Source organism: Peromyscus leucopus, chromosome 5, assembly GCF_004664715.2.
Source record: "Peromyscus leucopus breed LL Stock chromosome 5, UCI_PerLeu_2.1, whole genome shotgun sequence".
Classification (NCBI taxonomy): domain Eukaryota; kingdom Metazoa; phylum Chordata; class Mammalia; order Rodentia; family Cricetidae; genus Peromyscus; species Peromyscus leucopus.
This window is the reverse complement of record NC_051067.1, coordinates 38,735,295-39,023,652: the sequence shown is the minus strand read 5'-3', so window position 1 is coordinate 39,023,652 and position 288,358 is coordinate 38,735,295. Positions and strand designations below refer to the sequence as shown.

Sequence of the window (288,358 nt, the reverse complement as noted above, 5' to 3'; positions counted from 1 at the left end):
ATCTAGCGAAAGCTACTCGAGACACCACTAAATGAATCTTCACACAGCACACCTGCTCACAGACAGGGCAGGGGTGGAAGTTTGAGACAAGAGAATCGAGCTGAAGAGGCAGGAAATGGACCTCTGGTTTCCACACTGGGGTGTCCAACATGGCCCACTAAGGTGTAGAATGTTGACTCTTTACACCGTAGATGTTTTAGCACATACAGACTAAAGTCTATTATTTTGGGCAACAGTTACACAGCAGGTAGACAAAAGGTGAGAGAAGTAAAGGAAGGAGAGAGAGAGAGAGAGAGAGAGAGAGAGAGAGAGAGAGAGAGAGAGAAAGCAGCTCAAGGACCAGCAAGGAGGCAGAGTTAGGAAGGGGTCCATGTGGGGAGATTGGGCACTAGAGTTCTCTGTCCGGCTGTTTCATCAGAACTAAAAGCAACACAGACTACCCCTACCCCACCCCACTGAGAGACTTGTGGGAAGTGGGCCACTGAAATTCACTTACTATGTGCACATGAAAGGAGACAGAAGTCACAATCCAAAAGAGCAGTGTCTCTGGGGGGGATGAATGACATGTGACAGGTGTTCTTGTTCTCTGCCTTGTTGTTGTTTTTGAGACAAGGTCTCCCTATGCACTCTTGACTAGCCTAGAACTCACTCTGTAGACCAAGCTGGCCTCAAGTTCACAGAGATCTACCTCCTCAGTGTTAGGATTAATAGCTTGGGCCACTGCAACCCCACACACACACACACACACACACACACACACACACACCATTTGTTTTCTGCATTTAAAACTATTCTACAAAATTCAAGAGGTGGCTCACAGGAGACTGAGGCAGGAGTGAGAACAGTTTAAGGCCAGCCTCAGCTACATAGTAAGTTGGCACCCACCCTGGGCTATAAGGGCCCCGGTCAAAAAAAAAAAATCTTAATCATACACAGCTCACACGCCTCCAAAGAGACATTCAGGAGACAACAGTGAGGCGTTTGCAGTCTGGTGTTTTGAACTAATCAGAAATCCTATGAGTCCCTGGAAGTAGAAGCAATAGCAGGTGCATTTTCCCACCATAGCCAAAAGAGACCATGTAAAGGCCTAGAAAAATGCTATTAGGCATATCACAGAAGGAGGGTGGAGAAATACACTAAATGATTTAGCCAGAGAAGGATCCTGCCAGCTGCTGTCCTTCCAAACATCACCAAGACACAATAGTGAATAAGCACAAAAATTCCTTGTAAAAGAGGGGTCAAATTCAACTTTTAAGCATACTGAAGTACTGAAAGCCACTGATTAAAAACAGCCTTTTTCCCTCACCCTCCACATTTTCCCGAGTCTAAATCACCTGAACTTCAGGTCCCAGGACAACGCTACACAACTTTCTAAAAACCTACACCCTTGGAGGCACCTTGGAGCCTCCAGTGTTAGTCTCCCGTTCAGGCAGGGTGTTGGAAACACCCAGAACCTGATGGGCCACTCGCTGATGTCTCAGAACTGACTCCCGGGACTGGGGAGAGGGCCTGGAACAAAATAGGGGTGTGCAAGAGTATATCACTCGATTTTTTTGTGGTGGTGGTGGTGGTGGTGGTGGTGGTGGTGGTGGTGGTGGTGGTGGTGGTGGCGGCGTGTCTTTAATTCAACAAAAGCAAAGTTCCATACAAAACCAGCAACAGCTTCTTCCCGCCAAGTTTCACCTGCAGAGTAAGCAGCTTCACAAGGGGACACCAAGTCCTCTCAAGTATAAGCTGCGAGGACGACGTGTAGCAGAGGGGCAAAGTCCAGCCTGCAGTGAACCTGCAGGGAAAGCTTTCCCTCCTGGTCTGCACCCAGGAAACATCAAGGCCCAGCATGGTACCTCAAGGAATACAGGTCACGGAGGCTCAAAGCACGCCCATGCTGACAAGTTCACCTTAATGCAAGTCAACATAGTCCACAACCAGAGCGTGAGCGCTGGTTCCCAGCACTCCTAGGCCATTTGTCATTTACCATTTAACCTTTCCTGCTAAAGCAAAGCCCCAAGACTTAAATTCCAAGCAATGCTCTCTCCACCCTCCACTCCAAAAGAGGACAGCCTCCCCCCCCCGCCCCCTCCAGCCCGCCGCCAACCAGGAGGGCCTCAAGCGACCGGTCACCTGGCACAGAGTACCATATACGTGTTCCCAAAGAGACTGGGGGTGGTCGGTAGGTAAATCATTTTTAAAATGAGGCTTTTATCATTAACCCTCCATTTCCTGGCCCTAGTAGACGTCAGTCAAGTAACCCTCTCGCTTCCAGCTCCATCCCCTAAGCCACGCCTTGCCAGACCCGGTCCTGACGCTGGGCCGGCGCCTCCATCCCTGAGGCTGTCGGTGAGAGGGGCAGCCCCAGACGGGAATTTCCTGGAGGGTGCCTGGCACCAGCCGAGGGGACCTAAATGCTGTCGCCAGGCATCCTTCTGCTAGGCTTTCCCGGACTTTCCCGAGTTAGGGGTCACGGGGCTGGCCGCTGGAAGGGACGCCCCTCCAGCTCCACGTTCCGCCAACCTGACCCACCTGGTGGGGCAGGGCAGGGAGACCCGCCCGGAGCTCTCCAGGGCTCCAGATGCCTCCCCACGCCTTCTTCTCTGTGGACCCCGCTCCTGCGGCCATCAGGCCAGCAAACTTCTAGGCGCCCCCCCCCCCCCGGCAACCCTGCCCCACACCTCTCGCGCGCCAGGGCGCGGGGACTCTGCGGGAGGACGGAGGTGGAAAGGGAGGCGGAGAGGAGGTGTGCACAGAGGAAGATAGCCGGTCGGCCACCGCGCCAGGCTTACCCATCAACTCCCGGGGCACATCGGAGCTCTCGTCGGTCATGGTTGCCCACTGGGCGCGGGGAGATCCCGGGTCCCACTCTGACTCTCGGCCCCGCGCCCTTCCCTAAACCCTTTAATGTTTCCGCGAGGGAGCCGCAGCTTGCAAGGGAAGAGTGGGCCGAAGCAGCGGGGCGTTGATCCAAGGTTGCCGCGCGCCCGCAATACGCCCCCCCCCCAAAAAAAAAAAATTCCGAAGAGTTGCAAATCCGAGCTGGCTCTGCGGCCGCCGCTACATGCCGCCCGCTCGGCTCGCAGCTCCCGGGGCCGAACGCAAGGCGGCTGCAGCACCGGCTCCTCCTCGCGCGGGCGCCGCGCAGCCGGGCCTCTGCGCCGCACCTTGGGCGTAGGTGAAGCGGAAGGCGAGGGTTGGGCGGCCCGGCTGGTCTCGGCCTCCAGCGGGGCTGGGCTGGGCAGGGGCGGGTCGGCCCTGCTCTCCTCCTTCCCCTTCTCCCGCTCCTCCTCCTCTCCTTCACCCGCTCCTGCTCCTCCTCCTGGTCCCCCTGCGTCTCCTCCCCGCCTCGCGAGAGCGGCCTCCGCACGGGTCCCCGGCCGGCCTCCGGGCCTGGGCGCACGGTGCCCGGCGCGGGGCACAGCCCGGGGACCGACGCGGCGCTCGGCTGCGGTGGCTGCTTCCCTGACGGCTGCGGCGGCGCCGGGCTCCGCGCCCCTCCTCGCAGCCTCGCTCCGGTGCAGCAGGCGCTTGCGTCTGGAGAGGGGTCGATGGAGCTGTAGAGAGAGCCCGAGAGCCATCTGCTGGCTGCAGGCGAGGAGATCCCGGGCTGTCCCCAAATCCCGGCCGGCCAATGGACCCTGAGGCCCGGAGCTGCAGAACCCGGCGGGTGCTGCAGAGGCCCCTGGGCGGAAACTGGCGTTTTCAGGAATCCTTTCGTGCACTTCTGGATCTCAGGCCCCCCTGAGAGCGGTGTCATCGCACCCGCGTTATTAATTCCCCATCTGTGGTGATTGAGAGCTACGCGCAATCAATAGACAACCGTAAGATGAGAAGACAGGAACCTCTTTGGAAAATGCCTTTTGATGGCGACCCTGTCTCCCTAAGCCTCGGTGCACGTCGGAGGGCCAGATTGTCGTTCACAAAAGCCGAATATTCGGCTACTCGTTCTACCTGATCCAACCCATCCACGTGCCTTCGGATTCTGGAGAGCTCGTGTGCACTTTCATCACCCGCAGCTGGGAATGTCCCTGACTGACCAATCAGGTTCTGACTTTAAAGGGCAGAAACCCGGGAGGGAGGAAAAGAAAGGGAATATCCGGTATTCGGCAGCTTAATTTTTGTTATTGTTGTATTGGTTGGTTGGTTGGTTTTTGAGACCGGGTCTCATGATGTAACTCTGGCTGGCCTGGAACTTGCTGTGTAGACCAAGCTGGCCTCCAACTAAAAGATCCCTCTCCCTCCCAGACTGCTGGGATCAAAGGTGTGTGGCACCACGTCTGACTGCTTAGTTTTTTGTTTTTTTATTAAAGTGTCTCTCTGGTGGCCTGGGCCACAGTTCTCCTGCCTCAGCCTCCCGGGGACTGAGACTCCTAGTGTGAGCTCTCTGTCTGAGTTGGTAGTCTGGTTTTAAAGACCTTGCTTCCCTAGGAATAATCTGCAGTTTCTACTCTGACGTTTCCTCTGGATTGCTGTTGGTGGAACTCTTTCCTTGGGAAGACTGTAAATACTCTCCTTATGGTTCCCCAACTACAGAGTTCAATTCCACCGAACTCCGTCTTGGAGAACCAATGAGGTTACTAGACTTGACAGAACATGGGTGAGGGGTTACTTGAAGGAGTTTGGATGACCCCAAAACAGCCACATACCCTTGCATGGATGAAGATTTCCCCACAGCTGTACAAATGGTGTGCCTCTTTTCTGTTAGGAGATCACCCTTTACATACCCTCGCACCTCCAAGACCATAAGGCCACAGGCAATGAGAGTCAAATCACATACCACTGGCTCAGAAGTGTAGACGAGAGCAGCTGGAATCTCAGATAAGGCTCCATTGACTCCCCCAACCCCCTCCTTCTATGAAGTCAAAAGATTTCTTGCAAGTAATTAACCACTGTTCTGATGAAAATGGTGACCGTTCTTCTGGGAGAGCACCTTCTCAAAGAGAGTCTCTGGCTGGCCCTTCCCACCTGGTTCACCCCCCCCACCCCAGCCCCCACCCTGACTCAGCAAGACACCATTCTTTTGTAATTTACTGTTACTGTGAGTGCACAAAGTTGGGAGGAGGGAGGTCAGAGGACGACTTGTGGGAATCAGTTTGGTCGCTCTATGTGGATTTCAGAGAGATCAAAGGACCTTCGCAGCTGAGCCATCTCCCAGGCCCCCAGACTCCACTCCTTCCAAGCCTCTCCCGGGCTATCTGCTTCTTGCTGTTTGCAAACCCATCATTTGTGTACCTTCTTGATGAAACTTCTACAGGGGTTTTTAGATGGCTGAGATTCCTAAGACTAAAACACACTGAGAAACCCAAACAGACAAGGGCCTTCCTTCATTCTTCTGGCTTTGTCCAGTTTTACTATTTAACCCTTGAGTCCTGGACTGGAGTGGGGGGAGGTGAGAGTTGGTTGTTTCCTAACTAGACGGTAGGTAATTTGAAGGCGGGAAGTGTAGGAAGTATCTCTGTGTGATTGGGAACTGAACCCAGGGCCTCACACACTGTCAGAGGAGCCTCCACCACCCAGCTAAGCACCTCTGCCTCAACAACCTGGACAAGGCAGATTGTTCAGTTGGAACCTCCAGCTCCGTCTACACTGAGAAGCCCCATTCCTATGGCTCCAAACCCCGCCCACTCAGAGACTCTCTGAAGTAAAGGAAGGTACCAAAAAGCCCAGTTTGGCATTCTTGGCAGCCGCTTGCAGCTTCCTCCCCTGAAGTTGCCAGCCACCCAAGTCTCCACCTAAAGCAGGCAGCATTTGACCATATTTAGGCACAAACCCAGCTTGTGGCAGAAACCTCATCACCCCTCACCTACAACCTATATAATGTCCCTGCTTTAGTTCAGGGATGCGGCTTCTCGGGCCTTGATATCTGGGACTGAGAACCCATCAGGAATTGCTTCACTCAAATAAACCAGTTCTTACACTTTTTCAATTCACCTTGATCCGGCTTACTGCGTTAGCAGAGAAACCTATTATGGGTGGGCAGAAAATCTATTACAAATGTCCAGTAAACACTTGTTGATTTGAGCTTTCTACCTCAGACCTTTACCTCTTTGTTAATAAAGTTGGCAATTTGTCTAAACCACATATTTTCTTCATATATTAACTATTTCCCCCTACAGTAAGTGGGAAGCACTACTCAAAACAGTCTTTCAAATGCACGTGGTTTAACATTTTTCTGGATAAAACAATGAAGTTTCAAAAATAGCCCCGAAGGCACCACACTGTAGTGGGTGGCTGTTTGAGCCATGCCCTGAAGCACCCCACCCCGCCCCAGTGAGGTAGCAGGTAGCTGTTATACCTGTCTATGACATTAATGTACATGCCAATGAGGTGTGGCCACTGGGGGACCCTTAAGAGCTGGGATGCACTACAGTCTCTCTTTCTTTGCTATGTCATGGTTTTGGATGCTGAGATCTTGGACCAGGCAGATCAGTGTGGGACATAGCTCAACTTTCTCGGACTCTAAAATAAATCTCCCATGGTTGTGAATTAACCCCCAAATAAATTCCTTTGCTCATAAAATAGACTCCATAGATTAGTCCCATTACTACACTATGGGAAAATTGTGAAAATAAGAACAAAGTTCTTTGGCCTTTGGCCTGGATACGTGCAAGGGTAAAGGAAGGCTGAGTGGCACTCCTGTAATCCAGGACTTCTGCACTTCTTGATTTTAATGATGTTTTTGTGGTTTTAAATTTTTTTAAGATTTTTTTTTAAGATTTATTTTTATGTGTGTGTGCTACCTGTGTGTATATCAGTATACCAGGTGTGTGAAATTCCTGAAGAGACAAAAGAGGGTGTAAGACCCTTGGTAATGGAGTTATGGTGGGTTGTAAGCCATCATGTGGGTGCTGGTATGAACTGCAGTGCTCTTAATTGATAAATCACTCTCCACCCCTTGGGGTGTTTTGAGACAAAATGTCACCAGTAGCCCAGTCTGGTCTCAAACTTACTATGTAGGCATGGGTGACCTTGGACTGTTGATCTTCCTGTCTACCTTATGAGTGCTAAAAGTACAGCATGCACCATCCTGCCTGGCCCTGTGCTGTTGGGGATAGAACTCGAGGAAGGCTTCTACATTTTAGGCAAGCACACTACCATCTAAGCCCCATCTGTGGCCCCTACTTCATTTTCTTTCTTTCTTTCTTTCTTTCTTTCTTTCTTTCTTTCTTTCTTTCTTTTTTCTTTTTTCTTTTTTTTCATTTTCTGAGACAGAGTCTTACTCTGTAGCCAGATTAACCTGGAACTCATTATGTAGCCAAGGCTTGACTTCAAACCTGAAGCCTCCAAAGGGCTAGTATTATAGATGTGCACCATCACACCCAGCTCCGCCCCCCCCCTTTTTCCTTATTGTGATCTACACTGAACCCAGAACTTTGCACACAGGACAAGTGTTCTTATGCTGAGCATCAACCATACCTCACTTTAAGATGTTAACACAGTGCAATAAATGTAACAAATACTGGATGACAAAGTTAATTTGGGAAATCGTTGTAGAATATTATTTTAAGGTGTGTTAATTTTGTTTGTGTAGCATTTGTTTAACTCTGTGAAGCTGTGTTACTGTGCCTGTCTAAAGCACCTGATGGTCTAATAAAGAACTGAACAGCCAATAGCAAGGAAGGAGGAAAGGATAGGCATGGCTAGCAGGCAGAGAGAATATATAGAAGGAGAAATCTGACAGGAGAGAAGGAGCAGGAGAAGGAGGAGGACATCATGGGCCAACCACTCAGCTACACAACCAGCAATGGACTAGGAAAGAAAGATATACAGAAATAGAGAAAGGTAAAAGCCCAGAGGCAAAAGGTAGACAGGATAATTTAGGTTAAGAAAAAACTGGTAAGGAACAAGCCAAGCTAGGCCAGGCATTTGTAATTAAGAATAAGCCTCCATGTATGATTTATTTGGGAACTGGATAGCGGGCTCCCAAAAGATCAAAAACAAACAACATTTTGGCCTTCCAATGGGGGCCCAATTTCTACATAGGCTTAAGAAAGCTGAGGGGAAAAAAAGAGAGGTTATGGCTCCTTTAAGAGTTTCTGCAAGCTGGTGAGCCCTTGAGCAGCCAGTACATTAAGTAGGAACAAAAATTTAAATAAAAATGCTTGCCACAGCACAAGCATTGACATTTTAGAGCTCTAGGAAGGCTGAATGCAGTGCTCAGCATGAGCTTTCAGCTTGGCTTTCCCAAAACTAGAAGTGGGCAGAGGTCCATGCTGCTTAGCAGTTTATCTAGTCTATATTTGGCAAATTTAAAGAAAATATTTTATCTATCCTATATTTGTGAGTCTAAGGTTTCATATCTAATTTATCTTTTATGATAACGAAGGAAAATTATAATTATCTAGTCTTCAACTACATCAAAGACCCCAGAAGGATATAATATTACCTAAGTAAATAGGAAGAACATTGTAAGCAACTTCCAAAAATCTAGAATGACAGAGACAGCTGGCTAGCTGAGATAATACAGCCTCAAAGGAGCAAGGACTTGAGATAAGCCCTGCACTTTCACATTATGCAGATACTGGACAACAAATGATAGAGCTACCTCTCCCAGGACTTGACAATTAACTCAACATTTTTCTTTTCAGGAACCCCTAAAGATGCCTTCACCCCCAGACAGCAGGAAGTAATTTTAAGACCATGATACCCACATTCCCAAGAGGTGGGGTGGGTGGTTTTGGGTTTTTCAATGGATTTTGGATGTCATTGTTTAGGATGGTTGGTTAGAAGTTGTTATTGTTAATGGTCAGGAGAAAGGCTAAACAAAGGAGATTAGATTTAAGGTTCTTGTTTGGAAAAAAAGAGGATATAGATAAGAGGTAGATGATTGAATCTGCTCTGAAAAAAAAGATACAGAAATGATAGAATAAAGGGTAGATTATTGAATCTATTCTGACAAGAAAAAAGAAAGGATATAAATATGATATAGATAAAAGGTAAATTATTGAATCTACTTTTAAAAGGCAACTACTAGTTTTAAATATTATATTTAGTACTAGTCTAAACTACTAGTTTTAAACTACTATTTTAAAAAATTACATTGGATTGGATTTTTGTATGCTGTATAAAATTATGTATATTGCTACTAATTTAAGATTGATTTATATAGATATGAAAAGATAAAAAGGTAGATTATTGAATCTACTTTTAGAAAGCAACTACTAGTTTTAAATATTTTACATTGGACTGGATTTTTGTATATTGTATACAAATTATGTATATTGATACAAATTTGAGATTGATTTTGTTAGAAAATACTGTACATATATTTCTAATCTTGTTTAAGATATTGTACCTATACAGTTCATTTAACAATGTAATGCAATTTGCTAATCATTGAAAGTTATTACCAACTATTTAGGATAAGAAAGAAATGTAAGTTAGTAGTTAGACATTGCAATTGAACTTGTAGTCATAGTAGGTATGTTTTCAATGTCAAGCAGAGATATATTTTAAATAGCCAGGTCATCTTCAAATATTTCAGAGATCTGCAGAATACAGCATTTAAGATGTTTTAATAACATAAATTTTTTTCCCTTTTTTTATGACTATGAGACATGTCTGCTTCTGGCAGCACCAATCTACTTCATAGATGATGGGCACTGAAGAAACTCCACCTGGACTTTACTTTCATTGTGGCAGAAGTTAGCCACTGAGCAAGAAAGTGCCCTCAAATGGACTACTGACAGTATGCTGTCCAAAATGGACAAGCAGGACACAAAACAAAGGGCTGCTGATCTTTGCCAAGACAAAGTAGGAAGGCTCTTTAGATCCCTTTAAATCCTGCTTCACAGATGAATCTGTCAGATGTGCTAAGCCTATAGGATGAAGATGATGCCTCAACATTGCAGAGAAACCTCGGGTGACTGTCCAGGCAGCTGACTGTTTCTGCCATAACTCACATTTTTTTGGAAGTCGCTTGTTTACACTCCTGTTTTACTAGGTAATATTATTTCCATCTTGGGTTTCTGAGGGAGTTGAAGATTAGATAGTTATAGTTTTCCTTGTTAAGAAATCCAGAAAAGAAACTCACTAAGAGGTGTTAAGTGTATAAGTTTGAAAGACATAAAAAGATAGTTTGGGTTATGCAAATTAGGATAGAAGGTAAATTAGATACAAATTTGGATTCACAAAAACAGGATAGATAATGGAATATTTTTTCTGAATTTGTCAAATGCAAATGGACTAGACATTGTTGATGTATTTGTTGCTTATACATATTGTATATAGTTAATGTACTTATTATATATAGTTTTTCTCATATTAGTTATAATTTTTTATTTTTTATTTTAGGCAAACAAGGGGAAATGTGGTGATATATTGTGTCCCCCAATGTACTGTGCACCCTAATAAAGTTTATCTGAGGATCAGAGGAAAAAGCCAGCCACTATAGTAAACATAGAAGTCAGGCAATGATAGTACATGCTATTAATCCTAGCATTCAGGAGGCAGAGATCTATCCAGATCTCTGTGAGTTCAAGGCCACACTGGGAACAGAGCCAGATGTGGTGGCATATGCCTTGAATTCCAACACTAGTTAACCATAAAGGTCTGGAGGTCTGTACAGACAGACAGGAAGTGATAGAGCTGGGCAGGAAAAGGAAGTGATATAGCTGGGTGGAGAGAGGAAGTGAGACTGCAGGGGCAGAAAGGCATATAGGCATGGGTATATAGGAAGTAGGTCTCTTTGGAAACTGAGATGTTGGTGAGGTAAGGTTGGCTGTGGCTTGTCCTATTCTTCTGATCTCTCAGTTTTAACCCCAATATCTGGCTCCAGGTTTTTATTAATAAGACCATTTAGTGATTCATCTTGCAGTGTGTTACTTTTGTTTATGTTGCATTTGTTTAACTCTGTGAAGCTGTGTTACTGTGCCTGTCTAAAACACCTGATGATCTAATAAAGAACTGAACAGCCAATAGCCAGGCAGGAGAGATGGTAGGTGTGGCTAGCAGGCACAGAGAATAAATAGAAGGAGAAATCTGAGAGGAGAGAAGGAGTAAGAGTGATATTTTGTATGTATTCAAACAAAGCTTGCCTGAAGATCAGAGTGTGGAGTGAAGCTGCTAGTTAGCCACAGAGGCCAGGCAGTGGTGGCACACACCTTTAATCCCAGAACTCAGGAAGTAGAGGCAGACTGATCTCTGTGAGTTCAAGGCCACCCTGGGCTATATAAGATTGATCCAGTCTAAAAGAAACAAAGCCAGGCAGTGGTGGCCCACACCTTTGATCCCAGCACTTGGGATCTCATGCCTTTAATCCCAGCACTAGGGAGGTAGAGGCAGGGAGAGAAATATAAGGCAGGAGGAGACAGGAGCTCAGCCCCTTTCAGTCTGAGGATTCTGAGAGGTAAGAATTCTTTCTAGTGGCTGACTGCTCTGCTTCTCTGATCTTTCAACTTTCTCACTGACATCTGACTCCAGGTTTGTATTACTAAGATCAATTAGGATTTGTGCTACAAGGGAGAGAAGGAGGAGAACATCGGGGCCAGCCACCCAGCTATACAACCAGCAACAGAGTAAAAAAGGAAAAGTATACAGAAATGGAGCAAGATGAAAGCCCAGAGGCAAAAGGTAGATGGGATAATTTAGGTTAAGAAAAGCTGGCAAGAAACAAGCCAAGCTAAGGCCAGGCATTCATAATTAAGAATAAGTCTCTGTGTGTGATTTATTTGGGAACTGGGTGGTGAGCCCTCAAAAGAGCAAAAACAACAGGAAATGACATGTGCTTTTTTGTTTGTTTGTTTTTTGTTTTTTGAAACAGGGTTTCTCTGTGTAGCCCTGGCTGTCCTGGAACTCGATTTGTAGACCAGGCTGGCCTTGAACTGATAGAGATCTGTCTGCCTCTGCCTCTCTAGTGCTGGGATTAAAGGTGTGCGCCACCACACCTGGCTTGACACGTGCATTTTTATTTTAAATTCTACATGAGCATCTGTGTCGTATCACATTTTGCATTTCATTATGATGAGAAAATACAATCTGAATAAAGCACTTGCCAAAAATACTTAATGCTTTTATGATGACTTAAAATACTGCCATTCAGACAATATTGTCTAGTGACTAAACCCACAGTGACAGAACACACAGAAGTGGAGCCATCAGCAAGCTAACAGAAAACCCCTGACTCAGTTCCGGTCCTTCCTGTGACAGTGAAAACCAATAGCACTTCTTAAAAATGTATATAGCATTTATTTATTTGTTGGTTTAGTGTGTGTGTGTGTGTGTGTGTGTGTGTGTGTGTGTGTGTGTGTGTGTGTGTGCTGGGAAGCAAGCAGGAGTTTGCCAGTGTCAGGTAAGCATTCTATCACTGAACTATAACTCTACCCCTTACCTTTTAATGATTTTAAGATAATCTCACACCCCAGAAACTACCATGTGTTAAGGGGCCTTCATAAAGGAATGTATAAAATGGGGTTGAGAGCTCACACCTACAATATTCGTATTTGCCACCTGAGACAGGAGTTCAAAGCCAGGTTGGACTATGTAGTGAGTTCTAGACCAACTTTCTTTAGGATGAGACTCTGTTAAAAAATAAAATAAAAATGTCCTTCTCAGTGAATTAATAGAGTGTGTTATGCCAACCAACAGTGTCGCTCAGTGGTCAGCACTTGGCTGTAGCATGTTTGAGGGCCCGATTCAATCCCAAGTACCACAAAAAAGTCTGTGATTCTAACTAATTTGGGAATATCTTTAGGAAGACCAATCCCAAGTACCACAAAAAAGTCTGTGATTCTAACTAATTTGGGAATATCTTTAGGAAGACCCAGTTTGCAGACTAGGGGTATAGTTCAGCTCACAGAGTGCTTTCACAGCATGCCCAGAGCCCCAGGGTTAATCCTCAGCACAGCACTTTCTGGGCGTGGTGGCGCATGCCTGCTCTGTAATCGTAGTGCTCAGGAGGTGGAGGCAGTAATGTTCTAAGTCATTCTTAGACATATGACAAGTTTTAGACTAATATGGGCTACATGAGCCAGGGTGGGGCCAAATAAGAGGAGGGAGAGAGAAAGAGAGGAGAGAAAAAGAAGGGAAGGAAGAAGAAAAGGGGGAGGACTTGGCTCACTGTTCACTTAGCATTGGAGATGATGGGAGGTAAACAGCTTTTAAACAAAACTCCTGCCAAGTATTAACAAGTGAAATTATATAAAATCTGCCATTTGCTTAGAAATAATCGATGAGGGAAACTGGGGGTCATGTTTAACAGGGATGCCGATGAAACCCAGTGGCTAGGGTTGATTTTCACTGTAGCTGGGTCTTGGATTCAGGCATTTTCTTTCCCTTTCCTTGCCTGCACTTTACAATCTACCAAAACCACTAAGTAGCACTTCTCAGGGAGCAGAAGGGAAAAAACCAACTCAGTATTAATTCAGAAACAGTTGCACTTCGATGGTAGTCATGCTGTCATGATACATAGAAGCCCTTCCTTGTAACTAATGAAATGCGATACATTCCATAATTGGTGAAGATGTTAACCTTGTGCTTCTTACCCCACTCCTAATACAAATACTCAACTTACATGCACCTGACATGAAAAGATGAGGTTTGGCATAGCCAAGATACCCAGAAGCAATTCAGTTCAGGAGATGTAATAAATAGATCTTGTTATCAAGACATTTAGATTTGTGGAGAAACTTTAAAGCCAGAGTACTCTCAAGACTCAAGCCAAAAGAGAACTTAAGACTTCCTGGCCAAGGTTCATCTCACTATAGTATTTGTTCCCCTCCACTGGGTTCCTGGGCTAGGCTCCCAGGGAAATACAGAGGTAACTGGGCTTGGCTTAGTAACTGGACTTTTAGGGCAGAAGCCTGGGCTCTGGCATTTGCTCAAATTGTGCTTGGCACCCATCCCAATGTACCAATTAAAGAGACAAGCCATGGTGAAAAGCAGAGAAAGGAGATTTAATAGGACCACACTGGGAAAAAAGATCAATGGCATTGTCTTAGGGTTTCTGTTGGGGCAAAGAGACATCATGACCATGGCAACTCTTCTAAAGGAAAACATTTAATTGGAGACGACTTACATTTTCAGAGATTTAGTCCATTATCACCTTGGTGGAACATGGCGGTATACAGGCAGATGTGGTGCTAGAGGAGGAGCTGAGAGTTCTACATCTTTTTTTTTTTCTTTTTTTTTTTTTTTTTTTTTTTTTTTTTTGGTTTTTCGAGACAGGGTTTCTCTGTAGCTTTGCGCCTTTCCTGGAACTCACTTGGTAGCCCAGGCTGGCCTTGAACTCACAGAGATCCGCCTGGCTCTGCCTCCCGAGTGCTGGGATTAAAGGAGTGCGCCACCACCGCCCGGCTGAGAGTTCTACATCTTGATCGACAGACAGCAGCAGGAATCTAAAACACACTGGCAAGACTTGAGCTTATGAGACCTCAAAGCCCACCTCTACAATGGCACACTTCCTCCAACAAGGCCACACCTACTCCAACATGGCCACATCTCCTAATAGTGCCACTCCCTATGGACTAAGCATTCAAACAGATGAGTGTATGGAGGCTATACCTATTCAAACCACCACAGAAGTCCAGTGACTTGGAGGATTAACATGAACTTCAGTGGGGAATGGGGAGTTTTGTTGTTGTTGTTGTTTTGGGGACAGGGTCTCATTGTACTTCAGACTGGCCTGGAACTCACGATGTAGCTTAGGCTAATTTCAAACTCATAGCAATCCTCCTGACTCAGCCTTCTAAGTGTTGGGATTACTAGCTCTAGCTACCACAATCACACAAGACATGAGCTTTAGGTTAAAACAGGAAAAATTAGAATAAGAAGTCTGGGTCAGAGTGTGGCCCTGCCTCATGACCTTGAATCTGTTCATTCCTGTTACATTATGATCCCATAAGGAATCAATCTTAGGTTCCTTACCCGATCTGCTCCAGGATGTAGCTTCTCATCTCAAGGGCAATTTCCCTGCAGGCTCCACATAGCTGAGGGTGGCCAATGAGGGGGCTTCAGTCCTTTGTCACAGAAGTGTTTATAGATCAGTCCTATTGGTTCTGACACCCAAATGACTCAAGGGAAAAAGTCAGAGGCAGTGACTCATCTCTGTGCCTCTAGGATGGCCAAGGGATAAGATGGTTACATATTACTTGTTTCTGTTGTTGCTGGGACCAGCTACCTGACAAAGAGCAAGTGAATAGAAGAATTTATTTTGGCTCACAGTTTGAGAGGACACACTCCAACATGATGGAAACATGGATGAAGGCGTATGAATGGCTCTTCACATTGTGCCCACAGTCAGGAAGCAGAGCTGTAAATACTGCTGCTCAGCTGGCATTTTTCCATTGGATGGCGCCAGCCACATCACAACTTGGCCCTCCATCACTTAAACCTCTCAAGGAGCACTGTCAAAGACATGCCTAGAGGTGAATCTCCTAGGCGATTCCAAATCCAGTAGACAATGAAGAGAGGCAGAGTCAAGCAGAAACCTGAGCCCAGGTAAAGGAGACAGACTCAGATAGGAGGGCATAACCCAGAAGCCAGGAAAGCGACCACTGTGGAGGGGCCAGGAGTAGGAATCTCAGGATACAGGGGATAGGAAGGGAGAAATGGGGAGGATGGGGAGGATGGCTTTAGTTGGGGAGCAAAGGGATGTCAGTGCAGCACAGGGGACAGGAGGAACAAATAACACTTAAAGATGTTTGAAAATCCATAAGGAAGCCGGGCGGTGGTGGCGCATGCCTTTAATCCCAGCACTCGGGAGGCAGAGCCAGGCGGATCTCTGTGAGTTCGAGGCCAGCCTGGGCTACCGAGTAAGTTCCAGGAAAGGCGCAAAGCTACACAGAGAAACCCTGTCTCAAGTTGTGATGTGGCTGGAGCCATCCAATGGAAACAAAACAAAACAAAAAAGAAAATCCATAAGGAATTATTTTACATGTACCTAAAATTACACATACTACATACATCTACCAAATGAAGCTGTGCCACTTGGGCTGACAGTGCTCCCTACTTAAGCCGTAGACACTAACAAAAACCCCAACACCAAGCATAAGAAACCCCCTTTTCTAGCTGGATCTGACAGAAAGTCCCTGCACCCCACCCCGACACACACACACACACACACACACACACACACACACACACACATATGCACACACGGTCTAGTTTTCATAGCACCAAAGGTGCTATGCTAGCTGCCAAGTAAAGAAAGCAATTAAAACTCCTTTCCAGCTGTGTCAACTATAAACTGTAACAATTGCTAGCATGGCAAGATATCCTAAGGTTTGCAATAGTGGTACTCATATCTTGACGGTAACCAACCGCTGTCTAACTGGACTTAAAGCCTGCTCAGCAGGAGGGAAATCATGCTTGTTGGAAATCCAGACAACTACCCAGGGCTGGTGAGATCACAGAGCTTAGAGAACCTACTACTTCCACTTGACTAGATCAGCATAATTTCTGACTGCATTCTAAACTTCGTCCTTGAACCCACAGATAAGTGTGGCTCTCACCCCTCATCGAAGAAGCTTCCCTTTGTAGTAGATGAACATCATCACAGAAAATCACAACTGGTCAAAATGTAGAGGACAGCTGATCCAGGAGTGCCCTGCCCCAGTGGATGCATCTTTAACACAGCTCCTGCACCTAAGGCTCAGGGACCATTGCAGAAGAGGGGACAGGAAGATCGTGTGAGGTCAAGGATACCCTGTCTCCAAAAGACCAAAACGGGGGCTGGAGGGCTGGCTCTGCACTTAAGAGTAGGTGCTGCTCCTGTAGAAGACCTGAGTTCAGCTCCCATCACCTACATTGGGCTCACAACTGCTTTTAACTCTGTCTCCAGGCTTCTGCGGACACCTGTACATGGACACATGTGTACATATAAATACAAATAAAACAAACTTTTCTAAAAGGCCAAGCTAAAGAAATAACCATCAAGTAGATGCCCATGACCCTGAAGGTATTGATTCTTCTTCCCCATGTAGCAACATGGACTAGCTCTCTCTGCCTCTCTCTCTTTTTCTCTGACAGTTTCAAATGGCCTGGGATGGCCTTGAACTCACTATGTAGCCAAGAATTATATTGGTTTTGTTTTGTTTTTTGAGACAGGGTTTGTCTTTATAGCCCTGGCTGTCCTAGAACTCCCTCTGTAGACCAGGCTGGCCTAGAACTCATAGAGATCTGCCTGCTTCCCAAGTGCTGAGATTAAAGGCAAGCATTCTATTTATTTATTTTTATTTTTATTTTATTATTATTATTATTATTATTAGTAGTAGTAGTAGTAGTAGTAGTATTGAGACAGGGTTTCTCTGTATAGCAGCCCTGGCTGTCCTGGGACTGGCTTTGTAGATCAAACTGGCCTCGAACTCCCAGAGATCCTCTGCCTCTGCCTTCTGAGTGCTTGGATTTAAGGCATGCACCACCACTGCCTGGCTAAGAATTCTATTTTTTAATAGATGAAGCAATTTATTAACAAAGCAGCCTTTGTTCTAATGCTTCTTGTTGGCAGCTGCCACCAGCCCTGAGATCCTGTCAAGATTTCTCTGTTCCTGAGATGTTAGCTTGTAGCCTCCAACCTGATCTTCAACCACTTTGAGCAATTTTAAGATTTTAGAGGATCCCTTGGGCCACACTCTTGGAGCCTCAACTGAAGTCATTGAGCCTGATGCCTGCCTAGATCTCGGTCATGACACCAACACCAGCACCACCCCACAGGTACAGGGACTGTGGTATGGAAGTAGTTGATGTGTAGAAACAGTTCTCATCATCATCGGGAGCAAGCTCTTTGTTTGGTCAACTGGACTATGGCTATCCATTTCAGATTTGTTGTAGAATATTATTTTAAGGTGTATTACTTTTGTTTATGTTGCATTTGTTTAACTCTGTGAAGCTGTGTTACTGTGCCTGTCTAAAACACCTGATGATCTAATAAAGAACTGAACCTCCAATAATAAGGCAGGAGAAAGGATAGGCAGGGCTGGCACACAGAGAGTATATATAAAAGGAAAAAAAACTGGGAGGAGAGATTTAGAAGCCAGAGAAGGAGGACTCCAGGGACCAGCCACCCAGCTACACAGCAAGCTTAGAGTAAGATTTACATAAGTAAGAGAAAAAGAAAAGTCCAGAGGGAAAAGACAGACAGGATAATTTAAGGTAAGGAAAGCTGGCTAGAAACTAAGACAAGCTAAGGCCAGGCATTCATAGTTAAGATTAAGCCTCTGTGTGTGATTTATTTGGAAGCTGGGTGGCGGGACCCCCCAAAAAGTAAAAACCAACAACAACAGGGACTTTCAGTTTTGGATACTTTTTAAGGAAGGCCACTGGAGCTCTGAAGACCTCCTGCTGATTGACATCCTTTTCAGTAACTCCAGGCATCCTGTAGCCTCTGAGCTACCAGTCAGGGGAAAGGGCTCAACAGCAATCTTGAACTGCTCATCTTCCTGACTCTACCTCCCATGTCCCAAGACTGCAGGCATTCACCATTATGCTCAATTTATGCCGTGATGGAGAATAAAGGCCAGGGCACTGGGTGCTAGGCAAGCACACTGCCAACCTAGCTGCAGCCCGGAACCCCGATTTTCTTTATCGTTGCCTTTTCTTGTTGCTGAAATCATGTGCTTGACAAGAAGCACTGTAAGGGGGAAAGGGTTGATTTCGGCTTGCAGTTCAAAAGGTTGTTGTTCTTGATGGGGCAGGCATGGCGGCAGGAGTGTGAAGCTGATAGTCAAGGTGTCTTCCTATGCAGGAGGCACAAAATGGACAGGAAGTGGGGTTGCGCTATAAAACCTCAAGACCAGCCCCTAATGATCGACTTCCTCCCACAAGGAACCACTCCCTAAAGGTTCCACGGCCTTCCAGAACATCGCCACCAACTGGGGACAAGTGTTCAAACACACGAATCTTTTGGAGACATTTCACAGTCAAACCACAACAACTGCAAAATGCAAGAAAACCCTCAGGAGGAGGTGACTGTCATCCCAGCTCTTGGGAGGTGAAGGCAACAGGATCAGTATTCATGAACATTCTCAGCTACATAATGGGTTAGGGACCAGCCTGGGCTAGATAAGAATCTGCCTTTAAAAACTGAAAAGAAAAATCCCAAGAACGAGAGACACAAGTTATCTCTGAGTCAGAAGCTGGTGTAAAGGGGTGAGGGGTAAGACAGACAGTACAGACAGGTCATCGAGTTCTCCTGCACTTCACACGGTCCCTGCTGTTCATAGCTGCCTAACTTTGGAGGTGAACTCTGAAAAGATCGAACCCAAAACAACCTAGTCAGAAGCAGACGAGGAAAGGGCAAGAGGCAACGCCGTAGAAGGGGCACTAAGAGCTACTTTTCTGAGGGTTGGCGCGATGGCTAGATGGTTCAGAGTGCCTGCCGCTTTTCCAGAGGGCGCCAGTTCCGGGTCGGGTCGGGCAGCTCACAGCAACTTGAACCTTGAGTTCCAGCCCTCTTCCAGCCCGGTGCCCTCCCCTGGCTGCCGCTCCCTGCACTCACGTGCACACACTCACACACAGATGTACATAACTAAACATGAACCAGAAGCTGCTTGTGCTCAAGAGCACGAGCGTGAGGTGACTGAAGCAGACAAGAGCCGGAAGCTCCGCCTTCATTCCGTCTGGCTCAGCACCACACTCAGTGAGCGGCTCCATCCTGCACAGGTGTGACAATCGCTCAGGCAGTGTCTGTCTAACTAAATGCCTCACCCCCCTCTCAGGGCACAAAGGTAACCACTGACATAAATCTGCAGCCACTTTGGATTCCAAGAGCTGTAAAACCTGGCAGGACAGGACCCCACCCCAGACGGGGGCAATTATCTCAGGGGTGAGGTTGCCCTGGGGCAGATAGGTTCACCTCCTGAGAACCAGCTTGACTTGAGCATTACAGACTTCTCTGGAATACCTTGCAGAACTAGAGTGGAGACAGTGATGAAGCCATCCCTGCCCTGACCAGGGCTGCAGACTCAGCAACACCTCTTTCTCTCCTGCTCCAGTTCTTCCTTTGCTTAAACACAAAGCTCATGTGCCGTGAAGGTGAACTCCAGTCACGGGACCCCCGCATCTGTTCCTCTTGCAACATGTTGAGTAAATCTCTGTTTTCTACCATGACTGTCTCTTTTACTTATTTGTTGCCAGGATGCATGGCCTATTCAGCTTGCTGGGGCTTTAGCAACCCGGTCTTCTGCCCTAAAACTCCCATGTATAATACAATATGTAAAGGGGAGGGATTCAGAGAAATCTGCTTCCAACTATAGCCCCAAATAACCTCCTTCTCCAATGAGTCGACTGAGGTCAGCAACAAGGTTTATAACCTGCGACAATGACTAAAAGACTCCTCTGCTAAGTTTTTGAGACAGGATTGTGTGGAGCTCAAGCTAGCCTCGAACTCTCCAGGCAGCCACAGATGATCTGGAACTCTGCATGTCTCTGCCAGCTGTGTGCCACCATGCCCAGTGTTTATGGGTGTTTCATGTACGCCAGCCAAGCACTCTACAAACCGAGCTCCGTGCCCAGCCCCACTCCGCAAGGTTATTAATCATCCTTGAATGAAAAGTCTGCAGGGGCACAGTGAACTACTGTCCACAGAAGGAAGCTCATTCCTGCACCGAAGCTCAGAAATTCTTGAGTGCAACAAGCTAGAATGTTGTAGATCTAGAGCAAATGTATCTTGAGGCGCCGTTAATGCCCTTAACAGTCACAAATGACCTACTTGTAATTACAGAGTGAGGAACGTATTACCTGCTTTCTGTACTTGATGTAACGTCCTTTGACTATTCAGTAAAATCTTTGGACTATATTTTTAGCAGATTACTAGCATCCACCAATCTCAGCCATCTTTTGCCTCTGGGCTTTTATCTTTCTCTATTCTATGTCCCTCTCTTTCTTTTTGACTCTGTGGCTTGCTGTGTGGCTGGGTGGCTGACCCCTGATGTCCTCCTCTCCTTCTCCTATTCTCACTCCTCTTTTTCTCCTTTTATTTATTATCTCTGTCTGTCAGCCCCACCTATCCTTTCTTCTGCCTAGCTATTGGCCGTTCAGCTCTTTATTAGACCAATTAGGTGTTTTAGACAGGCAAAGTAACACAGCTTCATGGAGTTAAACAAATGCAACACAAAAGAATGCAACACATCTTTGCATCATTAAACAAATGTTCCACAGCATAAACAAATGTAACACACCTTCAACTAATATTCCACAACACTAGACCTATTTCTTAACCTTACCTCAAAGATGCCCAACATCATTAGATAACATATAAAAGCTATAGCAAAGATGTCTTCTCTTTGCTGTTACCCACCTTACTGCTGTCCCCCTAAAGTATTTGGTAAACAGTAAATTGTGACTTTTTTTTTTTTTGGTTCTGTGACTGTGGAAGTTCATATAACAATTTCCACAACCTGGAACTACCTAAGTCTTTTTTTCCAGGCCCTGACCCATTGTGTTTGGCTCAGAGTAAACTCTCTCTTACTCTGCTTGAGGGGATAACAATGTTTCAAATCAACAGTTTTGACATCTGGGGACTGGCTAACAAAAGGCCACCTGTTCCCCTCTGAGGACTACTTGGCAAGCCCTGATCGTGGGTGGGGAACTTCAGAGCTACACGGCTATGCTTTGTGACGAACATGTACATCCAGGCAGGCGTTCCGGGAGGCCTCTATCACGATTTTCAGGGACACCAGCAAGTCCCAGCAGGGAAGAGGGGGATGCAGCGGGCATGTACGTGTAGGAGGCTCAGAAGTGCAGGGGGCATGGGAGTTGATGGAGCAAAGTGAAGCTTCGAAAGCTGGGGGTATGGAGGAGGGTGGGGCTGGCTGTGGCAGAAGATCAAAGATCAGTTGTCCCCCCCATCAAAAATAGAAAACCAGTCATCAGGACTGGTGGCTCATGCCTGGAGTTCTAGCACTCCAAAGGCCAAGGCAGTAGGGTTGTTCAGTTCAAGGCCTGCCTAGGCTACAGGAGATCTTATCTTAAGAAAAGGGACACACACACACACACACACACTTGAAAATGCTGCCTACAGTTGTTTCTGTTCTGTTTTGCTTTATTTAGTCTTGGGCAAGGAGGATTAAACTTAGTCTTGGGGGAAGGAGGAATAAACAGCCACAGAAAAGAAGTATTTCCAGTCATTTTAATAAGTGAATGAAAATCATTATTTTTCATGATTAAGTTTTAATTAAAATATAATTACATAATCTCCCCCTTCCCTTTCCTCCCTCCACCCCCTCAATGTACACCCCCTCTCAAATTCATGGCCCCCTCTCTCTTTGATTATTACTCTTTTACACACACACACACACACACACACACACACACACACACACACACACCCTGCTGTTTCAGCCTAATGTTGTGTGTGTGTATATGATTTCAGCACTGACAACTTGGTTCTGTGCAACCAATTAGGGAGCTCATCCTTGGGGAAGACTAATTCTCCTCTTTGCAGTCCTTAGCTGCCTATAGGTCTTTGTCCAGGAGTGGGAGCCCGTCAGATTTCTTCCATCCACTTCAGCTCGGCCATTGGTGTTGCCATTGTTTAGGTCTTCTTCAGGCAGCCATATTGTGGAGGTATCACATGTTGTGGGGTACCCCCCAAAGAAGACTGCTCAAACATGAGTGTTAGCCAACAGAAAGTCTTTATTAGTTGGCTGGTGACTACACGGGGTGTTCAGGATCCCAGTGGAGCCCCAAGTATTTTTAGGGTGCATTTTTTAAGCACAAAATCCTTGTGCTGGGTTGACATACTTCATTTTACAAGAACAGTTAGCCAGAAGCAGAACTACAGAAGCCAAAAAGCACGATGAGTACATTTAGAGATTTTCTCAGAACTATGGACTTTGATGGATTCGGTCTTTGTTTTCATCTTGGCAGGTGGTGCTGCCTACATGCTGAGTTTTACAGGCGGAATGGTACTTCCATCATGGAGTCAGTTGTGCTAAGGTCTGGGGGTCCTGCTGCACGTGGATGCAGCTTCCCTGTCATTTCTAGGAGACACAGTCTCACAGCTGGCTTCCTGGTCCTCTGGCTCCTCCAGTCTTCCTGTCGCCTCTTCTGTGACGGTCCCTGAGCCTTAGGTGCAGGGGCTGTGTTGTCACTGCATCCCCTGGGGCGGGGGATCAGGTGTGGTTTTCTGTGATGGTGCTGCAAAGGGAAGCTTCTGGGATGAGGGGACAGAGCCACCCTTCTCAGGCAACTAGAGCTGGAGAGCCACACTCTGTCTTTCATCACTGTGTGCTCAGCTTAACCCACATCCCCACTGTCAGGAAAAGCTGGGCATCTTTGAGGTAAGGTTAAGAAATAGGTCCAAGACAGGCATGGTGGCACACGCCTTTAATCCCAGCACTCGGGAGGCAGAGGCAGGTGGATCTTTGTGAGTTCGAGGCCAGGCCAGCCTGGTCTACAGAGTGAGTTCCAGGACAGCCAGGGCTACATAGAGAAACTCTGTTTCCAAAAACCAAAACCCAAACCAAAGCACTAGAAGAAAACACTCCCTGATACTCGCGATGAGGAGGTGAGTGCCGCATGAGAACTACAAATGAGAAGAAAAGGTTCTGTGAGGCCACCGCCTTCACCAGTTAGAGAGAATATCCACAAGATGAAAGAGAAGGCGCCGAGTGTCTTAATATGTGTAAATAAATAAACAGCCCTCTCCATGAATTCTTAGCCACAGGCCAAAAAAAAAAAAAAAAAAAAAAAAAATCACCAGACAAACAGTAAACGACCTAAGTTATTCACAGAGACGATGCAGCAAGTGACCAAGGATCCTGTTAAGATGGATGACCCTGTTCCTAACTAAGGACAGGCTACTTAAAACAAGGAGGTATTCTTTTCCATCTGTCAAAGACCCAAAACGGCCAGGGACAGGACTACACAGGGCTGGTACTTTTCAAATTTCCTAATCTAAACAAATCTAGTCATGTGACAAATTTATGTATTTATTTTTTTACATTTATTTCTTTATTTGTGTGTATGTGTGTGTACCACAATGTTCATGCAGCAGTCAGAGCACAACTTCTGGGAACTGGTTCTCTCTACCATGGAGGTCCTGGGGATGAAGTCTGATCATCAGGCTTGGCAGCAAGGACCCTTACCTGCTGATCCACATCTTGCTGCTGTGAGAAGTAAAATAATCCTAAGAGCTGATGCCTGGTGATCTTAAGACATCAGCGTTGTCTGTGTGTTTCCTCCTTGTTCCTTTGTGTCATAGGAATGTTATACAAATGAGGTTATTGTTATAGAAATGCTTATCAAACTGAGGTTACTGCTACCACAGCCAATGTTGCCCATCAGTTCAGACTGCAGTGATCTCCCTGCAAAAATAGCCTTTCCCTAGACATCAAAATACTGAACAGTCCAATTAAAAAATGGGCTAAAGAGCTAAACAGAGAATTCACAAAACAAGAACTACAAATGGCTGAAAGACATTTAAAGAAATGCTCAACATCCTTAATCATCAGAGAAATTCAAACCAAAACGACTCTGAGATACCACCTTACACCTGTTAGAATGGCTACGATCAAAAACACCAATGACAACCAATGTTGGAGAGGATGTGGAGCAAAGGGAACACTCCTCCACTGTTGGTGGGAATGTAAACTTGTACAACCACTGTGGAAATCAGTATGGCGGTTTCTCAGAAAATTAGGAATCGAACTACCTCAAGACCCAGCCATCCCAATCTTGGGCATATACCCAAGGAATGCTAATTCATACCATAAAGATACATGCTCATCTATGTTCATAGCAGCACTATTTGTAATAGCCAGGACCTGGAAACAACCCAGATGCCCATCAATGGAAGAATGGATGGAAAAAATGTGGTACATATACACAATGGAGTACTACTCAGCAGAGAAAAACAATGACAGCATGAAATTTGCAGGCAAATGGATGGAACTAGAAATAATCATCCTGAGTGAGGTAACCCAAACCCAGAAAGACAGTCATGGTATGTACTCACTCATAGGTGGATTCTAGATATAAAATAAAGAACAATCAGACCACAACCCTTAGAACCATAGAGGCTATATATATAGCATGGAGGTCCTTAGGACGACTGTGGCTTATAATAAATTTCGGTTTTACTCAATTATTGAAAAAAAAATAGCCTTTCCTGGGTTGGGGATGTAGCTAGTCGGTGGAGTCCTCCCCTACCAAGGAGGAAGACCTGTGTTTGACCCCACCCAGCACCTCCTGGAATCCTCGGACTGGAAAGACAATCTCAAATTCAACATCATCCTTTCCCACAAAGCTTCTCCACTTGCTACCTGGGAGAAGTTTGGAATTACAGTTAGAATTGGTTTGCCTCTTTAACAGACTGCTTGAGGTTCTTCTGACGTTACCCACACCCTAAAGTTCATAATTACTCCCATGATGGAGTCATTCTTCTCCCAGCCCTTACCTCCAATTATGTCCTCTATTCCCCACCCCCAATCTTTACAGGAAGTGAGGTAAGTTTACTCTGAGGCTTCCAAATTCTGGCTCAATTTATCTGAGTCATTTGGTGGTCCAACTGTGTTCCCTTTGTCCAAGGAACAAAGAGCTGGAGTCAAACCTAGCTCTCTGGTAGCTTTGTAATTCCTTGGCTGTGGGGCTACCCTTTGCAAGCCAAATACCCCCCTACCCTCACCCCCACCCCCACCCCCACCCCCGACCAAAACAGCCACAAAGAATCTGTAAAGACCTTGAGTTAATGAGCTAGGGTGTGACAGCCCAGTACTTCCAAACGTCCTGTGGAGAAGGCAACCACTTCGAATCTTTCCAGCTTCTTGCCTTACGCTTGTGCTGGGTTCTGTTGTACTTGTTTTCCTGTGGTGGGAGTTGCTAGCGTCCTGCTGGGCAGTCTTCTTTCGGCCTTCCGATTTGATTTCTCTCTTCGCAGATTGGCATTTTGTAAAATGTCAGATCAGTATCAGGCATGCTAAATAATATGTCCTGTCTGTGAGCCCGTCCCTTGTGACAGGAACTTCAGATGCCTTGAATCTCCCTTCATCCTCAAGCTAGTCCTTTGAGCACTTGCACTTACGTTTCAGATGTGAAGCCTTCACCCTGGTAACCGTCCCTGAGACGTACAGGAGCACGAAAACAGTTGATGGCAGGTTCGGTTAGAGGGTTTAATCCAATTGCCATCGTCTACTACTGCCATCTGCTGGTGGCAGGCAGGGTTGCTGCACTCCAACCGTTGCTACGTGCAGAGATCAAGGTTAGGTTCACACCAGTGCCTGACACATTGTAGGCGCTCAATATTTGGGAAATGAACAAACGGAGATCTTGACAGCATGAGACTCTTTCTGTGTTGCCCAGAAGAGTCTTAAGCTCTTACACTCAGGTGATCATCATGCCTTTCACTTCCCACATACCCCTAGCACAAGAGAATTTGATGTTTTGAAATGGAGTCTTGCTATGTAGCCCAGGCTAGCCTCCAACTGGGGGCAATCCTCTTGCCCCAGCTTTTTAAGTGCTAGGATAATGGTTGTGTGCCAACACACACAGCTCTCACGATGCCTTCAAAGAATACACCAATTACTCCAAACGCAGCAATGATTTTGTTTATGGTCTGCTCACTTCATCAGCAGTTACTGGCTCTGCATTCGCACACCACTTATCACCTCTTATGATTTTAATCTGGTGTGAAGTTGAGAGCCCCATCATTTAAATGACATAGTTTCAAAAGGAGATTGTGTGTGTGCATGTGTGTGTGTATGCATACATACACATGTGTATACAAATGTGTGTGCATGTGGAGGTCAGAGGTAGATGTCAAGTATCTCTTCTATCACTTTCCATTTTGATTTTGAAGCTGGAGCTCACCAGTGGTCAAGACTGGCTGACCAGGGTTCCTTGTCTTCACCTCATGTGCTACTGTGTAACAGTTTCCTCTGAAACATTCCATCCTGCAGGGATGTCCTTAAACCAGAAGGCAAGTGACTCAAAGGAGCTTCAGGAAGTCCCTGAAACTGACCAGATTCACTAGGCTCCTCCCTGCCAGAGGAAGCAATAAAAGCTGAGAGTCCCTTTGAGAATTAGTCAGACAGAGCTGCAAAGATTTTAACAAGCTATCCTGCAAAGGAGACTCAGACAAGAAAAGCTGCAAAGAAAATTGTAAGAACAGACCAGCTGCCTGGAAGAAGCAGAAACCAGCTGAGCTGCCTGGATGACGTTTAGAGGAATTGAGGCACTTGGAAAGGACACTCTGCAACCTGCTGAGTGAGGTGCCTGCAGGGTGAGCAGTGTGCTCCATTTTCCCAGATTTGTAAGCTGTTTGTCACCTAAGTTTGGATGGGCTTGGATGATGTAGCTGTCTTTGGGTTATTTCTATTCGTAACATTACACCCGTATTCTTATAAGCAACTCCAATAAAACTCATTCGCCAAGTTGGAGTTCATGATATCCATATTTTGGTCTGTCATGGTGTCTTCTATTGCTGTGAAGAGACAACATGGCCACAGCAACTTTTACAAAGGAAAAACATTTAATTGGGTAGCTTAGGTTTCAGAAGTTTAGTCCACTATCATGGAGGGACATGAAGGCATGCAGGCAGACATGGTGCTGGAGAAGGAGCTACATCTTGATCCCTCAGGCAACAGGAAATGATCTGAGTGTCACACTGATTGAAGCTCAAGCAAAGGAAACCTCAAAGCCCACCCCCACAGTGACACACTTCCTCCAATAAGGCCACACCTACTTCAACAGAGCCACACCTCCTAATAATGCCACTCCTTATGACTTTATGAGGGCCAATTGCATTCAAACTACCACACGTGGGTTCCCCATCTGGGGTGAGTAGATGGGTGTTGCATCTCCCCAGGAAAAGCTCTGTCACACAGCCTATGCCCAGCTTTTTACGTGCATACTGGAGATTTGAACTCAAGGACTCTTTGGGTTTGATTCCCAGTACCCACATTGTGGTTCATAACCATCCATAACTAACTCCAGGGGATCTGATACCTTCTTCCATCCTCTGCAGGTACCAAGTGAGCATGTGGTGTACAGACATACATGCAGGCACCTTGCACATAAAATAAAATAAATGTTAATGCACAGCAAGCACCCTACCTGCTGAGCTACCTCCCTGACTCCATAGGAAAATCAGTCATTTCAGAGCTGGAAAATCCTGGCTGGCGTCCTCATGCCCTGCTTCAAAAGATGGTGAGGGGAGTGTGTACAAACAATGCAGGAAATAGAGTCCCTTTGTTTCACGCAGGACTTAGAATACCTAACACGTGGTCATGCATTAGAAATTGTGTGAGGAATGATCTGTGCAGCTGGATTAAACTGCTCAGGCTGTCAGCACGAAATACTCTCGTGGATTAAACAGTACAGACCATGTCCTGGTTGCTTTTGCTGTGTCAACTCTACACAACCTAGAGTCGACTGTGAAGAGGGAACCTCAGTTGAGAAAATGGCTCCATAAGATTGGCCTGTGGAAGCCGGGCGGTGGTGGCGCACGCCTTTAATCCCAGCACTGGGGAGGCAGAGCCAGGCGGATCTCTGTGAGTTCGAGGCCAGCCTGGGCTACAGAATGAGATCCAGGAAAAGGCACAAAACTACACAGAGAAACCCTGTCTCGAAAAACCAAAAAAAAAAAAAGATTGGCCTGTGGGCAAGGCTGTGGGTCATTTTCTTGGTGGATGATTGATATGGAAGGGCCCAGCTCACTGTGGGTGGTGCCATACCTGGGCAGGTGGGTGGGGACGGGGGTGGGGTTCTCTAAGAAAACAGGCTGAGCAAGCCATGGGCAGTATGTCAGTAAGGAGCACCGCTCCATGGCCTCTGCTTCAGTTCCTGCTTCCAGGTTCCAGCCTTGAGTTCTGCCCTGGCTTCCCTCAGCGACAGAGTCTGACCTGAGAGTTGTAAGCTAAAATAAACCCTTTCACCTGTAAGTTGGGTCACGGTGTTTTATCACAGCAATAACTCTAAGACAGATCTATTTTCTTACAGTTTTAGAAGCTACAAGCTGAAGAATAAGATATAACCCAGTGTGTTCATGTAGCATTTCTTGGTGAGTTGGTACTGGGTGGGAAAAGGGAGATTCTTCTTGTAATTGTACTGATCCTCCTGGATTAGGTCCTGCATACATAGGTGAAAACATCTGGTGGGTGAGTTTCAGCAAAGTAGGGAAGTCTCCGCTGTAGGTCTCAGATGCTGTCTCGTAACAGTCTTGGGTTTGGGGGCTGTGGAAGGTAGGAGTTTGTTAATGTTTCCCAAGAAGTTTTTCCTGGTAGTGTTGGAACAGACTGAAGTGGGCAATCAGTGGTTATTAAAGGGATTAAAGAGAGCTCAAGCTAATCTTGGCTCTGAATTTGTAACATTCCAGTTCTCTATAGTCACAAAGTTGTTTTAAACTATTTATTATTTATTTGTTTAAATTTTTTTTTTTCAGTTTTATGTGCATGGGTGTTTTGCCTGCATGTGGGGCTGTGTACCACGTGCATGCCTGGTACCCAGGGAGGCCAGAAGAAGCTGTCAGAGACTTACAGCATTTTCATGTGTTTGTGTCGCCATAATCTGTTACCAGCAGTAGTATATTTCTACCCATATCTCCATGGTTGTGGTAATCATAATGTCTTCATTTAACTTTAAAATACTTTTTTTTAATTTATTTATTATGTATACAGCATGTATGACTGCAGGCCAGAAGAGAGCACCAGATCTCATTACAGATGGTTGTGAGCCACCACGTGGTTGCTGGGAATTGAACTCAGGACCTCTGGAAGAGCAGTCAGTGCTCTTAACCTCTGAGCCATCTCTCCAGCCCTAACTTTAAAATACTTTATTTTATTTGTATGAGTATTTGCCTGTGTGTATATCTGTGCATCACTTGTGTGCCTGGCTCCCCGAGAAGGCCAAAAGGCCAAAGGCCAAAAGAAAGTGTTTGATTCCCCTCAAACTGGAGATACAGATAATTGTGAGCTGTCGTGTGGGTGCTGGGACTCAAACCCAGGTCCTCTGGAAGAACAGCCAGTGCTCTTAATCAGTGGAACATCTCTCCAGTCCCTTGATTCAAATTTTCTTTTCTTTCTTTCTTCTTTCTTTCTTTCTTTCTTTCTTTCTTTCTTTCTTTCTTTCTTTCTTTCTTTCTTTCTTTCTTTCTCTCTCTCTCTCTCTCTCTCTCTCTCTCTCTCTCTCTCTCTCTCTTCCTCCCTCCCTCCCTCCCTCCCTCCCTCCCTTCTTTCTTTCTTTCTTTCTTTCTTTCTTTCTTTCTTTCTTTCTTTCTTTCTTTTTTGAGACAGGGTTTCTTTGTGTAGCCTGGCTGTCCTGGAACTTGTTCTGTAGACCAGACTGGCCTAAGTGCTGGGATTAAAGGTGTCCACCACCACGCCTAGCTCTCAATCTAATTTTTAAACCTAATTAATGGATCAATTAACAGGGATTTGAGTTGCACAGTCAAAAATGCTTTCCACTAAGTTACATCCTGAGCCTGATTTATTTCATTTAAATTGTGAAGTAAGCTACAATGCTTCTTTCTCATTCTCTTTGGGGTACTGGGGATCAGACCCAGGGCTTTCTGTATGCTAAAGTAAGCGCCCTGCCATGGAGCTACAGCCCCAGCTCTTGTTCTAGGGCTTTTATTTTGAGGCAGGTCTCACTAGACTGCCGAAACTGCCCGACTCCCTGTAGCCCACAGGATTTTGATTTGAGATCCATCCGCCTTAGCCTCTTGAGTGGCTGGAAGTACAGGCTGATGGCAATGGGTGTGGCCTCTGAATTTTAGTTTTAGTTTTTGGGTTGTTTGTTTTGAGACACTCGTGCTGTGTGGCTCAAGCGGGCCTCAAACTTGTGGCAATCCAGCTGCCACAGGCTCCCAAGTGCTAGGAGGGGGCTCCCGCTTCTGCCTAGGAAGGTATTTCAGCCGCGAATGCAATGTGTGACTGTCACAATGGGAAACCAGCCCACTCCAGCCCTTCTTGTTTCTTTAGGCTTGAAGGCTTCAGGCTCCTCTTTTCTAGTTCTTCGTGAGATGGCTCAGCAAGCTAGAGATGCTTGCCACCAAGTCTGACCACCCTAACTCAATCTCTGAATTGACGTCTGGAAGTTGTCTTTTGGGCTACACACACACACACACACACACACACACACATACACACACACACACACACACACACACACTAAAAGGTACTAAAATGGGTTATTCTAGAGTCTCATCCCTTTTGACTACAAGCATTGGGATGTATTTCTCTTACTAACCAAATGTTGGTACCTGTTACCCATCCTGGCTGTGTCTCCTCTCCCCACATTACAGGGTTCTCTCCATTCTTGTCTTCTCAAAGAATTCAGTCAAGAGGCACAGACAATTTAAGCAGAAGTTTACTATATAAGCGAAGCATTGCAGAGCTTGGAGTAGGTTGTCCCAAAGAGGGTGGGGGACAGCCAGAGCGTTCTGCATATGGGGTTTTAAAGAGGCTCCTAGGAGTGTTTGTCAGGTGGGTGGCAGATTCAAGAGGTAAGGTGGCCTGTTTTCCCTTCCAAATCACTATGATCCAGCTCTCTCCTGGGGAGTATTTCTTCTCAGGGTCTTTTGAAGATAGTCATATGTGTGGGAGAATGCCCTGGTGCGGTTGCTTTTGATACAATGGGAACAACCTATCAGCAGCCCCAAGGGCGTTCCACACAAAACAGCCTTCTGACTGTCATGAGACACAGTCCACCAAGACCAGCTGCAGTGTGTTTCCATCGCGTTTGATTCCTTAGGAGATGTTCAGAGTCCCATGACTGATCTCGTGGCTCTGTCCATTAAGTTCTGTTGTCCTGGGGTTAGGCCGTTCTGTTATCTGTAACTGAGGTTTTCCACTGAAGGCTAGGGTGTTACAGGAGACTGGCAGGCTGCACAAACACGAAAGAGGACCGAGGCCATCTTCAGGACTCTCTTCTCACAGCTCCGCCATGCCTGCTCATCTTCCACCCAATACCCTCCTCCTCTCCTAACCACTAATAACCCTGAGTCCACTCTCCCCTTCAGATCAGTGTGTTTCACTTCCACAGGGGAAGTGTGCACATGGATTTAATGTTTCCAAATGATGGGGCTGAAGGAGGTAACTGTGAGCCTGCTTAAGGACGGCTGCCTGTACTAAGGCTTTTTCAACGCAGGCTGGATGTCTTGAGTATTACATTGGAAGAGGCAAGTGCATGTGGTTAATACATTAAATAAATCAGTGTTCAGGTTCATTTGTTTTGAGACAGAGTCTCACTCTGTAGTCCAGGTTGACCTTGAAGTCAAGACAATCCTTTCTCAGTCTCTAGAATGCTGTGATTGCAGGCATGTACTACGACCTCCATCTAAGGGTCCCTCTTGTGTCCCTAGATTCTTTGTGTCGCATCAACTGTTTACAAATAAACAATGGGTTAACAGCTTAAAAAAAGAGGGCAGTGGTGGTGTTCGCATGCATTGATCCCAGCCCTGGGGAGGCAGAGGCAGGTGGATCTCTGAGTTGGAGGTCAGCCTGGTCTACAGGGAGAGTTCCAGGACAGTCAGGGCTACACAGGGAAACCCTGCCTTGAAAAACCAAGAAAAGAAAAAAGAAAAAGAAAAACATTCAGTCCACTTGTAGGAAGAGCTCCTGAGCTCTGCTCTGGAAACAAGGTATGTCTTGTGTTTTTCTTTCTGAGATGTAAAATGCAGGTTGGCATCATATCTAGCCCAAAAGGGGAAAATGCAATTAAAGTCTCAGTACTAGAAGTTCCTTTGGGAATTCCCCACACAGAGATGCTCTATCACTTATGACATGCCTTTCAACAGGGAGTTTGAAAAGGGCCCAATACTTGCTGTACAATACAAAACAAACCTGTCTTTTGAAATAAGGTTGATGGGCACAGTTTATAAAACCCACTCCCTAAACAGGTCATGCTTGTGGTGATATTTCCAATACAGGTGGTGAGGCCAAGGATTTTTCCTCCTTTATGTGCTCTGCTCCACAGAGCCTTGCAGAATGACACTCGTGATGAGGCCATATGCAAAGAATATAAATAGAGGGAATTTATTTCAAGGGAAATCTCAGATGGAGGCAAATTGATTGGGAATGGCTTCAGTCTTATGACTTGATGGAAATAGTTTCCCCAGGACTGAAGTGAGGGGCTGGGGGCTGCAAGAAGCAGACGGGGGTGCTGACATGAGAAGTGTAAAATAGAGGCCACATATGAAAGACTCCCCCTCTTCTCCTGGGGAAAGAAAGCCAGCACCAAAACTCCATTCTGAGGATGACATGGTGAGAGAGATCACGGACTCAAGGAGGCTGAGCCTTTACAAAAGAGGCCAGGGCCTGAAAAAGGGAGGCAAGGATCAGAGACGGGTCCATGTCTAGGCTGCAAGGTTGGTGTTTGGAACCACCTAGCCTCAGTATATGAGGAGCAGCTCCACACCACTGTGAGGGATGCCCGGGACCAGCAGTGCACAGGGTGCCATTCACCTCGGGCGTGGGCAGATGAAAGTGTGATCCTGGGCCGCAGCAAGGCCACTTAGGTCGCAGGGCATGGTGACACACAGCTGTAATTCCAACGCCTGGGAGATGGAGGCAGGAGGATCAGGGGATCAAGATGGTCTTTGACTGCATAGTGAGCCTGAACTCAGCCAGGGCTACACGACACCATGTCTCTAAAATAAAATAAAATAAAATAAACTAGCCAGGCATGTGGCACATGTCCTCGATCCTAGTGCTTGGGAGGCAGAGGTAGGTAGGCAGATTTCTGTGAGTTCCAGGCCAACCTGGTCTACACAGTGAGACCCTGTTTCAAAACCAACCAAACAAAATAAATTTAAAAACCAAACCAAACAAAAAGACTCATTAATCCCCAAAATTTGGATGAGAAAGAGGAATACTTCTAGGGGTTAGAATGAACATGATAGGGCTGGCGAGATGGCTCAGCGATTAAGAGCACTGGCTGCTCTTCCAGGGGACCTAGGTTTAATTCCCAGCACCCACATGGCGGCTCACAACTGTCTGTAACTCCTGTTCCAGGGGCTCTGACACCCTCACACAGTCATACATGTAGGCAAAACACCAATGCACATAAAATAAAAATAAATTTAAAAAGTAACTCTGCCTCCTTGTTTATCTGTATTCAATATCTCTACCTCCGTGTATAATAAACATGCCAAGCTTTTCGGACGCTACGGCTTTTCCACTAGAAAGCTCAGAACACCCAACCCCAGCTTTTCTGAGTCTTTGTATCTGTCATTTCCTCAGTGTCCGTCTTTTCTTCATTCTCTCATCACCCTAACCATGGTTCAGGAACTCTGGCTGTGCAGGGATGTGGCACCACACGTAACTGATGCCTTTTAGGCATTGATCGTTTGCTAGGGAGCTCTGCAGGAAAAGCAAGCAGGTTCTCTGTTACAGTCATTCCTAGGATCAAGACCATGCTCACTCGTGTGTTTGTTTTTAATAAGCTTTTTAAAATAATTGTAAGGAGAATATAGAGTTCCTGATATAAATGTCTATCTACCTATCTACCTACCTATCTACCTATCTATCTGGCATGAATGTTGTTCATATCCCAAAGTTCCAAGTATTGAAAACTTGTTTTCCCAGTAGGTCAAAGTTCAAATGAAGGAGGCTCTTCAAGAGGTGGGTCGTGGAGCAAGGCCCTTAGGTCAACACTGCCCTCCGAAGAGAGTGAGGTCACTCCCATGGGACACTCGTTAGTCCTTCTGAGTGGGTGGTTTGAAGAGTCAGATGGGGCAAGTGGTACAGCTGAGTGGCAAAGAACTTCCCTAGCATGTGCAAGGTTCTGAGTTCTACTCCCAGAGCTGTAGGGAAGAAAGAAAGAAAGAAAAAGAAGGAAGGAAAGAGGGAAAGAAGGAAGGAAGGGAGGGAGGAAAGAAGGAAGGGAGGAAGGAAGGAAAGAAAGAAGGAAAGAAAGAAAGGAGGAAGGAAGGAAAGAAAGAAGGAAAGAAGGAAGGAAGGAAAGAAAGAAAGAAAGAAAGAAAGAAAGAGAGAAAGAAAGAAAGAAAGTTCTGTTCACTGTGACTTCCTATCATGCTTCGTTGACTCTTATTCTGCCTCCACACTGTTTTCAATGACAATGCAGCTGGGGGCTGGGATCAGAGCCAATATCATGCTCATTGGACCATGCTAATTTCTAAAACTGAGAACTAAAACTTTTTTTTCTTGTGTGTGTGAGCGCATGCATGTGTGTGTGTGTGTGTGTGTGTGTGTGTGTGTGTGTGTGAGAGAGAGAGAGAGAGGGGGGGGGCAGGGTTTCTCTGGGTAGTCTTGGCTATCCTGGAATTTGCTCTGTAGACCAGGCTGGCCTTGAACTCATAGAGATCCATCTGCCTCTTGAGTGCTGGGATCAAAGGCGTGGGCCACCACCATGGGACTTTTCTTTACACATGATGCAGCCTTTGGTATTCGGTTGTTGCAATGGGTGTTAGAATAGTTCCCCACATACTTCTCACCCAGTTTTCATCATTTTTAGCATTTGTATTACTGTGATTAAGAAACTACCTTTGGCCGGGCGGTGGTGGTGGTGCACGCCTTTAATCCCAGCACTCAGGAGGCAGAGGCAGGGGGATCTCTGTGAGATCCAGAATAGGCACCAAAACTACACAGAAAAACCCTGTCTCTGGAGGAAAAAAAAAGAAAGAAAGAAAGAAAGAAAGAAAGAAAGAAAGAAAGAAAGAAAGAAAGAAAGAAAGAAAGAGAAACTCACTTTGGTAAAATATTGTTTCAACTAAGAGTTTTTAACATTTTCTTTTATATAAAAGCATTCCAGGGGCTGGAGAGACAGTAAGAACAACTCTTGCTGCCCTTAAAGAGGACTAGAATTCCATTCCCAGCACCCATATTAGGTAGGTCACAACTGTTAGGTCCCAACCCCCAAATGACTATCTGCGCTCAGCTCAAGCTGGATTCTGACTGGGTAAATACTCAGCATTCTTCAGAAACCTTGCAAAGTGGGTCTCTGTTTGCCAAGAAAATCCATTATTCTCTTATCTAACCCTACAGCCCCCAACCTCTAGAAAGAACATTTAGTGTCCTATTAACTCTAACACGCCTCCAGCAGATTAACGCTCCATGCTGATTCCAAGGTTGTTACTGCCCTCTGCTACAACATAACCCTTTTTAACTGGCAAGACTCTCCGGCAGTTCTTGCTGCTCCCTTTACCTCTCAAGAGGTAGCCACGGCAGGCAGCTTTGGACTCCTCCAAGTGCCTCTGGCTATCTCCCTCTACTGCCTGAGAGAGCCCCACAGTAGTTTCATATTTACAACAAATCTTTCTTTTCACCCTTGGAGCAGTCCAGTTCAGTACAATAGCTGCCTTCAACTGAAGCCTCAAGGGGATCTGATGCCCTCTGCTGGCCTTAAGGGCACCTGCAGGCACACGTGCATACTAACGTGGCAAGAAAGAGAGGTGGCATAAAGAACATTCCAAACTCAAAGCTTGGAGGATTCGGATGTTAAGGGTGCAGGCCACAGCTCTCAAAGGCATCCAGTTGGTGGATACTCACACCCATTCTGAAGATCATATGCCAGCTCCATGAGTTGAAATACTTCCTTTGGCCTTGAACATTCCAGACTACATACTTGGAGAAAGGCTGGCATCTCAGAGGGGGTTTTGACCTTACAGGATGATGGCAATTTTTCCTAAGACTTTGCTCCTGGTGTCCTTGGGGGCTGGGCTGAAATACGAATGGAAGTCTTAGGGTCTCCCTCTGGTCAGCCTGTGGTGGCTGGCTGTAGCACCCCCTCACTCTTCCACTTTTCTTGGGGAAACACTGGCCTACTTCAGGCAGCAGGTATCCTCTGGTGTTTAGAAGCCAAGCTGTCGGAGCAAGGGGGCCCGGAAGAGCAGGGTTCAGGATGCAGGCTCACACTCCATCCCTCCTGAAAGGACAGAAACTTCAGATCCAATGCCTTCTTTTCGTGAGGTGTTCTCATTTGCTGGCTATGACGGATAAATTCTAGTCATAGCTGTATTTCTTCTGGCTCAGAGCCATGTGAAAAGTTGCCGATGGCAGATTCCATGGTGTGAGGCAGGTCCTCAAGACATGTGATTCCAGTAAGCACCTTAGATGATTCCCACTCAAGCTCCTGGTGCGTCAGCCAGGTCTGTTCGTTCTGCCCATCCTGGACTCTAGAATTTTGGGTGTTGGCAGCTGGGGTGGGGTTACAATTTTTATCAGAAGTGGTATTTGTTTTTGTGTTTTGTTTTCAGATAGGATCTCACGTAGTGGTCCAGACTGGCTTCAAACTGTAGCTAACAATAACCTTGAACTCCCGATCCTTCCTCCTCTACCTTCTGAGTGCTAGGATCACAAGGCATGAGCCACAGTGTTGGCTTCAGGTGGATAATTAAGATGTCATAAAAAGCAAGGTGGACCAGCCTCACTTTCATGTTCCTCTGCTGGTCTGTCAGTGAAGACCAGCGTCCTGAATATTTGTGTGTGTGTATATCATTGCTGTCCACTAGACTTTACTGCCCTGATGTGAAAACTCTGTCCGTGAAGCGATCACTCGTCACAGGTGGTAGTTGAGTATTTCAAGTGCTTAGTACAGTGGCAACATGACTTTCTAGTTTAATGTTTGGTGAGTGTGTGTGTGTCAGTGTGTGTGTGTGTGTGTGTGTGTGTGTGTATGTGTGTATATATATGTTTATGTGTGTGTATGTTTGTGTGTGTGTGTATGTATATGTGTGTGTGTATATATATATATGTATATATATATATACATGTTTATGTGTGTGTGTGTGTGTGTGTGTGTGTGTGTGTGTGTGTAGGCCAGGCTGGCCAGTGAGCTCTGGGGATCTGCCTATCTGCATCCCTGCCTGCCAGCCAGCCCTGAGGCTGCAGATGTACTCCAGCATACTCAGCTTTTAATTGAATCGGGGGATGAGAATTCAGGTCCCTATACCTGAATGTCAAACCCTTAACTAACTGAACCATCTTACCAACCCTTAACTTAACTTTAGTGTGTTCATATTTAAACTTGAATAGCCACAGGAGCCCAGCAACCATTTCCCTCCTTTACCCAGCTCCTCCAGGCAGGCTCACCTCCAATAGCACCACGTGCTGGGGAGAAGTGTTCAACTATGGGAGCCTGTGAGGTCATTTCACATTCAAACCACAGCTCAGGAGAACTGCATTTGTTCCTTTCTAAGGACAGAGTCCCTAAGGACCGCATCCTTCCCACAGGGGACACCACGTTTCCAGTGGGCTGACACACTCAAAAGTCTGCCTTTTCTTAGTATGCTTGGTCATAGCAGCCACTTTGAGCATCATGGGTCTAGAGAATAGATGTGAATATTGCAGTCTATGTTTTTGGTTTAGTTTTTTTTGTTGTTTGTTTGTTTTGTTTTTGTTCTTTAATTTTTTTGTTTTTATAGCAGTTTTGATACTTTATTTTCTTGAACATAGAGTAAGGTCTTCTTTACTCTAAAATCTAGGTTGTAATAGATAATATATAAAAACTAAAGTGGATAAAAGTCCCCAATAAGGGGTGGTTTACAATCAAAAGTACCTGATACCCCCAGTCAGGTGAATTGTGGCTTTTGGAAAGCTCGTCTATGTTTTTCTGCAAACATCCATCTAGGGAAGGATTGATTTCCCCTTAGAACATAATTTGGGTATTGTCTGGCACTGATACCCACTGCAGCTAATAAAAAGACAGATTGTGTTTTGCTCAAACTGGCCGATGATGATAAATGGCCACAGGGGCAGATTTCAGGAGCAATCTCAGCAGCTCAGTGTGCCCATTGTTTGTGCCTGTCAAGGAATTACCTTACCTTGTATGAAATGGGATGAATATAAAGTGGGATGGGAAGCTGGAGAGATGGCTCTGAGGTTAAGAGCACTGACTGCTCTTCCAGAGGTCCTGAGTTCAATTCCCAGCACCCACATGGTGGCTCACAATCATCTGTAATGAGATCTTGTGTCCTCTTCTGTGTACATAATAAATAAATAAATCTTAAAAAAAAGAAGAGCTTAAAAATAAAAATAAAAAATAAATAAAATGGTATGGGGTGGTTCACACCTGCAATCCCAGAATTGAGGGGCTGGGCCAGGAGGATCACTATGAGGTTGAGGCCAGTCAGGGCTACAAACCAACCTGGGCTATAGTATAAGATTGTCTCAAAAAGCAAAGACCATAAAAATGTCTATACCAATATGGTTTCGTATTAAAACATGAATACCAGGATCTTCTCTCTCAACTGCCCTCTTTCTTGTGTGTGCTAGATACATACTCTCCCAATGATCTGTATCATCATCACACCCTCTTTGTAGTGCAATTTGCCCGTCCCCCGCCCCTGCTACTGCTTCTCTATGGCTTTTAGCTTCAAAATATTCTCAAGATTGTTCTGCATTCTCTTCTGTCTCCTTATTTCCCTCCTGCTTTCCTGCTGCTTTCTGTTCTTTCTTTTTCTTTCTTTCTTTCTTTCTTTCTTTCTTTCTTTCTTTCTTTCCTTCCTTCCTTCCTTCCTTCCTTCCTTCCTTCTTTCTTTCTTTCTCTCTCTCTTTCTTTCTTTCTTTCATTTTTATTTATTTTAAGACATGGTCTCACCATATAGCCCTGGCTAGCCTGCCACTTACTATGTGTGGTGGTTTGAAAGAAAATGGCCCCCAAAAGAAATGGCACTATTAGGAGGTGTGGCTTTATTCGAGGACTTATGGCCTTGTTGGAGGAAGTGTGTCACTGTGGAGGTGGGCTTTGAGGTCTCATATATGCTCAAGTCACACCCAGTGTCTAAGATCACTTCCTGTTGCCTGCAGGATCAAGATGTAAGAACTCTCAGCTACTTCTCCAGCACCATCGCTGCCTGCAGGCTGCCTTGCTTCTGCCATGATGATAATGAACTGAACCTCTGAACTGTAAATGAGCCACTATAATTAAATGTTTTCCGTTATAAGAGTTGCAATGGTCATAGTGTCTCTTCGCAGCAATGGAAACCCTATCTAAGATAGAAATTGGTACCAAGGTCAGGGGTATTGCTGTGATAGACCTGACCATGCTTTGTTTGAAGGAATATGGACCTTGGGACTGTGGATTAGAAAAGCAGTTGAACACTTTAAATGCTACTTAATGGTCCATACTAGCAGGAACCTAGTAGGAACATGGTGCTGAGTGTGATTTGAACTGTGGGGGCCAAGCAAGAGGGTTCAGAGAAGAAGAATGTTAGTATGTGATCTAGAGACTGGTCTTGTGACATTCTGACGAAGGATATGCTTGCCTTTTGCCCTTGTCCGAAGAGACTGCCTGAGGCTAAAGAGAAGAGTTTTGGATTAATTCCATTGGCAGAGGAAATCTCAAAACAGCCTTGTATAGGCTCTTGTGTGGTTACCAGTGTTAACTCTAATGAAGATTTATATTGAAAAGGAGCAAGCTGAGCAGGTTAAATCACAAAATGTAAAATTTGAGCAGAAAAAGAACACCAGGAAGTGTAATGGAGCTAAGTCCTGTGTTCAAGGAGACAAATAGATTAAGCAATGGAATAAAGGGAGTGGTGACCTCAGGGCAAGATCCCACCCAGCTAAGTTTCCAATCTGTGAAAAGGAATTAAAGAAAAGTTTAGAGCCTGATGTGATGATGCATGCCTTTAATCCCAGCACTCCAGAGGCAGAGGCTGGCCCCATGACTGATGCTTTCCCCCTCACTAAAAAAAGGGGGCCAGAACCCACTTCCATTGCTCCAGCCTCAAAATCCAACTCTGGCTGTGGTCTCAGCTAGCTGATAAGCTTTTGTGCCCTGTGGGGATATTTTTTTTCTGGAATAAAGTTTGCTTCTGGTTTAATAGACTTTGGTGGTCTGTTCCCCATTACTGCGCAACCCTGGACCTAACAGGCTGCTTCTACACCTGAAAGCACTCTGTGCTGCTTGATACAGGGTAGAAGTGCCGGGGAAAAGGAAGCCCTAACTGAGGAACTGCATCCATCATGAAAGCCTGTAGGACATTTTCTTGATTAATGATAGGTACTGACCAGTGAAAAGATGATAAACGGAGCTGGTTACTGCGTGGAAAGGTCACAGTCACGACAGAACCCGGTGTTAGTTTTCAACGCTTTATTAGGAGAGAAAAGGGGGTGGGGAGGGGACCAGGCCTGGTAAGAGAGAAAGATGGTGGGGTGGGGGAAGAGGGGAGCAGATCAGAGCAGAACAGAGAGGGTGGGGTCTGCATTCGGCTTTTAGGGCGCAGATTGTGCAACCACACCGCGCGTATGTAGTTGCCAGCATGTGCAGGAGTGAGGGTAGGATCCTAACATTCCAGATTTTTTGTTATTATAAAAAAGTGAGTGAGTAGGAATAGGGCCGTCGTTTCTCCTGGAAAAACTGCTACCAGCTGACTTGGTGGGCGTCGGTTGGCTCCTAGGGGTGTTAGGGAAGGGGGCCTTCTGAGGTAGACAGGTGTTGTTGGATGATGGGCTGTCCTGCTGCCCTGGAGCTGTCCATCCCTCTTGGCTTGGCACTCTGGCTGCTTTTGTGTCTGACAGGACGCTGGTGAGACAGAAAAAGCCTGAAGTAGATCCGACCTGTCCAGATGGATTTAAGCTGGTTTCTGGAGCTTGGGAACAATTTTGAACATATTAAGAAGCAGCCATGAGAAAATTAGTGACCATTGTAGTGTTTGGTACTCTGCTTAGTTTTTTCCTGAGAAAAGGTTTATTAGAGGTAGATGATTTAAGGCACTTGCTTATTAGTTTAGCATTTAGGAGACACAGGTGATCAATTGTTGAGCACATTTAACAGTAATAGAAGGCTATATTAAAGTCTGTTTTTGTAGAGCCCAGACACTTTTGGGTCTGAGGGTGTAAATACCTTTTAGCTGTTACAGTTTCTTACTTGATCTCTAGACTCCAGTTCTGTGGTGGTCTGGTACCATTAGCTGGGCAGTGAGTTAGAAGAGGAACTGGGAAGAGAAAAGCTTGTGGTACATGAGAACTTATTTCTTTGGAATTAGGGACAAGGCAGAGATCAGGGCCCTGTCTGTCTGTGTGCATGAGGAGGAGAAGCACTCTGACAGGTCTGGAGGGAGGCACATGGAGGGAGCAATGAAATGAAAGCTCCTACCTTAGCTGGAAAACCTTTTCCCATTAGGTAACCCTGAAAGTGCAATTAAATCTGGTGAGGTGGGTAAGGCTGTCTTCCCTAGGGAAATGAGGAGAGGTGAGACTCCCAAACTCCCAGGACTGGTATCCAGAAGGAAAGAAACGGACTGTTTCCATGCTGCATTCTGGGTTCCCTGTGAACGAGGCTGTGGCCAAGCCTAGAGGTCTGCTGGAGGTCTTGTCCCACGTGGGCTAGTGCATGCCCTGCCAGGCCATCAGTTGAGCCTTGTTCGGAGTGCCACCTAGAAGGCTGACTGCACCCAGGCACCAAGGGGCAGGGGGACAGACAAAGACAATGCATGCAGTATAGCCCTAAGGGGACAGCTGCAAACCTAGCCTCCATCTGTTCTGAAGAGGAGCTTCCTTGATGAGAAGCGAGGACTACGTTTATCTGTGGGCACAAAGACAAATGTTTAGATTGTTGTTAGGGCTTATGCTGGTTTAGTAAAGTGGTGGTTGTAGTTCTCTCCTCCAAGACCCATGACTTCACTAGACCTGCTTGGCTAGGTTTGCAGTACCAGGCACAGTTTCCCTCTTGTTGAATGGTCTTAACTGCCAATGCTGTCCCCTTAGGGCTATAGTGCCCTGCTGGTCTCGTTGTGGTGTCTTTAGCCTGAGGGACTTACCTTCTACCACTAGGGGGCAACCAAAGCAATAGCAATTGGCAGTATGTTTTGATAGTCTCTTGTGTAACTCTGACCAACAACTCAAAAGAGGGCTTCTCATGCCTGCTGTTGGGGTTTTGTTAGTCAATGGCCTTGGAGGAAGCATTGTCAGCCCAGATGAGAAAATTTCATTTAAACTATATACACAGACTATTTATACACAGACTAAGGTATGCCATGGTGGGTTTTTTTGTTTTAACAGTTAATAGTATGATTCCTTCTGGCCTTTCAGATAGCCGTATTTTACCCTCTCCCCTCATTCTTCTTTATTTATCTCTCTTCTCTTTCCTAATGACAGCCTCCCTTCTCTCCACTTTCCTATCAGGTTATTCGTACACTGATGTCTTACTCAGGGTTACTATTGCCGCGGTTAAACACCATGACCAGAAGCAACCCAGGGAGGAAAGGGTTTAAGTGGCCTACACTTCTACATTGTGGTCATCACTGAAGGAAGTGAGGACAGGAACTCAAACAGGGCAGGTCCTGGAGACAGGAGCTGATGCAGGGGCCATAGAGGGGTGCTGCTTACTGGCTTGCTCCTTCTGGTGTGCTCAGTCTGCTTTCTTGTAGAACCCAGGACCACCAGGACAGGGATGGCAGCACCCACAAGGGCGGGACCCTCCCCTATCAATCACTAATTAAGAAAATGCCCTACAGGCTTGCCTACTGTTATGGAGTTTGTGGCCCCTGGGAAAAGACCATAGGCTCAATCCAATTATAATGAAAAGATTTGTTAACTGCTAGCAGGATGAACACTCTCTGAGCCTATTTGAAATCGCCATGAAAGAGAATATGGGGAAGGGCTTTTAAAGGGGAAGTCCACCCGAAGACCCTCAACATCTGTGTAAGCAAGCAAAAACTGTTCTGTTCTGCCAAGTCAAGTGGTTAAGGCAACTCAAAACCATCTTTGGGTATCTGTGTAGGCAAATTACAGAAGCAAAAAAGGCAGTTAGTCATATCACAACAAGCAGATAGTCACAGCTGTGCATTTGTGGGTGGGAGTCACTGAGTCTGGGTTACTGGGAACTTATCTTCCAGGGACGGGAGCCAGAGGCAAACGGTTGGTGGGTACCAACATGGATGCCTAGCACTAAAATGGAGCTTCTTTAGCTACAACACCTACAGGCTGATCTTTCGGAGGTATTTTCTCAGTTGAGGCTCCCTCCTCTCAGGTGGCTATAGCTTGTGCCAAACTGACATAAACTAGCCAGCACACCTGCTGTTCCCTGATAATACTTTTCAACCTTCCTGCCCCAGCCAGCAATGGTTTCTCTTTACTTTCCTGCTTTCTGCACTTACTCCAGGATATGTACTCATGTCTGAAGACCTGGAGTTAGGAGCCTATGATAAGAGAGAACAGTTTTTCTTCTGAGTTACCTCATTCAATAAGATCATTTCCAGTCCCATCCATTTACCTGCAAAGTTCATGATTTCATTTTCCTTACAGTTGAATACAATTCCATAATGTATACGTATCACATTTTCACTATCCATTGTTGGTTCAAGGACATTTAGGTTGTTTCCATTACCTTGCTTTTGTGAACAGAGAGGCAGTCAACGTAACTGAGCAAGTATCTGTGATGTAGGATGTCAAGACCTTTGGGCCCATGCTAAGGAGTGGTACAGCTGGGTTCTATGGGAGACTTACTGTTAGCTTTTTGAGAACTCTCCACAGTGATTTCCAGAGTGGCAGGACCAGTTTGCAATTCCCGCCTACAGGGAATGAGGGTTCCTGAGTTTTGTTTTGTTTTATAAGCACTCGTTTTACACTTATGTATTTATTTGCCAGTGTGGCCTGCAAAGTGGCTCAGCAGGTAAAGGCACTTGCCAACTAAGCCTGATGATCTGAGTTCGAATCCCAGGACTCACATGTAGAAAAAGAAAAGTGACTCTCACAAATTGTCCTCTGACCACCACACCTGTGGCATACGCATCCATCCATACAAATAAATAAATGTAATACAGTTATTTTAAAAATGGAAGTTCAAGACCAGATTTTTGTCTTCAAAAAAACAGATAAATTTTAAAAATGACAGTTTGGAAAATCACGTGTCTTCAGGCAACACTTCCGGCAGCATGGCGCTGATGCGGTGATGTGCAGTCCGCTACTGGTCGTGCCAGGTGCCTGCACCTGCAAATTTCAATTCATTGAGAGTTGTATGTGTATGGCTGTTTTTCCCTGCATGTTTGTTTGTGTCCCACGTGTATGCCTGGTACTTGAGAAGGCTGGAAGAGGATGCCATATTTCTGGAACTGGAGTTACTGATGGGTATGAGTTGCTGTGTGGGTTCTGGGACTCAAACCTGGGTCCTCTAGAAGAGCAGCCAGCCAGTGTTCTTAACTGCTGAACCATCTCTCCACCACCCCCATCAGTGAAAAATGTTTGGACTGGGTCTAACTATGTTGCCCAAGCTAGTCTTAAACTGCTCAAATGATTCTCCTGCCTCAGTCTCCTGAGTAGCTGGAATGGCTGACTCCTGCCAACACACCTGGCTCTGTAAACTTTATCAACACATCTGAGATAAAAAACAGTATTTGTTTTGGGTAACAGTCTAAACATAGACATCAGAGCCTCTTTGTGGACTTAAAAACTCACATTAATTTTAATTAATTAATTAAGTTTAATTAATATTTTGTGTTTATGGTGTGTGAATGCATTCTTAACTTGGTACACATGTGAAGGTCAGAAGACAACATGGAGGAGTTCTTCCACATGTGGTTCCAGGAGGTCGAACCCTAGTCTTTGGGCTTGGCAGCAAGTCCCTTAATCTACTGAATGATCTCATTGACACCTTGTGAACTCTTGACGAAGAATTTTCATCCTTTTCCATTCTGCAAGCTTAGCATCCCAAACCCATGGAAGTGTCAGGCTTAGAAGCAGAAGCTCCATTGGGTGTCATGTTGGGAGAGTCTGATGCTTCACAGAGAGGAGAGAGTGGAAATGTATCTGAGTGTCTCTTAAGCTACACAGTTCAGAGGTTTCACTTAAAACTCATTAGACTGGGCCTGGTTGCTCAAGCCTGTAACCCCAGTTATTCAGGAGGCCAAGGCAGGAGGTGTAGGGTAAAAGGGCCAGCCAAAACAAAAGAATAAACAAACAAACAAAAAACAAAAACAATCCTGGTCCTGAAATCAGAGTCAGTGAAAGAAACACTTTAACTCTGAAAGCAGAACCAAAGAAACACCCTGACCCTGAAACTAGAGCCAAAGAAACACACTTTGGCCCTAGAACCAGAGCCAGTGAAAAAAATACACCCTGGTCCTAAAACTAGAGCCAAATGTTAAAAAGGACCAGTGAAAGAAATACAGTTTGGCCCTGAAACCAGAGCCAAATCTGCCCTGACCAACTAAACCAACCAATCCCTGAGCAGAACATCTCCCTGGAAAAAATCTGCCCCTAAGAAACCCTATACAAACCCCTCTGGCTGTTCAGTTATGGGCTGTTCCTGTTCACCCTGGCAGAGGCAGCCACTCTCCTGGACTCCTCCTTCCCAAATAAATCTCTTTCTTAAAAGAGTTTTGGATGAAAATCTTCTTTCCCAGTCATGGAGCAAAATCTTTGCTGGGATGTTCCTTTAGTTGGGGGGCTGAGCGAAGTAACAGCTTGTCACTGGAGCTGGAGGAGATGGCTACATTTCTGCAGGGGTTTCCCCTGTGGCAGAGTGAAGCAGAGGAAGTAACATCTTGGGCAGGAGCTGAGAAGAAACAGACACTGTGCTGGGATGTTCTCTTAGGGGAGCAGAAGAAATGGATACCTCTTCTGGGACGCCCCCTTAAGGGGAAGGTGTGTGGAGTGGAGCCTACCTGTAATGGCTCTCTCTCAGAGAGGAGCAGGACCATCCCCCACCAGAACCCGGCTTCCTGACAAGTTAGGGTACCTTTTTCCTCACAGCTGTAGGTATCCAAGATAACTCCTTTCACAGCTGTAGATATAGCCTGCCCGACTTCCTGACAAGTCAGGATACCTTTCCCTTATCTGTAACACTTGCAGGAGGATTATGAGTTAAAGGCCTGCCTGGGCTACGGAGCAAGTTCAAAGCTAGCCTGGGCAATTTAGGGAAATCCTGCCTCAAAATGAAAAGTCAAAAGAAGAGCTGGGATGTACCTCAATGGTAGAGCACTAGGCTAGTATATGCCCTAGGTTAGATCCCCACTACTCAAACAAACAAAAAACAACAGCAACAACAACAAAAGCAAATGAAAACAAGAAGGAACAAAACCCAAACCAAATTCACTTACCTGGGTGTGGGAGCATACATTCATGATCCCAGCACTGAATAGGCTAAGGAAGGAATTGTTACCAGTCCCAGGCCAGCAGGGATATGTAGGCAAATTTTTCTGTCTTACTAGCCACTCCCCAAATAACCACACAGAGACATAATGTTAATTATAAAAGCTCAGTCAATAGCTTAGGCTTGTTTTTTTAGCTAGCTCTTATTGTTGTCATTCCTAGCCACTTTACAGCTACATGACTGTGCATGAGCTGTCCAGCAGTCAAGCAAAATGCTTAGTCACTCCAGGGCCTTCTGTCCTACATAATCCATGTGCTGCGTGGTCCTCGTAATCTGTGAGCAGCATGATCACGTAGTAAGCCCATATTCACATGCTTGAGGTTACTCATAAAAGCAGGCTCCACCCACTCCCTGACCCTCTCCACATTCCCCCCTCAGGCCAATTTGCACATCCCCCTTACTCTTCCCTAATGTACCTTGTGTTTTCTCTCACCCAGTAAACAGCACCACAAATAAATAACACTTATAATTTAAATGAACCCATTTCTGTTAATCTATGTGCTTCCCCAGGCTCGTTTACCTCATGTATGTACTTCCCATCCTGCTCACTCTGTGTCTCCTGGCGTCTCCTCAGACTCCACCCTTCTTCTTCCCAGCGTTCTCTCTGCCCCCAAAATCCTGCCTAGCCATCAGCCAATCAGATTTTTATTAACAATGGGAGCAACACATCTTCACAGTTTACAAAAGGATTATTTCACAGCAGGGATATGAGGTGAGACACTGTCTCATAAAACAAATAAGCGAACAAAACAGCCTCCTTGATTCTGAGACGAGCTGGAAGATGTCTGTGAACCTGGAGTCGTGTGGAGATGCATCAGCACTGCACAGCTGTTCAGAGGCTTTTGTGTCGGGGTCCAGCCTGATCTGTCAAACAGTCCTTGAAGGGGGAGTGAGGAATTGAGAACTAGTAGTTAGGAAAAAATATAGACATAGAAGAAGAAAAAGGAAGAGACACAGGATAGCTTCAGGTGGGCCCTAAGTCAATACCCAGTTGCATTGAGTTTATTTCTAATGAGCTTTTTATACACTACCAAGGGGAGAGGCAAAAGACCTCCCCCTTTCAAGGTCAGGGTACAATGTACTCACAAGTGTAGACCCTTCCTCAATTTTCAAAACACCTGGTAACCAAGTCTTACGGCAAAGCATCTTGTAATTAGGCCTTGAAGTATAAGGCACCTGGTAACCACACCTTGAGCCGAAACATCTATTGTGCAGCCCTTGTGAGGTAAAGCAAGCTCAGACTCTCTGACCTTGAGTCAAGATGGAATAAGGCCTCACTCTGGAGTCTCTGGTGCCTCCACACTTTTGGTTTTTTTTGAGACAGGGCCTCATGTAGCCCAGATTATAAGACAGAGAACACAACAGTCCATTTTCCAGACAGAAGTACCCTCAGTCAGCTTTGGTCTATCCACAGATGAACAGGAAGTGCTGGGCACCTGCTAGTGCCTGATAGGCTAACTACCCCACTCATACTAGAAGTTTAGAATAGAAAATTATTAACAGTCAAGCTTGCGTAATGACCTTCAGACGTGACAAAGTTAAGGCACCCAAAAAGCTTTAAAATACATGGGATGTAACATGTAGAGACAGCACCCCCGCCCCCCCCCCAGTCATTGCTGAGAAATAGACATAAGTGGAAGAGCCAACCAAGAGCACGTAGAAGGCTTTGGACACAGTGCGACTCTATGGCTAAGACACAGATGTCAGGAAGCTCTGATGCACCCCAGGGACCAGAAGGAAGCCTTCCACGGTGAAAGGTCTCGCTGGAGGCAGTGAGATTGCTGGCTCAGTTAGAGCTGCTTTGCGCAAGTCGTGTCAACTCTGGCCCCTTTCCCGACGCCGTGGCCCGCTGTGCTCTGTGCTCTGGCTGCCACTGTTCCTGCTACTGTGGTTCCGAGAAGCTGGGATTACTGCTGCTGCTGCTGCTGGAGACCCGGACCCACCAGCAAAGGAAGGTAGTAAGGAAAGAGTCTTGGGCTAAGCGTGCATTTCATCTGTTATGCTAATAGATAAATGTGTTCTGCGAAGAACTTCCTATTGCGGCGTGGGCTTCCTATCTTCCAAATCAATGCTGGGGCTTTGCCTCCACTCCTGTCTCATTACTGTTGTTACTATGACTGCTCTTCAGAGGCAGGGTCCCCTGTGGAGCTAGGCTGGCCTCGAACTCACTACCGCCTTCTTATATTTTTGGTTGTGAGCCGAGCCTTTAAATGGCCGAGCCATCTTCCGGCCTCACTACCGTCTTCTTGGGGGAGCCTCCCAAGTGTTGGGATTACAGGCCTGGGTCATGCCCAACTACGCTGTGACTATCACATGGAAAGAATTTCACCCTGCAGAAAGTAACAGATTAATGAAAAAAAGTATCTGGAATCAGATCAGTGGACTCATACTTCTGGAAACTGTCACCTCCCACTAGGCAAGATGGTGTCTTTCCTGTTACTGCCTTCCCGAGTCTCCATGAAATGCTTCCTTCAGTGGGTGCAGTATCTGCAACAGGGTAGAAATATCTGGATTCACAGCTGCATTATAGCACCCAGGCGGGAAACTTATTTAGAGTGAGTTTGGTAGCAGATGTCTCCGGTAGAGCTTCTGTTGGTTCTCAGCAGGGATGCTATTGTTGGGGAAAGACCAGTTTGTCTGGGCTCACAGACATTTGGAAGAGATCTTGAATGAGCTTTATAATCTCCCTAGCATCTTGTTTTCTTTCTTTCCTTCTTTCTCAGCCTTCCTTTCTTTCTTTATTGGTTTTTCGAGACGGGGTTTCTCTGTGTATCCTTGGCTGTCCTGGAACTCACTCTGTAGACCAAGCTGGCCTTGAACTTACAGAGATTCACATGCCTCTGACTCCCAAGTACCCCTAGGATTAAAGGTGTGCACCACCACCATCTGGCTCTTGCTTTTTTTTTTTTTTTTTGAGGAAGGGTTTCTTGTAGATTAGGCTGATCTCCAACTGACTGTGTAGTTGAGAATGACCTTGAACTCCTAAAAAATTTTCTTTTACATATATGTATTTATTTTGTGTTAGGGGGCCTCCACATGTCACAGCACATGTGTGGAGATCACAGGACAACTTTTGGGGAGTCAGTTCTCTCCTTTCACCTTATGGGTGCCAGGGACTGAACTCAGGTCATCAGGCTTGACAGCAAGTTCTTTTAACCATCTCTATGGCTGCAACCTGGACCAGCAAGTGGTCCTTCAGTGACAAGGTCCTGACTGGGAAATGCCAAGGGATAAAAGAAGACAGCACAGGTGGGCTGGGGAGGTCTTCCGTAGTCTGTATCCTAGGTCAGACGCAAGCGTATTAAGAGGTATAGCATCTTATGTACTATTTACAGGGGGGGGGGGGAATGGGCTGAAGTTGGCAGACTCGATCGTACAATGGGCCTGACCTCTGTAAGCAGGGCTTCTAGAAGAAGCAGATGTTCGCCATAGCGGGCTGCTGGCGTGGAGAAGCGTGGCTCCAGCAAGCCTTTGCTGAGATCTAATGCAAATGGCTTGGAGGCTTTGACACATCTGCATTGACACCACTGTGGCTGATGACGCTGGGCTCTGTCCTAGGGCCCCGCCCTCTGACGTAGAAAGCCGCAGGCAGAATCCCCAAGGAATCTTACTCCACAGAGGTACAAAAGCTGTAGCCAATGGAGGGATGGCTGGCTCACACGTGGAAGCCCCGCACTCAGGAGGCTGAGGCATAAGAGGCTGTTAGTTTGAGAGTAGGCTGGGTTTCACAGTGAGTTTGAAGTCTGAGAAATTTGTCTCATCTCACAAACAGGTTTAATAACTGTGCCTGCTTTGGTTAGATTAGTTTTGTTTGTTTAACCACATGTATTCAGTTTCCTGAAATGTTGATTCATCGCTGAAGTTGAGACCACGTACACTCATAAATTCCTGGAATATTTCAGTGTTTAAACCTTGTCATATCTATACCTTCCCTCTGGTCTCCTTCCCCAGGTGCTTTCCAAGGTAACACATTGGGCTATGTGATAGGCTAGTGAGGAAGAGCCAGGTCCCCCATGCCCTAGGGATAAAAGACAGAAGCTACCCTGACCATGTGTGCTTGCTCTGAATTTCAGACCATACAGCCTTCCAAGCAGAAGTCACTCAAGTGTCACCAAGACACTGTAATTGATGAGGTAGTCCTCTCCTTTTTATTGAGCACATTTCTAACATAGGCCAGCCTGGGCTAGAATGACAGCCTGTGTTGTCAAAGTCTGAAATGGAACCTTCCTGTCCTGGCCTGGTGTGTTTTGCTCATGGCTGTGCTGACCTCCATTTGAGCTAGTTGGGGAGGATTTTGATGCAATATTGAAAACAATATTTTCTTGGTTATCTGAGGCAAAACACATAGACTGTAAACCTACCCATTTATTATTATTTGTGTTTGTGTGCACATACCTGTATTTGCAAGTGTGCTCAAGTGTGTAGAGGGCAGAGGATGACATCTGGTGTCATTCCTCAGGCACCTTTGTCTTTTTGTTTGAGACAGTGTCTCTTGTTAGCCTGGGGCTCTGCAGCCTGGGCTAGATCAGCTGGCCAGCATGCTTCTGGGGATCTCCCTGTCTCATCTCCCATTTCTCCATAACTGGGGTTACAAGTATGTATATTGGTCAGGCTTTTTACCTGGATTCTGGTTAACCAAACTCAGGTCTTTACGTGTGTGAGGCAGGGGCTTTATCAACTGAGACATGTCCCCAGCCCTATGTCTAGTTTATTGACAAGTACTGTGGAAAGCTGGCAAGCTCTCTAGACACATGAATTCTTTGTTTTTCCTTTAACTGAAAATAGATTTTTTCCTTCCCATTTATGGTTCTCCCCCGTCTCCTCTTCCCAGCTTTTCCCCACCTCCTCTCCCATTACATCCATCTCTTTTCTGTCTCTCATTTGAATCAGGCTTCTATGGGATAATAATAAAAATAGAATATAATAAGATAAAAGAAAAAATGAACACATTGGGATTGGACAACACAAACACACAAAATGAAGAGAGCCTAAGAAAAGGCACAAGAAACAGAGACCTACTTGTGTTTATACACTCAGGAATCCCATAAAAACACTAAACTGGAAGCCATAATATATATAAAGGATCTGTAGGGTAAAGAAAGAGAAAAAAACAAAGTAAAAGAAAAATAAAAATATGATAAAATTTTAAAAGAGGAGGGGTGGAGGAGCCCTGACATGATATTATGACATAAGGTACCAACAAAGATGCTGTTGAGTTCGTTTTCAGTTGGCCATTTTTTTTTAACTTTTATCAATTCTTTGTGGATTTCACATCATGCATTCCAATCCTGATTTTTTTTTTTTTTTTTTTTTTTGCGGTGCTCTTGCCCCCAAGGAAAAGTCACAACATGACAGAATCCACTAACAAGAGTTTTATCAAGACAAAGAGAAAGGGATAGAGGTGATCAGGCCTGTGGAAGGACGAGAGAGAGAGAGAGAGAGAGAGAGAGAGAGAGAGAGAGAGAAAGAGAAAGAAGTGGAGAGGAGAGGAGAGGAGAGGAGAGGAGAAAGGGAGGGAGGGAGGGAGGGAGGGAGGGAGGGAGGGAGCAGGGGAACATGGGGCTCACCTTATAAAGGCCAGGACGCACCTGCGCGCACACAGGCCCACGTGGCTATTCCATGCATGCGCGTAGAACATGTGGTCAACATGTGGGACATGGGTCATGCAGGACGTATGACCTAGAAATGACTAGGCAGAGATGACTAAGTGTCCAGCTGGGCGTGCACGGCCATGGGGGCGTGGTTGGAATTCCTATCAGATCCCACTTATCTCCCTGTCCCCTGGCATCCACCCTCTTCCCTGACAACTGTTGGTTATGCTGTGGCGCTGCTCCTGGCTAGCGGCCATGGCCATGACAACAGAGGAGAGTGCTGGTCGGAAGAATCACAAGCCATGCTTACCCTTTAGAGCTTTATTGGGAGAGAATGGGGGAGAGGGTGGGAGAGAGGGAGGAAGAGAGGGAGGGAGGGAGAGAGAGAGAAAGAGAGAGAGAGAGAGAGAGAGAGAGAGAGAGAGAGAGAGAGAGAGAGAGAGAGAACAGCTGGAAGGAGAGAGCAGAAAGAGAAGGGGAGAACACACAGAGGGCCTGCCTGCTTTTTAGGCTGGGACGCTGACGCAGGCTGGTGACATAATTAAGGACAGAATCCTTACAACAACCTTCCCCTGCCCGCCCCCAATCAAAACCAGATTTAAAAGAAAAACCACAAACAAAAAACAAAAAACAAAACAAAACAAAACAAAACAAAAGCAGGAGAATCCTGTCCTGGAAGCTGTAGTGTGGCCCTTTGAGTCACAGTTTACCCTTTGTCCATTCATCTTTACTTGCAAGTGTTCATTGCCTGAGTAAACATTGGTCTGGCTGGAGGTCTCTGCTACACCACCAATAACCGGCTCTCACTGGGACTCCTCTTGGATACCCTTTTGTTGTCCTGTGTCGTGGAGATCCTGCTGTTTTGGATTTATAGGTTCCTCCCTTCCCATGCTCCAACAGTTCAGTGGATGTTGGGGTGGGCCAACTCATAGTCCCGGTTCTGGTTCTGGGTGGTAACTGCATTGGTCAGCCCACCAGCTTTCCTTCATGGTCACTACCTGGGTGAGCTCTCCAGCACCGTCTGGGCCAGCTCACCCAGTAGAGCCTGCAGCAAAGAGCAGGGCCAGTTCTCCTGCTCTGGGGTCCTCAGATCCGGGTCGTCCATACTCACATCACCCCGGCCAGCTCTGTTATTTTCCCCAGGCCGGGTGCAGGGCCCTCTCCTGATTGCTGTAGGATACAGATGAAGGGGGTGGGGTCAGCTCCTGCTCTCATGCCCTCAAAGCTGGCTAACCTGTGCCCCCAACAACAGGGCCAGCTCTAGTGTGCTGCCTAGATGGGGTGCAGGGTCCGATCTCCTGTGTGCTGCAGCTGGTGTGTGACCCTGTTATGCCCAAATCGCGGGGACCCCCAAAAGACCACCATGGAAACCGAATCCCACGTGTAAAAGCAAAGAGCCTTTATTACCTTTAAGCTCCCGGGCTTGGTCTGTCTGTCCCACACAGCTGTGAGAGCAGAGAGCCCAGAGCTCAGGCAGGGTAGATTTTTTATCATAGCAGTGGTTGGGGTGAGGGGATTTCCAGGGTTCATGACCCTGACTGACTGACAATTGTCTAGGGGTATCTGTAAAACAAAAACATGTGTGTGCTAGACTCAGGGACATCTGGCCACCTTATCCAATGGTTGGAATGTTTGGGATGTTAGGTACTTCCCCATCCCTGGGAGGATCCCTGGGTGGTGTCAGCTTAAGGCTCTTCCCGGAACTGGTTGTTGCCTGCTAGTAAGCCGGTCACAGAAGCTGTGTCTAAGCCCCTAAGCCTGTCATGGCAGCTGTGTGGTCACACTGTTTTGGGGACCCCTCCACCACCCCAGGCCAACTCTCTCTCTCCTGCCACAGGTAGCAAGGGGTGGAAGGGAAGGGAATCTTTCCCTCATCCTTGCCACCACATGGCAGACAAGGGTGTGTGTATGGGGGGGGGGCTCTGCTCTGTTGTTCTCACATCCTCAGGGCTGGCTCACTTGCATCCCCGACATCAGGGTCAGCTCTAGCGTCCTGCCCAGATTGGGGGGATTGGGGTAGGCGGTGGTGGGCGGAGCCTGCTGTTTTATGCGCTGCAGCTGGAGAGGGTCGGGGTTAGCTTTCCCATTCTTGTGATCCCGGTGCCAGTCTTCTCACCTGCCACAAGAGGGTGAGCTGGAACCTACAGCTCACTCCTGCCCCACCCCTGCCTCTCCAAACCCTGCCCTCAGAGACTCTCTAGCAAAGAAAAACTGCCAAAAAGTCCGGTTCCGAGTTCCTGGAAGTTGTGGAGGTTCCTCCCTGGAAGCTGCTGGCTGCCCAAGACCCTGCTGCCTAAAGCATACCATACTTGGGCACGAACCCATCATCACCCCCACCTACTAAGGGTACATAAAGGCCCTGCTTTAGATCGGCCATGTGATTTTTTTTTCCTGCCCCCTTCTCCCACCTTGATCTCTGGGGGCTGGAGGAGACACCCGGGAGCTGTTTTGCCCAGAATAAACCTGGTCTTTTATGTTCTCAATGTGGCTTGATCTGGCTTACTATGTAGGTGGAAAAACCTATTATTGGGGTAAAGAAAACCTAATGAGTGAGTGGGGAGGGCATCTTTCCCTCACCCATGCCACCACATGGCAGAGGAGGGGGGTGGGATCAGCTCTCCTGCTCTCACACCCTCAGGGTTGGCTCCCCTGTGCCCCCAAATACAAGGTTAGCTCTAGTGTGCTGCCCAGGCGAGTGAGATGTACACCTGTAGTGAGGGGTGAGTCTCCTCCCCCCATCTCTCTCTCTCTCTCTCTCTCTCTCTCTCTCTCTCTGAGGGAGGGGGGAGGCAAGCTCTCCTGCTTCATGTCCAAAGGCCTGGCTCTACAGCGTTGCTCCAATGAGCCCTGTGTTAACAAAATCCATCACAGACCCCAGCTGCAGCAGGACCATGGACCCAGACATGGCCCTCGGCAGCAGCTCGGCCCAGACATTACCACACCTGGTGGCTGCACAGACCACCCAGATCTGTAAGGCAGCCTACCTCTAAGAGCAGTTTGTTTGCCCAGTGAGGCTCCCTAGGAGGAAACTAAGTTTCCACTTGCGAGTGGTTATCAGTTGGTGATTGTTTCTGGGCGATGGACAGGGGCTTGTGCTCATTTCTCTCAGCTCTAGAACCCTAACTGATGCAGACGCATGCAGGTCTGTGCATGCTGCTACAGTCTCTCAGAGTTTATATGTGCTCTGCTCTTGTTGATCTAGAGGGCCTTGCTTTCTTGCCTCCCATCCTCTCTTGCTCTTACACTCTTTCTACCTCCCCTTCTTCAGGGTTTCCTGAGCCCCGAGGGAAGGGATTTGATGGAGACACCCGGTTTAGTGCTGTGCGTTCAAAGGTCTCACTTTCTGAATGATGTCTGGCTGTGGGTCTCTGTATTGTTCCCAGCTGCTGTAGGAGGAAGCTTCCCTGACGATGGCTGAGCAAGGCACTGAACTACGAAGATGGCAGAATGTCATTAGGAGTCATTTTAGTGCTGCTTTTGTTGTTGTTTGTTTGTTTGTTTGTTTGTTTAGAACAGTAGTATTTGGTTTCACCCTATGTCCCTGGGCTATTTGGTTTCAAGTTCTTGGTCACCCAGGCAGTGTTGGGTATGGGTTCAAGCTCTTGCAGTGGGCTGTAAATCAAATCAGATACTGGTCGGTTACTCCCACAAACCACGTGCCACCGTTGCACTACCATATTTTACAGGCAACACCATTGCAGATCAAAATTTTGAAGCTGGGCTCCTGTTTGAGTTTCTCCTTTGGTAGCAGACAGAGCACTTTTCTGTACCAAAGACGCTAGCACATAGCGGGTGAACGCTCTATATGGGTGCCAGCTCGACTTCAGTGAGTTGTGTTGTCTTCAGCAATGGGGCCTTGCCATTTTGTGGAGAGCAAACTGTAGTCTTGGCAACAGCCTCGGTTGTTTGGGGGTTCTCAGGGAACCCACTGGACAACAAATCAGTTAGATGTAACCCAATCCCAGCACTGGAAGTTCATGAGGGGACAAGAGATGTCTAGTTGGGGCACCCTCATTATTATTTGGCAACTTCACTTAGATCATCTTCATATATGTATATATTGGAAACTTCTAGTGTGTTAGGTCTCCATACTACTCCTCAAATGGCCCTTAACTTTAGCTGTCTCTCCCCATATTCCACCCTCATCCCCCTTTTCCTTCCTCCTCTCCATTTCATCCTCCCATCCCAGTCTCCCCCACGTCCATCCATAACTATCTATTCTATTCCACTTTTCTAGGGAGATCTACTCTCCCCCAACCCCTAGTCCTTTATTCCATACTTAACCTCTGTGGTTCTTGGTTATCATTGACTTAACAGCTAATATCCACATGTAAGTAAAAACAAACCATATTTGTCTTTCTGGATCTGGGATACCTCACTCAGGATGATTTTTTTTTCTAGTTCCACCCATTTAAGCAAATTTCATGATTTCATTTTTTTTTTTTTTCCAAAACAGGGTTTCTCTGTGTAGCCTTGGCTGTCATGGAACTTGCTCTGTAGACCAGGCTGGCCTCAAACTCATAGAGATTGGTCTACCTCTGCCTCCCAAGTGCTAGGATTAAAGGCATGCACCACCATTGCCCAGCTCGAGATTTCAATTTATTTAATGACTGGTTAATACTCAATTGTGTAAATATACTACATTTTCTCTATTATTTTGTTGAGGGACATCTATGTTGTTTCCAGTTTCTGGCTATTATAAATAGAACAGAAATGAACATGGTTGAGCAAGTGTTTCTGTGATTGGATGAAGTGACCTTGGGTATTTGCCCAAGAGTGGTATAGCTGGACCTTGAAGTAGATTGATTCCCATCTTCCTGAGGAAATGCTGCACTGATTTCTATGGTGGCTGGAAATGTTTACACCCTTACCAGCAGTAGATGAATGTTCCCCTTGCTCCACACCTTTCCAGAATAAGCTATCACTTTTTTATTGATCCCAGCAATTTGGACAGGTATAAGATGGAATCTTAAAGGAATCTTGATTTGCATTTCACTGTTGACTAAGGATATTAAACATTTCTTTAAGCATTTCTCAGCCATTTGAGTTTCCTCTTTTGAGAATTTTCTGTTTAGATCTGTACTCCATTTTTTAATGGAGTTATTTGTTTTCTTTATATTTAGTTTTTTGAGTTCTTTCTATATTTTGGATATTAGTCTTCTATTGGATGTGTAGTTGGTAGAATTTTTTTTCCAGAGTCTGTATGCTGCTGCTTTGTCTGAATGATGGTGACCTTTGCTGTGCAGAAGCTTTTCAGTTTCATGAGGTCCCATTTATTGACTGTTGATCTTAGTGCCTGTACTAATGGTATTTTGTTCAGAAAGTCTTCTCCTGTGCTAATGAGTTCAAGGCTGTTCTCCACTCTCTATTCTATCAGTTTCAGTGTATCTGGCTTTATGTTAAGGTCTTTAATCCATTTGGAGTTGAGTTTTGTATGGGGTGATAACTACAGATTCTTCTACATGCAGCCATCCAGTTTGACTAGTATCATTTGTTGAAGATGCTGTCTTTTGTTTTCTAGTTATATTTCTTGCTTCTTTATTAAAAATCATGTGTCTATAGGTGAACACATGAATTCTTTTTTTTTTTGGTTTTTCAAGACAGGGTTTCTCTGTGTAGCTTTGCGCCTTTCCTGGAGCTCACTTGGTAGCCCAGGCTGGCCTCGAACTCACAGAGATCCGCCTGGCTCTGCCTCCCGAGTGCTGGGATTAAAGGCGTGCGCCACCAACGCCCGGCTGAATTCTTTAACAGGTACTCTTTGTCACTTTGTAGAGCTATGCATAGAGCACATCTGTTGTTTGTTTGTTTGTTTGTTTTGAGTTTTTCTGCATGGGTTTGCCCAGGCCCAGCCCCTGGAGTAGCAAGATGGATTCTGGGTGGTGAGTCTATGACCTGCAGGTTCTAGGTTCTCACACAGATGCACCATCTCTCCCTCTGTAGTCCTGGGGTGGTGAGGGTGGTCTGAGGGCTGGTCATGTCCTATGTGCCTGAAGGCTGGTGCCTCGGATGGTATAGTAGTTCTGTGAGATGTATGGAAACAGTCTGCATGCCAGCACTGTCTCTTGTAAGTGAGAAGACAGAGGACCTGCTCAAGTTTACAGTGGCACAGCTCTTGTAATCCCCATGGGTACCACAACACAGCACTTAGGATGAGGAAGGCAGTCCAGCCTGAAACTTGCTTCCAGTACATATCAGGTACTAGAAATGGCTTGGGCTACTTCTTCCAGGCTCCTGATTGTCAATTTTCTTTCTTATAGTACTGAACATGGGTGTGCTGACTAGTTTTTTTTTTTTTTTTTTGTTTATTTGTTTTTTTGGCTTTTTTTTTTTAATAAGATTTATTTACTTCTTATGTATACAGCATGTATGACTGCAGGCCAGAAGAGGGCACCAGGCCTCATTACAGATGGTTGTGAACCACCATGTGGTTTCTGAGAACTGAACTCAGGACCTCTGGAAGAGTAGTCAGTGCTCTTAAACTTTGAGCCATCTCTCTAGCCCCTGGCTAGTTTTATATATCTTGACACAAACTATACTCATCTAAGAGGAAGGGAACCTTGATTGAGAAAATGCCTCCAGAAGATCTGGCTGCAGGAAAGCCTGCAGGGCATCTTCTTAACTAGTGATTAAGGGAGGACCTAGCCCGTTGTAGATAGTGCCATCCCTGGGCTGGTAGTCCTAGGTTCTGTAAGAGAACAGGAGGAACAAGCCACGAGGAGCAAGCCAGTAAGCAGCGCCCCTTCATGAACTCTGTATCAGCTCCTGCAGCCAGGTTCCTGCTGTTTGAGTTCCTGTTCTGACTTTCTTCATTGATGAACAGAGAGGTGGAAGTGTAAGCCAAACAACCCCTTTCCTCCCCAAACTGCGTTTGGTCATGATGTTTCATCTCAGCAATAGTAACTCTAACCAAGACAACAGCGATATTAAGTTGTGTCTTAGCTGGGGGGTTTCTACTGCTGTGATAAACCACCACGATCAAAAGTAAGTTGGGGAAGAAAGGCTTTATTTCACTTACCTCTAGGTAACAGTCCATCACGGAGGAGAGTCAGAACAGGAACTCAAGCAGAGCAGGAACCTGGAGCTGATGCAGAGGCCATGGAGGAGTGCTGTTACTGGATTGTTCAGACTGCTTTCTCTTAGAATATAGGACTACTAGCCCAGGGGTCTCCTTACCCACAATGAGCTGGGCCCTCCTACATCAATTACTAATTAAGAAAATGCCCTACAGGCTTGCTTACATCTCATCTTGTAGAGACATTTTCTTTTTTCTTTTTCTTTTCACTTCCTTTCCTTTCCTTTCCTTTCCTTTCCTTTCCTTTCCTTTCCTTTCCTTCCTTCCCTCCCTCCCTCCCTCCCTCTCCCCTCCCTCCCTCCCTCCCTCCCTCCCTCCCTTCTTTCTTTCTTTCTTTCTTTCTTTCTTTCTTTCTTTCTTTCTTTCTTTCTTTCTTTCTTCCTTTTTTGATATAGGGTTTCTCTGTGTCCTGGAACTCTGACTGTCCTCAAACTTGCTTTGTAGACCAGGCTGGCCTCAAACTCACAGAGATCCGCCTGCCTCTGCCTCCTGAGTGCTGGGATTAAAGGCGTGGGTCACCACCTGCCTTGAAGACATTTTCTTAATTGAAGGTCCCTCCTCGATCAATGATTCTCAACTTGTGGGTCAAGACCCCTTTGGAGGTCAAATGACCCTTTCACAGGGGTCATCTAAGACCGTCCTGCATAACAGATATTTACTTTACAATTCATAAAGGTAGTAAAAGTACATTTATGAAGTAGCAATGAAAATAATTTTATGGTTGGGGGTCACCACAACATGAGGAACTGTATTAAAGGGTCACAGTGTCAGGAGGGTTGAGAACCACTGTTCTAGCTTGTGTCCAGTTGATATTAAACCTGGCCAGCACAAGTTGTCTTTGAGAATTCTTTGGGTTTCCCTATAGACTTCCTAGGCCCTGCTGTGTAGCAGCAACCTGATTTCCCTTTTGTATCTGGATCTGTCACCCCAGTGTCTAGACATTGTCTTCCTGTGCCCTTCATTTCAGCGGGAGGGGGAAACCCTGCTGTTGGCATTACCACCCTCCAACCAATAGGACTCAGCATCATGGGAAGGGATGTAGAATCCTACAGCTGTTAGATAAGAAAATAAGCAGAATTATCCTCCCCTAGAAAGCCAGACCTATGGGAGGAAGGACACCAGACATGGGTTGTCATATAAGTTTACAAGTGGCAGTCTGTGAGAACATACTCTTCTAAAGTATTGTCCCCTAACTGGCACTATCTATAACTTAAGTTTTGGCTAACCCATTCCTAGCTTGCTAGTAGGAATCCCCTTGCTTTCTAGGACATGGATAAGGCCACTTGTGGGGGCCCAAATTACTCAAGGTCAGAGAATCTGAGCTTGCTTTACCTAGCAGGGCTGCATAATGGGATGATTGGGCCACAGGCGTGTTTACCAGGTGTTTTGAAGGGCCTACACTTGGCTGTACATTATGCTTTGATTTTGAAAGGGAGAGGTCTTTTGCCTCGCCTCTTAGCATTGTATAAAAAGTTCTTTGGAATAAACCTCTAGGCGACTGGGCATTGACCTAGGGCCCTCCCAAAGCTATTCTGTGTCTGTCTTTCATATCATCTCCTTCTTTCTATCTCATACTTCCTCATTCCTCTCTCCTCCTCACAAGAACCCTTCGGTAGATCGGAGCTGGACTCCAGCCATCTCCCACAGCCAGTGAAATTGAGAAGGTGTGGTGGTATACACCTTCCATCCTAGCAGTTGGGAGAAGCAGGAGAGTTGAGAGTTCAAAGTGGTTCTTGGCTACATTGCAAGTTTGAGGCCAGTCTCAAAACTGCAATGATGAAGACCGGTGCATTCCAAAGCCACGTGCCCACTGCTCTGCTCCTTTTGCTGTGAACTAAGTGTCTTTGCTAGAAGTAAAAATACTACATGGAATACAATGATGATTGTATTAGCATCTCATCGCTGTGACAAATTGTCTGGCAGAAGAAACTTAAGGAAGGGCGTATTGAGCTCACACTTTGAGGGGACAGTCCATCATGACGGCGAAGGCACAGCAGCAGGAGTGCGATACGCTGGTCGCACTGCACCTATCATTGGGATGCAGAGAGAGATGAATGCTGGCGCTCAGATCGCTTTTATTCAGTCCAGAATCTCAACTCATGACAGTCCAGTCCACATTCAGGATGATTCTTTCCTCCTCAGTGAAACCTCTCTGGGAATGCTTACACACACACACACACACACACACACACACACACACACACACACACACGACTGTGTATCTCCTAGATGACTGTAGACTTGTTGAGTTGTCAATGAAAGGAACCACCTCATGATAGCTGTGCAGTGTGATGTGTCCGGACTCTGAAAGCAGATCCAAATTGAGACTAGAACCAATTTCCATGAAGAAGAATCACTTGTCTTTCTATGGTGGATGTGTGTGTCCTGGTATAGCCTGGCTGCCACCAGGTGGCAATGGTGCTGTGCTAAGGACTCAGACCTCGGTTCTTAGTATATGCATCATTGGGTCATGCTTTGACAAGGGGAATGCCTGCTAGCCACCTCAGCTACTATGTCCCCTTGGTATTTAAGGAGAAAGACTGATGGAAAGATTGGTATTATGTCCAGCAGCAGTGGCCGTCCTTTGGGAAGTGTATTAGCTATTTTTTTTTTTTTGTCTCTGTAATCAACAACTGAACTCAGGACCTCTGGAACAGCAACTGAACTCAGGTAATCTGTAATCAACAACTGAACTCAGGACCTCTGGAAGAGCAGTCAGTGCTCTTAACCCCTGAACCATCTCTCCAGCCCCGTCCTGGGTTATTCTAAATGCAGTCAAGTTGACAACATAAATGAGTCATCACAGGATCATTCACTTAGGACCGAGATACCCATTTGCGCCTTTCCTAATATTGCTCTCCACCCAAGATCAGACGTGTCCCTACTGGTGTAAGAAACAAGGCAAGCATGCTAGCTGTCACCACTCCAGGCAACGTTGCAGAGAGAATGTGACTAGTGTGTCCAGACATCAAGTGCCTCCTTGCCACAATGTTGCTTGAACTCCTAAGACTTTCTCAGAAGCCTCGGACCCGCCTGTCGGAACTACCTGAGATAAAGGAAAGGGTGAAGCTCTTTCCGCTTCCTAAGTCCCCCTCTGTCAATGCTCGTGGCGGCGGGTTAATCTCTCCTCCTTCCGTGCTGTCTGTGTGAGTGCTGCTGAGCCGCCACACGGGCACAGAGGTGCTGTTAAGCGGCACCTGAATGAAGTTGGGTAAAGAAGTCAGAAGCGCTGAAGAAGAGCTCTTAGTGTAGGCTGTTGGCTGGGGCAGGGGCTGCACCTTAGAGCAAAGCACTTGTCAACATGAGCAAGGCCCTGCTCTCAATCCCTAGTGCTGGAAAGAAGTTGCTCCTGGACATCTGTAGGAGAGAATACTGTCTAATTTACATAAATATGGTTATCTCTATGGAAAATCAAAGGGATATCACCACCTAAGGCCATCAATAAGACATCAACAACCTTTCCAGCCTGAAAAATATCCGAAGTCCACAGTGTTTCTGTGCATTCTTTAGAAAAGGCAGAAAAAGCATCCCATGTCTGAGACAAAGAGGCCAAAATATGATAAAGCCTAAGGGAGACACAGCTGTTTGCTGCAGCGTTTCTTCATTCTGTCTCTGTGTGTAGAACGCTTTTTAGATTTATATTTTTATTATTTATGTGTATGGGGAGTGTATGCGTACTTGTGTGTTCGGGAACTTTCGGAGGCCAAGAGAGAGCATCAGATCCCTTGGAGCTGGAGTTACAGGTGTTTGTGAGCTGCCAGATGTGGGTGCTGGGATCTATCTAAACTCTAGTCCTCATGACATGGCAGCAAGCACTCTTAACCTCTGAGTCATCCCTCCTTAACTGCCTAGCTACCTCTCCTGTCCCATAAAAAGTAGTTTTTAAAAGATTTATTTCATTTTTATGTAGCTGTGTGGGAGTATGTGCATGGGCCCAAGGAGGCCAGAGGCTTTGGACTCCCTTGGATCTGGAATCACAGGTCATTTTAAGCTCCCAGCTTGAATGCTGGGAACTGAACTTGGGTTGTCTGTAAGAGCAGTATATACACTTAACTACCAAGCTCTTTCTCCGGTCATCTACAACCAGTTTTTAAATGAATTAACATGGAATTTGATATGATTCAATCACTACCCTGACTTTCTTCTCTATGAGAATTTTAACTTTGTTTTTCCTTGGATGTTAGCTGTATTCTCTAGTCAATGTCTATGGTTCCAACATGGCTGCCGATAGCACCTGGGAACTCATCCTTTTTCACATCTGCTGGGGAAGTCTATGCGCTAATTAGCTGGAGTTAGGACTAATTGATGTTTGGATAGGGATGGGGAACACCTTGATTGACTGTGGGGTTAGTCAAATTCATAAAAGCACACAACTGCTACACCAGTTGGAGATGAATATTCAGAGATAACAACTAGACACACTGGTGTAGACCTCTTTAGATGTGAACAGCTGACATACACACCACTCTTTAGAGTGATTATTTCTAATAAAAACAAAACTGGAAACAACCCGAATAACGAAAGGGTAGTAACAAAATGGAAGTCTGGACACCCATTTTAGCAACATGTTGCAGCTTTAACTTTTTCAAAACTTGGAAATTAGTTGTAGGTAAAGTAAATGGAAAGAAGTCAGGTTAATATGATCGTTTTTCTGTTGAATAAATTCAGCTAATAATTAAACAGACGAGCCATGTAGTGGTGGCACAGGCCTCTAATCCTAGCACTCGGGAGGCAGAGGCAGGCAAATCTATGAGTTTGAGGCCAGCCTGGTCTACAGAATGAGTTCCAGGACAGCCAAGGCTACACAGAGAAACCCTGTCTCAAAAAAACAAAAACAAAACAAAACCAAATCAAACCAACCAACTAACCAAACTGCACTGGAGATGGCTTAATGATTAAGAATATTTTCTGCTCCTCCAGAGGACCCAGATTCCATTCCCAGCACCCATAGCAGGCAGCCCACAACTGTCTGTAATTCAACTCCAGTGGATTTAACATCTCTGGCCTCTTTGGGCACCTGCACTCACACGCACATATCCACACGACACATACTTACACATAATTAAAAAATAATAAAAATAAGTCTTAAAAATAATGAAAATCCATACTGGATATGTTTTCCCAATGGAGACAATGATGATAAAGCCAATGCTTCAGGTAATAAAACATGCCTGAACATCATTTTCAGTGGCCCGTGGCTGTGTTATCTGGTGTTATCACAAATATATTCACCTGTTATGTTTTCAAATTGCATGTATACAGTCTATAATAATCCAGTCAGGGCAATGAGTTTTTCCAATTTCTCAAGCATTTTCTACTTCTTTATATAGAGAACATTCAAAGTCCTTACTGCAGTTATTTTGAAATTTAAAAAACTTGCTCCTTTACTGCAGTTAATCTACTATGCTTTCTAGAACTCTAGAAGTCACCCCTCAAGAGGATAAGAGGCCACTTATTCTGGAGCCCAGTTTGAGTGCCCATGGCCTGGGCATACAGAGGCAGTTTACCCTAAATCCCCTGTTTCAGCATAGCAACAGTCCCTTAGCAGAAACTCACGTACAGCAACAGAACAAAGAAAGCCATAGCACAAGGCAGTTTTCAGGTATGTTAGGAGAGTGCCAGGGGGTGGTTCCAGTGAAGCAGGAGGCCTCTGCCATAGATGCTACCTGATGGCATTCTTAGCGATGGGGTGGGTGGCAGCCAGTGGTTCTCATTTGTGTTCTGTTTCTGTAATAAATTCCATGACCAAAAGCAACTTGGGGAGGGAAAGGTTGATTTCATTCTTCAGCTTACAGTCCCAGAACCTCCTGCTTAAGGGTAGGAACAACCCTAGTGGGCGGGGCCTCCCGTGTCAGTCACCAATCAAGGAGACACAAAGACATGTCCACAGGCCCATCGGAGGAGGCATTCGGTCAACAGAGGTTCCTTCCTCCCAGGTGACTCTAGTCTGTGTCAAATTGACAAAACCTTACTAGCATACCAGTGGCCTGTTGAAACATCCTAAAAGGTTTTGTGTGATAGTCACAAAGATGTTAGGTCAGACACAGAGGTGGGCAATGAATGTGGCTCTTAATGAGGTCAGAGATAGCCCAATTTAAATGATCATTAGGCTCTGGACCTTCAACATTCCAACCTCTCCACAATCCATGGCCAGAAGGACGCAGAGAGCCAGAGCCCTCTGCTTTTCAGGAGCAGAGCTCGTCCACAGGGGAGTACCTTTTTGCAGTTCAAGGGAGCATTGGCCGGGGTCTCAAAACCCTACCACACTTACTTCAGCAAGAGTGAGCCACCAGAGCTATGAAGTGGAACCAAAGTACCCAAAGATGATTGGAGAATGTAGAGGTGCAAACGAGGGAACCCCAGCTTTTAGGAGGCATGAGAACTCCCTGTGCCTGAGAAGGAAAGAGTAAGGAGAGCAAACGAAGACTTCTGAAGGATCTAGCAGCAAACAGCATGGGGGCAGCTCAGCTGGCAAAGGTGTGCTTTGCAAGCACAAGGACCGGAGTTCAATTCCTAGAACCTGTATTTTTATAAAGTCCAGTTCTGCAAAGGCGGAGCCTGGCAGATCCCTGAGGCTTGCTGGGCAGTCAGCCTAGCCTACTTACTCGGTGAGCTTCAGGCCAGGGGGAGAGCCTGTCTCAAAAAATAAGGTGAATGGCTCTGAAAAATGGCACCCAGGGCTGTTCTGTGGCCTCAGCACACATGTACGTAAGTACATGTATGCCTTCATGTAAACATGCATGCATGTGTACACTTGTGCACACAAGCTTTCATACACGCATATAACACACACACACAGAGAAACAAAGAGAGAAAAAATGAGAGAGAGAGAGAGAGAGAGAGAGAGAGAGAGAGAGAGAGAGAAAGAAGAGGAGGAGGGGAGGAGACAAAGAAGAGAAGAAGAAAAGCTGCTGGAGGGTGGGGCTAACTGGGGGAAGTCAGGTTTTTGGAGCTGCAGAAGCTTGGAGCCAATGCCAGGAAAGCCAAGGACATTTCATGACCTGACACCCTCACTTGGATTTTCTGTCCTCAAAGCTTCAGCTGGTGGACTCACTGAGGGTACTGGGAAGGCTGTGTGTGTAATGAAGGTGGAAGACCGTATTAGAAGTCAGAAGAAGGCGGCACTCAGCACACTGTTGTTCCCAGAAAGGGGGAAGGGAACCACGAGGCAGGGGTTGACTTCTCCAGGAAAGGCGTTGTACCACTGTGAGACAGGCTGTGTGTCTGTTACTCCAAGATAGGCTGCCTATCTGTCTGACTCACCAGCTCAAGCAGTTAGCTGTTGAGCCAGCAGATGCTCGGGGTTCACTTTTTCCTCTTACAAGCCAAATGGTTTCTCACCCCGAAAGTTAAAGTGCACAGTGTTTGGGATTGCTCTGTAATGCCGTAAGTGGTCATTCGAGTTCCACCAGCATGGCCTCGTGGAGGCTGCCGTGTATTCACAACAGGTTTTCCTTTTGAATTTCTGCCTCTAACATTTTAGAAGAAATTAATGTTGACGTTATCAGCCAAAGAATGAATATCTCTTCCAAACAGGTCATCATGGCCATCACTCAATACCTGGTGTGTACTGTACAGATGTTAGATTGTTGGAAACTCTTTAGTTTACATTTCAGTCTCCTGAGACAGGCGTCATGGTGCATGCCTGTGTACTCCAGCATTTGGGAAGTGAAGCAGGAGAATCAGGAGTTCCAAGTCATCTGCAGCTGCATAGCAAATGTCGAGGTCAGCCTGGGCACCCTTTCCTCCCACCCCAAAGTTCTGTTCACTAGCCAGTCTGCTGAATTTAGTGACTAAATAGAATTCTGAAGCTAAAACTCAAAAGTGGGAGGAAAAATTAGAACATTTCTCTTCAAAATCCATGTCCAAGGGACTCTTTTAGAGAAGGCACACCCACACTCTGAGTGTGTCTTTCTGAGCACCTCTCTTTCTCTCTTAAAAGTCTTCTTAAACTCTTCTATTTAAACATCTGTATTTTAAAAATATCTTTTCATAAAAACCTATCTCTGCTTTTTAAAAAAGCCCATATCCAATCAAATTTCAGAGAATATTTTACAACATATCTTACAGTTTTGTTTTTGTTTTTGTTTTTGTTTTTAAAAGCAGGGTCTCACTTTATAGCTCACGTCAGTCTAGAACTCACTATATATCCCAGTTGGCCTTGAACTCATGGTCATCCTTCCTTGGCCTCTGAGTGCTGGGATTACAGAGGATAAACACCATGTCCAGCTCATAATTTGGGGAATGCACTTTCTATCAGGCATGGGCAGCATGATTTGTCTAGAGGGGATGTGTGAGAGACACAGCACTCCAGAGACACCGTATGGACCAAGCTTGAGTCTACCTTTTACAGATTAAGAGCCGCAGGAGGGAGAGATGTACTTACCTTTCTATTTCAGAGAGAAAGGAACTAAAGCTGGCAAACGAGCAGTTTGTACACAATGTCACCAGCTGCTGGGTGGCTGTCTGTTCACAAGGAGACAGCAGAGCAATTGTGTTTTATTTAAACAAGATTATACTAGAAGATCGTGCCAGGTGCTTCTTGGGCAGGACAACTGGGTTAGAGCTGATCGCTAGAAGGTGAAAGTGTCTGGGTCCTTCGTAAGGAATGAACAGGAGGTCCAAAGTGACGTTTGATCCATCTTCTTCTCAATGGATAAAATTTAAAAATATATGGATATATTTGTGGCTGGAGCGGTGGCTCAGTGGTTAACAGCACTGGCTGTTCTTCCAGAGGAGCCAGGTTTGATTCCCAGCACCATCTGGTGGCTCACAACCATCTATAATTCCAGTTCTAGGGGATCTGAAGCCCTCTTCTGACCTTCAAGGGCACCAGTCATACAAACAGTGCACAGGCACACATAAAGACAAAGCACTCAGACACATTAAATAAATAAGTAATAAAACTGGGGGCTGCAGAGATGGCTCAGGGGTTAAGAGCACGGGCTGTTCTTGCAAAGGAACTGGGTTCAATCCCAGTGCCTGTACAGCAGCTCATTACTGTCTATAACTCCAGTTTCATGGGGTCCAACACCCTCTTCTGACCTCCATGGGTACCAAGCACATACATGGTACATAGACATATATGTAGGCAATATACTCATATATATATATATATATATATATATAATGAGTATATATACTCATATATATAAAATATATAAAAGCTTTGATGACAGACATCTTTACCCACTGAGCCGTATCTCTGGCCCCACATCTACATTTTAAAATAAAAGAGAATTAGATTGAAACTAAAAATTGATATTGTAAACTTTGAAGCAAGTGTTGAGGTCTCTTCAGTTTCTTTTTAAAAAAAATATTGTATTCTATCTGTTTTGTGTGTGTGTGTGTGCGCGCGCACGCACTACAGCATGCTTGTAGGAGTTGGTTCTCTCCTTCTGCCACATGGTTTCGATGGATGGAATTCAGGTTGTCGGCCTTGGCAGTAAGCACATTTACCTGTCCAGCCATCCTGCTGGCCCCCCTCTAAAAAGCTTCTTTTTTGAGATATGGTAGAGCATAGCCTAGGCCGGCATTAAATTGGCTATGTAGCCAAGGTTGACCTTGAACTCCTGATCTTCCTGCCTCCACCTCCAAACTGCTGGAATTACAGCACCCAGCCATTCTTAAAATATTTGCCTGAAATGGATAGAGACCATATTTGGATCCTGAGTGATCTAGAAATATATGAAATAGTTGGGTAACACTGACCACATTGCCTAGATATTTGATAATATGAAGAAAGTTTTAACCAATATGTTCAGTTAGGTAATGAGGTGTGCTTGTGTGTATTTAGGATTCTAACATTTTGGGGGTATATACTGAACTATTAAGGGCAAAATCACATTAGCTTCTATTATCTTTAGAATTATACCTCTCTGGGGGTGTTAAAACAACATGTAGGACGCTTGTATGTGGAGCATGTGTGGATAGAAGAATTGCTGGAGTTGCCTCAAGAGAATTACTATGCCATTCTCTTTAGATTTTGTTTGCTTTAAGACAAGGTCCCATGTAGGCCAGGCTGTGTTCAAGCAGGCTTGGTTGCTGAGGATGGCCTTGGACTCCTCCTGATCCTCCTGACCCAATATACTCAATCCTAGGATTAGAAGTTTGTGCCTCTATACTCAGATAATTTTTCTTTTAATACAGTCAATTTTTCCATGAAAAGTTGAAAAAATAATTTGGCTTCAATGGCTGACTATTTTCCAAAGAGTAGAAAGAATTATGAAATGGGGGGGAGAACATTTTTTCCTGGGGTGGAGCAGGGAAAAAGGGAACTTTATTCCTGGTCTTAATCCAGGGGTGAGGCAGTTCATGTTCATAAGGTCACTGACTCATAGGAAAAGGAACCAAGCCCAGTACATAAGTTTCGAATTTCAACAAAACAGAAGAAAAAACAGTATTCACTTTAAAAACTCAAGAGGAAATCATGGAACTGGAATCATTAATTATGCTGATGTGATAAGTCAAGGACTTTGAGTGCAAACAGTATTTGGCTGTTTAGCATTCACTTCCTCTTCCTAATGGCACTGGCAATTTCCAGATACTTTCTGCAGTTGAGTGCAGCCTCAGTGGGAGAGCGAGCGCAGCCGGCTGCGTTCTCCACACGTCTTCTCCTGAGCAGACAGAACAAGCTCTCCTGCTCAGGGGCCATGGCTTTTGTTTTCTTGTTTTAATTTTTGTAAACAGGGTCTCACTCATAGCCTGGGGCTGGCCTAGAACTCATAATATAGCCCAGGTCAGCATGAAACTCACTGTTGATCCTCCTGCCTCAGCTTCTAGAGTACTGGGCTCACAGGAATGGGCCACCATGCTGGCCAGCTCTGCTTTCTGTCACTGTAAGGAAGAGGACATTGAGCCCCCGATTTCTGCCCCATGGACGCCTATGGATGATAACCAGCTACACAGCTGGCTTTCCCAGCTTGTTTCTTTCTTCTTTTGAGACAGTCTCACATATCTCAGGTGGCCTTGAACTCGCCATGTAACTGAGGCTGACTACTGGTCCTCCTGTCTCCACCTCTGGAATGCAAGGATTGTAGGCATGTGACTCCAAGTCTGCTTTTATGTGGTGCCCTATAGAATCACTGCAAATGGAGTCCCAGCCCCAGCTTGTAGCCTGCTCATTGTGTTCATGGTAAAAAGTTTCCTTATAGCAACCTGATGCTTGCTAAAAATACCCCAAGTTGTATTTTTGCCATCTGTGACCCAAACCTTTCATTCCTCTATTGGGAATTGTGACCAATGAAGGGGAAGAGACTGGCCAGTGATCAGAACAGAAAAGAGAACAGAAGAACAGCTAGAGAAAGCTTTGTAAGAGCTAATCCCAGCAGGCAGCCAGCTAAGAACTGGAGGTAGACTGAGGAAGAAAGGTAGAGTGTCCCTGTGTCTTGAGCTAGTGTGATGTTATATACATGGAATCCAAGCACTAAGAGGTTGAAGCAAAATGATTACCATGAGTTTCTTAGTTAGTGTTTCTATTGCTGTAATGAACACCATGACCAAAAAGCAAGCTGGGAGAATAGGGTTTATTCAGCTTACACTTCAGTATTGCTGTTCATCACCATAGGAAGTCAAGACAGAAACTCAAACAGAGCAGGATCCTGGAGGTAGGAACTGATGCAGAGGCCATGAAGGGGTGCTGCTTACTGGCTTGCTCCTTTTCATTAGAAATCTTTATTAGAGTTAACACTAATAAACAGACAATAGAGTCTGTACTCAGCTGTTTTGAGATTTCCTCTGCCAATGAAATTGCTCAAAAACTCTTCACTTTAGCCTCAGGCAGACTCTTCAGACAAGGGCAAAAAGCAGTCACATTCTTCACCAAAAGATCACAAGAATGGTGTCTAGACCACATACCAATATTCTTCTCCTCTGAAACCTCTTGAGCCAGCCCCCACCATTCATCAGATCACAGTCAGCACCACTGTCGTCCATGCTCCTACTGGTATGGCCCATTAAGCAGCACTTTGCATTCAATTGCTTTTCTAATCCACAGTCCAAAGGTCCATATTTCTTCCAACAAAAGCATACTTAGGCCTATCACAGCAATACCCCAGATCCTGGTACCAATTTCTGTTTTTTAGGATTTCTATTGATGTGAAGAGACACCATGGCCGTGGCGTCTCTTATAATTAAAAGCATTTAATTGATGTGGCTTACAGTTTCAGAGATTTAGTTCATTATCATCGTAGTGGGACATGGTGACATGCAGGCTGATATGGTACTGCTGAGAATTCTACATCTTGATCCAAAGGCAACAGGAAGTGAATTGAGACACTGGGTGTAGCTTGCATTTTATTGAGTATTTTGGCATCTATGTTCTTGAGGGGAATTGGTCTGTAATCCTCTTTCTTTGTTGAATCTTTGTGTGGTTTGAGTATGAGAGTGACTGTGGCCTCATAAAATGAATTTGGCAATGTTCCTTCTGTTTCTGTGTTGTGGAATAATTTGAGAAGTATTGGCATTAACTCTTCTTTGAAAGTCTGATGGAATTCTGTATTAAAACTGTTTGGTCCAGGGTTTTTTTTTTTTTTGTTTTGTTTTGTTTTGTTTTTGTTTTGTTTTGGGGGGGGGGAGACTTTAAATGACTACTTTTATTTCCTTAGGGATTATAGGTTTATTCAAATTGTTTATCTGATCTTGATTTAACTTTGGCAAAGTGGTATCTATGGAGAAAACTATATATTTCTTTTAGATTTTCCAGTATTGTGGAGTACAGGTTTTCAAAGTATGGCCTAATGATTTTTTGGATTTTCACAGTGTCTGTTGCTATGTCCCCTCGTCCCTGACTTTGTTAATTTGCATATTCTCTCTGTGTCTTTAGTCAGTTTAGATAAGGATTTGTCTGTCTTTCTGATTTTCTCAAAGAATCAATTCCTTGTTTCATTGATTTTTGTATCATTTTCTCTGTTTCTATTTTATTGATTTCAGCCCTCAGTTTGATTATTTCCTGCCTTCTATTCCTCTTGGGTATGTTTGCTTCTTTTTGTTCTAGATCTTTCAGGTTAGTTCTAGATCTAGAACTAACAGATCTTGCTGTTAAGTTGTTAGTATGAGATTTTTTCACTTTCTTTATGAAGACACTTAGTGCTATGAACTTTCCTCTTAGCACAACTTTCATTGTGTTCTGTAAGTTTGGATATGTTGTGCAATCATTTTCACTGAATTCTAGGAAGTCTTCATTTTTTTTTTCCTTATTTCTTCTTTGACACAGTAGTCATTCAGTAGAGTTCAGTTTCCATAAGTTTGTAGACTTTCTGTTTCTGAAATCCAGCTTTAATCCATGGTGGTTTGATAGCATTCAAGAGGTTATTTCAATTTCCTTGTGTCTGATGAGACTTCTTTGTTATGGAGTATGTAGCCAATTTTAGAGAAATTTCCATGAGGTGCTAAGAAGAAAGTATATTCTTTTGTGTTTGTGAGATATTAGTTAGGTCCATTTGATTCATAACATCTGTTAGCTCCATTATTTCTCTGCCCACATTCAGGGGGAGTCTTTCCTCCTCAGTAAATTCTGTCTCAAATTCTTTCACAGACAAACAGAATTGGACCTCAATCTTTTAGATGATTCTGCATCCATCCCAGTTGACAATGAAGATGAATTATCACAGAACCCTCACTGCTTTTTTAATCCATGGTTTAACATAGGTTGTTCCGGCCAGAAAGTCATCCCTCCTGGCCAGAAAGTCTTCTCTCTGTTGTGCCCAGGTTACAAGACCCCCAAGCAAGACCACCACAGAGCCAATATCTGATGCAATTACACAGAGGTTTTTTTTAAATAACAAAGCAAGCCTGGGGCTTGGTCCATATTCTAAGCACTTGACATAGCAGGTGGAGGAGAATGCACTGAGCACTCACCTGAAGGGGTTTATATGGGAAAGGTTTACATGCAGAGGGTTTGGATGAGGGGGCTAGGGGTGAGGTAGTTCTTTGAAGTTACTGGCTGGACTATAAGCAAGAGGTTACTGATGGCTAACAGGATTCAGGGTATCTGCAGAGACATAAATGTTTTACTCCCTATGTCTTGCTTTTGCTGAACCCAGGATATATACATTCAGATTTATTGTTCCAGTCCTATTTTCCCATAAGTTCAATTTTTGGTCAGTTGAGTCCATTACTCCCCACATCCTGTTTTACCAAGTCCAGGGTATATAGATTTATTGTCCCAGCCTTATCTTCCTGTAAGTTCAACTTCTGGTCAGTTCTAAAACGGCTGGTCAGCAAATATCTTTGGGGGGAGGGAGCATCTCTCAAGATGGCTACTAATTTTTCCCTTTCACCTCCTGGCCAGAAAATCATCCCTCCTTCACTTCAGCTGATGCAAAAGGCCATGCAATGGTCTAAGTTCCTTTTTGTGATTAACATAGAAAGCATTTAAAAGGTTACTACTATGTGTCCAGCAAGGTGACATGAGGGTAACTGTGGCCGTGACAATTGTTCTTTCCACATATTGATTATATGCAGACTAGGAACCAAGTATTATTATAAACACTGTAGATACAGAGGATCCCACAAAATTCGTCCTCCTGTGCTTTTAATAGAGCATGGCAGAGCTATTATCTAGAGAGAGATAGAAAGATGGATACTGATAACAGAAATCCTGCACTCAAGGCTTAGGGAACATCCCTGAAGAGAGGGGAAAAAAGATGAAGAGATAAAAGCCAGAGAAGCATGCAGTGAGGTTCTGTCACTTAGAAATGACAGAGAAGCTACAGCCATGACACCTCAACAACATGGCTGTCTAAACAAGCCCCAATCGATGATAACACCAAAGATATGCTAATACTGAAGGGGGAAACCTCATAGGGTCCCTGCTCTCAACAAAGAACTACAGGCAAATAACACCTGCCGAGGGTGGAAGAATTAGTCTTCTCCAGAAATGAGCCATCTAACTGGCAATACAAAAGTAAATGGTCAACCCTGAAATCGGGTATGTACAAGCAACACAAAATGGACTCAGCAGGTGGTATTTATATATTTATGCACTTATATGCATAAAGCAATAGCAATTAAAGAGAAAGAGACCACGAATTTGAGAGGGAGTAAGTGGGAGAGGATAGGAGAGGGGTTAGACGGAAGAAAGGGGAGGAGGAAAATGTAACTATATTTTAATCAAAACTAAAAAATTTTTTTTTTCTTCAAATAAAAATGTGAAGAAAACCAAAGCAAATATGCAAGCATTGTGATTAGCTCATACTGAGTGCAGGATAACTATGGTAGTGGAAGCTCCACGACATAACTTCAGCCTCTCCAACCTACATAGGTGGCACTGTATTCCTCTTACAGATGTGGAGACTGAGTTTTAAAGAGGGGAGGCTCCTACAGTGAGTGTAATGGTTGATACTGTCAGGAGACCAGCCTCCAGGTACATCTCATGTGAGGGACTCTTTAGGTTAGCCTCTGGGCATGCCTGTGATTAGGCTAATTGAGGTGACCCACACTAAAGAAACTTCCTTTGCTCTACCTGCTCCTGTCTTTTTTCCCTCCAAACACACAAGATGTTTTACCCCTGTTGAGTATTCTGTCACTATGTCTTGATATTCAATCTAGAAACTTCCTAAAGATGGACCCCGTGTAGTAGAAAAAGAGATTTTCGCTTTGGTGGAGTTTAAGGGTGACATTACTGTTAGCAACTGTGTTGCAACTCTGAGGAGTCAGGTGACAGACACCTGGAGCTGCTAGGACAGCTCTGGCAGCTGGAGCCGCAATGGGACCGCTCAGCTCTGGAGGGAAAGGTAACCTGTCTGCTCAGGAGAGTCAGGCTTAGAGCTGCTAGGACAGCTCAGCAGGAAAAGGTGTCCTGACTGTTCAGGAGTCAGGCTGTACCTGGTGCTATGGGGGAATGGTCTTCCCACAGGCTATAGCAATCCTGCTCCTCTCCAAAAGAACCGCTACAGCTTAGCTTTGCTCAGCCCCCACTTAAGGGGGCTTCCTAGCAGAGCTCAGCTTCTTCTCTAGCCTAAGATGTTGCTTCTTTTTGCTTCACTCTGCACAAGGGGAAACCCCTGCAGAAATGTAGCAATCTCCTCTGGCTCCACTGAAAAGTTGTTACTTTTTCAGCTCCCCCTTGCTCAGGTCCCTGAGGGGTGTTTCAGCATGGTTCTTCTGTTTAGCTTCTTCTTGCTCAGTCCCCTGAGGGGCATTATCAGCAAGGTTTTTTCTGCTCAGTCCACTATGGGACATCTTAGCAATCTTCTCTGCACCAGCGAATGAAGATCTTCACACCCAAAACTCTTTGGAGAAAGATTTATTTGGGAAGAAGTTCAGGAGAGTGGCGGCCTCTACTAGGGTGGAGAGAACAGCCCACAACTGACCAGGCAGGGTGGTTTATATAGGATCTCCTGGGGGCAGAGTTAGGCAGGGGTTGGTTAGTTTTTTATGCTCTGGATTGGTTAGTTTTGTGGGTAAGGGGCAGACATGGCCCTGATTTCAGAGCCAAACTGTTTCTTTCACAGGCCTTTCTTAGCTTTTTTACTCTAATTCTAAGGCCAGGTCATATTTCTTTTACTGGCTCTGGTTCTAGGGACCAGGAATGTTTCTTTGGTACTGGTTTCAGAGTCAGGGCATGTTTCTTTGGTTCTGGGTTTGGGGTTAAAGTGTTTCTTTCTTTGGCTCAGGTCCCAGATCCAGGCTGTGTTTGTTTCCATGGTTCTGGGCTCCAGGGTCAGGGTGGGTTTCTTTAGCCAGCCCCTTTTCCTAAGTCTGCTGCTTCAGACTGCTTCTCACTTCATCTGCCCCAAAGATCTCCCTGTCTCTGCATCTCCAGCTCTGGGGGTTACAAGTGTGCACTAGCACACAGCTGGCTTTTTAACACGAATTCTGGGGATCAAACTCAGCTTCTCCTCCTTGCTTGGTAGGCACTTTCCTGAGTCACCCATCTTCTCAACACTTATTGTTCTTACTGTTTCACTGTGCCTGACTTATAAGTTAAATAGAGAAAAAAAAAACACAGATGGATTTAGTATTATGATGGAGGCTTCCTACCAGTCTAGGAAGGCCAGGGGCTACCCATGCCCTGTGAAGCAAGGAAAGAGGTGTGAGTTTGTTCTCGCTCAAAACCTCAGGAAGGAAGCATTCTGCCCACATGTCAACCTGGCATGGCAGGTCTGCCTTCCAGATCTATGAGAGGTGAGCAGTGCATGAACATTTGTGACGTCAGTTCTAGAAAACTGGCTTCTGAGTTTGGGTATGCTCCTCTTCACTAACTGCTGAAAGCTGTGAAGAGAGATCAAAGACCACTGCATGCCACGGTGGCCAGATGGCAGCTTATGTGGAAGTGTCTCGATTCTAGGATGGTTTGGCTGCAAGGATCAAATATTTCACAAAGAAGCCTTTCATGCCCATGGTGCAACTTTATAATTCATCTTCATCGTGGCTTGCACTCAGGTATGGTGCCCATCATCTGCATGCCTTCCCCATCTGCTTGCCTTCCGTGCTTATCTTCCAGGTCTCTCCTAGTGCTTCTCAGCCCCTCCCATCCTCTCTTCCACCTCTGCCCCTTTGACACACTGGCAGCAGCTCTCTGGAATTTCTTGGAGTGAACTTGGACTCAGTAGAGAAGTCTCTGTCAATAGAGTCTCACTGTATAGGCTAGGCTGACCTTGAACTCAGGACAATACTCTTGCTTCAACCTCCTAAATTCTGGGATTACAAGAGTGAGCTACTATCCCAACGGAGAAATATTTCTTTTGAATGAAAATCAATGGGAGAATTGTTTTTGTAGTTTGTATAGCAAACTCCAATGTTCAGTTTTGCTTATTTGTTTGCACCACAGCATGTCTCTGAAGTAAATATTGTGATCATTTGATAAATAAAGACAGTTTCCCCCCCCCATTAGCATCAAAGAACAAGAGCTGGAAGCTTGATGCTGTTGACCTGTTTTGTTTAAGAACTTTAATAATATTTTGCTTCCATTGATAGTTTCTTGCACAAAGGCTGAGATTTTTTTTTTTTTCAAAATCTATAGAAGCCAAGTGTGATGATTCAGGCCTGTCATTCCAGGCCTCAGACAGTTGAGGCAGAAGGACTACTGTGAGTTCAAAGCCACCCTGTGAGACATTGTCTCAAAACAAAACAAGAAACACATAAACAAAACAAAAGGGGGGATTTATGCCAGAAGTATAATTTCTGAGTTGAAGGTTATTTGCATTTATTTTTTTAAATTTATTTACCTACTTTTAGTTTGTGTGTGAGTATTTGCCTGCATGTATGGATGGATGTGCACCATGTAGGTGCAGTGCCTGTGGAGGCCAGAAGTGGATGTCGGAACCTATGGAACAGGAATAAAGTTATAAGCTGCCATGTGGGTGCTAGGAAATTAATCCTGATTCCTTGTAAAAGTAGCAAGTGCTCTTAATCACTGAGCTATCTTTCTAGCCCCAGAATATTCATATTTAGAAGTTATAAATGTTATAGATAGTATCAAATTGCTAGTGTTTGCTCATAGGCATTTGATGATGGCACTGGTCACCCAATATGCTACCAACACTGGCTGTTATCTGTGCTACCAACACTGGTTGTTATCTGTGCTACCAACACTGGTTGTTATCTGTGCTACCAACACTGGCTGTTATCTAAACCTCACACACTCTGCCTGTATAAAAACGATTCAGTTGATGTTAATTGACTAGAGAGGGGTCAGTTGGGAAGAATAGGATAATTTTCAATTTGTTCCTTTATGTCTAAAAGGAGCTGGCTCTGGACAACCTGGCCTATGGGACTGGGCTAGCCTGTGGTGGTGCCGACATCCCAGCTACGCAGAGGCTTCTGGAGACTCCTCTTCTGGCCCTCTGTATGCACACCTCCATCTTTCTTGTAAACCTAGGCAATTGGTATGCATTTCTCCCTTTTCCTAGGCTCATCGGTCCCTCTTTTCTTAGACAGCCATATAGTCCTTAGTCCCTCCAAATCTAACCTGAGCTCACGACACCGGACACAAGTTGCACAGTGTGATCACAGGTCACTTGTCCCTCAATGGTATGCATCAGGCATCTTCCTACGGCTAGAAGCTGCCTCCCTCTAAGGCATATAGTCTTTTGTGCACACAAACTGTATTGGTTACCTTCACATTTCTGTCACCAAATACCTGAAAAGATGCCATCTAGCACGGGGTTTACTCTGGCTTATTGTTTGAAGGTACAGTTCATCGTGGAGGGGAAGACATGGCAACAGGAACTTGAGGCTGTGTGCTCACACAAGGGCAAGTCAGGAAGCAAAAACAGGACAGGAAGCAGGGCCAGGCTGTACACCTTCAGGTCCATCCCCCAGGACCCACTTCTTCCAGCAATGCCACTTCCTAAAGGTCCTTCGAAATAGCACTGCTATCTTGGAATCAAGTGTTCAAATGCACAAGCCCTTGGGGACATGCAAACTTGCACTGATTGTACCTAGCCAGAGCTGTACAGTAACGAGGGTATGCAGACTCTGTGTGCTTTGCTAGGACCGTGTTTACCTGTTCCACATGATGCTACTGGCACCTGAGACCTATAAGATGACAAGATCTGTAACGTTTTCACTTTATACTAGTGGAAATAAAAGTATTACTAGAATCTGTGTGTGTGTGTGTGTGTGTGTACAAATTTCTAAATGGTCTTATTAAATAAAAAGCATGGAGCCAATTATAAGGGTGAAAGCCTTAGAGATCAGGGAAATAGTGAGAGCCACCAACCAACCTTACCTCACCAGCGCTGCAGCTCCCAAAAGTGAGCTACTTCCTGTCTACCCAAGCCTTTATTGCCTTGCTGTTCTGCCCTCTCATTGGCTATCTTAGCCCAGCTACTTCACTTCCTCTTCCTACACAGCTCTATCACTTTCTGTCTGTCTGTACAGACCTCCAGGTCTCTATGGTTGGTGCTGGGATTGAAGGCATGTGTCACCACACTTGGCTCTGCTCCCTAGCATGGCCTTGAATACACAGAGACCCTGCCTGCCAAGTGGTCGGATTAAGGGCAGGTGCTACCACTGCCTGACTTTTGTGTTTACTTAAAATGGCTTGCTATTTCCTCTGATCTCTAGGCAAACTTTACTTATTAACATACAAATAAAATATCACCACATTTCAGCACAAATAAAATATCACTCTGTGTGTGTGTGTGTGTGTGTGTGTGTGTGTGTGTGTGTGTGTGTGGTGTATACACGCAAGTTGGCTTCTGCTTTGTGCTCTCTGGGTCTCAGAGAAAAGGTGTTAGAGAGTGGGGTGGAATTGTTGAGAAGTTCCCAATCTCATGTGTCTGGGGTCAGGGAAGACTAAGTTTTTAACTGGGGTCCTCACCAGACATCTCTGTGTGGATCCTGCATGGGACCCAGGCCTCCTTGTAACCTGGTGCCTTGCCTCTGAGCAGAATTCCAAAGAGAATGGGCTGGGTGAGTCCCCTGCCGACTTTAGGCCTAGCTTCACAAGGCACTGATGAGATGCAGAGACAGGACAGGAAACAGGCACAACACCCCTGCCCTGAGTGACCCACATCTTCCAGCTCGGTCCCCCATCTCCAAGGCTTCACAGCCTCCCCCAGCAATGCCCCTATCACCTCTCTTCTACTCCATTGGCCTTACAAACTCCCACCCAGACACATGAGAGGGGACAGAGACTCCTCCCCTCAGTGGGAAGCATGGCTTTCATGGTCTAAGAAGCCTGTGGGAGGGGACACACAGCAGCCCTGGGAAAAGAGCCCACCAGGCTCTGTGATCTCAGTGAAGGCAGTCTCCTCATTTCCTAGCAGGAAGACATCTGGTCAAATATTTACCACCAGATAAGCATGGCATGAAATTATGACCCGTGAAATCATGGGGAATGATACACCTGTCTAACCTGGAGTCTCATTCTCATAGCAATAAATCACGTATTTTTTTTTTAATCTTTTCTAGATACTTTGAAAGTGCTACCTAAGAAAAATAAATTCCTTCATATTTACTATAATCTTCAAATTTTCTGACTCTATGCTTCCCATAGAGGGTGGCAGACTCTTCTTTGCTTTCTCAGTACTTAGAAAATGACTGGGATAGTGACTCGGTCAAAATGTGTTTGTCATTTGCCAGTTCTGATCTCCAGGTACAAGCTCAAACGCAAACCCCAGCTGAGCAGGATGTAGCTCTGTAATGTAAGGTTCCACTTGGCAAATGTTTCTCACAATCACAGTCCTCATTGTGTTTCATTCTGTGTTTTTCCCTGTGACTTAACATGTGGTTTCTAAACCTTCGAATTTATAATCATTCCACTTGCCTAGCATATGAAAGTCCCTAGTTTCAATCCCTAACACAACAGGATGAGGAGGAGAGGGAGGAGAAGAGGAAGAAGAGGAAAGAAAATAAGTTGAAGTCATACTTCCACAATATTCATCTCATTTTAACTGAAAAGAGATTCAGTGTTTAGGCAGGGAGAGAGTTCAGTTGGGAACTTGCTTGCTTTCTATCTCCAAGACCTGAACTCAACCCCAAGAAACCATGTGAGAAAAGCTGAGTATAGAGTTATGCCCTCACAGTTCCGGCACTGGCCAGGTGGAGACAAGCAGTTCTTCTGGGTTTGCTGAGCAGCGAGCCTGGTCTATTTTGAAAGTTTCAGGCCAGTGAGAGGCCCCATCTCCCAAGCAAAAAATGTATGACATCTGAGAGATGACACTCAGAGCTGTCCTCTGGTCACTACATACTTAACCCTCCCCAGATGCATGCACAAAGAATCCAGGATAGGGGTGGGGGAGACGGTGTGCTTCTAAAAGGGCAATATGGAGGAAGCTGGGGAGAGAGGCTCTCCTCCAGTTAAGATGCTGATTTTTGTGCAGCACTGTAGTTTTGAAAGATGTTAATATGGGTGCAACCTATATGAAATGTTTCCATACTGTCTCCTACAACTACATCTAAACTTAGAGTTATCTGTAAAAGTTTAATTTAAAAAGGAATCTGTATTGCCGGGCGGTGGTGGCGCACGCCTTTAATCCCAGCACTCGGGAGGCAGAGGCAGGCGGATCTCTGTGAGTTCGAGGCCAGCCTGGTCTCCAAAGTGAGTTCCAGGAAAGGCGCAAAGCTGCACAGAGAAACCCTGTCTCGAAAAACCAAAAAAAAAAAAAAAAAAAAGGAATCTGTATTGACACAGAAATTAAGTTCTAGATGGCTTGCAAACTTTCTAGGCTTCCTAAGGAAAATATGTGCTGGCTAAATCCTCACAGCACTATGAAGAACCAGTGTGAGGAAGTTCCTGGGCCCAATCGGTCCTTTTCCTATTTTTTTTTTTTTTTTTGGTTTTTGGAGACAGGGTTTCTCTGTGTAGCTTTGCGCCTCTCCTGGAACTCACTTGGTAGCCCAGGCTGGCCTTGAACTCACAGAGATCCGCCTGGCTCTGCCTCCCGAGTGCTGGGATTAAAGGCGTGCGCCACCACCGCCCGGCCCCTTTTCCTATTTGAATACCAGATTCTGCTTTAGACCGACCGGCACAGATACCTCAACACAAGAGGAAATCGGAGGACACGCTCAAACTTCTGTTTCTTGAGGCTACAACGGCAGCTCAAACACAACCGTTTGCTTAAGAATTTTGCAGTTCTCTGGCCCCCAGTCCTCGTCAAGCTATAGATCGTGTTGGCGTTTTCCCAGGAAGTGTAATAATGCTTCCCAGTGGGTGCTGACCACAGCCAGCCTGGCAGCTCCCACAAACTGCTCTGCTGCTTTCGAAACAGGATGTGTCCCAGTGGAGGAAGTGGTGATGGCCAGAGTGTCTGAACTCTTAACTAAGGATGGCCCAGTCTTTGCCTCACAGCCAGAGGACAGCTGTTTTATTAAGAAAGAGAATGAATAAGTAATGTGCTTTATTGGTGTGTTGGCCTGCTTGACAAATGACATTACAATAGTCACTTCAATATTTACTTTTTTTAAAGCTACAAATAAAAATTTTAGAGTGAGGCTCATAGTTGATGTTTCCTGGTGACATTGATCCTAATCGAGCCAAGTATTGCTTTGAAATGCTTTGGGCATGTTGTCCACACCTATAGGGTAGAGCTGTTGTGGGAGTCTTTCTGGAACAAGCACTCTGACACCAATGAGAGAGGAAGAGAGGAGATGTCACTGATGGACCCAAGCCAGGATAGCTCCTGCAAGTCCTTGGTCCCAGTTCCAGGCTGCACTCTCATTTTATACTCTAAACCACAAAGTGGGAGTGGACAAGCAAGCAAGCAAGGCTTTACAGAAGGGTCTATGACAGTCAGCAGGTTGGCAAGGACAGTAGCCCATTGTTTCTGCTCTTTTCCTCTGTCGGTCTATTCCAGGAAGCACTCAAAGCTATGTTTGAATATGAGCAATCCAAGCCGTGCTCTAAGTAAATCACTAAATAAATCAATAACCCATTGTCTAATAATTGGTCTTTTCTTCTTATTCTGCCTCCTTCCCGCCTCTTCACCTTCGTAACAGCTGATGGACCTATCTTGAAGTGATGGGTTGATACTCCTGGTGGATCATCTCCATAGCTCCCACTTGAACCTCTAGCTTAATCCTTTTAAATAACTTTGACATTTTCTTGTACTATTCCTGATCGATTAGCACAAAAACAGCATCCCTCATTTAAAACCACACGTATGCCTCCCCCAGTGGTAATCAAGTCTAATCCTCCGTGATTTTGGAGGATTATTGCTGCCATGGAGTCGCTCTGATTCTGAGTGACTGTGCTTTCCTGAATGATTGTTTGTTTGTTTTTCCTTGATCTGCATAGAGAGCTGGCTGTGCTGAATTTGTTGGATACCTACTGCAGTGGCACCCATGGTCATGGACCCAGCCAGGGCCATTCCTAACAGGACTAAAGAAAGTACAGGAGTTTTCTTATTTCTTGAATCTAAAGGATGCAAGTGTTGCTGAACCTCAATTCTAGGAGTGCATCTCAATCCGGTGCCAAGAATACTAGTTCACAACGGTCTCCTGGGAAGCAGGTATAAATACCCCTGGGGCAGGAGAAGTATGAGCCATCAGGAACTACTGTTCTTTTAACTAGTCTGGTATAGCCCTTTTTCTTTTCCACAGACTGGGCTTTTCCTATGAACTGAAGGGGTAGCCTAGTTAAAACATGTCCCTTTTGTGTTAGGCTTTGCTAGTCTTTCCCAGTCCAGTATGAGTAACCTGGCTTGCATGTAAGCACATCCAGCAGGCCTGACCTCGGTTAAGGAGCCCATGGATGGCATTTACTAAAGCCAGCATTTTGAGACATGGCTTTGCCACATGAAAGGCTTCTCTCTGGTCAGTTCCCATGTTATTCTTCCCCCAAGGCCCATCTCAGCCTTAGCTCCTTGTCCCTCTGTGGGTGCTTCCTTCCAGGTTCCAGGTCACACTTGACCAGAATTTAAGATAAGATCAATAGGCTCCCCTGAAAGACCCTAACCCTTCAGACTTGCACCCCCAAGCCGCAGGAAATGAGAAACTAAAAATCTAGTTCGGAGGGCAAGCTGACTCAGCCATTGTTCAACCACCCCTGCCACAATGTAACAATGTAAAGAGATCTCTGTTAAGAGATGTGCTCAACTGTGACTGGGATAGTTGCAAGTGTTCCAGGAAGGACCACTGTGACCTTTGTGTAAACTCCACTCCCGCCCTGATATCCCCCTTGAGGTTTCGGAAAGAATGTGTATGCGGACGTGACTGTACCCCCTCTGTGATCACTCTGTGATCAGACCATGATCTTGTGAAACAAAACTGTATGGGAATTGTAATCTTATGGCTTTTGTGGGTTTTTCCTTTAAAAGCCCCCATGGGGCTGCAGCAAGTTGCGACTCTTGCTCTTAGGAGCAGAGTTTGCCCTTCTGTACAGTCGCTTCTTCAATAAAAACCTCGTGCTGTTGCATCAACTGGACTGGAGTCTGGGTTCTTGGGGCACCCACTCGAGACCCTAAACCTTTGGGATCCAACATCCCCACAATCAGTCTTTTGTCCTTTGGCTACTTGTTTATAAGGTGTCACTAGTTGGTACCATCTCCAAAAGGAAACAACCTGGTGTTTAGCATGGGCAGTGTGATGTGGCCCAAGGGATGATCTGTGGCGGGCCTAGTCCCAAGTAGCACCACCTGGAGGAGATAATACAGAACCCCTCCTGAGGGCGGTTACATATATGGATTGATGTCCAGGAATTGGCGTTGCTCTGGGACAAAGTTCTCTCCAGATGAATTTATTTGACAAGGTCAGAGAGGCTGAGTAGGGGTGATTCTAATGTGCATCAAGATCAGAAAGGATGGGGCTGGAGAGATGGCTCAGAGGTTCAGAGCACTGGCTGCTCCTCCAGTGGACTGGGGTTCAACTCCCAGCACCTACACTACAACTGTCTATAACTTCAGTTCCAGGGCATCTGGCACCCTCACACAGCCATACATGTAGGCAAAACATTAATGCACATAAAATAAAAATAAAATAAACTTTTTAAAACAGATCAGGAAGGATGTCAAGAGACAGAGGAGCTGAGCCATCACCCCTGTTCCCAGGTTGTCTTGGGATGGTCAGTTTCAGAGGCTGGTCTGGGTCAGCTCTTGCCGGATACTGTCTCTAGGCCACAGCAGCCTTGACATGGAGGTGGTATGGCCACTGAAAGAACTTTAAGAGCTAGGGAAAGGTGAGCATTGGACATTTTTTTTGTGTAGTGTCAGCCAAAACCTTTCAAGAACTACTGGAAGCAGGTGTGTGCATACTCTCAGAGGTCCCCTGAGTCCTTTGGGAACAGTGGAGGCAGGAGGCCAAACATGATCTCAAAAGGACAGTAACTGCTTTTACAGGACAGGGAATGCACCCTAAACAGTACAAGTGGCAGAATTTCTGGCCAAAGGAGGTCTGTTAGTAATGTTTGGCCAGTGCTATTTTGAAAGTACTATGTATTCTCTCGACCTAGCTTTACCATTGTGCGTGGTATTGCCTGTGCAAGTCCCAAGCTAAATTGTCCGTCCAAATAGGAAAAGTTTCTACCCAGGCTGAAAAGTGCACACCCTAAGCAGCAAATATTGACCCCTTCTGCTAGGCTGAACGTCAGTAAAGTCCACTTTTATATGTTCAAATGGGTGGGACCCTGTTTGTCAGGATGGGGCCTTAGTTCCCAGCTTGGGATTGTTCCAAGCATACTGCAGACAGGATTTGCTAACTTTGGGGGTCAGCATTGGTAACCTCAGGATCACCAAATATCTTTGTAACAGTTTTGATAGGACAATGTGATGGCTATTCTTGGTTGTCAACTCAACTACATCTGGAATTAACTAAAACTCAGAAATGGAGTGGCTCACTTGTGGGGGATTTTTGCTTAATTTGAAGTAGGAAGAATTACTTCTAATCGGGATCTTTGAGTGGGAAGACACATCCTTAATCTGCATCTTGAGGCAGGAAAGCAAACCTTTAATCTGGGCCCCTCCTTCTGCTGGAAGCCTATATAAGCACATGGAAGAAGGAAGCTTTGGCTCTTTGCCTGCTTGCTCTCGCCTCACTGACAAGCCCATTCCTCCACTGGCACTGGAACCCACTTCTAATGTGCATCAAGATCAGAAAGGATGGGATTCTGGCATATATTGTAAGACCAGCTGAAACGGCCAGCCTCGTGATGAGAAACTACTGGATTCTTTGACTGTTCACAGCCACCCATGTTGGATTAGCTAACCATAGCCTGTAAGTCTATTATTATTCTAATAAATTCCCTTTATATATATTAATCCCCTTTATCTCTAAATATATATGAGTATATATATATAAATAAATATATATGAGTATATATATATGAATATATATATCTCCCCTCTTTATCTAACTATCTCTCTCTGTATGTATCTCTATCTATCTAGAGAGATTCATTCTATAAGTTCTGCTACTCTAGAGAACCCTGACTAACAGGCAGCTTTTTCAGAGGAGCTGTTCCATGAGCTTGCCAGTCTAGGCTGGGCTGTCACCACAGGAATTATTATTTTCCTATCTGTGCTAATCAGCCAGCCTTCCTGATTTCTCCCTTTTATCAGGTTTTTTTTTTCCCCTTTCTTCTGGCTTATATGAGAGGAGCTCTTGGGAGCACGGAGAATATAAACATACTCCGTGGGGGAGGACACGGTAGAGCTTTGTCTTCATGGAGAGTGGTTTGCTGGGCTGCTGTGTTTGCCCGTTTCCCTGCTTCCCCACTCACCGGACCCTGACTCTGTGTGAGCCTGGCAGTTCACCATCGGCACACCCAGAAACCCAGGCAGCCTCCAAGAGCTGTAGGATTTGATCTCCGTTTTATATCTTTGCTCCTGAGGTAAGCAGTTTCCTTTCCCCATATATTGCTGCTTTGAGTCTCTTGATGTGAGAGGCTCTTCCCCCTGTCATAGGCTCCAGCTCCATCAGCAAAAGTTTCTGTATCAGAATTGGGGAGTGGTTAGTCCTTTAAGTCTAGCTTGTAAGGAGAAAAAAAAAATCTCCTTTATAATTTCCCTACAGTGAGGGGCTCTGCCTCTTCAGGCAAGCATGTAGCCAGATAACAAAACTGGGATAAGGAAGGACCTAGCATTTCCTTCAGTGGCAGGCAGATGCCCCTGGAGGGATCTGATCTTCTTGTCTTGCGTCTGCCTTTGTGCCTGTGGCCCTGGCAATTGGAGCTGGTCGGAGGTGGCATCACAGGAAAATGTCATGCTCTGAGGAAGCCAGAGGGGGCTTTCTTGATGTCTTCATGCTTGACAGTCTTCGCAGGACTACGTAGGTCTCACATCGGACTGTGCAGTCCCCATGACAGAAGAGTTCCTAAGCAGCAGCTGGGATGGTATATGTTTAGACCTAAGCTGGTGTGATGTGTAGGGTGGATTGGAGAAGGCCAGCTTCTCCCTCAAGCAGGTGCCTGCTTGGCCACTGCCTCTCTCCAGCGTAAGAGCTCTCTTACCTTAGGGCCACATGTAGAACCCATGCTAGGTCACCTCCTATTAGGAAAGGTGAGTGCTGGTTCAGGTGAAAAGACCTCAGTGCAACCAGGTTGGGACCTAATCAGATCCTGTAACCACAGTGTGTGTGTAGCGGGGGGGGGCGGGGGGGGGGGGGGGGGGCACCAGAAGCATTCACATATTCATCCACCTCCCTTGGAGTTATACATTCTTATTTTAAATCCATAGTCTGTGTATTTCTCTGGACACCAATACCAGTGCCTCAGTATCCCTTCAGGGCTTTTCCCTGGAGACCTGTGCCACCTCAGGATCCCAATGAGGCTTCGGATATAATCTCTTGCAGGGTGGTTAAGCCTGTGCTTAGCTTTTTCCTTCCTGTCTTCACTGCCCAGTCCTATTTCTTCCACTTAGAGACTCTAGTCCTGGGTTCCACCCACCCCTTGCCCACTGGAAGGGGACCTCAGAATCCCCTCGGGCCTGGCTTCCTGGTTCCAGAGACCTCCGTGTGTTTGGGAGGCTCCAGAGCTGCAGCCTCTGGAGACTAGCTGGAGTTGCGGTGGAGAAGGTCTGACTGGGGAGCGGACCTCAAGAAATGCTGTGGGAGTCTTTCTGGACTAAGTACTCTGATGCCAATGAGAGCAGAAGAGAGATGTCCCTGGTGAGCCCACGCCAGGACAACTCCCACAGGGCCTTGGTCTGGGTCTGGTGCAATCTCATTTTATACTCCAAAACCACAAGGTAGGGTTGAGAAGCAAGTGAGATTTCACGGAAACATACACGGTAGTCAGCACTCATGGTCTTGGCTTCTTTTCTTTTCAAGTCATTCTGTTTCAGGAAACAAGTGAAGTTATGCTTGCCAAATAGGCAATACAAGCAGCGCTTTTAGTAAATCGTGGAATAAGTCAACAAACCATCTAATAATTGGCCCTTTCTACCTTATTCTGCTTCAGTGATGCACCTCAGTACATGTGTGCAAAGCGCACTCATCAGCCTGGTATAGATAGACACCCACCTCTCATCACAATAATCAACAAAAATTCATTTAAACTGAATCAAGATTGAACTCTAAGATCTACCAGTGTAGAAGGACCAGACTTGCTTAATGAAAGCAAGATGTAGGCCTGAGCCAAAATTTTGGGAACATGACCCCAAATGTGAGGCAATAGAGTAAAAATTGACAACCAGGTTTACATCAAACTATGAAGCTTCTGTACAGCGAAAGGGACAACAGCGAAGCGACAGTCTGCAGAATGGGAGGAAGCATTTGCAGGGGACATCCAGTGAGGGGCTGCAGGGGACATCCAGTGAGGGGCTGCAGGGGACATCCAGTGAGGGGCTGAAGTTCGGCATAAGCTACTCAATGGAGAAAACCAGGTCATCCAGCTAAGAACAAATGGCCTGGCTAATAAGCTCTCAAAAAAGGATATGCAAATGACCCAAACCCGTGTGAGAGTCCCTAATCACAATCACCACTAATCAAGAGGGAAATGCAAATTAGAAACTCGGGAATGGTTATCTCCAGTTAACAGGGCTCTTATCAGAACACACAAAAGTATCCATGCTGGGGGCTTGTAGAGAAAGGGAGGAGGGGTCTTTCATATTGATGGTGGGAATACCAGTTAGTACAGTCATTATGGAGAGCACACAGAGCTTAAACAACAAACCAAAACAACCATCAGGAGGCCTCAGGGTGAGCCCAGCCGCTCTACTGCTGGTGAGCGGACAAAGGCAAGGAAGGCAGAGCGCTTGGCCTTTGGTTGATGTGTGCCGAGTTTCTGTTTTCCATTCTATTACTTCCAGCCTTCCTGGGTTGTTCTTCTATTTTATTTTTGAGACAGGGTTTTGTTGCTGGAAGTTTTGGGTTCAAGTCGCCGCAGGATCACGGGAGCCGGGCAGGACCAGGAAAACTTCAGCTACAGGGTTTCTCTGTATGGCCCTACCTGTCCTGGAACTCTGTAGACCAGGCTGGCCTCGAACTCAGAGATCTGCCTGCCTCTGCCTCCTGGAGTGCTGGGATTAAAGGCATGGGCCAGCACCACCTGGCTTCAAACCATTTATTTTCAAGGTGTTTGTTTGCTTGAGACAGGATCTCACAATGTAGCACAGGCTAGCTTACAACTCACCATGTAGTTCAGATTGGCTTCACACTTGTGGCAATCCTCTTGCCTCAGACTCCCAGCTCCTGGGACTACAGGTGTGTGCCATCTCAGCCTGCAAGGTTGCCATTACTATGCCATATTTGCCATTCTACTTTACAGGTTGTGTTCTGGTAGTTTCTTGTCTCTCTGCTTCTCTTTCTGCACCTTGCTGTGGGTGACTTGAATACCTTTAGGAATCAATCTTCCTTTGCTTCCTGTGTTTGACTTTGTTGTTGTAACAGGAACTTGGTGTACTAGACAGTTCCACCTTGGCAGAAGCAGAAAATGGTGGAGTATTATTACCTTTTTATTGTGACAAAATATACATGGCATAAAACTTACCACCTAACCATTATACAAGTGTAGACGTGTATTTGCAAGACTGTTTAACCAGTCTCAATATCTTATCCGGAAATTCTCGGTCATTTCAAATAGAAATGAGACATGCAGCAAGCAATAACCCCATATGAATGTTCTCCCAGCCTGTAATCTCTCATCTGCACTCTGTCCCTGTGAGCTTGCCCATTGTAACTGCTCACATGGGCAGAAATATACAGTGTGGTCTTTTGGGTTGGACTTATTTCATTTAGCACATATTTTCTTTCAGTTTCTCCTTTGCTGAATAGTATATCAGAATTTTCTTCTCCCCCTCCCTTTTTTTAAAATGTGCATACCATATGGTATTCATCCATTTGTTTACTGATGGAAAATTGGACCTTTTCCTATAAATGGTGAACAAAGATGCATAAATGTCCATTTGAGTCTTTGCTTTGAATCCTTATGGATATTATCTATCATTTGCTTATCTATTAATCTTCTATCTGTCATTTACCTACTATCTATCTATAGGTCACATATTATTATTATATATCTAGCATCTACCTATTTTTATCTATCATGCATTTGTCTATCATCTATGTATCTATTGCTTATCACCTCTTTCTAAGGTATCTATTATCATTATTATTCCTACAATCTATTATTATAACCTATCATCTATCTATTATCATTCATTATTATCTATCATCTGTCTATTGATCTATCTAGTTTTAGAACTTCTGGTTCATCCTTATCAAATTTTTAAAGCACAGGAACTTTCTCAGGCAGAGATGGATTTTCCCGAAGACTCAGCAGACAGGTAGGGGCAAGATTACAGAATGATTTAGAACAGAATGTCACTAAGGACCTCCTCACCCTCCCCAGGCTATGTCTATCTTCACCTCCTAAGCCTTCCAGAGGTGGGTCCAAGGGAGGTGGTATTGGGATCAGCAGCACATACAGTCTTTTGTTTGCACAGGGTGATCTATGTGGGAGTCAAGGTCAGAGACAAAGGAAGCAAAGGATTTCCAGGAATCCTTTTCCAGGCTGTGGTGCTATGAAGTGTCACTGGAATTTACGGAATAGAAATTGCAAAGAATTCAATTTTGTTTACAAAGAGACCTGGTTTCTGTGATTGGGTTTGCCACTAACTAGACGTAAATTATCTTTCTCTTCTGGAGTGTCTGTGTCTAAGCATAACATCTTCCTAATGTGCTGATTGTTGCTGAACTAAACGCACTTTCCCCATATGTGGGGCACTGGCTTCAGACAAGCAGCTCAGAACCATTGCCTTCATTCTCATCCTTCCTTTGGTGGTAAATGGTAGTACAGGTAGGGAAAAGTGGCACACTGCAGAGAGACCATTGGTAGTTCCATGCACGTGATGTAAAGGGTGCATGTACCATTTGATAATGTTTTCTTTTGCTTTACTGCCTATACAAATCGCAAAGTTATAAATGTGTTCCCCGTATGTGGTACTCTTATTTTTGGTAGTGCTAGTCTAGGTCAGTTTAATGATTGAGGAAACCCACAGAGCAAGTGCCTCCTCGATACCATCCTTAAACATACTTCCTATATAACGAATAACTGTTAAACACAATTACACACTGCTGCTTGTATTTTTATTTGTTTGTTTTCTTTTGCCATCCCCATCCCCCATGTTGTTGACCACTTTATTCTAAACACCTTTTTTAAATGTTAAAACAGTAATATCAAGATAAAAATTGGGACTCCAGACTGGGCTTGGGTTCAAATGTATTTTCATAATTGGCAAGTTTGTAAGGAAGAACTAAGACATGAAGACAGGCAAAGATATAAAATCTTAGAATGCTTAAATGTGTGGTAAAACTACTGTAGATGTTCACTGGGTTTTACCAAGTAATAGCCTTTCTTCCTTTTCCGTCTACTGTGGCTTTGCAGGTAAAATTTTGTTTATAAAAGGTATTTATTACAGTTCTACCCAGGAAATAATGACTCAACTTCTTGGCCTCTGCTTTCTGTATTGTGTAAAGCAGGAAGGGAGAGGGTACAGGATGTATGGCTCAGAGAGCATGATTAATATGATAGTCTAGATTCAAAATACTTTGTGTTCAAAATATTTTGTGGAATGGTTTTCATGAGACAGCATCTCATACTGTGGTTCAGGCTGTTCAAGACTTGCTATGTAGCCTGTGCTGATCCCAAACTCATGGCAGTCTTCTTGTCTCAGCCTCGCAAGCACTGGGATTCCAGGTGTGAGCCATGATGCCCAGTGATCCTGTTTTGTTGTTGTTGTTAGTTTTGTTTTGTTTTAAGTTTTGGGGCTTGGAGAGATCGCTTATCCAGTGAGAGTGCTTGCTGCTCTTTCAGAAGACCCAAGTTGACTTCTCAGCATCCAAATTGAATGGCTCACAACTAACTGTAGTTCCAGCCCCAGGGGATTCAACACCCTCTTATTGCCTTCAAGAATACAGCATATATGTGCACGTACATACACACAGACACATACATAAAAATAAAAAATAAGTCTTTAAATTTACATTTTTATTCATGTAAAACCTTGATTGCTTTGGGTCCATCCTGTGTCCTGTGTTAGCTGTGTAAACAGGTAAACCCTAAATGTCTCATCCTAGAAGCCACCGACCCTACTGAAAACACTCTTACTTAACTAAAATTATGCACAATGCATTTATCTACTATAAAAATATGTGTCCTCTGTAGTTGGAACTTTCTTTGGCCCGACAACTAGCTCTCAAATAAAAACATGGAGACTTATTGTTAACTATAAATGTTTGGCCTTAATTTAGGCTTGTTGCACTAACTCTTTTAACTTAATTTAACCTGTTTCTATTCATCTACATTTTGCCTCAGGGCTTTTTGCCTTTCTTTCATTCTGTGTGTCCTAATTTCCCACTTCTTCCCTGTGTGTCTGACTGCCCCCTTCCCCTGCCTCTCCCTGTTGTCTCTTTTTCTTTTCTCCCCCAGCCTACATTTCTCCTCCTACTTACTCTGCCTGCCCAGAAGTTCCGCCTATACCTCCTCCCTTGCTATTGGCTGTTCATCTTTTTATTAGACCAGTCGGGTGCCTTAGGCAGGCAAGGTAAAGCAGCAATACATCTTAACATAATTGAACAAATGCAACACATCTTCCGCAACAGTCCCCCTGCTGATGGCAGTCATTGAATGTGGGCACGTCCTGGATCCTGTTGCTTCTACAGCACTAAGAATACCATGCTGTTTCAGATGCCTGGCTATTTCTGTAACTGTGTCTGCTTTTAAAAACACTGTTCTGATCCTGTTCCCCTTTCTTCCTCCCCCTGCTCCCCTTCCATTCTCTTCTCCCTCCCCACCATGGCCTCATCTCTGCCCTTTATTTCCTTCCTTTCCTCTTTTCTTTTCCCCATCATTCCCTTCTTTTCCTTTTGTTTTCCTCCTTTTGCTTCTACTTTTTCCTCCCCCTTTCCTTCCCTTTTTCTTTGCTTCTCTTCTCCCCCCCATATCTTCCTTCCCACTCTTTCCTCCTCCGTCGTTCCTTCCTTTCCCCCACTTCCTTCCTCCCCTTCCCTTTCATCTCTTTCCACCTCCTTCCTTCTCATGTCCTTTCTTTTCCCTCCCCTTTCTTAGTGTCTTGCTGTGTACCTCAGGTTGGACTACGGTTCACAATCCTCCTGCCTCCATGCTGGGATTATAGGTCTGAGCTACCACATACATCCTCCTCCAGTTTAGACTACACTTCCAGTTGAGACTGTGTATTTGGAGATTTCTCAGCCTCACTTCCCTTCCACTGACAGGCATAAGCAGGCCTCTTAAATGTCTGTTCTCAACATACATTCCTTCCTTCACTTACTGAAAGCCGTGTGTCACGTTAGACAGAAGGAATGACCTCTACTGTTTGAAAGCACAGGAGGGTACAATAGTTGACAGCAATGCGATACTGAGTAACAGCTACTAGAGCAGAAGGTTCTCTGCACAAAGAAACGATAATGTATCTAAAGTGATGGAATTGCCAATCATCCCGAGGTCACTTTACCCAATATAAGTATGCGTTTGAAATGTCTCACTGTAGTCCATGTTATATGTCAATTAAATGTAAAGAATATATATTTTTACATATGCACTGTGGAAGGTGTGTAAGACCCAGCAGTGAACATGACAGACATAAGCCTTGTCGTTTCCACATGTCTAAAGCTAAAGACCATTGAATGATGTGGGGGGGGGCATCCCACCCCCACTTTTCTCTTGAGTAAGAGCAGCAGGGAATATTAGATAGAAGTAAAGAGGGGAGAGAAACAGATAGAAAACACAGGACAGCCTCAGGAGGGCCTGGATCCCAATCCATTGGGCCCTGACTGTCTCTGCCCTAGGGTTTTGAAAGGAATGCCAAGGGGTGGAGCAAAAGACCTGCCCCCAGCACAGCCAAGTGCAGACCATCTCAGGCCTATGGTCCAGTCCTCCTCTTTCTGCAGACCTGCTGGGTAAAGCCACGAGGAAACCCAAATGGACTCCAACAGAAGGAGCAGTGGTAAGGCTCCTGAGCAAAAGGCAGCTGTGGGGTCCACAGAGACCCCAGCTTGTGGCTTGTTTTCATCTTGACTCAGGGTCAGAGAGTCCGAGCCTGTTTCTCCCTGCAAGACTGCATAATAGGAAGTTTTGACCAAAGGTGTGGTTACCAGGTGTCTTATACCTCAAGGTCTGTTTACAGGATGCTTTGCTGTACGGCTTGGTCACCAGATGTCTTGAGTACTGAGGAGGTGTTTACACTTAGCCGTGCTTTGTAGGCTGTGAGTAACAGTGTGACAGTATCTTCCACGTATGGCTAAGCATACAACACCCCGCTTCTCCCACGTCTCACTCAAGCCCCTGTGGCGGTAGTCAATGCCTCCTCCTTGGGATCTTCTCCCTTTGGGCCTGGTGGAACTCCTCTCCACTCTCTGTTCTCTTTCTCCTTGGAGTAAATGCACCACCCAAGTCTAAGTCTACACAGCTCTTATCTGAACCACAGCAGGATCTGCGGTATTGACCCAGAGCCCTCCCAAAACTATCCTGTGTCTGTCTGTCTTTTTTTTTTTTTCCATCGACATCTCTATTTCATGGCTATCATTTCCCACTTCCACACTCCCCGCTTCAGAACCCATTCAACAGGTCACGTGTTCTGCGGGCTATCTGCTGCTATCTGCTCTCATGCGAGGCTTGAACTAACTCTTTGGAAGTCAGAGTTATCCAGATAAGGTGGCATTACTTTGAAATCTGAGCAGTGAACTGGCATCAGTCAGGCAAAGACTAGGATGAAGTGTATTTCAAGAGGAGGAGCGGGCCAAGAAGAGAAGGCATGGAGTATCAGAAAACCCATGAAGGGGGTGTTCAGCCTGGGTGGGCATGGGTGGATAGCATGTATAACCTGAGCCTGGAGAGGCTGGTGTACACCAGACCAGGATGGGTGTAACAGGCCATTATAAGGATTGTGGGCATCATTTACAGATGTCAAACAACACTGAGAGCTTAAAGAGGGAATAGACATAGCCTAGTTTGAGGGGTTGAATAGCTGGGCTATAGCAAATGTGTTGGATGGAGGCCAGGCCAGGGTCTGGGAAATGGAAAGGTCCAGGAAATGCTCCTGCTGTGGTTCAGATAAGAGCTGTGTAGACTTAGACTTGGGTGGTGCATTTACTCCAAGGAGAAAGAGAACAGAGAGTGGAGAGGACCTCCACCAGGCCCAAAGGGAGAAGATCCCAAGGAGGAGGCATTGACTACCGCCACAGGGGCTTGAGTGAGATGTGGGAGAAGCAGAGTGTTGTATGCTTAGCCATACGTGGAAGATACTGTTATTGGGGTGGACTGGGAGGTGGGGAACCAATGAATTTAATGGGCATAAGTGAGAAGTTGCTTACCGAAGTGTGGGTGACCCCAAACCAGCCATCCATTGGCAAGTCTCACCCTAGCATGGACAGCAGCAACTGCCATCCACTTGGGAGGTAGAGGCAGGCAGATCTCTGTGAGTTTGAGGCCAGCCGGCCAAGACTACACACAGAGACCCTGTTTCAAAAATGTAAAGAAAAAGAAAAAGAGTCATGTCAGTGCCCCCCAACCTCCAGTTTCTTGGCTGCCACAGGGTGGGGAGTGGCAATACCAAAGGAACAACCAACACCCCAGCCTGGCGTGCCGGGGTGGCGGTTTCATTCTTTTCCGTGGAACAACAGTTCAAAATACATAAATTGTTTGTTTTTGGAATTTACCACTCATGCTCCCCTCCAGACTGCAATTGACTAGAACTGTAGAAGCCTGACCATGGGCAGAACTGATATTATCAATCCATACCTCAAAGATCTGGGGAGCAGGGGAGGGGGAGGGGGAGACCACTTCAACTGGGGCTTCTTGAGTTGATTTTTGTTTCTTATTTATTTTGAGACAGGCTTTCATATAGCCCCGGCTATCTTCTAACTCACTATGTGGCTGAGGATGTCCTTGAACTTCTGAACCTCCTGCCTCCATCTTGTGGGAATTGACTAATCTATTGAAACATTTACGTTGTATTAGAATGTTTCATTTACACAGGCAAAAGAATGAATTATTCCTTGGTTATGGAAATAAACTAGTTAATATTTCAAAGAAAAGTATGCCCCAGGTGGCACATGACTTTAATCCCAGTACTTGAGAGGCAGGGACAGGTGGATCTCTGTGAGTTTGAGGCCAACCTGCCTAGTCTACAGAGTGTAGTTGGTTGTTTTTTACTCTTCGCCTCTTTTGGGGGCCCACCACCCAGCTCCCAAATAAATACACAGAGGCTTATCCTTACTTATAAATGCCTACCCTTAGCTTGGCTTGTTTCTAACCAGCTTTTCTTAAATTATCCCATCTACCTTTTGCTTCTGGGCTTTTATCTTTATCCTATATAGCTTTCTTTACTTCTTACTCTATGGCTTGCTGTGTAGCTGGGTAGCTGGCCCCCAGAGCCCTCCTTCTCTCCCTCCTAGATCTTCTCCTTCCAGATTTCTCCTCCTATTTATTCTGTCTGTCAGCCCCGCCTATCCTTTCTCTGCCTTGCTATTGGCCGTTCAGCTTGTTATTAGACCAATCAGGTGTTTTAAACAGGCAAAATGACACAGTTTCACAGAGTTAAACAAATGCAACATAAAAGAATGCAACACATCTTTGCATCATTAAATATTTCACAGCATAAACAAATGTAGCATACCTTCAACTAATATTCTACAACAGAGTGAGTTCTAGGCTAGCCAAAGCTACATAGCAAGACCGTTTAGAGAGAGAGAGAGAGAGAGAGAGAGAGAGAGAGAGAGAGAGAGAGAGAGAGAAGAAAAATGCTATCCATCTGTTTGTTCACTATTTTTTTTTTTTATAACTTTTTGTTGATTTTTTTTGTGAATTTCACATCATGCACTCCAAACCCACTCATCTCCTGGTCCCTCCATAACCTCCCTCCATCTTTGCAACCTCCCACCCAAAAGAAAACAAAAAAATTTTTTTTTAATTAAAAACAAATCTTTCAGTGGAAGCTGTGGTGTGTCACAGTGTGTCACACAGTCTACCCTTTTGCCCAAACAGCTCTACTTGCCAATGTTCATTGCAATGAGTCGTTGGTCTGGTTCGAGGCCTCTGGCTTCTGTTACACTCTCAATACTGGATCCTCCATGGACTCCTGGGATATCCTGTTGTCATGGAGATCCTGCAGCTTTGTTTCTGCAGGACAAGCTCCCTGCCCCCTGCCCCCTTCACGGGCCTACAAATGAAATGGAAGGAAAACAAAGAATAGAGCTATGTGAACACTAAGGGGAAAAGATATCTTGAGCCCTTGGGGAGAAGTAGGTCACCAGAAGGAGCCAAAGTCCTCAGTGTATACAAGAAGTCCAGAGAGGTAACCTGCTCTGGGGTCCCCAGCGGGAGGACATCATTGGCCTCTGGGCCAGAAGTCCAAAGGGACAGTAAGGTGGTTAGATTGTCACAGTGAGGGGCATGAAGTCAGGATGAGGGGAGGAGGGGGAAGGGGTATTGAAGATACTTGTCAGATGGGAGAGAGAGAAGGAGAGGGAGAGGAAGGGGCGGGACAATAGTGGCAGAGGAGGGGAGAGGAGCTTTTAAGAGTCTCCATGGAGACCGATGGAAGGGCATCTTGGAGAGCATCCACAGTCCACCAGGGCTGAGAGGAGGAGGAGGCTGTGGCTCACCTCTTCCTGAGCCCAGCTGAAACCCTGTGTGTTCTGGACAAAAGCGCTTTAGCTTATGTTCATTTTACCACACTTTAGTCACTTTCGGGGTTGGGGGTGGAGAGGTTCTCCCTGGGAATCACCTTAGCAGCACTCCAGCCTTGCAAACTAGGCCATTTAGATGGCTCAAGGCAGTTTCTTTGCCTGTGTTAATTTGTGGGAGGTGAGTGGAGTGGACAGAGGGTCTTCTGAAAACTTGTAGGGCTTCCCCTGTCCTTCCCCTCCTCCTCTGCCCCCTCCTCCACCTCTCTCCTCCTCACTTCTCCTTCTTGACTTTCTGTTTTTTAAGGCACAGTATTTCTATGTACTTGTGGCTACCCCGGAACTCACTGTGCAGCCCAGAGTGGTCTTCAATTCAGTATGTAGACCAGGCTGGCCTCAACCTCCAGCTCCTACCTCAGTCTCCTGGGTGCTGGGATTATAGGCACGTGCTGTCATGCTCAGCTTATAAGATCTCTTGGCACTTTTTTTTTTTTTTGTCAGTCATCAGATTATAATATAGCTTTTCTCACTGTTCTTCCAAAACAATCATTAGGTCCACTAAATAGGAACTCACGATCTTCATCAGGTGAAGAAATGCTCTCCTATGATTTCCCTGAACATTTGTTTTCCTGTTCTCTGGATACCCCTTTGCAAGCCATGGGTCCAGATGGTTCCTCTAGGCTTGGCATCTTCTGCTACTCAAACCTCTGCTGACCGTTGGATTTGCTTTGGCTCTCATGACTTTGTTTAACAAATTTGTCTTGTTCTCTCTCTACTTCCCTTTCTCACTGCACCTGCTTTATTTATGAAACCCTTTTGATATTTTTCTGTTGGCTTAGCAGCTGTCCATGAATCTACTGCTACTTTAATATCATCTGCCGCCCCATGGCCCACAGTCAACACCCTGTCAGCCTTGGAGGCCATTCCGGTCCTGTGGCCCGGGTTCTGCTGCAGTCACAATATGTAGGTTTAAACTAAGTCTCTATCATTCTATTTACCAATGAAGACTGGGAAGTCAGATGTAGGGAAAAACTTGCTAGATCAGAGAAGCTGAGAAGGAGTCAGCTGACCTTGCTTTTTGGCCAGAGACTCAGCAAGAAATGTGTCTCTTCACTCATCTCAAACCAAAAGAAAACCCAAACTCAAGTCCCCACCCTTTCCTTCCAAAGTGCTGGCTTCTCTATGGTCAATTCCTATCAGCTAGTCACTATCTCCACCCCCTGATTCAAGGTCAACTTTATTTAACAGTCTGGAGTGTCACAGTGTAATCAAAATTCCTGCAACACCCTTTGCTTGGAGAGTTCAAGAAAATGCTTAATTCTAAATCTCATCTGCAGTAGTAATTTAATGTTTATTAATGTTTATTGTATTTAATTTATGTATTCACATATTTAGTTATTTATTATAGGGTCTTACATAGCCCAGGCTTACCTCAAAAGTCATTATGTAGCCCAGGCTGGTTTTGAACTCTCAACACCCCTGCCTCCATCTCTGAAGTGTTGTGAGTTCAGATGTACATCATGTTCCATAACGTTTTTTTTTTTTTCAATTTTAAGAGGGTTTTTTGTTTTGTTTTGTTTTGTTTTTTTGTTTGTATTTCTGGTGCTCTGGCTCCAGTTTTCTCTGGCTGGCGATCTCACAATCCCACCCCCTTCTTGTATCCCATCCGAGCCCAGAAACGGAATGCAGCTCTTTCTTCTGCGCTCCCCAGATGACACTGGTCCCATTCACCTTTGGTGGCACGCTTTGGTGAGGCCTGAGGTGGGGAAAGTATGGCATCCTAGCCCTCTAGACAGCATCAGCTTGTTCCCAACAGACCCCCACCCTCACAGCCCAGCCCACCCATCCCGGCTGTCCGAACTCCCTTTCCTGAATTCCCAGGTCTTCTTTGTTATTTGGTGGATAAGCCAAGTCAAAAACAGGTAGCAAAACCTAGTCCTCCTGTTTCAGAGTTCAGACTTTTCTGCTTTTAAAAATCAGCATTCTTAGTGGAAAATGTGCTATGCAAGGTTTTCCGTTTCCTTTATTAAACCCCCAGGGGGCAGCTGTATAATGGAGACTCAGCTTGTTATTTCCGGGGGCTAATTCTCCTTACAAGCCCAGCCTTCTTCTTCCTCTTGGGAGGAGAAAAGAGGGTACTCTTTCTTTTTCCTTTGTCTTTTGCCTCTGGTTGGTTTATTTGAGGCACAGTATTATATAGCCCAGGCTGGCCTGGAACTTGATATGTAGCCAAGGTTGACCTTGTCCAGACCTTCCTGCTTCCAACCTCCCCCATCCTGGGGTTCTAGGCCTATGCCAGCATGCTGGCTGACTGCCATTGATCCTAAGCAGCTGCAAGTTGTTCTTGTTGATGACAGCTCACAGTCACGCACAGCAGGACTCAGTTCCTGTTAATGGCTTTCTGCTTACTTTGTATTTATTTATTTATTTTCTATTTATTTATTTATTTTTAGATTAAAGTCTTGCTTTGTAGCTAGGGCTGGTCTGAATTGCTTGATCCCCTACCTCAGCCTCTCAAGGACAGGAATTACAGACATGTTACTCCATACAGCTCTAAGTTTCTTTGTAAAGGTGAGACTCCCGTTGAGTGTGGTGTTGCACATCTGGATTCCCAGACCTTGATAGCAACCTAGTTTTCTCTTTATATGCGGAGGGAGCAGGATTGCCACAATTTCAAGGCCAGCCTGGTATACATAGAGAGTTCTAGGCCAGCCAGGGACACACATAGACAGACCCTGTCTCAGAGAGTGAAAAATAAAAAAATAAGAGTGAAACTCTTAGACTTTATGAAGCTGGCTATGGATACGTAACTTTCGGTAATAAAATATGGACTCCCACGCATGCTACTCTAACGAGGACTCCCGGCGCTTTTCTCAGATGCTCCAGTTGCCCTAGGCAGGGTTGTGTAACAGTTCCCTCTCTGTGCCTTTGCCCCCCTTATCTGGATCCACTTTTATGAAGTATTTAGTTCTCATTCCCTCACCCCATATCTCTCATTCCTTGTCTCCCGTTTCTCATGCCTCACATTTTATTCTTCATTTTTCCTAATTTATCAGTCCTCCCCAGTCTGATCCCTCAGCCTTCATTCCTTCTTCTCCACCCCTCATTCCTCTAGGTGGTACTTCACTGGGGGTGTCCTCGTTATTGCCTTAGCGCTGATAAACCAGTCCCCAAATTCAGCCAGTGTGTGGTTGATCAGTGTCCAGTGTTATGGTGTCAAAAGCCAGTGGCTAACACTGAAATGTCGCAAAGCAAAACAATTCTAGCCTTTTTCAGTCAGGCCAAACTTACAGTCTCCTTGAGATTGGGACAATGAAGTGGCCTGGACCAAAGGTACGGGGGCCTTTTATAGCAAGATGATTATAAAAGGGGATTTTGCAGTTAGCAGGTTTTTGGGTTTTTTTTGAGACAGAATTTCTCTGTATAGCCTTGGCTGTCCTGGAACTAGCTCTGTAGACCAGGCTGGACTTGAACTCACAGAGATCCACCAGCCTCTGCCTCTCAAGTGCTGGAATCAAAGGCGTGCTCAGTTAGCTATTTTTAAGACTATGGGAAAAGCACATGTTGTGGGTTAATGGTCAGCCATAATGGAAACAATTTATAAGGTTCACATCACAAGATTATAGAGGAAGAACAAGTTTAAAAAACCAGCTGACCTATAGTTTAACTTTCAGCTTGGGGCATGATTAAAGCAAACACCATAGGGAATAACAGAGAAATAAATAAAAACTTGACTAAAGGAAAAATGGAGTGAGCTGTTCCTTAGTGCCCAGATAACTACTAATGCCAGGTGCCCACAGCCAGGGGACTATTATGCCCAGATCATGGGGACCCCTAAAAGACCACCACAGAGACCAAATCCCATATATAAAAGCAAAGAGCCTTTATTTCAAGCTCAGAGATTCGTCTCTGTCTGTCTGATGTAGCGGTGAGAGCAGAGAGCCCCAAGCCTGGGCAGGGTGGAGTTCTTATTATAGCAGAGGTTGGGGTGAGGGGATTTTCAGGGTTCAGGACCATTATTGGTGAAATTATTAAGGCCACTCCACGTAGTTAAAAAGGAGGTTTATTTTGTGGGATAACTTACAAGTGAAGGGATAGGCTACAGGGTCTGGGAAAGGTGCAGTCTGGCGGTGTTCTCTGGAGAACTCTGCTCGGTCTACCTTTGGCATCCAGGGTCCATGAACCAAGAGAACCAGTGAATCTGGATCTCAGGTCTTCAGGGTCCTCTCTTGGCCCCACTTTGTAGCTTTGTAGGCATGACAGTTACCAAAGCCTCAATGGGGGTTGGAACTTCCAGATCAAGGCTGGAATGGCTACCTACTACAGACCATGACTGACTGACATTTGTCTAGGATATAGGTGTGTGCTGGGAATGTTTGCAATGTCAGTTATTTACCTTTAGATGCAGGCCCCCTCTGGGTAGGGTCAGCTTATAGCTTTCCCTGGATCTGGGTGTTGCCTTCCAGTAAGCCTGTCACAGCAGCTGTGTCTGGGCCTCTAAGCCTGTCATGGCATCTTGTGGTCAAGCTGTTTTGGGCCCTCCATATTCCCCCTTTCACAAGTACCAATGACAGGACTCAACCATGAGTCCTATCTGCCTAGAGGTTCACGGGTACTGGGACCTAAGAACCATTAGCTAACAGATTTTTCTAGGGCAGCAACATCTGTAACTATTGCTATTCTTAAAGCCCTATAGTTCTGATTTTTGAGTACAGCCAGATTATAATCTTGAATGATTTATATAGAAATAATAATTTCTTAAGGGCATATAATATCTCTTTGGTTCTGCACAAAAAGGTCAAGTGCTTTATCTTATTGCAGAACAATTTTAGTTAATAAATTCATCAGTTGACAACTCTGGGGGAGACCAACTCCCAACCCCCCCTACTCTTGAGGAGGGAGAAGTGAGAAATATTTAGATAGAAGGATAAATGGGAGAGAAACAGATAGAAACACAGCATAGCCTCAGGAGGCTATCCACTGTCCCCTTCTGTCTCTTCTAAAGGGCTATTTGTAGGAATGCCAAGGGGTGGAGCAAAGACCTCCCCTAGCTCAGCCAAGTGTAGATCCTTCTAATCACCTAGTAACCATGCACATGGTCAAGCAATCTTCTAATGCAGCCCTGCTGGGTAAAGCAAGCTCAGATCTCACTAGGAAACCTTTGTGGGCCTCCATACAACTCTGAACCTATTTTCCTGCTACATAAATGAGCATTATAGTTGGCCATTTTGTCCCTTATGCCAGGGAGTTTCCTTTTTAACCTAGCATTTCAACTTATTTTGGGCAAGGAGCATGGGATGATGTATTCTCTTCTGGAACTGCTTTGATCTGACACTGGGGTGTTGTTGTTAGGGCCCAAGAAGGCTGAAAGGCTAGTCAAAGGCTGAAAGGCTAGTCAAAGGCTGGGCAATGGGGCATTTGTCAGAAGTATGTGGTTATCTGATTCAGCTGTGAAGACAGAGCACAATCACACTGGCTGGGCTGGTCCATGTCAGCTTTTAGCAAGTCCAGAGCTCATAGTTGTTTGAAGCAGTGTAATTGACCAAAGCTTGGAGGTGTCTGCCAGCCAAGTGGAAATCTGTTCAGAGAAATTTAGAGTAGAAACAGAAGTTAAATTTTATGAACTTATTGGGAACTTTTAGGCCCATAGTCTTAGTAATTGGAAGAGCAGGAGTCCCAAGACCAAGAAAGAGGAAAATATCATCCTTAGGAATAGACAAGTGGGGAAAATTGAAGCTATATTAATCTGGAGTCCTTCTAACCTCTGTGAAATGAATCCAAGTTTTATGTTTCTTTTAATCCTCTGAGGTCTATATGAATTATCTTACAAAATGACATAAAAGTTTTAGATACATTAGCATTACCTATCTGTACTGAAATCCATATCATAGACAAAGCAGGTAATAAGTATCTGTAAAATAGCAGAAGTAGATCCATACCTTTAATGAGTTCTAGCAAAACCTATAGGTTTAGGTTAAAAGCATGTGCATTTTCCTTCTGTCCAAAGAGCCAGATATAGATTGGACAGAGATTTCTTTGTCCTGATGAGAAGCACTAAATATAAACTAAGTTTGTATTTAGATGATAACCAAGACAAATCTAAAATTTTGAGCTTGTGACTGAACAGTAAGTAGTCACTGCTCTGCCAACTTATCAGAGCTCTATTAAATGTTAAGCTCTGAACTTTTATATCATAGAAGGGAAAGCAATCTGAAACATTTCTCATAATCTAGATCACTCATTTATATTTTCACAACTTGCATTTATATCTCAAATCATTTTCTGAGATCCTCAAAGCTTATATGCTCTCATATCCTCAGATCTTTAAATATCTTAAAACATTCTTACACTCTCAAAACTTCCATAGACTTTCATATCTTCAGACCTTTTTTGTTCAAACCCATATTTAAACTTTTATGACTTATTCAAATTTTCATATACTAGAATATTTTCTTAAAAATGAGCTAACAAGCTGGCTATAGCCTTGTGGAATGATCTTCTTGTCTGATGCTGCCAAGCTGACAGAGTTATAGCTAGCTTAGCCATCAATGCTATCAGAGACCTGAGAAGGACAAATCTGAGTGCAGACCATGCAGCTTCCAAATCTATAAAAAAAATGACAGGGACCAGTCCATACCCAGGTCTCCATAGCATTAGAGGCAGAAGTATCAGAACAGGATCAATCTTCAGCCACTAGGCCCATAAGGGGAACGTATTTTCCTGTGGAAGAGGGACATGGGGAATACTGATCTTACTTTGTCTAGGTAAAAGGGGTGCAGTCACTTCTTCAGTGCCCTGCTGCTTGTCCACAGTCTGGGCCAAGTCCTGGCAGCAGATGTTGCATTGAGGCATCTCACTCTGTGTTCAGTGTTGCCATAATCCAGGTGGGGACATCATGGTGTCCCATAATCTTTATTGGAGACCTTGGGTCACTGCTAGGATCTGGGAGTCTGTCTGATATAATAAGCTTTTAAATCAACATTTTAAATGCCATATTGTGCAAATCTCTGAAGTAGTTGAGGGCTTTCCAGGTATATCTGAATAGACAAACTTTGTTTCTAGTTACTTGTTTTAAGCTCAACCCTGAAAACATATACAAGGGATTAAGTAAAGCTTATCCCTGCAAGTAATTATATCAGTACTTAGCATGACTACAATTAAAGAACTTGATTTATAAGATGACTATTTACTTGCATTTTCTAATAGTCTACAATAAGTAGTCTTAAAAATGATTTTTGAATTGAAGCTCTTCTAGTATCAAATAAGGGTTCAGTAAACAAACCAAAACAAAATAGCCGTATGTTAATGAAGGACCCTAAGTTCCTTTTACCAGAGATAAGGAGGGTGACTCCCTTTTTAGCAAGCAGGAACTTTCTCCAAGCCCTTGAGGGGATGGGAGCTTTATCTAAATGCCTGACCTTGGGAAAAGGACTTCATAGTTTTATCTCTGTTAAGTATGAGCCTTAAAACAATTTCTCAATTGAAGCTCCTTTTAGTATCAATATAAAACATTTATATGACTTCGTTTATCCAAATAGCTTAAGCTTAACAAATTTAGCAAAGACAAAGAGGCTAGACATACATTCTTAAACCTGAACAGACCTTGAGTAAGGAGAAACATTCCCCAAGCCACTGGTTCTCAACTTTCCCAAGGCTTTGACCTTTTGATATAGTTCCTCATGTTGTGGTAATCCCCCATTACAAAATTTTTCCTGTTGCTATTTTATAACTTCAGTATTGTCATTGTTATGAATCTCAATGCAAATACTTGACATATAGGTGGTCCTAAACTACCAATGTAAAAAGTTTTTTTTATCCCCCAAAGGATCGAGACTCATGGGGTCAGAAACTGTTCCAAGCCCTTTGCCAGATTGCTTAGGTCATTGTCTTGCTGCATCACAAGAAATGAACATCTCAATTTCTGGTTAGTATTTGGTGCTTATGACTGTGACCCTAATTTTTAGCCTTTTATTTTATTTTTGTTTTGTTTTTGTTTGTTTGTTTGTTTTTTTGAGACAGGGTTTCTCTGTGTAGCTTTGCGCCTTTCCTGGAACTCGCCTTGGAGACCAGGCTGGCCTCGAACTCACAGAGATCTGCCTGGCTCTGCCTCCCGAGTGCTGGGATTAAAGGCGTGAGCCGCCGCCGCCGCCGCCGCCGCCGCCGCCGCCGCCGCCGCCGCCACCGCCACCGCCACCGCCACCGCCACCACCACCACCACCACCCGGCCCAGCCTTTTATTTTAAGTCCAAATGTTAACAATATAGAACATTTTATAAACTTAAAATGTCCCATAGCCTCATAAATTTAAATATTTTAAAAACTGTTCCTAAAAAGGTTTAAAAATCTCTCAAATGTCTTCCTGCAATATCGAAAATAAAGTACCCTCTTTTACTTTAGAGACTACAGCAGGTATCCCTTTCATTTATTGGTAGGCGTGGAAAATGGGTTGACAACACCTATAAAAGCTTACTGTGCATCTGCTGTTTGGTCAGGGCTTCCACCCTTGGGTACATTCCCAACATAAATGGGTACTTTGTCCACCAAACATTGTGGACAAAGAGGGTAATATCCAACAACAACAGTCAAAAGCAAGGAAGAGCCCCAATATCTGACAGTAGAGAACAGAGAAACGAAATGATGTAGAGAACAAAGAAACGAAACACTGTCTGTTTATACAATGTAACGCTCTCCAACAGTGACGAGAACAACCCACTGCTCTGTATGTGGTATTGGTGAACACCATAGTCATAATGCTAGGAGAGAAGGCCAGACTGGAGGACAAGCAACTGAGTGAGGATAGTTACCTAAAATTCAAGAGCAGGCATCACTGCCTACAGCGTCAGGATTAGATGATCACTCTCTGGGTGGGAGCTGACTGGGAGGGGTGTGTTGGCTCTTAGAAGGGAAACAAGATTGATTTGTTTTTAAAATTTATGTGTATATATGTATATACGTCCCTGTGTATATAAGCCACATGTGTACAAGTACCAGTGGAGGTCGGAAGAGGGCGTTAAATTCACTGCAGCTGCAGTTATAGATGGTTGTGAGCCACCCGACATGGGGCTGGAAACCAAAGTCAGGTCCTTTGCAGGAGCGGCAAGACCTCTAAGGTGCTGAACCACTTCTCGAGCCCCCTGCCTCATCTTTGGGCGTGGGAGGTAGCTGCATGGCTGTGCATCTCCATAAAAACAAAAACACAAACAGCAGAAAGGCACACACATGAGATTAGAGAACCTTTCTGTAAGGAGTTCAAATGGTTACTTTTAAAATGCCATGTGGTGGCTTCCACTTGATATTTCAGCACCGGGGAGTCTGAAGCCCGAGCAGTGTCGTGAGTTTGAGGCCACCCTGAACTACAGAGTGAGACTTTGACTCAAGAAACTAATAAATGGACGTAAAAATTGTCACGTGACACTGAAGGGACATCGGGGAGCAAGAATTTTGAAAGGCCTCGACTGAGAGAAGACGTGGAAGCTGGGGGCCAGGCACTGGCCAGAAGAATTCTAAGGTTAAATGGTCTCCTGTCTTCCATCCCGATGGACATTTCTGGAGCTGGAGATGTCGTTGAAACCATCCTTTTGTTTTTGCTGGAGACTTGCTGTCAGGCTGTTTCCTATGTCATTTTAAGCACTGTGGTAAAGGCAGGAGCCAAGCTGCGTTTCCAGGGCCAACAATCTAATTACAGGGGCAATCTAATTAGAGAGCAAGACTCATAATCTAACTACAAACTTACAGTCCAATCAGAAATGTAAAATGTCGCTAGAGAGGCAAGAGGCATGTAAATAAAATATATGGAGAACTCATTATTAGCCTTTTTTTTAAAGTGGAAGTTTGGAGGGTCTGTGGGGCGTTTACCCACCAACCCCACAGCTCCCCAGAGTTTTCTTGAGTGCGAGCAGCAGGAAATATTAGATAGAAGGATTTAGATTGTGGAGATAAACAGATAGAAAATACAGGATAGCCTCCAGAGGGCCTGGAACCTATTCCAACGGGCCCGACTGTCTCTGCCCCAGGGTATTTATAGAGACGCCAAGGGGTGGAGCGAAAGACCTCCTCCCCCAACACAGCCAAGTGCAGACCATCTCAGACACCTGCACTCAGGCCCATGACCTTAATCATCCTCTCTATGAGGACCTGCTGGGTAAAGCCACGAGGAACCTGAAAACGGGCTCTCACAAGGTTCCCAGGAGTCAGGAGAAAGACAACTTAGGAATGGAGTATTAGTTATTTCTTTGTTGCATTGTCCTGAGACAGGATCTCGTTTTGTGGTCTAAGCTGCCTGGCTATCCTCCTGTATCAGCCTACTGAGTGCTGGGATGACAGACCTGGTGCATTGGGGGTATGAAGGATGCTGTGCTATGGAACACATGTGAAGGTCAGAGGGCAACTTTGGGGAGTTGGTTCTCACCATCCTCCTTGTCCACACGGGATTCCTCATTGTTTCTGTTGCTTCTCCTCACGCTCCAGGCTAAGGTGGCCCAAGAGATTCAGGGATGCTTTCCTGTCTCCACCTTCCACCTCATAGGAGTGATGGACTATGGAATGAAGCTTTTGATGTGGGTGGTGGGATCTGGACTCAGTTTACCAGGCAGGCTTGCAGAGCAAGTGCTTTTACTCAGTGAGCCATCTCCCTAGCCATAGTTCTGTTTTGGTATTAATTAATTAATCAATTAGTTAGTTTGTTAGTTAATAAATTGGTTTATTGAGACAAGGTTTTACTATGGCCCCTTGTTCTGTTTTGTCATTCTATTTATTTATTTATTTATTTATTTATTTATTTATTTATTTATTTGTTGAGATGGTGTTTTACCCCATAGCCCAGGATGTCTTAGAACTCATTGTAGCCCAGGCTGCCTTCAAGTGCATGGTAATTCTCCCACCTCAGCCTCCGAAGCACTAGGATTACAGATATGGACCACCACGCTTGCCTAGTGGAGTTCAGTAAGAGCACCTGAGCTGAATTTTTTAAATTAGAATGGGAGACAGGATACCAGCTATTTCTTGACACTATTATATTTGTTGACATGACCATAAAAATACCTTTTCAAGAACTGAAATAGGGATTTTTGTCAAATGGAGGAAGTAGACTGGTGAGAAACAGAGGTGTCTCCTGAGATCTAGGCTTGGACTCTAAGCCCTCGGTACTAGCAAGACAGAAGTGTGCTAATCAGAGCATCAAGGGGATCAGAAGTCATTGAGCCTAGAACTAAATTCTATGCCCCAGACTCGCAGCTGTGAATGCTTTTCCCAATACAACTAAACATGTTTGTGGTAGACTGACTCACTTCCAGAAAAGCACAGCAGTTTGGGGCGGGGGGTGTAGATAAAGTTCTCCTCAGGGTTTTCTTCTGTTAGACCACATTCACCTATCTATAGCACACACACACACACACACACACACACACACACACACACACACACACACACACACACACACATCCTCGCTCTGACCTGGCAGCGGATTCAGTTTATCTGAAGTTCCTAACCCCCTGGCTGGTGTCTAATTGGTGGAGCTGGGAAAGAAGCAAGTTGCAGACACGCACAGATGAACAGTAGTCACAGCAGCCTGCTCAGCCTCTGTGTCTGCAGAGGAACTTAAGACTTCCCTCCTACATTCGTAATTGCTTCTGAAAAGACTTTCCGGCCACAAGAAAATCAAATCAAATTTCTAATCAAGCATATTAAGATTTCCAGGCTGCATCCCTGCTGGTTGTAAAAATCATTTAAAAGAAATTCTGGGCTTGGTTCTTTTGACATTCTCTAACCAGCTCCTCTGTTGCTGTGACCATTTTCTACTCAAAAGGGAGCAAAGGTATGCTTTACATTTTATTCTATTCAATTAAGGGTATCTATATCTATACCTATATCTGTCTATCTATCTATCATCTATCTATCTATCTATCTATCTATCTATCTATCTCTCTGTATATTAGGCAGTTGTTTGTTGAGATGGGTTGTCATGTAACCTAAGCTGGCTTTAATCCCTTATGTAGGCGAGGATTATCTTGAACCCCTAATCCTCCTGCCTCCATTTTTCCAGCTTTGAGATTACAGGTACATATTACCACATCAAGTTCAAGGGTTTACATTTTTAGTAGTTTGTCTGTGACTAGGGAGAAGAACTGAGAGTTCTTGGCGGCAGAGTTGATGATACTGGAATTATCTTTGAAGATACAGCAGTGTCTACTTTAGGAACAGCGGGTAGGCAACTAACTAAGGTACTTGCTCGAACAGCCTGCCTCGTGTCCATACCTTGCTTGCTCTGGCTACTCTGTCTTCCAGAGTCTGCTCTCTGCAATCCACATGCTCTCCACTATCCACTCTCCCCAGGCAGTCTCTGGGCACTTCTCTTACTTCCAATCAGCTGCCATCTGCTCTTCATAGCTCCAGACAGTTCCTTCTGGTGCCATATTAATAGTCTGTGCTTTGCTCAGGAGCACAGTCAGTGTCAGCCAAGAGAGATACTGAACAAGGGTTCCAGGGCTTAGAGAACTCACAGTCTGGACCTGAGGGTGTTCTGGACTCAGAGGTAATTGAATTCATGGATTCAAAGAGGATAGGAGGATTGGGGGTTCTTGGCCAGTTTTGACTACTGTTTGAGACCCCTGTTCTCAAAACAAACAACAACAGAATGCAATCAGTCTTAAAACACCTATCAATAAAATGTTGAATCCTGCCGGGCGGTGGTGGCGCATGCCTTTAATCCCAGCACTCGGGAGGCAGAGCCAGGTGGATCTCTGTGAGTTCGAGGCCAGCCTGGGCTACCAAGTGAGTCCCAGGAAAGACGCAAAGCTACACAGAGAAACCCTGTCTGGAAAAATCAAAAAAAAAAAAAAAAAAATGTTGAATCCTTCACTGGATAAGATTTGTCAGAACAATGTGCCACCTGCCTTCTCTTTCTGTTGGGGAGTATCAAACACAACACAAGCAATCTTTTAGAACACTCCCTAGCCAGCATTTGGGGTACCTTCTGTTAAACCCTTGAATTCTAGAAAGTCAAATGTAACATTTTGTTAACTTTTAGTTTTTTCAAATAAGCATGCAACTGTTGTGAAGAGACCCTGAGGAATGGCATTAGATTTAAAATGAAGGTTCCAGAGAAGGTTTCATGGTATTAGGCAAAATGGTCACCAATTCTTTCAAATAACACTTATTAAAATTCTTTTGTGTGTCAGGTTGGGGAGTCATCATGTAGACTCGTGTATACATATGGCTGACAGCTTTCTAGGGAATGGAGAAATTCATCAACATCATAGTTAAAAAACCAAATAATGACATTTACTGTGTCACGCTAAGGAAAAGGCCATGGTGTTGTCATGCCTGGAGTGGATCTCACCTTCTCTGGGGAGTCTTTCTTGATGATGATGGACTGGGAGCTGGGAGGTTAGGGTGCTAAATATGTGCAGAGGGAACAGAGAATGTTCCAGGTACAGGGTTGGACTTTGAGGAGATGGATGAAGACTACATGTCATTAGGAGCTAGACTGTGCAGCAAAAATGAACTGAAGAGACAGGTACCAGAGGCCAGCAGGGAAAGGTGCTTGCTGACTAGTTTGATCCACATGGTACAAGAGAGAGCTGACTGTCGAAAGTTGTCCTTCGACCTCCACATGTGTGTTATGACATGTGTTTGCACACAAGCACACATACATACACATAAATAATACAATGAGAAAGAAAATGAAAGTCAGATGGAGGAAGTGATCAGAATTTTCCTGGTGACTTCATGGTATCAATACAACTCAAGTGTGGACACTACTGTCCAATGTGTTTCAACAAGAACAACAAAAAATATTTGATCTAATTGGATAATAAATGGAGTGGGAAAACCCAGCAAGCCTGCCTTGGTCTGTCTGTGCGCATTTCTTTCTCCTGACTTTAGCACAGTATCTCTTGTGAAATATATGTCTTAGGATCTACTCTCAGACAAGGCAAGTCAACAAATGTCTTTTTTTTTTCTTTTTAAAGACAGGGTTTCTCTGTGTTGCTGTGATCATCTTGGAACTCACTCTGTAGACCAGGTTGTCCTCAAACTCAGATCCACCTGCCTCTGCCTCTTAAGTGCTAGGACTAAAGGTGTGCACCATCACCACCCAGCAAACAAATGTCTTTAAGACAGAAAGGTAGGGGAAGATTTGAGGGCTATTTTGTACTTTTTGGTTTGCTTGGGGAAATGAGGCTCAGGTTTCTATTGCCTCCCTGAGGAAGAGGAGTCAGGAGTCCAATAGCTGGTCTGTGGTCTGTGGAGAAGGAGGTAGACAAACAGGATGGCTGGGGGAGATCAGAAGGAAACACAGAAGCTGTGAAGTTTCTCTATCTATCTATCTATCTATCTATCTATCTATCTATCTATCTATCTGTCTGTCTGTCTGTCTGTCTGTCTATCTATCTATCCATCCATCCATCATCCATCCATCTATCCATATATTTATCTAAGTATGTATGTATATATGTATGTATCTATCCATTTTTATGTATGTATGTATGTATGCATATATCTATCTATTCTGCTCTATTCTATTCTGTTCTGTTCTATTCTATGTGTGTCTGTATGTAAGGTGTGCAGGTATGTACACTCTCAAAGGCCAGAAGAGGGCATCAGGTATCTTTCTCTATGGTCTCAGACTATTCCTTTGAGGCAGAGTCTCTCCTTGAATCTAGGGCTCCTGTCTTCTTGCATGGCTGGAAGTCAGCAAGTCCCAGCAACCCTCCTGTCTTTGCCACACTCAGAGCTGAGGTTAACTGCATATGTGGGATGCTCAGTTGGTTGTATGGGTGCTGGGATCTGAACTCCAGTCCTTATGATTGTACAGTAAGCTCTCTTAACCCCTAAGCCACCTCTCCAGCCCTCACTCCTCATTCTTGAGAGGTTAAGGGAATGGAGATTAATCTTCTTAGACTACTTCTGAGTGGATGGACACCTTGTTGTCCTCCTCAGAGTAATACTCCCCTGTGGTTAAAGTGAGATAAATCTTAATACCACAGCTGATTCCATAGCCTGAGTTCCTTTTATAATTGTTTCAGTACAGTAGTTAAAGCACATCAAATTCCTCATTTAAATAGCCCAGAAAATATATTTAACGTCCTGGGGAAATTCCTTTCAAAACATTAGGCTATCAACTTTCATCAACCTGTGCAGTCCTTGTCTGCTGGACCTGGGATCTGAGGACCTGAAAGAATGGGGCAGACTACAGTCTAATGCTGTAGACAACCTTACTTCAGTTTCAGTTGACTTTTATACAGGAATATAACAAAGAAAGCAATGATCCAAGGAAGGTTGTTTGAGTTCAGAAAAACACATTAACAAACACCGGTTAACACATACTAAATATTGACAGAGCAGCCCTTTCCCAGAACTTTCACAGGACAGAGCAATTGCCTGGCACAGCAGTATAAATTATATCTGGGGAAGCACAAAAGCCAGGCAGAAGCCATATCCAGATTCACGGCACACTCACCAGACTGGGTTCTATAGCTACATTCTGACATCCAAGAAGAATAAACACGTCTTATAAATGGAATGTAAATATTTGTCACAGGAAACACGAAATCGTGTCCAAGAACAACGCCGGGAACAAAATGCCCCTGATGTAAAAGGCCCTCTGCCTTTCTTCTGGAGCGTCTCTCAGGGTTCTCCAAGGCATTGTTCACCACACATCGCTCTTTTGACTGTGTTCCAAAGCAGGCAAGCAGGCTGAGTGAGAGGATAAAGCAAAAGGGAAATTTACTTTTGTGTCTTCTGATACAAATGTGATTTTAGGCTCTAACAACAAGGAATAGAATCAGTCATAAGATGAAAACCATGTAAGCAGACCAATCGGCTGCCTGGCACTGCTTACTACTCTACTCTTGGTTTTATGTGAGTTTTGGTCCCTGTTTATAGAGCTCTATATTATTAGATTCACTTGAGTCTATTTTTAAAAATCCAAGCTTTGGCATGCAAAGCAATGGGTTTCCTTCTGGCCTTTTCATACACATGCTTTGTTCTTGTTTGCTTTCTTTACACACTGTTCCCACCCTGGGCCCACTTCTTCCTCCAGGTGGTGGCCTTCCTTCTCCCCAGAGTCTCTCTTCTGCTTTCAAATCATGTGTTTATTAACACACCCAAATATATGTTGTCCCTTTTACAGAATCTAAGAAGCTAAGAGCAACTTGAACTTACGTTTCCCTCTTTTTCCCCCTCCCTTGAGATCTCTTCCTTTCCTCTCGTGATCCTTTTTCTACTTTAATACACACACAGACACTGCACAGACACTGCACAGACACTGCACACACACAGAGAGACACTACACCACACACACACACACACACAGACACCACACCACACACACACACACACAGACACCACACCACACCACACACACACACACAGACACCACACACACACACACACACACACACACACACACACACACACAGACACTACACCACACACACAAAGACACCGCACCACACCACACACACACACACACACACACACAGACACTACACCACACACACACACAGACACCCACCACACCACACACACACACACACACAGACACCACACACACACACACACAAACACATACACACAGACACCACACCACACACACACACACAGACACCACACACACACAAACAGAGACAGAGAAACAGAGAGACAGACACCACACACAGACACCACACCACACCACACTCCCCCACACACACGGAGGAAGAGAGAGAGACAGAGAGAGAATATTTTTTGGGTTTCGTGCCCTCTTTATATGATTGATGAATTCAGGAAGTCATGCTTGAAGTGGCCTCTTCCTACTGAATTCCCCGAAGGGGACCACAGGGTGACTTTCAGCAAGAATGTTTGCTGTCCACCCTCCCCCCCTCTTTTTTTTTTTTTTTTATCCTCTTCAGCCACCCTTCTGTTGTTGCAAACAGTGAAAAGCATCTCTACTAGCCAAGAAAGGTTGGGGTCTGAATCCACAGTGGCATTTGACAGTGTGCTGCAGATATCAGGGACACTCTGAGACACAGAGCAGCTTCTCAGGGCCACCTCGTTAGCATCCTTATAGTCCCCCTCTAATTTGTTCAGTCTTAGAGATCTGTCCTATCCATTTTAGTAATTGTGCATGAGGATAATTCTATCACATGGAAGTCATGAAAAGCTTTTCTTTCTCTAGCTGGGTATGGTGTTGCAATCTTTTAAACCCGGCTATTCAGGCAGCTGCATAAAAGGAATCGCTAGCTCCAGGAGATCTTGGTCAACTTCCTGAGCTCCTGGGTCATTAAGAGTAAAAAAGAAGGGTGGCAGAATACTTGCCTAGCATGCACAAACATCTAGTTCAACATCTAGTACCACAAAAACTATTTGTATTTCCTCTTTTTAATTTTTCTCAGCAAAAATGCATTCTGTACCATTAACTGCCTTATTTTCTTACTACTACTGCTACTATTATTGTTATTATTATTAGTAGTAGTAAAATTGTATACAGTGTCTCAGACTGGCCTTGAACTCACAAATCTCCTATTTCTGCCTCCTGAATGCTGGGATTATGGATGTGTACTGCCAGGCCTTTTAGAAAACAAATGTGTGTTGATTAATTTTTTTTTTTTTTTTTTTTTTTTGGCAACTTGAAACAGGTCAAGATTATTTGGGGAGAGGGAATATGAATTGAGAAAATGCCTCTATCAGATTGGCATGTGGGCAAGGCTGTGGGGCATTTTCTTGATTAATGATGGATGTGAGTGTGCCCACCCCATTGTGGGTGGTGCCACTCCTGGGCAGGTGGTCCTGGGTTCTATAAGAAAGCAAGCTGGGCAAGCAAGGCATGAGGAGCAAGCCAGTAAGCAGCACTCCTCCATGGCCTCTGCATTAATTCTTATCCCCAGATTGCTACTCTGAGTTCATCTGACTTCCTTGAAGGATAGACTACAACTGTAAGCTGAAATAAACTCCTTTACCCCCAGGTTGCTCTTGGTGATGGTGTTTATCACAGTAACAGAAAGCAAACTAAGACATTTGTGAATTCCATGTGACAGAGCAGGAGTTTGTTCTAAAGCAGAGTGATGAAGAAGGATAGGACAGAGTATAATCGGACTTTTTTTGGACTTCCAGCTCCCAAATAATGACAGAGATTTTTTTTATTAATTATGAAAGCTTGGCCTTAGCTTAGGCTTTCCCCCAATTAGCTCTTAAAACTTAAATTAACCCATTTATATTAATCTATATTCCGTCACATGGCTCATTACCTCCCCTCGGTACAGTACGTCTGACTTCCTCTGCATCTGGCTGGTGAATCTCCTGCCTCAGATTATTTTTCAGAGTTCCTTTCTCTGTCTAGAAGTCTCACCTATCCTCTCCTGCCTAGCTAATGGCCATTCAGCTCTTTATTAAACCAATCAGAAGGTGCCTTAGGCGGGTGAGGTAAAACAGAGACATCTTCACACAGTGTACAAAATGATTATCCCAACATCTACCCCTTTTAGTTCACTGAAAGGCTCTTTCTCTAACATCAATAAACTATATATAATAACAACAATTATCAGGTAAGAATTACACTCACAATGCCCAGTCTATTTGTATTTAACAACTTTGAAGAAAGTACTCTATTATCTTTCCTCTCTTGGTGAGTCCAAAGATTTATACCTAAATCACTTCCTATCATAACTTGTATTACCAATCTAAAAACATCATTTTAGATCTTAAAACATTTTCATAAATAAAAAACTTAAGCTTTATGTCTCTCAACCTTTATGAACTTTACATCTCTTTTGTAAGTTTCTTTTCTGAACTTGGTAACAAGGAAAACTGTAAAACTATAAATATCTAGTCTTCAACTCCATCAAAGACCTGAAAAGGATAAAATATTATGTGATTAAACAGTAAGTGCAGAGCAAGCAACTTCCAAAACTATAAAAATTACAGAGACAGCTTGTAGCTTGAGTTTCTCTGCCTTGCCCACAGTCAGGACAAATCTCTGCCACCCGCCAGTCCCACAGCCGCTCAGACCCAACCAATTAAACACAGAGATTTATTTTGCTTGCAAACTGTATGGCCGTGGCAGGCTTCTTGCTAACTGTTCTTTTATCTTAAATTAACCATTTCCTTTTATCTTAAATTAACCATTTCCTTTTATCTTAAATTAACCATTTCCATAAATCTATTCCTTGCCACGTGGCTGGTGGCTTACCGGCATCTTCACATGCTGCTGGTCATGGCGGCGGCTGCAGTGTTTCTGCCTCAACCTTCTGCTTTCCTGTCCTTTTATTTCTCCTCTCTGTTAGTCCCACCTATCCTTCCTGCCTAGCCACAGCCGATCAGGTTTTATTTATTGATCAATTAGAACAACTTGACATACAGACCATCCCCCAGCACAGCCAAGTACAGACCATCTCAGACACCTGCACTCAGGCCCATGGTCCTAATCATCCTTTATGCGGACCTGCTGGGTAAAGCCACGAGGAACCCAAGAAGGGCTCCCACAGGACATACAGAACATCCCACAGCAACAGCTGGCTGCCTGGACAGTAACCCAAGGTTTCTCTGCAACATTGGGGCATCCATCTTTAGCCTACAGGCCTAGAATATCTGACAGACTTTTCTGTGAAGCAGGACTTTTTTGAAATACTGGTCTACCTTGTCTTGGTAAAGTTCAGCAGTCAACTTCCTTTGTGTCCTGCTTTTCCAACTTGGACAGCATATTGTCAGCAGTGGAAGCAAGGGCAGTTTCTTGCCCAGTGGCTAACTTTGCCACACTGAGAGCAAACTCCTCTTAGAGGTTCTTCAATGCTCATCATCTTTTTTTAAAAACAGATTGGTACTGCCAGGAGCAAACGTGTCTCACTGTCACAAAATGTCTTATATTATTAAAACATCCTAAATGCTATATTCTGTAGATCTCCGGAGTGTTTGAAGACAACCTTGCTGTGGGATAATGCTCTTGTACACTGTAAAGATTTGTCATTCAAATTGGTTTAATAAAATGCTGATTGGCCAGTAGCAAGGCAGGAAGTATAGACAGGGTGACCAGACTAGAAGAATTCTGGGAAGAGGAAGGGCAGTCAGGAGTCACTACCAGATGTAGAGGAAGTAAGATGAGAATATTGTACTGAGGAAAGGTACCATGTGGCTAAATGTAGATAAAAATTATGGGTTAATTTAAGTGTAAGAGATAGTAATAAGCCTGAGCTACTGGCCAATCATTTATAGGTAATATTAAGCCTTTAAGTCAATTAATTGGGAAATGGTTGCTGGGTATTTGGGAGCTGCTGGTGGGCAGAAACTTTCATTTACATGTGGCACCCAACATGGGGCAAGAATTTCCACATAAAACCTGAGAAAGCTTAAAAAAGTATTTTAAACATACAAAAATGGAGTCAAACGCAGCTTCTTGGTAACCACTTTTTCTCTGGTGGGCTCTGTTTGCTGGTGGCTAGCAGAGGCATGGCTCCTTTAAGAGACAGCTTCCTGGCTTGGTGCTAGTGGCAAAAACGGGTGGCTCTTTTAAGAGGCCCTGCTACCAAACATTTATATGGTGTTTATGAGCAGCCAGTGGCTACTTGGTAGTGGAATGTACTTAGAAACTTCCCAGAGTTGGAGTAGTAAACATGGCTTTTAGAGCTGGCAGTAAACATTACCTTTGCCATGAGACTAGACTCTCATGGAACCTAGGAGTAGGGCAGAGTCAGCCACCAAAGCTGCCAATTTAGTCCTAGCCATGCCTACTTAGCAGCTTAAATGCTCATGTGGTCAGAAAAAGATAGAGATATGCAGTAAAGATATACAGATTCAAAAAACAAAACTTCTAAACAGTTTACAGTGTGTTTAAAAATATATGTAGGCTTGGGAGAGTAAAGAGAAGGTATAGACAGTCATAAAAAAGAAATACATAGTTTTAAAATAATAAAATCCTTAAAAGGGAGTAAAGTAATATTTTTAAAAGCCATGTAAAGATGGAAAATACACAAAGAGTCTGGATACTGTATGCTATTGTGTTGTCTTTGAATTATTTGACAGCTGAGGAAGGAGCAACAGCTGCTAAGGGACATTTGATTATAAATGTTACTGGATTTATCCAGTCTATATATTTTGTAAATGCCTTAACTTCAAGATTGAAGTCAACAGATATGTTACTTTGGGGGAAATGTTACTCTTTTATTTCCACAGGAAATGAGAGGCTGTGGATTCATTCTGTGTTAAGGAAAATCAGGTTTGATCAAGCAAGACCCCCTGGAAGGTCTCTGATGAGAACAATGGCCCAGGTGATCCAACATTCACAACAGCTCCAAGGCTACTGGTTGAGATGGACCAACCATCTCACACAAAATACTCCAATTAAGACTTTACCATAATCCTAAATTTTCTCAGGGTTCCCATGAGACTAACACCCCCAATCAGCAGGAAGTAACTTAGAAAACTACACCCACATTACCAACAAATGGATTATGGATGTTTGTCTTTGTTTAGGGGGTTTGATTAAAAATTATTATTGGCCATAGTCAATCTCATTCTAAAAGAAGAAAGGGGAATATGATATAGAAATGATGGGAAAAAGGGTAAATTATTAAATCTACTTTAATAAAAACTATAATCTTACATATTTTATATTAGTATGTATTTTAATATGTTGATACAAATTTAAAGTTAATTTTGTTTTACTGTATGTGTATGTATTTCTACTCTTGTTTATATTATATTTATGCAGCTCATTTAAAAATGTAATACATAATTAAGAAATATGGATTAATAGTCATCTATAATAGCAAACATATAATCATGTTATAACTATGAAAACACAGTCATGTTTTCAAGGTCATACAGAGATATATTTCAGATAGATAGGCAATCTTTAAGCACATCAAAGACCTACAGAATATGGCACATAAAATGTTGTGAGAACTTAGACTTTTCTCGACAATGAGACATGTCTGCTCCTGGTAGCACCAATTACTTCAAAGAGGATGATGGGCATTGAGGACATTCCATATGGAGTTTATTTTCTTCATGGCAAAAGTTAGCCACTGGACAAGAAACTGCTCTTGCCTCAACCGCTGAGAGTATGCTGTCCAAATTGGACAAGCAGGACACAAAAGAAAGGATTGCCAAACTTTGCCAAGACAAGATAGAATAGCCCTTCAGAATATCCTGCTTCACAGAAAAGTCTGTCAGATACACTAGGCCTGTTGGCCCCAAGATGGATGCCCCAACATTGCAGATGAACCTTGAGTGACTGTCCAGGCAGCTTGAGATCCCTGTCATTAGGTAAAATTTCACCCTTCTGGGGTCTTTGATGGAGTTGAAGACTAAATAGTTAAAATTATAGTTTTCCTTAGTTATAATAGAAAGTAAATTAGATACAAAACTTGAGACTCACCAAAATAAGACAATTATTTTCTCTAATTTTGTCAAATGTACATGGATTGGATATTATTACTGTAATTCTTACTTAATAACTGTTTTTGTTTTACTATATTAAGGCTAAAACCTTCCTTTTTAATTAGACAAAAAGGGGGAATGCTATGGAATAATACTCTTGTACACTGTAAAGATTTGTCACTCAAATTGGTTTAATAAAATGCTGATTGACCAGTAGCCAGGCAGGAAGGGCGACCAGACTAGGAGAATTCTGGGAAAAGGAAAGGTAGAGTCAGAAGTCACCAGCCAGAGCTAGAGGAAGCAAGATGAGAATACCATATTGAGAAAAGGCACCAAGCTACACAGCTAAACATGAAAAGAATTATGGGTTAATTTAAGTGTAAGAGCTAGTTAGTAATAAGCCTGAGCTACCGTCTGAGCATTTAAAAAGTAATATTAAGCTTCTGAATCAATTATTTAAGAAGAGGCTCCTGGGTATTTGGGAACAGGCAGGCAGGAGAGAAATGTTTACCTACATAGCAGGCTTCTTTTATACACAGCTAAAGGAATTCTAAGGCAGTTATGTCATTGATTGGCTTAAGCAAGTAGCAACTATGTTAGTATATTACTAATTGGCTAGGAATAACGGAGGCTGACTAAAGCTATAGTTTTACCATCTTTGGGCAAGTTTGGTCAAGTTCCAAGGGTGCGGGGGTAAGAGGATTTGTCCCTATTTTGTCATTGCCTTGTGATACTGTAGGGAATGGCCCAGGCTTGGTAGTTGCCATCTCCCTCGTCCCTGCTGTGAGGGGCGTTGGAGATTGATTGTCCATTTTTCATGGTTCTTTCAGAAACTGCTTGCTCAGTCTCAGGAACCTGAAACTGAGGCCTGATCTCTGATAGAAGACTGAGCAGCCTGTTATGGCGTCTGCTCAGCTCTCTCATCTGCATAACAGTACCCTGGATCCCAATATTATTCAGGACCTTTACAACTACTATGAATGATCTGAGAAATGGAAAGAGATTCCCCATTCCCTACATTCAAGCTTTCTCGCTTCTCTTCTCCAAGCCCTGTCTGTTTTTTGTCTGGTCTCCTCACGCATGCACTGTGTAAATGTCCTGTTTTTTTTTTTGTTTGTTTGTTTGTTTTTTAAGTGAATGTTGCAAAGTGGCATCTGGGGGAGTCAGACCTAGAAGGAGGGGCAGAAAGCAAAGGGATAGGCCAGCTGCAGCACGCAGCACGTACTTGGCACACACTCCCCCCTGGCTGGTGCATCTCTCAGCTCCTCCCTGTAGTGCCCTCTGTCTTTGACTAGGGCTCGAACATTTCCTATCTCTAAGCCTTCCTTGTTCTCAGTATACTAGATCCAGTTTTCCAAGGATTCGGGTATCTTTTAGGTATGAGTAGCATTAGACTGTTTTTGTTTTTTATGTTGTCCCACTTCAACTCAAAGCTGCCTCTGGAGATGAGGAATGGCTTCCCCTCATCTAGACCCAAGTACTCTTGTTTATAAGTTTTCCTTCAAAATCTTTGTCCCATATCAGGTGAGCCATGTGCTGTGTGACAGAGAAAGGAGAGCAAAACAAAATAAAGGGACAGTTTCCAATGGAGACTATGGCTACTTATCTCTTACTCTTTTGATATTGTCCTAACTCTCTAAAACTTTTGCTAAGGTATAAATCTTACCTCAAGATTTGCAAGCACATCGGGTAAGGTTAAAAATCTGAAAAATCTGTAACACTGGGGTTGATAGTTAAAAATCTAAACATAGGTAATCTTAAAGGAATCATGTGGTGTGATGTCATTTTGGGATAAACCAAATAAGGAAGAAACAACTCCTAGCTATGAAGCCCAAGCAAGATGATTCCTCCATTATTTCCGATCACATTAACAAGCCTCCTCCCTGTCGGCCTCAACATGCAGTCCCTTCTCTTCCTCTCCAGCCTCTCTGGTTTCCCTTTCTCCCTCTTCAGCAACTGGCCGACTCTGGACTGACAGCTAGGGAGCCTGCAAGGGACTGACCTAGGCATGTGTGTGACAGTTGTGTAACTTGGTCTGTTTGTGGGACTCCTAGCAATGGGATCAGGACCTGTCCATGACACTTGAGCTGGCTTTTGGGAACCCATTCCCCCTGCTGGGTTGCTCTGCCCAGCCTTGATACAGAGGGAGGAGCGTGGTCCTGACTCATTTTGATGTGCCATGCTTTGTTGACTCCCATGGGAGGCCTCCCCCTTTCTGAAGGGAGACTGGGGAGGAGTGGATGGGGAGAGGGGTAGAAGGGAGGTGGGGAGGGAATGGAAGGAGAGGAGGGAAGGGAAACTGTATGTAAAATAAATGAAAATTTTTTAATAAAAAATGCTTTAAAATTTTTTTTAAATGTGGAATAAAAAAAGGATTTGACTGTCTAAAATGGACAGAGGTAGAGGATGGCATGTGAGGGACTGACCAGGTATTTCTATGGGGCGTTCTTCTGTCCTCTGATAGACCTGGTGTAGTTGGATTTTTCTTTGGCCGCCGGCTCACCCATAATGACACATGACTTATTATTAATTATGAAAGCTCAGCCTTAGTTTAGGCTTGTTCCTGACTAGTTCTTATAACTTAAATTAACCCATATTTTAAAATCAATCTTCTTTTGCATGGCTTGTTACCTCATCTCTACTGCCCATCCTGCTCCCTCTGAGTCTGCCTGGAGACTCCCTGCGCATCTAGATTCCTCTTCCTCTTCCTTTCTCTTCCCGCAAATCCCACACATCCCCTTCTGCCTCCCTATTGGCCATTCAGCTTTATATTACACCAATCACAGAAACACATCCTCACATACTGTACAAGTATTCCACAACAATCTGGGAACAAGGGTCTGGGATAGAAAGCTTATGGGACAAGTAACAGACTTTCCTTCCTCTCTCCACCCTCCTCTTCCTCTTTTCTTTACCTCTCCTTCTGTTCATCATCTCAGTCTTCCTTTCACATCTGACACAGTGGACGTAGGACTGAGTCCTGTTGTCTGTAGGGATGGTTCCAAAACAAGAATCTGTAACTGTAGTTCTAAACCTTCTGCCAGATTTCGATAAGTGGCTGACAGTGCCACCGTCCCATCTGGCAATACTGGAGTGAAGTGTGAATGTACATGTGCCTGGTAGTAAAAATAGCCATGAGTTTCTGCACCTGTGTGCCTCCACCGCAGACATAAATAGGACTGAGGAGGAGGAACTAGTATAAGGGGTCAAACCCAAACCCAATGTCCTCCCAAAGGGACAAAGGCTGAGTGTAAATGAAGAGAACAAAGAACTGTAGTGGAGGATAAGGATGAATTAATGGGTTATGTAGCAGAGGTAATCCAACATTCCATTAATAACTTGAGAGAAGCACAGAGGAAGAGAATAGTATTATCTCTTAGTACAGTTCTACCAGGATCCCGGAAGGGTGGATTTGTGGACCATGACCATTTTTGCTCCAGGAGCCCAACAAATGGAACGAGAGCATGGGAGCCTGAGTGTTATCATCTCCGAGACGTGTTCTTACAGTATAATGATAGAGTGAGCTTATTATTAATGACTGAATGGGATTCTAGTAGCGAGGCAATGTCTTTTGAGCTGCACATCATTTTGCCATAAGAGATCTATGTACAAAAATAATGGAGTGGCTCCTTTCATTGACTATTTTTTATTTATTTATTATTGTGGTTGTATGTGTGATGGGGAAGTGGCATGTGTCACAGCACACTTGTGAAGGTCAGAGGACAACTTTGTGACAAAGACTCTCTCCTTCTACTGTTATGTGGGTTCTGTGGATGGAGCTCAGGTTTTCAGGCTTGTGCAGCGAGCTGTTTACCTGCTGAGCCAGTTCATCCCCTGCTGCCTACTTGCCTGCCTGCCTGATTCCCTGCCTCCCTCCCTCCCTCCCTCCCTCCCTCCCTCCCTCCCTCCCTCCCTCTCTGCCTCCCTCCCTCTCTGCCTCCCTCCCTCCCTCCCTCACTCCCTCCCTCCTCCCTCCCTGCCTCCCTCCCTGCCTCCCTCCCTGCCTGCTTCCCTCCCTCCCTCTCTGCCTGCCTGCCTGCTTCCCTCCCTCCCTCCTGCCCTCCTACCCCCTCTTCCATTTCTCTCTTTCTTTCCTCTTAAAGACTCTTTAGGGCAACACTGACTTCTTATCTTACAGGAGCTCATCAAAAAAGAGTCATTTCCTGATCTTCTTCAGCTCTGGGTTACCCAAATCCCTTGGTATGGGCTGTTTTTCTATCTGCAAGGGTCTTTGATCATCTTCTGGTTGAGTTTCTTTCTGACTCTCCTGAAGTCTAATTCTTTTACTTTTTAGTTATTGTATTTTTAACCATTTAATACACAATAATGGTACATATTTGTGGGGTACAGAGAAATACTTCTACACGTGATCAAATTGGGGTAGTTATTATATCCGCCAATATTTATTATTTCTTTGTGGTGCTGCATTCAAACCTTCTAGCTGCGTTGAAGTGTACAGGTTATTGTTAACAAGTCACCCTGCTGTGCTAGAGAACACTAGGACACATGTATCCCACCTGACTATATACTGTGCCCACTGCCCAACTTCTGGTACCCCCTTTCCTACCACTCTCAGCCTCTGCCAGCCGTTATTCTGCCCTGTATTTCTATGACACCAGCACTTTTAGCTTCTACACAGGTGAGCTCATGCAGAACCTGTACTTCTGTGCTAGCTCACTTCACTTAACGTATCGCCCTCCAAGCTTGTCAGGCTAATGACAGAACTTCTTTTTCAAAATGGAGCTGATATTCTACTGTGCTTGTATATCCACCACATTTTCTTTTTATTATTATTATTATTTTACATCCCAATTGCGGTTTCCCCTCCCTCCTCTCCTCCCAGTTCCTCTTTCACACACACACACACACACACACACACACACACACACACACACACACACACCCGTCCATTCTTACTCCATCTCCAGAAGGAAGGCCTCCCATGGACATCAAGTTTCAGTAAGACTAGGTACACACCCACCCACCCACCCTCTGCCCCTGCTCCTTGTATTAAGGCTGAACAAAGCAACTCAGTAGGAGGAAAAGGGTCCCAAAAGCAAGCAAAAGGGTTAAAGACAGCCCCTGCTCCCACTGTTAGGAGTCCCACAAGAAGATCAAGCTACACAACTGTGGCATGTATGCAGAGGGGCCTAGGTCAGTTCCATGGAGGCTCCCTTATCAGTTTAGTCTCTGTGGGCCCCTAAGAGCCCAGTTAGTTGATCTGTGGGTTTTCTTGTGGTGTGCTTGACCCCCCTGGCTCCTACAATCCTTCCTTCTCATCTTCCGTAGGATTCCACAAGATTCACCTAATGAGTATAACAGAACATCATTAGGAATCATTGACTTTTTTTTTTTTTCAGTTGTGTTTGGTTCTATCCTGGGTCTCTTGGATATCTAGCGTCTGGGTCCTGGCCCTCCAGGAAGTGTCAAGGGTGGGCTCCCTCTTGTGTCATGGGTCTCAGGCTGGACCAGTCAGTCATTGGTTGGTCACTCCCACAAGTTCTGCACCACCTTTACCCCGGCACATCTTGCAGGCAGGACTAATTGTAAGTTGAAGGTTTTGTGTGTCCTTGCTGGCTATAGGAGATGGCTAGTTCAGGCTTCGTATCCCCCATTGCTAGGAGTCCTATGGCTCAGCTGTTAGAGGCTAGGCTCACAACCAACATATACCACATTTTCTTCATCCACTCATCCACCAATGGACGTTTGGATTGATTCTGCATCACCAACCAAAAGGTGGCACCACAAAGCCCCTGGATAGTGTGGCATGGGACACTTGTAGGTTCCTCTGCAGGCCTGTTAGAGCAGGAACCTAATGAACTCAGCCATGTTACGGTCATTGAATGGTCGTGACACTTTCTCAATGCAGAAATCCTCAAAACAAACTCCCCACCATTTGCTTAGAGAGGTTTATAGTTTAAGCTGTTACATTTTTCTTTGTGATTAGTATTGAGTTAATGTTTGCGTCTTGTTTGGGGTGGGAGTGCAGCTCATCTTCTGCTTGTGTCTGTGTAGTTATACCAGCACAGTGGGGGGGAAAGACCATTCATCCTGCATCAAAGGGTCTTAAAATCTTTGTTGGAAATGAAGGGACTGAATACTCACTGTTCGGACTCTGGCTGCTTATGTCTATTCCTTCCATGTGTATGTTCACCTTTGTTGCTGACTTTGTAGTTCTGTAGGCTTTGGAATTTAGACAGGATCCTTGCAGCTCTGTTGTTTTTCTTCCAGATTATTGTTTAGGCTCTTTCGAATCTAATTTGCCAATTTCCAGCATTTAAATAAGAATTGCATTAAATCTGTAGATAAATGTGGAGAGGTCATCTGACTTTGTCTTTCATTCCATGAATATAGGATATCTTTCTCTCTTTACTTAGGTCTTTACTTCCTTTAAACAGTACTTTATAATCGTCTTTTCATAAAATATATGTCTGTTTAATTTTTTAGATTTATTTTTATTTATGTGTCTATATGTATATGCCACATGTGTATAGGTGCCACAGAGGCCACAAGAGAGTGTTGAATCCCCTAGAGCTGGAGTCGCAGGTGGGGTTTAAGCTGCCCGACGTGGGTGCTGGGAATCAAACTCCCATCCTTTGCAAGAGGAACACATGCTTTTACCTGCTACGACTTCTTTCTAGCCCCTTATTCTTTTTAAGATGACATTCTGAATGGAATTAGCTCTGGGAGGTTGTTTTTGGTGGCACTCTCAGGGTTTTCTGTATACAATCATGTTGTCTGCAAAGTTTCACAATTCCTTTCTGATCTGGACACTTTTATTTATTTATTTATGTTTTAGCCCATCTTTTCTGGCTAGAACCTCTACTAAGATGATGAATTGGTGTGGGAAGAATAGATATCACTGATTTTCCTCCTATGTTGGGGGATAAAGCACTCCCTCTTTTGATATTAATGTTACAAAGGATTACTTTTGTAATCTTTTCATAAAAGATTATGAAATGTTTCATAGATTACTATAGTCAGGTTGTAAGAATTTCTTACAACTCTAAGTTTGCAGCAGTTTTTTTAAAGGATGGAGAGGGGTTTTTTCTTCAGTCTTCCTGCAGCTTTTATGCTATCACGTGATTATCTTTTATGCTATGAAGATGTTACACAGATTTCTTTGAAGATGATTTTGTGAGTTGTGAGTGGACACACATGTGGAGGTCAGAGGACAACGTGTGCAAGCTGGTTCTTCCCTTCTACCTTGTGAGTCCCAGTGATCAAACCCAGACCTCCAGGCTTGGTGGCAAACACCTTTACCCACTAACTTTGCTGGTCCACGAACTGGTTTTCAGATGTTCAGTAAAGCTTATTTTGGGGGGAGGGGGATGAATCCCATTTGGTCTGGAAGGGTGTGCGAAAGACTGTTATGAATTCTTCTGTAAATGTTTGCTAGAATTCATCAGCGAAGCTGTTTGGGCTTGGGTGTCACTTCTAGAGTGAAGTTTATTTTGTTTGGTTCTGGGCCTTGCATGTTCTGAACACATGCTCTACAGCTGAGCTATACCTCCAGCTAGAGAACTGTTTAGGTTTCCTTTTGTTTTTATACCTTCGGCTTTTTATTGAACATGTCAACAAAAGAGGTTTAGTCAAAAAGACTAAATCGCATGTCATCATCAGACTCCTCAGATTCTCCCTTTTTTTTTTTTTTTTTTTTGTTTCTAGTGTCTTCTCCTCAGCTGGGGCAGCAGCAGTAGAGGGGGCAGGATCCCCTGCTGGTGTGGCTTCAGCAGGGAGCAGGACAACCAGGCCCTCCCTGCATTGCTGATGAGGCTCCCAATGTTGGTATTAGCCAAGGCCTTTGCGAATAAGGCGGGCCAGAGAAGTTCAGCACCTGACAGCCGCTGCTTTAATGAAGGCGTTGATCTTGTCCTCCGTGACTAGGCACCCTGTTGTAGAGAGTGAGGGCCAAGTGAAGGCAGCTGAACTCACACTTAGGATTGGTGAGTACTTCAGGCACTGTGCTACAGACCCCACGTGATGTGAGGGCCTCACCACAATGCGGCCTTGGAGACCCTAGAGGGGTCAAGAACTCTAGCAGCAGCTGAGGAAAGGGGATGCGTTGCTATTAATTCGATTGTGCTTACCTATAATGAATTTATTTTGATTATTTATTTCCTTATGAGACAGGTTTGGCAATTTGTGTTACTCTAGGAATCAACCCATTTTGCCTACATAGAGACGATGGTTGTTGCTATTGTTTTTATTTTGGTGTGTGTGTGTGTGTGTGTGTGTGTGTGTGGTGTGGAGTGGTGTGTGTTGGAGTCTGTCTCATCTAGTTTGGCAAATCTGCAAGCAGGGCTTTTTGTAGCATCCTTTTATTGTTCCTTTAATGGCTGTGGGGTCTGTAGTGTTGTCCTTTTCATTTCTGATATTGATTCAAATGGTCCTTCGGTCAGTTTATAATTTTTTTTTTGACCTTTTGATAGTGCAGAAGTAGTATACATTCAGAAGAGACTCTACTTTGAATATTCATATTTTCCTAGGTCAGTAGTATGCAGTATGATCCTCTTAGACTGCTGTACAATGGCCACAGCTCCTAATCAGCCAGGTAATCACCATGGTAAATGACAGATACTCTGGCAGGAGTGTCTAATCTTTTGACATTGGCATATGACATTCTTTTATACACTGTTCTGGGCTGTGTTCAAAGCTGTCCTGGCATACACATGACCCACAGGCCAAAGCTTTGACATGCTTGGATAGTGTACTGTGTTGCTAAACTATGACGTTCACTAGACTGGATTTTTTGTTTGTTTGTTTGTTTGTTTGTTTTTTGTTGGCTTTTTTTTTTTTTTTTTTTTTTTTTGGTTTTTCGAGACAGGGTTTCTCTGTGTAGCTTTGCGCCTTTCCTGGAGCTCACTTGGTAGCCCAGGCTGGCCTCGAACTCACAGAGATCCGCCTGGCTCTGCCTCCTGAGTGCTGGGATTAAAGGCGTGCGCCGCCGCCGCCGCCGCCGCCGCCGCCGCCGCCGCCGCCGCCACCACCACCACCACCACCCGGCGACTGGATGTTTTAAATGCACTTCACTTATCTTTTGGCTTATAATTGTTTTATCAGGTTGTAAATCCAACATGAGTTGAAGTCCACCTACATTTGTCTACTTTTTCATAGCTACAGGCTTATTATTTGGCTGTTTTGGTGCTGGAGTTGAACCCAGGGCCTCTTGCATTCTAGGCAAGTGCTCTCCCACCAAGCCACATCCCCAGCCTGGGTTTACAGATTATTATATATTCATTTCCTGATTCCAATTCGACATATTTTTTGCTCAGCTTGTAATTTCTTTTCTTCTGCCTTGAATTTGTTTTTCTTTTTCTAGATTCCTAAGGTGAAAACTTACATCTTCCTTGGGTTTTCTATTGCTGTGATAAAGCACCATGACCAAAATGAACTTGGGGAGGAGAGGGTTTACTTCAGTTTACATTTCCAGGTCCACCACTGAGAGAATTTATGGCAGGAATTGTAGCAGGCAAGCCAGGGAAGCCTTGAATCACTATGTAAAAAGCAAATGAAATCCTGAGTGAATATGCATTGTTGACATGGGCATGAGCAAACTGGCAAAGCCTTCCCCCAGGTCAGGCTCAGAGGGATGGCAAAGCCTTCCTTTGCTCCAAGTGTGAATGTTGACAGTGTGTATAGCTAAAGCCTAACAAAGTCAGCCAAGACAAAGAGGCTAGACACATACCTCAGTCAGTCACTGTTAACCTGAGTAGACCTTAGGAATTTTAAAGCCTTATTTACCAAATACGTTTTATTACTTATCTAAATTTTTTTTAAGAACTGGTGTTGAACACAGCAAAGACATAAGTGGTTAGACCTCTATCTCTAAGTCAGTTTCTGGTTTAACCTGAGTAAATTTTTAGAACCTTAGGAATTTATAAATCTTAATCAAACATACTTTATTAATCAAATATATGGTTTTTTAATTGAAAAATTTTTACTCTCAGCACAAAAGTCATCATACAAAAGTCCAAAATATCTTGCAGAGCTGCTGTTGCCTCCTCAGTCTATAGGGAGATATAATGATAAGCAGAGGACTCAGTGGAACTATAAAGTTTTATGAGTGCTGTCTTAGTTGGTTTATACCACATGGTCATCTTAATCAAGACGGTGGTGGAGTTATATGGCATGTACTCTCTTAGCCTTGGTAAAAATGGCTGCCAGCCACATAGTTGCTTTCATCCTGATGAGGTCATCAGCCAAGATGAAGACAAGCTACATGTTTGCTATTTAAAAACATCTATTTTACATATATATTTTTTACATGAATCACATATATACTATGCTGTAGTAAATTAAGATTATCTATGTATAGATTTTTTAATCATTGGTCTTTTGTTACAAGTTTTAAGCTAGTTTTTTGTTATAGATTTTTTTCAAAGATTTATTTATTTAGTGTGTATGCAGTGTTCTGCCTTCATGTATACCTGCAGGCCAGAAGAGGGCACCAGATCTCATTATAGATGGTTGTGAGCCATGTGGTTGCTGGGAATTGAACTCAGGACCGAACAGCCAGATTTTATATTTTTTAACCATAACCAATGAACTTACAAATCCTGTGATAGCGTTTACAGCATATTCTTAAGAGATTTTTTTTAGAGCAAAGAGCAAAGAAATGATAGAGATAAGAGATTTTCAAGAGTGTAAAGAAGAAAAGGCTTAGAGACAAGACACTTTTGAGGGCATAAACGTTTAGATAGAAGAGTTTTGAGGATCATTTGTGCAGTGGCAGACGTGGCTACAGTCTGCAAGAATTTAAAAATCCAGTGTGTCATGTTTTAGCCATTGACCTGTACTAAGACCAAGGCATATGCAGAAAGACAGCAAAGCTTTGATGAAATCTCTCAGTCAGAGGAGGAAAAGAGATTAGATAAAAAAAAAAAATCAGATGAGGAAGGGAAAGGTCACAAAATGGGAACTCTACCCAAGGGAAGATTCCAATACCACGGAGGCCCAGGAGGGCATAAGGGACTGAGCAGAAGGCTCCAGCGACCAAGGACAAACAGCAAAATCACAGACAAGGGCAGCTCGCTCCTAGGTGGAGGTGAGAAAGCTCCAGGAGGGAGCTGAGAACACGTGGGGACTGAGAAAAGGGTGGGCGGGTGGGTGAGAGAACTACAGTCCAGGGTTGGGGCTGGGTGAGAAGAGCCACAGGTACTCACACTCAGTGAGGCCAGCGTGGGCTTTGGGATGCAAATGGGCACCACAGATAATCATTTGCCCCTTTGGACAGTGATAAGGAAATGGCTGCTTTGGAAGAGGGGTACGGGTGCTAGATTTGCGGAGTTTCTTTGGATCTGACAATAGGCAGCAAATGCTTTCTGGGGGATGGGAAGCCACTGTCCTCAGTGACACAGCCTTTGCTCAAGTAAATAACCCTCTATTCAGGCTCACACTATAATGGGCCACAAGAAAAGAAAAAGACCAAGTGTGGGAGATGGGCTTGAGGAGAAGGAGAGGTTTGGTGGGAGAGGCAAAGGATAAGAGAGGACAAAGGAGGTGGGGACTGTGATCACAGACATTATAAAATTATGAAAGAATAAATTTTAAAAGATGCCATGTTTAGCAACATGGACCTGTAAGTTGGCAATTCTTTCCCCTCCATTCCCTTCCCTGAGTACAGCCCCTGAACGATTACTTGGTTTATGAGCAGCGCCTTGATTATGGCCTCCTGTTCCACTAGACCCAGCTTCACTGATATTCTTATCCCTGTCTCTCCCTTACCCTTCAACCCTGAACTAGAAGCCATGACCATGGTCCTCCAGAGCAGTGGTTCTCAACCTTCCTCATGCTGCGACCCTTTAATACAGTTCCTCATGTTGTATAACCATAAAATTATTTCCATTGCTATTTCCTAACTGTAATTTTGCTGCTGTTATGTAAATACGGTGTGTGTGTTTTTTTTCCTGATGGTCTTAGGCAACCCCAGTGAAACGGTCATTTGACCCCAAACAGGTTGAGAACCACTGCTCTGGAGCGACTCTCATGATTGCGAGAGCATCAGAGCATGAATGAAATCTTACCCCAGAGAACTTTCCCCTTTTTATGTTAGTGAGAGGTCAGCATTATGATTCGTTTTTGAGGCAGTGTCTCACCCTGTAGTCCAGGCTGACCTGGAACTCGGTATGTATGCAGCTGACTTTGAACTCTTAATGACCCTGCTTTGACCTCCTAAGTGCTGGGACTACAGGTATGTGCCACCATACCCAGCATGGCTCTAGATTTTGGGTTTTCAAAATAAATTCTCAAAGTATCACAGTGCTGTGTCTCACCTCCTTCTGTGAGACAGAGTTTCACCATGTAGCTGAGGCAGGCCTTGAACTCATGATCTTCCTACCTCCGCTTTCCCAGCACTGAGATAAATTTAGAAGTGAACCACCACATCTAACTTGCTACAGATCTTGAAAGTAGTAAATCAATAGCATTGCCTATGTTAAGATAGGCACTTTACTATGATAACTAATGTAATTTTTTCAAAACATTTGCATAATTACCTTATTCATTTATACGTTGGTATAAATATTGGTAATGATGAAAAAAGCGGGGTAGGGGAGAAAGTGTATTAACCACTAATTAACACAGCCAGTGCACCCAGCTTTTTTGTTTGTTTCTGAGACAGGCTCTTGTTTTGTAGCCCGGGCTGGTCTTGAAGGTGCTGCAATCCCATTATCCCTGTCTCCTAACCGCATTCACCAGCGCCCTGACACACCTTGCCTCTTGCCCTTTATCAGGAAGGTTTTTACTTTTAATCCTTACTCCACTCAGAGGGAAACAGGGCACTTAGGGCTCCGGGGCCATGTGATTCTTGGTGGAGATGACAAGAATTCAAAGGGGTTCATGTCTCAAGTAACTGTCAACATTCCATGGTGAGTTCCCATCAGGCTCAGAGGCCGGAAAGTCATCCATCCTTATTCTTCTCTCTACAAGCAAAACCCCTTGTAAACTTGAGCCATCTGCGCTCTGGCACTTTCCAATCTCCTCTTGGATATGTAACTTGAGAGCCTCTCGCATGGATGGATCCTGAGGTATGTGTGCCGATACCTCCTTGCTCAGCTTTCTCTTGTCGTCGTCATCCTGATACACAGCAACTGAGGTGACCCCTCTACTGTCCAGGTCCTCTTCTAAGGTGGCCCGAAGGCTTCAGCTGAGACCTACAACCACTGCTGCTCTCACTTGGCTCTTCTCAGTCAGGGTGTGACTGGATGGGTAGAGCTGTGGCTGCAGCCGCACCCGAGGGTCTTACTTATCAGGTGCCAGGGTGTGTGGTGCATCCTAGACATCTCGGACATCTGTTCCACCTTGTCTGGGCTGTCCCTGCAGGGAGCAGAGCCGCAGTTAAGGGGCTTCTGACCTGGCCAGGCATGGTGGCACCCAAATGGAGCAATCTCTGCCCATCAGATGTGGCGTATGCATGGAGCCGTGGCTCCCATCCAGGCTTGCAACAGAGCCTAGGGCCAGGACCCTATGCTCCTCCATTCATGGTCCTAGGTGCACAGCCTCACAACAGCAACTGCTCCTAAAGGCTTCTTAAGTTAATTTGCTGTTCTCGTAAGATGGGCAATTTCTAGCAGACAGTTCAGATGAGATACATGGACTGCTTATGAAGACGAGTTATAGCTAGTTCATAATTAATCATCGAAAAAAAGATAAAGATGAGGCTCACAGGTGGAATGCTTGCCTAGTATTTCTAAGTACAAAGATGTGAGCCACCGCACCATAAAGCAAACAAACAAACAAACAAACAAAGCTGGCCTCTGTGTTGCTGTGGGGCACACCTGGGAGGCTGGACTCTGGAGACTGACTCGGAGGAAAACATAGTGACAGCATATCTTTAAAAGGTAGAGCAGCCTAGCATGGTGGCGCACACCTTTAATCCTAACACGTAGGAGACAGAGGCAGGCAAATCTCTGCGAGTGTGAGGCCAGCCTGGGCTACACGGCAAGTTGAAGTCCAACCGTAGCTACATAGAGACTCTCTCTAAAGCAAACACACACACACACACACACACACACACACACACACACACACACACACACACACCAATTAGTGAGAAGCAAATGAAAAGCATCCCATCAAAAATTCTGTGACAGACAAAATAACAAGAACTCAGGATGTTTTAAGTCATTAGGTGTAGATATAATTCTGAATGGTTTATTAAATAAGAAACACAAAGCCAAATGCAGAGTTAAAAACCCAAGAGGTCAGAGCAGTAGCCAAGAGCCGAGACTAAAACCACCTTCTTATCACCCGTTGCCACTGCTGTCCTTCCCCTGAGAAAGAGACCTACTTCCTGTGTGTCTGTCTTTTTATTGACTTTCTGTTCTGCCTTCTCATTGGTTGTAAACCCAACCACATGACCTCCTCGTCACTGCCTGTCTATACAGACCTCCAGTTCTTCTATGGTTGCTATTAAGATTAAAGGCGTTTGTCTCCATGCTGGTGGTATCCTTGAACACACAGGCTCTGCCTGTCATGTGATTGGAATAAAGGGCGTGTACTACCACTGCCAGACTTCTGCTATGGCTTGCTATTAGCTCTGACCCTCAGGCAACTTTATTTATTAACATACAAATAAAATTACATTTCAGCACAAATAAAATATCACCATAATTAGGACAGATATATTTCTCTATATAATAGTCTTTATGTATATCTGTTATAATTATTTATCATCATCATCATCATCATCATCATCATCATCATCATCATTATTGGAGACAGGGATTCCTGTAACACAGGTTGGCCTTGATCTGCTATGTAGGTGAGGATGCCCTTGCACTTCTGACCCTTTTGTCTTTTGGTATGTGCCGCCATGCTCAGTTTATTGGGTGCTGGGAATCAAACCCAGGGTTTTCTTCATGCGGGATAAACATTGTACCAACTGAGCCACATCCTGTCTCTTTGAAATAGTCATTGAAAAGTTTGTCTATTTATTTTGTGTACCTGTGCATGTGCCTTGAGCATCGAGCACCAAGGCCTAGGACTGGAGTTACAGATAGTTACCAGCCACCATGTGGGTGCTGGGAATTGAACCTGAGTGCTCTGTAAGGGCAACCAGCACTCTTAATCACTGAGCCATCTCCCCCAGCCCCTGATGGCTTTTTTTTTTTTTTTTTTTTTTTTTTTTTGGTTTTTCGAGACAGGGTTTCTCTGTGTAGCTTTGCGCCTTTCCTGGAACTCACTTGGTAGCCCAGGCTGGCCTCAAACTCACAGAGATCCGCCTGGCTCTGCCTCCCGAGTGCTGGGATTAAAGGCGTGCGCCACCACTGCCCGGCTGGCCATTTTTAAAGAATAATAGACTATTTGAAAATATCAAAGCATTAAAGGCATATTTTTAAAACTTGGTATAAGTATTTGAACCCAAATGATAATTTACAATAATTTCATTTTCCTGATTTCAGGGAGTAATGAATGCTTATCAAATACTGCTGAAAACCATACATAAGAACATGTAGGTATAGGTGTTGGTGCACATGTTAGAAACACCTGTAAACCTAGCTCTTGGGAGGTAGAGGCAGGAGATTCAATCACTGCCTACATAATGAGTTTGAGCCCAGGATAGGTTCCAGGAGACCCTGTCTCAAAAACAAGCTTGTACATTGGAGCACCAATATTTTTTTCTCCTTTATGTTATTTCCAATGTGGCTGCATGTGATGCAGAAAGAGGGGCAGCTCATTCCAGCTGCTTCCTTCAGTGGTGACACAGCTCGGACTCTAACATAGAATGTAGGTCTTGTGATCCATCCAATCAAGTCACCTGAAGATCACAGCATCCGAAGATGATTGGTCTGTGCATCTTTACCCACCACAGGTGCGGTGCCTGTGCTTGCTTTGAAGTGGGTGTTAGCTGTTTACACTGTTAAAAGTTAGGAAAACGATTCCTTCCTACCATATTCACTTAGAATGCATCTCTGGAAAGATGCCACATCTGCTGTGAACGGAACTGGAGGGAGCGCAGGACAGAGGGGACAGTGACTCTGCTGTGAGATGTGCATCTGCCCCGGAGCTGTGCCTTCCTCTGCTTAGAATGGAAAATAGCTTGAGTTCCTCGCCCTGCCACTTCCCGCCCCACCAATTATTTTTGCCTTTTGATCTAAGACATTTACAGACTGAAAGTGAAATTGTCCCCACATACACTTGAACACATTTTTAAAGGCAACATGAGGAGAAGATAATTTGGGCCACTTTACGTTTGTAGTAAAAGATACAAGTAAACCATGTACACCCAGATTTTTCCATCACAGATAAGCAAAGAGGTACGTTTTGAAAAACCTCTCCACAGAACTTTGATTTTGTTATGATTCAAAGTTCCCAGAAGAGAGAGCCTGTACAGAAACTGGGTTGAAGTAAAACCTGGTGTTTCCATATCTCATTTGCTGCTGAAGTTTTCTGTAAGGCATTCAGACTTAGTGCCTGAGAGGGTTAATTAGTTAAATAGCTAACTGATGAAGACATCATGGGAAAGGCCGTGAGCTAAATGTCGTAAGAGAAAATTAAAGACGGGGCTCTCTAAGTGGGCACTATAAAGGGAGCAGGCAGCGTACCAGGTGCTGCTTTGGTACTCTGGGGGGTGGGGTTGCACAGAATAGCCAGGCATGGCTCCAGGAGGCTTGGCCAAGGAGGGGCAAGTTCTAGCTGAACCTATAAGTGGATGGCGATCCTGGAGGACCTGAACTCCCTACGCGGCTGAAGGATGTCCAGATGTAAAAGGGAAGTCAGGGAAAGCTGAACCAAAGACCCAGGCTTTAAGAAGAGCTGGGGGTGGGGGAGAAGAAACACTATCAACGGAAATAGTGAATTTGGGTAAACATTCTCTCTCCAGGCAGTTTAACGCCCGCCCGGTCTTCACCTTCCTGGTGTGAGCAAGAGAACCACAGAAGAGGAAAGAACTGCAGCAGTGGCTTTGAAATACCCCAGGAGCTGGCAAACGATGGACAGGCAAGTGGGAGGGGGCTCAGTTCCGGAGGAAAGCGGAATGCACGCTTCCATGGATTTGAAGGGTGGAGAAAGGACACTATGAGGGAGCATGGGTTGTGGGAGACGAAATTCTGAGCTGTCAGCTCAGAATGCTTATTCTTTCAAACCCAGCACCACTAATGCTCCTTACAACGCTCTCTCTTCCTCCCAGCAGCAGACAGAGAGCGGAGACCCTGCTGTCTCTGTCACCAGCTGAAACTGCCAACCTCAAGGAAGGAATCAATTTTTTCCGAAATAAGGCTACTGGCAAAGAGTTCATCCTGTACAAGGAGAAGGACCACCTGAAGGCATGCAAGAACCTCTGCAAGCACCAAGGAGGCCTGTTCCTGAAAGACATCGAGGACTTAGACGGAAGGTACCGTGGGTCCTTTGCTCTCTTGCCGGGGACCCCATGTGCAGTTGGATTTGACAGGAAACGTGCTCATCTAGACATTTGAAATGACCCACTCAGCAAACTACTTCTTGTAAGCTTTCCTCTTGTTTCATTGGGACAGTCTCCTGACTTCCAATTTGTGTTTTGCTGAGATTCCCTTTCTCTTCTCTCTTTCTAAGAACTCTAACTGGACTTGACAGTCCTAGGCTACTGTAACTTAGCTTCTAGGGTATGTGTACGTGTGTGGGGATGTTCAAGATGCAGGGGTGAGCACACACACATGTGGTATTGCAGTCATCAAAGGTTCAAGTCTTTTAGAAGTTTCCATCTCCCAGGATAACACACACACACACACACACACACACACACACACACACACACACACGAGAGTGTGAGAGAGGGACAGATAGACAAAGAGACAGACAGACAGACAGAGAGCCCTTTGCAAACCTTGTTGGAAAGCAGATGGAATTTTTCTGTCAGCCGAGCCCTGCTTACAGGAGCGGTAGAGCCCCAGCTGACCCCGTCATAAACAGGAGTGGTTTTGGTTGCTTCCTTCCAAGAATCCATGCTTTTGCCAGCCTCCTTCCCCACAGAGAATGTCTCTCGTCAGGCAGCAGCAATGTTAGAACAGAGTTGTTTGGCTTCGGAGAACTATCTGGCACAGCTAAAGAGAGTTCCCGGCGGCGTGCTTTGCCAGCACCAGTTAGCTGCTTTATGGATGCGGAACCCTTTAGAGCAGTGGTTCTCAGCCTGTGAGTCATGACCCCTTGGGGGGGGGGGTGTCAAACATCCCTTTCACAGGGGTCACCTGAGACCCTCGGAAAACACAGACATTTACATTACAACTCATAACAGTAGCAAAATTACAGCTATGAAGTAGCAAGGGAATAATTTTCTGGTTGGGGGTCACCACAGCAGGAGGAACCGTGTTAAGGTGTCTCGGCATTAGGAGGGTTGAGAACCACGGCTCCAGAGCCTCGGCAGCCTGTCCTGGTCTGTGTGGGCTGAGTCTCTGGGTGTTGGGCCTTTTTCTCCCTTTCTGTTATTGATCTTGTTCCTCTGGTCATGTGTGGATAGTTTGCTGCTAGAGGATGTAAGACGAATTGCTGAACGGCCTTATAAAAAAAAAAAAAAACAGAGCCAGATATTGGGGTTAAAACTGAGAGATCAGAGAAGCAGAAGAAGCCAGCCGCGTTCTTACCGCTTGAAATCCTCAGGCAAGGAGAAAGCTACTTCCTGTATACCCGTGCCTTTGTGCCTTTCTGTGCTCTGCCTCTTCTTACTTCCTCTCTCCACCCAGCTACATCACTTTTCTCTTTCCGCCCAGCTCTATCACTTACTGTCTGTCTGTACAGACCTCCAGACCTCCATGGTTAACTAATGCTGGGATTAAAGGCTTGTGCCACCACGCCTGGCTCTGTTCCCAGTGTGACCTTGAACTCACAGAGACCAGCCTGCTTCTGCCTCCCGAATGCTAGGATTAAGGGCATGTGCTACAATCGCCTGACTTCTATGTTTAATATAGTGGCTGACTTTTTCCTCTGATGCTCAGATAAGCTTTATTGGAGTGCACAAATGAAACATCACCCCCAGAGGGGCCTGAGGAGTGGTCAAAGAATGTCCTCCTATCATTGTGCAGAGGACAATCCCCAAATCTAGAACATTCGCAAATCTACCCATAGATCTGTGTGATTATACATACAGTTTCACAGTCCATGTTATTACATGTACACATTATTAGACTTTCCAGTGCTGATCTCTGTCACACCTGTAGTCAGAAACGGCAGGTAATATTCCAGGTAGGCTGTTCGGCTTTCTTCTGAGGGAATCTTACTTCCTTCCATGTCTGGTACATTTGTACAGCACTCGGGGCAGATGGAGGTTTTTCCTCTTGTTGATAGTCATTGGGAAACTTTGCATTTTCTGTCTTCCTACACATAGCTAACCACTTAGGGGGTGTTAAAGCCAAGTGCTACAGTGTGATCTCCCCTCCCTGCCTGCCTGCATTAGACGCCTGCCTCACCACTCACCAGCTCAGGAAGAAGCTTGAACAAGCTCATAACCTTCTTCAGCCTCAGTCTGCTTATTTGTGAAATGACAATCACCTACCACGTCAGGTTTCTGAGAGGGTCAAGTGTTTGCTGTCGAAGCACGTTCAAATCCATAGTGTTTGTTCATGTGAAAAGCCAGGCACTGTGGCGTGTGCCCGCCACCCTACCAACCTCTGGGGAGACAGGAGGAGCCCCGGGGCTTTCTAGCCAGCCAGTCTAGCTTAATCAGCAAGCTCCAGGTTCAGTGAGAGGCCCTGTCTCAACAGGGGTAAGTGGAAGTCATGAGGAAGGAGTGACTGCACGAGATGGACACGTGCTATGGAATCGGAGGGTATGAAGCTAATGGTTACTCTCGTTCTAATGCTGCCGTGGATGTTTTGCGTCGGGTAGTGGATAAATGCATACGATACAGTCCATACGGACAGTGTACAACTGAAGCTTCACGTTCTCCTCTGAGCGTCAGTTCTAACTATGTAGAAGTTCATTAAGTTGTGCAGACGTTGGGCCTGGATAATTTGGTGGGTGATGCCTTTTTTTATTTGCAAGATGTTTTTTAAATAGTAAGGCTTATTAAAAATAAACTTCAAAAGGAGAAAAGTATAAATGGAAAAGAAATTGAGTAAGACTTCTGATAGTGACTTTTGGCTTGCACACCTGCATATACACGTTCACACACGTAGAAAGAACCACCCACTCACTCTAACCCTACAAAAAGTGTTTAAAAGAAAATCACCTGGAGACTAAGATGAACAGCCAATGAATGTTCGCCATTGTTACTAATCTGTGGGGCCATGAACTTCCTGTGTGGTCTCTACACACAGATTATTGGGAAGAACTGATTGTTCTACGTTGTCTGCGCACCTAAATATGGTGAGTCCCTCACCACAGACTAACCATGCTTGCCTTATGCAAAGCCTTACAGTGGTTGATCTTAGTTTCACTTTGCCAGCAGCTTAGCCCCGTTTTGTGTGAATATGTATGCGCATGTATGTGTGTGCATGTGTGTATGTGTGTAGGGGAGCAGATATAGACAGGAGCTTTCTTCCTTAGTCACACTACATGTGATTTTTTGAGGGTCTCTCACTGAACCTGGACCTCACCAGTTAGAGTATATCAAGCTAGGAAGCCCTAGGGGATCTTCCTGTCTCCACTTTCCTGGTGCTGGTTAGGTACATGCTGTCATTCCCAGCTTTTTCAGGAATGCAAGGGGTTAGACTCAAGTTCCCCTGCTTGTGTGGCAAGCCCTTCCCACACTGAGTCGTTCCTTAGCCCACAGAGCTGTTCTCTTTGCTGCCTCATGGGGAGGCTGGGCACTCCTCACTTGATTCTTTGTGGTACTCATGGCTCAGTAGTTAAACTACGTGCTTGTGGTGTCTCCCATTTGCCTCTGCCTTCCATCCTTCCGCTCCAGGCCTCTGTGCAGTTAGCAATCCTAGAGAAGCATCTTTTCCAGGGTACAGTCAAGCACAGTCATCCCTCTCTGCTGTTCAGTCAGTTTTCCTCCTGACACATAACCAACCAAGATCTACAGATCTTAGAAGCTGTCCCTCTCATGTCCTTAAGTCTGACATGCTCTCACAGCTTCTGTGGGTGGTGGTGGAGGGAGTCCTCCTCGTGCCCACCTCCACCCCCCCTCTCTCTTGTCCCCTCCTATCCCTTCCCCACCCCCTCCTGTCTCCTGCCCCCCCTCCACCGAGCTGCCACCCAGCTCCATTTGGTTCTGTCAGCTTTCCCTCTTGGGTTCTAGTGTGCCCGACAGTCCCATTTGGAATGTCTCCTCCTAATTTTTAGAGGTTGTTGTCCACTCATTCCTGAGAAAGGAAGGGCCACAAAGCAGTCCTTCCTAAATCAAACCATGGAGTGTGTCTTCTGACTGACCAATAATGGACATTTAAAAATCCTGGATAAAATGGAGCTTGGAAATGTCAGGTTGATGTGCTTACAAGTTAAAATAGATGGCTTAAGTTTCTTCAAAAAATAATGTTTCAGGCAGGAGACATTTCTCGGTTAAAAAATTCTTTGCTTCTTGAATGTCAGCAGGAATTTGTGAAGATAAGGAGAGAAACGGTTTGTTCCCTACTTCTGATTGAGCACCCCCAGGTCTGACAAGCTTGATTTTCTGGGGAGATGAAAGGGAACTGAATATAGTAGCTCATGCTTATGATCACAGTACTTGGGAGACTGAGACAGGGGGATTTCTGTTTGTTTAGTGCCAGTTTGGGCTACAGAATATAATTCTGCCTGAAAAATTAAAAACCAAAATAAAACTGAGCCAGGCATAGTGAGCTATGCATGGTGGACCACATCTGTAACCAAAGCACTTCAGAGGAGGCAGAGAGATTAGGAGTTCATGGTCATCCTCAGCTACATAGTAAGGTCAAGGCTAGCCTGGTCTACATGAGATCCTGTCTCAAAAAATTTAAAGGGAGAAAGAGAGAGAGAGAGAGAGAGAGAGAGAGAGAGAGAGAGAGAGAGAGAGAGAGAAAGGAGAGAGAGAAAGAAAGAAATGAAGAAAAAAGAAAGAAAAGAGAAAGGAAGGAAGGAGGGAAAGAAGGAAGGAAGGAAGGAAGGAAGGAAGGAAGGAAGGAAGGAAGGAAGGAAGGAAGGAAGGAAGGAAGAAGGAAGGAAGTTAGTTCAAGCAAATAGTAAAAATTGCACAGCACGGCCTCTAAAAAGTCTCCTGTTGACTATAGCCTGCCTCTTATTCTGAAATGGAATTAAATTAGTAAATAGAAATGTAGAACATTTACTTAAATAACTACTGATTGAAAATGAATTTTAGTATATGTTATAGATATCATGGAAGACATGCATTTGAAAATATACTCACCTTTAGCCAGATGTGGTGGCACACGCCTTTAATCCCAGCACTTGGGAGGCAGAGGCAGGTGGATCTCTGTGAGTTCAAGGCCAGCCTGGTCCACAAAGAGAGTTCCAGGACAGCCAGAGCTACACAGAGAAACCCTGTCTTGAAAAGTCAAAGAAAGAAAAAGAGAAAAGAAAATATACTCACTTGGTCTGAAATTCATATTTATCTGAGTATATTGTATCTGATCCTGTAACCATACTGTCAGACTTTAAACTCTAGGGAAGTCTTTTTGGGATCTGGAACTAGTTGAACACTAGAGGTGAAGGGTTGCAGAGGATAAGTCACACATAGGTATGACCACGTTCTCGCTGAACCTTGCTTTGCTGTTATGAGAACAGACTCTTGAGCAGTTTGTGGACAGGAGCATGGGCTCCCTTCATCACATTGCTTATCTGGGTACAGCCACTGCTTTATCGCTGGCCAGCCTTCCCTTCTTCCCCTACAGCCTGCGTATGATCATCGTCTGCGCCCAGGCCAGGAGGAGTTACTTACCCTGAAGACTATCCTGTTGCCACTAACACTCACCATTATCTGACACAGACTTGATCTTCACGTTTAAAGCTCTTGCTTGGCGATTAGCCAGCATCTCCTCGGCTTCCCGGTGTCATCCATTTGTAGTACTTTGTGTTCCATCAATTGCTTTGACTTCCCCGTCATGAACTAACTCTCTTCTCACTGTGCCATACAGCTGACTATCATCCCCCCCGCCCCCCCTCCCAGGTCCGTTAAATGCACAAAGCACAACTGGAAGTTAGATGTGAGCACCATGAAGTACATCAACCCTCCAGGGAGCTTCTGTCAGGACGAGCTGGGTAATCCCTCACCCATACTTGCTGCCACAGGGGGGTGGGGGAGGGGAGACTTTGGCGGCTTTGTCCTGATGGCTTCCAATCTCCAAATTCTGGATCTGTTCTGCTTTGAAACTGTTAGACCTACATGACTGATTGATAGTTTGTTTGAGACAAGGCCTTGTTTTCTCATGTATTGACCGTTTACATTTCTTCTTTGGAGAATTGCCTCCTCCTTTCGCTAGCTCATTTGTTGAGTGGGTCCTTGGTTTCTCACTGCTTAGCTTTTTTGGTTCTTTGTATATTCTAGGTATGACCCCTCTGCCAGATGTCTAGTGAACGAATGTAGTCTTCTAGTCTGTGGGCTTTCTTCACCGAATTGCTCCATTTGCTGGGCAGAAGCTTGTTAATGTCATGAAGTCCTACTTGTCCATTGTTGGTGCTAGTTCCTGAGAGACTGGAGTCCTGTTCAGAAACTTCACACCCTGCCCATCTATGTTTTGAACTCTTTCTCCTACTCTTTCCCCCAGCAGAGTCACTGGTTCGGATCCTGTAGTAAGGCATTTGATCCTTTTGGGCTCATTTTCACTAGGGTAAGAGATGGCAACAGGTTTCTTCCTTGCATATGTAGGTATCCAGTTTTACCTGCACGATTTATTAAAGAGATTTTCTTTTCTCTAATGTATATTTTTGGCATCTTTGTCAAAAAATGAAATGCCTCTAGCTAAGTGGATTTATATGAGTTCTTCCTTCTGACCAATCATTGATTTATGTGTTTGTTTTTGTACCATCCTGCTTTTTTTACCATGGCTCTGTGGAAACTTTGTACTACTTTTATTAAATTCATTCATAAGTATTTTATTCTTTTTGATCATCCTATAAACATAATTTTAAGATTGCTTATTGCTATGTATAGAAATAGTGACTTTCATATTAATCATGTACTACAAGCTTCCTGAACTCACTTATTAATCCCATAATTCCTTGTTAGATATATTAGACGTTTTGTATTTAGGATCATGTCCTCTATGGATACAGATAGCTTGACTTCTTTCTAATTTGTGTGTCTTTTATTTTATTTTCTTGTGTAGTTGCTTTATCGAAAGCCTCCAGGCAGAAATGGCAAGAGAAAAGCTTCCCGGCTCTGCTTCTGCTCTCACAGGGACAGCAGCAGCTGTGTGTTTCTCAGTGGTCCTTTTTCAGGTTGAGGACCCGCTTGGCTATTCTTTGTCTCCTAACAGTATCTTCTCACTCATGAAAGGATGTTGTAGTTTGTCAAATATCTCTTCTGTATTCATTGAGATGCTCATATGGTTCCCCCTCTCCTTCCGCCAATGTGATGTAGCCCACTGATTTTTGAATATTGAATCATTATTGTATTTTTCAAATATTGAACCAGTCTAGCATAGAGCTCACTCAGTTATGTGTGATTCTGTTTCAGACCGCCTAGGTCAGTAGTAATACCTTGATACCAAAACCAGACAAGCATACTGCAAGAAAAGAAAACTAGGGCTTGTCCTTGGGAATTATTTAATTACTTTTCTTACTGTTGTGACCGAATTCCTGACAAGGAGCAGTTTAAGAGAGGAGAGGTTTCTTTTGGCTCATAGTTGGAGTGGACATGTAACAGATCTTCGTGAATTCTGAGCTTTCCTACGCTGCCATCCTTCTGCATGACGTCACTCATCATGTTGCCTGCCTGTGGTGTATTTCTCGTGTCTGTCAGTCATCTCTCAAGTCTAACTTGAGTGACTTGAAGCTACTTCCTAGTTCCACTTCTTTTGGCTTTTGTCATCAGGTTAGGAGTTCCTTTCTGTGCCCTCTCTCAGCACCTTGACCCTCTCTTTCACTGGTTCCATCACGCTGCAGTTGTGTGGATGTGTAAAGCATGCCTGAGATCTCTTGAGTGGCTTAAGTATAGCGTGAATAAGGAAGTGGACATCATCCGAAGCTGTTGTCTTGGTAGGTGTTATGCGAACAGTGAGTGTTCTCCTCTGTTGTGAGTGTGATTTTTGACCCTCTGTACTTGGACTATATGTTTCTATTTCAGTGATACTTTCAAAAATGTCATTTTATCACTTGCTCAGACTTATTTCCCTTTGTTTCTAGTTGTCGAAATGGATGAAAACAATGGGCTTTTGCTTATAGAACTGAACCCTCCTAACCCTTGGGACTCTGATCCCAGGTCTCCTGAAGAGTTGGCTTTTGGGGAAGTACAGGTAAGGAAATATTAAAATTATAATATTCCTCACAACAAAATAAAACTAAGATCTCATTCATACATTTATTTGCATATCTTCACAACTATATTCATATATGTAGAGAGAGAAATTGTATATGTATATACACACACATACATACACAGACCTACAAAAATGGTGTTTTAGAGGAGGTTTCAATGAAGAGCCATGTCAAACTGTTGGAAGAAGTTCAGGCACTACGCTTAGTATCTGAACATTTTTGGACAAGATGGAATACTAGTCAGTGCTTTGATGATAAAATGCTTGGAACTAAGAACTTTATGAAGAAAAGAGGTTAATTTAACCCATAGTTTGAGAGCTTCAAAAGCATGGTGTTTGCATGTGCCCAGCTCTGGTGATGAATGGACTCACAATGGCAGAAGTGCCCATGACAGTGGCATGTCACACAAGGACTGGAGGGAGGGGCCAGTCCCCTCATGGAAACTTATTCTTGGGAGACTGGCCAACCCTGAGATCCTGTGGTCCTGCAAGAACTACATTGAGCTCTTCTGAAATCTCTGCCCCCATTGAATTAATAATCTTACAGCAGGCTCCACCTCTTAAAGATCCCATGCATGCTCAACATCCCCACCCTTGGCACCAAGTACATAAACCTTGGGGGAATAAACTGCATTCCCACTGCGGCAGATAACAAGTTGTATATTTTTGCACCTCACCCTGAGATCTTTGCAAGTTTTTTTTATGCATTTTCTATCCTCAGAACATGTTCCTTTAAAAGAAATACTTCAGAAGTTTGGGGTAGACAAACAAGCAAAATTTATATATATAATTTCCTGTATGTTTAGGAAGCTGTGTGCATTTGGGCAGCTTTTTGTCTTTTGTTTGGTTGGTTTGGTTTGGTTTTGCTTTGTTTGGAATGAATGAGACTTCCCTCAGGAGTAATCAAAAGGAATTTGATTCCTGGCTGTTCCTTGTCTCATAGCTGACTCTCCACACTCGAGTTCCTGTTTCCTTATCTCTGTTCCTCTATGTGTTCTTATCAGTGGGTGTGCCAGGCAGGGGGAAGCAAGAGGGTGAGGGATGAGTTCAGAATTCCACAACCTGTGCCTGTCTGGAAGCCATTGTTGATACCCATTCTCAGAGGCCCTTGGCACCCTGCAGGAGAGGGAAGAAGGTAATGTAGAGCAGAAAACCACCCAGCCCACTTAGCCTGATGTCAGGCCAGTCTGTCCAGCTGTGCCAACTCACCAAACCAATCAGGAATCACGTCATCAACACTCCTTGAAGCCACACTAGCATGTTAAGTCCCTCAGTGCTTGTCCTAACATCTCTTAACAGCTCACCTTGGAAACAGCGCTTGGATTGGTCAGACAATAGCTAAACACATAGGATCTGGTTTCAGGAGCATAAAATCAGGTGCATCCATCGATTGGACACCAGGCACTTGAGGCTCTGTTCTGCCGGTCTGTGGAGGGGGTTGTAGTTTGCCAGTGCACGGCTGCAGCTGTAGCTGAGCCAGAGGTGGCCTGACCTTGTCAGAGAAACATCCCCAGCCTTGCACTCGCTTGCCACTGACCAGACCATAACAGGAATCTCACTCTCTTCTAACAGATAACATATCTCACTCACGCCTGCATGGACCTCAAGTTGGGAGACAAGCGGATGGTGTTTGACCCTTGGTTAATCGGCCCTGCTTTTGCCCGAGGATGGTGGTTACTCCACGAGCCCCCGTCTGATTGGCTGGAGAGGCTGTGCAAAGCAGATCTCATTTACATCAGCCACATGCACTCAGACCACCTGAGGTAATGGAACCAAGTACCCAACTCCTGAGATAACACAATGGCTGAACTACAGGCATCAGTGAGATCTTTTGGGTTGTTGCTTTGTTTCTCAGACAGGCTCTTCTGAAGTTCAGGCTGGCCTTGAACTCACTATGTAGCTGAGGGTGCCCTTGAACTCCTGATCCTCGTACTTAGACTTCCAAATGCTAGGATTATAGACATGTTCCACTGTACCCTGCTTACAAAAGGTTTTTAGATTCTTCTGCAATCACTGCCCACTCTGGCTTGCCCCATTAGGACTATGAAAAATAGGAGAAATAAAGTACATTTTTATACATGTACCACCATTCTAATTTTAAAAGTGCTCCACAGTTTATACAGACAGCAATTATGCTGTCATTATGGAAAGCTGGGTGGTTGATAACCCCTTACAGACGTCTACTTTGTCCTAGTTGGAACATGAACAGGCATAAAGTCCATCAGAGTGACCTTCTTTTAGTTCAAACTTTATAGCACAAACCAACATATATATTTTTTTGTAAAGGGCCAGTGTTCTCAGCGTTTGAATAGCTGAGTCAGGAGGATCAGGAACTCAATGCCAGTGTGGGCTACATAGCAATACTGCCTCAAAAATGACAAACAGGTTCTCTTTTTTATGAACGACCAACTGAATACTTTGGGTTTTGTAAGCCATAGAACACATATTGAACCAGGAGAGCCACAGGAAGTCACAAATGAGAGTAGGAACTAATATCCCAATAAAACTTTACTGATGGATATAATTTCCATGTGTCATAAAATATTATTGCTTTTATCTTACATTATCTCGTAAGGCTGTATAAGAAGCAGGGAGAAGTCCAGCTCTTGCGCTGGTTTGCCAAGCCCTTGTTGTTGGTTGGGGCAGCGCCTTGTATGTACTCAGGCTGGTCTGGATCCTTCTGTCTTAGCCTCCATGTGCCAGAGTCGCCATGCTTCACACTGTTGTGACCTGCTTTGTACCATTGCCACAGTGTTCTCAAATGCCTAATCCCAAGTTAGCCCTAGCCAGCACTCCTGTGAATCTGGTATGGTGCTAATGATCCATAGGACAGGTCCTGAATCCGGACAACCAGAAAGGATGATGAAAGCAGAACTTTCATTTCAGGAGTCACACTTTAAAAAAAAAAACAGCAAAAACAACTCTTCTTTTTTAATGAACGAATTATCAGAAGAAGGCAGGTCATATCTTCACTGTGTTTACTTATGAACTGTGTCAGTTTTTAAGCTGTTGGGAAGCTTCTGACCCCTTTTTCTTAGTCACTAATATTAAACATAGTAATGACCGCAATGTTCTCAAGCACTTTCACTTTTTCGTCTTCTGTGACCCTGTATGATAAACTGTATGTCCGATGTACTTTGCTAGAATGTCCCTGATAACGATAAAACGTTGGTTGTTCGTTGGCTGACCCCTAAAGGATGTGGAACTGGAAATTACTGTACTTACATATATTGTATAAAAGGAAATGGTTTAAATTTTGAATGAACTGAATTAGTAATTAACAAACTGCTTATACCTCACTTCTTAACCGTCTAACTCCTTGAGAGACCACAGTACTACAAAAAAAGCTTTGCTCTTTCATTGCAATACTTTTGTCCTTAACCAGTTTCTGGAACTAAACTTGTCTAATTAGAGGCTTGTGGAAGCCCTGGGTACATATTTTTGTAATAACCACCGTGTATGCTGATAATTTTGTATAGCTTGTTATATTAAATAAGAATGACAGTGGCATGTAAATGATGTGATTGCATTATACATCATTTACAATTGCCCAGATCTTAAAGAGAGGCATTTGTGGGGGACCAGCCCCTACTTTTACCTAGGTACTATTGAGGAGTGAGGGATAAGAGATTTAGATAGAAATACAGAGGGGAGAGAGAAAGACAGAAACACAGGATAGCCTCGGGAGGGCCTGGATCCTTATCCACTGGCCCAACACTTTATTCAAAAGGGGTTTTTATAACAATACCAATGGGCAAGGCAAAAGACCTCCCCCTTGCTAGATGCAGCCAAGTGCAACCCTTCCAAACCCCTGGTACCCAGGCCGGTGGTCCAGTCAGTGCATCCTCTTATGCAGTCCTGCTGGGTAAAGCAAGCTCAGATCTCACTAGGAAACCTCTGTGGGCTCCCACAGGCATTCTATCAGACAACAGTGGATTAGGGGTAGGGTAGGAATAAGAACTTTAAATGTCATTTGGTCAAATAACTCTCTAGCCTTTGGCCTGAAGGGCCAACTGAGGGCCAGTGTCAGGGCCTCCTGAGGCAAAGTTGTTACACGCTAAGGACAGGGTCCTAACCACCCACTGTGTAACGATCAGTTGAGTGTTTGCCACTGGAAAACTACTGAGACTGATGAGTTTTCCTCTTTCAGTCCATCTCCTTGGCAAACGCTTCTTGTTTGGATTCTTTCCTGGTCAATTAATAACCACTGAGGTCGTTTACCCCAATCCTACTCTCTGACCTTTACTTTTTCAATAAAATTTTCCTGGATTAGAAAAATGAGGGAGAAAACAGTGTGGTGTAGCAGATAGTGTTAAAAGAAATGTATTTTCATAGCGTCAGTAGAGTACTGTTACATGATATTAGTAGATAAGGGTAAGAATTATCATCAGTTAGAAAACCACTGTATTGCCGGGCAGTGGTGGCGCACGCCTTTAATCCCAGCACTCAGGAGGCAGAAGCAGGCGGATCTTTGTGAGTTCGAGGCCAGCCTGGGCTACCAAGTGAGTTCCAGGAAAGGCGCAAAGCTACACAGAGAAACCCTGTCTCGAAAAACCAAAAAAAAAAAAAAAAAAAAAAAAAAAAAAGGAAAAGAAAACCACTGTATTATTAACCTAACCCTATAACTAACCCCAACCCTAACCCTCTAACCCTAACCCTAACCCTCTAACCCTAACCCTAACAATAACAATAACCATAACCCTCTAACCCCAACCCTAACCCTCTAACCCTAACCCTAGCCCTCTAACCCCAACCCTAACCCTCTAACCCTAACCCTAGTCCTCTAACCCTAACCCTAACCCTCTAACCCCAACCCTAACCCTCTAACCCTAACCCTAGCCCTCTAACCCCAACCCTAACCCTCTAACCCCAACCCTAACCCTCTAACCCTAACCCTAACCCTCTAACAGCCAGCAGTTTCTGTTGTTTTGGTAAAACACCGTGATCAAGAAAACTTACAGAAGAAACAGTTGATTTGAGCTTTCATTTCCAGAGGATGAGAGCTCATCGTGGGAGGGATGAGGGGATGATTGTTTGGTGACTAGTGCAGCAACATGCTAAACCGGGAGCATGAAGCGGGAGAACGCCCTGGAGACATACTTCCTCTGTGGCCACACCTCCTAAGCCCATCCAAACTGCTGCCAACGAGGGACCAAGCATTCAAATGGTCAAGACTGTGGGGGCATGCTCTCTCACACACCCCAGCTATAAAGCAGCAGATAACCCTTTGGGGGTCATTTTTTCCCTAATGTTCTTGATGGTGCAAGATTTGTTTTCTGAACTCTGAGATTAAAGGCAGGTCAAAATGATCCTGGAATTTTTAGATCTTTTGCTTAGAGAAGAAAACCCACTTCCTCCCCCATTTCTCCTCCCCGACTCATAGGTCCTACTTATTTGGATAGTTCTTTATGGTGTGGGAGTATTATATTGGTACAGGTGGTGCATACTGATATATGTATTTTGTTGGTGCTTATGGTAACATATTTCATTTCATATGTTGTCTGATTCTTTTATGTATTTGTCTGTAGGAGATTACAGGCTTGTGGGACCATGTCCAGATGCTAGTTAAAAACTATCTTCTAATGGAAGGAAGCAGTGCTAGGTTTGGTCAGAAAAAAACAAAGTTTCAGCACCAGTTTATTGTTTGTATTACTTATATATTTATGACCATGTTTTCTCATTTATAAAATCAAAATTCTCAGCCAGGCGGTGGTGGCGGTGGCGCATACCTTTGATCCCAGTATTCGGGAGGCAGAGCCAGGCGGATCTCTGTGAGTTCAAGGCCAGCCTGGTCTGTAGAGAAAGATCCAGGACAGGCACCAAAACTACACAGAGAAACCCTGTCTCGAACCCCCCCCCCAAAAAAAAAAGTCAAAATTCTCAGGGCATATAGTAAGACTCAAATGCCCATGGTCCTAGCACTTTAAGAGGTTGAGTCAGGAAGAATTTTAGGAACTCTAGGTCAGCTTTGGCTACACAATGAGATCTTATCTCAACCAAAACAAAATAAAACACTCCCCAAAAAACAAACAACATAACAACAAACCACAACATAAAAATAATCAAAATAGAGCCAGGCGTTGGTGGCGCACGCCTTTAATCCCAGCACTCGGGAGGCAGAGGCAGGCGGATCTCTGTGAGTTCGAGGCCAGCCTGGGCTACCAAGTGAGCTCCAGGAAAGGCGCAAAGCTACACAGAGAAACCCTGTCTCGAAAAACCAAAAAAAAAAAAAATAATAATAATCAAAATATGTGGAAACGCCTGTGATAGAATGGGTATGGAGCCATTTCTTCATCTACCCTACCCTACAGTGCTACATAAAGATCTTCTTATGTCAGGAATGCTCAACAGAAATGAAAATGACCCTCATGTCTATAAGCAGTTCAGAAGACCTAGACGACTGGTTACACAGAGTTGAGATTACTAGAACGTTGAATGTTTATCATCTCCATTAAATTTTACTGTATGGCCACCCTGGTAACTTGAGTCCTCCAAAAGATAAGCAATGTCAGTGTAGCTTCTGCCTTTAGAAAACATGGTGGTGACCCACAGGCTCCTCCTGTCCTGTGCCGGGACCTCTATTTTACTGAGAGTTGCTACTTAGGAAAATCATGAAGATGTTCATCTTGCAGCAGCTTCTGCATGACTCCCTCTCTCTGTGACTCCCACTGTTCCCCACTCCATGCAGCCTCACTGCTCAAAGCAACGCTGCTGTGAAACACTGGACTCACACACTTGACCGATGTCCATTCCATCCATGGTTTGTGCTATGTTCTAGCCATGAAGTGATGTCTCGTGAGATGTTACCGTGACTGTGAGCAGGAACCCGTCTCCCAGCTCTCATGAAAGGCTAATTTCCAACTCCGTCCTTTTCAGTCAACACGCTGTTTGTTCTCTTCCCAGTGAGTCCCATTTTTTTTAAACATTTCACTGTTTCCACCCCTCTGATCTAGTTACCCCACTCTGAAGCAACTTTCCCAGAAACGACCAGACATTCCCATTTATGTTGGTGACACAGAAAGGCCCGTGTTTTGGAATCTGGACCAGAGCGGTGTCCGGTTAACTAACATCAATGTGGTACCATTTGGACTGTGGCAACAGGTTAGCGATCTGTTTTATTATGCTTTCTGAGGTGATATTTAAATGTATAGAAAGTGGCCTATATTATCTGTACATGGGCACATAGTAAACAAAACCTGTATTTAAGCTTCAATTTTGTTTTTGGTTTTTTTTTTTCGTTTTTTTTTCGAGACAGGGTTTCTCTGTGTAGCTTTGCGCCTTTCCTGGGACTCACTTGGTAGCCCAGGCTGGCCTCGAACTCATAGAGATCCGCCTGGCTCTGCCTCCCGAGTGCTGGGATTAAAGGCGTGCGCCACCACCGCCCGGCCTTAAGCTTCAATTTTGGACATAACTGCCTTTGCTAAAAGATTTCCATTCCATTTTAGCAAATGTATATAACCTTATAAAACAGGCTGGTAAATCCAGCTCCAGATAAGGTGTTTTTTTTTTTTCCTTTAAATATTGGTCTGATTTGCCAATCTTTCCAAATGACAACCTTCTCAAACATTGAATTAAGGTCTAACTGACTTACATAATTGTTTTGTTGTCGATTACAGGTAGATAAAAATCTCCGGTTCATGATCCTGATGGATGGCGTTCATCCTGAGATGGACACATGCATTATTGTGGAGTACAAAGGTACTTTTCTATCCTCGTAAGCACTGAAAAGTGAGAGGTGCCAGGTAGGAAAGAGGATGGCTGCTGTTGAAGTCTTACCCTGTGCTCATCTGCTGCTGCCATTTAGGAGAACACAGTAGACTATGCTCCTGTCTTAGGAAAATGAACCCTTTAGATCTCTCTCTCTCTCTCTCTCTCTCTCTCTCTCCCCCAAATGAAAAGTTGTCAGTGTTTATGAGTCTGTCGTAACAGATACATAGCTTTTAGCACAAGAGAACCAATATTTATATTGTTTCAATGCTATCGTTAATCTATTGTTGAATACATGGCATGAGTCCCTTTCATCGTATTGCTGGGAATGGTGGTACACACCTGTGATCCCAGCAGTCAGGAGGTAGACAGAAGCAGGAAGAACAGGAATTCAGGGCCATCCTATGAGAAACAGTTCAGGTCAGCCTGGGCTCTACAAGACCATGTCTCAAAGAGCAAAGCAAAGCAGAACAGAGCAAAACAAACAAAATGAAAGAACACAAAACACCATCACTAGAAAATGTCATCACGAGTGAGGCGTAATCATTTGGAACATAATTGTACACAGAATTTGCCAGAGATAAGGGTATCTGTGTTGACTTGGGTCCATAGCTTCAACATCTGGAGACAGTTAGGGGAGTACTCTATGATCCACAATAAAATTAAGCTGATGATTCATGGAGCACCCAGAACTCATCCAGCCAGAGGGATAAACTACTTTACTTAGAAATCAGAATATTGTAAAACTTTAGACTCTGACAGCTTCCTCTTTGTTTTTTGAGTTTTTGTTGCTGTTGTTTGGGTTGGGAGGGGCATAACAATTCTTCTATAATCAACTGAACCAGATTGCACAGGAAAACCTTGTTGGCTTGGTCATTCCAACCAGAGTGTTTGAGGCTCCATGTTGTTTCCCCACAGGTCATAAAATCCTCAACACAGTGGACTGCACCAGACCCAATGGGGGAAGGCTGCCTGAGAAAGTTGCTCTAATGATGAGCGATTTTGCTGGGGGCGCGTCAGGCTTTCCAATGACTTTCAGTGGTGGAAAATTTACCGGTAATAATTTATATCCTAGTTTTACTGAGCATCAGGCATGCTGCTTGGATGGATGCTGTGAAAATAAGTACAGGGATAATTGGCGTATGGTTCCTGCTCAAAGGAACATGCACTCGATTAGAAAGCCAGACTTACAAACCACAGACACGACACACTGAGGTTGCCAGTTTAGAAAGGATGGTAGAGTGTGCAGGGAACACTGATATGAAGGAGCGCCTGGGGGAGGGAGAACCTAGGAGGAGCCAAGAAAGACAGTCACTGAGTATCACAGGGTGGGGCACAGTGAGGGACCAGGAAGGATGGAATGGATAACTCTGCCCTCAGTGATCTTAGGATGAGGTCAAGAATATCGGGCATGGGGCTTGGTGTGGCTACTTCCTAATGGTCCTGTGGAGGACTCGTGGGTGGCACAGCCAAGGAGGAGATTCTACAGTATAGATTCCCACCCTGGAGCCCTTCCTCTGGATCCAAGGGCAGTGCTGGGCTTTATACGAGGAAAGCGTATGTATGAGATGGCTCATTCGGTTTTATATCCTGTAAGTACTAATAGCTTTACCATGTTTGGTAAATGAGCCTTGTGGTACAATGCAGCCCAAACACCCCACCCAGAGGAGGGAGCTGGCACTCTCAGCTAGTCTATTCTTCCCTCTGTGCACTTGGCTGTGTCCATCACTTCCCATGGTGAGCAGCCACCCGAGAAAGAGGGGACATTTGGTCCGTAAGAGTTGAAGTATACTGAAAGGCAAATACATAATTATGGAAGATCAACTAGCATAATCCCATGCGTGCATGTGTAAGTGTGTGTGTGTGTAATACAAATACATGCATATGCACTTTTAAAGGTCTTGTATATAAGTAGCATAATCCCATGTATGTATGTGTAATGCAAACAGATGCATACGCATTTTTAAAAGTCTGGTATATAAAAGACACTGATAGTGATTATGTCAAGTTGTGTGTAATGTTTATTTTTTCTATGTCCTTATCTCTATCAGATTTCAGTTTCAAGAGTTCTAGAACCACCTCTCTTATTCTGTGTGCCACAACTCCAGGTCCTGTTTAATCCTAGACTTCTCGGACCAGTGGCCTCCCAATGTGCTCAGTGTCCTCAGGCTAGCACTCCTGGCCTAGCCCTGGCCTAGCTGGTTCTGCTGACTATTTTCACTCCCTGGGGGCTTCTTGCTGCTAAACTGCACATGACTAGCAATTTCCCATGTGTCACAATTCAACTACTGTCTGCCCCCTGACTGCCCTGTCCAAGGGTGACCATGCCACCCCACCTCAGTGCAGACACTCCCTGACTGCTCTGTCCAAGGGTGACCATGCTACCCCACCTCAGTGCAGACACTCCCTGACTACCTTGTCTAAGGATGACCATGCTACCCCACCTCAGTGCAGACACTCCCTGACTGCTCTGTCCAAGGGTGACCATGCTACCCCACCTCAGTGCAGACACTCCCTGACTGCTCTGTCCAAGGGTGACCATGCTACCCCACCTCAGTGCAGACACTCCCCACCTTACTGCCTTGCTGTACTATTCACATCATCACTTTATATAATTACTTTATTTCCCTTTTAAAAACTGACTTCTCTCACTAGGAAAAAGATTCCTTGGGAGCACTTTCCATTTCTTGTTCATAACATTTACAATCTTCTTCAGTACTGTATGCTTAGTACCCCAGAGCACCTCCGGAGCACAGAAGGTGTGTCATAAACACTGGGAGGAAGGGAAAGAATGAAAGAGGGTGGGGGACTTTGTGAGGTGTTTATAACGAGTCCATTGACAGAGGAGGGGACAGAAGTTAGGCCACTTACTCAATTCTGTAGTGGGGGACTGGGCTTGGATCCTAAGTATGACTAACAACCATACTGGTGATCTTAGTCACTGTGAATTGTCAGTTACAAAATAGATTTCAGTTTTATAATGGACCAGGGCAATAGTCACGTACACACTAGTAAAAGGTTAACCATTAGAGTGTATATAGAATGGGCTTGTCTACAAAGTAGGGCTGTACACACTCACCCCTGATTAAACTGGAGTCTCCAAAAATAGAACAAAGAAGAAGCAAACTTGGGACCCGTGGCTGATCTCCTGGTAAATAATCAAACTCTGCTAAATCAAGCTGAGGATAATCTCCACCAGTGTCACAGGGGTTAAGTCTACTTCTGTCTTAGTTGTCCCTCCAATTTTTTTCTCCTGAGCAAGTCCCTGTCCAGGAGAGCAAGATTCATTAAATTTTCCGTTTGTGATCGCTTGGCACCAGAGAAATTTTTATGCAGCCCTGAGCATATCGGTCTATAAAATCAGTTAATAAGTCAAGTATTTGCTGATAATAAGCTATAAACAAATTTATTTTAAAACAATTCTTTTCTACACATATAATTTAGTATTTATTAAAGATAAAACAAATTTTTATGCTTCAAAATGGTTGTACTTACTTATTTATATAAAGAATTAATCTTGGCTAAATACTTGATACAGTAAGATGTGAGGTGTCTCCAGCAGTTTTCAAAGCTGATTGATAGTTTGATTTTATGATCAATTCTGAGAATCCCATTCACATAAATATGTATTAACCATACAGCAGAATTACGTTTAGGACTATTTCATAAGCTTTTGGAAATTCCATCCTGATCTCAAGTCAAAATTCATTGAAGTATTAAATTTTGTGAAACCCGAGTCAACAACTCAAACAGCAATTTTAAAAAATCAAGCATCCTAGCACAGTATAATCCAAAGATACACTAATTTGATACATTCTTAGGGAGGATGCTAAGAAAATATGAAAAGTCTTTGTTTTCCACACTTAACCCATTCTGTTTCTAGAAGAACAGGAAGGGTGGTGTGTGCAGTAAAAACACACAGTTCACAGCATACGGTGGTTTTGAATGTGAGCCAAGGCACACATAGTTGATTGTGTTGTGTTGTGTGACGACAAGCCCATCTGTTGTGTGCTCAGCACCAGGGCTTCAGTGACATTACTTGATGAGCGGTGAGGTCACAAAGCACCGCAGTGAGCAGTACCATTTTGTGTTTTATTTTGAATAAAGTTTTCTTGAATTCTCAGAAAACTTACAGCTGTTGATTTTCTTGTGACCTCCGCATTTAGTTAACACACCCCCATGTTGGGTCACAACCTAGTTTGAGAAGCTGGGAACTAGGGCATTCACTTTCAAAGGCTTCTGAACAGAGAACACTAACCCTACACATGTCGTTTCAGAGGAGTGGAAAGCCCAGTTCATTAAGGCGGAGAGAAGAAAGCTTCTGAATTACAAAGCTCAGCTGGTGAAGGACCTACAGCCTCGAATCTACTGTCCCTTTGCTGGGTACTTTGTGGAATCTCACCCATCGGACAAGTAGGCCCTGTGTTTCACTATTTTACACTCAGTGCCTGTCAGAATGACTTTGCTACAAGTGCATTGTGTAAAAAATGATTGGGAGACTCCCAAACATTTCCATATGTTTGTGTGTGTGTGTGTGTGTGTGTGTGTGTGTAGGGGTGTGTGCATGTGTGAGTTGGTTGTCTGTTCCTCTGGTAACATCCACCTTTTTTTGAGACAAGACCTTTCACTAGTCTGGACCTTGAAAAAAGACTAGGCTAGCTGGCCAGTGAGCACCAGGGACCTGCCCATCTCTGTCCACCCAGCCCTGGGATTACAAGTGTGTGCCACTGAGTCTGGCTTTTTTCACAAGTTCTGAAGATCAACTTGTACTTGCAAGGTCCTCACACTTGCAAGGCAAGTGCCTTACTGACTTAGTTCTTCATCCCAATAGTTTACAGCTTTCTAACTAGTTGCCAACAGATGAACCAAAGCCACCGGAGTTGGTGCAGAAAGACACTGAAAGATCCTTCGGGAAGGCAGGAGACAAACAGTTATTAAGCATGTGGCAGGAAGTGAACGGGGGTGGGTGGGAGGGGGCTTTTAACTAACTCATCGAAATAATTCTGCCAGTGACCCTCTGAGGAAGGCTTTGTACATCTGCTGGAGAGGGAGGGTGTGAAATGAAGAAAGACAAGGAGCCTCTCCGTGGGAGGAGAAGTTGAGATGCAAACCCTGGTTTACCTGGCTGTCTTTCTCCACTGCATCTCAGTGTAGAGAAAAGAAAGAGTGAAAGAAAGTGTTTCTTGCCTGTGCTCCCTGGGTAGGTTGCCGAGGACCAGACCAGACTGGACGACTGCTCAGTCCATGTTTTCCAAGACAAACCGCCATAGTGTGCTTCACATTCACCCTCTGCATCACAACACACATGAAAAAGCTCAGTACAAAGCCCCGATGAAACGAATCTGCATTACATCTTACTCCCCTGGGGTGATAAGCAAAACAAAATAAAACAAACGGGGTCGCAAACTAGCCAGCATTCAGAGCAGCAGAAATCTGTGTCTCCCGGGTACGGAAGCCAAGAGTTTAAAGCAAGTTGTTGAGGGAAGGATCTATTCAAGGTCTCCCTTTAATGGCCTCGTTTTAGCCTGATTACCTCTGCAAAGATATTCTCTCCAAGCAGAGGTCACACTCTGTGAACTCGGGTTTAGGACTCTGATACATCTTTTCTGAAAGGGATATGTGTGCTATTCCTTTGATATCAATGTTCATGTCAATGAGTTGATACAGAATGAATCAACTTACTTCTAGGCAGACAAGTTTAGAAACCTGTGGTGATATATTGTGTACCCTAATAAAATTTGTCTGAATATCAGAGAACAGAACAAGTCACTAGATTAAACATAGAGACCGGGCAGCGGTGGCACACACCTTTAATCTAGCACTCGGGAGGCAGAGATCCGTCTCGATCTCTCTGAGTTCAAAGCTACCCTGGACTACATGAGATTGATTCAGTAGGAGAGAAAACAGAGCCAGGCAGAGGTGGCACACACCTTTAATCCCGGCACTTGAGATCTCATGCCTTTGCTACCGGTATTTGGGAAGCGCACAAGCCTTTAATCCCAGCGCTAGGAAGGAAGTGATATGGCTGGGTGGAGAAGGGTGTGAGGAGACAGGACCTTAAGCCCCTTTCAGCTAGAGGCTGTTCAGCTGGACCCCTTTCGGCTGAGGACTCAGAGGCTTTCAGTCAGAGGATGCGTGGAGTTGGCGAGTTGAGAAGTTTGTCTAGTGGCTTGTTCCTCTGTCTCTCTGATCTCTCTGCATTTTACCCCATTATCTGGCTCTGGCGTTTTATTAAAAGACCATTAGGATTCGAGCAATAGAAACTGATATGCTTTTGTTTCAAAATCAAATGAATTCTGAAGAATCAATTTTGTTAATGTATATTTGAATGTTACACAAAGATAACTTTTTTGTACTTGATTTCATTATTAGAAAATCTTTTAAGTATGGCTTGATCAACAAGCATATAAATCTAATTTTGAACCATAAGTTTTATGAAATCTAGAGCTAGAGCAAGTATTTCTGATGAAAATTGCTATCTGAATTGATGTAACCTAAATATTCAAAATATGTGAAATATGCAAAACAGGGTATTACAAATCCACTAATTTTTTTTTAATTGACTGAGTGCCTGGGGAGCTGGCTCAGTCGGTCAAACGCTTGCTATACATTCTTAATTCTTAGAACCTGAGTGTGGCTTTCTGGCACCCATTTGAAAAAGCAGGTGTGGCAGTGCCTGGCTGTAATTCCAGTGCTAGAGAGGAGGGGGCAGGAAGGACCCCTGGGGCTCAGTGGTCAGTCAGTGTAGCAGAATCATCAAAAGACAGTGTCGTAAAAGATAAGATGGAGGGCTGGAGAGATGACTCAGTGGTTAAGAGCACCGACTGCTCTTCCAAAGGTCCTGAGTTCAATTCCCAGCAACCACATGGTAGCTCACAACCACCTATAATGAGGTCTGGTGCCCTCTTCCGGCTTGTAGGGACACAGGCAGGCAGAACATTGTATACATAATAAATAAATCTTTAAAAAAAAAAAAAAAGATAAGATGGAGAACTGTTACGGAAGACATCCAATATTGACTTCTACACAACACACCTCACACATTCGTACCCCCCCCCACATGCACACAGATATAAATACATATTACACACAAAATGACAGAAAATTACATGCATTTATCATATAACAGTGTTAGAGATGTTCATAGCTAGTGGAATAACAAAACCTAGGTAATTATATAATACATCATGATCTTATCATCTTGTGGCAAGGACTCAATATTTTAGTAGAGACTGTGGTAAAGTCAAATCCTAACTATTGTAGTACTTCCAAGTGCTTGGTCATTCTTGATAAGGAAACCATGATAGGTGTTAAGGTGTTTTGGTAATTTCTATAAACATGAACATTTTGACTTTAGCAGAATTGCATTCTCTTCTGTCTTAGTTACTTTTCTGTTGCTGTGATGGAACACCACGACCAAGGCAACTTGTAAAGGGAAGCGTTTAATTGGGCGTATGGTTTCAGAGGGTTAGACTGTGTGGTTTGAAAGAAAATGGCCTCCACAGCGAGCGAGCAGCACTATTGGGAGGTGTGGCTTTGGTGGAGTAGGTGTGGCTTTGGTGGAGTGGGTGTGGCCTTGTTGGAGGAAGTGTGTCACTGTGGGGGTGGGCAGTGTAGCATAGTGGGAAGAGCTGACAGTTCGGATTTTTCACTGCTTACAGTTTGGAAATATGCTCTACTAACAGGGGAACCCAAGGCTGACTGACATCACCCTGAACCCCAAATGTCTGTGGACAGGACACAATAGGAATAATATCCAAGTGTTACTGTTACGGTTATTTTCTTGAGACAAGAACTTCCTATGTAGTTTAAGCTTGCTTCAAACTTGCTATCCCCCTGCCTCAAGCTCCCCAGTATTGAGGTTATAAACTTGTATTACCATACCCAACTTTAAAAGTTATTTTGGGACGCCTAGGGAATTAATAGACACGAAGTCTTCACATAATATCAGGAATATGGAAGGTTCCCAGGAAGTAGGTTTTTCTTTTCTCTCTTCCTTTCCTCTCTTGACTCTACCATAGTTTAGGGAAAGCAAATTTTCTGGGAAAAAAATTCTAAGATCGGGGAAATGACTGTACCACAGCTCAATGGTGGACTGCAGACATTCCCGCTGCTACTTTGTACAGGGACAGGAAGGAGAAGCAGAGGCATTACATCATATTCCCAAGGGAAACACAAGTCCAGTGCTCACGCAGGGAAACAGCTCTGCCTGAAACCCCGGGGAAGAAGCCGCCTTCTTCTTCTTCTTCTTCTTCTTCTTCTTCTTCTTCTTCTTCTTCTTCTTCTTCTTCTTCTTCTTCTTCTTCTTCTTCTTCTCCTTCTCCTTCTCCTTCTCCTTCTCCTTCTCCTTCTCCTTCTCCTTCTCCTTCTCCTTCTCCTTCTCCTTCTCCTTCTCCTTCTCCTTCTCCTTCTCCTTCTCCTTCTCCTCCTCCTCCTCCTCCTCCTCCTCCTCCTCCTCCTCCTCCTCCTCCTTCTCATTTCAAGAGCAGCGAGAGAATCCTGTGGCCCCTTCTTTCCTCAGCTCTCCTGGCTCTACCTCTCTTCTCTGTTTGCTTGTTTGAGACAGGGTCTGTCTGATGCAGTATCCCAGGCTGGTCCTGAGCTTGCAGTGATGCTCACCTGCCTCAGCGTCTCAGGGACTCGTTATAGGAAGGAGCCACTGGACTTTGCCCCATTGCCGTTTTCTTTCCTAACACTTGGCTCCAGGAAGTAGATGGAATTCTCTGGAAAGTTCTCATCTAGTCAGGGAAAACAAAGCCCTGGCTTTTCAGTAGAAGTATCATTTGACATTGGCAGAGAACAGGACACTTGGGAGGCAGAAGTTATTGGGGACGTTGCAGGGAAAATACTTGTGAAAAAGAGCCAGAAGATTGAGTAAACCCTGGATCTCAGCCCCTGGCTGTGCTTTGCGAGCTGGAGACCAAGCCAGTAGAGGAGAGAGCACAGCTCAGGCCCCACACTGGTGACTTGGTGGTACACATGTGGTCTCATGCTGGTGACTTGGTGACCCACACATTGAAGAGAGCTGAAAGGTCCACAAAAGCTTTGAAAGAGGAACTGAATTGAAAGCACAGTGCTTTTGAACTTACAGTGTGAACATGACTTCCACAGATATAAATAGCCCCAGATTTTCATAGAATAATTTTCAAAGGAGCAAGATATGATCCACAGCTACTTAATATGAGGAAAAAGAGGAAAATCTCACCAGGGCATGAGGGGAAGACAACAGGTAACAGATCCCAAATGACACAGATGCTGGAATTATCACACAGAACAATTCAAATATCTATATAAGCCATGTTTCAACACTAATGGCAAAATCTCTTAACTGTAAAGACACACAGAGAGAGAGAGAGAGAGAGAGAGAGAGACAGACAGACAGACAGAAGATAGAAGAACTAAATGGAAAATGTACATGCAAACTATACAGTCCACAGCAGCAAACACATGCGAGGATTTCAAGTGCCTGATGGGGCTGGGAAAGGCAAGAGGAAGCAAATTTGAATGCAGGGCAAGAGAAGCCATTGAAGCTAAGAAACAGAAAGAAAAGATTGTGACAAACAAGAACAGCCCAGGAGAGCCAGGGGACAGCGGCAAATGTCCACAAAGAAGGTAAAGATCACGGCCCACAAACGAGACCCAAAGTGAGTGGTGGCCAGAACCAAATCTGATAAACGGCACAAACTTAGATCCCAGAAGCACAGTAAAGCCCCCAAACCAGTATGAACTTGAATCAAAAGAAGCCTGGACACTTCAAAACAAAACTGCCAAAAATAAAGACACAGCAATATCAAATTACCTTGATTTTTTTTGATAATAGAAAATAATTCAAATAGTTAGACTTCTAATCAGAAAGGTAGTAAGATTTTAAAATTTTGTTTGCAAAACAAACAAAAGACTCGCACCTAGATCTAGCAAACAGATTCTCAGGGCAGAGAGTAGAATTGACATTGGCAGATGAGAGAGCTGGGGCAGGTCACTGCCAGTAGACCTACTTTAGAAAAAGTTAAGGGAACTTCTTCAGATTAAAGAGAAGCCATTCTGAGGGGAGAACGGAAATGTAAATATCTTGACATATTTAATGTGCTGTTTTTCTTTCATTTGGGTTCTCTAATTTGAAAGCCAGAATACAGCACTGATGTAATTTTCGATATATAGAGATGTTATAGGTTAAATGGTATCTCTTCAAAATTCCCATGTTAAAGTGCTGAGCCCCAAAGACCCCAGAATAGGACTTGCTTGAAGATAGGGTCTGTACAAAGGTAATCCAGTTAAAATGAGTTCGTGAGGGCAGACCTTAATCCAACTGATTGGTGTCCTCATAACCAGGCACAACTTGAGCGTAGAGACACATAAAAGGAAGATAATATGGCGAGATGAACATGAGATAGCTAAGGAGAGGCCATGGAGCATAGTCTGCTCCCAGCCTGCAGAAGGAAACTCTCCTGCTGCACTGTGACTTTTGAATGTTCAGTGATAAGAGAAAAACATCCCTGTTTAACTTCTGTTCTTTAAGCATCACCAGTGTGGTACTTCATTGCAGCAGTTCTGGCAAAGTGATTCAAAAGGTGTGATGCATTCTAAGTAGATGTGAGAAGCTGGTTTAGACTATTATAACATTGTAACTCCCAGAGCAGCAAGTCTATAAGGGATGTAGTTTAAAAAAAAAATTAACAGACTACCAAAAGATGTGCAAATAACCTACCAGAAGTCAAAAAGGGAGGGAAAAGACAGAGGAACACAAATAAAATGACAGTCATAATCAAGAAATATGGATAATTATATTAAATATGAATGATACAGATATGTAAACGAAACAACTTGGGATCTGCTAGAGAAGCCTTTCCACAAATTGTATTGCCCAGAGCAATCCTGGTCAGCACCCCAATCAAGCTACTTATGATTTCATGGTCCAAACAAAAGTAGAGATAGAATAAAATCATGGTTTTAAAAATAACAAAACTGAACTATTAGATGACAGAGATTACAGTGGATAAAAGAACAAGACCATCTATGTTTATCTACAGAGCAATCTGTTTTAAACATAATAGCACAGATATGAGATAAAAGGCTACAAGAAGCTGGTGCAGAAGAAGAAAGCTGGACTGGCTGATGCCGGATGAATGTAGGTTTCTGAACAGGAAGTATGAGGGCTCACAATGAGCATAGTAATGTCAGTTCACCAAGGCCAGTCACTCAGGAGACAGAATAGTCTGAGATGTGTGTGCCAGACATCAGATCTTTAAACACACTGATAGTACCGAAGGAGGAAATTGAAACTCACATTTGCACTCAGAAGTTCAATAATTTTTCCTTCAGTGTTTGGAAGAACAAGAATTCAAAGAATCCGGGAGGACATAGAAAAATTCACCACCATCATAAACCCTGTGGGTCTGATTGACATTTATAAAGAACTTAGGTCAGGGTAGCAGAGCATATGATTTTCAAAGTCATGTCAAACATTCATCAAAGTAGACCATACCCTGAGTCCTACAGCAAACCTTAATTGGGTTAATACAAGCCACACTGAGCATGTTCTGTAATCATCTGTCTCCAAATGCCTAGAAATTCAACAGCTTCTCAATGTTCCATGCATGGGCCAAGGATGAAGCCTCAAGGAAGTCAGTAAACACTTTGATGTGAATAACAGAAGAAAGTGCAGCTTCCCAATTTGTGGGAAATAAACAGGACACAGTAGTACATACCCACACATTAACTACCAGGGAGGCTGAGGCGGGAGAAACACTTGAACCCAAGGCCAGCCTAGACACATAGTAAGACTGAAAAAAGAGAAAAGTAGAAAAGAAAAAAGATAACATACACAAGGCCCTGGATTCAATCTCTAACATTGCAAAACTTGTTTAAAAAATCTAAGGTAACAGGTCTTGGGTCAGTAATCTGAGCTCCTACTGTAAAACAAAACTTCTAGGGACTGGGGCTGTAGCTCAGTGGTAGAACATTTAGCACACTCAAGGCCTATATTCAGTCCTCAGGGCTAAAATTGAAAAAGTTCTAAAGGAAAGGCAAAATAAGCTCACAACGCTAACAAAGGAAGGAAGGGATGGAGGTAAAGAGTCTGTGTCAATAAAGTAAAGAACAAGAAGGCATCCACCAGGAATGATGGCTCACACTTAGAACCTTAGTCCCAGGGAAGAGGATGGCCATGAGTTCAAAGCCAGCCTGGGTTACATGAGACACTGTTCCCCCAAAACAAAACAGCAATAACAATATAAACCCCAGGAAAATGACAAAGAGCAGTAAAATAAACCTCCTGGTAAGGGTGAGTAAAATTGATTAACCTCTAGTTAGAGGACCAGGTGAATAAAAAGATGAGTTCTGATACCCCAACACTGTTTAAAAGTCCAAAGTCTCTTCTGAGACTCATGGCAATCTCTTAACCCATTGTAAAATCAAAATCAAAGAGCAAATCACATACTTCCAACACATCATGGCACAGAATACACATTACCATTCCAGAAGGGAGGAAGGGAGCATAGTGAGGAAATGCCAGACCAAAGTAAGTCTTAAAACCAGCTGGGCAAACTCCAGTTCCTGCATCTCCATGTCTGATGCCAAGGCACTTTTCAAACCTCCAACTCTTTTCAGCTTTGTTGACTGCACCATACGTCTCTCTCTTGGGCTGGTTCCACAACTGGTTTGCCACTTCCTTGACAGGTATCCCACAGCTCTGGCATCTCCAGCATCTTGGGGCCTCCAGGGAATTCCAGGCTTCATCTTTACAGCTTCATGCAATGGCTTTTCTTGGCCTCCATGAGAAGACCCTGATACAAGCCTGGCCTCAGCTGCTTTCCTTAGCCACAGAGGGAGATTTCTGTAACCCCTTTCTTGTATCCTTGACTCTAAAGCCAGAACCATGTAGCTGAAGCTGCCAGGTTCTACGGCTTGACCCAATGGAACCTGGCCCCCTCCTTCAATTACATCTGCATCAGTTTTCTGTTGTTGACAGTTTCCTTCACTGCTTAAGCTTTCCTGTAATTCCTTTCCACAAGTCGGAAGCTTGGCTGGGTAGGGTCTTGCTCTGAGGTCACCATTCCCTTTATTCCATTTAGAATCTGGCTTTCCTTTAAGATTATCTTCTTGAGCCTAGGACGTGGCTCCCACATCACCTTTCCTGGTGCTCTTTTTCTCCTCACATCCCCAAAGGACTCTCTTTCCTACTATAGACACACATCTTCATCCATGTTTGTAACTTCTTTATGTATAATAGGTAGGACATGGGAATCTAGATATCCATCAACTGATGAATGGATAATGAAAATGTAGGACAGCTGGATCATGAAATAGACAGAGAAATAGATCTATTTCTAGATTTTCTATAGTGGCTGTACCAGTTTGCACCCCCACCGGCAGTGAATGAGGGGTCCGTGTTCCCCACATCTTTGCCACCATCTGTCATCTTACTCTTAGCTATTGTGACTAGGGGGAGATGAAATCTCAAAGTAGTTCTAATTTGCATTTCCCTGATGGCTAAGAAGTTTTAGAAATATTTCTTAGCCACGGGTCCTTCTTCTGAGAACTCTCTGTTCAGTTCCATAGCTCTCTTTTCAATTGGGTTTGTTTTCGTGGTGTACGAGGAAGGCACTCGGACAGGAAATAAGTCATGATAAGATAGTTAGTTGCAGGAGTTGCAATGGAGGCAAGAGCCATGCCACAGCAGCATGGCCATCAGGGTTAGCAGCATTCTTCCATGCTGCTGATAGCGATGTAGAATGGTTCATCAACCCTGGAGACAGTTTGGAGGCTGCATTAAACCTAGCCTTACTATGTGGACTAGCATTTCCCCTGTCTGGCATTGGTTCTGTTGAAATTCAAACCTTTATTCACCCAAAACTGTTTTTGTTTTTTTTGGGTTTTTTTACTCTTTTTTGGAGGTGGTGGGGGGCACCACCCAGCTCCCAAATAAATCACACATGGAGGCTTAGTCTTAATTATGAATGACCGGCCTTCGCTTGGCTTAGTTTCTAGCCAGCTTTCCTTATCTCAAATTATCCTGTCTACCTTTTGCCTCTGGGCTTTTCCCGTTCTTTCACCTCTGTAAATCTTACTCTTACTTCGTGGCTAGCTGTGTAGCTGGGTGGCTGTCCCCTGGAGTTCTCCTCCTTCTCTGGCTCCTAGATCTTAGATCTCTCCTCCCAGTTTTCTTCTTCTATGTATACTCTCTGCCTGCCAGCCCCGCCTATCCTTTCTCTGGCCTTGCTCTTGGCCATTAAACCATCAGGTGTTTTGCACAGGCACAGTAACACAGCTTCACAGAGTTAAACAAATGCAACATAAACAAAAGTATTTTTTCTACTACATAAAACGATATGCAAATATAAATAATATCCTTGCTTATACTTACCAAGTCAACCCACATAAAGAAAGGATAAACTAACTGTGTGAAACCATAATTTGAGGTTTGTGATCCTTTTCTCTCAGCTTCATGAATGCTGGGGTCATAGGCATCTATCACCATGCCTAACATCTTTTATCACTTTAAATGCTAACTACAAGTTTATAGATGTTTAAATTTTGCTTTTACAATACTCTGTTAGTTAAGTGTACAGTTTAGCTGCTCCAAAGCACACACAGTGCTACCTGAGCCTCCAGACAGCACATCTTCATGAGTAACACCATCTGCTCTGCAGTAAGAACTGCTGCTGCACAGGATATGAATAGATCTCAAAGGCACTGGGGAGTGACAGAAGGCAGCTTCAGAAGGTCACAGATCTTATGATGTTGTTTATATGACAATTGAGTAAAAAAGCAAAGCCATGGGAATGAAGCACAGACCAGTCTTCATCAGAGGTGAGGGGTTGGGAGACAGCAGAGCATAATGCAAGGATGTTTGGGGAGTGAGGAACCTGTGTTCTGACTGGGGCTCACACAAATCTGCACTAAAGCCCATGGGACTGAACCCCACAGGGATGCGAGCAATGGCGTCTAAGTGTGTCGCAAGTTAAGGGCCAAAGGGCGAACTTGGTGATTTTAAATTAGAAACAGATTTCCTTATGCCATTTCATCCGTGTAGATTGTTGGTTGGGGCTCCTGTTCACCCAATGTTACCCTCTCATTGCTGGCCATTCAGAGAGCTGTCCTTCTGCCCTCAGGGAAACATGGTTATTCTTTTATGTAAAGTTACATTTGTTTATTTAGTGTGCGCGGGAGGGTCTAGGACGACCTTCAGCACTCAGTTCTCTTTCACCACGGAAGTCCCAGGATCAAACTCAGGCTGGCAGGTTTGGTGGCAGGTGCTTTGAGCTGCCGAGTTGTCTCGTCGCCTTTCTTCTTCTCCTTTGAAGATGCCTCTATTTGTAAAAGTCCTCGTATAAGTAGATACCACACGTCGCGTGTATTTCCCCGTGCCCTCCCCTCCTCTTCTCCCTCTCCCGTTAGTCGCCCTAGACAATTTCATGCCTACTTCTAGGTCGTATGTACATACACAATTTTACAACAGAATGGTTCTGAAGAAGCCCCCCAAATCAAAACAGAGTATTTAAGCCATATTTGTGACACAAGCAAATTGTGTTATAATGTACATTTTTTATAGAGTTCATACTCTCTTGAGAAAATAAATACCCATTTTATAGTATTTGGAACTACATTTTATTTTATTTTTCATCTAATTTCTTTCTTTCTTCCTTTCTTTCTTACTTTCTTCTTTCTTTTTTTGAGATAGAATCTTGCTATGCATGCCACATTGGCCTCAAACTTGTGATGCCCCAGCCCCAACCTCCTGAGTGCCAAGATTACAGCCGTTCACCACCATGCCGGGCTTCAGTCTGTCATTTTAAATACTGAACAAAATTTTACAGATGTTTAAATTTTCCTCTTATAAAGAACATTTTTTGTTACATGTACAGTGTGGTTGACAGTTGTCCCATACAGTGACTAAAAACCCAGCTAGGACTTCATGAGTGAGTACCCTCTGCTCCATGAAGATCAGTTTTAGGGCATAGTTGCTGCCGAACTTTTTGGGACTTGGGCATGGGGGCACAGACACTGCCTACCTACCCTCAAACAGCAAAGCTGTGTCAGCTTCAGATGGGCATGATGGTGTCTGGGCTTTTCTCATTTCACTGAGTAATAAAGAAGGCAGTTTTTGAGATACATTTTCATGGCAATAATGATTTGCGGATGGCCCTAGACTTCCTGTTGAGTGGTGACGGCTGTACCGGAGAAGAGACAGTGGTGTGGGGTGTAAGTTCTGCTTCTACCACCATATATCGTCTCCCACACTTAGGATTTCATTTGTCTCATAATTAAGATATCAGTCTGCCAAGACCTGTCTTTCACCACGTGGTCCTGCACTGGAACCACCCAGTGTGACCTGTGACTGATGCTTCCTTCTTTTCTATATCCTTGTTGATGCTATCTAGCTTTGTTGACTCTTTCAAATATTTTTAGTAAGAATGACCCAAGGTTAAAAAGATGACTTCCTCGTGGTCAGTGCTGGTTCTGCTTTTTGGTGATGTAGTGTTTATAAAGGAGCACAGTGCTGGGGAGCGGGGGACTAGAGGCAAAATGATTGTCCTTAGAGTTCTCATTTGTAGGAAGAAAAAACAATTGTAATACAGGGTATCGAATGCCATGGAGCAGGGCGGTGATAAAAAGATGACTTCCGGCCTAGTGAAAGCTACATTTAAAGATTAAGTGGGGCCTGGTCAGAAAAGATAGAAAGGTGCTGAGCTTGGGAGACTGTAGTTTATGATGGGACCAGGTAGCACACACCTGTAACCCCAACACTTGGGAGGCAGAGGCAGGAGAATTGCCAAAAGTTCAGGCCAGGTGTACATGGAAAATTCTAGGCCTTCCTGAGTTACACAGGGAGACCCTATGGAAGAAAGATTTTAGGGAGAGAGCCTGCAGATTGGCCCAAGGGCTAGGGCAGGGGACATTATGACAAAAGCAGGCAAGAGGTGGGGACCCAGGCTGGCACCACAGTGTCCGCCATAATCCACAGCTTGGGGTCTTTTATGAAGGTTTGGGGAGCCCAGTGAAAGAGTCTGGTAAGAAAGAGGGACATCACTAGATGATGGGTTATATGTCCATGTGGTGGGAAAGGCAAAAAGAACATTGGTTTGGAGAACAATTTGAAACTATTACAGCTCCCCAGGAAGGGATGGTTAATGGCAGTGGAAAGTGAGAAGAAAATACAGATGAAGGAAGCATTAAGTAGCTTACAGCACAGGATCTTAGAGAAGAGCTGGAGAAGGTGTGTGTTTACTTAGGGAGTGCTCCGCCTCTCAACACAACGCTGTCTGTAAAAGTAATTCAAAGTCACAATTCTATATGTAAGCAGTCAGAAAACGTCCTCATTGCCCATGACACTTGGGAGAATGGTGTGGAGATACTGATTTCATTATTACTGTAGAAAAAGAGGCAAGGATTATCATTAAGTTATGGAAGCTTGTCCACACTGTTTGTGCTTTGGGGGGGGGGGGAGTGATGGACAGATCCCTGGCTCAGGAGGCAGAGCCTTGCTGCAGGGGAAACCACTCTTAGAAGAGAGACAGTGGTGATACTGCTTTAATTTAGGAACCAAAGATCTGGGGAGATGACCCAGGACTCATATGCTTGCCACGAAAGCACCAAAATCTAAGCTAGTGTCTGGCACCTGTGGAAAGCCTGGGCTTGGCCATGTGCGCCTGCAACCCCAGTATTAGGGAGTCAGATGTCGATGGCTCTCTGGGCCTTGCTGGCCAGCCAGTCCAGCCAGTCAGTGAGCTCCGGGTCAGTAAAAGACTCTTTCCCAAAAATAAGGTTATGTGGTTGAGGAAGACACAAATATCAACCTCTGACCTCCACATACACATGCTCACAGGGGCACATATGCCCATGCCCACACAGGAACTGAAGCATCAGGAAGATGTTGGTGTGGGAGCAAGGCCAAGGCCATGGGCACCTTCTGAGGGCAGTGACAGTGTTTTCAGGAAAGAAACACAGATGTTGGTTCAAGTTCTGCTTAACTGTTTGACTAACTATCAGATCTAGAGAACCAACCTGAAGTTCAAGGATGCCAAATTTTCCTTAGTAGTAGTGACTGTGTAAGTAACGGTCAGGTGATTCGCAGTGACAAATTCATTTTCTCTGGCCCTCCCATTTTCTGTCCCAGCACCAATGTCAACATGATGCGGAAACTGACAAGTTACAGTTTTTTTGAGAAAGGTGGTGGTTTGGAATTTGATTTGGGGGACACCCAGCTTTGATTAATAGCATGATTGAATTCTAGATCTTGAGCTAAGGGTGTAGCGCAGTGGTAGAGCCTTTTACCTGCCATGCACATGAAAAGAAAAAAACAGGAACCAGGCCTCGGGAAGGATTATGACTGAGGATAGGCGCTCTTCTGTAATGAGTGGATTTTCAAAGTTTCTTGTCTCTCCCCACGAAAGAGACAGGAACTTTTCTTGTGTCCGTGTGCACTCACATGTGTGTGATGGTGCATGCGCCTGCATACGACTGTGATGTCAAAGGTCAACCGTGAGTGTCATTCTTCAGGTGCCACCCCCCTGTGTTTTTGGGACAGAATTTGTCATTGCTGGACTGGCCAGCAAGCCCTGAGGATAACAGGTACAGTTTTAATGGTTTTTTAATGCAGAGACTTTCCAGATTTTATTCTGAAAGCTAGAGAGATGCCCGGGGGGGGGGGGGGCTGTGTGCAGCCTGAGCCTGTGCAGGCCACGTGATACACAGTCTTCCCTTCCTTCTCTAGGATGAATGCACTGATAGCGGCAGTCTCGTGAGGCACTGTGAGATAAAGTCGACTAGCTCATATCTCACTTAGCACACTGCCTACCAAGTAATAGCCAATGAGTCTTCATTTCCGTTGGCATTCAGTACGAGTGTGCAATTACTGCCTGTCTACAGCAGTCCCTCATGGTTCCTCTTAGTTCCAACCGCCACCCCAGTGCACTTGAAAAACAAAAGATCTGAACAACTTTCTTGACTGATTAGGGAGGTTAGTCCAAATACGATCTTTATTTGTCCTAGTTGTGTGTGGAGGGGGGTTGGAAACTGGGAATAAAGAATAAACCAAAATGTTCACTGTCGCTACCACACTCCCTGGAGAATAAACTCTCTTATCTGGGAACTCTCCTACTTCTTAGGTATATTAAGGAAACAAACGTCAAAAATGACCCGAATCAACTCAACAATCTTATCAAGAAAAACTGTGATGTGGTGACCTGGACCCCACGACCTGGAGCTACCCTTGACCTGGGCAGGATGCTGAAGGACCCAACAGACAGGTTGGGGGGATAAAAAAAAAATCGCTTATATAATGTTTTAAATATTATGATAAAAAGCACCCAATTCTCAGCAGGTCCCTATTCTTCAGTGACATTAAGTTTTGTTGACTACCTTGCTAAACTTACCTGTTACGATCCCCAATCTCACTTTAAAAAGTGAGCCAGGGGATCCTAGAGCCAGCTAGGGTACCACACACCTGCAATCCCAGCACTCAGGAGGCTGCGGCAGGGGCATCAGGCCAGACTGCACTATCTGGGGACCCTGACTCAAGAAAAAGAAATGTAAGTCTTACTATTCAAATAAAACAGACTGGTAGTTATCGTTCAGACCAGACGGCTTTCCCGAGCCTTTCATCCCGGCTCAGTCGCTTTCATCACCTCAGGGCCTCACTAGACAGTAAAGGGTAAAAGACTGGAGAGATGGTTCAACCATTAAGAGCACTGACTGCTACCACAGAGGTCCAGAGTTCAACTGCCAGCATCCATGCTCACTGTCGCTACCACACTCCCCAGAGAATAAACACTCTTATCTGGGAACTCTCCCATTTCTTAGGTATACTAAGGAAACAAACGTCAAAAATGACCCGAACCAACTTAACAATCTTATCGGGACACACTGTGATGTGGTGACCTTGACTGCTAGGTGACTCAGAAAGTTAGGTTTATGCCAGTGCAACTGTGGCCTAAAATAAGCAGCACTTTTCAAAACATCAGACAGGGAAATCCAATTCCAAGGAGTTAATACGGACTCCAGAGGCCTACAGTTTCATAAGTACACGTCCTGAACCACATGGCCGTAAGTTTCCCATCATCCAAACGTAGAAATGCACGTACTGTAGCAAGTGAGCAGCAGAGAAGCTGGTGCTGCCCTTTGCTGTCCTCCCAGGTATGACCAGAGCCTGCTGAGCTCTCCTGCACAAACTTTCACAGTCCCTGGCGCTGCTCAGCTCCCCCTTCCCTGCTCTCGTCTCTGCCACTCACTCAGGGTCTGTCCCCTGCCTGTGGTTCCCTGGTTTGTGGTTGCGCCCCTGCCTCACAATCCTTCCTCCATGCTAGTGCTTTTCAGTTTGTAGCTCACAACCCACTGGCTGGCCGTCAAACCAAGGTCATTGGTCATAACCAATATTCTCACTAGAAAACAAAGTTCACCAGAAAGAATAAAAACTAAGCACATTGCACATAGTAAGGGATTTATTGCTGGAATAACTTTGCAGCCTGATGGAGACAGTTCTTAGCTGGGAGTGAGGGTTCACATCAATAACCCCAGCGTGTGAGGAAGCAGGAGGGTTGCCAAGAGTTCAAGGCCAGCCTGGTTTGTTTCAGGGTTACAGAGTGAGACCTTGTTGCCCACCCCACCCCCATACAAAGCAGTTCTTACAAGAATTACAGGCAACATATTGGAAACCCCTCTTTTTGTTGCTGACAAGCCAGTTGTTCTAAACTGTGAAACTTAAAATTCTCTGAGAGCTCCCGAGTGCTCTGGTGGGGAAGAAGATGTACATCCAGCTGGGGAGTGAAACTGTTTCTTGATTATTTTGGTTATTGCTCATCCTTCAAGAGCCTGCTTCCTCTTTTGGTATCTTGCTAAAGTCTCCAGAGTGTCCTAGAGCAAGTGGCTGTGCTGTCATTTGTACAGACATCAGAGTCACCAGTGCCCTTGATAAATGCGGACCTGGACCCCCCTCGGGGATACTCGGATACAGTAGATCTGAGGTAGGGTCACACCAAAGCATTCTGGGAAACAAGAGTCAGTACGGTTGCGTCTCTGTGCTAACATATAGCAAGGACACCATGCTTAACTGCCCTGTAAAGGAAGAAGGGACAGGGAATCTAGGACTGTGGTCACAGAACTCAGTCCCAAATACTCAGCATTTCACCACATCTTAGGGATGAGAAGATGGTTACGAGTACAGAAAAGAAAGAAGAAGAAAGAGGAGGGAGTGAGAGAGAAGATGGAGAAAGGGAAGGAGGGGAGGATAAACGGAAATTTTCTAGTCAGAGGCAACAGCTGTAGAAGGGCAGGGCGTAGACTCCTGGATTTGGAGACTAAAGGAAAAGAGTGCACATATGCCATTGATTTCCAAATGATTCGATGAAATGTTCTCATACTGGGAGCCAGAAGAGCAGAGGACACAGCCAGGAAGGAACTTTGGTCCCCGGGGAGCCCTCAGAGCCCTGAGTTCAGAGCTGATGAGTGAAAACCCAAGGAAAGGACAGAAGGATTCCATGTGGAGGCCAGGGTCAGCATGACCTCCTGGACCACAGTGACAAAACTGTCCTTAAATCAGGAGAGCCGCAGAAAAAATTCAAAGCAAAGAAGGATCAGTATTGACGTGGCTTTCGGAAACCCCCTTCAGCTTCGTAGAGGAGAACGCCCAAACGGGGAAGCTACAGCTAGAGCTCTGGAGGCCAGGAGGCCAGGGGAGAGCTGTGGCTTCTCAGGGAAAGATCGGTGAGACTTCAGACTGACACCGGGCAAGGAGCTAGACAAGACTGGAGATGATTATTTCAGAGCTGGTACACTTTGGTGCCTCTGTAGCCTTAGGGACATGATGGACTCAAAGTGAAGCTTTGAGAAGACATCTGTTATTACCTCCAAACATGTGATAGACACGGGTGTGCTTGCCTCCTTCGATAGTTCCTCGTTCAGTTCACAGCCTATTACTTTTCTTAAGATCCAAGAGTCCATGTTCCATGGAGTGAGCTATCTCCCCAGGATGAACAGAGCTTTAGGACTGTCCATACCACTAACTGTATTTAAAGAAAAAAAAAAATCACACATTTGTCTGAAAACTAGAGTTTGATTAACAGACAGAGCATCGTGTATCAGAGGCACAAAATCCTATAGGCTAAAGTTTATTTATATGCTCAAATCTTTACTGGGCACCACGTAGCCAGACTCATCCTAGAGATATGAACAAACATTTGTTCACCCCAGAAGGACACCATTAACACCCCAAAGCTTTAGTTCCACCCAAGTGTAGCTTGGCAAGCCAGTCAGTTCACCGGGGTCACTGATAGAAGTCTCCATGGCTCATTAGAGAAAACCCCAACCTGTTGCAGTTCCACTCATGAAAGGTGCAACCCTGGAGCTCCTAGGCTGACCTGTGGGCAGCTCCGCAGGTGTGTGCCCTCTCCCCAGCTCCTATTGATGGCTCGGTAGCTTGGGGAAGGAGTCTTGTTTAGCCTTTGAGTTTTCTTAGCTTCCCGAGTCTTGGGAGTCTCCTCCACTCCTAGCAGGAAATGTCCCAATTGCTTTCGCTTCTTTCACCAAATGCCTTTGGCAATTGGGATGCAGAGGCAGCTGTGTGCCACATCCCCAAAGTCAATACACGTGGATCACATTCAACACTTAGTTATTTGGAGCAAAAGGGTCCAAGTCAGAGGTCTCGTAGCTTTGTATCTTCAGACATACACAAGACTGGTCAATGAACTCTGACTTGGGAACCTTGCCCACTAAATAGTGTGTGGGAAATGGTGTGGCTTAGGCTAGGCTGGGCCCTGGGAGTCAGTCACCCATCTTGAAACTACTTTTCTGGTGGAGTCTTCTTCAAAGCATTAGTTTTGCCTTCGTTATTTGCTGCCTGCTTCTCTGACCCTCCTCCTCCTTGTGTCTTTAAGCAAGGGCATTGTGGAGCCTCCAGAAGGGACAAAAATTTACAAGGATTCCTGGGACTTTGGCCCCTACCTGAAGACCTTGCAATCTGCTGTAGGAGACGAAATCTTCCTTCACTCGTCCTGGATAAAAGAGTACTTCACTTGGGCTGGATTTAAGAATTACAACCTGGTGGTCAGGGTATGGCACTCAATATTCTCTGCCTCTGCTCCCTTGTAATGTGGAGATCTTTGCAGCCCCCACCCCCCACACCATTTCCAGTTTGTTTTCTAATCAGTGCTTGGGGAGCCCCACAAACTGTCCAGCAGAAGATAGAGGAACTTTGTGATGAATACTTCTCCTTTGAAACTGAAGGGGCCGCCAAGCACAGCTCAGTTTGGCTTTTGCAGTATTTTTCTCTCTTATCACCATGCATTAAAAATTGTAAATCACCGTATAGAAAGTAATAAGAGGCAGGTGGATCTCTGTGAGTTCGAGGCCAGCCTGGTCTACAGAGCTAGTCCAGGACAGGCTCCAAAGCTACAGAGAAACCCTGTCTCGGAAAAAAAAAAAAAGTCGTAAGTGTCCTCGTAGCATTTTCATCTACCTTTGATTTGTTGGGGGCCCTCCATCTCCTGGAACCCTATCCTCTGTACCCTCCTGCCTATTACCCTCTCCACCCCGCTCCCTTGTGGTTGTGAATCATTTACATGGGAAGCATGTCAGGAATACTTCACTGTGAGGCTAGAGGGTGGAGTCCACTCAGAGGGGTGTCAACCTGGGGCAGTGTGAGGCCAAAGCAGCTTTTAGTGGCAGCTGTGCTGAGAACCAAACAGCACAAAGCAGGAGGCCCGTGTGGGTGCTAAACAGGAACGAGCCCCAGCACATGCGCATAGCACAACTAACCAGCTCAGGGTGTGTGCTGCTCACCACCACTGGAGGTGTGCCACAGCAGGGCAGGCCAGAGATGCAGCGCTGGGGTAGGGCGCATGCCTTGCGTGCCGGAGACCCTGGCTTCAATTCCTAGGATCACAAAAATTAAACCTAGCAGACAGGGAGTGTGAGAGGAAGAAGAGGCCTGGGGTGGGCCAATGGTCAGGGCAGTAGGTCACTGGCCACATCTGGCTTATGTTAAGTGCCTGGGTTTGGACAAGGAGCAGCCTCCATGACACTAGGATGTGGGTAGCACTCCAGTCACCAACAGATTCTGGCTGCCCTCTGGAGAGGACCATCCCCGGTTTGCTGTCCAGCCCCTGAGCATCAATACCAGGTCACACTTGCCCTACTCCAAAGTCATGGTTCTCCACAAGCATGATTTTCTGTGCCAGCCTGGGGCAATATTTTCCCTGCTTAACAGTGATCCAAACATGGTGTGAGCGTGTGTATAGATGAAAGATGGCACCTCTCCCTCCCTTCTTAGGATAAGTTATTTCAAGATTAGGTCATTTCTATACTTGAGGCATTCAAACATTCTTCTTTTAGTGATGTAAAAGAATAACAGGTCTAGGACCTTTATATATATATATATATATATATATATATATATATATATATATATATATATATTAGAAAATGTACTTATGTTAGCCGTTAGCTATTTTAAGGAAGTCATCTTTGAAACCCAAAATGCTGGGAAACTGAATGAGGTTTTCATTTGGGTAATGAGCTTGAAAATGAAACTTTTAGAACTTTTAAAGCATATATTACTTGAAATTTTAAAATCACAGTTCTTTATTTATGTGTGTGTGTGTGCGTGTGTGTTTATGGGACAGTGAGTGTGTGGAGGTCGGGGGCAACTTGTAGGAACCAGTTCTGTCCTTTACCACGTGGGTTCCGGGCACTGGACTCACGTGGTCAGCCTTGGTGACAAACACCTTTACCTGCTGTGCCGTGTCACTGGCTGGGTCAATGCAGTTCTGTTTAGCTGCTGTGTGATGTGAGGCACAGTCCACATTGTATGGTCCCCATCCAAAAGCTTCCGGGGCTACCCAATGTCTCCTTGCTCACAATGCTCCATACCACTGGAGTCAGAGGAGTGAGAGGAGTGGATTTGCTGATGCAGGAGATGAATGTAATGCTACCAGTGTAATGCTACCAGTTCAAGAGAGCAACTGAAACAGAGGAAGGGGAACGGGAAGAGGGAGGGAAGCGGATGGGAGGCTTGTATCAACTCGCTGCTCTTCTTTTAGAGTGTTTAAGACTTCTACATTCTTAGAATTTCTTAAAGACCTCAGCCACCTGATGAATGTTCTTCCATTTACTGCCTTTTCCTTTGTACAGATGATTGAAACAGATGAAGACTTCAACCCTTTGCCTGGAGGGTACGACTATCTGGTGGACTTTCTAGATTTATCTTTTCCAAAGGAAAGACCAAGCAGGGAGCATCCCTATGAAGAAGTGAGCAGCTCCTCTGGTGGTGATCCCTTCCTCTTCCTCTTGGTCTCTCTCTTCCTTAGCACTCTCCCCTTCCTTCTCCTCCCTTCTTTTCCTGCCTCTATCAGTACTTCCTTCCCTTCTCCCCTCCCCCAGCACTTCTCTTGACTCAGAAACACAGCTCAAAACAAGCGTGATTTATCTTTGAGCCAAACATGAGCGACCGTGGCCTGGGAGCACGAAAGCAGATTGTTCCGAATTACAGTCTACAATGTGGAAATGATTTATGAAGTTTTTAATTTCAGAATAATGTCAAGTCTTAACTCAAGGGATTTCCCAAAGGAAGCATCAGGTAGGCAAGTCACAGCCAAGCAGAGAACACTCTGCTCTAGACTTAGGGGGCTGCCTGATGACATTAGCTTTTGGCTAAGTTGATGCCTTCCAAAGGTTTTGTCTGGTAGGCAAAAGAATGTTGGCTCAGGCACAAAGGTGGGCAATGGCTGGGTATTAAAGGAGCGGAAGACAGTCTGAGATCATTTTGACTGTGGCTTACATCTCTCCATAACCGTGGAATTCTAATCAGCCGTTTACAGCTCTTACTGGGGTGTTCTTCATGGTCTCTTCAGTGTCCAGTGTCTAGAACCTCAGACAGATAATCTGTAATGAGACCTTTGCTACAGCCGTGACATTTTCAGTGTCCTCTCCAAGCCACTTGTCAAAAACACAAACTAATATGCAAAACGACACATTAAAGGTTCTATGAATCCAGAGTGCACTGTGACAGCATAAAAGGACTAGTCAGCAGGGATTTTCTCTAGGGTGCCCCCAAACTAATTGCCATTTCTCAGGCTGCCATCAGTTATAATAGAGATAGATCCCCAGCAAAATATGCTTAAGTTCCAGTGAAAGCAGATGCGTGTCTAGGAATCTTGATCTTTATTCCACAGCAAAGCCTCACTCTAGTAGCTACTTCAGCCTTAGGCAGCAGACATAATTTATTTCAAAATGGGCCTAAGTGATTTACACACCTCAAATACGGCGCTAAGGAGTAAGCCAAAATTTGAAGGTAACTGCCAAACAGGCCACACAGAAAAGTAAACAGAGTGGGCACTGTCAAACAGTTGCGAGCTGTCCTGTCCTATAACCAACCACACAACCAACACAAATACAGAGCCTTCAAAATAACAGTTCTTTGAAGTGTCCTTTTTCACAAATCAATGACGAGAACACAAAACCAACCAAGGACGAACCCCGAAAGTGCCCCAGGAACGACACATACCATAAAAACCAACAAATAGAGTATTCTCCCCAAGCCAGGCCAGAATCCAAAAACCCTTTTCCTCTACCAGCTCATCAGTACGTGTTCACAGGCAACCGACATCTAAAGGTCAGAAAATGAGGCAAGCTCCCTGCTGGGAATCCGCTCCCTCTTACCAGGGGGTCGGCGAGCCTCAAATTTGCCTCCTGGTTGGCTTCTCCAAAGCTGTTGCACATTGACCTAGATTCATTTAACCCCTAGCACCTTAAAAGGAATTAGGAAACAAACTGATAAGAAACGTGGTTCGTTTCTCCCTAGGCCAATCTGGGCCTTCTCTTTGCAGTGTTCCAGTGTTATATAGACCACGAGACCAAGCAGGAGTGTGTGCATGCTCATCTGAGTTGTCAGAACTGTACGGAGTCTCTTTGTGCCAGGCCAGTTCCTCCAGGTCACCAGGGCTTCAGCCTTTCACCTCTCCCAGCATTGGATTCCCGAGGAAATTTTAGTGGCCTACAATATCAGACCTACGTCTCAGTCTCCAAGGGTGCTCAGTGAAGGTCTCTGAAAAGGAAGTTGAGTCAGTGCGGACATGACATGCTTTATTGGGCCGGCCCCAGGTACCAGCGAATCCCTTGGTGTGGCCCTGTGATGTCCAGGAAAGGTCCTTGGCTTTGGAGACAGGTCAAGATTAGAACTGGTGTCCATCACTGTTGAACACAACTGCTCACCACGAAACTCCGAGCAAGTTCTTTGACCCGTCTGAGCCTTGGTTCCCTCCCTTGTGTAGGACTTGTTCCCACCCCACCGAACGGCTGGGTTGAGCATAGGCGATAATGCAGGAGAGCATGCATGCCTTGCAGCATTCACTCCGCAGGTGACATGTCATTAACCCTGGTTCCAGGGCCTTCCTTCTGCCCCTGAGATTATTGCTGGTGCCATTGAAGTGTGTAAGTCCCTAACTGGAAAAGTGAAACAAGACCTCCACGTCCTAGACATAATGACTGCTTCATTAGTGACACCTCTCTGTCTCTCTGTCCTGTCTCTCTCTCTGCTCTATCTGTCTCTGTCTGTCTGTCTGTCTGTCTCTCTTTCTGACATAGGGTCTCACTATGTCTTATTGACTGAGCCGGAACTCTCTAGGATGACCTCAAACTCACAGAGATCTGCCTGCCTCCCCAGTACTGGGATTAAAGACATATGCTAACACGCCTAGCTTTTAGTGAGCTGTATTTTAATAAACTGAGTTGACTTTTATGCTATGTTAAAACTGCAGCAAAACTTCCTCTATCTGATTTATGGATCTCAGAAAGCTAAGTTTTCACATGTAAGAAGACCCATGTGAACACCCCTTTCGTTATTCCCATCCTTGTTCATACTTATCTCAAAATCTTGAGCTCAAGCCATCCTCCCTCATCCGATTTGGGTAAATTGTTCTGGAGCAAGCACAGTCGCAAACAGTTTGTAAATATTATGAGCGGACACTGTTTGTCCCGTTCTGTGTTGCGATGCCAAGGCCACCGAAGCCAAAGCACACTTTGGTCTCCAAACTGAACAGAAGTATGTGTGGGCGTGGTGTGCTGGCCGCATGCTTCATGCAAGGCTAGCATGCTATGTGTTCAGAACCAAGGCTGCAGTGGAATCACGTCACAGAATGCGAGCAAGTGCAGCTAGAAACACCTCAGACTGGTTACAGTTGATTTTTACTTAAGTTTTTTCATTGCACACTCAAAAATATTTTAGTGTTGCCAAGTTTTTCACGACATCTACACCCAGTTATGGAGTCCTCCCTGCCAAAGTCATGGCTTACAGTTTTGGAAGCTGGGCTTGAGAAATACCCTTCTATTTCTTCAAGGAAGAGGAAGGAAGAGGAAGGAAGAGGGGGAGGGAGGGGCATGCACGCACACACACACACAGGCACGCACACACACACACACACACACACACACACACACACACACACACACACACACACACGGCTCTGGCCCGAGTTTCAGGTGGAGGCGCACGTGGTAATAGGACCCCTTACCGAGTACTTCCTGTCTAACCGCCTCATTTCACGTGTTTCTGTTCACAGACTCACTTGTTCCTCACCACACTCCTGTGAGGAACACCACCTTTTAATCTAAATTGTATAGGTGAGGACACTGGGGCAGTAGATACTGAACCACAAAGCGGGACCCTGGATCTGAGCCTCTGATCTGGCCAGCTGGCCCGCCTTCTGACCTGTGTGTGCCCTGCTTCCCTCCCTCCATTCTTGGGCTCCTGGCTCCCTCCTTCTGTCCTCGGCCTGTGATCCAGGCTCCTCTCCGTCACTCCTCTCTGCCAGCACTGGCAGCTCCTCCTCCCGAGGACCTGAGGGAATGAACTGGCACCCAGCAGGGCCACCCAGAGCTGCCATGTTTCCGTTTCAGATCCGCAGCCGCGTGGATGTCATCAGGTACGTGGTGAGGCACGGCCTGCTGTGGGACGACCTGTACATCGGATTCCAGACCCGGTTGAGGCGGGACCCTGACATATACCACCATCTGTAAGCTGCGAGTATTCGATGCCATGGGGCCAAGGGGGTGTGGGGGCATGAGGGCATGGGGGGCGTGGCCGTGAGGGGGCCTGGCGGGGACGGGGGGGGGGGAGAGAGGGAAGTGGAGTCAGTGGCTGGCTGTGTCCCCACTTAGCACAGATAGGAGAGGTCCCATCCTTTTTCTCTATGTTTTCAAGACCCAGTATCGTTCTGTAGCCTGGGCTGAAGTCAGGACAACCTCTACTTCACCCTCTCCCACAGGCTGGGATTGCAGGAATGCACCATCATGCCCGGCTCTGCATTTTATCAAGAAACTTGAGCTCAGTGTTTTGTGGACTGGGTGGTTTACAGGAATGGCCCACTGTTTTATTTATAAACCATATATATATATATACCATATATATATATATACACCATATATATATGTGTGTGTGTGTGTGTGTGTGTGTGTGTGTATGTATATTTAAGGTCATATTTGGGATCTCAGAAAGAGCAATTTTCTGCCTTTACATGCACAAGATCAAAGAAAAAGTAGTCTTATTATTACTACTGACCCTCAGTAGCAAAAGATGCAGACATATAATTTTTAAAATTCCTATTTAAAGGCCTGGATGGCAGAGATGGTTCAGTAGTAAAGCTTCCCGTTGTCAGGTCTGCTGACCCGAGTTCCATCCCAGAGGGACCAGTACGGTGAAGGAAGAGATCTGACCACTAAAAGTTGTTCTCTGACCTCCACACGCACACCATGCACACATGCATGCATTCACACACACACACACACACACACACACACGGAGACACACACAAAATAAACTAATTAGAATTTAAGAATTAAAGTGTCCAAGTAAAGCCCTCTAGCTAGTAGGTTGCAATTATAGTCATCTAAAAAATTTGTTTTTACTTATTTTCTTTATAATTTCAGTTTTCTTTGTTTGGTTAGTTGAGACAGGTTCTCACTCTATAGTCCAGATGAGCCTCACTGCATAGTCTAAGCTGTCCCCAAATTTACCATGATCCTCCTGGCTCAGCTTCCCACATGCTGAACCACCTCATTCAGCCCCGCCCCCTTTTAATGTCTTAAAAACTGTATTTTAAAAGTCTTCTAAAAATGTAGAAGCATGTGTCTGTTACAACCGTTATGGTTGCACTGGCCCCTTCTAAGAAACCCATTTCCTGCCCCTCCCTCTGCCCTCTTTTGGGGTGACTCTTGATAAAAGGGCTGTGTCTTCCTGGCCTATTTCTGTGAATACCCACATTTCTGTGGATATATTTGTCTTCAATAACATGCCCTATACTGTTGGGGGGATGTTACCACAGTGTTTCCATGCCACACCAGTATAGACGTTCTGCAGCTTCATCTAGAATATTCCAGCTACAACCCAGAGGTAGTTTTTCTTTCTGTCCGTCTTCTTTCTCTTGGAGTTGGGATATCTAAGTTTTGCTCATTTTCAACAGAGCCCATGTAACCAGTGCTGCAGAGCAAAAGCCCAGGACACCCCACACCTCCTCCACTCTTTCACCCTGAAACCTCTGTCTCAAGATGCTAACTAAGGGCAAAAGCGCCAGAATGGTTCCTCTGTGAGCACATGTGTAAATGCATGTGTACGTGGGGAGGTCATAGAACAGTCAGTGTGACTGCATGAAGAAAGACGGATGAGGGGACCAGTGGCTCAAATCCATCTTCAGGGCACTGTCAGGAGTTTTAGCTTTAACTAAGGGAAGAATTGGGGGGGGGGGGGGACTCACGTGCATAGTCAGGTACTCCAGGCCACCCTGTGGTCTGACTGGGCCATTACTTCAGCTCTGGTTCTGTACTGTGGGGTGGTCGGCAGAAGTCCTTATTACCACCATCACTTCAGGGAATGAGCCTGTTCCTTTAAGATAGTCACTTCTGTTCCAGGTACAGCCTCACCCCCGAAATGGACTGTTGCCCTCATGGTGAGTTATGGAGGTGTGTTCTGAGGGCTTTGCTCTTTCTGGAATCCAAGGTGACTACAGTTTAGGGCAGTGAATTACCTTTGTGTCTTCAGCCTTGAAGGAGGACGAGCTGGGGTAGGTAGATAGATACCTCTTAGTCATTGACATGCCTGTGCAGAGCCAAGCAGGTGTCTGCGCTGCACTGACGGAGACAGACACAGAGAGAAGGCAGAGGGGCCACCCTCACACTCTGCTTTAGTCACCTTGTGGCCCAGGGGAGAGGTCAGTGCTCTGGAGCAAAAGCAGCTGCCAAGCCCTTGTGTCTACACCGGGCTTCTTATCTGGAGGGAAAAAGAGAGACTGTGGCAACTTCTGGGAGATATCATTTCTACATAAAAATAATTCATCTTGGAGTCATCTTGGATGTGGATGCTGAAACTATCTTGTCATATCATTCAGCTGGTTCTGTTGTTGGTGGTTTGGTTTTGTTTTGTGGGAATTGAGACAGGAGCCCACGTAGCCCAGGCTGGATTCAAATTCACTATGGAGCTGATAATGACCTTGAATTGATGACCCTCTTGCCTCTACCTTTCAAGTAGGATTACAGGAGTAACCCTTTGCCACATCTGGCTTATATTGTGTTTTGAGAACAATAGGATGCCCTGATGAGTTTTGAGAAGCAGCCACAGCCCTATTTAATGGCTGCTCTTAAAACAGGATCTGTGGGTCTGTTAAATATTTTTTATCATAAAAAATACATACTTACTATTGAAATTTTGAAAAAAAAAAGTAGTTTAAAATACAACAAAAATTTGATACAAGAAATACTCCTCACTCAGATGGAACAATTTGTATTTGGTATCTAGTTAATCTTTCTTTTTGTACTTCCAAGCACGAGGTGAGTTTTTCCCAATGTGGGCAATGCTGGCCTCATTTTTGTACCTGCATGGCCACCTGTTGTTTCCCACATCACTCTGTATTTTCTCACACGGTCACTTCATGCCTGTCAGCCTGAACCCACACGCCGGCCGGTATTCAGACCTCGTTTAACAGTCGTTAGTCACTGAGCCCTGTCTAGCTTTTCACCGTTTGCAACAGCGGTTTGATGAATCATGTCAGTGTCTCTTCGCAGGTTCTCTGTTCTTTCCTTAGGGTGAGCTCTGAGGTGTACCACTAGTTCAGCAGTCAGCCAGATCGTTCTTCAGGAAGCAGGTTCACCTTCCCACACCTAAGGAGACGTGGTCGCTAACACTCTCTCTACCTGATGCTTTTGTTGTCTTGTATGAATGTAACTTTCACTAATTATAATTTTTTTAAAGTGGGGCTTTTCATAAAATAGCAGATGGCCATCATGTTCTAAGGGACCCTGAAAACTCTCAGATGCACCAGCCACTGAAATGGCAGGACAACACTGTTTTCTGGGGGGAGCTGAGACCAGGCACCGAAGAAACCCTGGCCAAGCAAGAGGCATCGACCTTTGAAGCCCGTGTCTCTCTGCTGTGTTTCTTGCAGGTTTTGGAATCATTTTCAGATAAAACTGCCTCTAACACCACCCAACTGGAGGTCTTTCCTGATGCACTGTGGTTAGACCAGACCCGGCATGTCCCAGGTAAGCACTTGGTGGGGCTGGTAAACACCTAGCTGTGTATCCTGTGGCATTCAGTTTTTTATCTAAATTCCAGCAAACCTGACTTCCAGGGGATCACGGAAGAGAGATTACATGAAAACATCGAGGTGTTAAAATAAGTGTGTAAGACAACTAGTGAGAGCCCTCCTCAGAGTCCACAGGCTCCTTGGAGGACGGAGGTGACACACACACAGACACTGTTTCAGAAAGAAATCCTGAACACAAAAGGAGACACAGCCACACGACTGGGAAAGAGAACTGCTAAAGCAGTGGGTGAGATGCAGCCTGAGATCAGTGTCTGTGGCGCCCATCAGAGTTGCCCTTTCCACAGCCAGGTGCAGAATCTTGTTAGGTGTGTCACCAAGCTTGTTCCCGCCTGCATGTGACCCACAGGACCGCATGCTACAGAAATGGCCATTTTCTTTTTTTTTTTTTTTTTTGGTTTTTTCGAGACAAGGTTTCTCTGTGTAGTTTTGCACCTTTCCTGGGACTCACTTGGTAGCCCAGGCTGGCCTCGAACTCACAGAGATCCGCCTGGCTCTGCCTCCCGAGTGCTGGGATTAAAGGCGTGCGCCACCACCGCCCGGCAAGAAATGGCCATTTTCTTGATTCACACATTTGTATTCATTTATTCCACCAACAGCTACCCTTTCATATTTATTATACATGCTAATAGTTGCCTCCCCGGACATGTTCTGTCTCTTAAACGTACAGTGTCAGGGCTGGAGAGTTGACTCAGTTGGTCAAGTGTCACACAGGTATGAGAACCGAGTTTATCCCCAGCACCCATGTGAAAAGGCAGGCTTAGTGGAGCCTGCTTGTAACTCCAGTGCTGGAGCGATGAAGACAGCCCGAACTCTGGGGCTTACTGGCCAGCCAGCCTAACCCAGTCAGTCGGCTTCAGCTAGTGAGCCATCCGGTCTCAAAACAAGGCGAGCGTCTCTTGAGGAAGACACCTGATATTGACCTCTGGCACATGCATGCACAAGTTCATATACATACATGTAAAGAGGACAGCATTATGTAATGGCCCCAGCGCTATATAGCATAGCCCCCCCCCCCGTGCACCCCATAGTTTTATAGGTGATGTACACTCAAGGAGGAAAAGAACACATCTCTTTTTGTCTCATATAGACAGTGTAGCTTGCCTCTTAAAATAGGCCTCAGTGGACTGGAGAGATGACTCAGAGGTTAAGAGCACTGGCTGCTCTTCATGAGGTCATGAATTCAACTCCCAGCAACCAGCTCACAACCATCTATAATGAGATCTGGTGCCCTCTTCTGGCATGCAGGAAAAAAACTTCATACATAATAAATCTTTAAAAAAAGAAAAGTAAAATAGGCATCAGTGTCTTCTCCAGTCAGAATAAGATCAAATCAGAACATCGAGTTTTATGGTTCATGTGTTAGTTTCACATAGGGCATTGGGCTGGGTCTTCTCAGTTGTGAGTCTAAGCAAGGGAGACACTGAAAATCTACACACTACACCGTGAGTGCTGGGAATGCTGAGCAGAGAAAGGTTGCTTTGAGATGAGCAGGAGGAGTGCTGGACCAGGGGCTAGGAGCTTGGGAGAGTGAATGCAGGCAGGAGGACCTGTAAGAAGTAATATTCTGTGTCAAAGAACCAGGGGCCGGTGAAGCTCAGTTGAAAAGGCAAAGTGAATGTGAGCAATGGTATGACCTCCCAGTGTGGTGGAGGGGACAAGGGGCGGGAGGGAGGCCGGGGGAATAAGAGGGCTCAGCGAAGGCAACACAGAGCTCCACAGTAGTGAGAGTAGAAGATTTGGAAGGTCAGTAGACGGCACCAAGGCCCTAGAGCTGGAGCAGTTCTGAAATACAAGCTCAAGGTGCCGATGAGTACGTGGCTGGATGAGATGGAGCAAAGCCTCAGGCATGCAAGCCAAGCCTTTGAGTGCACTGAACGTTGACTTACCAGGATCCTAGTTTGCTTTCCTTTGCTGTGATGAACTCCAGGACCAAAAGCAACTTGGGAGGAAAGGGTGTGCATCATCTTACAGCTTATAGTCCTGTCCTGCATGAAAAGAAGGCGAGGCAGGAACTGACATGGAGGCCATGGAGGACACTGCTTCCTGGCTTGCTCTCCATGGTTTGCTCGGCCTACCTTCTTATACACCCCAGGACCACTGCCTAGGAGTGGCACCTCCCAAAGTGGGCTGAGCCCTTGCACATCAATCAGTAATCAAGAAAATGCCCTATGACACATCCACAGGACAATTTGATGAAGGCGATTGCTCAACTGAGATTCCTTCTTCCCAGATATGTCTAGGTTTGTGTCAGGTTGGGAAAAAAAACAAAAACAAACAAACAAACAAAAACCAGTACAACAGGGAAGCAATAAAGTGTGGTTATCAGTACCTCATACTTGTGTGCTATATGACCACCTGGTTCTCCTCGTGCCCCAGGTCATCTGAAGTGATACAGGAATAGCATGCACCACACAGGGGTGCCACAGAGTAAGGCATATCTGGAAGAGGGACAGGCACATGGGTGAACAATCAGTAGCAATCATGTCACCCTCACACACTGCTCAGGAGAGACATGTGACTCCCGGGAAGATGCTGGGTAAGTCACAGGGCGCTAGTAATGGCTTTGTTTCAGTCCACATCCCAGGCTTGGAATCTCCTTTAACTTAAAGCCTCCAGCATAGCTTGAACTGAAGGGGAAGAATGGACCACAATGCAAGGAGGAAACGGAAAGCTATTATAATGACACACACACACACACACACACACACACACACACACACACACACACACTGTGGATTAGCTACTGTTCTCATAGCTGTGAGAAAATAATTGACAGGAAGATGGAAGGGCTTAGGTTAGCTCACAGTTGCAGGGGGACCGACAGTCGTGGTAGGGAAGGTTAGCAGTTAGAGCAGGGGCTGGTCGCTCACACTGTGTTCACAGCCAGGAAGCAGACAGGGACAAATGCTCAGGCTTTGCTCACTTTCTCCTTTCATTCAATCTAGGGACCCCAGCCCATAGAATGATGCTCCCCACATTCAAAGCGGGTCTTCCCTGCTCAGTTGGAACTTTCTGGAAACATTCTTATAGACATACCCACAACTACTGTTATTCATTGGTAGTATCTTTTATTGAGAGATGGCAAACAATGCGCAAAATTCAAGAATTTGATCTTACATCTTGAACACATCAGTTTATACCAAAGAGGACATGTTTAGATTAGCAATGAGCACTGCATCTGAGAGATGCTCGCACATCTGCCTTCTGTGAATCACTGCATAAGCTATTTTATTGAGGCCGGAGATATGTCCTGGTAGTACAGCGCATGCTTAAAGTGCATGAAACCCTGGGTTCCATCTTCAGTACACCCCAAATCCATCCCATCCACAACTCCCGTGGAGGAAGAACCAAGAAAATCCAGTAAGAATGAGTTCTGTATGGAAAATAAAGCCAAACAAAAGGAACTGTGAGTCCGAGCATAGAGTGAACAGGAAGGAGAAAAGGCACAGGATTCCAATAGCAGGAAGGAAGGAGGGAAGCAGAGACGGTAGGCGAGGAGGAGTGGAGGAAAGGGTGGGAGATGCAAGTGGGCAGGAGGGAAGGCTGCTGGGATTTAAGAAGAACGTAAAAACCGCTCTTTTGGTCTTTGATGGATTAATCCCACAGACAGCATCATGAAGACTGTTTTCAGAGAGAACTGCTGACACCAGCAATTTACCAGACACAGGCCGAGGAGCTGCCCCGAATGGTCCCACCTCACTGGAACTGAAAAGACCTTGATTCGGTTATGAAATCTGTCGGTTCATGGAGCCTGGGAATTCTAACAGTTAGATAGATCTTTGATCGAGGGATGATACAACATTCGTTAATAATCTTACAGAGAAAGTACTTTAAAAGTCAACAGAAAATAAGAATCTATGTCTTCAAAATAACAACAGCAAAAACCCCCAAAAAGAACTCCTTCTGGGCCTTTTAAAAATACTTTTTCAATGTTGAAAATAGGCAACTAAATTGCCTGTGGGTTTTTGTGTCTATTTTTGATTTAAAAAGTTATGATTATTTCAGATGTACTAATTGGTTTGTAAGAAACTGTAATTGGTATCCAAGGTTCTTTGCATGTGGTTTTCTAATATCCCTTCACACAGTGACAATCAAGTGTTCTTTCTGACTGTCACCTACCTCTTGAATGTGACCTCAAAATTGTTTCCTAACTCTGATCAACAGAAGACTGACTGTCTCCTTCTCACTAAAATCAACAACATGGATGATAGATCATTCTTGTTTATTTCACTCTAGGAAAAATAGAAATGCCTAGAAGTCAGAAATTGGACCTTGTGATTTATACTGTATAGTAAGTTATTGTTACTACTAAAATAATGTAATGTTTATCAAAAGAGATGTTCAAATGTATATGATGGGCAAATAAAAGATTATCTTAAACAGAAATTTGTTTTCTCACTCTGTAGGCCAGGCTGATCTTAAATGTGGCGATCCTGCTTCAGTCTTCTGAGTGCCGAGGTTTCAGGGGTCATCACACTAGACCAGATCTGTGACTTGGAATAAAAAGCCTTGCCTTTCTACTGAACTCTTAGGAACGGTACTTTCAAGGTCATTTTGGCTCTCTTCTTGACATCCCCAATGAACAACTCTTAAACCCTCTGGTGTGAGACTTCCTTCTCTCTGGAGACAAACAATGGTGACCCCTCCTTACAATGTCCCAGTGAAAACCAAGGTAGCATTCCACTCACATTCACCTAAGGAACCAATGAGTTACTGGTTTTACTTACTAAACAAGGTTAAGGATCTTCTTACAGGGTCATAGCAGACCCCAAAGAAGCCATACTAAGAAGTCTTCACCTAGCATGGATGATGACTTCCTTATAGCTGTATGGGGGTCTCCCATGTCTCCCCCTTTCCTTAGCCTTTATCTGACTCTATATAGCTAGCACTTTCTGAGACCCAAAGGCAGGGTGCAATTAAGGCAGAATTATATACAAGTATCTGGGAGGGGGGCCTGGAATCTAGGTGGGGTCCAGTGTCCAGCCCCGCCCACTCTCTGAAGGAGCATCAGCTGTCTGTTTTACTTAGAGAACAGTGCCTTCCAATACCTTCCAGTTCACTGACCCAACACCGCTTACTCCTCTCTCATCCCTTCCTGATCCATCTTCCCGTCTATTCCCAGCAGCACCTGCTCTCTCCTTGCCTAGTATCTCCCAGCTCACTTCCACTACTTGCAGAGAATGCCCGGAAGTTGCCTTTGTGTGTTGTTCTTACATCCACTCTGTTGGCAGATCCAGTCATCTGTACCTTTAAAACATGTCTGGATCGGAGCCCTTCCCTGCTGCTGGCATCTGGAGATGAAGCAAAGTGCCGAGAAACTCATGGAAAGCCGCTCCTCAGGACGGCCATCCAGGGAGGGCTGTCGTGGGCCGCACAGGCTTAGTGTGAAGTCATCCTACGCTAGGGAAGTCCAGCCGCTAAATTCTCAGTTTGTCTGGCCACATAAGACTCTAGCTCTGAAGAAACCATGCCTTAGGGATGGGAGGAGCAGTCCTGCCCTCTTCGTGTAGACTGTAGACCCCCAGTGGCCTGCTCTGCCCTCTTCGTGTAGACTGTAGACCCCCAGTGGCCTGCTCTGCCCTCTTCGTGTAGACTGTAGACCCCTAGTGGCCTGCTCTGCCCTCTTCGTGTAGACTGTAGACCCCCAGTGGCCTGCTCTGCCCCTGCCCACCTTAAGCTTTGTGCCAGCTGGCAAAGAAGGCTGAGTTCATTTTGCACAATGGCCAGCAGAGGGGGCTGGAGTCGAGAAGCACTCAGGGGATAAGTGACGGGGACTTGAAAGCTACTTCTGTCACCGTCAACAAAATACCCTCTGTGACCCTGGTGATGCTCTGCCATGCCATGGCCAATCAGGAGGACTTTAGCAGGGACTAAGCTAACACTGGCACTGTGACCTTGCTTCTCAAGAACCAGGAGCTTAATTGACCTCTTTTCTTTATGAGGTACTCAGAATGCAAGATGTGTCCAACAAGAAAACGGATGAATGGGTCCCACCCTATGAATAAATAAGCGAAGCTATAGGGTTATCTCAGTCAAAGTGAAATGGTATTTTGTCAGTACTTTTCAAATCTAGTAATGAAATTCAAAGGAAAGTCCCCCTTTTAGTAGTGATATGTAGGAAGGATTGTTCAAAACGAGAGGGGGGAGAGACAGAGACAGAGAGACAGAGACAGAGAGAACGCAAAGCAATTCCTAATGCTCTTGCCTCTTCCTCAGTGCTGGATTATAAGCATGTGCCACTCACATGTGCCTTCTTTAAGACGAGGAGCTACAGAGCCATGGAGAGAACACAGTTTTAAATGAACAGTATTTTTTTATTTACGCTGGGTGATAAGGGTGGATAGGACAGGGACGCCCTCCCAACCTGGACAGAGGCAGGTGTTTTCTTGAACAAGAATGGAACCTGTCACTTCCATAAAAACAAGATGACAGCATTTCTGGGTCATAGTAATTTTTACAAAAGTAAAAATCTGAGCTCGGAAAGGCTTATCCCCACCTCTGGTGACTGTGTGGTGTACAGTATCACAGTATGTCCTGACCTCCTAGCAGAGACACTGTAGACAGCAGAACTCACCATGGGGACTCTGGAAATGGCTCCTGTCCCATCGACACAGCCATCAGTGCCCACAGGAAAGTCTATTGTGAGCATGCACAGACTCATAGCGTATTCTGAAAATAAGGAGTGCGGCCTCCCTTATTGCTCTCCTATATCAAAACTCCCAAAGCGGTCATTTATTTACCATCCGTTCATTCATTTATTAATTTGTCTATGTAGTCCAGGCTATCCTGGAACTCCAGCTCCTCCTGCCCTGTCCTCTCAAGTGCAAATTCATGCATGGACCACCACACTCCTCTTCAAAGCTATTACACATCTCTCTAGAAAGTTAAGGTCAGCTCATCTTACTCCAGCTTATCTTTGAAAATCATGGGCCGGTGGGACGGCTCAGTGAGTAAAGGCTTGCTGCCAAGCCTGATGACTTGAGTCCCATCCCTGGAACCAACATGGCGGAGGGAAAGAATCAAGTCCTGAAACTTGTTCTCTCCCCTCCACATGTGTGCTTTGATGCCCTCTTGCACATGCGCACACACACCCCCTGTCAAAAATCATAGAAGACAGTTGTAACAGAAAGTTATTATTAGTACCTGTTTCCCCAGCTACCTGGACGTAGATTAAGGATCTGAGAGTGTGGTAAGGGAAGTGAGGAGACAGGGACTTCTGCAGAGAAGTCAGGGGAGGAGAGCACCCACAGACATGGTGTGGGGTGTTTTAGTCAGGGTTCTCCAGAACCATGGGATATATATATATATATATATATAAAACCAAACCACACCTGAGATGCTAAGAGCCTGGGACTCCACCCTTGAGGTTGGACCTTGACTGTCAGGGGAGTCTCAGAATAGAAGTCTCTCACTGAAGAGTGATGAGTGGCAGTTACTCAGGCCCCTCAGTGGTCACAACCTGGTTGGTGCTGGGAACCCAAAGGCTCTGGGAGAGCTACTGGCCTACTCCACAGGGAAAGCTTGGGAGCGCTGGTTCTGCAGGCAGCGGACACAGCAGAGCACATGCTGCTCTGTGGCAAGGGAGGAGGCCACACAAACAAAAGGCCACCTGACCTTCCTTCTGAAACACCCCTTTGAATCTGGCCTCTTTCCTAATTTGTGGCAAGTGGACAGACACTAAAGCCAGCCCTAATGTGGGGCATCCCCATAAACTTTTTGTGGGGTCTACACAATCCACATGCTCAAGTGGTTAAGAGGAAGGAAGCTTACCCGTTAAGTGCACATGACACAGACATGAAGAACTGAGTTCCGATGCCCAGCACCCATAGCCTGGGGCTATGGTGTATGCCTGTAACCCCAACACTGGGGGCTGGGGACGCAGGGACAGGGGGAGCCCTGGGGCTCATCAGCAAGCCAAGCTAGCTGAATCGATGAGCTCCACATTCGGTAAGGGACCCTGTCTTAAAAAATAAGGTGGAAAGTGATTGGGGAAGGCACCCAATGCTGACCTCTGACCTCTCTGCACACAGTCACGTGTACACACACACACACACACACACACACACACACACACACACACACGAGAGTTGTGGAACACCTGTAAGTAATCAAAAGTATGTCCACTGATGACCTGGTTTTCCCAGGACTCACACCTTCCCTGGCCTCTGCTTCTGCTAGTGAGGCCACAGCCACCCTCTAGAGGAAAAGAATGCCTGTCCCAAGCTGTGGCATTTCTTCTCTCCTCCTCCTTCTCCTCTTCTTCTCTGCTGCTCTGACATATTAGAAAAAATTAAGCTAATCTTTTGATTTCCCTTGCAGACAAATTAGTAGGCTAATATTTATCGTCTTTGAAATATTATACTTTGAAAACTGTCGTGATTTCAACTGGTAATTATTTCAATTGAAAATAATTTCTGTTGTGTAAATAAACACTGGAGACATCTGTATTATGCAGAATAAATAATAAGAAATACAAGATGAAAATAAGATAGTAAATGTTGCTACCCACCCATTAAAATGATGTAGTTCATTATTTACTAATCCAGAAAAGGCATACTGCTTATTTTTGAAAAATTATTCGATAAGAAATCTAACTTTCAGGCCAGATGTGGTGGCCCATGCCTTTAATCCCAGCACTCTGGAGGCAGAGGCAGGAAAGTCTGTGAGTTCTAGGCCAGTCAAAGATCTATGACCTAATTTTTGGGTTAAAACAAGAGACTATTTAATAGTGTGAACATGTTTCTGTCTGTGTGTGTGTGTGTGTGTGTGTGTGTGTGTGTGTGTGTGTGTGTGCATGCTTCTTTGTGTATATAATATATGTGTATTGGTGAAATTATTAAGGCCACTCCACGTAGTTAAAAGGGAGGTTTATTTTGTGGGGTAACTCACAAGTGAAGGGATAGGTAACAGGGTCTGGAAAAAGGTGTGGTGCAGTCTGGCGGTGTTCTCTGGAGAACTCTGCTCGGTCTACCGCCAGCATCCAGGGTCCGGGAACCAAGAGAGCTCCCCAGTCCAGATCTCGGGTCTTCAGGGCCCTCTCTCGGCTCTGCCTTGTGGGCGTGACAGTTACCAAAGCCTCAAAGGCGGTGGAATTTCCAGATCAAAGCTGGACCGGCTACCCACTACATATGTGTGCTCACATGCTTCTGTGTGTGTGTGCATGCGTGTATGCATGCATGCTTCTCTGTGGGTGTAATATATGTGTGCTCACATGCTACTCTCTCTGTGTGCACATGCTTCTGTGTGTATGTGCATAAATGTGTTCACATGCTTTTCTCTGTGTGTGCACATGCTTCTTTCTCTCTCTCTGTCTCTCTGTCTCTCTGTCTCTCTGTCTCTCTCTCTCTGTCTCTCTCTCTCTCTCTCTCTCTCTCTCTGTGTGTGTGTGTGTGTGTGTGTGTGTGTGCCTGTCCACATGTCTCTGTGAACACAAGCATGTGTGGTCTCAATGGAAGGCACTTGACTGCAGTGGTCTGTTAACCTGGAACAGAAGTTAGGGGAGGAAGCAAATGGACTCCTTCATTTAAATGTCTTAGAATGCCTGCGTCTGTTTTGTACCTGGTGAAACAAAAACATTAGTGCATCCAGTATGGACTCTAAGGCCACCACTAACTTACCTGAAGTATTTCCATTGCCTTGTTTCCAGCTTTAGTTCACAGGTATTTCTATTTATACCTGCTTAGGCATTTTTCTGTAGTTACTTTTTTTTTTTTTTTTTTTTTTTATAACTAACTACATGTTAAAATAATTCTGGGAAAGCCAGATATGGCTCAGTGGTTAAGAGCACTTATTGCTCTTGCAGAGGACCTGGCTTTAGTTCCCAGCACTCTCATGGTGGCTCAAAACATCTGTAACTCCACTTCCAGGGGATCTGATGCCTTTTTCTAACCTCTGCAGGTACTAGGAATACATGTGGTGAACATACATACATACATACATATAGGCAAAACACACATGCACATAACAATTTTTTTCCAAGACAGGGTTTCTCTGTGTAGTTTTGGTGCCTATCCTGGATCTCACTCTGTAGACCAGGTTGGCCTTGAACTCACAGGGATCTGCCTGGCGCTGCCTCCTGAGTGCTGGGATTAAAGGTGTGCGCTACCACTGCCTGGCATCAGTTTTTAAGATTGATAGACATTAACTAGGGCAGCAGCTGGAAAGATAGCCCACTTGGTAAATGCTTGTTGCACAAACATGAGAGTCTGTGTGAACAAGCAACAGGACCCATGTGGAAAAGCCAGGCCTAATGGCAACCCTCATGTTAGCACTGTGGGGACAGAAGGATCCTGGGACTTGTGGACCAGTCACCCTTGCCTACTTGGCAAGCACCAGGCCAATAAGACACGCCATCTCAAAAAGCAATGTGGATAACTCCTGAGGAACAACTCCCAAGGTTGATCTCTGCACTTAGACATTCCGGGCCCCAAACCCTGGGAAGAGTGAGACACCATGGGCAGATCTTCCCACCTCAACTAACGTAATCAGATGATGCCCAGATATGCCCATAGGCCAGCCCCATCTAGACAGTCCCTCACCACCCCATCTAGACAGTCCCTCACCACCCCATCTACACAGTCCCCCCCACCCCATCTACACAGTCCCCCCCACCCCATCTACACAGTCCCCCCCACCCCATCTACACAGTCCCTCATCAAGACTCTCTTTCCAAGTGATTCTGGAGTGTGTCAAGTTGATAATTAGGACCACCCACCACAGACTATTTCTCCTAAAATTCTTTCAGAGGTTGAGGTTATAGTTCAATGGTACAACACTGGTCTAGCGCGCGCGCGCGCACACACACACACACACACACACACACACACACACACACATACACACACGATTTTCTAACTACCTTTAGGGAGTTTATGAAAAACAAATGCCTTAAAATATGCAGTACTTTTATATATCATAAATCTCTAAATTATAAAAAATATGAAGCTATCTGTTTGACCATGTGTATTGTGTTTTCCATTAAATGAATTTATTTTTAAATGCTATTTTTATTTATGCATATGTGTTTGTTTGTGTGCTTGTGTGTATCGCATGTACACTGTGCCTACAGAGGCCAGAAAATGGTACCAGATCCCATATAGTTGGAGTTACAGGCAGTTGTGAGCCACTGGATGTGGGTGCTGGGAATCAAACCCGAGCTGGCGGCAAGAGCTAACCGCTGAGCCATCTCTCCCGTCCCATTTGTTTACTGCGGGCAGTGGCCAGGCTTGCCATCCAGGACAGGCTGTGTGGCAGGTACCTTCCCTGTTGAGCCATATGCTATTTTAGCAATAGAAGATCAAAGACAATTGACAAAATAAAGTAGCTGTCCCGACTTCTAAGGATATTTACTTTTTCCTTTGGACTAAATGACCTATTTTCATCCCAGCAGGCCTTAGACGATTGCACGGCCTTGGGAAACCGCAATGAGCCGAAGTTGTCGCTAGGTGGCGGAAGAGCACCACACGGCAAGGCTTGCACTCTGCTGCTGTTAGGCTGTTGGTTCGTGCCGGTCACGAGAGACCCTTGTCTTCTAGTGGGAGGGAGAGAGGCTTCCAGCAAGTTCCTGGGATCCCTTGTTTTTGTGGGAAACAACCTAAGGCATTCATGTAACATCTTGCATAGCGAGGCATTTGTGAGAGCATACAACATCTTCTCTCCTTCCTCCTTTCAAACTGAGGATTCTCTGCCAGGAGAATTTAAAAATGACGAAACAATAAATTAGATGGTATATTTGTTTTCTAAAACAAGGTGTTGCCAGGATGGCCTCAGACTCTCAGGTCTCCTCCTGCCTCCGCCTCCAGAGTTCTGGGCTTACAGGTATGTACCTTAGGCTGGCGGTGTTTATTTTCCCTGCAAACTGTGAGAAATGATCATAAGAAGGAAGAGGTATTTTTCCAACCTGCCGCAGAGAACAGTTTGAGTTTTGCTTCATGAGACAAAGCCAAGTTTCTTCTTGTCTTCGGGGTCATTTCCTTCTCCTGCCTCATTTTCTAATTGTACATCTGAGAGACTAGGGATCAGAACAAGCACGGCTACGTCTCTCTGTGGACATTCTGTCCAGTAAGGACACACACACAAAAAAACTAGACTCCCTGTCCTAGTTGGTTTTTGTCTATTTGACACAAACCTAGACATTATTTGGGAAGAGTAACCTCAGCAGAGAAAATGCCTGCATCAGATTGACTGTAGACAAATCTTTAGGGCATTTTCTCCATTGACGGTTGACGTGAGGGGATCCAGCCCATGGGGCCAGTGGCCCCGGAGGGAACAAAAAATCGACCGAGCAAGCCACGGTGGGGAAGCCAGTAAGCAATGTTTCCTCCATGGCCTCTGCTTCCGTTCCTGCTTCCAGGTTCCTGCCTTGAGTTCCCGCCCTGGTGATGGAGAGTGGCTGGAGAATTGTACGATGAAATAAACCCTTTCCTCCTCAGACTGCTTTTCATGGTGTTTTATCACAGGGTTGGGAACACCACGGCACTCCTCTAATGGTGAACGTCTTTCTTCTTTTTCTTTCTTTTGAGGAAAGATCTCATGGAGATCTTACTAGGTAGCTCAGGTTGACTTGGAACTCCCAGTCATTCTCCTAGCTCAGTGCCCTGGGTGCTGGGTTTACAAAAGCCCGCCCGGGTTTACAGCCACCACGCCTTGACTTGAAAAGTTGAGTTGTAAGGGGTGGATTCTCAGTTTGTGCTCAGCCCCAGCCCATGGGTAGTCAGGAAGTGGGGGTTTTGTTTGGAAACCAAGCTAGGTGGTGTGGCCACAGATATCACACCATCAAAGGGCACAGTCCTGAGAGGCCTTGTGTTAGTGATCATGTGATGATGCTCGGAAGGATGGGTCCCACCCAACAGCCTACCAGGGTGACTGTTTTCATCTGGGGAAGGTCCTCCTCAGCAAGGATCTGTGAAGCCCTTTGGTTCACTGAAATAGCATTTATGGTACCTTCATTTTAGTGGCTGTAATTGACTGGGGTATCCAGGCCCCAGTCAACAAGGAAAGCGCTTCATTTCTCTCTCTTGTATGAAAGAACCCTGGGGCCACAGTGAGCTGCCTTCCTAAAATAGGTCAGATTCTTGCGAGGCCAGGCAGCGAAGTGATGTTTCTGGGGACCGCAGGCCAATGTTTTCCTGGAAAAATTAATTAAAATATCAGCGGCTTCACAAGCCAAGAACAAGCACCGCATTGCCCTCCGGGTGGACAGATGCTATTCAGTATTAGGTTCAACTAGACTTTTGAGCCACAGTGACCAAGACTCTGGGACAATTAGAACAGCAAGTCGCAGTTGCCTCCAACCAGTTCAAGTCCCACAAGTCCTGGCCCATCGCCATGGCACTTGGGGTGGATTCCGGCATGTCTGGCAGGAGTTACTGTCATCATGTTAGGCTTGTGTACAGTACACAAAGTGTTTGTGAAGCCAGGCTGGCTCCAACATTGTTACCCAGAAAACATGGCTGCCCCAGAAGAGACCCATTCTGAGCTTAGAATTTCCTTTCCCCATCAAAAGAACAAAACTCCAAACTTCTGCTGCGTCTCTCAGGAGTGACTTGGGACAGGAAAGAGGCAGTTAAGAGAAAACAGTGCCCTGAGTAGGAAGAAAAGGCTGCACTGGAAAACTGAGAAAATAAAAGGAAGAATTCCTCCCGGGGCAGAAATTCAGGCTAGGCAGAGGTTGTTAGACGAAGCCAAAACTGCATACAGATAAAATTGCAAACACCCAAATCACAGTGCTGCCCTGAAACACACTTCCTGCTCGGTCCCCTGGAGAGGAATGACTTTGGAGAGAGAGGAGGACAGAACTGGATCGCCAGAGAAAGGGAAAAAAAAAATCACATCTAAGCCCAGGAGTCCACGCTCACCCGGTTTCTCAGCTTCGGCCTCTCCTCAACATACAATGCAATCAATGGGCTGTTCCCATAGACATTCACAGCTGTTGGGGCTTGTTGTGCATAGACAGCCCCCAACTTTAGACAATTTGATGTGCAATTTTAAAACTTAATGATGGTGCAAGAGTGTACTTGTGTTCTATCTTACCCTCTCATGACGCTTTTCGATATCCAACACTTTATAAGTTCGGGTTTGTGTTAACAGTTTGCTCAGCTGCAGGCTAATGTAATCATTAGGGGAACTAGACGGGGCTCCTACACCCCACTAGTTAAGTTTATTTTGTTTTGATACAAGGCCTTACTCTGTACCCCTGATTGGCCTGGATATCATCATGTAGCCCAGACTGGCCTTGAACTTGCAGTGATTCTCTGACTCACCACCCTGGTTACTAAGTTAACAGCCACCAAGTTTGACACTCGACTTGGGTTTATTTCATGTCTTTGGAAATGTAGTTCCAACTTCCAATATGTTTGTCGCACTGTAACCCATAACAAGTAAAGACACATGAAGGTACCTGGGAGGGACCTGAGACTGAGTCTCGTTCCAGACACGGTTTTCGAAGCATCTGGACCTGAAGCATCATGGGTGGTGGACGATGACAGTTGACTCTTCGACTCTTCAAGGACCTGCCTCACCAGAGGCATGACTGTCTGTGGGGGCAGATGAAAGGAAGACATCTTTTCCCTCTTCATTGCCAAGCACTCCTCCCTCAGCCCCATCTAGTACCCAGCACGCCTTCCTTCCTTCCTTCCTTCCTTCCTTCCTTCCTTCCTTCCTTCCTTCCTTCCTTCCTTCCTTCCTTCCTTCCTTCCCACCCCGAGCATCCCTGACCTCTCCGTCCCGTACCTCCTACACCCATCTCTCCTCTTCTGAACCTCAGTGCCCCAGGCCCCTGAGCACCTGCTCAGTAGTCAGGCAAGGAACATGAGTTGGTCTTGACTGTTGGCTCTGGAGGCCAGGGACAGCTTGTTGTATCCCCTGATCCAGCCACACTTTCCACAACTACTTATTAGTAACAACAGCCAAGACATACATAGCTCTACTGTGTACCAGGTATTCTGCCATACATACAACATGCACTGATTCTGTCAAAGTGCATATGTTTTTATTATCCTGTTTCAGCATCAAGAAAATGGAGTCTCAGAGAACTACTAGTTACCTTGTGTGGACAAGGTCAAACCACCTCTTTGGATCCAGAATTTGTACTTGGCCAAGGTCAAACCACCGCTTTGGATTCAGAATTTGTACTTGTATCTTCCTCCATATAAAATAGGCTTCCCTTGTGCCCTCTCCAATGCGCCATCAAGGGATGGAGGAAGTGGCTCTGTCGATCTTATGTGTCCCCAGGACTTCTGCAGGCATTCGAGGCAAATTTGTGGCATGTACCCTGCGTGACCATGAGATCTGCACTAGCACCCAGCAGTGGTTTGAGAGGCAGTGGGGGCAGAAGATTCAAATCCATCGAGTGGCTCCCTCCGCCCAGAGCCTGTGCCTGCTGACTTGCCTCCGGGAGGATTCCTTTCTATCCTAGGTAAGTGTCTGGGTTTTAAGGACACATTTGGATATTTTCTTTCCCCAACTGCAGCAGCAACAGCTTGGATGCTTTGGATTCTTGGTGCTTTCATAGTTGGGTTATGTCAACAAGGCTGTCCTCTGAGGATATTAAAGAGCATGAAAGGGTTTTACTGAAGGATGAATGTAAAAAATATAGTCGCTTCCAAATTATTAACATTAGGTAACAATAATACCGAATATTCAATTACAGTAAAAATGGCAAACTTTTTTTCAGTCAAAATGCAAAACTTTTTAAAGATTTATTTTATTTTAAAAATTATGTATGTGTGTGTGTGTGCACATGGATGGTGCCCTTGGAATCCAAAAGAAGACGTTGGATGTTTTGGAGCTGGAGTTACAGGTGGTTGTGAGCCACCCAATGTCAATGCTGGGAAATGAACTTGGGTCCTCTGTGAGAACAGCAAGTGCTCTTAACCACTGAGGCATCTCTCCAGTTCCCAAATGCAAATTATTTGTAAAATAAAATAAATTTGCGTGTGTCACCCTTGCGCAGGGGTCGCGATCATCTCCGTCATTCCAATTTTAGTGTCAGCACAGCCAGAGTAAGCACAGCTGCAAACATTTTAATAGTCGCTGTGTTGTTTAATTGCCAGGGCCTAGGGAGGCGGCTTACTCCCAGAGCGCTTCCTGTGCAAGGGTGAGGACCTCAGTTCAGGTTCCCGGCACTCGCGTAAAAGACAGGTGAAGCGGGGCACACCTGAAATGTCAACACGGGAGAGACAGAAGGGCCCTTGGGTTTGCTGGAAAGCCAGGTGAGCTGAATAATGAGTGCCAGGTTTAGTAAGACGCCCTTTCTCAAAAACTAAAGTGGAGAGAGTGGAGGAAGACACCTACAATTGATCTCTGGCCTTCATACACATGCATGCATCGCGCACGCGCACACGCGCGCGCGCACACACACACACACACACACACACACACACACACACACACACACACGCACGGTGTGCACAGATCATCTAGTCACCAGAACAGCCCCACATAACACAGGTGTTTAGTATACTCCAGCTCACCCATGTTATTTAGTTCTATTGAGCGCCTGTGCCCTGGGCTGCAGAGTAAGATGGGTTCCTGCCTCACGGCCTCACCGGGATGAAGCAGGAAACAATGGCAGAGCTTAGCCAGGTCCAGATAAGTAAGTTCATTAATTGTTTAAATTGTTTTGTTCTTTTGGACTATGTTGTGTCAAGATACACGCAGTCGGTTAGAACATAGAGACCTGCAGATCAAAGCCAATTAATCCATCCCTCACCCACCTCCTTGCAACAGCCAAGAGGCTGGAGGATGGAGAGGCTATGGACGAATTTCTGTAAACCCATCACTGCCATTCTCTCCAGTCTGAACCATTCCCTCCTTGAGGTACGATGGGGGGCTCATGAGATAGAGGAAGTTAAGGGTTGAGTCATCACCGAGCTGGGTGGGACTTTTCAACTGTGTTCTGCCTGTTAGTCACCTACGCTGCCGCAAGTAACCCCCACAATTTCATTGGTTTATACAGTTAGATTGTCCCTTTAGTCTGTCATTGGTGGCCCATCTGGGATGAAGACATTGGTTCACACCTTCCCAAGGGAAAAAAAATCACATACGAAGAATGAATCTGAGCACTGCTGCCGGCAGCCCTCCGCAGGGTGAGCCCACATCCTCACATGGCTGCTCCAGCCAGTCTTGGTCTATTGTGATCTCTGCTATGTGATTATTAACAGTGGCTGCCTTAGATAGGGTTACTATTGCTGTGACAAAACACTGTCACCAAAGCAACTTGGGGAGAAAAGGTTTATTTGGCTTACACTTCCAAATTGTAGCCCATTACTGAAGGAAGTAACTCAGGGCAGGAACTCAAACAGGGCAGGAACCTGGAGGCAGGAGCTGATGCAAAGACCATGGAGGGGTCCTGCTTCCTGGCTTGCTCAGCCTGCTGTCTTATAAAAGCCAGAACCACCAGCTCAGGGGTGCTCCCCAAAATGGGCTGAGCCCCCCTACATCAATCCCCAATTAAGAAAATGCTCTACAGGCTTGCATACAGCCCGATCTTATGGAGGCATTTTCTCAATTGAGGTTCCTTCCTCTCTGATGAGGAAGCCTGTGTCGAGTTGACATAAAACTAACAAGGACAGTGCCCTTTCATTCTCAAAATGTCTCGGTCTTACATTGCTGTTTTGCCCATGGCAGCATCAGCATCAGCAGACAGGGCAGTGTGTTTGTGTCTTTTCGTTTCTTACCCTTGCATGGCAGCCCTGTCTTGTTCACTTGGAGTTTTTCTTCATCTCTCACTGTGGATTGCTTTACACTTCAACCATTTCCTCTTAAGATGATTCTCCCGCCCTCCCCCTCTAGTCTCCTTTCACATGCTCAGCTGGGGCACGACGGTTGGAGATGAGTGATCGGGAGTTCGGTGACCTGGTCTGCAGACTGATGACCTCACCTTCTGCCTGGTTAGTCACTGCATCTCCTCCAGAGCACAGAGCTTTCAGCTGCAGGTCGGAGGAGTAGGCTGGACCTCTCAGGGTTATCACATAATACTTGGAAAATGTCAGCCGCCTGTTAGTCACATTTTTCGCCCTTTGTGGGAACAATATAAAGAGATCGTAAAAGAGTCCAGCAAAGAGGACAAATGTCCTTCCTAGTTTTATTAAAGCTGTCCTGGTTAGTCACCAACATCCCCCCGAAGCATGGCTAGGAGTCCTTGCAAAGTGATGCTGTTGCCTGTTGATGTGGATGGAATATGACTAAAGGCTGCACTTCCTATATTAGGAAAGGCACAGCTCTGGGCATGATTTGAGACCAGCAATGCCAGCTCCCCAATACATTAAGCCCCCAGGGGTTCCACTGCTGCTGCCACACGACCCTCAGTTCCTCTGACCTCTAAAAGTAGCTCCTACATCTCAGAGCCCTTGAGTTTTCCCCTAATGCCTGAAGGAATCCTAAGACAACATCTCCCCTCCCTGCCAGCTTCCCAGTGCGGCTGGGGCTCGTCTTTATAATGTCTGCTGTGCCTCCTCTTCGAGAATGCACCGCTCTGCTAGTTATGCTGTTGGTGATGTGGACACTGGTGAGCGTGGTGAGCAGGTTTTTGCCTTTCTGGCTGCCCTTGTCTCAATCCCTTTGCTGAAAACCACCCCACCCCCAAAGCATGTGCTTGGAAGCTGTTGGCCCTTCTCCCTCCAGTCTTTGGTACCCATGGAAGCCTTATTCATCAGTCACCGTGAGTGATCCATAGATGGCCACATGTCTCAGGTGCCAAAGAGAAATGATACCGAGATTCGGGCTGGGGTGAGAGGAGAAGAGCTGCCCTCTCCTTTGCAGCTGGGAAGTGAGCAGGTGCTGCTAGAGGCCATCTTTGTTCCCTGGAGATGAGGCCAGCTCAGTGGGAAGAGAGGCTGACAAACGGAAGAAGCATTTCTGAGAACAGCATCCTGGCACCTGACCTCTCTGTGCTTCCAGCCAGTCTGCGGCGGGGGTCAGTGAGTCAACTAAAGCCTCCTTCATGTGCATGCTGCTTCATGTTTCTGCCACATGTAATAAAAGGGAGTCCCAGTTAAAACAGCAAGAAAATGTGTTTTCCTTTGCAGAGGGTTGCCTTTTAACACTAGTTAAAGTCTTTAGCCCCCCCCCCCAAAAAAAGGGTTTGTATGGCAGAATTCCTAGAGGGGTGCTCTAGCCATCCCGTTTAGGGTCAGGCACCCCCCACCATCACCACCACTCATTCTCAACCCTTTGGGCAATCGCAGGATTCTTCATAAACTCCATTGTGTATGCACATCACATTTTCATTTGAACTGAGCTAGAAAACTAGAGATGCTCAAACCCCACCTTCCTATGAGCACCTCATCTGCCTCATAAGGAGACTGGTCCAGATCAAAGATTATCCCCATTGGCCCAAAGAAGTTCCTAGCTTGGATCCAGGCCTGAGGAGGTCACTTGGAGGGGGGCACCCAGTCAGAGTGTTTCTCCTTATAGCTTCAGCTGCCGACCCTGCAGTTAGATTTAGGAGCATCACTAAGAGAGGGTCAGCTGAGCTGGAAGCGTGTCCTAGAAATGCCATTTCTCATCCCGCCTCCCATTCCAGCCTTCTCACCCTACATTTCAGACAAGCGCTGCACATGGCAGCAAGAATCCGGAGTTTTCCTTATCCTTTTATTTATATGTTTTTAGAGGTAAAGTGGATTTTCAGTCATAAGATGTTAAGTTCTGAAGATCTAATGTAGAGGGTGATCGTAGCTACCAATAGTAGAGACATAACAATTTGCTAAATGATTAGGTCTTCAATGTTCTGACCATCCAAAATAAAAGGGTGGAGAGTGTTAACTAACTTAACTGTGATCATTTCACAACGTGCACACACATCAAGTCATATCATACACCGTAAGTTCATGAAAACATACTTGTGCTTACACCTAAAAGACAAAGGGTAGGAAACCATAGACACGTTGCCGACCATGTATGGAAATAAATAAGCTGACTGCAGAGATATGTTCACTGAATGACTACGTCTTTGTAGATACATGTGTGTTAGCTTCTGTTCTCTTCACTATGACAAACATCTTGTAGAAGCAACTTTTGGAGGAAAGCGTCTGTCTGGGTTTGTTTCGAGGGTGGGAAGGCTGGTAGTCGGGATGGAAAGTGACTGGCCACATTGCATCCGCAGTCCAGAAACAGAGAGAGCTGAACTCCAGCATTCCACTTGTCCCCTCCTTTTAAAAAAAGGGCTAATAATTTATTATTATTATTATTACTATTATTATTATTATTATTTTAAAGATGTATTTAGTTTTATTTTATGTGTATATACTGCATGTATGGATGTGCTCCACATGTGTGTCTAAGTGCCCTCAGAGGTTAGATAGAGTGTCGGATTCCCTGGAACTGGAGTTATAGGTGGTTGTGAGCTGCCTGCTGTGGGTGCTGGGAACCAAACCCCAGTCCACTGCAAGAGCAGCGAGTGTTTATAACCCCTGAGACGTTTCTCCAGCCTCCTGCCCTCTCCTTTTTTAATCAGTGTGAGAGTGAGGCCCCCATCCCAGGGATTGGTGTCCCCCACCCCCAGGTTTGATCTTCCCACCTTAGGCAAACCTTCCTAGAAATGCCCCCTATACACACCCAGAAGCATGTTTCATAGGTAATTCTAAAGCTTGTCAAGTTGAGAGTGATGATCTACCATCACCATATATAGTCCGTGTGTGTGCTCATAAATAATGAATATTAGTACATATATCCATGTGTGTGAATAGATACAATCTAGGAATAAACACAAACGTTCTCTCTCAGCAGGAAGGGGAAAACAGAGAGGGAATGGGAGGCATCAGTGAGTCAGTCACATACTAGACAAATTAAAACCAGGAAACAGGAACAGCAGCCAGGAGAGTAGGACTCCCAATAGCCTCCTGGATCCATAGGCGTTTCCCTTTGGACATTTTTCTATGTTCATTCATGGATCTCAGGAGTTCAGGTTCCGTCCAGAGCTGTGGGATTGCAGGAACATATCCAACAGAGTTCCAGCAACATGCTCTGAAAACAGGACTCCTGGGTGATTCTTTAAGGAGATATTGGGGAAGTGTAGATGGGCCAGGCCAAGCAGGGGAGCTTGTGAGAGCACATTGCACCTTTGAGAATTTCTACCTGGAGGAGCTGGGCTGTCAGACTTCCTCCCTGGCAACTGGCACTCTCCGGGAAGGCCTGCCGTGGAGGACGAGAGGGCATATACTCCCACACCTTCTGTCCCTCATGGTGTCAGCTGTGATTCTAGGAGATGGAAGACAGAAATGAAAGAGTACAGAGGGGGCACACAGGCATGGGGCATGGAAGGCACCTCAGTTTGTGAGGTTTGCATGTGAAATCCCCCCATTAGCTCATGTATTAGAACACCTGGTCACCACCTCGTGGTGCTCTTTTGGGGAACTGTGGAAACTTTGTGAGGTAGCTCACACAGGAGGGAGGTGAGGATGCTACTCATCTCCGGGTTCTGCCTGAGCTCTCTGCTTCCTCATCTGTGAAGACGTAACAAGCCAGGCACAGCCTCCGACCGCGCAGGCGCAGCACAGTAACGGCTCTGCCTTTCCCACCATGATGGACTAAAAAAAACCCCACAAGCCAAATTAAATAGATCCTAAAGCACCTCTGTCAGCCTTCATCCCAGTGACAAGTAGCCAACACACTGGGATGAGCAAAATGAAGAGCTGCAGTAGTCAGGGATGGGTAGACAGGCAGGTAAGTAAACAAGTGACAGATGATTGTATGAGTAGACAGGTGACAGATAGATAAGTGATAGATGCAGGTAGATAGGAATATAGACAGAGGGTGACTGATGGGTAGACAGCAAGTAGATAGATGATCTACACATAGGTAGGTAGATACATACAGTCAACAGATGATAGATACGTAGACAGAAAGTAAGGAAATCGTTTATAACGGACAATTGCCTCACATAATTGTGGAGGCTGAAGTGCCCCATGGTCCATTACATCTGAGCCAGAGGCTCAGGAAGGACAGCATTGTGATGAGCCCACACCCAAAGGCCCAGAAACCAGGAGCTGTGCTATCCACCCCTTTGTTCTGATCAGGTCTGCAGTGGGTTGCTGATGCCGTGTGTGCTGGATGATGTCATGTGTGCCAGTGGGAGCATATCTTCTTTATTCAGTCTTCTGACATACATGCTAATCTTTTCAGGAAACATCTTCACAGACACCATGCTTTGTGAGCTATACGGGCAGCCTGTATCAGCTGATACACAAAATCGACAATCACAGTGCCCATCAAAGCACCACAAAATAGTACACACTGGGCAGTAGCTGGGCTCGACTGCTTCAGGAAGATTAAGCAGCCCATTAAGACAACTATGTTGTCTTTGAAGATTCACACTATCACCTCCCCCGCCTATCACAGCCCCTATCACCTCCCCATGCCATCCTTCCTTCATCACCTCCCTTCTGCAAACAACCCCTCTACCATCCCCCCACTGCCTCCCGTATTTTCCCTAAGCATACCCTCCTGCCTTCACCTCCTGCCAACACCTCCCTTATCCCTCTCCTGCTGTCACTCCTGACTCCATCACCTCCAGCCCTGCGCTTCCGTGGTTTCCTCACATATGCTGGCTAAGTTTTATGTCAGCTTGACACAGCCAGAGTCATTTTTGGAAGGGTGACCCTCACCTGAAAAAAAAGAAAAATGACCTCACCTGGTCATTTGGCCTGTGGGCAAGTCGGTGGTGTGTTTTCTTGATCGATGATTGGCCCAGCTCACTGTGGGTGGTGACACTCATGGTCTGGTGGTCCTGGCTGCTGTAAGAAGGCAGGCTGAGCAAGTCTCAGAGAACAAGACAGTAAGCAGAGATAGGTGGAGTTTTCTCATCCCAGCAGTCACTTCCCAAATAGCCACAAGAGAGTCTTATTATCAATTATAAATATTCGGCCAATAGCTCAGGCTTGTCACTAGCTAACTCTTACACTTTAAATTAACGGATATTTCTTATCTACCCTCTGCCACGTGGTTCATGGCTTGTTACCTTGTTTTCTACATGTCCTGTTTCCCCTGCACCTGCTGGCGACTCCACTGACTCCCCTGTTCTTCCCAGATTTCTCCGAGTCTGGCTCTCCTGCCCAGCTACAGGCCAGTCAGCCCTTTGTTAACCAATGAGAGTACTGCATATTTACAGTGTACAAAGACTGTTCCACAGCAAGCCGGGATCTTCCATGGTCTCTGGTTTCTGGCCTGACTTCCCTCAGTAACAGACTGCGCTATGGAACTGTAAGTTAAAAATAAACCCTTTCCTCCCCACATTGTGCTGGTCACGTTTATGACAGTCGTAGAAACTCTAACTAAGACATCACACACCCAGCCTAACTCTCCATGGCTGGGACCACCTGCCTTTTGAGCACAGTTGAACGAAAGTTTTCTTTCTGGGAATTGGACAAAAGACTGAATCGTATTTATTCTGGTTTGGACAGGGGCACTATGGATTAGAAAGTGAGATTGGCACTGGGTGGGGGGTGCCTGGACTTGTGTCCAGTGGCGTGAAGAATATCCAGCCGCAGGGAGAAAAAAGACCAAAGATTTAGTATTAAAAGCAGCCTAATAGCTAATTCTTCAGCACTAGCGATGCTTCCGACACTGGGTCCTCATGGATGGGTCCCTTGGCTCCTTCCCACAACCCCACAGGGCAAAAACTAGTGGCTGTCGTCTAAGACGCCGAGCACTCAGATCTAAAGCCATTTAGCAGTCACGCAGCCATGCAACTGGAAAGGATACAGTCAGGGGCCAGCCCTGGGGCAAACCCAGAGCTGAGCGCTGACCACGAGGCCAGGGGAAGCAAGCTAAGTTGGAAGCCCAGGTCAGACTTGGTGGCTTGCAAGGTCAAAAAAGGGCTAGTCAGATTGCTATGTGGGCTCCTGCTGGCCTAAAACACATGCCTTATACTGAATGACCTCACCCACTTCTTAAGGATGGTGGTATGTATTCAGTAGCATCTCCCACTGCCCACTGATGGTACAGAGGAAGGGGTTGAGTGGGTGGGTTAGCCTGGCACCCCAAATTCCTGCTATAAATACATGTGCTTTGCTTTTGTCGATTATTACAAGTTTTTACATCAGATCATCATGTCATCTATGAATAAACACCATTTTCTTTTTCCCCATCCATACATCTTTTTATCTACTTTTCCCTTCTCCACTGAAAATTTGAGCTTGTAGTAATAGTGAATCTCTACTGTTTGCAACTAAAAGAATCCAGCAAGGAAATCCACTCTTGATGAAACGGGAAAGAAACACAAGAGTTTCCCACTTTTCCTGACCTTCAATGTTTCCACTGCTACCCCAGACCCCAGGAAGAGTATATGGGGGTTCACCATGTTAGATTCTAGGGTCTGATTAGGCAGAGCCTGGGCAATACAGCACTGATACCTGGCTGGTCTCTGACATCTCTGCCGCAGCCTCCCCCTGTGGCCCTGTGAAAACGTGAGTGAAAAATACCTTCAGGAAAAATCCTCTCTGGAGAGAATTGTAGGATTGCTGTGCAGTGAGCAGCCCTGCACTGTGAGATTTGAAGAGATCACGCTGTGCATTTTGATCAAGTTCAAGGAGCTGTGTTTTCTTGCTACAGGTGTAGAGAAACTGGCAGGTGTTCTCTGAGAGCCATGGAGAGGGAGAGAGAAAGGACAAGTCTGAGAACTTCTTTCATAGTTTAAGTAAGAAGGCGATGTTATCTTCTATAGTCATGTTCTACAGCCAATAGAGCAATCCAACGTCCTATTACACACATTATAATCTGTACAGAAGAGTAACCGTGGGCCAGCCAGGCTGATGACCTGAGTTCGATCCCCAGGACCCATATGGTGGGGGGAGAAAGATGACTCCTGCAGCTTGACCTCTGACCTCTACATGGGTACCATGGCACAACACACACACACACACACACACACACACACACACACACACACACGCATGCATACACACACACACACACACACACACACACACAAAATGTTTTTTTTAAGGAGATTAATCACATTTTCACATTTGATTCCAAAATGACTGAATATTAAAGGGTAGTTGTTATTATGATTTAGAACACAAGACATATACACTTAAATTTTAGTATGAGTGTTGCTCCTTTTGTCCAATTGTTCAATTTATGATTTTCCTCAAATGTAGAGATGTTATAGCATATATAAATGCAGTATATGCAGTGAATGTGTAATACTTGTTAGCAAGTGAATATTCTTAAAACTTCCTTTTGTCATCTTTTCTGAGCAAGACATTTTTAACAGAGCATTTACTTCTCATGGAACTTACGTGGAGGACTATTCGATCCTTCATATCAAATCACAGCTTATATTTCTAAAACTGAAGTTGAAGAACTATATTCAGAATGTCTGATTTTCAGAGTTAAACTCATAAAATTGATACTTTGTCAAAAGATATATAACAGTGATTTTATATAAAAACGCAAAAAGTAAAAAAGATCTTTGTCAAAAATCATAACCATGAGTAGCAGAACAATGTGACTGCGATCTCCCTCTCCCTCCCTCCCTCTCTCCCTCGCTCTCTCCCTCTCTCTCTCCCTCCATCTTTCCCTCCCTCCCTCTCTCTCTCCCTCCCTCCTTCTCTCTCTCCCTCCCTCCTTCTCTCTCACCCTCCCTCCTTCTCTCTCACCCTCCCTCTCTCTCCCTCCCTCTCTCTCTCTCCCACTCTCCCTCCCTCCCTCCCTCCCTTTCTCCCTCTCCCTCCCTCTCACTCCCTCCTTCTTCTCTCTCTCCCTCTCTCTCCCTCCCTCTCCCTCTCTCTCTCCAATCGCACACACTCACAACCGTCTTTCCCTGGGAACCAGGTCTCAGATCTGAGCTCAGCAAACGCTGCAGGAAGCACTGTCCAGCTCTTGCGTCCTGTTCACCTCCTGTCGTGACTGTCACTGTAGATGACAGGATCCTCTGGCTATGCCAAAAAACCAGGGAGCAGTGCCTGGGAAAAACTCAGCTCTGAGGCTGTATTTCGGATGTGGTTTGCATGGGTTCCACAGCAGCTCATGAGTTGAAAATACCTTGTGAGGTATTGTGAGGGTGGAAATTTAACTTGACTGTGGTGTTTGGAGGCTAAGCACTGGGGAAGTGACTGAGATGATATTAAAGTCATCATGGCGGAGAATCTAGGATTGAATACAGGTGGCTTTATTATAAGAGGCAAAGAGATAATAGAAACATCCCTGTCTCCTACCATGTGACAACCTGTACTGTCTCAGCCTTAGGGATTATGCACAAGGAGACCATCACCAGATGCAGGCCCTTGCCCATGGGGGGAAAAAAAACATGATTCAAACTAAGCTTCTTTAATTTACATAGTTAGCAGTCTGGGGTATTCTGTTACTGTAATAAAAATGGACTGATATGTCATGAAGTATTTAGAGCTCTAGAGGTACACTGTTAGTTACTTTCCTTGTTGCTATGACAAAGGTCCCCAAAGAAGCAACTTACAGGAGAAAGGGTTGGTTTTGGCTCCTGGTTTAGGAGAACAGCCCATTGTGGCAGGGAAGGCATCATGGCTGGAGTATGAGCCTTCTTGCTCACATCTGGGGAAATCAGGAAGATGGGGAGTGCTGGTGGTGTACTGGCTTTCTGCTTTCTCTATTTTAGTTCAGCCTGGAACCCCAGCCCGGGGGTTGGTATCACGCATATGCACACCTCTGTTAATTAATCATCCCTGGAAACATCCTCACAGACACACTCAAAGGTGTGTCTCACTAAAGTTCTAGGTATTTCTTTGTCCAATGGAGTTGACAATGGGAATAAATTATCACACACACTATCTAACTGCCGTGCTAGTAGAGCTGTTGCCCTGGGCCCAGAAGTAAAAGAAGCAGCATCTCTCTTCTCTGATCTTCAAACTGCAGAACCATGCTGTCCTGCTCCGCATCCTGTGGTCATGCCGCTGGCCAGCCCGGCCAATAAGTTGCAGTTGGAGTCTGGCATACACGGAGGCACTTATCCGGCTCTAGCTGCAGCAAGCTCTCAGGCTTTCCCATTGCAGAGCAAGAAGGTACTGTAAAAGAAGGGATGTCACGGGATGACCCCACCTGCATCTGTGCCTCACGTCTCCTGACGATGTGCCCCAGCAGATACGGGAAGGAGGGCCAGGAAATAGTTGGGATCGGGCTGTGATTGGTCCAGCAGAGAGAATGCTCCAGTGGGAGAAATGTCCAGATAAATCCTCACACTGGCAGAAACTTGAGGCTGTTAAAACTTGCTCTCCAATGGTCAGCCTCCCTGCTTTGCCCAAGACTTGGGGTTTCTCAGGACATCAGAGTTCTAGCACTGAAACTAGGAACATATCCTACAACTAGCCTGGGTTGGGTATGGTAACTTTATGGTAACTGTTACTACTCACTAATGAGTTCATTCCATTCAGATTCTACGCTCGTGGAGCAATTTGCAGAATTTAATTTGGGTTTCCAGGTATTCAGGGGGTAATACTGAGTCTGACATACTTAATAAATACTTGTGCTTTTGAAATGTTATCATTTATTTAATTTTTAAAAACACATTAGTGCAAATGTTTTGTTTTTCTTATATTTCTTCTTCCTCTTTAGATATCATCATATTTTCTTTCTTGGATTCGCACAAGGACACTTGCTGTCTGTTGAGGTTTGCTTGGTGCGAGGCGGTCCCTGAGGCGGGTCTCTCTTGGTGTGTTGGTACTTAACTGCTCCCAGGACCTCAGCCCCGGCTTGTAGCATGCTGACTCCTTTAAGGCTACAGCGAGTGGCAGTGGCTGTTCTCATGAACATCCATCCCCTTTGTCACAGTTCATCTTCATTGTCAACCCAGCTAGACGTGGAATCACCCAGGAGACACACTTCTGGGTACGTCTGTGAAGATGTTTCCCGATGTTTGACTATGGAAGGGAAACCAACCCTGGATGTGAATGTCAGGATTCATGGGCTGGGATCCCAGACTGAGTAAAAAGAGAAGAAAGCTAGCTGAATATGAGTGGCCACCTTTCTGTGCCCATTCACAACAGATGTGATGTGACCATTGCCTCATGCCCCTGCCACCATGCCTTCCCTGCCACGGTGGACTGAACCCCCAAACCATGAGCCCCAATGCTTTTTAAAATGTTATTTTTTTATATGCATGGGTACTTTGCCTTGCTCTTCTGCCACCGTGGCTCCCACAGACAGGTTGCTGTGTTCCCTCGCACCTTCCACCCCTGAGCCCAGTTACAACATGTTCATCCCCTACAGCGTTTGCTGATGCATGTCTCCGGTTTAAAGGGCCTCTTTCTACCTCTTGAAACAGTGCCCATCTTGGAAAAACACACTTACTTTTATGGTATTGTTTTATGGTACGTGTGTTTTGCCTGCGTGTGAATCAATGCGATTTGTGTGAGTCTGATGCCTGCAGAGACCAGAAGAGGGCGTCAGACCCCTGGAACTGGACTTACAGGTGCTTGTGAAGCCCCATGTGGGTGCTGGAAATTGAACCAGGTCCTCTGAAAGAGCAGCCAGTGCTCTTAACTGCTGAGACATCATTCCATCCCTGACAGTGTCCACTTTTGAAGGTGTAACTCAAACCTGCCTCAATTTCCCTCCTCCTCATGGGCCTAGTTCTCCAATGGCTCTGCTCACAAAGGATTCGTTGCTTCAACTCTGACACTGGCCAGTGACTTCTACATCTGTCTACCTTCTCTGGATGTGAAGTTTTTGGGGACTAACCCATGTATTACCAGACTCTGTACGTTCAGTGATTGCACTATGATTTTTCAAAATGAATTGGATTATCCTGGCACTAGAGAAACTGTCCAGTTTCTTGAACAACCTTTCTGGAGTAGGCTGGGCAGATTCCCAGGAGTACAGAACACTTGGCAGATACCAGGGAGAGCAGTTCCACGCCTGCCTTCCTCATCTCCCTGAATTCACTTCCCCTCTTTCTGAAAATGCGCAAGAACATTCGTCATCCCAGCCAGACTCACGCTGGGAACAGAATGAAGCTTTGGGACTCCGGGTTTGTTGCACGGTTTTAACAAGACAGCACTGACTATGCTGTGTGCTTACACACAAAATGCAATGCCTAACGTCGCCGAAGAACACGTTGACGTTACAGCAGAGGGGACTGATTAGTAATGGCTCCTGACACAGAAACAGTCCTGTGTGATGAGCCATGCAGCCTCTGAGGTTGCCTCAGGAACTAGCTAGTTCTGTGGTGACTGACACCCATCCTTTTGAGCGTCTGCCTACTTTTCTGTGAAGTGGCTGTGGATCGGTGACATCTGAGTCCTCTGGCTGTGCAGTTCTGGGGCATTCCGATTCCGTGATTCACTGCCATCTAAAAAGAGGAGGAGCTCCCATTGAATCATGGACCTTTCACCTCCTGCACTTCTGGCAGGGCTGAGAGTCCCAGGTCACAAGGGTCAGAGGAGAGCCTAGCACTCTACAACAGTTAGAAGGAAGTCTATCTTTTCTATTTTTTCCTTCTTCTTTTGTGTCTTGGAGATACGGTCTCGGCTCTGTAGTGCACGACCTAACTCACTAGGTAGCCCAGGTTGGCCAGGAATTCACAGCCATCCTTCTGCCTCAGCCACTTAAGTACTGAAACTGCAGGTCGGAACCACCACCCTGGACTCTTCGCTATGTCCTGAGACGTCTCTGGCTGGGGCTTCTCACAAAAGTTGAGCTCATCACTGCTTGAGAGTCACTTCCCTTGGTGAGTCAGGGCTGTGCCCCAGGGCTGATGGAGCCAGCAGGGAGAGCTGGCCTGGCCTTGACCGCTCTGTGACACACCGATGCCCACTGGTCTTTATTTTCATAATAAATTATTCTAAGATTCAAAGCTATCTGGCCCTTATCCCAGAAGAAAATAAAAGTCTTCCTTAAGGTCTCATAGGGAAAGTTAGAGCACTCTCTAGGATAGACCTGGAGTGGCCAAAATGCCACGCTCACAGCCAGCTGTTCCCATGGCCATTCCGTGTGTTTGGGCATGACCTGCCTCCAGTGTCTGAGGTAGAAGCTTGGAATTCTAGTGCTTTCTTTTTGCCTCGGGAGCTGCGCCTCCACCTCATCTCCTGGACAGCTCCTTTCTCTCTCTTCCAACAAGCCCACACTGCTGTATTAGCTCTCTTTCTTCTGGGGTGTGTGTGTGTGTGTGTGTCTGCCCCTACTTCCTCTGGAGACCCCACATCCCCAAAGTCCCACAACTCTCCCAAGATAGCTCCATTATCTGTTCAGACACATGGGCCTGGGGGACATTTCACATTCAGAGCGGCATTTTTCAGTCACTCTGACTCTAAAGATGGGTTCAGGCGACAAAACTGGGTCATGAAAACACCTATTAGGAGCCTGTAAAGGAGGTGTCAGTGGTGGGTGTTGGCAACTTGAGTCAGGTCTGTGACTGTAGGGACAGCCAGACAGAAGAGCAGGGAAGTAACTAGGTTGTAAAATCACCAGGATCTGGTGTTGGTCTGGGTGTGTGTCCCGAGTACAGGGATCAGGGAGGCCACCAAGGCTGAGGGCCTGAGAAGGTGAGCTGTTCACTGAGACATGAAATGCTGGGGTCACTGGGTTAGGGCAAAGTATTCATAACTAAAAAGTCTCCATGTCATGATTTGGGAGCTGGTTGGTGTCCTCAAAGAAAAGGAAAGCCTGCTGCAGACTTGATGTTGTCTAAGGAATAGAAGAACTGTCTGAATCTCTCATTCTTCACTCTTCATTCATTGTCTTTGTCAAATCCACAATGCATCCTTAAAACAGAATGCTACTGCCAAACCAAAGTAGTCTTGAACATACAGGGCACCAAGAATGTTTACTGCGGTGCTTATTCATTTAATTTGAAGAGTTAGTATAGATTATAGTTCAATATATGGGCTCCTACTTTTCAGATTTATTTATTTTACTTTATGTGTATGAATGGTTTGCCTGCATGTCTTATGTGCACACCTGTGTGTCTATTGGATCTCCTGGAACTGGAGTTACAGAAGACTGTGAGCCATGATGTAGGTGCTGGGAATTGAATCTGGGTCCTCTGCAAGAGTAGCAAGTACTCTCAACCTCTGAGCCAGATCTCCATTGTCCCATGTCCAAATTGAAAGAGGGGGTTTATGGAGTCATATGACTGACCTCCTCTGGGATGCACGCATCACATAATTATCATGTAAAGTAATAGCTATGTGATCTCCACATTGTTTATCAGCATGCAATGTCTAACAACATGTGGGAGAAAGGAAACAAATAATCATAACTACATAAAGCACACCTGACTGTCTCAGTAAACGTGTGTAGCTGACCCAACAACCCACACCTGCTTCAGATCATCTTTCTTGCTTTCAAAGAATCCACTGAACATCCAGCTTCTTCCCCATGTTGGTGAAAGGAGAGAAGTCAGTCAGGTGGAGAGCTGCCATTTCCCCATGGTGTGTGATAAGCTTTTACTTCACAATAATAACAAGTTTTCTCCAGTGACTTTCTTTAAGAAGTCTGACATGTACCTTGACCCAGCAGTCTCCCTTCTTTACCAAGTAATTAAAGGTCTCTTTCTCCCCAGGGCAGTTTTCAAGTAGAAGCCTACACACTGACATCCTTCCTCCAGAGTCCAGCCTCCAGACTCCATTTACTGAAAATGAGTTGGAGAGGAAAGAAAGGAAAAATCCGACAGTTATACTTTTTTCCACCCATATTGTTCTTAGCCAGTCATTCCAGCTGAGTCTCTGAAATTTTCACCATGGAATTCCATGACTTAAGAAAATGTAATGGCATCGTGGGCTGTCACAAAAGAAAAACTTGACACCCTATGCTTGATGCCTGGGGAAGGAAACACTCCACAGGACAATTTACTTAAAGCGGTTATGAGAGTGTACACCATCAGAGAGAAGAAAAATCTCAGAAACTCACAAAATGGGCCCCAGGACCCAAGCCCTGGCCTGCAGCACCGTGGATCTGACCAGAAACAACCCAGGAGGGCTGAAGAGTCCTGGGCTTCATGCCCCCTCTCCCAGACCTCAGGTGATTACAAAGACAGACTGGTGAGATTTGATTTAAATTCCTAAAAGAAGCTTGACCTGGTGGCTCACACCAGCAATCCTATCACTTGGGAGATGGAGGCAAAAGAATCAGGAGTTCAAAGCCAACCTTGGTTACTTAGGGAGTTAGAGGAGAGCCTGGACCACATGAGGCTCTGTCTCTAAACAATTAAATAAACTAAAATAATAATTCCCCCCAAAGAGAATGAAAAGAAAACTTTCAACGTCCTCTGTTTAGACTGTGCTGTCTTCCACCAGTCCCTGGTCTGTCAGTCTTGCTTCTTGTGAGTCTTTCTTCTGTTGTCAACCTACGTCAAGTGACAGACAGACAGGAAGCTGGGGCAGTGAGTAACTGTAAGGGATAGAGAAATGACCCACTCAAGGTAGTTTTGACAACCACACTGATTCAAGTTTCTAGTCCTTTTATTAATGGCCAGACCAAGAGTGGGTGTGTGCCTCCAAAGAGTCTCTTGTTTCCTGACCTCAGGAGTACAGCATTTTAAAAGATAAATCCACAATTACATCAGTGTTTAAGGAGGGTAGGTTATGTTAGTGAGGGATTTGGGGTGGCCTAGTAACATCTGCTTTCTTTGTAAAGCTCAGCTACTACATGTTACTACATGACATACTTAGAATGTTTTATATATATATATATATATATATATATATATATATATATATATATATATATATATATATTTGTTATGATATACTTGGTGTGATATACTACTACTCACATACTACATGATATACTTGGACTATGGTCAAGGTCACAGACAGTCTCAAAAATGTTGTCAAGGCAAATGTGGCTATTTGGGGGTGGATGGCTAAGAAGTGACCAGGCAGGCACAAAAGAAAGTTACAACATTGTAGTCAGAAGGTTTCTCTGGTCCCACCAGGCTCCCACAGTCCCATGGCCCACTTATAAAATAATTACTCAGAAGTGTATATTAATTATAACTGCTTGGCCACTAGCTCAGGCTTATTACTGACTAGCACTTACACTTAAATTAACCCATAATTCTTATCTATATTTAGCATGTGGCTTAGTACCTTTTCTCAGTTCTGCCCTGTCATCTTGCTTCCTCTGTGTCTGGCTGGCGACTCTTTACTCGGCCTTTCCTCTTCCCAGAATTCTCCTTGTCTGCTTGCTCCACCTATACTTCCTGCCTGGCTACTGGCCAATCAGTGTTTTATTAAACCAGTATACAAGGGCATTATCACACAGCATTTCCCCTTTTCTGTCTAATCAAAAAGGAAGGTTTTAACTTTAATATAGTAAAATTACATATAATAGAACAGTTATCAAGAAAAATTAAAGTTATAATATCTAGTCAATTTGTATTCTATCATCTAGCCTATATTTGTGAGTCTAAAGTTTCATATCTAATTTATCTTTTATTATAACCAAGGGAAATTATAACTATCTACTCTTCAACTACATCAAAGACCCCAGAAGGATATAATATTACCTAAGTAAACAGGAAATGCATTGTAAGCAACTTCCAAATCTAGAATGGCAGAGACAGCTGGCTACCTGGACAGTTACCCAAAGTTCTTCTGCAACATTGGAGAATCCATCTTCAGTCCACAGGCCTAGAGTCTCTCAGTTGCTTCTCTCTGTGTCCTGTAGAATGTCTGGCAGTTTCTTCTGTGAAGCAGGAACCTAAAGGACCATCTTGGCTTGCAAAGTTCAGTGGTCACCTTCCTGTGGGTCCTGCATGTCCAGTTTATACAACATACTGTCAATCAGTTGACACAAGGGCACTTTTTTGCCCAGTGGCTAACTTTTGCCAGAAAGAAAGCAAACTCTATAATGAGTTTATTCAATGCCCATCATCCTCCTTCAAGTAATTAATGCTGCCAGGAGTAGACGTGTCTCTTTGTCCAGAAAAGTCTAAATTTTTAAAACATTTTAAATACCATATTCTGTAAATCTTTGAAGTATTTGAAGATTACCTACCTAATTGAAATATATTTATGTATACCTAGAAAACTAACATGACTATGTTTGATCATCATAGATGACTAATTTTTAATCTGTATTTCTTAATTATGCATTACAATTTTAAATGAGCTGCACAAACATAATACCTTAAACAAGAGTAGAAATATACATAAAGTATAACAAAATTAACTTTAAATTTGTATCAATAAACTAAAATCCATAGCAATGTAAAACATTTTAAACAAGTAGTTGTTCTTTAAAAGTAGATTCAATAATCTACCCTTTCATTCTATCATATCTATATCATGACATGATATCGCCATTACCTTAGTCATTTCAATGTGAGTGGAGACTTCCAACTACATCCATTCCTATGCATCCTGAGCACTGTTTCTTTGGGCTGAATTTGCCATCCTAGGGAATTTTGCTGTTATAGTCAAGAAGACCTCACCTTTGATGGATTGTGAGCTAATGTTGACCTCTGACATACCTTGTGTTTCTAAAGATGGAACCTGGAGCATAGGCATGTGGTGAGGGTCCAGGGCTGAGGGTCCTGTCTAGGCATGCTGCTACAGTTTGTGTCAAGGTTCAGAGTGGTGGCGGCTCCTGCTTACAAAGACATCCTGGGAATAGAGTCAAGCTTTACCAGCTGCCTCTAGAAGATGGAAAGAGGTCCTTCCCTGGTGTATTCAGATGGCATCACGGGATCAGTTCAGAGTTGGACATCTGGAAGTGTAAGGTGGTAAACTTACAATGCTTCAAGCCACAAAACTACAGCGACTTTTTATGGAGGCAAAGAGAAATGAACACACTAGACTCTTATTTAATAAAGATTTAGTACATGGGGGTGGGGGAGCCGTGTCCAGATGTCCATAGAGGTCAGAAGAGGGCACCTCATCTCCTGAAGCTGGAGTTACAGTCCATTGTAAGCTGCCCCACACGGGTGGTGGGAACCAAACTGCAGCCCTCCGTGAAAGAAGCAAGTGCTCTTAACCACTGGGCCATCTCCCCAGGCCCCATCATCTCTATTTAGTCTATGTTAATCGTAAATCATGGCCGCTGACAAGAGGCAGCAAGTCCCTGTGCTGAACACAGCTCCTCATCCTTGGTGGCATTTGAACTTGTGTAATCACCGGCATGCCCTCGGGTAACCGCTCTCATTCTTATCACCATTTTGCAGATAGAGAAACTGAGGCAAAGGAATGTTATCATTTTGTGGCTACTAAATCAGCTGTTAAGTTGGCCGCTGAGAGTTTACACTAGACCTGTCAGAGCTGACTGCCAGAGACTACATCAGTTACACCCTAAAATGGCATGTGATCCCATTTCAGCTTGACAGCACCAAGGTCTATAACTACTCTCACCTGAAGATAAAGAAAACATGGCACAGCGCCTGAGCGACACCTGTTACAGAACTGTGTACCTCTGAGGTTTCTTTACGTTTCTTCCTGACTGGCCATCATCGTTGCTCGAGCATCTGATATCACTCCCAGGAAGCCCTCAGAAGGTTGGCCCTGTTCTCGTATGGAGAGAAGGGAAAGGCTCAGGAAATCACTGCCTTCCCGAGAGACAGGGAATCAGCAGTCAACAGCTGGGAAGAAGAGACTTGGGTAGTGAGCGTGTAGTGCCTACTGGGTGGACGGACTTCTCATCCTCTCCTGAGTTCTCCATGCTCCTCTAGGTAACTCTCACTCACACTCCTGAGGGTAACCCCTCACTCACACTCCTGAGGGTAACCCCTCACTCACACTCCTGAGGGTAACCCCTCACTCACACTCCTGAGGGTGACTCTCACTCACACTCCTGAGGGTAACCCCTCACTCACACTCCTGAGGGTAACCCTCACTCACACTCCTGAGGGTAACCCTCACTCACACTCCTGAGGGTAACCCCTCACTCACACTCCTGAGGGTAACCCTCACTCACACTCCTGAGGGTAACCCTCACTCACACTCCTGAGGGTAACCCTCGCTCACACTCCTGTAGGTAAACTCTGAGTTTGAGCCCCATCACCCATATAAAAGCTGGGCACTGGAGAGATGAAAATTGGAGGATTCTTGTACCTTGCTGGCCAGCCAGCCTACCCTGCTCAGCAAGTGACAAGTCCCAGTGAGAGACCCTGCCTCAAACCAGACCAGTGACTCACAGCTATGAACACTTCAAGAAATGGACTAAAGGGTAAACGTGTGACTCAACAGGCCACACTCCAGCTTCCACGACCAGATTCTCCTTTGTTTTTTGTTTTTTTGTTTGGTTGGGTGGATGGGTTTTGGTTGTTTGTTTGTTTGTTTTGTTTTGGGGGAAGGTTTCATGGGCAGAAGGCAGAAGCAAGGGGTAAGGGAGATAAGTAAGACTGCACACATGCGCGCGCGCGCGCGCGCACACACACACACATACACACACAAGCGGAAGGCTGGAGAGGTAGCTCAGTGAGAGCACTTCCCTAGCATACGCGAGGCCCGAGACTCATTGCCCAGTCCAGTAGCCACAGCAGACGCGACAACAAATTTCAGTGTGAATGGATAAATGAGTCAAGAACAGGGGGAAGAGATGAGTGGGGAGGTTCAGGCACCCAGCTTTGAAGACAGGATATCAAGCTGAACTGTGCAGGAGGTCTGGAGGCGTGGCTTAGCTGTTAAGAGAGCACTGACTGCTCTCGCCCAGGACCCAGGTTCAGTTCTCCACACCAGCCTGGCGGCTTACAGCCATGTAACTCCAGTCCCAGGGGCTCCAGCACCCACTTTGGCCTCTGCAGTCACAAGGCAGACAACCATACACATAAAATTTAAAAAGAAAGAGTAACTCAAAGGAGTCAAGTGGGTGCAGGAAAATCGCTGAGTTGAGTTCACATAATCATTCTATTTATTCAGCAACTATTTACTGCTCACCTGCCGAGTGCCAGGCACTATTTCTAGGTCCTAGGAGCCCCCTACTGAATAAATGATGTGGTTGAATGTGGGGTGCGGTAGGGTCTCAGCAGCGAGGCCGGCCTGTGGTTGCAGTCTGCAGGCAGGGTTCCCATTTCAAGTCATTCCCGTGCCAGCAGACACACCTGCCCTCCCCCAGCCACTGTTGGCTCCCGTGACGCACAGGGGACAGAGGAGCCCAGAGGTCTGCTGCTAGAATAAATTACCACGCCACCGTGTTCATGCATAAAACATGGTACAGAAGGCTGAGAGAGGCTGGGCCCCAGGCTGCTCAGGCCAGCAGCCGCCTTGGGGCCGGTCGGGAGTTAGAGGAAGGGAAGGGACGCTAGAGATAAAGGAAGCCAACAGAAACCTAAGACGTAAAAGGAAGAGAGAGAGAGAGAGAGAGAGAGAGAGAGAGAGAGAGAGAGAGAGAGAGAACAGACAGACAGACAGACAGAGGAGAGAAGAGAGAGTAGCTTTAAAAAAGTTCTTTGTGATCTTTATGCCTCTGGACCTGACTTCTGGAATTGCCGCAGAGACCTTTGGTGGACCGGTCATGAGGTCTTAGGCCGCTGTTTGGGGACCATGGTGTTGCCTTCGAGACTACACTGGATCAGAAACAGGCCATGGAGGGACAGGATCCGGAGGCGGCGGCTCCACCGTGAGTGTCCCCGGAGGAATGGCCCCCGACTTTTGTCCCCACCCCTACTTGCTCCTCACACTTGCCCCCCTGTGTTTCCCCTCCTCACCTGCCTCCCTTGAGCTTGCTGCACCTACTTCGGTGAAGTTTCTACGCCCCACCCCGCCTCTCTTTCCTGTTTCTTCCCCACAGCCTCATCCCAGTTAGAGGTAACCAGATACAGCCTGTGCCAAGTGGCCAGCGGGGAGGGGGGGGGGGCTCTTTGCTCCTCCGTCTAGATGGGAAAATACTCGTTGTTCATGGTGTTGTGTGAACTGATCTTCTGCTTGTTACGCCGAGTACAAAGTGGGATGTCCGAATGCAGACAGTGAACTGGGAAGGGGGTGAAATTCCAGGATCAATGAGTCCGTTTCTTTAAAGGGCTGCATCGCGTGTTTCTTTGGTGATCAGACTCACAGGAAGGTTCCTTTGGAGTGGGCAGGAATTACGACCAAAAATGAAATGTTGGTGTGGGAATAATCGGAGAAAGTAAAAGCCATCCAAATATGCACCAAGACCATTATCGTCAACAAGTAATAGATGGTTGGACAGTGTGACAGAGTCAACGGACTGGAGACTGGGGGTGAGGAAGAGAGAGGGGTCTGTTTTCGTGGGGGAAAGGAGGCATTTGCTTCCTACTTGGCTCTGTCACGACAGAAACTGATGAAACTGTGATAGCTTAGAGCTGACCTTTGCCCTAGTATGAAGTGATAACGGGGAGTGACAGAGACCGTTGTAAGCCAGACGCCACGTGTCCACACAGGAGTGCCCACCATTCACCCTCATTATGACCTTGTCATAGTTTACAACTTTTCAAATACAAGTGAAGAAATTAATTTCTAAGCAAAAGCTTTCAAATTTCAAGGTTGGCATTTAATTCTCTACATTTAAACATGTCGTTAATGGTCTCGTACAAAATGGACTGGCTGTTTACAACCAGTTACCAAACTGTTTTATTTGTGGGGTGTTGTTCTCATTAGAGACCTGTCACATCCTGTCATTTGTACCTAACAGCGTGTTGATGGGTCCTCCTTGTGTGTTAAAAGGCCTTGGTGCAGACCGTAAAATCAAGATGAATGAGTGGTTTGGGATGATGTCCAATGCACAGTCGTGACCCACTAGTTTAGTTGGGATCTAAACGGCATTTACATACAAGGAAATATTTTACACCCAGCAATACTTTTATTTTTCGTTCGTATAGCTGCAGAAGCCATTAGTGATTTTCCTGGGACTTCAGCCCTGTGATCAACTGCTTCTTTCACTGGAGGTGTGCGTGCGTGCGTTCGTGTGTGTGTGTGTGTGTGTGTGTGTGTGTGTGTGTGTGTGTGTGTGTGTGTGTGAAAGTGGACCCAGGACCTTGTGGATGTTAGGCAAGTGCTCTACCATTTATCTATATCCCTAGCTGTTTGAACTATGTTTTTTTTCTTTTGTTTGTTTGTCTTGCTTCATTCTGTGTGTATTGGGAAGTAGCTCCAATCTCGCAGGTTTGAAACAATACCTCTGTTGGGGTGTGGAGGTGTCACCAGGAAAAGGGGGAGCCTGGACTTGCATGGTTTCATCAGTGTGGGTGCAAAGTCAACTTAATCCCTAAAAGTTGTGGAAGCCGGCTTCACCTCAGAGATGATGTTTGGATTGTGAAGCTGATTTCTGGGTGTTGTGCTATGATCTGCACACAGTTTCAATATGAAATGTAGGTAGACATTACATCTAAGCTCAATGTTAGGCAGTTACCAGCAAAATAAGTATGTGTTTACTTATCGACGGTATTACTTATGTTAGTATGTATACTTGTACACAGTAGGCATATACTTATACTGTATATAAGCAAATATACAGACACTTACTCTTAGGAATGAGCATTTCGAGAGTTCTGACATCCCTTCAGGATGGTCACAGATCTTGATGTGTTACCAGTCCTGAAAATAAGTGGAGAATGGAGCCACAGTTTGGGGGACTCAGCAACTCAGAGAAGATCTGTGCATATTTAGAGAAACTGAACTGAAGGCGTGAAGGGAGAAGGGGTGAGAACATCAAGGGGAGAGCCCTGAGGGAGCTCATTATTGCCCACACCAGTCTACAAAACTACCCTGATATTTTGGAGCTGCTAAAACCTGCCTTGATAACTTCTCACTCTTCTGTCTGTGAGGCTTTTCTCACAGCACAGTGTCCAACTGAAGACTCAAGACTTTCAGTCCTATTTGGTCAATGGGAAAAAAAAAGTTGGTTGACCCCAGTTTTCTCAAACACATAAGGGATCTTGAACTGTAGTTAAGAGATGCATATGCTGTGACTTCTAAGTCCATGCAGACATTGCTAATCAATCACATCTCTCCCTCTCACTCCAGGAGCATTGTTAGCATTAACATCCCTTCTAACAAAGCACCCGAGGCTACTGGTCTAACAAACTAGTAATGGCTTGTTAGTTGAAACCTGTACTTATGTCTTGTTGCTTCATAAAGTTCATTGCCTTAATTAGTTAGCTCAGTTTCCATGAGTGAAAAGTCTGGGCATAAATTAGCTAAAGCATCTGCTAATTCACTGGTCTCCCAATCATGAGATCAATGTGTTGCCTGAATTTCATCTGGGTTTTTATCTAGGTGCCGAATTCATTTCCATGTGGCAGCCGGCCTGTAGGCCTCATTAGGCACTGGCTTCCCAGGGTTCCCTGTCCACTCCTTGGGTCACTTTCCACTACTTGCCCATTTGCCTCTTCAAGGCCCTTAGAGTCATTTGTTACTGCTAATCTCTCCTTTGACAGGCTTGATTGAGCAGGTTAGACTCCAATACTCAACATCCCTTTGGATTAGCTCAGAACCAGCTGACCAAGCACCTCAATGATATCTCCTCAGCCCTTCATCTTTACCTTAAATCATAATCTGACTGGGGAGGTAAACATCAGCATATCCATTCACAGATCTTGCCTATACTCAAAGTGAGGGAATGATACAGGGCATGTGCACTGGAGACAAGAATCCCAGGGCCTTCTGAGAACTCTGTTTACCAGGAAAATAATGTCATTCATACCATACAACCTAGATTTTTTTTTAACTACTGAAAAGCTTTATTTATTTATTTATTTATTTATTTATTTAGAGAAATTTTAAGTGTACAGACAGGCTGATAAAGGGTGTCATGAGTCCCATATGCCTGTCACTTAAATGCAACATGTTAATAATTTGTCATATTTACTTCATTTATGTCCCAGCTGAAACATTTTAAAATAAGTTATAGACATTATGACATGTCAATTCTAAATATTTTGGTAAGAGTGCCTAAATAATGTCATTTTTCTACTTCACCACCAAATAAAATTCACCATGTCCCCCTGACATTATTTAATACCAGGTAAATACTCAGATCTTCCTGGTAGGAACTTATTCTTAGTGTGTGCCACATGGCCACAACCCTAAGCAAAATACGCCTTTAGTTTAGAGAGACCTGTCTTAGTTAGGATTCTATTACTGTGACAGAACACTATAAGCCAAAGCAACTTGTGGAGCAAAGAGTTTATTTGGCTTACAGGTCACAGTTCATCACTGATGGAAGCCAAGGCTGAAACTCAAGGCAGGAACCTGGAATTGAGTATCGAGCCATGAAGGACCTTGGCTTACTGGCTTGCTCCTGGTGGCTTGCTCAGCTTGTTTTCTTATAAAACCTAGGATTACCTGACCAGAAGTGGTACTGCCCAGAGTAGGCTGGACCCTCCCACATCAATCAAGAAAAACGGCTCACAGACTTCCCAACAGGCAATCTCCTGGAGGCATTTCTCAGTTGAGGATCCCAGATAACTCTAGCTTGCATCAAGTTGACCAAAACTCACCAGGAGAGGATCCAAACCCTTTAGTGTCGTTCTGCCATAGTTAGTTGGCTCCATTTTCTGAAACACATAAAGGGATCCTGGACGGCAGTCGCGAAGCTGCATAGACAACAACTGCCAAGTTCACCCCAACATTGCTGACCAATGTCTGGTGCGTTCCCCACCTCCCAGCCCCACTGCTGGCCCAGCCTTAGGCTGAAGTTTGGGTCGAATGAGAACTGTGTTCAGGGTGGGGATATGACTCACTGGAGCTTAGTGGGTTCTACCCCAGCTCTGCAAATGAAAACAAAAGAATAACAAGATCAGTGGCTCCTGGGTGAGACGGCTCAGGAGGTAAAGGCCCTGGGCACCAGGCCAGACAGACAGCACAAGTCTAGTGTCAGGGAGCCATGGGAGTAGAAAACTAACTCCTGCAACTTGTTTCCTGACCTCCACAAGTGTGCTGTGACACACATGCATGCGCACGCACGCGCTTGTACACACACACACACACACACACACACACACACACAATCATAGCATATCACCCTCCTTTGGATATTTGCCTTTAAAAAAGAGGCCATTTGAGGGGGGGGGAAGCCTGAGCTACTTCACAGACCCAAACATGGGACTCTGGGCAGATATTGGAGAGCGGGCTCATCTGTGCCCTGTGACCCAGACTGAGCCACTGAACTCTGACCTCCCAGGGGAAGAGAAGTCTACAGAGCAATATCAAGGGTACACGTGCACTTTTTCTGAAGTCAAGGTCTCTATCCATAGCCCAGGCTGGCCTGGAACTCATTATATAGCATAGGCTGTCCTCAAACTCTCTGTGAGCATTTTGCCTCAGCCTCCTGAGTGCTGGGGTTACAGGTGAGTGCCACCCTGTCCAGCTTGTGCCTAGACTTTGTAAATGATGACAGTGATGTTGGGCAGGGCTTGAGTATGAGAGCTGAGCAATGAAGCTTGGGTACTCTGCAGCCATGTTCTTCTTCAATCTGCCGCTCGGGAGAGGTTAAGAGAAAGCAAGCTTATCTCTTCAGTTTGAAAACAAGATCTGGCTTCAGATCCTTCTCTGCAATGCAGTGTTCGGCCTGAACTGTAAAACTGTTATTGTAATGATGTCAACCTCACTGTATTTTGTGGGACTTAGAAGACATGAGGTATGTCAAGTGTCAACACCATGTCAGGCATAGGGCTATTGAGTAGAGGGAGCCTAAGACTGGTGACAGTGGACTTAGGGCAGTGGGGGGGGGGCTGCCATCAGGGGAATGTCATGCCAGATGTGGCACCCTTCCTTCCAAAGCTTTGCACCCTCCCCCAGCATCAGATGAATGCACAGTACCAGGCTGAAGGCATCATGGACACCACGCCATGGAAAAGGCACTCTTGGCCTCTCAGGACAGGCCACCTGTTCTGGGAAAGGGAATGAGTGTCAGCCATCACCCGAGAGTGCTAGTTTCTCATGCACATGAATGCAAGCAAGCTCTGGAGCCCACAGAGAAGGCTGCCTTCCCTCCCTACAAAGGCAGAATTTGGATGGAGCAGACCACGGGGTGGTGGCCTCTGTGGACCTCGTCAAACGAAGGGGACCAAGTGCCATGTGTTCCTCCAAAAGACAACAGTGACAAAACTGCTCTGCGCTGCGATGAGGAATGTGACCGCCTCAGTGACAATTACTGTGGCTCAACCGACTTGCTTTGCTTCACTCACTGGCCATTCTCCCGCCTCAGCATGGTGGTAGTTTTCTTTAGTGGGGAGGATTTTTTCTTCCCCATGTGTATGTATGTACATGCATGTGTGGGTTCAGGGGGTGTATGTTCACCCATGCATGCACATGTGGAGGCCAGAGGCTGATGCTGAGTGTCTTCCTACATTGCTCTCCACCTTAATATTTGAGATGAGGTCTCTCCATGAACCTGGCCATTTCAGCTAGACCAGCAGGCTGGTCAACCCCAGGGATAAACTTCTCTTTCCCTTCACCCCAGAATGGAGATTACAGGTGTACCCTGCTGTGCCTGACTTTATGTGGGCGCTAGAGATCCAAACACAGGCACTTAGACTTGGGTGGCAAGTACTTTACACACTGAGCCATCCATCACCCGCCCACCCCTCAGCCAAGGTGGCAGTGTTCTTCGTGTGGCTGGGTGAGAAGGGGACCTCACCGGGTGGAGGTCTGAGTTCCGTAGACCATCCTCTGTACTGTGGTTGGTGTGCGGGTGTGACAGGGCTGTCCTGTCTGTGGCTGCCTGCTCTGTAGAGGAAGGTAAGAACACACTTTCCTATTCCCACCCAACACAGAACATAGGAGGAAGCCATGGAATCTCCAGTACTTCCTACTGTCTTCAGTGCCGAGCAGGCCTCCGGGAGATAAAGTGGCCTGGGCAGAGGCATTGCCTTGAGCCAGTGGCTCTCCTGGCAGCCTCTGAACCCAGGTCCACTGCTCTGCCAGATGGTCCCGCTTGCTGGGCGACACAGCATCAGCTTACAGAGCAACCCGACTGACTCTTGGCTCTCTGTCCTCTGACCTGCCCCTTGGCAAGACTGGTGGGCGGACACCGTGCTTCAGTCCCACTCAAGTTTCCCCTGGCTCCTCCCTAGAGGACTTCATGGGACATGGGGACAGCTATGGCTGTGGATTTAGCTTTTCAACAAGGAAGCCGAGTCTCAGAAATCCCAGAGCACGGCAGGAGCGGCATGGCTGACTCCCCGTGGCATGGCTGACTCCCCGCCCGGCTGCTCTCATGTCTTGCTGGGTTCTGACTTAGAGTTGTATGTGGCTGGCGTATTTCTTGGTTGGGCGCTAGAGATCTCAGAGCCACAGAACCTTTAGTTTCCTGTGTTCCAGTCCAAACACCTGCTCAATTGTTCATCAACAGCCTTTGTGGGAACTGTAGAGTAGACAGCTGGGCCTCCAGATCTCCCTCTCTGCCTAGTTCTGTATCTAGTTTGCCAACAGCTCTGCCTGATGTAGACTCTGAGTTTGTTGTTCTGGGTCCCAGGGATTCACACTGGTGTAAGAACTTATGCTCGTTCGGACTCCCTACTGTCCCATCATCACCTTCCAGGATAATCGCTCGTGGACAAGCTCCCCCACCCCACCTGCGCGATTGAAGAGCGACTCCTGCAGTTGCCTCGTGTCCAGTGTCAGCTTCAACTGCCAAGGAAAACAAAAACAAACCAAGCAAACAAAAACAATGGGAAACTCGAGAGAGAGGGAAGACACTTTGAATAATTCAAGGGACCTGCTGGTGAGACAGGGCTCTTTGTGTGAACATTGATCTGCACAGATATTTTAGCTGTCTCCAGCCAAGGCCAGACCAAATGGAGGAGGGTGTGGAGGGAAAGAGAGGGGAGGGACGAGGCAGCAAGAGAATAAATAGCAAACAGGATGAGAAAAGAAAGCACATTCAGCAGAGGTCAGGGGACCTGCTTGCCGCGATGGACTGTAACCCTTCAGTGTGTTAGCCAAAATAAAGCCTTCCTCCCAGAGCTGCTGTGTGTAAAGTGTCGAACCAGAGCGCAGAGAAAAGTGACTAATGCACCCGATTGCCAGCAGCCAACCTGAGTGTGGACAACTCTTGAGTTGCTGCTGCCCAGGTTGCCCTGAGCTTGCTAGAGATTTATTGTCCTGTCAGTCCAAGTCTTAAATTTTCAAGCAAGTGAAAAAACACCAAGACTCAGACTAACACAGTGCCACAGAGAGGGCATCTGTGCATGTGTGCAAGTCAGCAAAGTGCCCGCCCGGAGAGCTCTCGGTCCTCCACAGTGATGAACTCAAAGAAGGAGAAAAAGGATGTGATGTTCTTTTGAAGTTATCAAGCTATGAGAGCAACCCCTTGGGCCTGGGGTCAACTTTCTGAATGGTATAGCTAGGAAAAGAGATAATTAGAAGCCTTTTAAAATGTTTTCCAACATGTCATTATTAATGGCTCTGCACTAACATTTTACTATACTTGATGTATCCATATACATTCATAACAATCTACTCATTAACTGATTTTACTTTTTAATTCCATTTATTTATTTTGTGGGTCAGGGAGCATACCATGATGACAATGTAGAGGTTAAAAAACAACTTATGGAAGTTCTCTTCTTCCACTGTGTGAATCTGGGGGATCAAGCTCAAGTCTTGAGGCTTAGCAGCAAGTGCTTTTACTTGCTGAGCCGTCTCATAGGCCCAAATTTTATTATATTTAATTTTTCCCATTAACAGATATTAATTGTGCATATTAATATGGCTTGGTATGATAGTCCATATGTGCATGCAGTGTATACTGATCAAAGCCCGCCCCCTTCCCAGTCTCAAGTAATCAATACTCTACTTCCTGGTAGACTTTTGTAGCATTCACAGATGTGAGAGGACACACAGTAGCTGTTTTTCTGGGTCTGGCTTATTTTACTTAATGACCTCTAGCCCTCTGCATTTTGTAGTATATGACAGAATCTTGTTTTTCTTTGTGGCTAAATAATATTCCACATACACCCTTTTTATTTATCCTTTTATCTGTTGATTAGGTTGAGTCCATAATGTGGCTATTTGGAGCTGTGGTGGGATAACCTGGGCATGCAGTATTTCTTTATATGCAGACAAAACTTGTTTTTAATTCCTTCAAAGCTGTGGACACTTGCACACTTAAACACTTCTCTGTGTTATTCAGCCTTGGATGCTTGCACACTTAAACACTTCTCTGTGTCATTCAGCCTTGGATGCTTGCACACTTAAACACTTCTCCATGTGTCCTTCAGCCTTTGCTAATAGACTCCTAATATTTTGGTCCTATCTGTGAGGCATTGTTACATGGAGCAAAATCCACTTCTGAGTTGCAGTCAGCGCCTGAGGGCTGACAGCATGTCCATGGTCACATAACCACCACAGGCAAGATCGGGGTCCTCTGCCCGCCCCATCTTCTCCTGTGCCCTTCAGTGAACCTGCCTTCCGAAAGATCACAAATCATGGTCTGTTTCCTGTGTGATAGTTCTGCCTTTCTCAGAACATTTCGTCCCTGGAATCAGGGAGCGTGCTGCCTCTGGAGTCCGCCTTCTCTCACTCATCATAGCATCTCTGTTCCATCCGTGGTGACGAGTACCGTTCCTCTTGGTTGCTGAGTAGCGTTTCATGGTTGGATTATTATTGGCTGTGTTTTTAGATATCTCTTACTAGATAGAATGAATATAATAGGTATATTTTATATTGGGTGTATTAGGTAGAGTGGACATATTTAATAAAATATAAATATAAAATATATTTTTGCAGGTAGTAAAATCTGTAATCCAAAAAGCCCAGCTAATCAGCAACTATTCCTAGTGAACATCCCCAACATCTGGCCACCTCCATTCTCCTTCTGGTTCTGGTCCCCTCTAGGGGGAGCTGTGAGCAGATCAATGACTGACATCTCCCACTACCCTTCATGGGTATTGTGAGGCCATCAGCGAGACACAGTTCAGAGGTGGTTCAATCAATTAGCAGCAGATGACTGTGGCTCAGAATCTATTGGACCTGCTTCCACCAGCACGTTTTCCCCTTGACATGATGCAGTTACAGAAAAATGCAGGAGACAGTGAGTGGCCTGGGGCAGGGCTGACAGTGCAGCAGAGGGAAGGGGAAGCTGAGGCTGTAGGGGGCAAAGCAGGAAGAGGCATCCTAGCCCTGAGCATCGTGGACCGCTGGGCTGCAGAACGTCTTCCCCCTCCATTTTCTCTCCTTAACTCCTGCTGAGATCCAGTGTTCTCACCTTAAACCATAACATCTTGCGCCCAGAATGAAAGAGTACAAGAACACCATGATGTTTTGAGGAAACTGTGTAGCTAAGGAAGTCTTTGCTTCGAATCCAATGCCCAAATGAGCAGTCTAGCATTGTCAGAAATGCCCAAAGGCCATCTCTGTTTGCCCCTGCTATGAAAATGAAGTTGTCTGTTTCTAAGGTGAGAGACGCCATCTTCAGGATGAGACACACATTTCTCCTTTCCCCTTCTTTCCGTAGCAACGCCTGCTTTGGCATTACATGAGGAAGTAGGGAAGAGGCCGTGAGTACCCTCTTCAGAGCCTGGACCCATTTCCGGCCCTGACCCCAGGCCTGTGTGGGACATTAGCCAGGTGCCTCACCCACTTTACACAGTCAACACAGGCTCTTCTAGGTATGGCTACAGCAAGAACCATGCTGGATGGCCAATTTTAATTTTCCTACTGGCACAGTCTAGAATCACCTGGAAGGGGAGTTCCCAGATCAGATCGGTTTGTTGGTGTGTGTGTGTGGGGGGGGGGGGTCCTTGATTATCTTAATAAATGGTGAAAGGCCTACCCTGAAAGTGGTCAGCACCATTCCCTGGGTTCAGACCCCAGAGTGTAAGAGTAGAGAAAACACCTAACCATGCCTGAGTTCTCTGCTCTCAGCTGATGACTGACTTAGGCTTCTGCCTGGGGAATTCCCCACTGTGATGGGATGTCACCTGGAACTGTGAGCTGAAATGGAGTCCCTGTTTTCTAAAGCTGCTTTTGTGGAGGTATTTTATCACACGGCAATCGCGAAACTAAAACACTTTTCTTTCTCTCTCTTTCTTTCTTTCTCTCTTCCTTCCTTTCTTTCTTTCTTTCTTTCTTTCTTTCTTTCTTTCTTTCTTTCTTTCTTTCTTTCTCTCTCTCTCTCTCTCTCTCTCTCTCTCTCCCTTCCTTCCTTCCTTCCTTTCTCTCTCTCTCTCTCTCTCTTTCTTTCTTTCTTTCTTTCTTTCTTTCTTTCTTTCTTTCTTTCTTTCTTTCTTTCTTTTTTTATCACTTCCCTCTTCCAGCACTCACTGGCTCTCATGTTAATTCATCTCCTCCCAGTCCTGGACACCCCAACTGCACAGCCTTTCTTCCTTCCTTCTGCATGGCATCAACCCTGCCCTTCCTCCACTTCTTGATGCTGGTGTGGACCACATGATGAGACCTCAAGTGTCAACCAGAAAAAATACAATTAAAATTTGCTATCCTTATTTTGCATGTGTGAGCTCACAGACTACCAAGCCGGAAGTCTTGTTTGGCTGCACAGTGCCTCACTTTTCCTCATGTAAAAACTGAAGTTTAAAAAAAAAAAAGGCCTATTCTAGTGAGGGAGTATCACAGAGCTGGAGGGGAGTTTGGGGGGGGGGGACACCCAGAGGATGAGACTGAGAGCAAGCGAGGACCGGGGAGTATTGTCTGCAGCGGAGAAATATTCAGGCAGCTGAGAACAGCCCAGGGAGAGGCTGGCCACCATTGAAATCATCTCAGAATATCTGCTCTGAGACTGGGAATTCTCTTCTTCTTTAATAAGAGGGCTTGGGTCCACTGAGGAAGAAGCCTGAGCACTCAGCTCCTCGGACTGGGCTCAGCCATTGCTGGTTTTAGGTTCCTTGTCTCTTTTTTCAGAGTTCTGCCTGCATTCTAAGTGCATGCCTATCCTTCTGAGCCAGGAGCAGGCAAGAAGGCTGAGCCTCTGTGGAGCCAGTTTACCAAGGTCTCTGGCTAAGCCACTTCTTGCCCTAGGAAACCACCACTCCCAAGATGTACAGAGGCACAAGCCTGTCTGAGCAGGGCCCCAGCTCAGGGTCTAACACTGCATGTGAGCTCACGAGTCCTCCATGCACAGAGGTCCATACCTAATATCCTCTTTATGGCTTAACCAAGTAGGATGTGCTGGCCTGCTTCCTTCACAACAGATAGTTGGGCACCGCTGTCTACACTTACCTAGGTCCTGGGCCCCAGCTCCCCCCAGGAAAACCTTCCTTTCTGATCTTGGGAGTGTTTGCCCTTCATCCTTGAACTCCTCCCCTTTGAGACCCAGAGCAGGCTGCGGGCTGCTTGGTTCTGGGTCCTGACACTTCATGTCACTTCTCTGGGCTTCTCCTGCCTTATCAGCAGAGACGGGCACATGGATTCTAGCCAACAAGTAAGTCCCGGCATGAAGACAAGGCCCAAGGAAACATTTCACCAGTGCCATTAAAATTCTTTTTAAACTCACTACAAACTCACTACCTCAAAGGTAAAATGTGGCCCGGCGAGTGAGTCAGTGGTTAAAGGCGCTTGCTGGAAAGCTTGACAATTCGAGTTCGAGCCCTGGGCTCTGACAGAAATGTCTTAGGTAGGGTTACTATTGCTGAGATGAAACACCATGACCAAGGCAACTTATAGAAGAAGGTATTTAACTGGGGCCTTCCTTACGTTTCAGAAAGTTAGTCCACGGTCATCATGGTGCCAGAGCAGTAGCTGAGAACTTCTACCCTGACCAGACAACAGGAGGCAGAAAGAGGTGACGCTGGACCTGGCTTGGGTTTTTGAACCCTCAAAGCCCACCCCAGAGATGTACCTCCTAATTCTGCCCAAACATTTCCATTAACTGGGACCAAGCATTCAAACATCTGGGCCTATGGGGCCATCCTCATTCAAACCACCGCAGACTAGGAGTTAGATGCCTGATAGGCAGATCGATCGGGAGAGGAGCCATGCCTAATATAGGTAAAAAGGATGGCCAACTTCCAAGATGGCTGGCTTCTTCCTTGCCCTTCTGACCTGAGACAAAAGCCTGGCGCTTAAAAAGAAGGCCTAGCAGGCTTTTTCTCCAGCCAGTAGGGTCGACCTGCCTAAGGACTGGCCAGACAAGGTCCTAGTCAGATGTTTACGCCTCGGAAGCTGTGGGCCTCTCAGCCACCCTGTCTTTATTAAACACCTTTCCTCAGCTGCTGAATCTGTCCGCTGCCGTCTACGTGGTCTGAGACATCTCCTCGGCTGCCTGTGACACAGCCTTTGAATTCTTTATCTGGCAGAGGAAATGAACCTAATCAAGAATCCTGCCCCTGAGGGAGAGAGAGTGTTGACCTCTAACCTTTATCCATGCACAGTGACACACACGCACCCACACAGGCACACATGCATGCACACACTCACGCACGCACACAAGCTGACAGAAAAAAAAATGTATGAAGAGGTGTTTAATGAGCTTGTTTTTGTTTTGACATTTGAAAATTTGAGCATCTACTTAGTAGGCAAGCAGAAGCTGTATTCTGACTGAAAGAGTCTCTTCAACCACTGGGATCTGGGGACTCACAGGCCTGCCTTCCTCAGCTCTGGTCTGCTGGAGACTCATATCTTTGTTGCCTCCAGCCTCCAACCTCTAGCTTGAAGCTTCCATTCTCTGAGGCTCGGCCTCTAGACCCAGCCCCTAGCCTCCAGCACCCACTCCCCCCCTCCCCCCCCCCCCACCTCTAACCCCCAGACCCCACTCTCTAGTCCCTGGCTTCCAGCCCCCAGTCCCCAGCCTCCAGCCTCTGGGCTCTCACCATCTTCATTTCAGAGGCAATCCTGTATCATAGCCGTAAGATTTTCCTCTACTTTGTTTGTTTCTATTTGAATTGTACAGGTTTTGTGTTTAAGACCAGGGTCACTGTTTTACAGGGAATGATCACCAATCCGAAATCACTATGAGACAATTCATATCCTGGAATTCATACAAATGAGTTTTTGAGAAGTATGCAATTTTTTAAGCATTAAAAATATAGAGCAAAAAAAAAAAAAAAAGAAGAAGACAAATGTACAGCAACTAGCATCGAATAATGAGTATTTGAAAGATCCTTGGGGTTCTCTTCCTAAAGGAAAAACAAGGATTTACAGTGAGTGTCTCTGGTTTCTATGCTGGGTTTCCAAAATCCTTCAGAATATTGTCTGCAATCTGTCCTCAGTCTTTCTTTTTTCTTTTTCATTTCATTTTGTTTTGTTTTTATGAGACAGGTCTCACTCTGTAGCCTTGGCAGGCCTGGAACTCACTATGCAACCCAGGTTGGCCTAAAACTTAGGATAGTCCTCTTGTGTCAGCCTCCTGGGTGCTGGTGTTTTACATGGACTCTCCACACCTAGCCCTGTCTTCTGTCTTCATTTGCTCAGCACAGGTATGCTCCAGATCACCCCATGTGCATTATCATAAACCTAGCATAGGCAAACCTAACACTCTCTTCCCTGCAGATTGAAAAATGTGTAGCTATGCAAACGTCTAACAAAGTGATCCCCACCACCACTACAACAACCGGAGGCAGAAACAATGCCCCGCCCCCTCGTGCATGCAATAGCCCGAGTGGTCACGTGGTCCTGAGAGTTAAAGCTGTTATGGAGTTCTGAGTGATTTTGTTCAGTCTTTAACTCATAAGTAACAATCATTTGTAGAACCATCTTGCTGAGCACCGTGATTTCAAAAGTGGCTCCCTTGAGGCTGGAGAGACGGCTCAACTGTTAGGGGCAGGGTTGCTCTTCCCAGACCAGGATTTGATTCCCAACACCTACATGGTGGCTCAAACCATTTGTAACTCCAGTTCCAGGAGATCAGATGCCTTCTCCTGGCCTCCGTGGGTGCTACATACACATGATACACACACCTACATACACGCAAAATGGCTCATGTGTGGGACTGGGATGTAACTAGTTTAGCTGGTAGAGTGTTAGTCAAACATGTATAAGGCCCTGGGTTCTATCCCCAGCACTTTATAAACTGAGTGTGTTGGTTGGTACATTTCTGAAATCCTAGCACACTCAGGAAATGAAGTAAAGATCAGGAGTTAGATGTTATCCTCAGCTATCAGAAAATTCAAGATTACATGAATCCCTGGTTACATGAAACAAACAACCCTCCCCCCCAAAAAAAAAAAAACCAACTCACTTGTTATTCAGAAAAACCAACCATCTCTGTGGCTTTTAATCCCACCCAAGTGAAAGATGAGTACCCTTAACAATTTGTTTCCAGAACACTGGCGTTGAGGACAAATACAGCGTCACTTGGAGACCCAGAAGCCCGTGGGTGAGTCATGTTCACTTCAAAAGCGCTCCCTGCTTCGGTCTCCTACAAGTCTGACTTTTGACTCCTCAGAAACGCAGCCTCCTACTTGTCCAAACTTACTAAAGTTCCAAGAGAAGTGGAGATGGCACAAGGTCAAGAACCCACGTTTCCAAAGCTGGGAGGGCTTCCAGGATCATCACCTCACAGGCCGCCCTCCGAAGCCGTCCATGTGCATTTCCATTAGTTTAATTTGCACGGCCTTAAGCCCAGTGTCCGAACTTGACTTTAATTTATTTTGACAATAGTGAAACATTGTTTTCTAGCTCAGAAATTCAGTTTAAGACGTACAGATCGTTTGCTGTGACCTCCCTTGGGGGTGGGGAGCTGGTGGGGAGGACGAACTTCCTGTCTGTTTTCTCCTTTTGTTGTTTTTGATTCTCCGAGACGGATGACCTTCAACTCCTGACCCTTCTGCCTCTGCCTCTCAAGTTCTGGGATGAGGGGCATACATTACCATGCCAGGCTTGTTTTAACATTTTTAAAGGCTCTGTTGCTTTTTCCCCCTTAACCCTAAAAGGGCTTCACAGTCAGTATCCTTATTGCCCCGCCTCCTGATTTCCAGAGCATTCTTTTGCTGCTGCTGCTGCTGCTGCTGCTGCTGCTGCTGTTTTGTTTTGTTTTGTATTTTGTTTTTTGAGCCAGGGCTTTTCTGTGTATCCACCCTGCCTGTCCTGGCGCTCTCTCTCTCTCTCTCTCTCTCTCTCTCTCTCTCTCTCTCTCTCTCTCTCTCTCTCTCTCTCTCTCTCTTTCTCTCTCTCTCTCTATCCCAGGCTGGCCTTGAACTCACAGAGCTCCTCCTGCCTCAGCCTCCCCAGTGCTGGGATTAAAGGCGTGCGTCACAACCGCCACCCAACTTTTCCAGAGTATTCTTGTTCAATAGAGAGTTCCTATAGAAATCTAAAGTATTATCTCCAAGTAGGAGAAAATTTAAATGCCAAAGACATTTCTTTCAATTTCTTTGTCTAGAATAATCCCACAGCCACATAAGTAGAAGTTTTTAAGTCCCCTTGTCCCTGAGCACATCTCAATCGAATTCTCCGAACTCCCACACCCACTGGGACACCAGGACTGTGACTGGGGGTGGGCAGGAGGCACAGGGCACTTCCTGTTACCAGGCCACTCCCTGCTTCTGCAGCCCCCCACCCTATCTCCATCCCTCCCTCTTCCTGATCAAGATCTAATCTCATGGAGATCTTACTGCTAACTAAAAACTATCAGAGATACAGGCAAAAGGAAGTGGAACAGCCCGTGGAGAAACAATTAGCATAAACCAGAATATGGGAACCTTCTTAGAAACAAGGGGTCGATTCCGTTGGACAAATAAACAGTGCGGAAATGCAATCAAATGATGTTGAAGGAAATCTGGCCATGAACATCACATACAAACTCTAATCTTGTTTTCATGGTAACTGTTATGGCTCCTCACGGGGTTCACTTCAGCCAGCAATTGTAAAAGCTCCTCTAGGTTTTGGATTTTCCAAGACTATGTTTCATGCTGTTGATTTAATGCAAAACCATTGATGAGTCTTCTGAGAAACCGAGACTTTCGTGATTGTGAAGTGTGAGCTTCTTTTTTGTGGGTAGTTACCACAAGGTGGCGCCACTACAGCATTTCACAAACCTAACAGCACTTCAGACTTAAAAAAGCAGAACTCTCCGCAGTGATGGGAAATTGATGTCATCCCCAAATATATGAATGCAATCTAATGGTTTCCCCTGCCGTATGAACTCTATTCACAGGCTTCTGCTTTCCAATGACTTTCATAATTCCATGTTGAAGCAGAAATATGAGTTCCGGAGATTCTATGAAGAACCAAAATATGACTCCCAAGCCTCACAAAGAAAGGCACTGAAGTTCACAGAACTGTGAGATTTTCTACGGGTACTTTACATGCCCATGGGCGGCTGAATGGAGCCCACTGAGCTCGTACAGAGGTGTCCATTTCAGCAGATCCCAGCTCTCAGGAGTGGTTACTATTCACAGTGGAAGAACACTGGAGGACGAATAAGGGCTGAAAGGGAAGTCATGCCCAGGGGGCACAGTGTGGAGGGGATTTTGTGAAAGAAAGGCATCTAGAGACTTCTTAAGAAAGGACTTGGTAGCTACCAAGGAGAAAGCTGTGAGCATCTGAAATGCTCACATTTGAAACGGCAACAGACTGAGTCTGTTGGTAGATTGCTTACGTACCATACCAGAGGCCTTCCATTTGATCCCCAGCACAGAATAAGACTGGGTGTGGTGTCATAACCTGCAGTTCCAGCATTCCAGAGGTGGAAACAGGAAGATCAGAAGTTCAAACCCATCATTGGCTACATAGCAAGTTTAAGGATAGCCTGAACTACATTAAGACCCTGTCTCAAAAGCAAAACAATGAACTGAGCAGTGTGGATTCCGCACAGTGAAGAATGGGAAAGTGAATTAAATCTCAGAGGCTTTGTTCTACCCAGAAAGGGTAGATGTCTTTTCTTCTAACCCCAGAAAGGATAGACATCTTTTCTTCTAATGTCATGCCAGCCTCTACGTTCTGCTTCGAAGCCTACTAGTTGGCTTGAGTTCCTCTCCATTCTCTTCCTGAAGCAGGCACATTAGTTCTTTTCCTGCAATGTATGGGTTTACCAGGTCAAAGTGCAATACCCAGGCATACATAATGAGAGTATCTTTCTCCCTAGATTTTAAAACTTGTTGTAGACAACTGTCTTAGTTTGGGTTTCTATTGCTGTGAAGAGACACCATGACCACGGCAACTCATCTAAAAGAAAACATTTGATTGGGATGGCTTACTGTTCAGAGGCTCAGTCCATTATCATCATGGCAGGACATGGCAATGTGCAGCAGACATGGTGCTGGAGGAGGAGCCGAGAGTCCTATATCTTGATCCGCAGGCAACAGGAAGTAAACTGTGTCATTGGGTGTGGTTTGAGCATAGGAGACCTCAAAGCCCACCCCCACAGTGACACACTTCCTCCAACAAGGCCACACCTCCTAACAGTGCCACTCCCTATAGGCTTATGGGGGCCAATTCCATTTAAACTACCACAACATCCAAAATTAAAATTGTAATTAAAATTTTTTGGCTAATCACAAGGCAGAAACAGAATTGAGGAGCTGGGAATATTTAGACTTAAATATTCCTGGTCTGGGAAGGAAAAACCGGGGCAAATCCCCTGTTGTCATCAGACATGGGACCTTGATTTGTGGGCTGCTTATGTCGCTGGCTCCCTCTCTAGTTACTGAATGTTCCCAGCGTCAAGAAGACCTTGTCATTTAACAATCAGGTGCTTTATGTACCTCTTATCCTCTCAGGTGTTTGAGTGGCAATTAAGTCTTGCTGTGGAGCATTCACTGCCGCAGCAAATGTCTCGGAAATTGAACACAAGGCTAATTTTGCCTCTCATGAATAGGATCCCCGCGGTTTCGCCTGATGCAAGGGACACATGCTCCCGCCTCCCTCTCTGCTGCGACTTGCTGAGATTCACCTGCAGGAACCCAGCTGCCATTCCGTGTGACTTTTTCACCTGCGTGGGTTTTTTTTTTTTTTTTTTTTTTGTTTCCCACCTATGAATTCCATTCTATTGTTGATACTCTGTTCCTTGGGAACCCGTGATGACTGCCTGCTTGCTCACTTTTAGACCTGTATGTTCCCAGGAAGGCTTCCTAGCCATGCTCAGCCTCACTTCCTGGTGGGCTTCCTCTGACTCCTCCGTGTCCCTCCAGTGACAGCGCTGGTGAAAGTGACCAGCCAAATTGCTTTAGGGAGGAGGCTATGACTGTCCCCCAGATCTAGGAATGTGGCTTAACCCAGGGGGGTCATGCCCTGTGGAGCCGCATTGGGGTCACAAGCACCATCGCTTTACCCGCCACCACAGCACATCCTGATGGGAAGGTTGTGTCACTTCAGAAGCTGGTGTGTGTGTGTGTGTGTGTGTGTGTGTGTGTGTGTGTGTTGCCATGACAACCCAGCAGCCTTTGGCTCAGGCTTCTTAGCCAAAGCACAAATGTACTCTTGAAGTGATGCTTGTCAGAATTTGCCAGACTATTCTCCACCACCCCTGGATTCACACAAAAGACCTAGAAGGTTCCTAACTTCATTTAGAGGAGACACAGGAGGAAGTTAATATTTGGCTCACAAGATGGCGAGGGCTGAGAAGCTGCACTCCCCTGCGGGAGGCGTCGTGTTTCAGCCTGTCATTGCAATACCCGGGGCAGTTCTGCATAATTAAAGAAAAGGACCAAATTCAAATGCCACCAAAAAAATATATATTAATTGCCAGAACTAAGCCTTTTGTTGACTTCATGTGACTCATAACTATCTCTGCATTTAATAAGGGGTCATTGTTCCTGCCAAGGCCCTTATTCTTATTTGGGCTTGTGAAATGTGTGTAGGTACTATACCAAAAGGAAACAATTTAAAAAGTCACCCACACAAACCAAGTGCATGATCTCTCGGGGTCTTTTCCATGGATTTGTCAGGTCTTGTTTTTGTCTTCACCCCCCCCCCAACCTGACTGAAAGGATTAAACCCTGGTCATTTTGCCAACAAGTTATTCACAACTTTCAGTGACTCTAGGACAGACTAGCTAGACTTGGTGGCTGTTTGATTTCTTCATTTCTCTTCCTCCTTCCCGCCCCCCCCCCACCCAGTCTGCTGTCTCCTGCATCCCTTCCGAAGAGAAGCAGCAAAATGCCTGTTGTCACTGGGCATTTGTCAGCCGCCATCAATAGGATTTCATTAGAAAGGTGGGCATGAGAGCAGTGGGATGTGATGATGTTCCCAGGTCCACACCATACCCGCCCCCAGAATTGTGGGCCTCCCCCTGGCTGGGATTACAGATAACTTATATTCCTTATCTCATTATTCTGTTAAAGTCATTCTGAAAGTCAAATAAATCGTATCACTCAATGCTTGTGAGTCATGTAGTCTCTCTTGCCTCGTTAGAAGGAGTCTGGGCTCCACTAAGATCCAGCCGCAAACACTGGCGTTTCCTTAGCGGGGTACTTTAACTGATGTAGGTCTGCACTCTCTCCTTGGTAAAAGGAGCCACTTGGACATAAATTCTGAGTTCTGCTCCAAGTGGGAGATTTCATTTCCTTCTGGGAATTCTAGAAACCTTAGCTTCAACTTTGCTTATATATTCTAACAAATTATGTCTTAAAAAAAAAATAGTGTTAGCCATAAGAGGACATCACTCCAGAGCAATCCAACAACAGAGTCCACACGGAAGCTCTCCTTGGTTCCTATCCTAGGCACATCCCCTCGACCACCTCCCCCTGTTTCATACCGTAGGAGCCTGGGCCTGCCTCACCCCATCTCCTGGTCTGGATCCTCAGCCCACAGCTGTCTGTTTTTTGTTTGTTTGCTTGTTTAATGCAGACAAAGCAACAGCACATTTCTGATTTGAATTGTTAACGTCCTTAAATTCAGAATGTCTGTGTGTAGCCGAAGGCAAGTCGGCTCGGTCTGGGAGGCTAAACTAGAGGAGTTCCAAGCACCATCTCAACACTAACTGGAATTTCAATGGGAACGGTGCAAAAGATCCAGGGCGGAGACCACCTTTAGCGTCACTCACGCTCACATCCCAGTCTGGGGTGGGAACTCGGACCACACAGGTTTTGTTTGGACCATGTACATGATTTTAGTGTTTTTAAGTTGGGCTGCCGGTATTTTTTTAATGAAGGTTTTCACAAACAACAGATATCCAGGGAAGGCTGGCTAATTGTAATCCTGGCAATTGGGAGTCTGAGGCAGGAGGATTGATGTGAGTTTGAGGCCAGCCTGGGCTAGAATCAATTATAGGCTAGCCTAGGCTGTAGTGTGAGACTCTCTCTGAAAAAAAGTAAAGGACAAATGGGAAGAGCTGGCCTTAGGTGGTCCCAGTGCCCTGCTGCTGGAGGTACAGCCCCTATGGTAAGACAGGGGCTGCCCACCCAGTCTGTAGCCTGCAGCTACTTCATCCACCCCTCACTCACTCTGTGCACAGCAGAGTAACAGTCACAGGACCTACTGGCTTCCCCAAGACCACCCACTGCCTTCAGACCACCAAGGAAGCGCCTGAGAAAGAGATCACTAACTTCCAGGTCGGCCAATCAGAAGTTCCGGCTTCCTTCCGGATGTCTGTACTTATTTAGCAATTCCTTTTTTAAAGAAAGAAAAGAAGAAAGTAATGTGAGTGTTGCTGACAGCGCCGCAGTGAGCCGGATGCTATTTTCTTTTCCTGTTCTAATGAACACCTCACCCGTGCCAGAGAACAAACCCCAGCTGCTCACCGCTGGGGAGGAAAAGAAAAGAATAAATCAAAAGTTCCCAGTGATTGACAATAAACTGCTACTTAATTGGATCGCCCTCGGATACACGAGCAGCTGGCTGTCTTGGAAAGTCCTCTTCGTGGGTACAGGATATGGAATCTTTAAAAAAAACAAAGCAGCTTTATTAAAATCTAATTCGGGGGCTGGAAAGATGGCTCATCGGTTGAGAGCACGTCCTCCTCCGGCAGACAACCCAGCAACCACCTGGGGTCACTCATAACCCCCCAAAACTCAAGCTCTGGTGAATCTAGCACCCTCTTCTGGCCTTCAAAGGCACCTACACTCAAGTGCACACACAGACACAGACAGACAGATGAGGGCACACACACAAATAAATCTGAAAAATGTGTTTCACACACCGTAACATTTGCCTTTAAAAACCTACAGTTCAGTGATTTAAGCATGCCTCATATCAATGTGGCTCTCAGAATATGTTCACCATCCCAAACTAGAAGAAGCCACCTCCCCATTAGGAGCCCCTCCCCATTCCCCTTCCAACTGTAAACAATCACTAATCTATCTTCTGTTTCTATGAACTTGCGTTATAAACGGAATCATACATCTCAACAAGTGACCTTTTGTGCCCGGTTTCCTTCATTTTGAGAAATATTTCAAAAGTTCTATGTCGTAATCTGTGTCGGTGGTTCTAGCTTTTCTGCAGCCAACTGATATCCCGTTGTACCCACTAGACGTCTTGTTCATCCATTTTTCACTTGATTGACGTTGGGTTGTTTCCATTTGAGGGACGGCTCTTACGGAAATGCTCCTGCAAACCTTGGTGTTTCAGTCTTGGTGTGAGCATATGTTTTTGTTTCTCTTGGCTGCCTGTAACGGGGGAATTGCTGGGTCCTGCTGTGATTCATCTGGCAATTTTGCTCTTGGGGGAAAGGTGAAATTGGTCCCCTTAGCAGCTGCACCCTTTCACATCCCCTCTAGCAATGTATGACTGTTTCAGTTTCCACACCTGCTGACACTTGTTACTATCTGTCTCAGTTTAGCCACGTGCTGGGTGTTGACCAGTACCTTGCTGCATTTTCCTGCTGACTTTGACATCAATTAAGCATCTTCTTCAGTGGGGTTTCACCATTTTTGTCATCTTCGGGGAGATCTCTCTTCAAACTCCGTGTTCATGTTAAAATTGGGTCATGCTTTATTGATAGTTGCAGAGTTCTCTGTCAGACATATGATTTGTAAACAGTTTCTCTCATTCTGTGAGCTGCTTTCTCATTGCTTAATAGTGTCCCCTTGAAGGCAAACATTTTTACTTTGTTGACAAATATTTGTTCATTTTCTTTGTCAGATGTTTAGGTCTCATCTTCAAGAAACAGTGACCCACCTCGGGTCACAAAGACCTGTTCGCGTGTTTTCTCCTTGAGGTTTCCTAACTCAGTTTTGATCGTCAGGTCCATGTTGAGTCCATTGTAAGTCCATCTTTATACAGTGTGGGCTACTTTTTTCAAACTTATTTTGCTTTATATAAAAACACAAATACATAAAATGTAATGTTCATATAGATCCAGTGTGGTGATATTGTGTTCCCCAATATATTGTGCACCCTAATAAACTTATCTGGGGTCAGAGAACAGAACAACCACTAGATATAGAGGCCAGAAAATGGTGGCACACACGCCTTTAATCCTAGCATTCAGGAGGCAGAGATCTATCTGGATATCTGTGAGTTCAAAGCCACACTGGAAACAGTCAGGCATGGTGACACACACCTTTAATCCCAGGGAGTGATGGCAGAAAGCAGAAAAGTATTTAAGGCATGAGGACAAGGAACTAGAGCTGGTTAAGCTTTTAGGCTTCTGAGCAGCAGTTCAACTGAGATCCATTCGGATGAGGACTCAGAGGCTTCCAGTCTGAGGAAACAGGATCAGCTGAGGAATTGGTGAAGTGAGGTAGCTGTGGTTTGTTCTGCTTCTCTGATCTTCCAGCATTTACCCCAATACCTGGCTCCAGGTTTGATTTTATTAATAAGACCTTTTAAGATTCATGTTACATCCCAGTCTCAGGAAACAAGAGGCTATGCTGAGTGCTCAGCTAAATCAGATAAAGCACACAACTTCTTCCCCATGGTTGCCGCAGACCCAGCCACCTTCTGATGAACTGCTTTGCGGCTCAGCTAATATGGGTAGAAATGCAGTTCCCCAGCAGTGAGGTGCAGTGCCCCAGCAGTGAGGTGCAGTTCCCCAGCAGTGAGGTGCAGTGCCCCAGCAGTGAGGTGCAGTTCCCCAGCAGTGAGGTGCAGTGCCCCAGCAGTGAGGTGCAGTTCTGGCCACCCCTGCTTTGGGGGCCAAATTTCCAACATAGCAAATTTGGGAGACGTGTTCGAATAGTAGAAGATACACATGTGTGCATACATATGTTTGTATATATATATATACATTCAGTTCTTAATTTACAAAATATTAAACTGTGGCTATAGATATGGAGCCTCTGCATGTGCGTGCGGGCTTACACCCACACATACACATCACACACATATTTGTGTGAATGCCATTTCTATTGGTAATACTTCAAACAGGCCTTCTCTAGCCAACTGGGAAACTCTGTCTCTGTGTCTGTCTGTCTTTGTCTCTGTCTCTCTCTTGCTCACTCACTTTTTTCAAGACAGGGTTTCTCTGTGTAGCCTTGTCTGTCCTGGAACTCGTTCTGTAGACCATGCTGGCCTTGAACTCAGAGACTTGCCTGCTGCTGCCTCCCAAGTGCTGGGATTAAAGGCATCACCACACCTGGCCAGAGTTGAGAAAACGAAGACTGGAACTAGTGGAGGTGGTTTCCCCCATACCTGAAGGTATTTCAAGCAAGACCCTGACTCTAGAGAGACCTACCCCGGCTTCCAGCCAGCCGGCAAGAGCAGCCATCCGTCCTCTGTGCACATTCCTGCGTGTCGTGTGCACACACCCATCACAGCACACCTGCCCCTGTGTAGACAGCTGTGATTCTCTGTGTCAATATCTCCGTTCTGACCGTGTTCCTCGGGGGCAAGAACTCTGTCACATCCACCTCATCCCATCCACGGTTCTCGTAGCACTGGAGACTTGGCAAGCATTCCCAAAATGTTGATCCAGTAAATGAATACAGAGCAAAATAGGGAGACATCTCTTGTTTTATTCTCTTTCTTTCTCGTTTTGCCTGAATAATGCAATCTCTTCCTTCTATACTCTAGATATAGAGCACAAATAGGAAGGAATCTTTTGTTTCGTTCTTTTTCTTTCTCATTTTGCTTGAATAATAGTCTCTTCCTTCCATAGTCTAGGACATAACATTAAACTTGTAAAGTTCAAATACACCCTGGCGCTCACATGGCCCAGACCTGGTACTGAGTTCTACTAAAAAACAAAGTGGAAAATAAAACCCTCCTCAAAAACCAAAAGCTTCATTAACAAAATAACTTAAAAATAATTCCAATCTCCATTTGCCTCTTGAAAAATATTGCAACTAGACTCATAACTCACCACAATATCTGCAAAATGTGCCTGCTTGCTTCTTGCTAGGTTTTGACTTGAAATGTTTTGGATTTTGTTTGTTTTGTTTTCATTTGCGACAGGGTCTCACTCTGGCCACAAACTCTGGATCCTCCTGTCTCAGCCTCTTGAGTACTAGGCTAAACTCCTTACCCCATCTCTCCCTTGAAATCCCCCCCAGCCTATGGGCAGTGAAGTCCAGCTACCTTCCGGCCTCTAGTGCTTGGCAACGGCTAGACCCACCCCCGGGAACGACAATCTTTCCTTTCTTTGCTTCCTTCCCAGAAAATAACCTCTGAGGATCTCTGGAATTCTCCACCATGTTAACATCCCTTGTTCCGAAATGTGCTAGGCAGGCTCTGTGAGGGTCTTGACAGCTCCACCACTGTATAAAGCATGACTTCGGTGGGAACGTCCACCATGCGTTCCAAATAGCCAATTTGCAAATCAGCTTTTGGGGTTCTACGTACTTAGAAGCTGCAATGAAGTCTTCCAAGTTCATGGTTTGGAACTTTAGTCAAAGTGAAAACTCAGGAGACACTTCCTACCAAATCGCTGGTATTTTGTGAACCTCAGAACCGGGCAGCCACACCTAGGCAGAAATGATGGCTCCGCAGTTAAGAGCACTGGCTGCTTTTCCAGAGGACAGGGGTTCGATTCCCTATACCCACATGGCATCTCACAACCGTCTGTAACTCCAGTCCCAGGCTATCCGACACTCTTCTCACCTCCATGTTCACTGCACACACAGGTGCATAGACACACATGCAGGCAAAATCCTATGCACTTAAAAAAAAAAAAAAGGAAAAACTTGTAAATGAAATTGAAACAGACAAACTTGAGGGCCACTGTCCCAGAGTACTAGATGAGATGGGCATACAGAACGTGGTTTGATGTCTGTAAATCACAACGTAAATGAAAGAGGAAACTGTCTGTTCAACTGACCCTCATAAAGTACCTACCATGTGTGATGAGCTATCCTAGAGGAGGTAAAGGAGACTGTTGTTTCTTTTCATCTTGCTGTGACGAAAATAGACAATGAAAGCAACACAGGGCAGGGAAGGTTCATTTTAGCTCACAGCAGTGGTCCATCCTGGTGGGAAAGCATGGTGTCTGAGTCCCTGTCTGTCCATGGGTTACAGCATGGTGGCTGAGTCCCTGTCTGTCCATGGGTTACAGCATGGTGGCTGAGTCCCTGTCGGTGGGTTACAGCATGGTGGCTGAGTCCCTGTCTGTTCGTGGGTTACAGCATGGTGGCTGAGTCCCTGCCTGTCGGTGAGGTTTTGCAGACTGGTGGCTGAGTCCCTGCCTGTCAGTGAGGTTTTGCAGTCAGGTGGCTGAGTCCCTGCCTGTCCGTGAGGTTTTGCAGACTGGTGGCTGAGTCCCTGTCTGTTGGGGGGAGGGAGTCGGGGGAGGGTGTTGCAATATGGTGGCTGTAGCCATTGTCTGGCAGTGGGAAGTTGTAAAGTGGCTTTTCACATACTGGTGAATAAGGAAGCAGAGAGAAGCCAGGAAGCAGGATTGGGATGTAGCCCTCAAAGGCCTCATGACCATTGTCTGCCAACCACATCCTTCACCCCAAAGATTTCACAGTCTTCCCAAATGGCACCACCTGCTGGGGACCAAGCATTCAAACATATGAGCTTGTAGGGACAATCCACATTTCGTCCTCAGATCAGGGACTAATCCTGACCTTTGCCATTGGAATTTTCCAGAAAAGCAGCTCACCATATAATGTATGTGCTCTTCTATCCTTTAAGTGTGTATTGTCAAAGTTAGGTCATGGTCATCATCCCCCACCCCACTCCTGCCCTTGGTTGCCTCTGTGTGAGGTAAAATGGCTGTCCGCTTGTACAAGTCTAGATAGACTGAGCATTCCAAGGGTCCTCAGGCCAACGATACAATACACAGCACTGGGTATGAACACATCAGCAGGTCTCAAAGGCGGAAGAGGGGAGATCAGATCTGCCCTGGAAGACTGCTCAGGCCACAGAAGACATGACTCTCCCACGGCCTCAGAAGGACAGCAGGAGGACTTCCATAAAGGACAAGGTGTGCTGGGGCAGAGGGGTGTGTGGCGCAGGGCAGGGCACCTGGCGGAAGAGACAGCAAAGGACCCAAGGTGGAGGGGGTATTCAGCAAGCAGCAATGGCCTAGGTGGCCAGAGGACAGGGGTGTGGTGTGAACCGCAGGGCCTGGGACTGGGAAGGACCCTAGTGTCACAGTGAGTATCCGGAACCTCATCCTCAGACTGAGGACGGGGAGATGCCAGGAAAATGTGAACCGTGAGTGTTGAGGGGAGACGGAAGTGGGGCCTTGAGGACAGGGACACCTGGTGCCGCTTCCCAGGATGGAACCAGCAAGAGGGGTGGCCCGTGTTCAAAGGCACCTTCACTCTCTCCCTCTCCCACTCTCTTTAAACTACACTGGGAGCAGGCTGAGGGGCTCCTCTCTTTCCCTAAAAGTATGGGGCCTTATAGATTTCCCAACAGCCCTGAGGCAAGTCTACTTTTCGTCATAGAGACAGGCTCCCCTCCGAAGTGAAAGGGACCAGTGCTGTGGAATAGTCCACTGCTCCTTTAACTGAGGTTTGCAGCCCCACTTGCTGTGATGGAGCTCAATGCAGGGGTTGTGTGCAAAGTTTGGCAAGAGTGAAAGACTTCTGAATGCCCAGCAACCCAAAATTAACTCCAAGTCAAACATGGAATGAATCTGAGGTGTTTATGGCAGGGTTCCCAACCTGGCATCATGTGACTTCACTGCGTCCCTGGTTCTGAACACCAGATGCCTACACCTTGCTCCGCAGCTACGGGCACACCATGGAACACACACCCAAGACTGCTGCCTAAAACATCTGGGCCCAGATTCGAGACTGTTGTATATTATGCATACAGCATTTTTCTGTGCATGTGAAGTTCTCTGCTCTTACAGAAACAGAATGGTTTCATTCCAGAAAACAAAGACTTTTAATAATTTCCCACTGTCATTCCTCAACATGTATCAAATTAGTATATTTTTGGATTTATTGTGCTAGAATATTTAGTTTGAAAGTTTGCTGTATTAGTTGCTGACTTGAGTTTCATTTAAAAATAAAATAAAGTAAATAAAGTAAATAAATAAATAAAGTAAATAAATAAATAGATAAATAAATAAAACCCAAGCTGGGCAGTAGTGGCGCAGGCAGGCCTTTAATCCCAGTACTGCTCAGGAGGCAGAGGCAGGCAAACTTTGAGGTCAAGGCCAGCCTGGTCTACATAGTGAGTTCCTACAGTCAGAGCTACATAGTAAGACCCTATCTCAAAAACAAAATAAAACAAGTAAACAAATAAAAATAGTATTTCTATTTGGCATACAAAATGGTGGGCTCCACTATGATATTTTCACATGTGTCTATCATTGTATATTTGATATTTTTCACATGTGTCTATCATTGTATATTTACTCCTCTCCCATCCTGCTGTCCCTTCCTCACCCAAAAGAGTTCCTCTTCCTGTTTCGTGATATATACACATACATGCATACAGATAGATAGGTGATAGATAATTGACAGATGGATAGATGATAGATAGGTAGATAGATAGATGATAGATAGATAATGTATATAAAATCTAGATGCTGCATGAGATAAAACATGAAATTCTTTGTCTCCCTCTGTTATCTTCTTTTGTGTCCCCCCCCCACACACACACTTTAGACCCTTCTCTCTTCACATAGCCCCACTTCTCTTTCCTGTCATATCTCTGTGTGTTTCTTACACTGGGGAAAATGGGAAGTTGATCTTGTTGAGTCTGGTTTATTTTGCTCAAAATGAAGATCTGCAGTTCCATCTACTTAACTACCAACGATATGATTTCGTTCTTTATTCTGACTGTGTCTATGTACCACATTTTCACTATCCACTCATATGCTTATGAATATCTAGGCTGGTTCTACTCCCTGGCTACTGGAATACTGCAGCAATGAATATGGACATAAAAGTGTATCTGTGGTATGATGACTTGGGGCCCTTTGGGTATATGCCCAGGAGTGGTGTAGCTGGGTTTTATGTTACTTCTATTTCTAGTATTCAGAGGAACCTCCATACTGATTTCCATAGTGGTGGCACCAAGTTACATTCCCACCCTCTGTGGGTAAGGGATCCTTTTCCCCTCTGTCCTCACCAGCATTTGTTGTTATTTATTTTCTTTATGGAAGTCATTCTGACTTGGAAGGAATATAGGGCATGGGAAGAACAGGTCAGGAGTCTCAGAGCTCACAACCATCTATAATGAGATTTGGTGCCCTCTTCTGGTGTGTAAGCATACATTCGAGAACACTGTATATATAATAAATAAATAAATCTTTTTTTAAAAAGGTAGAGAGCCAGGCGGTGGTGGCACACGTCTTTGATCCCAGTACTCTGGAGGCAGAGGCAGGCGAATCTCTATGAGTTCAAGGCCAGCCTGGGCTACAGAGTGATTTCCAGGAAAGGTGCCAAAGCTACACAGAGAAACCCTGTCTCAAAACAACAACAAAAAGTAGAGACTGATTGGAATTTATGAGGGTGAGTTAGTGGGTCATATTTTAAAGGCAATTTGAAACCTTGAGAGTCAAGAGAAAAATACAATGTATTTTTGCAAAGAAAAATTAATAATTGTGTTTGTTCCACAGCAGGCAACTGAAGTATGACAATCTGTTTTGGACATCTCAGCTACTGTCCCTGTTGTGACGAAATACTTGATAAAATCTTTTCTTTTAAGCAGCCAACGTTGTAAGCCCCATGAGGAGGCTAGACCACACTACAACATGGCTGCTACCTCAGCAGGGTGTTGACAGGGCTGTCTTGTAGGTTTTCAAAGATGTTTATCTGGCAAGTGAATGAATGGATAATAACAAATGCAGAATCCTGAGAAGTAAATTCACACACACACACACACACACACACACACACCCCTTCTTGAGACAGGATTTCGTGTATCTCTGGCTGACCTTGAATTCGCTGTGTAGCTGAGACTGTCCTTGGCCTTCTGATCCTCCTACCTCCACACCTCAAGTGCAGGTTTACAAGTGTGTCCTGCTGTGCCAGGCTCAGAAGTAAATTCTTTTAAAAACATGTAGATACATGGAAATAGAAAGAAAAAAAAACCTGGATTTATATGCTGACAACAATGCTTATCTCAGTGTGCTGATTTAGGGGTTGTTTTAACTGCTTGCCTTATATTTCCTGTTATTCTTTCATTTTTCTACAAGAAATATGTTTGGTAAGTCTCCAACATCTTGAAAGTCCATAAGGGCATGTATAAACTTTATGGCAATATTTTGCTGGTCATGAAGTTATAGTTTTATTTTGTTTTCTGAATACTCTATGTATTTGTAACGTCTGAAAACATTTTGGAAATGAACACCGTAGTTGCATCTGTCATGTTAGGGTGAAGAGAAGGCCAAGTTAAAAGGGAGAAGATGTTAAAGACTTCTGTCATGGCAGAATCCTTAATTGGCGAACAGATATGTCCACAGTGACTTCATTTTTAAAATCTCCCTTGGTAATACTGGTAATCACGTCACCAGATGCTAGACAAGCCCTGCGAATTTCTTCTCCAGCCAGCCTATTGTGTTGGCTCTGTGGCTGTGATGGTTCAGCATGATCGGTGATTTGACTAGACTTCAGACCACCTAGGAGCTGTATCTCTGGGCAGTGTGTGAAGGCATTGCCAGAGAGATTAAACTGAGGAGGAGAGACAGACAGTCTGGGCAGCACTGTCCCATGGGATGGGGGCGGAGACTGACTCAAAAGGAGGAAGTGATCGGAGCGTCAGCATCCATCTCTCTCTGCTTCTGTGAACTGATGTGACCAGTCCTTCACATTCCTCATGTGGCTTCCCCACCTTGTCGACCGTAGCTTGTAGCTGTGAGTCATAATAACTGCTCTGTCGGAGCACTGAGAAAAGTAACTACCACAGCGACTTCCATAGTTATTTTTCAATGACTAAGAGCATCTTCTCTCTTCCCCTCCCACTTCCCCTCCCTCTTTTTCTCTCCACAATATCTTTATACACAGCTCAAGCTTGCCTGGCCTAGACTCATCATCCCCTGCCACAACCTTCCAGGTCCTGGGATTGGGGGCATGCACAACAATGCCTGGGCAGAAATACAGGTTCCTTATGCTAGTTTCAAAGAGAACAAATAAGAAGGCAAGAAAATCGGAGCCCAGAGGCTGTAGCATCTTTGCAGGGGTTCTGATGCTTACAGGTGAATGGCAAGTCTTAGCTGATTGATGGGGAAGTGCTTTGAACTGTGTCCCTATTAACTAATATAGGACCTGGTCTGAGTCTAGGGACAGCCCAAGGAGTCTCAGCTTTGGGAGGGGACAGTCAGTCTCAGGGCCTCTTTCAACCTCTGTACCAGCATAGGGTGAAAGACTTTTACAGGACTAGACAATCCCAGTCCCATTTGGGGTGGAAACAGCGGAGAAAGCCTCTGCCGCAAAGCTGTGAGCCTGGCTGGAGTGGAAGAACTCTCCAGTAAATGATACCACTTAGGTTCACGGAACTGAGAGCACAGAAGGAGCGAGGTTGTCTGTGTCCATTCAGAGCCTCGGCTTAGGATTTGGATAGCAGGCTGTTAGTTCATTTTATGTTGCTCTAACACATTACCTGGATTTGGGTGCTACATTACAAACAGTTTATCTAGATCACAGCTCTGGAGGTTGCAGGCATGACACTGGCATCCCAGGAAGGGCTTCCTCACTGTCACCAGGGTGAACACATGCAGTGGGCATGGGGCATGTGCAGACAATCCAGGTGTATGGAGTGGCCTCACCTTTTTACAGCCCACTCAAGTGAACTCACTCATGCATGAGACCAGCATTTAATCTATTATGAGGAAGGTGCCCCAGTCACTTCCCACAAGTTCCACCTCTTAAAGATTCCCTCCTCCTCAATATTCTCACCATTTCCCCATGGGGAGTCCACAGGAGCTATAACCATGTGAAATGGCTGTTAGCCACGCCTGTACTAAAATCTCCTGCAAACCTCCGGAGGTGTGCTGACAGTCACTGTGCTGGCAGCCACTGTGGCTAAACCTCACAGGCCTGGCATTTAATCATCCCCGGCTTTAACAGTGCTTGGACAGTTCCAGCAGTGACACTCACAGGCAGGCAGGTCTCCATGGCTCCCGTATGCATTATTCCTGACTGACGTCGTGTGAGGCAGAGCAGGTCCCCATCAGGTTTTCATTCTTTTCAAAGAGTTTTGTGGCACAAAGTTGAATGTTATTCAGGAAAAAAAATAAAATGTCTTGTGTTCAAAGGATTGTTTGCAAAGAACATCATTGCTTCTCTGCGTTTTTTATAAGCAGAAAACATGGGCTAGGGATTTGGTTGGCTGGGGCTTCTTTTGTATATTTTGAACAAAGGTGATGAAATCTAGGATCTCACACATACTAGGCGAGTGCCCTACCACAGAGCTGCATACTGACTCCAGATTTCATTTTTTTTTTTTTCTTCGAGACAGGGTTTCTCTGTGTAGCTTTGTGCCTTTCCTGGAGCTCACTTGGTAGCCCAGGCTGGCCTCGAACTCACAGAGATCCGCCTGGCTCTGCCTCCCGAGTGCTGGGATTAAAGGCGTGTGCCACCACGCCCGGCCATTTTTTTTTTCTAGGAAAGTCTAAAAAGCTGTGGTTTCTAGTGAACCTATTTTCTTGACCATTTAAAACATTATTACATCAGAAGTAAAAAAAAAAAAAAAAAAAAAAAGCATTGCCCAGGCAAAAAGACACAGTGAGAATCTTCTGAGCTGGAGAACCGACCTGCGCGAGGCGCTAGAGTTGGGTGAGATGCGGAGCATAAGGAAGCAGGGTCTGAACCCAGAAGATAAAGATGCTCCAGTGGCATCTGTGTGAGGCCATTGCAGCCAGAACCTGAGGCAGCAGGCGAATGCCCCACCCCCAGCCACCCCCATCCCGTATCAGCCCTCATGGGGTCTCCAGAGCAACTGGGAAGGCAGGACTGGCTGATGCAGCGCTGTCTGCAGCCATCTAGGAGCTGAAGGCAAAAGGAAAAAATACGCATTCCTATATGTGTGGACCACAAAATACGCCTACATGTGATCCCTGTTCTACAGTCAGAACATAGGACTCCAGATGGGATGCAGCTGGGGGAGGAGTCTTTGCTGAGCACCACCAACATTCTGGGTTCTTTCTAGAAAGGAAGAGAGCAAGTGTGTACTGTGTGGAATCTGCTACAGAATAACCCAGTGTCATGAATCACACAGCAGCCTATCTATATTTTCTTTTGAGACATCTATTCTAGGTTGACCTTAAAAGTGCTGTGTTGTAGAGAATGCCCTTGAACTCTGGGAGAACTCTAGGATTATATGGTGTTGGGCCTGGAACCTGGGCTTTGTGCCTGCTAGGCACACATTCTACCAACTGGTCCTCTAGCTTTTTACGTGTGTGTGTGTGTGTGTGTGTGTGTGTGTGTGTGTGTGTGTGTGTGTGTTCCAGATTTTAGTCTAAAGGCAAAAGTGGAAAGATAAGTATGAGCCTGTCAATGAAAGAAGCAATGAAAAGTGGGAGTTTGGACTGTGTAATGAGACCACAGAGAACTACCAGAAGGCTTTAAACAGGTTTTAAATTTAGTCCACGCCATACCGCTGCAACAGAATCCCCAAGGCTGGGGAATTTATAGAGAAGAAAGGTTTGTTTCCCACAGTTCTGGAAACAGGGAAGCCTGTGGCTGAGGTTCTCCATGCTGCTGCTCATTGCACAGCAGAAGACAGACAGGGAAAAGGCTCATGCACGTGAGCAGGGACGGCAAACTCACCTCTGTAATACACCCGTCTCAAGACACAGGCATGAATCCCTTCCTAACTTAGGTCCTTCTCCTCACTGTTGCATGGAGAACTCAAAATTTTGATACCCCTGTATAAAGGGACCAAGTTTTATGGTTTAGAAATATATGCTAGCTAAAAATTTGAGGCCTAATATGGAATGTTACATCTGCAATAAAAACATCTGGATTAATCGTCACCATCAGAGACGTTGTTATAAGTTTTATAAAATGATTCACAAAACCCCTCCCTGAAAATGAAAAATCCACACGGAAGCATGTGTATATTTGTATACATCTGATGGTAAATCTGAGTATACATTAGTCAAAAATATTCTCTTAGGTGTTTTTGCTAGCAATCACTTGCTTTTTGAGATTCTCAAATAATTGTCTGAGTACATTGATGGCTATCAATCACCACAGGGCATAAGTTACAGAGGACATTGTTTTCTATCCAAAGAATAAGAAAACAGATTGAGGAAATTAAGAAAAACAATTAAGCAAGAAAAGAAAGAGGCTTGGCTGCTTAGGAATCTAGGCTACCTTCTGACTAGATATCCTTCCTTCTGTCTGAATGTCCAGACATTCTTTGAAATATTCTACAGTGTAATAAATAGGTGGCCTTAGAACCAAGAAATGTCAACCTCATGAAACCCTGATCTAAACCAACCATTTTGGAGGCCATGACCATTTACACTTGCAATGGAGACTGTAGTTTCTTGAAAACAAAGAGCCTGTCTACACAAATACTACTCCCTCCCTACCACTTCCCAAGGGCCCAGCTCAGTGTTTACTACACAGTGGGCACACAGGGAAAGCTGTTTATACTCAACACTTGGGTCACTGAAGCCCCAGGGTCTCAGTGTTCCCCACACATTGGAATGACCTGGGGGTTGTAAAGCGCCAGAGGCAGAGTCTGATTTCATTGTTGTGTACTCAGACCTGAGCAACCTTCCTACTGAGAGCCTGTAAAGCTCCTCTGGTGAATCCAGCAAGCAGAGAAGATTGGCAGCTCCTGTAATCCAACCCCGCTAGTCACTAATCCAGAGCAGAAGCTGTGAGTAAGAGCAGGTTTGTTGCAGGTAGGCCTGCAGCTGGAGAAAGCCTCTTCCAAAGTAAGTGAGGCTCGTGCAATGCCATTCACCCCTTGGGCCACCATGAGTCGGCCACTATGTAATGTTCTAGGTACAAAAAGCTGAGAAGCTGGAAGGCTGCCCCACAGTACAAGAGGAAGTCGGCTGTGAATGGCACAGTGAGTGCTGTGGTGGCACCTGTATAGAGCACCGGAGTCACACAGAGGAAGTGTCACAAGAGAGGAAGAGAATTACCCTTCTGAGAGGGCTCAGGGACAATTGGGTAAGGGGTCCTGGAGGCAACATCCTCTCAGCGGGATGTTGCCGGGCAATGTCAAGTGTACGGGCATGGGTTGGACTGGCTGGCGTTAAAGGAGTCAGAAAACGTTGGGGAGGGGGGTGAGCTGGATATTGGTGAAGCCATTCACAAAGGGCTTTGTGCATAAAGTTTGGGTGGTATGGGAAGAGAGGGCCTACCTGCAATGCTTGCCTATCCCCGACTGTGTTTAAGCGGAGAAGTGCTTGGAGTTTCCTCAGCACCCACACCCTTGCCGTGCTTGGGGCCATAACTGAACAATGAACAGGAGAACTTTTGGTTGCGTTCTAATTCTCCTGGCTGTGCCAAGCCAATGTCCTGTGGCCAGCACCTCAAGCTTGCCTCCCTCCTGCTCCAGGGCCCTGGAGTTCAGAGAATAATCAATTGTACAAAAGGATGCATTGAGCTCCAGAGATTGGCCGGGCTGCCCAGAGCCTGCGCCTTGGTCACTTCCCCCTCTGCCCTCCTGAAATGCTACCGCTGGCTACAGCAAAAGTCTGACCCCACCAGACAGCGCCTCTCTGACCATTTCTCCATTACTGATGGACTCTTTGGGACAAATTTGCTGTCTTTTTGACAGCCCTCGCTACTTCGGCCCTACCTCCTCCACAGCCTTATCCGCCCTCTGGAAGGCCTCTGTACTCTACTCCATAGATGGAAAGCAGGCAGAGGACAGGAGCTGGAGACCTGATCTGCAGCTCTAAGCCCTGTCAATAGAAGCCAGGCAGAGGGCAAGATGGCCAAGGATAGTGAGGAGAGAGAGGAAGGGGGGAGCACCCCCCCCTGCATTTTGAGGTGGAGATTTCTGCTCAAGTGATATGGGGAAGTGTGGCTGAGGTTGGGATCCTTTGTGCATCTGGTACACAGCTGTCAGGGCCATTGGTCGTTAGCATTGGCCTAGAACACAGCAAGCAATGTTCTACCCCAGGCTCCAGAACTGAAAGCATTTTAGATAGTGACTGTCCTGTCACACTCATGAGTACCTATCTGTAGGTGGAAATTTCTGTCCCATCAGCAGCTTCCAGATACCCAGCAGCTGCTTCCCAAATTAATTATATTAATTATACTCAGGCTTATTACTAACTAGTTCTTACACTTAACCCATAATTCTTATCTATGTTTAGCCACATGGCTTGGTACCTTTGTACCTTGGTACAGCATTCTCATCTTGCTTCCTCTGCATCTAGCTGATGACTCCTGACCCCACCCTTCCTCTTCCCAGCATTCTTAGTTTGGTTACCCTGCCTATACTTCCTGCTTGGCTACTGGCCAATCAGTGTTTTATTAAACCAGTTCGAGTGACAAATCTTTATAGTGTACAAGAGGATTATTCCACAGCAAGGATCCTCAGCATGTCTGTTGTGCTTCCTTCGACTCTCTTGTTCTTCCCTATGCTACAGTAGACAGTTGACTAGCCAGCCGCTGTGGTGGGTAGACCCAGGACATCTCTAACCTTTACATTAAAACGAAGTTGTTACGCAAAGAAAGTTTGATGTTACATTTTGCATGTAAAAAAAAAAAAACAGAAGCTGGGCAGTGGTGGCACACGTCTTTAATCCCAGGACCTGGGAAGCAGAGCCAGGTGGATCTCTGTGAGTTTGAGGCCAGCCTGGTTTACAGAGCAAGATCCTGGACAGGTACAAAAACAACACAGAGAAACCCTGTCTCAAAAAAAAAAAAATTATAATCAGAACAGAGTGGTGATGCCCATTGCTGATGAGACTAAGCTTACCCACATTTGAAAGGAAAGATGACAGATGACCATAGATGTTCTTAACCTTTAATGCAGTACTCAGTCAGACAAAAGGCACACACACAGAGATGTCCTGGGAGCATTATCCCAAGCGCTAACCACAGACAAGTTAAACATCAACAGCAGAAACGCTTGGTCAAATTGGGGTGAGTCAACAGAAGTCACCATTAAGACCCACTACAGAGAATAATTAGGAAATTAAGTAAAAACTAAATGTTGTAATCAACTAGGACTGTGTTCAGCTGCAAGTAGCAATCGGACCATAGTAGTGCCAACACAAAGGGGTCATTTTCTCAAAAAATAAGAAGCTTAGTTTGTAATGTTGGCCAAGGAACGACAGCTCTGCCATTCTCTTGAGAGTGCCACCTTGGCCACAGGAAACTCTAGCCATTGTGAAGGACGAGCAAGGGGTGCTGGTGATAAGGCTTTCCCAGAGCCCCTGTGCAGACACCCTTCTGTCCTGACATACGTGGATACCAGGCAAGACCCACCCCCGGCTGTAATGGACAACAGGGAACAGGATGAACTAAACAATTTGCTAGCTTGGGTTCATCACTTGGGACTGGGCACATCGCCCTGGGAACAAAACTGGGCGAGAAAGAATGAAGGAGACCATAAGAACAACTGTATTTCTCAAAAGACAAGACTAGGTTACAACTCAGATCTGGAGTGTGTGTCCCCAAAGCCTCATGCATTAAATGTTTAGTCATCAGCCTGTGGCACTATGGGCAGGTGGTGGAGACATCAGGAGGTGGGGCTTAATAGAAAGAAGTTAGATCATTGAGGATGTGTCCTTGATGAGATATTGAAATCCTCTCTCCCTCCCTTTCCTCTGCTCTCTCTCTCTTCCTTTCCTCCATCCTTCCTTCTCAGTACCATGAAATGAAACATCTTTTGTCCTACCACACACTCCCCAGCAAGACACTATGCCTAGGTGTGTACCCCAAATCCATGGAGCCAACCATAGACCAAAACCTTGGAAACCATTAGCCAAAATCAATCATCACTTGTCTTCATCCCAGATGTTTTGCCATACAGGTGCAAGCTGATTGGCCCAGACTCCTGTGATCACAGCTGTGTCAACCTATGTATGCACTGGAATGAGTTTTGGTCAGAGAGAAAGATGCTACATAAGTTTTCTGTGATGTAGGATAGCCTGTTTCCACCACATTTTCTGTGGTGTTTCCACTATATCTTTTTAAAAAGGAAGCAGGTCTTTGGTTCGGAATCAAACGCACTGGAAAAAATACATATTCAACATCACAAAAAAAAAAAGAAAAGAAAAAAAGAGTTTCATTTCCTAAAGCTAGTAGTTGATCTGTCCCTCCCCATAAGGTGGCTATTCTTTTCAACCTGAAACTATTATGTTCATATGGCTAATTATATTTACCCTCCAGATCCTCCTTCTGCAGTTGTGGCTTTTCAGACCTCCCATTTGCAAATGCTCTATTCCTGTTCTGCAGGCTGGTGGCCAGGCTCCCATCTTAACATCTGTCTCCCTCTTGCCTGTCAGAGTAGGGGTGTGAAGATGTTTGGCAGGCTCACTGCAGGTGACACCGGTCCCTGGGAGTGCTCCCCACTGGTCTCTGGCCAAGAGTTCTTCTGTTGATGGTGTTTGTTTTGTTTTGTTTTGTTTTGTTTTGTTTTGTTTTGTTTTGTTTTGTTTTGTTTTGGAGGCAGGTTCTTAATGTGCAGCCCTGGCTGACCTATGTAGACCACTATGTATGTAGCTCACTCTGTAGACCAGTCTGGACTTGAACTCACAGAGATCTGCCTGGCTCTGCTTCCACAGTGCTGGGATTAAAGAGGTGTGCCAGCAAGTCCAGGTACAGCCAAAAGTTTTGTGGAGATTCCTGCTTTGATTAGGGGACCAGCTAAGTGATCCTCAGGATTTCTTCTAACCCAAAGTTCTCACTTCTATGGGTTGAGGTGGCTGATACTTAAACAAAAACAGAAGGGTTTTTCTCCATTGATATTGAAGAATGGTTCTAAAACTCAACTTGAGGACCTTACCTTCCTTAAAATATCTGGGCTGCAGGGCTGGAGAGACAGCTCAGTCAGAAAATGCCTTGCCTTGCCAGCATGCGGATTCTGAGTTTAATCCCTAAACCCAGGTATGGTGGTGTGTGCCTGGAATTTGCTGGGAAGGTGGACACAGGTGGATCCCTGGGGCTCATTAGCCAGCCAGCCAGCCCAACCTAGATGGCAAGTTCTCCAAGTGAAAGACCCATGGCTTTCATAAATGCATATATGCACCCAGCACACACACACACACACACACACACACACACACACACACACACACAGAGAGAGAGAGAGAGAGAGAGAGAGAGAGAGACAGAGACAGAGACAGAGACAGAGACAGAGACAGAGTGATTTTGAGTTGTACTTTGCCAAGTCTGTGATAAACAAAAGCATTCAGAGGTTCTGCATTTGACTTGATAAACACAAAGCAGCCTAGAGAAAACAGCAGCCCTCACACTGATATAGTAGATGATACAGTCTGCTTTCTGCTCTGCCTCTCATTCCTTCCTGCTGCTTTCTCACGGGTGGTACCTGGTGAGACTCCATTCTTGCAGTCCTCACTTTACCCTGACAGCAGTTTACTCATTTTTTGTTTGTTTGTTTGTTTGTTTGTTTTTTTCGAGACAGGGTTTCTCGGTGTAGCTTTGAGCCTTTCCTGGAACTCACTTGGTAGTCCAGGCTGGCCTCGAACTCACAATGATCCACCTGGCTCTGCCTCCCGAGTGCTGGGATTAAAGGTGTGTGCCACCACCACCCGGCCAGTTTACTCATCTTACATGCCTTCTTCCATATGCAGCCTAAGTACCAACCTCCCAGCCTTTTAGAATTCCAGTTTCTTCCTCTTGACATCTAGCTAAGGTGAAAATAATGAATCCGTGCTGCACAGCTGCTCCTCAGTTCAGACAACCCACAGGCGTTCAGCCTGGAAACTGTCTCCCAGAATTAATTCCTGCAGATGGAGGTGCGGTGATGAGAAGTCTGCTCTGCCTCCAACGAAGGAGGCAGAGTGGGAAGGAAGACTGTCTCCTGACATCTCACTCTTGGAGTTCTGAGGCATTGACATCTGCCCTCCGCTGGAGGGCTGCATCTGTAGGTGTTTTAAAATCAAGACCCCGGCCTGCTGGAGTTTTGGTTGCTTCATAGGAAATTTAAATTGGAGCTATTGCCATTGTTTTAAAATTGTGAGGTTTCACATGTAAACCCAAGTCTCAGGAGTCTCTCGAAGATGTGGCAAGCTCAGACCAGCGTTCCTGTTAGATGCCTCCAGTGGAATAGAGATTAACCTCTCTGTTATCATGGAGTGATGGATTGGTTGGTTGGTTGGTTGGTTGGTCCCATAGACTGAAGCCAGGGCCTCATGCCAACTAGGCAGCCGCTTTTCTGCTGAGTTATCCTCAGCTGGAGCACTCTGTGTAGACGAGAAGAGACTCCGGAATTGTACCTTCTGTCTCTCCCCAAAGACTGAGGGATTGTGGCCACACATCAGCTCACACACACACACACACACACACACACACACACACACACACACACACACACACACCGATTTGTTCATTTATCAGACCTTCCTGGCTCCTGAGAGCATTTGAGTTTTGCAACTTTGCTTTGAAGATGACACACAGTACTCATGTCTCAAGGTGGCATACGATCCTAAAACTAACTGTGCAAGCTAAACCACACGGGGCAGTTTCAAAGTCAATAAGAAACCGCTTCACTGGGTCACACCTGACCCAGGAGACGGGAGGAAGAGTTTCCTCAAATGTGAGGCCTGCCTGGACTACAAAGTGAGTTCCAAGCCAGCCTGAAGAGTATGAGGTTGTGCCTCAGAACAGCTTTTTGAAGACAGGGTTTCTCTGCGTAGCCCTGGCTGTCCTGGAATTTGCTCTGTAGACCAGGCTGGCCTCGAACTCAGACATTCTTCTGTCTCTGCCTCCCAAGTGCTGGGATTAAAGGTGTGTGCCACCCTACCCCATATCAAAACAATGTTTTTAAAAATAGAATGATGTAGGGTTGGGGATTTAGCTCAGTAGTAGAGCGCTTGCCTAGCCAGTGCAAAGCCCTGGGTTCGATCCTCAGCTCCAAACAAACAAACAAACAAAAATAGAATGATGATGACTGAGCCACAAACTTTAAAAATGTCCACCAAAACATTTGAAGCCCCTTTCAGAGTTATCAATGTACAGAGAAATGAAACTCATTAAGACTTACTATCTTGTAATTTAAAACATTAGAAACATCCCGAGCTGGGGCTGGAGAGGTGGCTCAGCAGTTAGGAGCACTGGCTACTCTTCCAGAGGCCCTGGGTTTGAGTTCCAGCACCTAACGGTGGTTTACAACTGTCTGTAATTCTAGGGGGCTCAACACCCTCTTCTGGGTCTCTGGAAGCACCAGGCATGAATGTGGTGTGCAGACATACATTCAGACAAAACACCCATACACATAAAATGCTTTTTTAAAATTCAATTAGATTGATCAAAAATAGGGTAGACTCTGCTTGCCTTCTCTGTATAATCTAGCATGTAGCAAGCACCTTTCCTATGCCTGGGCCAACTGCCGTTCTCTTTTCTTTAATATATATATGTAATTTTGTGGGGGTGGGGTGCCCATTTATCGCGGCATGCTTATGGAGGCCAGAGAACAACTTTCCTCTGGAGTCTGCTCTCCCACCCTGTGGGCATGGGGGATGCTGCTCCCATTGTCGGGCTCAGCAACAGGTGCCTCTACCCACTGCACCATCTCGTCAGCCTCCTCCTTAAGTGAGGGTCGGCTTCCAACATGTCATCCTTTGGCCTTTCAATGTCTCAAAATACACCCGAAAGAGATCTTCGGGGATTGTGAACTCTGGTCATCAGACTGGCATCCTCCAGTGGTAAGTCCCTTTATCTACTCAGCTCTGTCCATGCCCTAAATGTTTGTTCTTAGTCATTCGGTCTTCTTGGTGTTTTGAGGCAGAGTCTTACTGTGTAGTTCCAATTGACCTTGAACTCACAACCTTCCTGCCTCGGTCTCCTGAGAGCTGAGATTATAGGCGTGCACCACGGTTCCCACCCTGAGTGTGTGAGCTGAGGATTTTCCTCTGAGATGTCTTTCTCCTTTTCCTCTTTGGCGGCCAGCAGTGGGTGTAGCTTCCTCTGACTGTGTGTGCAGAGTCTCTCCTGAGGGGCAGGGTCAGCCTCGTGGTCAGCCAAGACTACTGGGACGCGGCAGGTGTTCAAAGGCTGGCTTCCGGAATTGTGCCTCTGTGGTTCTGCTTTGCACTTTCACCTTTGCTGGCCTGCTTCCTTCTTTTATTTTTAAGATTCTTTTAAAAAAGAAAAAAACAAAAAACAAAAAACCTTTGTTATTCATTGAAATTTTCATACATGTATACACTGATCATATCCACCACCACCCCGACTCCCCTTCAGATTTCCCCCAGGCACCCCAACATGTCTTCTTCCCACCTTCAGGTCTTTCCCTTTTTTGCTTTCCTTTTTGTAACCCACTGAGTCATAATGGGACGTTGGCTGGTGCCACTGGGGTGACCTTGTGTGGGGCTTGTGCAGCGGGTTCATGAGGGGAACAGCCCTGTCATACCTAGAAGACAGTATTTCACAGCTCTCTACCCATCCTCCAGCTCTTACATTCTCTCCACCCTCTCCTCTACAGTGTTCCCTGAGCTTTTGGGGATGCTGTAGCTTCTCAGCACATGGACCAGTGATGGGTCTCTGCGTTAACTGCTTCCCTGGCCGAGGCTGCACCTGCTTCCTCTTTAGCAAAGATGTTGCGACATATCCCGTGACTCTGCCTTTGAAAGACAAGGAGACCACAGTGCCCTTTGCTGCTAGGGCAGCCACAGATGCAGAGACCAGTCACCACCAGAGGCTCCTGATTGGTCGTAGCCGTGACAGACACCTGCCACTTCTGAGGAGCAGAAGTGAATGCTTCAGTCTGAAGTTACTCATTGCTAAGAACCGTGGCAATTAGGATTATGTTAGGAACTGGAGTTACCCAGCTAAGGAGTGAAAATAAACCCACGAGTTGAAGCAGCATGAAGTGAAGAGTACCTTTGGTGTCTTTTGCATGACAAATTAGGAACCTTTGCAGGAGCTAAGATTTATAATGAAAAGTTGAGGTCACCCTGAAAGGGGCCTCCAAGGAAGGGCCTTCTCAGATAGTGCCCTGTCCTGGGATTATTTGCTGAGCCTGTAAAAACCTAATTCCCAAGCCTCATTCATAATTCTTAGCCGAAACCTGTTAATACCACATTCAGACCACCAGGCGGCGCGTCGGGGTACCGGTCTTCCCCAAAGGATCTGGCCTAAAGAGCCTAGTCTCTGAAAAGCCGATGGTGGATAGAAGCAAAATTGAAACTCTGCTTGCTAAATTCTTCTCCTTGAGGTCTCCTCTTAGCCTAGAAACAAGGGACAGGGAATGGGGTGTGGGACTGGTTCCTTAGAAAGGTCTAGAATGAGCAGGTTAGACCAACTTGCCTAACTCTTCTTTTGACCAGCTGACTTTTGGCTGCTAGGTTTCCTCAAAACCTCTGAGTTGAGGTTTGAGAATGGATCTCCTAGGGGTGGGGGTGGGGGGTGGGGATAGTCACCACATAATCCAGACAAAAGAACTTCTCCTGGCTCTGAGACCCAGCACACTGAGGACCCACTGAAGTCTGATTGATTTCCACTTATGGGACATCATAGCTGGCCTTTGGCCATCGTCCATGGATTCTTAGACCTAGGATGGGGACATGGTCAAAGTAATTAGCTAGTGGAGGTTTCCAGAATTGGTGAACATGTGTTACCTAGATACAACGTCTCTTCCACAAAAGGCTCACAGACAGAATTAAAATTGTCCAATCACATGCATGGGGGGAGGGGCTACATGCACACGAATGTGCCAGGAGGTACTCTGTGTGTACAGAGGCCATAGCAGGAGGTCAAGAGTTTTCTTCTGCCACTCTCCTCCTTATCCCTTAAGACAGTCTCTTACTGAGCCACAAGCTCACTGTTTTAGATAGGCTGGCTGGCTAGCAAGCCTGAGGAACCACCCGTATCCATTCCCTAAGGCTGGGACTATAGGCACATGCAGCCATGTCTGGATTTTTTTTTTGGTTTTGTTGTTTTATTTTTTAACATGGATGCTGGGCAGTCAAACTCAGGTCCTTGAGCTTGCGAAGCGTGTGCCCTTACCCACTGGGCCATCTCCCTAGCCCCCATATACATTTTTACATCAATAAAAGTACACTTTGAGAAGTAGGTGGGAGACCTGGTGAGAAATCCTGGGAGTAGAGGTGGGAAGGAAGGATGTGCTAGCTGGAGACAAGAGGGTACCGGGCCCCCAGGCTCCAGGCTTTACCCCACGCCATGCCCCGTCACCCATCACTGGTGATGCTATGGTTTTAAAGGCCAAGTGAGCTTTGGGCAAAGGGTCCACAGTCAGAAAGTGCCTGGGGTTGATGACATCAAGGGCAGGGACAAGCTTGGCCTTGCCAAAGCCTTAGGTCATTGGTTAGACTTGGTACAGAACACAGCAGCCATGCTGGGTAGCACCAATGGTTGGCCAGATACAGTGCCTTGTGACAGAGTGCTATATTAGTTCCTGTCTTTTCGCTATGACAAAATATCCTAACAAAGGCAATTTAAAGGAGGAGCTGTTTATTTTAACTCAGAGCTTAAGGGGACATAGTCCATCATGGCTGGAAGTATATACATGTCACAGGTGTTTCATGTCTTCAAGGACAAAGTGACCTTTTTGGTGTTGACTGCTCTTGTTGATTTATCTTTTGGGCATCCTTATCAGAAATGTTGTCTGTGGTTTTGAAAAAACAAAAATACTAACCTATCAGAATTGATTTAATCTTGTTTTCTGGTAGGACTAGAAGTTAAGATCTTTGTCTTTTTAGGATGGTAAGAAGTCACTATCTAAAGCTACTTATTACAATAGGGATTTGTAGATCCATGCCTGAACACTGCTCTAGCGTGCATGACACCCTGAGTTTGATGTTCAACACCAAAAAAGATAAATCCAAACCAGAAAGCAGTATGTCTACAGATGTAATTCATGCTTGTGATCTCTCTCTCTCTCTCTCTCTCTCTCTCTCTCTCTCTCTCTCCCTCTCCCTCCCTCCCTCCCTCCTGCACATGCATGTGAATATGTGGTACATGTACATGATGTACATGTGTTTGTGTGTATGTGTTTGTCTGTGTGTGAACACGTGTGGGAGGGGTGCCTGTGCACCTGTGTGTATGTGTGTGGAAATGTGAAGTAGAGATTGAGAGTCTTCCTTAATCTCTCTCCACTTTACTTATGGCGGCAGGGTCTCTCACTGAACCTGGATCTCATCAGTCCTGGCTAGTCTTGTTCTGGGATCCCTGGTTCTGCCTCCCTGGTGCTGGGGTTACAGTAGACTGCCACAGCTGCCTGGCTTTTTACCTGGATGCTAGGAATCCAAGCTCCAGTCTTCAAGAGGCAAACACTTAACTACTGAGCCATCTCTCCAGCACCTGAAGGCTTAACAAATCGCGAATGCCTTATTCAAAGGTTGTTCTGTGTACATATGTGTTTGTGTGTGTGTGTGTGTGTGTGTGTGTGTGTGTGTGTGTGTGTGTATGAGAGAGGGAGAGAGAGACAGAGACAGAGAGAGGGAGAGATAAACATAGAGAGATTTCACTACTGAAGCTCTTTCCATCTTTGCAAACCGTTTTTACTGAGCTAGAGTTGATTATGTAGGAAGACACATTATGCACATACACTTTGGAATCTGACTCCCTGGGTTCTGTGTGGCAGAAATAATACTCACTGGCAAACTGCAACACTAGTGAGACCAGATCCTCTGGGAGCAGTAAAGCAGACAGGCGGAGTAGACAGGAATCCCTTCCCTGGTGCGTCTGCCTGGCATCTGAACGCGGTTTAAGCTCACCCCTCAATAATTCATTTTGCTCCTGTAGACAGCAGAGCTCAAAGAGTCTGGGTCCAGGAAGGAGCAGCAACACGCAAAACCCATTCCTTTTCTTGTTCTTTGTACAAAGCCAGCCTTCAAGGCATTTTATCTTCATTTTGTAAATGTTAGTAGTACGTGAATTTTTATCACACATTTATTTTCCTTTTGTTACCAAGAGAGAATTTTCTGAAAGTTAGAAATTGCTAAAGCCCTCTTACTCTTGGAAAGGGTGACACTGAGACACCTTGAGCTGGGGTCCTTTGCCCCAACCCCTTCCTCCTATGTTGGGTGGTTGAGGCCGAGCCAGATACTGGAGACAGCTGTTCCCAGCTCCCTGTTCCAGTCATGCCGAGGGACAAGGGAATCCCCTTCCATGCTTGGGCTTGAGCTAGAAGGGGGGAAATCCATTTGTTGAGCATTTGCCAGGTTCCAGAAATTCTTCTAAGCCTCTTACAGGTTTCGTCTCATTGAACGATTCCAACAAGTCAATGAGGTGGGGGTGCTTCTGCGCCCTGTATTTACAGGGTTCAAATCTGTCGTGCAGAGAGCTTAAGTGACTTACCCAGGGTTATAGGATTAGTAAGTCGGAGGCAGGGGTTAGGCCCTAGGCAATAAGATTCCAGAGCCTATGGTATCATCACGAAGGCCAAACATTCCAGGGTGGGGTGGGCCAGGGACACAGCCTCCTCACTATGGATAGCTTATCCTTTATTCTACAATCACTGCAGGGATGTGAAGACCCAGCTGCCCAGTCTGGTGCAACAGCAGCAGAGTAACAGCCTTTCCCTGCATTGGATTTTATAGTTATCTATTTCCTTCCTTACTGTGGAATCCCTTCCTTAGGGCAGAGGGTGTGTAGGGCAAGCAAGGATCTACACAGGTCACTTTCGTTGTAGACTCCACTGTGGCTCCACTGGAAGGCAGGCTGGGAAAATATTTGTTTGGTTGATAAGTGCTTTCTGCTTTCTCAGAAGCCACTGGGGCCCAGGATTCAGAGAGCAGCCAGTGAGAGCCTTATCCCAAGATAAAATTCTTTATAACCTTGTTGGTGCTCATCCAAATCCTACACCCTTTTGTTCAAACAGAGCAGGGCTAAGTCAATGGGGCACAGAGGAAAGAATCCCAACTATTTGGGAGTCAGCCCTGGTTTTGTGTCTCATAGAGAGGTGGGGGAAGTTATCCCACAGGGAAGGGAGGTGGAGCAACCTGAGATAGAGAACTGGAACAATGAATGAATGTGGCCATTCAGAGACCCAGGGAAAGTTTGTGTGCCTGCTTTCCACACCACTGGGCGTTGCCAGTTCCCTTGGCTGGCTTCTCTTTGCCATCCTGGCTGGCCAAGTGATAGACCCCCAGGGAAGCCTCTGATGTGTTGAAGGCCGAAGGGAAGCTGAGGTGTGGAGAGAATTGCCAAGGCACTGTGATGGACCGCACCTGTAATCCCAGCACCTCAGAGGCTAAAACAAGATAACTGTTGTGAGTGTAAGGCCATCTTAGATTACATAATGAGTATGAGGCTAGCCTGGGCTCCTGAGTGAGACCCTGCTTCAAAACACCTAGGGCTGGAGAGATAGCTTTGTCAATAAAGGTGTTTACCACCCAGTCCGAGTTTGATCATAGAGGACCCACATGGTGGTAGGAGAGAATTGACTCCCAAAAGTTGTCCTCTGGCCTCTATACACGTGCCAAGGCATGAGCATGCCCCCATCCACAATACCCGAATATATACATATCTATGTAAATGTAATTTTACAATATTAAGACAAACCATATTTCAAGGCACCGATGGCTCTCTGACAAGGCCCTTGCTCCTGCCTGCACCCGTGGGTGTGGCAGATGCTTGCCCTGCTCCTACAGGCTCCGCTCAGTCTGTGTCCCCACTACCCTCATTTTCTTTACCTCATAGGTGTGAAAAGCTGACGATTCTCCTAGCTCATAATTCAATGGTTGCATTTGTGTCCACGGCAAGAGGAGAAAGTAGGGGGTGTGGGGGAACAACAGGCTTAGCTAGAACCTTATTTTCACGCACGAGGGAGGTACATATTGCTCTTTTAAAAATCCACTTATGGGTTAATGATCTGGTTCATCAGGTAAGGACTCTTGCCAAGCCTGACAGCCTGAGTTCTATCCCCGGGATCCACGCGGTGGAAGCAGAGAACTAACTCCTGCAAAGTGTCCTCTGCCCTCCACATGAGCACTGCAGCATGAGCCCACCCACATACAAACCAAAATTATAAATGTAAAAGTCCGTCTTTAAATAGTGTGCAGATGGGTACATGAGTGTGCTGTCACATTTAATACCAGCAGGTGCGCTCATTTGGTTCAGTATTAGTAACAGAGAAGAGAAACTAGGAAACTCCTTATTAAATTAAGTCCCTGCATCTAGGCAGAGCTGGGGAGGAAATTTCAAAGCGACTTTTAGCAGCTCTTTAGCGTCAGTATCTGCATTGGAACAGCAAAGGGGAGGTTGGGTTCCATTGATTACTGGAGGCCAAGGAGCTTTTTGGGGTGGAATTTCCCAAAATCTCCTCTCGGTAATATGTACTCTTGGAGTAAATAATTTACCTGTTGTGAGACTGGGATGCCTTCCCCGCTCCTTCCCTCTGCTTACCGTGTCATGTGAGTGGCGAAATATATATATATATATATATATATATATATATATATATATATATAATTATTATTATATAATATTTATATAAAATTTTGTGGGTTTGTTTGTTTTGAGATAGGGTCTCTGTACATAGCCCTGGCTGTCTTGGAATTTGCTGTGTAGACCAGGCTAGCCTCAAACTCACAGAGATCCACCTGCCTTTGCTTCCCATGCAATGGGATCAAAGGCAAGCACTATCATGCCTGGCAATTTTGTGGGTCTTCATTACCTTTATTTGCAATTCTAGAATCAGACAGCAGCCTGAACCTCGAGTAGTTGAACACGCTGCCTCAGCACGTGGACAGGATGTATTTATAGCCAGAGCAAATATGAAGTCACCTACAGAGACCAGAAGTGAACGGATTACACTCATACCTGTCCTGTGTGAACGTGGTTTGAACCTTCAGCACCTCACCTGTTCAAGGCTCAGTCACTTGTTGCAAGAGCATGTCACAGTCTGCTTACACACACATTGGGATACAGTTCACTCTGTCCAGAAAAGCCTGGCCAAACTTCAGACGTGTACAGAGCAGCAGAAGGTGAAGCTACATTCAATTCAACGGTGCAATTACCCCCTAGAAAGTGACAGAAAATGTGGAAAGGCCCATCACACGCGAGAGCTGGAGCTGAGGAATTAGCTCGCAGATAGGAAATCCTTCTTACACACACAGATCTCTCTACAGCTGGCACTTCCCCCGGCGGGTGCAGTTCCCGTCAGCTCCCAACCTTCCCACTGGGCCCTCCTCAGGTCATCTGTCTCTGAGGGGCTGGTGTTGCTATGAACCAGAAAAAAACCCTAACACTTACTGGGCACCGATACGTCATCCCACTTCATTTTTAGAGTATTTTTTTCTTTACATTTTAAAGTTAATTTTTAGTTAGCATATAAAGAAAGAAGTTTCATTGTGACATCTAGATACATATAGAACATGATTTTTGTTTTTGTTCTTATCTCCCCACTGCCCCTCCTTCCCCCTCCACCTCTTGCTGCCCCCTTTCTTTCTCCAAACCGTACCCCCCCTTGTTTTTTACATATTTTCCATCGCCCTCTCCTGCTCCCCTCCCACTGACCCTAAGATGAAATATACCAGACTCAGAAAGACAATTACTGCCCATTTTCTCTCATGTGTAGAATATAGAGTGTTTTTTTTTTCTGAAGTATTAAAATAGAGGAGGATGCTTCGAGAAGTAGAGGGGAAGAGGGTGAGGCCAGCCAGAGTCTGTTGCACATGTGTGAAAATGTCAGGACAAAGCCCAGTGCGTTGCACAATTGATTTATGATGACTAGAGATTTTCAAAAAACAAAAGTGAATTTAAAACTTGGAAACTTGTCAACCTCTGGTCAACCCTCTGAAGCCCAGAGAGAGGGGTAGACCCTAATACCACACAGCAGGAGCTTGCAGATTAGCGAATGTATCTCGCACCACCGAAAGCAAGCCTGAAAAACAGATTCCTCTTCACTGTGCTCCCTGCAGCCACTATGGTGGTTCACCAGGCAGCATTCAGCAGAAAAGTTTTTCTCATCCTGGTGATGAGGAGGAGGCTCTGTCCTCGCCATAGGCAAGCTGAGCCCTGCTGTTCCCTCGCAGGCTCATTGCAAAGTAAACAGCCACCCCCACTGTCCATCTGGCCATAGAGTCATGACTGACATTCGGGGTGGTTACCCCAAACCTAGTGTGTGTCACATGACTCTAGATTAACAAATGGAGTGAAGAGGGATACTTCTGAGGCAGTCTGCCCCAGTTCAGTGGGCAGTCTACTTTCCTTTTCTAAGCTGATGGCTTCAGTCCTCGGAACTGAGTAACTGGGCTCTCCAGAGCAAGCTGCCTCTAAAGATCCAAGGCAGACTCTCAAGTGAAGGTGCCTTCCCTCCGAGATGCACAGCCAGCTGGATCTTGCTTTTTCTCTCTCTCTCTGAGATTTTTATCAAAAGTGCTCTTCTTTATAGTTCCCAGACATTTATGTCCTGTCCACTGTACAGTTGGCAAAGATTTTTTTTTTCCCATTCTGTAAACAGCCTCTTTGCTCTGCTGAGGGTTTCTTGTGCTGTGTAAAAGCTTTTGATTTCATACAGTCCGTTTGCCAGTTTGAGGGATTGTTTCCTGTGCCGCTGGAGTTCTCAGACAGTCCTGTATGTGCCTACCGCTTGGAATGTTTGGCTTTGTTTTCCTATAACAGTTTCAGGTCTTATCTCTATGCTGAGTGAAATAAACCATATTCAGAAAGATAAATATCACCATTTCATATGCAGTGGGGGGTGATGGGGGGCGAGGATGCACAGGATGTAAAAGTGGGACGGGGACTGTGACAAGGGAAAAAGGCTTTAAGATGGAGGGACGAGAGATGGTGATAGAACACACGTGGAAGAAAGTAGAAGAGACCACTTTGGGGGAAACATGGCGGGGGTGCCATCATGGAACCCATTTCTTTGCAAAACAAAAAAAGCTTAAAGAAAAAGAAAAGGATGATTATAGAAAAATGTTTCATGCTAGTGGTTAAGGGTTTTTTTTTTTTTAATAAAAAGTGTTTATCACACATGACTCTCCTGAGTTTTCGTACATTTGAACATGAAATATGAGAAGACGATGCTTTGTTTCAGTACTGGAGATTTACTTCTGGTCTTAGTGTTCAATGTTTCAGCTAGACCTGCCTTTTGAAAGAAGATCAAAGTGGCCTCCCTCCAGTCCCTCATTTGAAATTAAACATTTACCTTTTTTTACAATTAAAATGGCATATACATACAAAAAAGGGAGTATGTGTTTATTGTAGACTTTGAGACAAGATCTCATTCTGTAGCTCAGGCTGGCCTGATCTCAGTCCATAGCCCTAACTGTCCTTGAACACACAATCCTCCTCATCAGCCTCCCGAGTGCTGGGGTAGTAGGCATGAGCCATCATGTCCAGCTCACTGTAGACTTCTTAGAATGTTCAGACTAGTTTCACAAAAAAAGAAAAAAGAAAAGAAAGAGAACTTGTAATTGTACCGCAATCTTAGCTTTCTTCTTTATATGTCTATTGCTTAATCTCCACAGAGCTGGTATCACACAGGAGCCATGATTATGTCTTATAGTGATGTTTAGTAACAATGTTTAAATCTTTACAAGCATCCACCATGTGGTTGCATCTTATTTCAATGTCTAGATGAGCCACAATATGTAACTCTTTCCTATTGTCATTCCTGGTTGTTGGCAAAGTTTGTGCCATTCCAGAAGATAGAAAGTCTGAAATGTCGGGCTGGCAGAGTTGGTTTCTTCTGAGAGCTCTGAGGATGCATCTGGTCCATTCCTCTCTGGTTGTTTCTGGCAATGCCCACCAAGCCTTGATAGTCACAGCCTTATAGACACATGGGTAATTTGTCTCTGTGTTTACGTTCCAGTGACATTCTCCCTTTGTCTCCTTGCTATCTTGTGAAAACACGAGTCATATTTGAGTAAGGACACAGTCTACTCCAGTTAGACTTCACTGTGACCTACAGCAATCTGTTTACAAATGTGTTTCCTCTCTGAGTCCCTGTGGACTAGTCTCAGAACAAAAATCTACGCTGCTCGTGACAGATTGTAGAAGTGTCCATAGACGTCTGGAAAGTTGGCTCAGCACTTAAGAGCACTTGTTACTCTAGCAGAATAACCAGGCTTTACTCCCAGCACCCATCTGGTGGCTCACAACTTTCCCTTGACTGACTTCTGAGGGCACCAGGTAAGCTCATGGTGCACAAACACCCATGTAGGCAAAACATTCATGTAGAGAGAATAATAAAATAAATCTAAAAAGTTAAAGTAAGAGAAGTATCCTATAGAAAGAGGTTGCTGACAGGTCAGTAGCCCTGTGGAGTAGGGTAGGATTACTTTACTAGCCGGCTCGCCTTTCTCTCTGGGAGAGTAGCCTTGAACTTAAGGTTGGTGTGGACATGTAGGCTCGGCCAGCTGGAAATTGTTAGGCAGAACCTCTTTTTCTTTGACTTTAAGTTCCCATGTGGAAGAACACACATTTTTAAAGACCCTTATCTGTCACTCCCTAGCCAGTCCTCCTCTGTGACAGATGAGGGGCCTAGCTGTGAGCATGCTCCAGTCAACCCTTGTCTGCTCTGTGGAGCCAACTGCCTGCTGTCCTCTGATCCTACACACACTAAATTACCTCAGAACAGCGCCTCGGTGGGGAAGACCTGTCCTTGTCAAAGACTGCTTTTGAACGGGCGAATCTGACTAATTCTGGGGGCTCAAGGCCAATGTGTCACAAAACTAACTGACGTGGGCCACCTCCCAACCTGGGGCTTATGGCTGTTGGAAATGTGTCTGTGTGTTCTTCTCTTCTACGCACCTCCGGGTTTAAGACTCAGCTCCAAGTTTGAGGAGGGAAAGGGGGCGTGTCTCTAGGTTCCCTTGTGCAGGAGAGATCAGAGCTAGCTCGGTTTTAGATGCTCTCCCCACACTGCAGAAACCAAGTGCAGTGGGCACAGAGAGGTCTGGGGATGCATGTTGTCTGGGTGCGTTTGTCCTGCAGCAACACACTGCTGCAGACTGGATCGTCTGTAATAATTTATTGAAAAGTCCAAAAACAAGGCATTGGCAGGTCGGACGTCTGGTAAAGCCTGGTCTCTGCTTCTCAAACAGCACCTTCAATGCTGTTGTTCCCACGCTTGTGGTAGCCTCGCTCGTGCCCTCCATCCCTCTTATGAGCTCTTTTATAAGTCACCCACTCATGGACTGTGGAGGAGCTTTTGTGGCTGGGTGACCTCATCAAGGCCCCGCCCCTTGACTGTTGCTGGGGACTGAGTTACAGCAGGAACATGAACATGAACACCCAGCCTTATGTTACCTTATGGACACAGCTTATGTTACCTCCAGCTCCCACGGGACTTGCTGAAGTGATGAAAGTACAGGACAGGGGTGTTTTGTCCATTTCTAGCTGCTTCTATCCCTGTTTGTCGGTCAGCAGACATTTGAGGAAAATCTGCTCTGGGCAAAGCCCTCCATGCTCCCTGCTGTGAACATGGAGAACCGTTAAGGCGAGCACTGTCTGCTCACAGTAGATGTACAGCTTTGCTGGCCAAACAGAGGATGTAAAAAAGACAAGTGACAGTACACGACAGGATATGAACAGTGCCAGAGAGTTTCATCGGCAGTTAAAGTGCCATAAAATTCAGGAGAGTCATCGGAACAGTTTGAACTGATAAGACACCGGGAGGGATACTTGTTGAAGGAGGGATTATTTCAGTCCAGGGGAACTGTGTAGAAAGCAAGCTTACAACTAGTACAACATATTTTTGCAAGAAATTTGAGCATTTGTGGAGTCCCTGGTGGGTGAAAAGACAGGGAGAGGATGGGAAGTGAATAAAGCATGTGCTTGCTCTGCAAGTGTGAGGACCTGAGTTCAGACCCTCAGCCTCCACGGAAAGCTGGCCACTGCAGTGAGCTCTGCAAGTGTGAGGACCTGAGTTCAAACCCTGAGAATCCACGGAAAGCTGGGCACCGCAGCGAGCTCCATATCCCAGTGTTCCTAGAAGCCATGGGAGGCAGAGACAGGAGAAGTCCTGAAAGCTCGCAGGCCAGTCAGCCTGGTGTACACAGCAGTGAGCATCAAGAGACTCCTCTTAGGCCAGGAGTGGTGGCACAGGCCTTTAATCCCAGCACGCAGGAGACAGAGGCAGGTGGACCTCTATAAATCCCAAGATATTCAGGGCTGTCTCAGAGAGACTCTGAGTCTAGCTCAGTCAAGGTTGGGTGTAAGGCCTGACACTTCAGATTGTCCTCTGTAACAGATGCGTGCGTGCACACACTCACATATGCCGATTAGCCACAGCCCAGTGATCCGTAAAGAGGACACAGTGATAGTGGGCCATGCCTGCAATCCCAGCACTAAGGAGGCCAAGGCAGGATTGCTGCAACTATGGCTGCCATCCTGGGTAACAGAGTTCACATGAAGCCAAACATGCAGACTGGAGTTCTACCATGGGCTGTTCTCATGGCCAAGGTCTGGAGACTCATGTGACCTTTCCAAGCCTCCAGTTTTCTTATCTACGATGTGAGTGTCATCAGGGCAGTGAAAAAGGAAAGCCCTCCTGTTATTTAGTAGTTGTTGTTGAAGCACGTGTGTATTAGCTTTCCCACACAGCAACCAAGTGAAGCACCTCTAAGACAATTGTATTGTGCCAGCAAAATGGGAAGGCCAAAGAGGCTAAGCGACACCCCCATCTCCAGCCACAAGAAGCAGAAAGGCAAAGCCTACAAAGACCCCGTGCTGCTGTGACTGGGCTAGCTGCCCCTGAGGCTGCCCTTGGGATGTGGCAGTAGAAGACCTCCTCTGAGGGCGAGATGACCTTGACACCAGCAGAAGGATGGCGAGAACATCTTGCAAGTGGAGTTTTCAATCTACTGCTCTGTTGCCTGCACTTAAAATTATAGGTTGTGTGTGGCCGAGGACGGCCTTCCAGAAGAGATAAGTAACAAGCTATTTTAGGATGACTCTTCCCATGACATAAATTATGGTTTGGAGAGGCGAGAGTTTGGAGGTACCGGAGGCTAATGAGAAAGAGATGGCAAAGTCTGCATGGAGGGCAGTGGGAGTGGAGTGAAAAAGGAGGGCCAGACCTGAGAGACCAGCCCCGTTCAAATGGATAATATCTCGGTTTAACCCGGCATTAGGGCCGTGGACCTAAGAGAGTTCTCATTGGTTAATGGTAATACGCATGGCCGGGGAGAAGAGGGAGAACAGAGATTTTTCCAGTTGTTTACTATGGTAGGTTTGGAGCAGTTGAAGAGCTGAGGGGCCAGCCCAGGGAAACACACTTGCCTTGTGTGTGTGTGTGTGTGTGTGTGTGTGTGTGTGTGTGTGTGTGTGTGTGTGTAGCCCTCCATTCCACCCCAATACTGCAACTCTAGCATAAGAACCTTGGCTCCAGCTCTCCTAGTAGGTAAAACTTGTCCACACATCCCAACAGCCAATTAAACAGACAAGGAATGGTGCAAAGTAGAGGTCGGGTGAGAAGTAGAGGTCGAGTGAGAACGAGAACACACTTGATTCCACATGGCCAACACTGGGCAGGACTAACGGAGGAGGCCAGTAACTCAAATCCATCTTTGGGTGAAGACATGAGCTTTACTTTAAACAAGGAATTGAGGGAGGAGGTAGAGGTCTAGTTAATCAACCTGCCCTGCTCAAGGCCTTATCATTGTCTTAGCTCAAGTCTGAAAGGTGGTCCAGAGAAGTTCTTGTTGCTTGAGGGTGACAGAATGCGTCTCAGGAGGTGACCACTTCTGCTCCAGACTGTGACCTTGCCATTGTGGATATTTGCCTTCACCTGGGGCTGGGGAGGGCCAGGGACAGTGTCCTGTCCTCACTTTGCTCGTCCTTGAACCCAAGGTGACTTCAAGTTTAGGACAATGATTTAATCTCAGTACCTTCATTCTTGGAGGGGCATTGAGCTAGGTGAGGTAGACAGACGTTTCTTAGTGATTATCATGCTTACGTAGGGTCAACCAAAAGCCTGAGCCAAGGCAAAGGAGATGGACATAGAATAAAGGCCCAGGGTGCCTGTGGGCCTAAGCCAGCAGTCAGTGTTCTTGAGCAAAAGCAGCTACCGGGTGCCTGTGATAGCACCTCAAAGCTAAGACAGGAGATGATGAGCAGACAAAGGTGATGCCAGTCTTCCCATGAGCACTGTGAAAACCCCATACGGTGGATAGTGACAGACGAGAGTTAGGGAGCCTGGGGAGGCACCTGGCTGGAGGTTTTCACTTGGATTCTGAAGTTTGGAAGCAGAAGGACCTCCCATTAGTCTGGCTCTGATGGAGGCAAACTGGGGAGAACTGGAGTTCCTCAGCCCACTGGGCAGGCTTCTCTAGTCCTGCCTTGCAGACATCCTTTGGTTGCCATGGTGACCACAGCAGACAGTGTGCAGATTCTCCTCAGTTCTCAAACCCCTCCCACAGACTACCATGTGTAGCCAATATGCCTCAAGTAGCAATTAGAGGGAAAGCTGATGCCCACGCCTTTATGAAAACGATAGTAGTCTTAAATCTCCAGATTAACAACCAAGTGGGCTTAGATAAAAACAGAATTTTCTGCATCCCTTTATGAAATAGACACCTGTGTGCATGGGTGCAGATGTGGATTTACACACTGATATGAGCATGCTAATATGGAAGACGTGTTTCTGAGAAGACAAGGATTAAAAAGACCCGTATGGAATTGTCACCATTAAGAGGAAGAAGCAAGCTACAGAAATGACATATACAATTCTGTCCATGTGTGCTAATTCTTCCGAGGATTCACGTGGCCTTGGGTAGAGTGTGTGTCCTTCATCTGTGGTACAACATTTCAAATTCTCTCACCTTCTGTTGTCTTTTCTGGCTTTGGCTTTGTTTTTGTTTAATATAGTGTTTTAGTTCGTGTTACTATCGAGGTGACGAAACACCATGACCGAAAACAACTTGGGGAGGGAAGGGTTTATTGGGCTCACATATCTTGGGTCACAGTCCGTTGAGGGAAGCCAGATCAGGAACTCAAACACGGCGGGAACCTGGAGGCAGCAGCTGATGCAGAAGCCATGGAGAGGTGCTGCTTACTGGCTTGCTCAGCCTTCTTTCTTGTAGAACCCAGAACCACCTGCCAAGGGATTGCACTGTCTACAACGGGCTGAGCCCTTGCCCATCAATCACTAATTAAGGAAAACGCCCTTCAGGCTTGCCTACAGCCCGATCTTATGAAGGCATTTGTTTCAACTGAAAAATTCAATTTCAATTTTTTTCAACTCTTTCTTCCCAGATGACTTTAGCTTGTGTCAAGCTGACATAACACTATCTGGACAAACAGGGTCTGCCATAACTCAGGCCAACCTTCAACTCAGTACATTGCCGAGGGTGACTGAATGTCTGATCCTTTCGCCTCCACCTCCCAGGTGCTGGGATTACAGCTATGCAACACCATGCCCAGCCCCCCCTTACAATTTCTTTCTCTAACTTTTATTTTGTAGTAATTATAGATTCACAGGAAATTGCAAAAATAGTGCAGAGCTCTCATGTGCCTTTTAACATGTGGCTATATATTAGATATCTGTGGAAAACCTGAAAATCAATACCGGTACAGTGTGGCTATGTCTATGTAATGGGGGGCAGCAATGACTAGGTATGTGTGTGTGTGTGTGTGTGTGTGTGTGTGTGTGTGTGTATGTGTGTGTGTGTAAGGGGGGTGTTTGTATAGGTGTGTGTATAGATGTAGGTATAGGTGAGGGTGTTTGTGTAGGTGTGTGTATAGATGTAGGTGTAGGTGGTGTGTGTGCGTGTAGATGTGTGTATAGACATAGTTGTAGGTAGGGGTGTGTGTAGGTGTAGATGTAGGTGTAGGTGAGGATGTCAGTGTAAGTATGTGTATAGAGGATGCCATTTAATAGATGTGCAGACACCAGCCTGTAACCACCACCACGAATTAAATTCAGAATACTCCTTTACCACAAGGAACCCCTCCTTGGACCCCTTCAGAGTTGCCCACCACTTCCGCCAGCCTCATTCACTATCCTTGTCTCTGACAGCTTTCAATTTTACAGCGTTTTGTATCGGAGAATATCGTGTAAGCGGCCACGTGCTGCAGGTGTCCTTTTGAGAGTGGCTTTTTCCACTCAGTGTGTGGCTCTCTGGAGCTGCCCACTATGTTTGCACGTCCAGGTTCCCTCCATCCACAGTCTAGCACTCTCTGGTTGGATGTCCTTTGTTTAGCAATTCGCCCGATGGGAGGGTGGTCCACTCTTTACTATCGTCAATATAAACAGGGCACTGCTCAGGCTTTATGCAGACAGAGACTCTCATTTCTGTATCTTCAGCGTTGGTGTGCATAGCAGATAGGTGGGTGTTTGGTTTCGGGGTGAATGCTTGGTCTGAGGGGAAATGTTGACTGGTTCCTGGAGCAGCCACGGGCGTTGACAGCCCGCCAGCTGTGTCTTTATGTCTTCGCCAACACTTCATATGGACAGAAATTTTCATTTGTCATAGCTCATCTTCATTCTGTTTCCAAATAACTAACAATGATAATTTCATTTGTGTGTGTATGTGTGATGGATATACATGTTTATATGTGGGCTTGTGTGCGCATGTGCACATATGTGTACATGTGTGTGGAAGCCAGAGGTCAATATACTTGTCTCCCTTGGTCACTGTCTATCTTATTTCTTTGAGGAAAAGTTTCTTATTGAACCCAGAGTTCCCCAGTGGCTGGCAGCTGGCCACTGAGCTCCTATCACCACTCCCTGAGTCTGGAATTATAGTCGTATGCTACCACGCTCAGCTTTGTATGTGGATGCTGGGATGGAACTCTGGTCCTCAAGCATCTTACAGACAGCCATCTCCCCAGTCCATTGAACACCTTTTTATGTTTATATTTCCACCTGTATTTAACACCTTTTGTGAAGGGTGTTAAGACTTTTCCTCATCTTAAGTTCCCTCGCCTTATGATTTTCATCGTTATTTTTAAGACCCTAGAGTCCATGATGTGTACTGAACTCTGTCTTGTTCTATACCCCACCCCCAGCCTCCTCAGAATCTTACTGTGAAGCCCAGGCTGGATTTAAATTGACCAGGCTCCTACCTCAGCCACCAGACCCAGCTCTTTTCTTTGTCTTCCACGTCTTTTAACTTTTCTTTCTATTTTCTATCCTCTGTTTCCATAGGCTGAGTAGTTGATGTATTAGATTTACCCTGATTTCACTAATTTGTTTTTCTCAGCAGTGTTATTCTGCTGGTAAGCACATTCGGTGAGTTGTAATTCTGCTGTATTTCTTATTCAGAAGTACTACTTTACTCTTATCCAAATTTGCTTAATCTATATATGTTGATTCCAATTTCCTGCACATATTTTCAAACTTACATCCTTTCAATTTGTTAAACCTGACCATTTTCAAGTTTCTGTTTCATAAATTTTATTGTGTGAAGATTGGGATCTTTCTCTGTTGCTTGTAGTTTCTTTAACAGATTATTAGTGAGTCAATGATGTTTTTATTTTTTTATTTTTTATTTTATTATTATTTTTTGTTTTTTTGAGACAGGGGTTTTTTTTGTGTAGCTTTGTGCCTTTCCTGGAACTCACTCTGTAGACCAGGCTGGCCTCGAACTCACAGAGATTCGCCTGCCTCTGCCTCCCAAGTGTTGGGATTAAAAACGTGTGCCGCTGCCGCCGCTGCCGCCGCCGCCACCGCCGCCGCTGCCGAGTAATGATGTTTTTATTTTTAAAAATGTTTAATCATAAAATAAAGCCTAGATAAAGAAATATAAACCAATAAAGGGATGGCTACTGAACCTTAAGGCAAACACTGCTGTTACTGTTTCTGGGATGTAGAGACTGGGCTTGGTAGGAAACCCTCTGTTGACAGGTACCACAGAAACCCCTCCACCCACCCTGTCTCAGCTCCAATTAGTAACTTTCAAAACTACTTATCACATGGTCACACCCACTTTCCTGTGTCTTGCAAGGATTTCAAACTCTAGAAATCTACAGGCTGTCAGGTGATCACAACGGAAGGAGATGAGCACTCTGAAACATGTCAGCTGGGACTGAAACTAGAAGACAATGGCCTCAGAGAGGCAGGGAATGCAGCTGCCTCACAGAGGCAGGGATGCAACTGCCTCACACAGGCATGGGATGCAACTGCCTCACACAGGCATGGGATGCAACTGCCTCACACAGGCATGGGATGCAACTGCCTCACACAGGCATGGGATGCAACTGCCTCACAGAGGCTCGGGATGCAGCTGCCTCACACAGGCATGGAATGCAGCTGCCTCACAGAGGCTCAGGATGCACCTGCCTCACACAGGCAGGGAATGCAACTGAGCCAAGGCATGAGAAGGAGCATATCACCTCTCCCTTCCTTTGACAATGGTGCAACTTCTTTTCAGTTAAAGAGAAGGAGAGGCTTTGAGTCCAAGCTTCGTGGGTCAGCCACTGTTCTTACTGCCATACTAAAATGTCTGACGAAGGCAACACAAGAAAGGCAGAATTTGTTTTGGCCGTTGTCTGAGGGTAGGGCCCATCATCCTGCACCTGCAGCCAGAAGGAGAAAGGGGGGGGTGGGCTCGTGAACACTCTTGCTCTTCTCTCTCTCTCTCTTCTATTCAGTCTAGGATCCTGTGTCTGTCGTGGATGGTGCTGTCCACATTCAGGGTGGATCCTCCATCAGTTAACCCTTTGTGGAAACACCCTCAGAGACACACAGAAGGGATGTGTGTCACGGTGATTCGAAGTCCAGACTAGTTGACAGTGAAGGTTGACCATTACATTTCCCACCGGCAGCCCCCCCCCCCTCTGCACATAATGCTCCAAAATCTGGACTGAGAGTCCTGTAGCATCCGCCAGCAGGTGATCAGCTAGATTTCCAGGCTCTCTGTAGCCTCGCTGCCTAGATATCTTGTAAACTCGTGTAACCACAGCTGCACATCCTCTGTGTTACTATGTTAGTGCCTGCAGAGCACAGGGTTTGGCAGTAACTTTCTCAGCTGACAAAAATCGTCCCCCGTGCATGAGCAATAAAACATTCATTGGAAAGAATGGGACTGAGTACAGTTTTCATGAGTGAGCTACGAAAGTCAGCCACCACCAAGAATCATGAGTGAGTTCTTCCACTATCATTAAACTAAATTTTCCTGGAGTGCTATTGAGCCTCCTCATTCTTATTAATATGGTAGTACATTTTTGAAAACCTTTAACCCTCCCCCACAAATGTTCTGTTGAATGCTGTTTTTGCTTCCTGTATGAGACAGCTGGGTTGGCACGTGTCGTGTCGGGGCCCCGTGGAGTCGAGAACGCTACATTGGATGATTATGAAATTGGGCTTGATTGATTTAATCACTGTAATCATTGGCATTGTTCAGCTACGCGACCAGGAGGTTTTTCCTTCCAGCAATTATTCAGGATGAAGTCACATTATGTGGGGAGCTCATCCCATGTTTATTTTTCCCTAAATGGAGGATGGAGACCTAGGTATGAGCCAAGGTCCAGCACTGCCAGGTGAACCTACATGATCCAGCCAGGAAAAGAGGGCCCGGCGGCAAGCCGGTGAACTGTGTGCTGTACCTGGCTCCTGCTACGGCTAGGAAGAGAATTTTCATCTAATTCAGTGCATTCTTGTATGATTATCCTTCAAAGAGGGCTGAGAGGCAGAATACCTGGTCCATGTGAGAGCTCTACACATATGGCTTGGTTTTCATGATGAGGCCCTTGAGCAGCTCCCAGGAGCTGGGAGGGAGACTGCTTCAGACCCACCACTCTGTCCTGTGACGATCACCCTCCATCTGGATAAGTGCCTTTGTCCCTCATGGCTTAGTCATCTAAATTACTGACCACACAAAGGCATGTTTCCCTGTTGGGAAGTGAAACCTCAACAAGCTGGCTCTTGGTCTCTGAAGACTTTGAAGAAACTTAGCAGAAACCTAGAAAGCTGGTGTTCTTTTGGTTGTAGTGTTGTTTGGTGTTGGTGGTATTGTTTGGTGGTTGTTTGGTGGTGGTATTGTTGGTGTTGTTTGACGTCGGTGGTGGTTTGGTTTAGTTAGGTGTATTTTGAGACAAACTCTAGTACTGCAGCCCAGACTGGGATGGAACTTTCAGAAATCCTTCTGCCTTAGTTTCCCAAATGCTGGGGTTAATTTTGTGTCTAGAACACACCAGGCTGCAATGGCTGTCCTTGCTGCCTGCTCTCAGGTTTCAGTGCTGTGGGGGGAGAGGTGCTGCTATTCCGGCTTGGGAGACTGAGGCGAGCTCATTTTCCAGAGTCATGGGAATGCAGCCTGGAAGTAGGCTGTGTGCTGTAAGGAGGTGGAGAACAGGGATTTTGAGAAGTTTGCTCACCCTGTCAGAGTGCAGCGTGGAGCGTAAGGGCGCGCTCTCTGCCACCATGTACTGTCTGGTAGGACAGAAGCGGGACTCGAGAGACAGCTGTCCCAATCCCTCGTTTTGCTAATGAGGAAACAGGTACAAAATGGCACAGGCTAGGGGAAGCCTAGTGGTCTCTCAGACGCAGACCCCCTGACAGACTCATGGGACAATTGTGCCAAAGAAATCTGCTTCCAGCCTCTAATTCAACCCTCTTCTCACTGGTACAAAAGTGTTTACAGGCAGAAGTTAGAGAATCATTAAAGAATATGTTATTTGCGGCTGAGATGATATGTAACCTAACTTTACTCTCAAAATAGCCCATCAGAGAGGAGTGTGTGTGTGTGTGTGTGTGTTCGCACTCGGTCAAACACTATTCCAGTGTTAGTGTTTAATAAACATTAGTTAAATAAAACAAATTGGTTTGGGAATGATTGGCAGAGAGAACACAGTTCAACCGTTCTCCACAGGACAGGTAAGAGGATTCTGAGGATGGCGAGAGAGGACTGAGCACTGTGGAGAGGAAGGAGAACAAAGGTCCTATTGTTAATGGGAGCAGATGTGGCCATGGAAAGCAGATGTTTCACTGGGATTGTCCAACACTTTAGGGAAGTCAGTATAGCTTTAATGAGGGGTGGGGAGCACCCAAGATTACTGAGGAGAAACAGAGGATCTGAGTTCCCCATGCAGGTTGGTACAAGGCGGAAGGGGCTGGGTTTAGAAAGCAAGGACAGACTCTAATCCTGGGAGGGCCCATAGCTACATCACTTTTTACACACAAATTCCTACACTGTCCGCTGCTCTGGGCCCTCTAAGCTGGATCCTCCTGAGATACATCCCAAGAAAACACCTGACTTAAAGCTGAGGAAACTGTGGAGACCCCAGTTAATTAGTCAGCTAATAGACTGCAGGCCTCCACAGATAACATTCAAGTGTTTTGAGGCTGGGAGAGAGACTGATAAATGCCTGTGGATGTACAGTTAAAACACAGTGAGGGAGGAGAAGGGTAGACTCCCACTGATTTTTAATAAGGGGGGGGGGAGGCAAAAGGGAAGGGACAGGGAGGGAAGGGGAGGGAAGGGGAGGAGAGGTGGAGTAGGGAGAGAGGGGAAGGAAGGGAGAGGAAAGAAAGGAAAGCAGGGAGATGGGGGAAGAAAAGAGAGAGGGGAAGAGAAGAAAGGAGAGTGATTGAGAGAGGAATGGAGGGGGAGGGATTGAGAGAGGACAGGAAAGGAGAGGGAGGGAGGAGAGAGAGGGGGGAGGGGATTCTAGTGCCCATTGGGAGCCTACATTCCTCAGCCCCGTGGCCTGGGCAATCTTTGGAACACCACAGAGCTTCTCTAAGCCCATTTCCCCACGTGGAACTGGAGAACTGCTAGCTCTGGTTTCTCTAACGAGCTAGTCCGTGTTGAAGATCTACAACAGCGCCTCAGCCCAGCCAGCTAGCTATGGAGGGGTTGTTAGTGTGGCGATTAAACAAAAACGCTACACTGGACTACTGCAGGCACGATTTAGAAGGACTTAGAGAGGACAACAAGACCTTCAGCAAGGATGCTATCCCATAATTAGCAACAGCTTCAGCACAGACTCTGTCCACCAAAGTGGACACTGGCCATAGTCACAGCCTGAGTTCATGAATGTCAAGCCACCCTCCGTCTTTGGTTATATATGCAAGATGAATGTGACAGTTACTGATGTGGCCCGTCGTTGACAAGCACACTTAAGCTGTCCCCCGAGACGAGAGGGGACTCGTGGAAACGTACTAGCCGAACACCTGTCCATGAGGAGCTCACCTGCAGACAGGCTCTGAATTTGATGTGTAGCTTAGGATGGGTGTTTTGCAAAGTTACTTCAGGCCTCGGTATTTTTCTTCCCATGTAGTATTAAAGTAGCCAGGATAGAACACAGATAAAGACAGAGTGCCAAGGGGCATTGAGGAGAATGCCTTCCATCTCCTGAGGCAGCAGTGGAGGCCTCAGGACACTGGAACTGGAACACATCCATGCTGTAGGAAACCACAGAGGATGCACTCACCAGAACTGCAGACTGGAAGCCAAAGCCTATGTATGACCCATGGGTTGTGCACACCCAGCTCCAGACTCATAGGAGCATGCCACTTGGCAGGTCACCTCTGCTTTTAAAGTTAGTAAATATGGGTGTGACTCTGAGCAACTTAATGAGCCTTGCCAGGTCTCCATTCTTCAGCTCAAATGTAAGGAGAGTAATTGTCATGAAGTCTCAGGATGTTTGTGAAGTTCAAAGTGGAACACTGATGAACCACAGCTTTGGACATCTTACTAGTAGCATTATTATCATTAATTATCTTACGTGCTGGGACCAAATTCAGCAAGATGACATTTGGAAGGGTGAAATAAAATCCTACATGGGAATCCTGTGGAGAAATGCAGAGACAAAGTCTGGGTTTTTGCAGAGTTCAAAGAGTAGAGGGGGTATGGTAGACATGGATTGTAGCAACCATGAACAGAGCCAATGCAGTCTTAAGCTCTTAGAATGTGCCACTCTTATGTGCTTCTGCCTCAAGAGTCACCAGGGGTGTGTGTGGGAGGATTGGGGGTACGGGAGAGGGAAGGAAGGAGACAGAGAGAGGAAGAGAGAGAAAAAGAAAGAGGAGAATTGGATCCCTCTAAGAAGGCTGGCACCTGTGGCCATGTATAGGGACTGTACTGTCTGAGGAACAGTTAGATGCACTGTGCTATTTCCCTTTGAAGCGCAGTAATCTCAGAGGAAGGTAATGGGATAGAGGTGTTCAGAAATGTCCAGGGACCTGGCGTGTATTATAATGTCTCAAAGGTGTGTGAGAATTCCTTGCGGGGTACTGCTAGGAGGTAGAACTTCAGAGAGAGAGCTCAGCTCCGTGTACCAAAGAACTCGGCATGGACAAAGCAGTTAGTTCTGAGAGCACAGCACACTGCCCCAGAAGGTCGAGCCCCACCCACCGGCCCTGTAGAGTATTGTGGGTTTGTTCTCTTTGCAATATGGAGCCTGCTTCAGCCCAGAGCCTCACACACACCAGGCAATCCTCTACCGCTGAGCTAAGTTTCTGACCCTTTTATTTT

At 45.4% G+C, this 288,358-nt stretch overlaps 3 protein-coding genes, 2 long non-coding RNA genes and 1 pseudogene across 27 annotated transcripts in view; 2 read left to right on the top strand and 4 right to left on the bottom strand.

Moving 5' to 3' along the window:
• The window catches only part of Carmil1 (capping protein regulator and myosin 1 linker 1), a 299,648-nt gene extending 296,665 nt beyond the window's left edge, over positions 1-2,983 (bottom strand). For all 11 annotated transcript variants that reach the window (XM_028880526.2, XM_028880554.2, XM_028880547.2 and 8 more), the window contains exon 1: positions 2,781-2,983. In XM_028880526.2, coding sequence (XP_028736359.1) covers positions 2,781-2,820 — 40 coding nt within the window. In that variant the 5' untranslated portion in view covers positions 2,821-2,983. The remainder of the gene's footprint in view (positions 1-2,780) is intronic.
• A 14,368-nt stretch (positions 2,984-17,351) lies between these two features.
• On the bottom strand, positions 17,352-18,689 carry LOC114702077 (annotated as a pseudogene).
• Positions 18,690-48,556: 29,867 nt separating this feature from the next.
• Positions 48,557-190,375, top strand: LOC114700822 (cytidine monophosphate-N-acetylneuraminic acid hydroxylase). 9 transcript variants are annotated; one of them, XM_028880621.2, is made up of 16 exons: positions 48,557-48,872; positions 137,222-137,337; positions 137,528-137,731; positions 143,393-143,484; positions 145,570-145,679; positions 147,273-147,463; positions 152,654-152,801; positions 153,317-153,398; positions 154,326-154,463; positions 157,685-157,820; positions 172,514-172,654; positions 176,276-176,450; positions 178,530-178,646; positions 182,292-182,407; positions 185,828-185,924; positions 189,583-190,375. In XM_028880621.2, the coding sequence occupies exons 2-15, from the start codon at positions 137,330-137,332 to the stop codon at positions 185,901-185,903; spliced, it is 1,734 nt and encodes a 577-aa protein (XP_028736454.1). In that variant the 5' UTR covers positions 48,557-48,872; positions 137,222-137,329; the 3' UTR covers positions 185,904-185,924; positions 189,583-190,375. The 9 variants fall into 9 exon arrangements, with proteins under 9 accessions (XP_028736454.1, XP_037061770.1, XP_037061766.1 ...); XM_037205875.1 differs by having other exon boundaries at positions 48,558-48,872; positions 137,531-137,731; XM_037205871.1 differs by lacking the exon at positions 48,557-48,872 and adding an exon at positions 85,958-86,178.
• LOC119088033 lies at positions 59,552-65,402 on the bottom strand. 2 transcript variants are annotated; one of them, XR_005091591.1, is made up of 3 exons: positions 65,141-65,402; positions 61,536-61,607; positions 59,552-59,589 (listed from the first exon to the last, which is right to left on the bottom strand). It is a non-coding gene; the product is annotated as an uncharacterized LOC119088033 (long non-coding RNA). The 2 variants fall into 2 exon arrangements; XR_005091590.1 differs by lacking the exon at positions 59,552-59,589 and having other exon boundaries at positions 61,458-61,607.
• LOC119088034 lies at positions 103,149-123,606 on the bottom strand. Its single transcript, XR_005091592.1, has 3 exons — positions 123,312-123,606; positions 113,504-113,739; positions 103,149-103,624 (listed from the first exon to the last, which is right to left on the bottom strand). It is a non-coding gene; the product is annotated as an uncharacterized LOC119088034 (long non-coding RNA).
• A 32,873-nt stretch (positions 190,376-223,248) lies between the features above and the next one.
• Positions 223,249-288,358, top strand: part of Ripor2 (RHO family interacting cell polarization regulator 2) — a 213,814-nt gene continuing 148,704 nt past the window's right edge. Inside the window, exon 1 of one of the 4 annotated variants that reach the window (XM_037205869.1) lies at positions 223,249-223,456. In XM_037205869.1, the coding sequence (XP_037061764.1) occupies positions 223,381-223,456 (76 nt within the window). In that variant the 5' untranslated portion in view covers positions 223,249-223,380. The remainder of the gene's footprint in view (positions 223,457-288,358) is intronic. The other 3 variants (XM_037205867.1, XM_028880662.2, XM_028880649.2) reach the window with 3 other exon arrangements.

Coding starts and splice junctions, on each gene's coding strand:
- LOC114700822 (XM_028880621.2), top strand. Junction 152,802..153,316: donor CATTTGGACTGTGGCAACAG/GTTAGCGATCTG, acceptor TGTCGATTACAG/GTAGATAAAAATCTCCGGTT. Junction 172,655..176,275: donor CTGAAGGACCCAACAGACAG/GTTGGGGGGATA, acceptor TGTGTCTTTAAG/CAAGGGCATTGTGGAGCCTC.